The sequence below is a fragment of the Hippopotamus amphibius genome, chromosome 5 (assembly GCF_030028045.1).
Source record: "Hippopotamus amphibius kiboko isolate mHipAmp2 chromosome 5, mHipAmp2.hap2, whole genome shotgun sequence".
NCBI classification, from domain to species: Eukaryota; Metazoa; Chordata; class Mammalia; order Artiodactyla; family Hippopotamidae; genus Hippopotamus; species Hippopotamus amphibius.
Genome location: NC_080190.1, coordinates 12,687,747 through 12,976,104, shown reverse-complemented (window position 1 = coordinate 12,976,104; position 288,358 = coordinate 12,687,747). Strand labels below are relative to the sequence as shown.

At 40.8% G+C, this 288,358-nt stretch overlaps 4 protein-coding genes, 1 non-coding gene and 1 pseudogene across 22 annotated transcripts; 3 read left to right on the top strand and 3 right to left on the bottom strand.

Annotated features, from left to right (window-relative positions):
- The first annotated feature begins 20,105 nt into the window (after positions 1-20,105).
- BAG3 (BAG cochaperone 3) lies at positions 20,106-41,786 on the top strand. Of its 2 annotated transcripts, none has more exons than XM_057735478.1 (4): positions 20,106-20,620; positions 35,155-35,481; positions 36,867-37,271; positions 40,409-41,786. In XM_057735478.1, exons 1-4 carry the CDS (start codon positions 20,435-20,437, stop codon positions 41,246-41,248), a joined length of 1,758 nt encoding a protein of 585 aa, XP_057591461.1. In that variant the 5' UTR covers positions 20,106-20,434; the 3' UTR covers positions 41,249-41,786. The 2 variants fall into 2 exon arrangements, with proteins under 2 accessions (XP_057591461.1, XP_057591460.1); XM_057735477.1 differs by having other exon boundaries at positions 40,406-41,786.
- Positions 41,787-89,729: 47,943 nt separating this feature from the next.
- On the top strand, positions 89,730-171,504 carry INPP5F (inositol polyphosphate-5-phosphatase F). Of its 7 annotated transcripts, XM_057735308.1 has the most exons (20): positions 89,734-89,931; positions 110,125-110,205; positions 126,110-126,246; positions 135,742-135,870; positions 136,094-136,261; positions 136,379-136,435; positions 138,506-138,704; positions 139,251-139,430; positions 140,302-140,369; positions 145,261-145,385; positions 146,147-146,224; positions 147,477-147,597; positions 148,803-148,931; positions 154,550-154,667; positions 156,216-156,414; positions 164,608-164,679; positions 165,766-165,839; positions 166,260-166,388; positions 167,147-167,234; positions 169,291-171,503. In XM_057735308.1, the coding sequence occupies exons 1-20, from the start codon at positions 89,835-89,837 to the stop codon at positions 170,444-170,446; spliced, it is 3,405 nt and encodes a 1,134-aa protein (XP_057591291.1). In that variant the 5' UTR covers positions 89,734-89,834; the 3' UTR covers positions 170,447-171,503. The 7 variants fall into 7 exon arrangements, 6 of the variants coding, with proteins under 6 accessions (XP_057591295.1, XP_057591289.1, XP_057591291.1 ...); XM_057735306.1 differs by having other exon boundaries at positions 89,733-89,931; positions 136,094-136,435; positions 169,291-171,504; XM_057735309.1 differs by lacking the exon at positions 164,608-164,679.
- Positions 102,449-103,157, bottom strand: LOC130853434 (60S ribosomal protein L17-like; annotated as a pseudogene).
- Positions 111,155-111,226, bottom strand: TRNAE-UUC (transfer RNA glutamic acid (anticodon UUC)). The gene has a single exon. It is a non-coding gene; the product is annotated as a tRNA-Glu (tRNA).
- Positions 171,505-173,686: 2,182 nt separating the features above from the next.
- Positions 173,687-223,186, bottom strand: MCMBP (minichromosome maintenance complex binding protein). Of its 3 annotated transcripts, none has more exons than XM_057735099.1 (16): positions 222,860-223,186; positions 201,552-201,637; positions 200,797-200,937; positions 200,628-200,669; positions 198,287-198,388; positions 192,943-193,087; positions 190,074-190,225; positions 188,540-188,640; positions 185,007-185,185; positions 184,540-184,663; positions 183,264-183,381; positions 179,786-179,951; positions 178,724-178,857; positions 177,620-177,784; positions 174,475-174,563; positions 173,687-174,090 (listed from the first exon to the last, which is right to left on the bottom strand). In XM_057735099.1, exons 1-16 carry the CDS (start codon positions 222,915-222,917, stop codon positions 173,964-173,966), a joined length of 1,929 nt encoding a protein of 642 aa, XP_057591082.1. In that variant the 5' UTR covers positions 222,918-223,186; the 3' UTR covers positions 173,687-173,963. The 3 variants fall into 3 exon arrangements, with proteins under 3 accessions (XP_057591082.1, XP_057591083.1, XP_057591084.1); XM_057735100.1 differs by having other exon boundaries at positions 185,013-185,185; XM_057735101.1 differs by lacking the exon at positions 222,860-223,186 and adding an exon at positions 222,367-222,455.
- A 10,323-nt stretch (positions 223,187-233,509) lies between these two features.
- SEC23IP (SEC23 interacting protein) lies at positions 233,510-275,645 on the top strand. 9 transcript variants are annotated; one of them, XM_057735026.1, is made up of 20 exons: positions 233,510-233,778; positions 238,108-238,640; positions 240,996-241,218; positions 242,718-242,911; positions 246,758-246,847; positions 250,766-250,886; positions 251,855-251,944; positions 252,801-252,942; positions 254,289-254,497; positions 254,859-254,977; positions 255,367-255,519; positions 256,892-256,987; positions 260,193-260,390; positions 261,111-261,263; positions 263,920-264,075; positions 264,461-264,563; positions 265,722-265,907; positions 266,588-266,750; positions 267,242-267,343; positions 274,187-275,645. In XM_057735026.1, the coding sequence occupies exons 1-19, from the start codon at positions 233,613-233,615 to the stop codon at positions 267,321-267,323; spliced, it is 3,177 nt and encodes a 1,058-aa protein (XP_057591009.1). In that variant the 5' UTR covers positions 233,510-233,612; the 3' UTR covers positions 267,324-267,343; positions 274,187-275,645. The 9 variants fall into 9 exon arrangements, with proteins under 9 accessions (XP_057591009.1, XP_057591012.1, XP_057591008.1 ...); XM_057735025.1 differs by having other exon boundaries at positions 233,535-233,800; XM_057735024.1 differs by having other exon boundaries at positions 233,535-233,809; positions 266,591-266,750.
- The last annotated feature ends 12,713 nt before the right edge of the window (positions 275,646-288,358 follow it).

Here is a 288,358-nt window from a genome sequence, read left to right as displayed (position 1 = left end):
GTGATGGTGATGGGCAAAGCTAGTCTTCCACCACTCCCACTTGAACACGGGGCTGCCTGGAGGCACAGGCACACGCACACACACAGCCACACTCACACACCACGTTTCATACCTCTGGGTCCTGGCTTGCTCTTCCCTCTGCCTGAAATGCCCTCTCTTCACGTGGCTGACTGTTACTTAATCTTGGAGATCCAGCCTGGATGTCACACTCTCAACCCTCAAGCTGAGCTTATGCTTTCACAGCACCAGCGTTTACCGCCACGCCAGCCTCCTGCAAGTATTTAAGGATGGGGCCCAGGTTCGGGTCCCCTGCAGTTGCTCAGTCTCACCTGATGTCTGGCACTCGGGGGTGCTCAGAGCAGGTAAGTAGCTCCGTCCAGCAGTTGTGTTCTGACGCTCCAGGTGGCCTCTTCATTGTGCTGCTACAAGGTTCCCATTGTGCGGACTTGTTACATAAGTGCGGGGCTCGTAAGTTTGCCGCTTATCTGAGGTTCATCATTACAGTAAGAAGCCATAATTGAAACAGCTTCCACAATGGAAAAATCGCTTCTGGAATTCAATTTCCAAGCTTGTGGCCTGGATCATTCAAGCTGATTACCGGAAATGGTTGGAGCGCTAATGCTCCCTGAGCTGAATCCAGATGGGTGTGTTTACTAGCCTGAGAAATGTTAATCCTGTCTTTGGCCCCAGAAATGTCTGGCTTTCACTTTGGAGGAAAATAGAAAAATAGGGTAGTATAGCCACCTAGGCTCAATTATATTTCAAAACAAAGTTGGGGGGGCGGGGATCAGCCAATTCTAACCTGGGGCTTCTGGGGGAACTTTGCCGTTCAGGAGATAGCGTGTTACTGACGTTGAGTTTAAAAATTCAGGAAAAAGAGTTGTGAGTAGCTAGTCTTTAGTTCCATCACAAGACTGGCCAAACATCAAGAGAGTCTGAATGCTGATGGAGGAGCGTGCCTGGGGGACAGAGCAAAGTTCTGAATCTGCTCTCCTCCAAAGGATGTAAGTAAGAGCATGCATGTGATCAAATGACAACAAGAAGAACTGACTGAGCCCTGGCTTCTCGCAAAGCATCATGCTGAAAATTCTATGTCCCTTACACCATTTGACCTAATGACTCTTTGAGGGAGATACTAATATTAACTCTTGGGGAAACCATGTTTCAAAGAGTGGTCTGTCTGAAGCAGCAGGTGTCCTACTTACTTTGCAAACACTTTTTACAACTTTGAAACAATTTTTTTAACCCTCTGTGGTGGCAATGTAACCAGCCCTGCCTCTGCGTGGCCAGCCCTGTCCTGTGTAGTGAGAATTCAGTTTTTTCCAGCTGTAAGATTGGCAGGTGCTCCCCAGACGATAGGGCAGCAGGTGCCCTTTTCTCCCCAGGATACATTCTTCCAACCCAGTGCTCAAGACAGCGGAGACAACAGATTCATTAACTAAATGAGTGACCCAGCACCTGCTTGCCCTGTCCAAGCTCTCTGAGAGTCTGTCTTGGGTTGAGTGCAGGGAGAAACCATGGAGAAGAATAGAGCTTTTGAACCCCTGGCATGGGAGTATTCCTCAGGCTCCCCTACCAGCTTCCCACTGATGCTAAGGAGACCGCAAGGAGGGAAGAGTCCCTTTTTGTCCATTAAGAGTGCCACCTCCTGATGCTGAACCTCCCTCTGGCCCCTGAGCTCAGCTCTGACTCAGCCCCACAGCCCCTGCCTCACACACACAGTTTCTGGAGTGCTGTAATTAGTTAATGAACCATCTAAATGATATTTCTCTAGTCATTCAACCAGTCCCCTCCTTAGGGTGGTAATTGTATTTGAGGTTATTTTAAAACATTATTGTATCCAAATAGAGTTTACATCAGCAGACAGCGTGATTAGCAATGCTGCCTTCCCTGGTGTTTCTAAGCTGTACTAAGAACTGCCTGGTGAGTCAAGCTGGCTTCTCCAGCTGCGGGTACCTCTCCCCAACCCAAGGGGGGCTTTTCTGCCAGAAATAACCAACCATGTGAGAGGGGAAGTAGTAAAAGTAACCTCTGGCCAGAATCCAGTTGGCCTTGGTTTAGAATAGGTGTTTTCAGAAGAGGTGTTCCGCTAACTTGATCATCGTCTGGAGATGTGAACTCATTCTCCTTTATCTTTACAAGAAAATGTTCTAACACTGGTCTTGGACTACCTTCGTTTACCACCTTTTATGGAATCATTAGAGTGATACAGTTAGAAGCGTGTACCCCTGCTTTCCAAACATCTCCAAGCCTCCATTTCTTTGTCTGTAAAATGGGGATCATGGTAGTGACAGTAACAGGAGTTAACTCTCTAGAGCTTATCATGTGTCAGACGCTCTTCCAAGTATTTTACACGAATTATCTCATGTGAGCCTCAGGACAACTCTGTGAGATAATACGATTAGGTGCTATAACTAGACACTTAGGATTATCCTCACTCTTCATGTCAGGAAACTGAGTTGTAGCGAGGGTCAGTAACTTTTCCAAGATCACTCCCCTGCAAATAAGAGAGCCAGGATCCAAATTCAGTAGACTGATTGCTTTTTTTTTTCTTTGTTTCCCAATACACTAATTCTTTTTTATTTCTATTTGTTATCCTTATCATACACGTTTTTGTTTGTCTGTTTGTTATGTTTGGCTGCATTGGGTCTTTGTTGCTGCACTCGGGCTTCCTCTAGCTGTGGCGAGCGAGTGGGGGCTACTCTCCCCTGTGGTGCACGGGCTTCTCATTGCAGTGGCTTCTCTTGTTGTGGAGAACAGGCCCTAGAGCATGCAGGCTTCAGTAGTTGCACCACACGAGCTCAGCAGTTGTGGCTTAATTGCTCCACGGCTTCCCAGACCAGGGATCGAACCCATGTCCCCAGAAACATTGGCAGGTGGATTCTCAACCACTGCGCCACCAGGGAAGTCCAGGAGACTGATTCTAGAACCTATATGCTAACCACTCTGCTACTCTGCTTTCTTCATAAGGTTGTGAGAACTCAATGATGGTCACTAAAGAAATATTAACTGTGTGCCAAGTATCGTCACAGGTGTTAAAGTTAAGGACAAATTCCTGACCTTGTAAGTATCACATCCAAGTTGGGAAGGTTATCCATTTAAAGTTTTTAGTGCAACCCTCAGGGGAAGGCCAGTGCTCTGTGCCAGGTGTCAGGGCTTTAGCAGTTTCTACACGGTATTTTATTCACTTATATACATGTTTTATGCTCCCCTGCTAGATTATAAATTCCCTGAAGGCAAAATTAATTTCTGTTTCCTTTCTGTATGTTTTCTAACTTCTTACACATAATAGGAAGTCAGTAAATATTTGTTGAATTAACAAACCTATTGATCCTGAATGTATGCAAAAGGTGCTTTATCCACGTATTAATACAAATATTCTCAGTGTAAAGTTAATCTATACTGGTAGTTATATCTGAGATGTAGAATTACACACCCATGTCAATTGCTAAGGGGATCAAATGAGAGGTATATAAAATGCTCCCTGAAAACTAACACACCAGACCTAAGTAACATGTCACTGGCATAAACAATACAAAGAGATGTATCACATCTCTTCTGTGCTTCCAGTGGAGCAGATGCTAATCCCAGGGCATAAACAGTTCCTAGAATGTGGATGAGAAACCACCAACCACATAAAGCAGCCATGAGTAAATAATGAGTATTTACACACAAGCCAATACAAGGGATTTTTATTGTAAAGAAACCAAAAGCTGTGTTAGTTGTGCATAACATATCGCTCCCAAATTTTGTGGCTTAAAGCAACAGCAAACACTATCTCACACAGTGTCTGCGGATCAGGAATTTGGGAGCAGCTTAGCCAGAAGTTTTGGCTCAGTGTTTCATGCAGTCAAGATGTCAGCCAGGGGACTTCCCTGGTGGCACAGTGGTTAAGAATCCGCCTGCCAATGAAGGGGACACAGATTCGAGCCCTGGTCCGGGAAGATCCCACATGCCACAGAGCAGCTAAGCCCATGCGCCACAACTACTGAGCCTGTGCTCTAGAGCCCCGCGAGCCGCAACGAAGAGCAGCCCCTGTTCGCCACAACTAGAGAAAGCCCATGTGCGGCAACAAAGACCCAACACAGCCAATTAATTAATTAATTAATTAAAAAAAAAAGATGTCAGCCAGGTCCACAGTCATTCGAAGGCTTGACCAGGGCAAGAGGATCCACTTCTCTTGTGACTCACTCACAAGTTGGTGCTGGTTGTTGGTGGGAGGCCTCAGCTCCTCTCCATAGGGACCTCTCCACAAGGCTGCTTGAGTGCTTCACAGTACAGTGACTGGCTTCTCCCAGGGGGCGCTATTCAAGAGCCCAAGGCAGAATCTGCAGTGTCTTTTATGTTCTATCTTGGAAGTCACACACCCTCTCTTTTGCAGTATCCAATTGGTCAGGTGAGTCAGCTTTATTCAGTGTGGGAGGGAACTATACAAAGGTGAGTACCAGGAGGAGATGGTCATGGGGCCATCTTGGAGGCTGCCTACCACAATGGGAAATGAGCTCGGAAATCAAGAACAGTGGCCACAGCCAGGCCTCCCTGAGACAAGAGCTGGAGGGTATCCTGGAGCCAAGGCAGCTCTGGACACTTAGGGAACAGGTGTCCCTAAGTCTTCACTCTTGTTCTCTCCGCTTTGTCTTCTGCCAGTTCTTTCTTTCTTATTTCACATTTCTAAAAGCAGAACCCGAGGGCTCAGTTCATCTTTTTTCCCCAGGTCATTGCAGGTCACATGCCAGCCATTGCGTTGGCTTCTGGAGACCCACTCTCAGCCCAGACATGTAGGGGAGTCAAGGTTCACATGGTCCAAAACATAGACACTTTAGCACAGACTTTAGTCCGTGGTCAGGACAGTCTTGCTAAGATGAGATTTGGGAGAGGTGGGGTCAGAGCTCGGGAAGTGTAGTCTGCCCAGTATGGCTATTGCTCACCAGGCACTGTGCTGGACAGAAGGGCCACAGACAGGGAGAAGGAAGAAAAATGAAGATAAATAAGAATGATCCCTGACCTCTCTGTTTAAAGAGGAAGATGCCCATAACCAAATAATTATAATTTGTGTATAATAAAGCTATATTAGTAGTACCTGGGTCCGGTGGGGAAAGTTTCCTAAGAAGATCCTTCTGCCAGGGTCTTGAAGGATGAGATGGAGAGGATCCAGGTGAAGAGAAAGGAGAAGGGCATTTCCGGCAGGAAGGAACCGGTACAGGATATTTTGGGGGCAGATGAGACTCGGTAGTGGGACTGGCAGGTGGGGTAGATGGGGGAAAAGCTGTCAAGGTCTGTTGCAGTGACACTGCGGTGGGTTTGGTGGCTCAGTGAAGAGCTTGGGTTTTTCCCCCGAGAACAGCGGGAAGTTCTTAAAGTTTCTGAAACAGGAATGAGGACTCCGTGGATGGCTCCAGGGGCTGAGGCTTCCTTTGAAGGCTTGTTTAAACACACAAGCATCCATGCCTTCAGATTCTAGACCACAAGGAGCAGTGTATGATTTGAGGAAAGCTGTAGGCTCCACTACACAGAGACATCTGTGCTTATGCGGAACTAGTGACTGCCCCTCCACTGGCTTCCTTTAATAGCAATCACTCCAAATATAATTGCACAGACTTCCAAATTAAGCAAAGCTTTTTTCAGCACCAAGAAAGCCACGTCCGCATGATGAAAAGATGTCATTGGAAATCTGAGAAAAGTCTCCCTGTGGACTCCTCATCAAATAACTTAAACTCCTACAAACAACCTCCCAGCCAATTGTTTGGAAAGAACCCCTTTGAAGCAGTTCAGGCCCTACCAATCAGCAGCTTATAGCAGACTCATGATTCCTATGTAAGTGAGCAAAAGTCCAAAGATGCCAGTCGCAGGTTGTATTATTTAAATGTCCAAGGGCCAATATTTATGTCTGGGCTTTCACTCAGAGCTATGGTTGCTTTGGTGAAGCCTGGCCCTGGGTAGACAGACCATTAGGCTGCAGAAGCTCCTGGAAGCTGCACGGCCCATGGTTAAGAGCTTGCCCTCTGCACCCAGTCTTATGTCCTGACTGACACTTCCTACTCTGTGGCCTTGGGTAAGTTACTTGAGGTCTCGGCACCTCTGTTTCTCATCTGTGAAATTAGAATTGTCTTAGTCTGTTCAGGCTGCTATACAACAAAACAACAGACTGGGTAGGTTAGATGAACAGAAATTTATTTCTCGCAGTTCTGGAGGCTGGAGTCCAACATCAAGGCGCCAGCATGGTCTCCTTCTGGGGGAAGCCCTTTTCCTTGTTCATAGCTGGTGCCTTCTCTCCATGTCCTCACGTGGTGGAAGCGGGCAGGGATCTCTCTGGAATCCCTTTCATGAGGCACTGATCCCATTCATGAGGGCTCCACCCTCATGACTTAAGCACCTCCCAAAGATCCCATCACCTTTGGGGGTTAGGATTTCAACATGTGAATTTTGAAGGGGGGACACATTCAAACAGAATGAGTTAATCCTCATAGAAGATTATGAGCGCCTGGCCTATAGCTCCATATAAGTATATGCTGTTATGATTACTGCCCTCATATAAATAAATTGATCTGCAACTTTTCTCCCATTAAGCTGTACCTATAAAAAATTTTCATTTTGAGTGAGCTGCCCCAGTCTTAACAAATGGCACCAATCATCTGGTTGGGTTCGTGGAAGAAACCATCCAATCAATTACCAAGTTCTGTTGCTTCCTACTCCTAAGTATATTTTGAGCCTTACCTATTTCTTTCTAGCACATGTGGTCCATATGGTAATTAAGCACACAGGCTTTAGACCCAGAGTGCCCAGGTTCAAATCCTGACTCTCCATTCACCAACTGTGTGACCTTGGGCAAATTGCTTAACCTCTCTGAGCCTTGGTGTTCTCTATAAAACAACAATAATACTGATATCTACTTCACAGGTGTTTGTGAGGATTGAATGAAATCATACAGGTGCCTGGCACTTAGTTATACATTCAGTCGAAGCTAATCTTCATTAATATTATCCCCATTCTAGTCCCAGCCGTACCATCTCTCACTTAAATGTCCATGTTGGCCTCTTAACTAGTCCTCTGACCTCCAACCTCGCCTTCCTACAAGGCATTCTCCACATAGCAGCCAAACGATTTTCTAAAAACACAAATCTGATCATGTCACTCCTTGCTTAAAATTCTGCAAAGGACTCCTGTTTCCCTTGGGATGAGATCCCAGGTGCCAGAGAGGCCTCGCTGGCCCTGCAAGATCCGGCCCAGCCTGCTTCACAGCAGAACCCCCCTCCATCATGCTCCCACCATGCTGGCCTTGTTTCTTTGCCTGAAGGTTCCTTAACACAGACCTTCACACATACTGCAGAACGGCTCCTCTACACTCCTCTGCCCCCCTAACTCCTATTCATCCAACAAGGGCGAGCTGATGTATGACTTCCTCAAAAATGCCTTCCCAGCTTCTGGGCTAGGATGGCTGTTCCTTCTTGGTATTAGCAATTGTGACTAAATTCTTATCTGTACAGCTTTCCTGCCCATGGTTACAGTTTGTGTTGTTCACAGAACATCCCCAGAGCTCAGCGTGGGGCCCCGTCCATAGTAAGCACTCAATAAAGATTTAAAGAATTGTGACTAAAGGAAGGAATGAATGAAGGAATGAACAGAGAGAGGTGGCATTCTCCGAGAACTCACCCTCCTCTACCAGTGCCACTCTGCAGGGCCTTGATTCACTTTGCTTTCTTTTACTCTGTAGGGGCAGCAGTGGGGGAAAGGAACATACTGTTTAGAAACCAGCAGGCTGAGGACAGGCTGTCCAGTCACAAAATCAGAGCAGGAAGGCCCTTTAGAGGTGGTCATTCAGCCCCCTTCCTTGTTAACACTGCCAGTGACCAAGAGCTCACTCCTATTAGCAAGTGCTTCTCCATCTCAACCTTAATCCCATCTACTTAAAAGTTCCCATCCAGGGCCTTCCCTGGTGGTCCAGTGGTTAAGACTCCACAATCCCAACACAGGGGGCCTGGGTTTGATCCCTGGTCAGGGAACTAGATCCTGCACATAGCAACAAAGATCCTGTGTGCCCCAACTAAGACCCAGTGCAGCCAAAATAAATACATACTAAAAAAAAAAAAGTTCTCATCCATGCATGAGACTTTCATTTTCTATGACTTCAGCATTTACCAACTTTTATAGGTGTATATACATTGCTTGTGTAATTAGAAAACAATAAAAATTTTAAAATGCAAATCACAAAACCAAGTTCTGCTTTTTAAACGAACAAGAAAGAAAAAGAGAAAGAAACCTAACTGCTGGTCTCCTCTCCCACATGAGGTTGGTAACTGAGTCCAGCATGAGCACAGCTTGGCCTCCCTTGTCTTTGGGACTTGCCTGCTATTGGCATGGGCCATGAGCTGCTAATAACTAGCAAGTGCTTTTCCCGACTTTCAAATGCACCTTTACCAGCCCAGCACTGTGGACAAGGAGCACTGTATGGACCCCCGGGAGCCACCAGACCTGTCCCAGAGGGTACAGGCAGCCTTACCAGGTGGTAGACACCATGGAGGCAAACACTGTCTGCTCCAGGTCCCAAGTCGGTCTTGGCATCTCGTGGCCGATCAACAGTACAGGATAGCTGGGTGGGTAAAATGAATAAAAGTAATCTGGGAAACAGAGAGATTTTGGAAAATCATAACAGATTTTTCTCAGGTACAAGCGGGTTAAGCTCTAACCTATACTGTGTAAGAAGAACCCTAAAGAATGCAGAGAAAGAACAGATTAAGACATTGGATGAAATGTTTCATTTATACTTGAGTTTAAAATTTAAAACACATCTTCAAACAACAGTATATCTTGTATATTATTTATGTGCTTAAAAAATAACACTAAAAAAATCCAAACATAAACAAAGGCGATGCTGCTAATGATTCCTTTCTATTTACTGAGAATAATGCTTCTTTTTGGAAGTGAAGAGTGATAAAAACTAAACCATCTTGGCCTGTCAGGGTGCATCGTTGGCCCAGTAGAAGAATGTGGTCTTTAAACACAAACAATAACCCCCCAAAATCATAAAACTAAAGAGGCTGAGTTGCCAGACAGATCTAAGGGAAAAAATGAAAAGGGCCCTTCAAATTTAATAACCCATTTTGTATAAGATGGAAATGGCTCCAGGGAAATGCCCTGAGAGCTTTGCTCCCCACAGCCTTGCAAGGGGAAAGGAAAATGTGTACTCAAGCACAGCAACAGCAAAAGACCGAGGGTCCAGCAGCCAGGAGGTGGCACAGAAACACCCAAGTTGGGAAAGGCTTTGATCCTCGGAGACTCTCTCTAAACTGCTCAGCCCTCCCAAAAGACAGGGGAACCCTGTGCCTGTCTACTTTACCTTTCTCCCTGACACACAGCAGTGGGTGCTTAATGAAGATGATGGTCCTGGTCCAAGAGCAGGAAGAGCTCTGGCAACGTGGCAGTAATCACATTCCACAGTTAACCGTGATTTAAAAAAAATAAAAATTATCGGAGTATAGTTGATTCACAATGCTGTGTTAGTTTCAGGTGTACAGCCAAGTGAATCAGTTATACATATACGTATATCCACTCTTTTTTGGATTCTTTTCCCATATAAGCCATTACAGAGTACTGAGTAGGGTTCCCTGTGCTATACGGTAGGTCCTTATCAGTTATTTATTTTATATCTAGTAGTGTGTATATGTCCATCCCAATCTCCCAATTTATCCCTCCCCCACTTTCGCCCCTGGTAACCGTAAGTTTGTTTTCTACATCTGTGACTCTATTTTGGCTTTGTAAAGAAGTCCATTTGTACCATTTTTTAGATTCCACATACAAGTGATATCACATGATATTTGTCTTTCTCTGTCTGACTTATTTCACTCAATATGACCATCTCCAGGTCCATCCATGGTACTGCAAATGGCATTATTTCGGCAGTTAATGGTGATTTAATGTTATTTCATTTCCATTTCACCTCTGGGCAGTGGGACTACAGATGTTCTACTTTCTATTTTTCTGCATTATCTGAATTGTTTATGAGTATGTTTTTTTGGAAAGAAAGTAATAGAATAATTTCCCTGTCAGGAAAAAGTAATTCTCTTAACCATCATTGCCAATTTCTTGACCCCTTTTGAAACAAGGTTGGGAATTCATTCTTCCATAGATTTTAATTCAATATGGGGACCAAGTGAATGCATTCACTGCATAAATGTATTTGTTCAGCGCCGACTTGTAACGATCTAGGTAGGCACGGGGAATATGTATGCTCAAAAAGCACCAGTTTAAGCCCTAACAGGGAGTCACACATTAAACACATACTTCCACTAACAAGGTCCAGTTGCAATTCTGACAGCTGTGGTGTGGAAGGTACCTGAAACCGGAAGCACCTGTGTCTCCAGGATCAATCCCCTGCTTGGGCCCAGTTCCACAGCTTTCCTCTTGCTGTTTCCCCTCCCAGAAGGCCCTTCCTCCCTCTTCCACCTATTCAAACTTGACTTTGCTTCAGAATCCTGCTCAACTCTCCTGTTCCCACTCTCCCCGACTACTGAGGCCTCCCCTTCCTCCCTCCACTCAGCATCTCTCTCAGCCTGTGCTAAATCAGATACTGCTTTGAGGGTCACACAACTCGCTAATAGTTGTATTTTTAGGGTTCTCCAGAGAAAGAAAAACAACAGAGTAAGTCTATCTATCATCTATCTATCTATCATCTATCTATCTATCATCTATCTATCTATCATCTATCAATCAATCCTCTATCTATCTATCATCTATCAAGAGAGACAGAAGAGAGAGGGAGAGAGAAAGAGATATTTATTTCAAGGAATTGGTTCACACAATTGCGGAAGGGCAAGTCTAAAAGCTTCAGGGTAAGCCAGCAGGCTGGGGACCCAGGAAAGAGTTTTAGTCCAAGTCCAAAAGCAGTCTGCAGGCAGAACTCCCTCTTGCTCAGGGGACATCAGTTTTTGTTCTGATTAAGGCCTTCAGTGGGTTAGATGAGGTCTACTCACATTATAGAAGGCAATCTGCTTAACTCAAAGTCTGCTATTTTTAAACCTTCATCTCATCCAAAACGCACCTTTCCATAAACATCTAGAATAATGTTTGACCAGATGTCTGGTCACCGGGGCCCAGCCAAGTTGACACATACAATTAACTAGAGTCTACCATCTTGGAAGGCATAGGTCAGCTCTTACATGTCTGAATCTTCCTATAGGGCCAAGCTCAGGGAGTACATCAGGAGGTGTTCAATAAATCCCCAAAGAAAGGAAGAACAGAACAGCGAGACTTGATAGACCCTCTGGAAGCAACCCTGTGAACCTTCTGGACACAATAGAGGATGTGTGGCCAACATTTGCTTAATCCCCAAAGTGCAAACGACATGGCTGCAGAGATACCGAAAGCATAACCCCGATCCTTTCTCTGTTCTGAAAACAACTCTTCAGACATACTCAGTTATACCTTCCAAGATAATAACAGATGTAGACAGAAATGTCTGTTCGGGGACTTCCCTGGTGGTGCAGTGGTTAAAAAAAAATCCACTTGCGAATGCAGGGGACACTGGTTCAAGCCCTGGTCTGGGAGGATCCCACATGCTGCAGAGCAAATAAGCCCATGCCCCACAACTACTGAGCCCACGTGCCGCGACTACTGAAGTCCGTGCGCCTAGACGCCTGTGTTCCGCAACAAGAGAAGCTACCACAATGAGAAGGCCACACAGCGCAACGAAGAATAGCCCCCGCTTGCCGTAACTAGAGAAAGCCCACGCAACAACGAAGACCCAAAGCAGCCAAAAATAAATAAATAAATAAATAATTTTAAAAAGTTAAAAGAAAAAAGTCTGTTCATTTGAGTTTGAACTTTGCACAACCCTGGCCAGTGAAGTAAAAACAAAAGAAGACAAAATCATGTTGTGGCCTAGGGAGGAATTTCTGAGCTTGGTCTCTGTCTTTTTAGGACATATGTACCTGTTTCAAGCTCCATCTTTCTCCTAAGCCTGTTACTAATTCAAGCAACAAGCTCTGACCTCTTATGCCCCCACCCCACCCCCACCAACTGTAATCAGCCGCCTGGAGATAAACCAGGCTCAGAGGAGGGGCCCAGGGCTTTCTCAGACAATTCACAGTCCAAGCTCAAATTTGCAATTCTAAACCTAGAATCTAATTTCCAGGCTTCTCCTTGGTTTCTGAGCAGACTGTTGCTTAGGCTGGAGGAGGAGGAAGGCCTGGTCCAGAAATCTCAAGCAACTGGAGAGGTGGTAGGTCTCAAGCCATTTATCAATGCCCCTCTCATCTTCATGTGCCCCACAATTATCTGGTGCCCTTTTGAAATTCCCTCTTTCCGTATCTGTAAAAATCTTTTCCATTCTTCCTCAGTTCCAACAGAAAAATGGGCAAAGGATAGGTACAGGCTGTTCAAAGAAAAGGAATACCAAATGTCTCTTAAACAAATGAAAAGATGCTCAATTATGCTCATAATAATAGAAATGCAAATTAAAAGTACAAAGGGAATGTATCAGATTGGCAAAGATCAGAAAATAAGGTACACAGTCTGGAAAGCACTGTGAACACGGCTGGTGCAAGGCTGACCTTTTCTGACCTCCTTGGAGAGCAATTTGGTAAAACATCTCAAATTTTTAAAATGCACTGGTTTGATGACCAAGCACTTCCACCTCCTGGTATTAATAGATGTTCTTGTACATTCAGGCAAAATGATGTGTGCCCGAGAATACACATTGTGGCATTGTTTGCAATAGCAGAAGCCTGGGAACTATCTAAATGTTTATTAATAGGGGGGCAGTTAAATAAATTATAGACTATTGTACAGCCACTTAAGGAAATAAGGAAGGTCTGTGTGGACTGGTATGAAAAATTTCACAGGATATTAAGGAAAGAAAAGAGTAAGGAGGATGCCAGTGCACGTGCTGTGCTAGCATTTGTGTGTGGGAAGAATGCACAAACATGCTGGGAAATGCATGGAGGACTCCTGGCAGGATACCCAGTAACCTGGGGATATGGTTACAGGGACCTGGGAGCAAGCACCTGGGAGGCTTGGGAACATCAGAGGGAAAGAGATTTATTTTTTCTGGGTACTGTTATGGGTTGAATTGTGACCCACAAAATTCATTTGTAGAAGTCCTTACCCTCAGTATCTCAAAATGAGACCTTATTTGGTAATAGGGTCATTGCATATGTAATTAGTTAAGATGAAGTCATACACGAGTAGTGTGGGCCCGTAATCCAATAGGCCATGTATCCTTATTATCCGAAGGGGAAATTTGGACACAGACAGGCACACAGGGAGAAAACTGTGAAGATGAAGGCAGAGATTGAAGTGATTCTCAGCAAACCACTAGAAGCCAGGAGAGAGGCATGGGAACAGATTTTTTCCCTTGCAGTTCTTACAAGGTACCAACCCTGAAGACATCTCGATCTTGGACTTTCAGCTTCCAAAACTATGAGCCAATGCCCCATGCAGGATCTTTAGCTGCGGCATGAATGTGGGATCTATTTCCCCGATTGGGGATCAAACCCAGGCTCCCTGCACTGGGAGTGTGGAGTCTTAATCACTGGACCACCAGGGAATTCCCCCTTTGGTGCCTTTTGAGATTTGTATCCTACACGTGTATTACTGATTTTTTTTTTTCCCAACACAAATGTCCTTTCTTCCCTGAAGCCTTCCCAGATTCACCCGTCTGGGTTGATTTCTCTGTTTTTGAGCTCTGAGAACATGTTGTTCTCTGCAACAGCATTTACCATTTTTGTGATGTGATTTAACTGTTCACGGGCTTCTCATCTCCACAAAAGGGGCTGAGCCCACATTTCATCCATCGTTATAGTCCTAGAGACTGGCCCTCAAATGTCTGCTGTAGTGAATGGGTAAATAGATAATTAGACATTTTTTATTCCCTTCCTCCATTTCTATTCCTATTCATTGATTTTTGGCTTGATAAACTATCGATTCATTGATGATTAGTCAGGATGACATTACTGAAACCTGACCCTAAGATTTGGAGGATTCTGGTAGGCAAAAGGGAAAAAAAAAACCTCATTTAAAAACACATTTAAGGACTTCCTAGGTGGCGCAGTGGTAAAGAATCTGCCTGCCAATGCAGGGGACACGGGTTCGAGCCCTGCCCTGGGAAGATTCCACATGCCATGGAGCAACTAAGCCCGTGCGCCTAAAAAAAAAAAAAAAAAAAAAAAAAACAAAACACATTTAAGAGTTTCACTTCAAATGAGTTGAGCATTTAGTACCTTTCTGGGGAGATAACTGCTCAAACAGGAAGAGGGTTGATTTCTGCCTGATAGGGAGATGCGGAATCAAGAAAGTCTTCCTCCCTGCATGGCTGTACTTGACCAGGGACAAATGAAACAATTTGTCAATCGTGCTCCATGGCATGTGGTATCTTCCTGGAGCAGGGCTCAAACCTGTGTTCCCTGAATTAGCAGGCGGATTCTTAACCACAGCGCCACCTAGGAAGTCCCTGGACCCTTTTCTTTTTTTTTTTTTAAGTCTTTATTGAATTTGTTACAATATTGCTTCTGTTTTATGTTTTGGTTTTTTGGCCAGGAGACATGTGGGATCTTAGCCCCCCAACCAAGGATCAAACCCCTCCACCCCACCCCACCTCACCCCACCCCACCCCCATACCTCCTGCATTGGAAGGCAAAGTCTTAACCACTGGACCACCGGGGAAGGCCCCTACAGAGCGACATTTGGGTTAGGCAATAAAGGTTGATAGTATGGCTGCTATATTGGGTTCCTAGGGCTGCCTGAACAAAGTACTACAAGCTGGTATGGCTTAAAACAACAGAAATTTGTCGTCTCTGGGGAGGATCCTTCCTTGCCCCTCCCAGCTTCTGGCGTTTGCGGGCAATCCTTGGCCTGTAGGTGCATCACTCCAATCTCTGCATCACATGGTGTTTTCCCTGCGTGTTTGTGTCTCTTGTGTATGTGGGGGTGGGGGGGGTGCCCATTTTCCTCCTCTTATTAAGGAGGATTAAGGCCAGCCCTGATCCAGTATGACCTCATCTTAACTTGAATACATCTGCAAAGTAAGGTCACATCCTAAGGTTTCGAGTAGATATGAATTTTGGGGAACACTATCCAACCTGGTACAGCTGCTCAGCTGGGACTCACTGAGGATGGAGGAGCAGCAAAAGGCAAAAGCGTATTTAACATTGTGGTTGAGCACAGGCCATGGAATCAGACAGATATCATTTCAAATCCTCGTTCTACGTGCTGATCAGCCGTGTGAACTTGGGCAAGTTACTCAACATCTCTAAACCTGTTTCCTCCTCTGCGCAATGGGCTTAATGCCTCCTAGAATCGCCGAGTGAAATAAATAAGATCAGGTCCTGGTATGCTTAGCACCATGCCTGATATTTTTAAAAATTAGCTTTTAACACTAGAGTCCCCACTTCCACGGCTCCTGCCATCCTTTCAGGGAAGAACTTAGACAGTTAAATAGCAAAACAGAATAGTTTATGATTAAAGGCCCAGATGCCTGGAACAGGATGTACCTGCCACAGGAGGTCAGAGAGCACCAGGCGGCGGGCGGCTAGGCTGGAGCAGGCGCAGATTTTAACTTTTAATAACAAACAGATGCAAAGTTAGTGCTGAAATCTGAAACTCTGAGCTAAGCCATATTGACTTTCCCCTCCCCCTCCACAGAGTGTATATCTAGAGCTTATCCTTGAGGTCTCCACAGCATAACCAGACCAGAAATCTCCTATTCCTTTCTCTGCTCTACCCGCTATTACCTGTGGCCCCTCCCAATGAACTTGACCATCAGGACATTCAAAAGAGTCCAGAGTTTCCATCCAGGTAGCCCTGGCCTACCCTTGCCTAGGCTGCCCAGAGTGCAAGGGTCCACTTGGGAGGCACTGGCTGGTGAAGCTGTGCACGGCTGCACGTGTTAATCTCTGATCACAGCCCAAAACAAACAGAAACAACTTAGGATGATCAGCATTTTGCATGGATCGGGGAGAGCTGGCTGCTCTTCTGTGCCAACTCATGTGTTCCATTAGAAATGGATTAAATCATCCAGACACTGAGATCTTTTGGGTGACATTTCCATTTAGAACTCACCATTATAGCTGGGCTTGAGTCCCTTCTCTGTGACCTGTGCTATGAGTCAGTCAGGCCCATCCACACCACTGACAGGACAGACTGTGATCGTCCACAGCCGTCTGCTGCTGCCCTTGTTTCCTTGGCATTGAGAAAATAATGTGCACAAAGCTTTGTTTCTGAATCGTAGCTTCAATTTTTTTTCCCTTGGTGACTAGTGGGACTAAGCCATCAACTCACTTATTGTATTTATTGAGTGCCTGGTTAAAAGTGTAGCTCTAGAATCAATTGACTGAATTCAAATCCTGTCTCTCCAAATCATGAGCTTTGTGACACTGGGGAAGTTATCTAGCATCTCTAAACCTTAACTGCTTCATTTGTAAAGGGAGAATCTTGGTAACACCTACTCATTAAGCGGCTGAGAGGATTGTTCCAGGTTTGGTTCCTCAGGAAGCAGATTGTGAGACAGAAGTTAGCCAGCAGGACTTTACGAAGGGACTCTCTTAAGAGCAACACCAGTAAAAGGGAAAGCAGGAAGCAGGACTGGGCAGAGGGAGAAGCTGAGCTGGGATGCCATCCCAAGAAAGCAGCAGCCAACCCCAGAGGGTGTTCTGGAGCTGGGAGAGCACAATAGCCCCACCCCAAGTTGGAGCCAAAGGACAGGGCCATGATGCCCCTTGGTAGATCAGTCACTGGATCCAGGCTGCCCCCAGAAGGAGGTGTGAATTTGGCCAAGGCAGTTTTCTTCAGCTGACCCAACCCCCAAAGGATACCTGAGACTGGGTTTCCTGCAGTGTTCCCAGCATCTAGGCCCTTCATTCCTGAAAGAGGATCACAGCCTCCATCACAAAGATTAAATGAGATTATCCACAGAAAGGTCATAACACAGTACCCGGCATGCAGTAAATGCTTAATAAGTAGTCGCCATTACAACTGTTGTTTCTATAATGGTTATTTGCCAGGCACTGTGCTAGAGGCTGGGGACTCAGTGTTCATCAAGATTCTGCTCCCGCCCTCAAGAAATTCAATCCATGGGCTTCCTTGGTGGCGCAGTGGTTACGAATCTGCCTGCTAATGCAGGGAACACCAGTTCGAGCCCTGGTCTGGGAAGATCTCACATGCCGCAGAGCAACTAAGCCCATGTGCCACAACTACTGAGCCTGTGCCACAAGCCACGACTGCTGAGCCCATGCGCCACAACTACTAAAGCCTGTGCACCTACAGCCTGTGCTGCACAACAAGAGAAGCCCACGCATGGCAACAAAGAGTAGCCCCCACTCTCCGCAACTACAGAAAGCTCATGTGCAGCAACGAGGACCCAACGCAGCCAATACATAAAATAAATAAATTTATAAAAAAAAAAAAAAGAAAGAAACTCAATCCACAGCAAATCAGACCATCAAGCAAGTAATCGCAATGCAGTGTACTCGATAGGGTGCCACAGGATTTGTATGGCAGCATCCAGAAGGGACACATGACCCAGAATAGGAAGGTGAAGGAAACTGATGGTCAAAGGTGATACTTGGAGATGGAGAGTCAGCCAGGCGAAAGGAGTGGGAGGCATCGGGGGTGAGGGAGAAGGTTGAGGAAGCAGAGTATGCGTGATGTAGCCCAGCAGGGCCAGCACCGAGTGGGCACCAGAAAGAGGGGAAGAAGGGTCTTATGTGTACCAGGCCAAGGAGCGTTGGGCTTGGATATAAAGAGGGCAATGGAGAGCCATTAGAGCATTCTAACCAGAGAAAGGACATGGCGCATTTGTGCTTGAAGAGGTCATTCTGGCTACCATTTGGGCAATTGATTGGACATGGATTACATTAGAGGCTGTTTCCAAGGTCCAGATGAGACATAAGGATAACCTGGACCAGGCTGGTGGTACTGAAGAAAGAGAAGGGTATCCAGAGTCAAGGAATAATGAGGTGGTAGAATCTACAGAATTGGTGATGACTGGATGGTAAGAGAGAAAGGGAAATTTGGGGTCATGTTTAAGCTTCTGATCTGGGCAAATGAACTCCAGAAGGCCTGGTGTCTTAGTCCATTTGGGCTGCTATAACAGAATAACACAGGCTGGGTGGCTTATAAACAACAGAAATTTATTTCTCACAGTTCTGGAGGCTGGGAATTCCAAGATCAAGGCACCAGCTGATTCAGTATTCTGGTAGGGGCCAGAGGAATAGCTGTCTTCTCACTGTGCCTTCACATGGTGCAAGCAAGCCGTGCGAGAGCTCTCCGGGGTGTTTTTTATAAGTGCACTAAACCCATTCATGAGGGCTCCATCCTCATGACCTAATTACCTCTGAAAGGACCCACCTCCAAATAGCCTCATATTGGGGAATATGTTTCAACATACGAATTTTGGGGGGACACACTCAGTCTATAGCTCCTGGGTAATGAATGTCCTAAGACCTAAAAGAAAAAAAAGCCACCAAGGACAGACATGCTCCTTATTATTCAGCATGGCTCGAAGGAGCTTCTTCCAGGCAGTTCTCCAAGACTTATGGCACCATTTTAGACAAACCCACATGAAGACCCTGGTGGACTATAACTCTCAGGTTCTTCCCAGAGGAAGCTGCTTCCTCCCTGCTTCTGTCTAGCAAATCTAACAAACAAACAAACAAACCACCAGCAAAGAATACTCTCAGTGTTTAAATGTAGTTGTAGTGGAAACCAAATTGAGCAAAGGAAGAAGACAGAGATAAAAATCCACTTTGGAATCAATCTTCAATAAACATCAATGTTTATTGAGTATGAACTCTGGGCCCAGGCTTGTGCTCAGGGCTTCAGAAATAAGGAAGAATAAGAGAACCACTGACTAATGTACTTGAGGGTCCAGCTCCTTCAACAGTAATACTTCTTATGGTAAATTAGTGCACTGGCATTTGGGTTTATACCTCAGTCTCTTGTGTGTTTGGTGACTTGAGTCAGTCCCTGGGGCTTAATCATCTCTGTGCTTTCACAAAACTGAATTTTTGTACTTTAAAGCTGATAAGTAGACCTATGTAAGTGAGAATGATTCCATTGGAAATGATTGGCAGGCCTCTCTAGCATCTGCTCCAAAAGGAGTAATCTGAGAGCAGAAAGAGGCAAAAGGTGTTGTCTCTGAGGGTTACAGAGTATTCTCCGCATTTGAGTTGGAAACTTGGGCCCAATATTATTCCAAGGCACCTTCTCAGAATGTTTCTGGGGAAGGCAATCAGTCTGCATGCCTAAAGATCTAAAATGGGACACCAAACATTCTGCCTCTGAGGGCACAGTCTCTCCCAGGGGAATTGAGGTGCTGGGCTGAAGTTACAAGTGCAACCCACCACTGAATTAACCTAACACAATTTTTTCATGATTTGAATTCTTCCCTACTTTCCAAATGAAGGTCAACTTAAGATAGCAAGAAATAACTTTCACCATAAAAAAGACCAAAACCCAAAAGAATGTGTTTTTAAAGTTGTCCACTGCAACGATAGTTTCTGCATTTGAGATTTCAGTTTCAGGAGCATAAAACCAGGAGCTGGTGCAATCTTTCTTTCTCTAGGTTTCGAAAGAAAGGCAGGTGAGTTTCCATTTGTACTTCCATTTTCTCCCTGGCTTGGTGATGGTGTAGGATCAACATTCCAGAGGTCCTTCCGGACGGCCCTTAAGCCCCTGGAAAAAAGTAATGAAAACGTAACTGAGGGACGCCAATGTCCTGGTGTATCAGTATATGGGGATGCAAAGGGGAGGTGGGAGAGACTCGAGTTTAAATCCCACGACTTTAAAGGTAACGATGACTTTGTTTTTATACGAAGGGGTTAGTCCCGGGAACACCCACGCGGCTCGAAGAAGACGGAACGAGTCTGCAAACCGAAACCGGCCCGGGACACACAGACGACGTCCCCGGGATCCGCTCGTCCTGCCGGCCGGCGGCACGCGGTACCCCGGAAGGCCCCCGGGCTCACCCCGGGGCCATCTCAGCGGGGGAACACCCGCGGGTGGAGCTGGGGCCGGGGAGGAGGTGAGGGGTGGAGGGGGGTGGGGCGGCCTGGCCGATGCCCCGCCCACGCCCCGCCCCGCCACGATCATAGCCGATGACTCAGGGCGGAGCTCCGCATCCAAGCCGCGCCGCCGCCAACTTCTCTGGATCGGACCAGAAGTTTCTAGCCGGCCAGTTGTTACCTCCCTTTATCTCCTCCTTCCCCTTTGGCAGCGAGGCGGCTATTTCCAGACACTTCCAGCCCTCTCCGGCCACGTCACCCCCTCCTTTAATTCATAAAGGTGCCCGGCGCCGGCTTCCCGGACACGTCGGCGGCGCGCACGACTCTAGCTCCGGCCGCGGCCAGAGAGCGACTCTGCCCCTGGAGGTCCGGTACCCCCGCCACCCGGCACCCCACGACCCGGCATCCCGGCGGCCGCCCCTCCGGGCAGACCCCGACCCAGCATGAGCGCTGCCACCCACTCGCCCATGGTGCAGATGGCGTCCGGCAACGGCGCCGGCGACCGCGACCCCCTGCCCCCCGGCTGGGAAATCAAGATCGACCCGCAGACGGGCTGGCCCTTCTTCGTGGACCACAACAGCCGCACCACGACGTGGAACGACCCGCGCGTGCCCCCCGAGGGCCCCAAGGTGAGCGGGGCCCGCGCCGCACCCTGGTCCGCGGCCGCCCCCACCCCCGACGGCCGGCGGCCCGGAGAGGGCCGGGCGGGGGCAGCTGGACTGGGCCGGGCTGCGGGGACGCGAGGCGCCAGGTGCCCGGCGCCGCAGCCCGCCCGAGCCCGTGTCCCGGAGGTCAGTGAAGGCCGCCTGGGACGCCCGGACCCCCAGGAGGACATCAGCTCTCGGGGGGTTGGCCCGCCGCGTCCCAAGAGCCCCCTCTCCAGGCCCGCCCTTGGCCGGCGTCGGGGCGAGGGGGAGGTCTTGGAGAGGACTGTCCTCCCTGGACCGCGTTTGGTTTCCCGGGGTCGGGCGGGAAGTGAGACCCGCGCGGTGGCGCCAGGTCCGGTCCACCCTGCTCGATTCGAGGGGCCGTGGGCCAGGAGACGAGGGGCGGCCGGCCTGCTCAGCATTGGAGGCCCAGGCCAGGCCCCGCCGCGGCCTCCGCCCGGCTTCCTAGGGCTCAGATCCCGGTTTCACTCTGCTGATCGTGCTTTGGCGGATGCCAGGGAGCCATTGTCAAGCTTGGGTGGGGGGCTTTTAGGGTCTTTTAGGAGTTTAACCTCCTAAAGTTCCTGAACTTGGTTGAGGGTATCTTGACTTCACTCTCCTGTCTCAGGCACAGAGTGACTCAGGAGATGTAAATACATTCCTTTTTTTTTTGCTTTGCCCCTTTCTGTATTTGAAATTAAAATTGTATAATAGTTTGAAACTGTTTTCACTAAGAACATATTCTAGTATGACTTGTTAAAAACAAGATGCTGTTCTTCCAGGCAATTTCTAAACTAAAGATGTGAGACTGTCTCCTCGTTGGCTGTTGCCTTAGACATTGCCTCACACTGGCAAGAAAGAGATTTTTTTTTATGGCAATACATTTCCTTCCTTGTTACGTTACTAAACTACCTAGGGTTTGTTTCTATTACACAAATAACAGAGTAGTAAAACTTTTGTATTAGAAGTATGCCTCATATACATATGTGCAGGGATATATACTACTTAATCCTTAGAAGCCTGAAAATTTGAAAATATAAACTTGGAATGAGTGTTAATTTAAAAAATTATAGCTAATTATACTGCTCTTGTAATTTGCTGTAAATTTGAGCTTTTTCAAAATACAAAGCTTGGCAAAAAGAAATACACTTAATGGGTAGTGTTATATTGTCCGAGTAAAATAAAAATAAAAGTCATAAAGAGCTGGTAAGTTATTTTGAAGATGTAAAAATTCACAAAATTAAAAATAAGTAAATGTAAATCATTATTTTAGAAGAAAGATCTGTGTCATCCACCTTCATTTTTATGCAGTTTTTTCTTAAAAATGTTTTTAAAACTCTGGTGCCCAACAGTGAGGCATTGTATATTCAGCAGCTGACATTTATAAGAAATTAATTATATATTTCCTTCTGAAAATTAGTAGAAGAGACTATAATTAGCTGGGATGGGCATAACCGTATATATACTTTTTTGCTTGTCTATTCAGCCATTATTGAGTGAAACTAATGCTCATTTCAAACTAGCTGTTACTGCAGCCTGCAAGGATGTAGATCTTTACTGTGGTAAAACAAACAAAAAAACTGTCATTTTTAGGCTTCCTTCCTATGGAGACAGGGACAGCCAGGATCCTCTGGCATCCTTGGTGAGTGAAGATCAAGTTTGAACATATCCATTGTGAGTGCAGTGTAAGTTCCACATTGCTGGCAGTTTGTTTTCAACATGAAACTCACCCAGCAGGTTGAGATCTTTGTGCACCCATATGGTAGATGGGTTAGGCTGTGGTTTTATAAACCTTTTCAAGGGGGAAGAAACAGGTTGAGTTACTATTATTCTCAAGAAGTAGAAAATAAGAGCTACTAAATCAGAAGTCTGGTGCTGGAAAAGTTGATTTGAAAATTTAACAGTCAGAATTTTAAAGTTGAAAGGTCCTTAAAGATCTTTTAGCTCAGCCTCTTTATTTTTCTAAGAAACCCAGAGAGTTCAAGTGTGTTTCCAAAGGCCACTCAGCTAATACCAAGAGCAAAGAGAGAACTACACTGGAAAGTCCAAGTAAGAGGTAGTGTATCTGTTCAGAAGAAGGTAGACGTGTCTTAAACTTTTATGAAACTATGAAGCGTGCAGGCTGGAATACTTGATTATTTTTGTGTCCTCCCAACCATCAAGTATTGAGTGGCTGACTTCTTTGACTGCTTGACTGGTGATGGCTGGATGTGATCAGCTCAAGAAAAGAGCTCTCTTTACCAAATTAATTACTTGAGATTTCTCAGCATGGCACCAAAACATAAGGAGAAAACTAACGTTCAGTTCATTAGCTCTGTGGGCTTCATTGCTTTAAAGACTATGCTTTGATATACACAGAACATCTGTGTGACTAATTCACTTTCACTTATATGAATGACACCTTACTACAGGGTAAATACTCCAGAGAAAATCCTTCCCTATTACTCTATATCGGAAACTGGTTTCTTAATGTGAAATGAGAAAAGGGCTCTGGCAGAAAACAAAGGGTGATTTTAGAGGAACTGAGCTAAGAGGATCCTCTGAGCATCCTTACCTTCAAGGGGAGATGCTGTCAATCAAGAAAGAGCTAGTCCTTGAGCATGAAGAACAGAGAAAGCCCTCTTCTGGGGAAGACAGCTTCTGGATGTTTACGTTTAACCATGTCTGTAAAGAAAGGGCTTTCATGGAAAGAAGAAAAAGACTAGAACTTTGTGTTTGGTTTAGTCTTATCCTCTGTTGTCTTCCAGCTGATCCTCTCCCATTCCCCTGAGGCGGTTAGAGCCATTTTATCCCATTTTTACAGAGGAGGGCAAATGAAAGCAAGTGTCTTGCCCTTCATTGTGGAGGCAGGACAGCTAGAGGCAAAGGCTTTGGGCTTAATCCAGCTCCAGCCTGAGCAACTGAATCTCCCCACCTGCAGTCTTCCTGGATATCGATTTTCTGCACACATGGGCTTCCCACTAATCTCCTGGCAAGTTCACACTAGTCCAGGCCCCTCCTCTGGCAGAGAGCTTGGTGTCCGCTTTGGGGTCAGGGGATGTACAGTTCCCCTGCCGCCGCTCCTTGGGTCTCTCTTGCTAAATAAGCAGAGGCCAGATACTTTGGAGTGTGGCGTTGTACAGCTCCCTCACAAACCTCCCTGGGACCAGAGCGAGACCCTCCTCCCTGATGGAGCAGGGCTGTTCTAGCTCTGGCAGTCTTGGAGGTCCCCGGCACCGATTCCCAAGCCTGGCAGTCTTGGGGGAAGCCTTCTAAGAAGCCAGGTTGCCAGCTGCGTACCCCCTTGTTGAATCTGAGTTGCTCAGGGTGGAGCCCAGAAATCTGTATGTCAGAGAAACTTCCCCATTGGTTCTTGATTCCGCCAGCCTGGCATTTGGGAGCCACTGAAGGACGATGATCCCACTTCTTGGGGGGATGGGGAAGCTGTGACTTCGTGTGCGCCTGCGTAGGCCTTGGCATCCTCAAGGGTGCCTGCTCAACATCTAACCTGCAGAGCCATCACTGGAGCCTCCCTTCCTTCATGGTGAAACTCTTCCAGTGCGTGGCTTCTGGGAGTGAAGATGGGGGTGGCGTGGGGAGGGGTGGAGCCTGGCAGGGTGCCAGTGCTGGGTGTGGGGAGGTGGTCCTGAGACCCTCCTGAACCTCAGGAAGAAGCGAGCCAGAGCCTTGCCTTCTCATCTTGCCTTGCTGGCAGAATCTCACCACAGTAATTAGACAGATTATCCTCAGGCCACGAGAGACAGGAACATCCTTTCAGGGGAAATCAGAAATGTTTTGAGTGTCAATTGAAGTAGAGACCCATCTGTCCCCCTTCATGTTCAGCAGAGCTTCCTGAATTTTCTTAAAGATGAGATCATCTTGTCCTTTGCAGACTGATTCCAAGCTCTTGTGCCTCTTAGAATCAGAACACCGTCAGGAAATGAGTGGCCATTCTCTCCTTCGTATTTCTAGCAAGTTGCAGTTACTCTGGAGCAAATTTTTCTATGACTGATGAATAGCGATTTGTCAGGGGTGGATAAAGAACATGGCCAAATGCCTTACGAGTCCAGCTCATCCAGGACCTTCATTTTCCCCTCTAAAGAACAGTCCGTGTTTGGCTTATGCAAGAACTGAACAAAACTTGTCCCCTGTTTTGTGGAGTGTATTTGCCCTTTACGAGGGTAGAGTCAGTACACGGGAACTGTGGCGGCGTTTGACATTAGCCAGGGCCAGGAAGGCTTAGTTGTTTGATGCTGTTGGGGCCGCTTATGAGTCAGAAAGCTTCATACCACCCATGAGGCTTGATTAGCGCTGTCCTCGTTTCTGGAATGGCACACAGTTGCCTTATATAAACCACTCTACATGTTTGTTACTTCCTATTGACATTTTAAAGTGATCTGGTATTTTTCATAAAAATTAGGAAACCATGCATAATCCAAACCTACTCTTTCTGCTTCCTAGTTTTGCTGCTTTAATGTTGCTGTTACATATTTAAGATGCCTTATATAGAAAACCTGGGAGCCGAAGACAGAGGCCTTGCTTATTAGAAACCTCCGAGGACCCTCTCGTTCTGATGAACACCAAGGGAATGTTTCTCATACCTGACCGTGGAATTCTCCGGCCCCTCTCGGCTCCCCATTGCTCGGGAATCAGGTCTGCACACCCGTGATCCTTCTGTGCCTCAGCTCTCAGACTCACAGCTGGACGTTTGAAGCTAGGCTCCAGATCCCCTCCTTTTGCAGATGTGGAAGCTGATCTCCAGCCCTTGCTTGGCCTTGTGCGGCTGTGTGAGATGTTATTGGTGTTATTATGTCTTCATATATTTCTACGACTATTTCTTTGGGGGCGTTGGCAGCTTTTCAGCAAGCCAGGCAGCTTGCAAAAGCTTAATCAGAGAGAATTTCTTTAGGAAGAGATGCATCTATTTTTTTGTCTGTCAACATATTTATAGATGTGTGCCAGATACAGGTGGGTGTTTTTGCAAGCCTTATCTCTTTAAATCCTCAAAGCAGCTCAGAAAGGTGGAAGCTATCAGGCTCACCTTATACATGAGGAAACAGACTTGAAGAGAGAGGATGTGCCTGGCCTGAAGACTGTAAGCTGTGACAAAGCAGAAAGACTACTGTGGCCAGAGGTTTACCCCCACCCCAGGTGACAGACAGACTTGCCGCTAGTGGGCCTAGCTGCTTCTTTATACACAGTCCCTTATACTCTGAGCTCACCAGGCACAGCCCTGGTGATAAACAGCCTTGAGTCCGTCTCTTACAGCTGATCAGAAATGTTGGCTAGTTTCCGAACCCTGGGTCTGAACTTAGAAGATGGGCCCCGGTCTTCACTCATTCATCTCGTCCGACGTTTTTGAGTGCCCGCTCTCTGCAAGTCATGAGGTTAAACGCCACACAGAGGACAGTTCTGCCTCCTTCAGTGTCATTTGCCACAAAGTATTTCTAATGTCTCTCTGGCTGGAAGCAGACTGTCCCGCTCTGAACTCCACATTACTTCAATTTGAACCTTTCTTCCAAAAGGCAGCACTTTCCTACTTTGCCTTAAGGTCATGTCCCTGTGCTGAGCTTCCCAGAGGCAGAGTCTGTGTCTCTTTCATCTTTCTGCCTCTCAGGGCCTGGCAGGGTCTACAGGCTCAGTATGAAGGATTGTGCGTGGAGAAGAGTAAAACATGGGCCTGGGCTCCGGAGTAGACAGGCTGATTAAAGAAGAGCATCCCTTATTGAAGTGCTTGTCGCAGGAAGTCTTCTGTTGGTTCCTAAGCAGTGTTGTCCTCTGCTCCCAAATGTCTCCCAGGAGCTGGTTCCTTTTTATTGAACTTCTGAATAGCCTTTTCTCCACAGGGAACTTTGGTATTGATTCCCTAAGTTTGTCCTTACGGGTCTGGGGAAGCTCTTTTTTTGTCCCCGCCAGTGACACAGCATCTTGGAGCAGGCCTGCCAGGGAGGCCGGTTGCTGGCAGCAGCCAGACGCTGCGAAGCCACAGCGGCAGAGAGCAGCCCCAGCACTGTGGAAGGAGTCTCTCTCCAGTTTTTTTTGTCTGTGAGGCTGGCAGTAAGATCAGACGCTGGAGAGCAAAGCCTCTTATTCACTGTCAGTTCCAAAGAGCCCAGGCTTGTTGGTTGCTCGCTGCCTCCATGAGGAGCCTGTAAACTGCACCTCCTGAGAGCTCCCCGCCCAGGGCTGTGCCCCTAGTGACGGAGGAGAGATTTTCCCCCTGAAAATTCCTTAGCATCCATTGAAGAACAGACGTTTCCTGTTTTGAAGTAACTGCCTCAGTTTCTTGAAAATTTAAAGTAGAATTGTTCTTTTCAATTAATTTTAAAAATTCCTCTTGGATAGAGAATGAATGAATAGTTTAGAAATGGAAACAGCAGGAAGGTAGGAAAGAATGTGTGTGGCAGAGAAGGCAGCCACATCACTTTTGAATCTTCCAGATTCTCCCTCAGGCCCTGAGTGTCAGGGCAGGACCAGCTCTCCTGCCGGGCCAGACCTGGGCTCGCTCCCTGAGGAGGCCCCATGCTGGGTGTGTGTGGAGCCGGGGCTGCGGTGACTCAAAAGGGAGCCGAGTGCCCGCTCTCACTGCCGTGCCTCAGCCAGGCGGTGACTCAGCATTGAGCCCTGGCTCCCTGACCCAGAGTGCACTCGAACTGAATGTTCCAGGTCTGCGCCTCAGCCCAGCTCCGCCGGGCGAAGTGAAATGCTTTCCCTCCTGCTGCGTTTTACCCCAAGAAGATGAAGGGTTTGGCGACATTAGCCAGACAGTCATTACCACACCCGTGTACAGATGTAGCAGGAACAGTGAAAGGGTTACCATATCCCTGGCCTTGGCATCTGGCAGACCTGGGTTCTGGTGATCTCAGGTAAATCACTCACCTTCCCTGAACCTCAGTCTCCCCTTCTGAGAAGTGGGCCCACACCAGTACCGGTCCAGCAGGGTTGTGAGGATGGGGAAAGCGATGAGCCAGGGCCTGACCTGAGGCATGTGTGCTCTCCGTGGCGACAGTCCCAGCCTTCACCAAGAATTCACAGATAGATGCTTGGCTTCCCCACACAGTGGATATGCTGGCTGGATGTGGGACTGTCTGTTCCCAGATGGGCATGAAGTCTTGTTTCCTAAGGCAAGACCTTCTCTTACTGCCCCTGAACCACTTTAGCTGACTCTCCTTCCACTAGCATCTGGACACCCTCAGCACCCTTCGCTGGGGGCGTTCCTTTGTCCCTTATGGGGGTAGCAGGTGCTGGGCAGTAACTCAACGTGAAGGTCAAATGAAGGCTGTTGGCCTTCTGGAGCCTCAGCCAGACCTGCAGCCCCCAGCCCTGTCCGCCTGTGGGCTCACCCCAGATCCCCTGTCCAAGACAGGCCCGGGGAATTGTGTATCCTGTGTTCTGCAACCCTCAACCCCAGCTGCTTGAGGGGAGGCTGTCCCTCCAAGTCTCCGCCCAGGCCCGAGGACAGGCCCAGCGGTGTTGTGGGAAACGGAGCCATGTTAAACGAGGGGTCGGCCACCTGCGCAGGCGTACTGGACCCTGCCCTAAGGGTCGGAAATGTCACCATGGGTGGAAGGAGAGGGAGGGGGTTTCTCATTGCCACCACCCTCTTGGGGGAGTGTGGTTGTTGGGGAAATAAGGCTTTGAGAAGCTGCTTTGGGTCGGGGAGGAGTCCACCCAGGAATTCCCCCCAAGGCTGCTGCCATCTGTCAGAGCCTCCCCTTGCCTGAGCTGTGGTTGATGAATTGAGGTTTGTTTTTTGGGGAAATTGTGTTTTGTACAAAATACACGTCCAGTGAAGCCCAGCACCCTGATACCAACACATGTTTTGCATGGTTGGCATCTCACAGTTGGAGGAGCCCAGTGACTGCACAGTGTTGTACCTGAGTCCGAGACAGAACCCTGAGAAACCCATGGAAATGTGTCCGTGGGATGAAGAGGTCTCCTTAAGTTCAGACAAGAGTTTGTTACCTGATATGGAAATTTCATGTACTTTTCCACCTGTGATGTGCGGCTTTAGATTGATTAAAGCAGATCCCTGGCCTTTTTTTTTTCTCTTCCTGAAGAGGAAGTAGGTAGTTTTAAATTTCCTTGAAGCCATTGAGTTCAGGAGCTTAACTCTGGTACCTGAGATTCTCTTCCTGGATCTGCAGTCACGTCCCATGTGACCTTGGGCCACATCTGCTCCAAGGAATCCTTGAGGAGGGCTCCCGGGGGTGGGGGCCTCTAAGCCCCGGGCACTCTCTCCAGCAGGGGACAGACCCAGCTGTGACAAGGAGGCTGCTTACACGCCCTGGGGCAGCACCCGCAGACGCTCTCCTCCCGGGCGGCTCCTCCTGCCCAGCCTGCAGTGGCTCTTTCCCGTGGTCTCGGGGCACCTCTGTAGATTGGGTGTTGATTCTGAGGTGAGTGTGTCTCCCCTTCTTCAGTGCCTGGGGCCTGTTTAAGGGAGGGGCGTTTAGGGCTCAGGCCCCTAGAGTTGTTTTTGGCTGTGTTTGCTTCCAGGTTGTGAAACTTGAGATAAATTTCTTAGCAGAGAAATGGCATCCCTGTTAATTAGCACTTTTAAGACTCTCAGATAAAGGGGCTTCAGACTCCAACAGGCTCATTGCCAACTTGGTGAGACCACTGAGGAATTAAACCCAAATTCACAACTTTATAAACAATAGGCCCAACCAGCTGTTGCTTTGGGAAAAGCTGGGTGCATCAATAACTATTTGTGGAATGAAGGAACATAGTTATATAGGGCATGGGACAGTTCAGAGCTTACAAAGACTTTCTCGTGCTTTATTTCACTTAAATTTTGTACAAAGCCCTGGGAGGCATGGGGCTGTTTATAGCTGGGGGAACTGAGTCTCACTAGCAAGGAGTCCTGTCTGAGGGCACAGAGCTGGCGAGCAGCACGGCGGGATTGGAGTCCAGGATGGCATCTTGAATACGGGGGCTCGTGCTGGTTCATTCCTACCTGTGTGGACATAGCTGCAAAGAGAAGCAAGGTCATCTTTAAAAAAAGTAGGGACATCCATCACAGTAATCCCAGGATCAAGTATACATACTTTTTAAAAAATTTTTTATTGGGGTATGGTTGATTTAGAGTGTTGTGTTTGTTTCAGGTGTACAGCAAAGTGAATCTGTTACACATATAGTGCTTACATCCACGCTTTTGCAGATTCTTTGCCCATATAGGCCATTACAGAGTATTGAGTAGAGTCCTCTGTGCAATATAGTAGGTCCTTACTAATTATCTGTTTTATATCTAGTAGTGTGTATTTGTCAATCCCTATCTTCCAATTTATCCCTCCCCCCCACCTTGCCCCCGGTAACCGTAAATTTATTTTCTACATCTGTAACTGTTTCTGTTTTGTAGATAAGTATATATACTTTAGTAACAGGGCGTATCAGATAAAACCTCCAATCACCTGGGACTAGACTGCTTACATCACAGACTCTTGTCTCTGTAAACAGACTTTAGTGGATGTGGACTTTGCTTATTATTCAGAATTTGCCCAGTGTCCATTAGGTGCCCCAGACATGGCTGGGGGGCATTGGAAGGGACCCTTTCCCACATTCTGATGGGAACTCTGAGTGTGGCTGCGAGGATGAAGATCTCTCTTTGTATTTCACATCTGGCAGTAATACCTTATTTCACTTCTGTGGCCTGTAAATACCAAATGGAAAGTTTTGGTAGGATGTTGAAGCTCAGGTCTCCATGTGCACTTTAGAAGGAAGTTTTTCTTTTGTTTTGCTTCCTGCCTTAAAGAGACAAGCCAAGCCACTTTATTTTGATCCAAATCCTCGCTAAATGGGGAGTCCCAGGATTCTTACTTCCCTCCGGCTTTCTCTCTTTGTTTTAGGAGTTTTGAAGTGTCGTGAGTAAAAGTCACTGCCTGACCAGTGTGAGACTCTTCTGGCCTAAAAACCCAGTTAATAGAATCTGTGTCCTACTTAAGACTCCAGGCTGTCAAGGCGGAGGTGCTGCGGGGCAGCCCTCAGAGTTGCCTTGTCGCCGTTCCCTTTCATTCAGACTGTGGTTTGTACGTGTTGAGCCCACGTTTTTTTAAAGAGCGCTGTACCGTGGGGCTGAGGTCGGGGCTCCCAGGGATGCCGTGAATTCCGGTGATTTCTGATGTGATTTAAGTGAATACAGTTAAGAGTGGTCATTTTTAGATTTCCGCCACATCAACTTTTCCTTGATTTTGAGCTTTATATAGGTGTTTAGAGCTAGAAGAGATCTTGGAATCAGGGGTCACAGAGAATGTCAGAGCTGGAAGGAACCTCATTTCGGTCAGTGCTCCCATTGCCATCAGGGCGGGACGTCCCCCCACACCTTCTGAGTCAGACTTTGCTGGGGTTGAGCAGAGTCTGCATTTTTTTTTTTTTTTTACCTTTCCTGGGCTCTCCGGACGCCCCCTGGAGTCTGAGAACCACTGCTTTACGGAACATGTGGGCCTCCCCTTCATGTCACAGCTGAGGAAACTAAGGTCCAGGAGGGCATGTGAGCTGCTTACGTAGGGCACGTATTTAGGGGCAGAGCCAGCTTTAGGACTGGCTTAGTCTCTTTCCAAGTCCTAGCTGTCCACTTAGTGCCCACGCTGTTACTGAAAATCAGTGGTGAAGTCTAGTCCTGCTTTTAAGCAAACAGGACCTGTGTAAGCCAGGTCTCCTTCAGGCTCAGAACCTGACTCCAGGCTTGTCTAGTAATAGTGTCTTGTACGCAGTAGGGCAAATTTTGGCCCATCTGAGGAGATTTTCCCTGCTTTTTCTCCTGGCCTTCTCATGGAGTTGTTCGGCACCCGCAGAGGATTTTAATGCAATGCACAAAGAAGAAGAATTAACCAGTTCATCTTATAACTTACGCAGTGAGATAAGCAGTGCAAGTCAGGCTCTTGTTCCTAATTGGATTTGCTATGTGTGTATTCCTGATGGCTCTGCCCACGGATAAGGACTGAGCTGAGCAGCGGCCTGGGAAGGAATTCCTGTGATGCCATCGCCGCTGCTTAGCACACTGAGGTGGGTGCTGATGAGGAGGCAGGGCTGGCCGTCATCTGCTTGGTCACTGTGACGGCGCCCCGTCCCTATCACGGGGTCACACAGAAGCATAACCCCCAGGAGAAAGAGTCCGTAGTCCCCAGTGAAGTCAAGGTGGGGCAGGTAGTGAGTCTTCTATGAAAGATGCTGGTTGGTATAACCAATAGGCTTGGGATTGAACTTGAGAACACTTCTTATGGCACTGCGGAGACATGTTCTAGAATGTTCTAGTCATAGTCTAGGAGAATTATAAATATTAAACATTTAAAAAACTTTTTTCTTGGACTTCCCTGGCGGTGTGGTTAAGACTCTGCACTCCAATGCAGGGGGCGCGGGTCCGATCCTACATGCCAGGTGGTGCTGCCAAAAAAAAAAAAAACCAAAAACAAAAAAACTTTTTTCTTTGAAAAAAATTACATCTTTTTTCTTATTAGACTGTGATGAAAACGCCACAGAAGATAGAAAGAGCAGTTTAACTCTTTCGGGTAGTGCTTTTTGGTTAGTAAAACTGAAGCATTTGCTGTTGACAGGGCTCTAATGAGAGCCGAGTAGAAGCAGAGGTGGCGTCAGCGTCTGGTGCAGACCTTGTTATGGGTGGGCGTTTCATTTTCAGTTTAAAGTACTCATTCATGTAGAAGTGTTAGCTTTCTGTTCTGTGGAAGTGCAGTGGTTTTGTAACTTACCTAAAGCTGTGTTTTCTAAACAAAGCCCCCACCAGAGTGGCAGGGGAGCCTGCCTTCTTTTAGAGGCCATGGTCGTGAAGAGATGTGCCGTTTCTTTATTAAATAGCATAAATGGGTCGTTAACTCACAGGGAATCGGGAGTGCAGACCTCAGGACTGTAGGAGAGCAGCCTCCAAGCCTCCCGTAGCCACCCTGCCTTCCAGCTTGGGCCCCTGACACCCCGACCCCTGCCTACGGTGACCATAGGCTTCCTCCATGGACCCATATGTGGCACTGCGCCCAAGACCCAGGTCGGGTTTTGGCTCTGCTGTCACAGCCCCTTGGACAGGTGGAACTGCTCTTCTGCCTTCCTTTCCTTCTTCCTTTTCCTACCCTTTTTGCTTTCAGTTGAGGCACAAAATATATTCAGTGAGATGTATAAAAAGCACAACCCATGGCAGGCGTGCTCCAGTGCCTTCTGGATCCAGGGGCTTTCCCCAGGAGGGGCCGGACCTCAGCCCGCCTCTCCAAGGTTTCCTGGCCCTGGGAGGGTCTGAGGGGCAGGCACAGCTGACAGCTGGCTGTGCGGGGATGGTGGGGTGGCAGCCCTCACCTCTTCATCTGGACAGTGTGGGCGGAATGTGGCAGCGGTCGGTCAGAGTGAGAGACTTCTACATGGTGTATACCCACTTCGCACCACTGCCCAGGACAAGAGAGAGAACATTTCCATCCCTCAGACGGTTCCTTCCCAGACAATACCATGTCCTCCAGGTACAACCACCATTCTGACTCCAGTCACCACCAGTTAAGTTTGTCCTTCAGATTTGATTCCTTTGACACTTCGGGGTCTGAGTAGCATAGTCATGTGCCTGTTTAGGGAGGGAATTCACGTGCCTTTTGGCCTTGTGAGCATCCCTCTTGATGTGCGCTCGTAAAACCTCACGACAGTCGACAGTCCTGTGAAATGCGTGTTGCTAGCTCTATTTTCTAGAAGAGGGGATTAAGGCTCACAGAGGTTAAGAGAATTGCCCCAGATGAAAGAACCGTTCCTAATAGAGGTAAGAATGAACTTGCATCCTCTCTAGGAAAGCCCCGTCCTACTAGAAAAGCCCAGGTGGTCCCCCATCTGCAGGGCCCCCTGTGCTTTCCAGGTAGCTTTGCTTCCCGTTTGTTTGATGCAGCCCCCAGTGGGCAGGGCTCGTGCCTTGCTGGTTTGGTAATCCCGTGGTACCCAGCAACTTGGGAGCAGGACGTTCACCAGGGGCCAGTCAGCAGAGGAGGGCTGCTGACTGCTCAGCTCCGCTCTTGTGAGTGGCCAGGAGGAAGCCAGCAGAGACGACGTCCCGGCACTTGTCCAGGCCCCTGCTCCAGGCTGCAGGGAAGGTGCCCCAGTGCGTGAATAGAATGCCCAGGCAGCCTGTTAATGAGTCAGCACCGAGCTGCATGGGGTTTCTTCGGTGCCTCTGGCTGCTTCCCTTTTGGTGCCTGTCTCGTGGCAGGAATTTGGTTCTGAATGTGAGGCCCAGACCCACTCCTTGCTCTTGGGTGACCTGAGAGTTAAGCGAGCTAAAGTAATGCCGCCGCCCTGAGCACGTGGATATTCTAATCTGAGAGTGCCTGTCTGCTGGTGTCCCCAAGGACACAGCAACACCCTTGCCTCTCCTGTGTGCTGGAGGCACTCCGGGGTGGGGCTTAGCAGGAGGGAAGCAGTTCATGGGTCTGAAAGGGCTAAGCGCCAGGCTCAGGCCTTGGCTTTCCCTCCATGTGACTAGTTTTGCCCTAGTGGGAATCATACCCTGAAGCTCGTAGAGCCTCAGCCTTTGGCGTTTGTTTGCAGTTCAGAGGGACGCCTTGTAAGGAAGGATCACACTCCTTCATAGTTCGTCCACTCAGATGTGTGTTAAGTGCCACAAACCCCCTCCTCTGTCAGGACCCTCTAGTGGTCAGGAGGTCGTCAGGACTGGAAGCCGTGGGGGTTCCTGGCTTCAATTGCCCAGCCTCTGCTTGGTGACAAGTGACATTGCCCGGTGAGTGGCCATCCTTGTTGTCTGAAACAAGATCTTTCTCTGTGGTACATCTGGAACGTGGCCTTCTCAAGGGTCCCAAAATAGCCAGGCCGCTGTAGGGAGAGCTTCATGAGAGGATGTGAGAGAGCCCCTAGCCGCTCCTCGCCAAGCAGGCTTTGTTGGCATCACAAGACCAGCACAATTAATCCCCGGGTTTTGTTCTCAGCCTGTGCTGCTTCTGCATTCCTTGTGTATCTCCCTTTCTTGCAGCTTGTTCTGAAAATATTCCCGGGGAGGCAGTCTCCCCCCTGCCGCCCCTTCTCTGCAGTTTCCCAAGCTGTGGCCTGCGTTGGGGTCCAGCACAAGTCTGTATTAGGAAACATGAGGACCTTTTAGGAAGCAGAGAAGCCGGCTGTAACTTAGCGAATTGGAATTGAATCCTCATTGCGCCTTCTGATCTGGGTCTCTGAAGATCTGGGAGTCAGTCAGTGACTGTCCGACGTACACTGCTGCCTTGTCACCCAGAGAAGAAACCTGTCTTACCAGTTTGGGAAACTGGGACTTCTCTTGTGCTCAACAGATACCTTGGCTCACCTGCTTTCTCTTGATGCTTCTGGTTCTTAAACTGCTGGGCAAACAGCAGCTTCAGTGGGGTGGAGGGGGGAGTGTCTGGAAGAAGTGGGCGGTCAGGGAGGTACCCACACTTTCTGTGCTCAGGTGTCCTGGCTGGCGCTCTGGGGGCCAGAGTCACCCTGGAAGATCGGCGTGCTCGGCACCGTGCTTTCACCTCTTCAGGGTGTTTCTTGCCCAGTTTCTAACATGTCTGTGTTTCTCCTCTTTATTTTAGGAAACCGCATCCTCTGCAAACGGGCCTTCACGGGAGGGCCCCAGGCCGCTGCCCACTAGGGAAGGCCATGCCGTGTACCCCCAGCTCCGGCCGGGCTACATTCCCATCCCCGTCCTCCACGAGGGCGCCCAGGGCCGGCAGCCGCACACCGTGTTCGCCTACCCCCAGCCGGGGACGCAGCGCTTCCCGACAGAGGCGGCCGCGGCTGCTCCGCAGAGGTCCCAGTCACCTCTGCGGGCGGTGGCGGAAGCCACCCAGCCAGACAGACAGTGTGCACAGGCGGTCGCGGCTGCGTCAGCCCAGCCCCCAGCCGCCCACGGACCTGAGGTGAGGAGCGGGAGGGTCTTGCCCGCCTGTGGGGTGCGACCTCGGGGTGCCGGGTTTTGTGCTCCTTAGGCTGCCCCAGACCCCGACGCGGTGCCCGGGGCAGCGCCTGGTGAGCGGCGAGGCATCTGGGCCTGGCCGGCAGCGGCAGCGGTCGCCCAGCAAAGATGGCTTGCTTGACAGCCCCACGTCCCCCCAGTGTTTCACAGGTTGGTTTTTCAGGTGGGCAGGGGTCATGGTTTATTTCTGTAGTTAAAGAACTGGGGCTCAGAAGGGCAGACAGCTTGGTCCAAAGGCATAAAGTTGGAAGTGGCGTCGCTGGGACTGGACGCCTGGCCTTCTGGCCCCTGATGGGATGCCTCTTATTCCCACCAAGCTTTCTGTACCAGAAACACAGAGATACTCTATGTTATTTCATTCAATTCAGTGTTTACAGTTAAGTAGTAACTGCGTGGAGCTGTGTTGACATCAGAATGAGACAGCGTACCTGCCCTCACCGTGTCCACAGTTGAAAAGGAAATGTAAAATTAGGAATCAGGAAGGCAGCTGCTTTTCAGGTTTTAAGCCTAAAGCCAATACTTCTCGCACTAACATCTGAAGAGCAGTTCTTAATCCAGTTCTTAGCTGAGATCTGAAGGCTCGTGGACCCCAGGAGGAATCCTGAGCCGTAAGCCCTCGTGGTTTTCCTGTTTGCAGACTGTCCCATCGTGTCCGCCTCACTGCTCTTGAGCACAAACGCTCACTCCCGGGCTGAAAAATCACAGTTAACGTGGGACACCAGGAGGTGCGTTCCCTTTCTTGGAGAAGCAGTATCTATATTTGTAATGTTTTTGTTGTAAAAATCAAAAGCGACACATCAGAGAAATCTTAACAAGTTTGAACCAGCTGGAGAAACACCCTCTGCTTTTCTAGAAAAGAAAGTAGGTGGTTGGGAAGGGAAAGGGGCTGGACCTGCCTCGGTCCACAGAGGGGACACAGTTCCCAGTGCCTGGCTGAGTTCTCTGTGGGTAAGCAGGAGAAGAGGTAAGGAAAGAGGAAACGAAGTGACAGCAGTAAATGAAGCGTAGCGAGTGCGTCCTGTGGGCGTGGGCGCTGGGGCGCGCGCAGAGTAGTTCACCGAATCTTCAAGTCAGCCCAGCAAGGGAGGGGTTACTCCTTTCTGTATTTTAAAACGGCTCCTAAAGCTATTGAGCTGTTAAGAATTTGAGCCCAAGCCTTTTGACTCCTGAGCTCCCAGTCTTAACGCTGCATTTTGCACATGGAAAGGCTTACAGACCAGAGGTCATGTTGAACCTGCCACCCAGAGCAGGCACATAACGGGGACAGAGTCAGAGGGCCAGGCGGAGGGTCGTTCATGGGGCTGCGCGTCTACCCTTTGTGTCTTGCAGCGATCCCAGTCTCCAGCTGCCTCGGACTGCTCTTCCTCGTCCTCCTCGGCCAGCCTGCCCTCCTCCTCCGGCAGGAGCAGCCTGGGCAGTCACCAGCTCCCCCGGGGCTACATCTCCATCCCTGTGATACACGAGCAGAATGTCACCCGGCCGGCAGCCCAGCCCTCCTTCCACCAAGCTCAGAAGACCCACTACCCAGCTCAGCAGGGCGAATACCAGACCCACCAGCCTGTGTACCACAAGATCCAGGGGGATGACTGGGAGCCCCGGACCACGTGGGGAGCATCCCCGTTCCGGTCGCCCGTCCGGGGTGTGTCCAGCCGGGAGGGCTCTCCTGCCAGAAGCAGCACAGCGGTGCACTCCCCGCCGTCCCTCCGTGTGCAGACCGTGGTCGACAGGCCTCAGGTATGGGAGTGAGTGATGGCAAACTGGCTGTGGCAGCATCTCTCCAGGGCCTGAGGAGCTCTGTGCAGGTGCCCTGGTCCCCCCACCAGCCCTCCCTGGTTTACACACATAACTGGGGGAGAGTGAGATCCTGGAAACGGCTGGTCATCAGCAGAAATGCAGGCAAGGGCTATGAACCTCCAGTGCTTTCTACAGCTTTTGCTCATTTTTCATTGCAGCTGCCTCAGGGGCAGAGCACCAGCCACCATGATGGAAACAGTGGGCAAAACACAGCGTCACACACCTGGGGCCCGGGTGTCTCAGTGCCCACCATTACCCTTGCAGAGCCCTGCAGCCCCCTCCACGCCCCAGCCCCAGCCTCGTCTCCTGCCTAGCTGTTACCCCTTCTGAACTCTGCAGGCCCTTCACTCTGTTGTCTCCTCTTTTGTGCCTTTGCTCGTGCTGAACCCACTTTCTGAAATGCCTTCACAATCCAAGCTGTCCCCATGCTCACAGGGACAAGCCAGCCTTGCTGCTTCCATGAAGCCACCTCATCTTTCCCGTGGTGCCTAGTATGAGTCCCTTACAGTTCAGCATCTGATTATTCTGTGCATTTCAAAAGTGTCCATCTGATCTCTTCAGCTCTGCTCTGACCTTGACCACAAGGAGTGTGTCTTACTCCTTTCTCCTCCTTTACGGTAGAGGACCATGTTGCCTGGCTGATGCCTGGCTGGCTGGGAGGATGGGAAACCTTCCTGCCTGGCTGGTGAAAGTTACAAGCGGGCCTGCTTATCCTTCAGTAGAGACGTGTGGGCACTGGGTTCCTGGTGGAGGATGTCTTCTAGTTTTAGCTGCAGAACACTCAGCAGCCGGGGCCCCTCAGCCACTGAGTGAATTCTCGGCCACAGTTTTTAATTAATTAATTAATTAATTTATTTATTTATATATATATTTTTGCTGCGTTGGGTCTTTGTTGCTGTGTGCAGGTTTTTTCTAGTTGCGGCAAGTGGGGGCTGCTCTTCATTACAGTGTGCGGGCTTCTCAGTGCAGTGGCTTCTCTTGTTGCAGAGCACGGGCTCTAGGCCCGTGGGCTTCAGTAGTTGCAGCATGTGGGCTCAGTAGTTGTGGCTCATGGGCTCTAGAGCACAGGCTCAGTCGTTGTGGCACATGAACTTAGTTGCTCTGAGGCATGTGGGATCTTCCCGGACCAGGGCTCGAACCCATGTCCCCTGCATTCGCAGGAGGGTTCTTAACTACTGAACCACCAGGGAATTCCCATCAGGCACAGTTCTTAAAAGGAAAGTCCCCTGTAAACAAATGCAGGGCATCTTCTTACTACAAATGGTGGCACTGTTCAGGGCCCTCTAACAGAGCACCTTTCTTTTATTGTTTTGTTTGTTTGTTTTGGCTTTTTTATTTGGAAATGATTTCAGCCTTACAGAAGAGAAGTCCAGTATATGTGAGGGTCATGAAAGCAAAGATTCACCCATATTCACTGTTAACATTTGGCTACATTTGCTTTCTCATTTTTCCTCTCTCCATGTATTATCTGTATTTTTTGTTTGAGGCGTAGTTGTAAATATCATGCCCCTGTATGCCTAAAGGTGTCAGCAAATATTTTCCTAAGAGAGCGACCTTCTCGTTCGTAACTGCTGTAGGATTATCAGATGCAGAAAACGTAACATCCTTAAAACACTGTTGTCTCATACACAGTCTGCCTTCCGATCTTCTGTATAGCAGTCTCCTCCTGTCCCAGGATCTCGTCTAGGACCATGAGCACTGCATGTAGATGTCATTTTCCTTTAGTTGCCTTTAAATTGAAACAGTTTCTCAGTCTTTCTCTGTTTTCATGACCTTGACATTTTTGAAGAGTACAAGCCATAGGGCGCCCCCTCCTAAGTGTTTCTAAAGTCACTTAGCCATTGTTTTAAAACCCAAAGAGAGGTGTGTGGCTGGTTCATGAGTGCTAAAGGCCAAAGTTAAGGGTTTCTGGTTGGCAGAAGCAATTTGATGGAGAAGGAGGCTACTGGTGTTCAAACAGCCAAGCGTCCATATATCCTTAATCAGACTCAGTAATCCTTTCACATGGGAAACAAGTGCCCATTTGCAAGGCTGGAGATGTTTCCTCTTGTCTTTCCCATACATCAATATTTTCTATAATTGGTGAAACAATATTTAATCCTGTTTCCACTTAATCTTATTTGTTTGTAGTGGCCTCCCTTTTATAGCTTGTTTAGAGATCCCTTTTTGGAGGCTTGCAAAGGTTTGACCTGACTGAACATTTTAGTGGGGTTTAGTGTTTTTAATATGGAATGCTTTAGAAATAATTTAGGTCAGCTCCTATTTCCCAGTTGATAAAATCAGTGTGTGTGAGATTTTTAAGGGGGTTTTAGATATTCACTTACATACTAGATGAACCAAGATATTTGTTTCAAGCATAGTTAAATTTTAAAATACGGCTGTAGTTTATAGTCACATTAAAGAGTATCTTAGCTTCCGTAGCCAGTGTAGTCAGTGCAGGGATGCTGTACTGCTGAACGTTAGCTCCGGCACTGATGTGTCCAAGCAGAGTTCTTACAGGGTTATCCATTTTCAGCATCTTGCTTATTCTCAAAAAATACACCAGTCTGAGCAGAAACCACAAGGCTGTCATAGGTTTAAAAAAAAAAAAAACGACAGTTATAAGTTTTCTGAAAGAGGAGATGAGCAGAGGCTGTCACACAGCGTGATGAAGTGGGCACATGGCAGTTATTCCTCCAGGCACCATCACCTGAAAGTCTGAGTCACCCAGGACCTCGCTTTGAGCTAAAGTAACTCAGCAGTCAGCATGCAATTTTGGTATTTTCATTTCTGAAAAATATATTGGTTTGCTTCTCATTGCCGTAAGAATACCACCTTCAGAAAAACTCAGTGACAGATAACAGACCAAGAGACCAAGGTAACGAATGGAAGCATAACAGTGTTTTGGTCATATACATGATGAATATCATATTTTAATTTTGTAACAGGATTTGGCTGACTTTGAAATCCCTTCGGTACTGTTAAACTTTTAAAAAGTCATTTCTGTTTTCTTCTAGTCAGTACTACCTACAAACGACTGCCTGAGACTCTCAGCCAGTTATTAAAACTGTCTCTGTGTCCTTGCCTCTTCTCAGCAGCCCATGACCCATCGAGAACCTTCGCCTGTTCCCCAACCTGAAAACAAACCAGAAAGTAAGCCAGGCCCGGCTGGACCAGATCTCCCTCCTGGACACATCCCAATTCAGGTGATCCGCAAAGAGGTGGATTCTCAACCTGTTTCACAGAAGCCTCCGCCTTCCTCTGAGAAGGTGGAAGTAAAGGTTCCTTCTGCTCCGATGCCTTGTCCTCCCAGCCCCGCCCCTTCTGTCATCCCTTCTGCTGTCCCCTCTGCCGTCTCCTCTGCCATCCCCTCTGCCCCCAAGAATGTGGCTGCAGAGGAGAGAGCAGTCCCCAGCCCTGCCCCTGCAGAAGCCGCACCCCCAAAACCAGGAGAAGCTGAGGTACCCCCAAAACATCCAGGTGTCCTGAAAGTGGAAGCCATCCTGGAGAAGGTGCAAGGGCTGGAGCAGGCTGTGGACAACTTTGAAGGCAAGAAGACGGACAAAAAGTACCTGATGATAGAAGAGTATTTGACCAAAGAGCTACTGGCCCTGGATTCGGTAGACCCAGAAGGACGAGCTGATGTCCGCCAGGCCAGGAGAGATGGCGTCAGGAAGGTCCAGACCATCTTAGAAAAACTTGAACAGAAAGCAATAGATGTCCCAGGTCAAATCCAGGTTTATGAACTCCAGCCGAGCTCCCTTGAAACCGATCAGCCACTGCAGGAAATCATGGAGATGGCAGCAGACAAGAGCAAGAAAAGTGCCGGAAATGGAGAAGGTCCCAAAACCGAAACCCAGCAGCCAGAAGCCAAAGAAGCAGCAACTCCAAACCCCAGCAGCACGACAGACACAGCTGCTGACCCAACAGCACCGTAGTCTCCACTAAATAAAAAAATCAGCCCCGGAGACTGGGAACTGATTGTGTGCTCTAGGGAATTTTAAGTTGCATGCATTTCAGGGACTTAAAATCAGTTGGTTTTTCCTATTCATAGCCGCTTGATACGCAGTAACTTGGGTGGAGGCAAAACACACTAATAAAAGGGCTAAAAGGAGAATGATGCTTTTCTTCTGTATTCATATCTGTACAAATAAAGAAGTTGCTTGTTACAAAAGTTTAACCCCATAGCTTGTTTTGGGTCGCACCTGTTAGCCATGGATGTGAACTGTCTTTCTGTAGCTCTGGACTGAAGGAGTTTTTGTGGGGGTAGATGGGGAGTCAATTTCTCATCACTAAATATGAAACCCACTTCTCAGAAATGTTGCCATTTTAATGGGATGGTTTTTGTCATCTCATAGCTAAAATACTTAACTTTAGATAGAATAAAATGTGTAAGGAGCCGTAGGAATATCTGTATGTTGGATGACTTTAATGCTACATTTAAAAAAAGGAAAATAAAGTAATAACATAACTCAAGATGTCTTCTGTGGTTTCTAAATTTTGAAGAGTGGCAGCATCAAGATGGTCTTTCACTGGCTTCAGGAAAAATAAGCAGACATATTTACGAGCTCTGGGATTTGTCACATCTCTACTGGCCCGGCCCATGAGAAGATGAGTCTTGGTCATTTTTCATTCTCAGGTTGCAGCTGGAACCTGGGAAGACTGAGGACTGTGAACCCAGGTAATGGGGACGGGCCCATCACACTTCCTCAGACTGCTTGAGTGGGGGTGCATCTCTGCCCACCTGGCCCCAGGGCATCCTCAGGCCTCACCAAGAGTTTGAGTGGGTTCAAAAGTGCACAGGGAAACCAGTTCCCAGTGCTGTCTGAGGCTGGGCCACGCGTTCCATGGAGTTCAGGTCACTGGGTGTTGGGCACGTGTTCTATGAGAGTCTTAGGGTCATCTCTATCTGACACTCCTCTGAGTCACCAGGCCAGTCCGAGACCAGGTTTATCTTCCCAGGTTAGGTTCCTCGAAGTCACTGGAGTTAGGGATCAGATGCACTGCGAAGCATTGGTGGGGAGAAGATCTTCCTGGGCTAAAGTTTTCTAAGAGCTTGGGAGGGATCACAGCCGAGAATGTGGAGATTGCAAGATATTGTTTTCTTAAGTCCTTTGCCAAATAAACCTGAAATTGAGAAGGAAGAGAAAGATGGGCCTGAGATCTTGGAACTCCGAGGGAGCCCTCTGGCTTAAGAGCCCCTGAGCTGAGTCCCTCATGACTGTATTGAGTTTAATATTGGTGCCTGACGATGCTGCACAAAAATACACGCTGGTGTGCTTGCCACTCTCAGCTCGATGAGAAAGGTTGAAGTCATTCTGATGGGAATCCGCCAACATCTTTACAGGGTGAACTCATTTGAGGAGTGCAAGCTGACCGCTAACAACACCACCGATTCTAGAAACGCAAATTTGTAAATAGAAAAAAAGCTTGCTGGACTGTTTTTGAGATGAATCAAAGGTAAAAGACTGTGACCGTCTTTTTTGGTGACTTGGGCATCTATTCTCAACAGATCTCAATGTTAAGACTTCTTAAGTGGTTACTGAATTAGGTTTATGTTTTATCACTGAAGATCATCAACAGGTAGCCCTTTAATGTGGTTAGAATGTTCAATCATCCTCATTAGATAGGTACATGGGTATCGGGCAGGAGTTACCCGACCTGTGTTGGTGGTCCCTGGGTCTTACGTGGCTGCAACAGGTGGGGCATAGGGCTGGCTGCAAGGCTCTTGTTAACGTGCCTGCCTTGCCCCTGTAGGAGTCAGAGACACATAACCACTCAGTGTCTCCCTAGTGTCAGGAGGGTTCGGCTTACTTAATCATCACCGTGCTCTTTAAGACGTTATAGTTTAGAACACAGGCTTGGTTCAGAACTCCTGGGTTCAGAACAGAGCTTCACGGAAAAGCTCTGGGACGGTGGACAAGTTACACAGCCTTTTTAGGCTTAGTTGCCTCAGTTGTAAAATAGGGAGTGGAGGGAAATGATTAAATGAAATCAGACATGGGAAGCAGTGAAAGTAGTGCCTGGCACATGACAGACTGTTAGCTGTAATTAACATCCTCATGTAATGGATGAGAAAACAGGAAGTGACTTGTGCCAGCAGAGGCAGGATTGCATTCAGGCCCAGGAGACATTGAAGTGCATGCTGGTCTCACCATGTTCTTTAGCACCAAGAAGGAAAGGACTCTTAAGTACCAGAGAAATTTGAGAATTACCTCTCACCTCTTCCTTGGTCAAAGTTGGTTCTTTTTTTTAGTATAGTGTGTCAAAATCCTATGAGATTATTCCTGTCTCTCAGATAAGACAAGTGACTTGGAACTATTTTTTTCTTCTTTTTGGATGTGCCACACATCTTGTGGGTTCTTAGTTCCCCCTTGGCAGTGAGAGCGAGGAGTCCTAACCACTGGACTGCCTGGGAATTCCCAGTTTGGAACTAGTAAGTAATGGCATCTATACGAGAGTCACTTGCAGACTCAGCGCTGGCCGCCCAGACCCCCAGGTTTGGTTTCCAAAGGTTCCTGGAACTCCCCTCCCCCTCTCACCTTGCCTCCACTCCCCTCCAGCCATGCCCACCCAAGTCTGCGCCCACTGTTGAAGCCTACCTTCTGTGAGACCTTCCTTGCTCAGACAGTAAGTACCCTTCTTCTCAGACTTCCATTTCCCGAAATTCCCACCAGCCTTCAGTCTGTTTGCCAGGGGACACCTGTCTTCCAGCTGCTTTAATATCCTTCATCATTCCTATGCAAGACTGTAAGTCCCCTGCGGGCAGGTCCAATCTGACACCTTCTTCCCACATTGTTGTGCAGACCTGGCACGTGGGCACCGTGGATGGCCGGGGGCCCTTAAAGTTCCTTTGACTTAAGGTCTTAGGATTCCAAGGCTAAATTGACATTTACTCAGAAATAAACATCAATATTAGCTGACAAGAGTTTAGGGCCCGCTCTCCCACCAGCTTTCTCTTGTCGTCCCCAGAATGTACGTTTTGGCAGACCGATTCCCGCTCCGGGCCTTTTTCTCCCCATCTGTGAAAGGTAGGCATTGACCCAGGCCCTGCACGTCCCCACTTCTTACTGTTGTGGTCCCTGTGCTTCCTTTTCCTCCAGCCACACAGCACGGAGCTCCGTCGTGGGCTGTGCATTCCTGCAGCGCCCATGTGAGTGTGGCCACTGCTCTGTAACATTATACAAACGGAATCATATGCCAAGGGACGGAATCCAGGGTTGCAGTTATTTTGGGACGTGCGGGAGCCTGTGGGAAAATGCTGGAACATGTCTGAGTCACCCAGGCAGATACCTTTCTTTCCGTGTTCCAGCATGTTTTGAACTTTCAGGCAGCACAAAAAAAGCCCCGGCAGGCGCACACGCCCTTTGTGTCTTTGTGCCCTTCCTGAACTGCACCTCTGCTTCTCGGCTACTCAGCCACATCCTCTGAGCGCTGAAACGTGTGTGTGCGGAGGGGTGCGAGGCAGGGCTGGATTAAGCCCTTGGAGGCCCTAAATGTGGAAAAAATGGTGGTGCCTCCCCACAGTGTAATTCAGAATAAAAACAATAGTAAGCCACAACAGTAGGGTACTCTGCTGTGTTGTATACTCTTGTTGCTTTTTTAAAAATTGAAACACTCCCCCAGCTGTGTGCGTGTGAAGTTGGGCGTGTCCCTCCTTTCCTGATCCTCAAGCTGCCTGTTCTCCAGCGCTGCCCGCTAGGACTCAGTGGAGACAGGAAGGGCTGCTCAGCCCCGGGGGGAGGGCTCGGCAGCCCGAGGAGGTCCAGGGGCAGAGCAGAGAGCAGGAGAGGCCATCCGCGCTCAGCGGAAGGGAGGGGGAGGCAGCCACCCTCAGGAGCCCAGGACAGAGAGGGGCGGAGTTCCCGGAGCATCTGGAAGGCAGCCTGAAGGAGGTGCAAGGAGGTGGGGAGGGCACTGGAGAAAGAATTGCAGGCAGAAGGGGCCTTTTTCTAGAACACTCCCTCTCCTGTCCTTGCCTGCCCCGGCCAGCGCTCGGCCCTGGGGCCCTGGGTTGCCCGCGTGGAGGCTGTGTTTTCTCCACAGCCCTGTTGCTGAGGAAGCAGATCCCCTCTTATCCGGAGAGAAATCCCGCCCCCAGCCCCTCCCTTGTTCCTTTCCACCTCACCTCTCTTTCTCTTTCCCCTGGCTCCTGCCTTCTCCTGAGCCTGCAAAGTGCAAACCAAAACGAGGCCTTTCCTCCTTGAACCCCGGTTCCCCCCCCCCCCATTATTCAATGTCTGGAAAGAGCAGCTAAGTCACCACCTGGCCTCCCATGCTCTGCCTCTCCCGCTGCAGCCCCCCCCCCCCGCCCGCTCCTGTGGCCCAGGCTGTAGTCCCGGGCGCGGCCTCTCCTCCCCAGCAGAGCTGCCTGGACTCCCCTCCTCCCCGCCCACGCTTCCGGGGAGGTCTCCCAGGCTCCCGTCCTCATCCCACGGCTCCTGTCACTGTGTGACCGTTCGTTTTCTGTGTCAGCTTGGTACCCTGCTGTTAAGCAGACACTAGTCTAGGTGTTGCCCTGCAGGTATTTTGTAGAAGTGAGGATCACTACCTTCATTGATGTGGGTGGGCCTCATACGATCAGTTGAAGGTCTTAAGACCACTAACAGATTTCTCGGAAAGAAGACATTCTGCCTCAAGACTTGCAGGGTCAGCTGCTGCTTGAGTCTCTGGCTTGGGGACTGGACCCAAAGATTCCCCACTTGCCTGTCCCCACAATCGCATGAGCCAGTTCCTTAAAATAAATCTCTTTTAAATACACACACACACACACACACACACACACACACACACCCCACACACACACACACACACACTCTTTGTGGAGAAGCCTGACTGTTGCTACATACTGTTTATGTTTCCACTGGGGCACTGGCCCCAGTCACCTTTGGGTCTGTGTTGCTGGTACCTACTTTCTCCTGAACACCAGACTTCCATGCACAGTTGCCTCCAGGGCACCCAGGAAAGAGCATTCACTTGATACCCTCTAAGAACCTAGAATCCAAATTCCGGGGTCCCTTCAGCACCATCAGCACTGTCACAGCACAAGCCTCCCGTGGGGCACAATCCCAGATGCTCACAGAGGCCACCAACTAGAAGATCGGCAGAGCCAACCATCACCGTGGGGGCTGGGGCAGCGGGCAGCCACCGCCCTGCTCCGTCCCGGCCCTCCGTTGCCATGCGAGGACATGGGTCCAGTGTTGTAAGAGCGTTCCAATTTTCAAGAAAGGCCAGAACCCTGCTTTTTTGTGAAGTCTCTCAATTTCTAAATATTTTAAAATGTTAGAACCCCCCCAGCAGGCCCAACAAAACCCATCTGCAGGCCAGATTTGGCTTTCGGCTGCCAATGAGCGAGGCTCAAGTCCCACGGTGCTGTAAAAACTTAATTCTGCCTCGGCCGCTCTGTCCTTCCCTCTACCCTGGGAGCTAAGAGAGGGAGGCCTGTGGCCCGAGTTCTCAGACCACTGCGCCCCACCTGGGGTGGGGCACGTGACCGGGAGAAATGACAGCAGAGGCAGAGCTCGGCTTCCTGCTCCCCTTCTCTCCATCTTGCTGAAATCCTGTTTTATGCCCCACCGCATCCAAGGCTTTGATCCTGCCCCTCAAGACTGCCAGCACTGCCCCTGTGGTGTCTAGTTCAGAGTTGGCCTACCTTCAAGGTCCCCAACCCCTGACCCCTCTGTGCCAAAGAAGTCAGTGGGCTGCCTCCAGGTCCCTCTGTGCAAACGCACATTCAGATCCCTCCTCCTTTCCCGGCCTGTACTCTTCACACACGATTTAAGGGCAGCAGATGGGTGTCAGCTCTGGTGTCAGATAGGCTGAGTCCCAATCCCAGCTTCATCACTCAATAGCTCTGTGATCTTAGGACAGGTTCTTAACCTCTTTGAGCCTTGGCTTCTCCCTCAGTTAAATGATGACAATAAGAGTACCTCACTCTGTATGAAGTAACACATTTAATCCTGGGGATGACAACTTGCCTAACCGGGAACATTGTTTCTACCATCCTTCCCTACACACCACCCGATGACAGGGAGAAGAGGGCCAAGAACAGGTCCATGGTGTTGGTCCTTCTACTCTCCAACCTCAAGATGCTATCTAGGCAGAGTCCAGGGAAGGAGTAATCACACATGCCTCAGTTTCTTCTCTCCCTGCCATCACCATCCCTCTCTGCAACCCCCTACTCAGGCCTGGATGACATCTTTTTACAGTGCTTTTCAGGCAGGGATTTTATAGTTGCAAGGAACAGAGAACAGAGATCCCCCTCCCCCCATAGGACCTCAAGCAACAAGGTTTACTGCAAAGATCTTTGATCCCCAGAACCCAGGAAACACCCAGGCCAGGCGCTGAGGGGATCAGGGGCTGAAGGAAGGCAGGGATCCAGAGTGGTCCGGGGTCTGCCATTGGACTAAGCTGCCAGCTCTTCCTGAAATTGCCCTGCTCTTCTCTCCCCAACAACATAAGAATCAGGGCACATGATGCCATCAGGGAAGCACTCAAGTTGGCAGCCACTGGCCATTCCAACTGCCATGAGATGGAACCTTTGGGGAGAATGACCTCGGCAAAGAGACGAGGAAACAGCGTGGTTCCTGGGAGCTGGAATCTGCTGTTGGTAACCACACGGGAATATAGGAAAGGGGGCTGTGAGAGCACCCTGTCCCTTAATGCCCCTGGCAGTTGGTACCTAATCATGGCAGTCATCCTTCAGGGCCCCTCAACATTATATATATGAAAGGGTAATGATTAAGGGGACAGTCCAATTCCAAAACTGAGACACAAAAAGGATGCCCCTCTATACATTTCTAAACAAAGTGTAAGCAGAGTCAATCCTAGGTGGTAGGGTATTGAGCCAGACAGAGCATGTGTGAGGGCAAGCTTGTGACCTTAAAGGCATATGTGCCCAGCCTCACAAAACCCCACCTGCCCACGTTCCTTCCTAGCATCCTCCCACTGATACAGGAAGGGCATGATAGAATACATAAACTTCCGGCAAAAAGGCCTTGGTCGAACCAGTCACATGGAAATTCACAGTGGACAAGCTCCAGGAATACCTGTCATGTGGCTCTTTATGACCTATAGATTCTTAGAACTGCTTAGCTTCAAACGACCACGCCAGTGTGGGAATAACGTGCATGTCAGCATTAACTCTCAAATTAGAAGGCTGTTGGGGCTGGTTTCTTCTCTCTGGAGGACAAGGATGTGCTTCTGCTGGCTTATACAGCTGTGTGAGGCAAAGAGAACTAGAAAGTTACAGAAGAGTCTTTAGAGATGGCAACTTCATTGATAGCAGTGAAATCACATGGCTTTAAGGAGACCTTATCACCTACCTCCTTCTTCCATCCCTCCTAGAGATACAGCTTCTTGTATAGAACTTCAGTTGACACAGGCTCCTCATGGCCACATGGTCTTTCTTTTTTTTTTTTTTACACTTTAAATATATGCAGTTTATTGTAGGTCAATTATATCTCAATAAAAGTCCTTAAAAAAAGAAAAAGAAAAACAGAGACACAGAAAGTGCATATAGACAGAAGAGCTATAGGTTTTGCTGTCAGAGAAACTAGGATTTATCTGTGACATTGACCTACTTATTTCACCATGGGTTTAAATCTACTAAGCCAGAAAATGGAGGTAATATTATCTACCTCATGGATATTGTGAAGACATTCATCCACCACACTGTACATGTTCAACATTGCTTTTTAGCATAATCACAGTTTCCTTTCACCTTAAAAAGACTTAGGAATGATGATATAGATGTTGATCCAATAATCAAATGAAAGTATAGAGCTTTGTATTGTCTCTATTTTATAGTATTTTAGCTCATCATTCTAACATTTTTTGAATCTTTGGAAATTCAGTACTAAATACTTTTTTCACCGACCTAAGAGGTCAAATGTACACAGCAGGGCTCCTCCTTCTACGACAAAGGCTTATACAATAGCACATTTTCAAACAGATAAATGAATGAATGAATGAATAAGAAAGTGGAAAGGGTTTTAAAGAGTGTTATAAACTTCTCACTTCATTCTAAATGGAAGAATTCTTTAGGAAGAATCATACCAATTTAAGAATCCCCGTTTCAGTAATCAAGATTTGACAAGTAAATAGAAGGAAAATAAATAGATGTTTTAAATTGCCCCCAACATAAATAAAGCCATATTTTACCATTCCCTACAAATTGGTAACATGACTTTCAAAACTAAAAAAGAAGTTCCAATTAGAGAAAAAGAAGAAACGATATGATCTAAGGAAATCTAACTCCATCTAAAACTAAAAACACTAAAAGAATAGCTTTGTTTGCATATCAAGTTCAAGTGGAAAGCAAAATGGCTTATCATGTGTTAGTTTTCATATAAAGACAGTACACTTTCAAGTTCATGACAGTGCATTAAAAATCATTTTTAATGAATATTTTTATCAATATAATTCATAAATGTCACAAAAATAGCACTATACTTTTTATAAGTAAATTCTACAGAGGGAAAAATATAGCTGTGATTCTCATGTCTTAGCACTACTATCAGACTGCTAACTGTCTTGCATTCGGTAAGTGTCCACGTGGTCTTTATATCTGAACCTTTCAGCTTCCTCTCCAATTGTTCACTGTTTCATTATCTACATGCCTTATTCTTTTAACTTCAGCTTTATTGAGATATAATTCGTATACCATACAATTGACCCATTAAAATGTACAATTCAGTTTCTTCAGTATATTCACCACAGAGCTGTGCAACTGTACTCACAGTCAATATTAGAACATCTTCATCACCCCCTAAACAAAATTCCATACCCATTAGCAATTGCTCCCCATTTCCTCGTAACCGTCTCCCCACCCCCCGCCCTTGGCAACCAATAATCTACTTTCTGTCTCTATAGATTTACCTATTCTGGACATTTCATGTAAATGGAATCATCCAATATTTGATCTTTGGTGACTGGCTTCTTTCACTTAATGTAATGTGTTCAAGGTTCATTCACATTGCAGCATGAATCAGGACTTGACTTCTTTTTATTGCTGAAAGACATCTATTGTGTGGCTATACCACATTTTATTTATCCATTTCTCAGTTTATGGGCATTTGGGTTGTTTCCACTTTTTGGCTACTATGTATAATGCTGCTATGAACATTTGTGTATAAATTTTTATGTGGACAGATGTTTTCATTTCACTTGGGTATATACCCAAGTTAATATTACAATACTTGCTGGTTCATGTGGTATCTGTGCTCAACTTTTCGAGTAACTGCCAGACTGTTTTCCAAAGTGACTGCACCATTTTTACATTCCCACCAGCAGTGTAAGAAGATTCCAATTTCTCCACATCTCATTCTTTACATATCTTAGTTAAAATGTTTGAGTATAGATTTGTCTGACAGCTCATCTCTTAGCACCAAGACATATAGTTCACTGACAAGTCTGTGGATTGCCTGCCTTGGGTTGGATACTCACCCTTGGTCAAATCAGCTAGGGCCAGGGTGATGAAGCAGAGGAACATGTTCAAAGCAAGGCTGCAGAAAGCACTTCCTTGCAGCACAGCCCGTGGGGAAGAGAAGAGGTTTGAATAATGTGATTCCTTAAAGGCAAAGCCCTTGAGCATGAAACCAGCTTCAGCTCAGGACCATATGCACACAGCGGGCTACAGAAACAAAATGGTATTGCTTTTCTTGGGACTCTAAACAAGGCAAATTAAGAGACCTTGTAACTAGTTTCATCTGCTTCATCAACCAACACCTTGGAGATTAATCCTTTGTCGGTTGCTTCATTGGCAAGTGTTTTCTCCCATTCTGAGTGTTGTCTTCTTGTCTTGTTTATGGTTTCTTTCACTGTGCAAAAGCTTTTAAGTTTCATTAGGTCCCATTTGTTTATTCTTGATTTTATTTCCTTTATTCTAGGAGGTGGGTCAAAAGGATCTTACTTTGATGTATGTCATAGAGTGCTCTGCCTACGTTTTCCTCTAGGAGTTTTATAGTGTCTGGCCTTACATGTAGGTCTTTAATCCATTTTGAGTTTATTTTTGTGTATGGTGTTAGGAGGTATTCTAATTTCATTCTTTTTTTTTTTTTTTTTGGGGGGGGTACACCAGGTTCAATCATCTGTTTTCATACACATATCCCCACACTCCCTCCCTTCCCTGACTCCCCCCCCCCTCGAGTCCCCACCACCCTCCCCGCCCCAGTCCTCCAAGGCATCTTCCATCCTCGAGCTGGACTCCCCCTGCTATACAACAACTTCCCACTGACTATTTTACAGTTGGTAGTATATATATGTCTGTACTACTCTCCCGCTTCTTCTCAGTTTCCCCTTCACCCCCAGCCCCCTCCCATACCTTGAGTTCTCCAGTCCATTCTCTGTATCTGCATCCTTGTTCTTGTCACTGAGTTCATCAGTACCATTTTTAGATTCCGTATATGTGAGTTAGCATACAATATTTGTCCTTCTCTTTCTGACTTACTTCACTATGTATGACAGATTGTAGTTCTATCCACCTCATTACATATAGCTCCATCTTATCCCTTTTTAGAACTGAGTAATATTCCATTGTATATATATGCCATATCTTCTGTATCCATTCATTTGTTGATGGGCATTTAGGTTGCTTCCATGTCCTGGCTATTGTAAATAGTGCTGCAATAAACATGATGGTACAAGTTTCTTTTGGGATTATGGTTTTCTTTGGGTATATGCCGAGTAGTGGGATTACTGGATCATATGGTAGTTCTATTTGTAGTTTTTTAAGGAATCTCCAAATTGTTTTCCATAGTGGCTGTACCAACTTACAGTCCCACCAACAGTGCAGGAGAGTTCCCTTTTCTCCACACCCTCTCCAACATTTGTGGTTTCCAGACTTTGTGATGATGGCCATTCTGATTGGTGTGAGGTGATACCTCATTGTGGCTTTAACTTGCATTTCTCTGATGATTAGTGATGTTGAGCATCTTTGCATGTGTTTGTTGGCCATCTGTATGTCTTCTTTGAAGAAATGTCTATTTAGGTCTTCTGCCCATTTGTGGATTGGGTTATTTGCTTTTTTGGTATTAAGCTTCATGAGCTGCTTGTATATTTTGGAGGTTAATCCTTTGTCCGTTGTTTCATAGGCAATTATTTTTTCCCATTCTGAGGGTTGCCTTTTAGTCTTGTTTATGGTTTCTTTTGCTGTGCAAAAGCTTTTAAGTTTCATGAGGTCCCATTTGTTTATTCTTGATTTTATTTCCATGATTCTAGGAGGTGGGTCAAAAAGGATGTTGCTTTGATGGATGTCATAGAGTGTTCTGCCTATGTTTTCCTCTAGGAGTTTTATAGTGTCTGGCCTTACATGTAGGTCTTTCATCCATTTGGAGTTTATTTTTGGGTATGGTGTTAGGAAGTGTTCTAATTTCATTCTTTTACATGTTGCTGTCCAATTTTCCCAGCACCACTTATTGAAGAGGCTGTCTTTTTTCCATTGTATACTCGTGCCTCCTTTGTCAAAGATAAGGTGCCCATATGTATTTGGGCTTACTTCTGAGTTCTCTATTCTATTCCATTGATCTTCCTTTCTATTTTTGTGCCAGTACCATACTGTCTTGATCACTATGGCCTTGTAGTATAGTTTGAAGTCAGGAAGCCTAATTCCACCAGCTCTGTCTTTCCTTCTCAAGATTGCTTTGGCTATTGGGGGTCTTTTGTGTTTCCATACAAATCTTAAGATTTCTTGTTCTAGTTCTGTGAAAAATGCCGTTGGTAATTTGATAGGGATTGCATTGAATCTCTAAATTGCTTTGGGTAGGATAGTCATTTTCACAATGTTGATTCTTCCAATCCAGGAACATGGTATGTCTCTCCATCTGTTTGTGTCATCTTTGATTTCTTTCATCAGTGTCTTAAAGTTTTCTGCATACAGGTCTTTTGCCTCCTTAGGCAGGTTTATTCCTAGGTATTTTATTCTTTTTGTTGCAATGGTAAATAGGAGAGTTTCCTTCATTTCTCTTTCTGCTCTTCCATTGTTAGTGTATAGGAATGAAAAAGATTTCTGTGCATTAATTTTGTATCCTGCTACTTTACTAAATTTATCCATCAGTGCTAGCAGTTTTCTGGTAAAATCTTTAGGGTTTTCTATGTATAATATCATGTCATCTGCAAAGAGTGACAATTTTACTTCTTCTTTTCCAATTTGGATTCCTTTTATTTCCTTTTCTTCTCTGATTGCTGTGGCTAAAACTTCCAAAACTATGTTGAATAATAATGGTGAGAGTGGACACCCTTGTCTTGTTCCTGTCCTTAGAGGGAGTTCTTTCAGTTTTTCACCATTTAGAATGATCTTGGCGTTTGGTTTCTCATATATGGCTTTTATTATGTTGAGGTAATTTCCTTCTATGCCCGTTTTCTGGAGAGTTTTTATCATAAGTGGATGTTGAATTTTGTCAAAAGCTTTTTCTGCATCTATTGAGATGATCGTATGGTTTTTATCCTTCGATTTGTTGATATGATGTATCACATTGATTGATTTGTGTATAATGAAGAATCCTTGCATTCCAGGGATAAACCCTACTTGATCATGGTGCATGATCTTTTTAATGTGCTGTTGGATTCTGTTAGCTAGTATTTTGTTGAGGATTTTTGCATCTATATTCATCAGTGATACTGGCCTGTAATTCTCTTTTTTTGTGACATCTTTGCCTGGTTTTGGTATCAGGGTGATGGTGGCCTTGTAGAATGAGTTTGGGAGTGTTCCTCCTTCTGCCATATTTTGGAAGAGTTTGAGAAGGATAGGTTAGCTCTTCTCCAAATGTTTGGTAGAATTCACCTGTAAAGCCATCTGGCCCTGGGCTTTTGTCTGTTGGGAGATTTTTAATCACAGTCTCAATTTCTGTACTTGTGATTGGTCTGTTCATATTTTCTGTTTCTTCCTGGTTCAGTCTTGGAAGATTGTACTTTTCTAAGTGTTTATCCATTTCTTCCAGGTTATCCAATTTACTGGCATATAGTTGCTTGTGGTAGTCTCTCATGATCTTTTGTATTTCTGCGGTGTCCATTGTTACTTCTCCTTTTTCATTTCTAAATCTGTTGATTTGCGTCTTCTCCCTTTTTTTCCTGATGAGTCTGGCTAATGGTTTCTCAATTTTGTTTATCTTCTCAAAGAACCAGCTTTTAGTTTCATTAATCTTTGCTGTTGTTTCCTTCCTTTCTTTTTTATTTATTTCTGATCTGATCTTTATGATTTCTTTCCTTCTTTGGGGTTTGAGGTTTTTTGTTCTTTCTCTAATTGTTTTAGGTATTAGGTTAGTTTGTTTATTTGATATTTTTCTTGTTTCTTGAGGTAGGACTGTATTGCTATAAACTTCCCTCTTAGAATTATTGGGTCACAAAGTTCTTTCATACAAAAAGAGACAAAATGATCATTATCCCCAAAACATTTTTAAACCCTCAGGATTTAGAAATACTAAAACTACGGTAATCCTTCCATTTCATTCATTATTTTTCATCCTAACAATCAACATTTTATAAAATATATAGTGTAAAAATAAAATGACATTTCATAATCATTTCATGAACAGTTTTAAGGATTAAGTTTCTTAGAATAAGAGAGAGAAAAGGAAGGAGAAGGATGAGGAGGTAGAGGAGAAGGGAGGAGGAAAAATAAGAAGAGAGGGAGGGAGGGAGGGAGGGGCATTCCCAAGAATATTATTAGTTAGTACAAAATGCATGGCTGAGATGGTTTATTTTATTATAAATGTGATTTTATTTTATTTTTTTGTTTTTATTTTATTTGTGATACATTGGAATGCGACACTCGAACTATTTCTTTAGAGCTAAGGCTTTACCAAAAGCTGTTCAAAAGTTGGAGATCTCCAGGAAAGTTAATTTATGAGCACAGTCTAAAGCTGGCAGCTTCTGCCCTGGGAGGACTGTGGCTGTTAAATTAGACCCTGGGGTCCTGAGATCCTGGCTCTTCATCCCAGCATCCCCAGTAACTCACTGTGTGTGTTAGCAAGCCGTTTCCCCTTGGACTCACGAAATTCGGCTTCAATTCCATGATTGTTAATAAAAGACTCAGCGCCACAAATAATTAAAGTCTGAGGTCAGAGATTTCACCGCGTTGAGCGGTAGGGGGCGACTCATGACTGTGCCTTCCATTTTTACCCCAGCCCGAAGAAATCCTTCCCTGCTTTCTCAGGAAATCATTCCTGTGATTGTGGGCTCCATTTCAGAATGAATCACTTCTTTCATTATTTTTTATTTCTTATAATACAAGTGATACACTAACAAAGACCAAGACCTTATTTGAAAACCAAGTAAAAAAAGCAAGTACAGGATGTGGTGCAGGTCCAAGATTACAATACAGCCATGCATTCGTTCATGCTTTCATTCCATGAATAAGTGAGATACCCCCCCATTTTCTAAAATTGGAGGGATTTGTAAATCAGAAGTAATATAATTCACAATCTGATTAGAATTCTGTTCTAGTAATGGGAACGTTTGAGATGAGATAATATGATATAATATGGCCCATTCATATCTTGGTTGCTTTCTTAGCAATGTAAGCCTGACTTTGGGGGGGAAAGGCAAAATGTTCTTAGCACTTAAAGCCAGGCTTATTCTTTCATAAGGAGTAGGGTCAAGATAAAATTTCCTTGTATGAGACAGAGCTATTTTACCCTTGTCTGCGAATGGAAAAATTAATGATGAGTCATGTTTATTTCTTAGATAACTGGTAAGAAATCCCACCACCCCACGCCCCTCTCCCATAGCTCTTGCTGGTGGCAGTAGTTGTGGGAAATCAGAGCACCCATCATTATTCCTCCTAGTGGGACTAGAGCTGGCCCTCTCAGGCAAAATGGGCAAGCTATGAGCAGAGAAGAAACGCAACATCATGATAAGGCCTAAAGCCTGCATTTGAAGGACTCAAGAAAAGAGTGAGAAGCAACTTCCTCCCTCTGTGGAAAGAGGTGGTTCCATAATGGCAGATTGGCAGATCTACCCTCCTATCAAGACCAGCTAGAAAGGACTTCCCTGGTGGCACAGTGGTTAAGAATCTGCCTGCTAATGCAGGGGACACGGGTTCAAGCCCTGGTCTAGGAAGATTCCCACATGCTGCAGAGCAACTAAGCCCATGTGCCACAACTACTGGAGCCTGAGCGCCTAGAGCCTGTGCTATGCAAAAAGAGAAGCCACCACAGTGAGAAGCCCACACACCACAACAAAGAGTAACCCCCGCTAGCCACAACCAGAGAAAGCCCACGCAGAGCAATGAAGACCCAATGCACCCAATAAATAAATAAATAAACCTTAAAAAAAAAAAGAAAAGAAAGGAACAGCTAGAAAAGCTGAACAAAACATCTAAGACATGTTTGAAGGTGAGCTACCAAGGTGGTGAGGATTTGAGGGCTAAGATCCTAGAGAAAAGGGTTAACAGGGAAATTAGTTTTGAGATATTTGCCCATTCTTAAGAGGCAGAGGCGTTTCCAGCATCTATGCTAAGAGGACCCTGACGAGGGAGGGGAGCCCAAGTAATCACCTTAGGCTTTCAGCTGAGACTTCCAAAGGGCTACACCAAAGAGTGGGGTAAAAATAAAGAAACCCTCATAAAGATTGAAGCCCAGCTTCCAATCAGCTCTATTTTTGATTGGGTTAAGGCAAGACTTCTCAACTTCAGTGCTGTTGTCATTTGGGGGCAGCTGATTCTCTGCCATGGGGGATGTCCTGTGTGTTATAGGATGTTTAGCAGCACCCTGGCCTCTACCCGCTAGATGCCAGAGCTGTCTCCAGGCATTGCCAGTGTCCCCTGGTGAGCAGAATCACCTCTGGTTTAAAACCAGAGTTTAAGGGTATCTGCCCAGACCCTACTGCCTGCCAGAAGCAAAAATAAATCTTACCATCATCCAGAGTCTCAAATTATATATGTAACTTTTCATACATGATATCCAGCACCTAATAAAAACATCATTTTAAAATAGATGACAAACTCAACAGACATAAAAAGAAATATACAAATCCACAAGCATAGCGGGAGATTTTAGGACACATTTCTCAGGAATTGATGGAATAAGTAGGAAAAAAAAAAATCAAGATTTGGGCTAATCCCAGGGTTAATAAACTGTGAAGAAGGGAGAGTTTCTGGAGGGAAAGAGTAGGGCAGCAGGTCCACTTCCATGATGGTGAGTGGCGGGGGCTGGAGGAAAAGAAGGCATTAGGGGAGATGGACGGACATGGAGAGAAAAGGAGTGTCTCTGTGGACGCTCTTATTCTTAAGGCCTAATGCCATAAGACCTCTTCACTGGGGGTGGTACAAGGGAACTGCCTAAGTGCAGACATGTCTTTTGTTCCCTCCCCTAAAGACTATACTGGCTGCTCTGTGAGATCTCCCTGCATCTCAGTCCACAACTGCGGCCTCCATCGCGTTCAGTGATGTTTGTGTTAGCAAAGACTAGTAAGGCAGGCAGAGGAGTGCTAAGCACTTTCTGATCAACTGGGACCGTGTGTCCAACAGAGGTGCAGCCGAAATTCTCCTCCTCCCGGACCCCTGTGGTTGAGGTACCATACCGCTGGGTGTCACCAGACTTAGAGTCCTATTGTCTGAGGGCAGTTTCCAAACTGGGAGACAGCAGGACTATCTGATTCTTGTTACCAGTCTCCCCTACGAGAAAGCACTCCAGGATACAGAAGAGGGGCCTGTCCCACCTGGGTTACACCCTGGGTTACACAGGTATTGTTGGTACCTGCTATACAGCAGACATTATTCTTTTTTGTTTTTGTTTTTTGGGGGGGTTCTTTTGGCCGCGCCATGTGTCTTGTGGGATCTTAGTTCCCTGACCGGGATTTGAACCTGCACCCTTGGCAGTGAAAGCACAACGTCCTAACCACTGGGCCACCAGGGAATTCCCGGCAGGCATTAGTCTAATTGCTGCCAAGACACAAAGAGTATAAGACTGGGATACAGAGATGGATGAGCCCTGTGCTTTGCCTGCAGGGAGCTCCTCCAGTCTAGCAGGTGTGAAGGGGTGGGCAGCAGCGAAACAAGCAAACCAATAGTTTGAGCACAGTGTGCTGAGGCTACGCGTGACAGAATGTTATTGGTTGATAAGATGCAGGTGTAATTGGGACGCGTGTGGTTCACAGAGACAGAGGACGGTAGATTAGGGGAATCTGGTTTAAGCATCTTCTGGGGAGCAGGAGTAACGTGAACAGAAGTCTGCAGATGGAAAAGTATGAAGTTCATTCGGGGAAATTTTTACCTAGAAAGTACTGAGTAAAAATAATTATTGAGCGCCTGTTCTACACCACACATTATGTTAGGAGCTAGAGGTACATCAGCGAGGAAGACTCGCTGATCCAGGAGGAAGGTTTAAAAAGGAAACAGGTGATTTCCGGGCCTTGAAGAGGAGAAATTCTACGGTGAGCTATCTGGAGTAGCTGGAGCATGGATTGTATGCAAAGAAACAGTGGAAAATATAGAATATATCTGTCCAATTACATAGGGGTCATGTTATACCTTAAAACCCAAGGTGAGGCCTTTTGTTGCCAAATTTCATCAGTAATAGGGAGCTATGGAAGTCTGTTGAGCAGAGAACTGATGTTTTACACATGTGAATTCAGTAGGCAAGATGCCATCTTGTCCTTGATTCCTGCCTTCACCAGGGCCAAATCAGAGGTCAAGGTGGAACGGACAGCAGCATGTTTGTGATTGATAGGATGGATCTTGAGGCCTGAGTTCAAGCTTGTGAGGCATGGAGACCCCCTGTTACTATCCATCCTACCCCCACTGCCTGGGGAGATCAGGTGCCTGGCCTGACAGAGTCAAGGCTCAGTAGCTTACACCCTCCATTTTTTTTCCTGGAAAAAAAAATTTTTTTTAAAGCATGATCACTATAGAGACTTTCCTTTTTTTTTTTTTTTCTTTTTTTTTTTTTCCTTTTCTTTCTTTCTCTCTTTCTTTCTTCCTTTCTTTCTTTCTTTTCCTTTTTTCTTTTTTCTTTTGTGACACTGACTCCTTATAGCTGGGAAGGACATTAGAGACTTTTGGTACAGCCCTCTCATTTTCAGATGTGGTCATCAGTGTTTAGAGAGGTTGGATGATTTCCCCACAGGTAAGGCAGATCTCAGAATAAACCTGATCACCAACTTGGGCATCTGATGTTGCCTGCTCACCGTTTCCCCTTCTGCTAACAGAAGAGCCTCAGTTTTACTTTGGGAAAACTCTGATCCTCCACTCTCAGGCCACCTGGCTCAGCTGGGGCCCCTTTCCTTTCTATACCATTTCTCAGGCTTGGCTAATCAGAGCCCCAGGATCAGCTCCGTGGCTTTTGCTGAAGCTATGAGAATCTGTCTTTCTCTGGAGAACCTGGAGCTTCCAGGGGTCACTATGCAGAGAGAACATGCCCCAAAACAAAGTCAATCAGGAGAAAACAAAGCTGAGAGGTGGAGAGAGTGAGACCTGATAACATAGTTTCAATCCAACCATGCCTGATGGATATTGACTCCTGGATTTCACAGTATGTGAACCAATACATTTTCTTATTTGTTTTGTGCTGTGTTTTACTTGCAAGGATGTCTGAACTGATACATTCCTGACTTGGGTTCCTTTTTCCTTTTGACCCACAAATGCTAATCCTTGGGCTTGTCCTGCAGGGTCACTTAAGTCTGTGACACAGTTTCTCTCCCTATTTATTATTGCCTTCTGCTGTGGAGACGCTCCAAGCAGAACGGTGATGGCAGCAAGGAGTGAGTGAGGCAGTTATCCGTAGGCCAGCAGCACAGAGAGGAGCACAACAGCAGAGAGAGGAGGCTTGGTTTCTAAACACTTGGGCCTAGGGAATTCCCTGGCGGTCCAGTGGTTAGGACGTGGTGCGTTCACTGCTGAGGGCCTGGGTTCAATCCCTGGTCGGGGAACTAAGATCGCACAAGCAGCACATGGTGTGGCCAAAAAATAAAAATAGATAAGTAAAGACTTGGGCCTGCATTTCATTCATCCCAATGGATTTCTGTAGTAACATCAACATTAGCAGAAATACAGGCAACTTGTTCAAATGAGAAACTAACCAAGATATAGATAATCCATCATTTTGGTCTCATTTTCAAATATATATGTATATATATGTGTGCATGTGTGTTTATGTGTGTGCAGGCATATATATCATACGTATATGTGTGTATACATGTATGTAGATATAGATTATACATCTATGAGTATGGGAGATATATATATGTACATATTCCGATTTTAGAAGTAATGTACTACTTCCATTGAAGAAAATTCAGAAGGCAAAAAACATATGCAATGAAAAAACTCTTCCATGATGTTAACACCCAGGGAATATTGCTGTTGGCATTATGTTATATTTCCCTTGGTTATTTTTCTATGCATGTATACTTTAAAAATTATCAGGTTGTATATTCAGATTTGAGTATTAAGTGAAAAAGCAAGCTGTAGAAGAGAAGGTGAATGACAGCATTTATGTTGTATTTATGTATATATTATATGTTAGTACTCTCAGGTCGGGGAAATATATGTCATTATAAATAGATTCTCTATGGAAATGAAACAGGAAAATTTTACTTTGTAAGTCCTACATTACTATACTCCCTGAACTTTTTGGAAAAACTACGGGCTTCCTTTGTGATCTAAATAAAGGTAAATAGCAATTTCTTTAGCATTAATTCCTCATTTCTGGTTTAATATAATTTATGCAGCTGAACATCAATATTTGTTCTCCAACTCATCTGCCTGAACCAGTGTTTAAGTGAGCTGTAGCCCAACAGCCAGAATATAACCAGCTCCATCCTTTTTTTCCCCTTTGGCCATGCCGTGCAGCTTTTGGGATCTTAGTTACCCGACCAGGGATTGAACCCCAGTCACCTGTAGTGAAAGCGCCGAGTCCTAAACCACCGGATGGCCAGGGAATTCCAATCAACTCCATCTCCGAAGCTCTTTATTAGAGCCGGGTGCTGCTAAAGTCCAATGGGAAGCGATCATATGTAGCAGTTAAATGCTACCAGGCAGTGACTTAGCAAGTCTGTGAGGCATTTGACATGACATATGATACATTGAACCCAAGCTGCTAAAGCCCTGATAGGATGACATGGTGGATTAAGACAGAGCACAGAGTCTTCGTGGCTCCTCTCCTACTGGGAGGCATGATCAGCGGGGCAGCTGAGAAGAGACCTGGGGAGCAGATGCAGGTCAGATGCATCAGTGCCAGTGCCACTGGGCTCATGGTCTCTGTTTGAGGATGATCTCACCACCCACTTCCTCTGAGACCTTGCCTTATCCATTATCTCAGCTCTCTTGTGTGTCCAGCTTCTCTCTCTCCCTCTTTTGATTTTCCTGTCAGCATCCTTAAGTCATTTCTCATCACTCTATCCAGTTATGGTCCCATCTCTCTCCTCCCTTGCAAAACCAAGTTGCTGAAGGGAGTCGTCTACATTCACCACCTCTACTTCCTCACTTCCTGTTTTGCTCAAGTTCCTTTGGAATAGAGACCCAGCTGTCTGGCACAAGGGAGCTGCCTCTAAAAAAGATACACTAGAAACTAAGTGCCAATCTAGAGATAAGACACTGAAACAAAGCTGGTCCCATAGAAACTTCAAATAAGGATTGCAAGCCCATCAGGATGGGATGCTCCTCATCTTTCCTCCCCTTCCCTCTGCTCTCCTCCTTTCCCCTTTTCTCCTCTCCTTTCTCTCTAATTTCTCTCTGACCATCTCTTCCATTCTCCCCTCTCTCTACTTCTCACCAAGCACCATCCCATAATGACCACTCCAACTCCAGTCAACCTCAGAATCTTTAACCCAGCTCCCACTGTCAACAGACAAATGCCCAAGGGAGATGGAACCTAATTAGCCTGGTAATTTCCTCAATAGAGGAGACGAGTCAGGTCTCTGACCTCATATTACAGGATGTGGCTATTTAGGGCCAAAGGATCATGCACAGGGCAGCCTTCCTTAGAAGAGGCTGCGGAGGGGCAGAGAGCAGGGCGTTGGAAGCATCTTTGTTTTCCTCCCATTCACTCTTCAACCCAAGGCAATTGGCTTATGTGCTCAGCAGCCTGGAAGCTGCTCTGGCCAAAGTCATAAATAACGTCTTTGTCGTCGAATCCAATGGCTAGTATTCATTTCTTTCTGGCTATGAATGTTCCATGGCTTTTAACACTGTTGACCCTTTTCCTGTTTCTTTTCCTACAACTTCCTTGACATTTACACACCTTAATTCTCCCCCTACTTTTCTGGCTGCTTTCTTCCAGCCTGTCTTTCTGCCAGCCTCTTTCTCTAGCTCCCCTTTCAAAGTCAGCCTTCCTCTGGGCTCAGATTTCCTTTCTTCTCCAGCGTCTTTTTTTCCTTGCTGGTCCCTCTCCAGGCTTCAATCACCTGCTCTTTACTGATAGCTTTCTATACCTGCCTGACCTCCTCCCAGACCTCTTAACCAACCGGACAGCACCTGGGTGCCCCCCAGGTACCTCAAAGTCATTGTGTGTCCATTTGAACTCATCACCTTCTCCCTCAAACTTTTTCCTCCCTGGATGTTTTCTTTTCCTTCCTTTTCTTTTTGCTTAAAATTTATTTGGCTGTGCTGGGTGTTAGTTGCGGTGTGCTGGAGCTTTAGTTGTGGCATGCGGCTTCTAGTTCCCTGACCAGGGATGAAACCTGATCCCCCTGCATTGGGAGCACAAAGTCCTAACCACTGGACCACCAGGGAAGTCCCTCCCTGGATGTTTTCTACTTCAGAAGGTGGCACCACCCCCTTGCTCAAGCCAGGAACTGGGCCTCATACTTTATGCCTATCTCTCCCTCACTCTCCACACCCAACCAAATACCAAACAAAAAAGAATTGACAGTAATTCCTTAATCTATCAAATACCTGGTGTTTCATTTTCTAAGTGTCTCTTTATTTCTTTCTTTTTCCCTCCTGCCATCAACATTTCTCCTAGGGTCATTCAAACAGCCTCTAAACTGGGCTCTCCACCTTCAGTTTTCCAACCCCTCCAATCCAGTAACCCCATTATGGCCAGAGTATTCTTTTCCTTTTTCCTTTTTAAAAGAAATATATATGGGAGGGGGCGGGGGGTGAAGGGGAAACTGAGACGAAGCGAGAGAGTAGCACAGACATATATATACTACCAACTGTAAAATAGATAGTCAGTGGGAAGTTGTTATATAACAAAGGGAGTCCAAGTCGAGGATGGAAGATGCCTTAGAGGACTGGGGTGGGGAGGGTGGGGGGGACTTGAGGGGGGGGAGTCAAGGAAGGGAGGGAATACGGGGATATGTGTATAAAAACAGATGATTGAACTTGGTGTACCCCCCAAAAAATAATAAAAAATAAAAATAAGAATACAAAAAAAAAAAAAAAGAAATATAGTTTTAGTACTTTTGTATGTACACAAAGACTCAAGCCACTATGAAAAATGGAGTCAGGCCTGCTTTAATATAAATATGTACTTTTATTACTTTTAAACGTTTTATTATGCAGAATTTTGAACGTGCATTAAAGAAGACAGAATACTGTAATGTTCCTGTGTTCCTATTCCCCCAGCCCCAACAACCATCAACCCAGGCCAGGCCTGCTGCATCCCTATTGCAATCTGCTCTCCACTCACATAATATTTTGAAGCAAATCCCACATATCCTATGATTTCATTCATAAATGTTTCAGTATGGATTTCTAAAAGGTAAAGACTTTTAAAATACCATCATCACACTATAAAATAATTAACAATATAATTCCTTTTGCATCCCCGTGGTGTCATTTAACTAGATTTTCAGTCTTCCATATTTCCTATATATTGGTAGTCGGACTTAGAAGATATTGTAGTCAGGTCAGGCTGTCATAACAAAATACCATAGGTTAGTTGGCTTAAACAATGGATATCTATTTCTCACAGTTCAGGAAGCTGGGAAGTCTAGGATTAGGGTGCCAGGATTGCTGGGATCTATGAAGGCCCTATTCCTGGCTTGCAGACATATGCCTTCTTGCTATGTCCTCACATGGTGGACATGGTGCAGAGAGAGCTCTATCTCTCATCCTCTTCTTATAAGGACACTGATTCCATCATGGGGGCCCCACCCTCATGACCTCATGTAAACCTTAAAGGGCTCATCTCCAAATACCATCACATTGGGAGTTAGGGTTTCAACATATAAATTGGGGGGAGGGGGAGGGGGGCATAAATATTCAGTCCCTAACAGAGAGTATCTTTTTTGATTAGCAGCATCATTGCATCAGACTCTTAATATTCAGGGTCTTAAGGTCAGTTGGTCTTCCTTAGTAGTTTGAATTTCCTAGACAAGCAGATGTTTCTAAATCTGATTATGTCCCCCCCCTACTTAAAATCCTTCATCAATACTCCCATTTTCCTCAGGCTAAAGGCCAAAGGAGTGATCATGTGATTATTCTCTGGCCAGTACAATTGGCCAAGGGGTGGATATATGACCCAAGCTAGGCCAACCGGAGCCCTTTATCAGCTTTTACTGCCAGAGCTGTTGGGACTCTCCTTTGCTGTCCACTGACCTTAGATGAGGCTCAGAGGAATTCCTCTGGAAGTTCTCTTGTTTCCATGAAGGGATCTGCTAGCACCTGGTTCTTAACACTGGCTGCACAACCAGGGAGATTTTTAAAAATACACAAGCCCACGAAAGAAGCCAGACACTAAAGACCACATATCGCATGATTCCATTTTGTGAAATGTCCAGCAAATCCATAGAGAAAGAAAGTAAATTGATGGTTACCAGGGGCTAGAGATAAGAAGGAATGGGCAGTGACTGCTAATGGATCTGTGCTTTCTTTTTGGGATAACGAAAATGTTCTGGAATTAGACAGAGATCACAGGTGCACAGCTTTGTGACTATACTAAAACCACCGAGTTGTACACGTTTAAAGGTGCATTTTATGATACATGAAGTATTTCTCACCAAAACAATTCACGAGCCCAGACTCCGCCCCACCCCACCCCCACCCTCCACAATGTGGACTGTTTTGGAAAGCTCCCCAGGTGATTCTTTTTTTTTTTTTTTCTTTTGGGGGTACACCAAGTTCAATCATCTGTTTTTATACACATATCCCCATATTCCCTCTAATGAGCATCAAGGCTTGTGACCCTCTGTTAGAGTAACACACTTGCTCCTCCAGGAGAAGCGGAGAAACTAGGGAGACAGCTTTTAGCATGCTGGCTTGACTTGTGTCTTTGTCTCTGTCTCTCTCCCTTTCTCTTTCGCTTCCCTCTCTCAGATCAGTTCCTCCGGGAAGATACCAAGAAGCCCAGTTATGGCCGTAGTCTCAGTGATGGACAGAATCATGTTTCCCCCCATTTGTATGTTGGAGTCCTAACACCTAGTGTGAACTTCTTTGGGCATAGGTCCCTTAAAGAGGTAACTAAAGTTAAATGAGGTCATAAGGGTGTGGCCCTGTCCTGATCAGAAGAGGAAGACACATCAGGGATGAGCTCACACAGAGAAAAGGATATATGAGGAAAGAGAGAGGGTGCCATCTGCAAGCTAAAGAGAGTCTCAGGAGAAACCAAACCTACCAGCACCTTGATTTTGGACTTCCAGCCCCCAGAATAAAGACTTTCTCTCCGCCTCCTTTGCAGCTAGGCTTGGCTGTGAGATGTAAGTGGAAGTGGTGGGTGCTACCAATAGGTGCGTCCTTAAAAGGAGGAATGAGCTCTTTTTCTCTCCTTCCCATCCTATTGTTAGGGGAAACACTGACTGAAACAGCCCACCCCAGGCAGACACTAACAATTTGCATGAGTTATTTTACCACAGGAGATCCTGGTAAGGAACACGGAACTAACAAGCCACCACCAACTGGAAGACTATGATAGGGAAAGGTCAAAAGGAGAGAAGAGACACACGTCCTACCAACCTCCCAGAATCCTCCTCGCTGGAATCCATCTTGGCTGAGCTGTTGTGCCACCAGAAAGAACCCTGAGTCAGAGTGATTGGCCAGAGACAACCCGGAAACTAATCCCATCACCATAAAACCCGAGACTGCAAGCCATGTGGCAGAGCAGTCCTCCTGGTTTCCCTTACCCCACTGCTCTCTGCCTGGGCGCCCCTTCCCAGCAAAGTCTCTTGCTTTGTCAGCATGTGTATCTCCTCGGACAGTTCACTTCCGGGTGTTAGATAAGAGCCCACTCTTGGGCCCTGAAATGGGTCCCCCTTCCTGGAACACTATTGCTTAGTGGACATGAAGGCTGGATATCCATCTTGGACCATGATGATGGGGGCCACCTCCTCAGGATGGTAGAAAGGAAGCTGGAGGTAGCCTGTATTTTTATTTTATTATTGTTATAATTTTTTAAATTTTCTGTGATGATGGGAATTTTTTTTTTTTAATTGGCTGCGTTGGGTCTTCGTTGTGTGCATGGGCTTTTTCTGGTTATGGCGAGCAGGGGCTACTCTTCCTTGTGGTGCATGGGCTTCTCATTGTGGTGGCCTCTCATTGTGGAGCACGGGGCTCTAGGTGCACGAGCTTCAGTAGTTGTGGCACATGGGCTCAATAGTTGTGGCTCTCAGGCTCTAGAGCACAGGTTCAGTAGTTGTGGCACACAGGCTTGGTTGCTCCGTGACATGTGGAATCTTGAGGGACCAGGGATCGAACCAGTGTCCCCTGCATTGGTAGGCGGATTCTTAACCACTGAGCCACCAGGAAGTCCCATAGCCTGTATTTTTTAAATTCCTGTTGTTTAAGTTACTAGTCTATAGTACTTTGTTACTACAGCCCTAGCAGACTAATACAGTCTCCAATCCAGCTGTTTTGGTAATAGAGCAAGAGGTAGGCAAACATATTTGTATATGATAATTTTGTCTTATCTTTTCTAATTGTTATGCCTCCCTTTTTTTTTTAATATTTATTTATTTATTTATTGGCTGCATTGGGCCTTCGTTGCTGCAGGCGGGCTTTCTCTAGTTGCAGAGATCTGGAGCTACTCTTCCTTTCGGTGCGTGGGCTTCTTTTGTGGCAGAGCATGGGCTCTAGGCACGTGGGCTTCAGTAGTGGTGGTGCGTGGGTTCAGTAGTTGTGGCGCAAGGGCTTAGCTGCTCCATGGTATGTAGAATCTTCCTGGACCGGGGTCAAACCCATGTCCCCTGCATTGGCAGGCGGATTCTTAACCACTGCACCACCAGGGAAGTCCCTCTCCTATTCTTTTTAAAATTAATTAATTAATTATTTTATTTATTTATTGGCTGCTGTATGCTGGCTTTCCCTAATTGTGGCAAGCAGGGGCTACTCTTCATTGTGGTGCACTGGCCTCTCGTTGCGGTGGCTTCTCTTGTTGCAGAGCACGGGCTCTAGGCACGTGGGCTTCAGTAGTTGTGGCACACAGGCTCAGTAGTTGTGGCTCGTGGGCTCTAGAGAGCAGGCTCATTAGTTGTGGCATACAGGCCTAGTTGCTCTGAGGCATGTGGGATCTTTCTGGACCAGGGTTCAAACCTGTGTCCCCAGCATTGGAAGGCAGATTCTCAACCACTGCACCACCAGGGAAGTCCCTATGCCTCCTGTTTTAAAAAATTGTGTTATTGCGGTGTCTAGAACTTCCAGGAAAAAAATGCTGAATAATATCAGGAAAATGGACTTCCTTTTCCCATTCCGTGACTTAATGAGAATGCTTCTAGTATTTCACAGATAAAAATGATGTTTGCTTTTCATTTCTGATTTCTGAGTCAAGTTGCTATAACAAAATACCACATACTGAGTAGCTTATAATCAACAGATATTTATTGGAAGCTGGAGGGCAGGGTGCTAGCATGTTGGTGTGACAGCTCTATTCTGGGTCACAGACTTCTCATTTTATTGTTATGTGGCAGGACGTGCCAGAGATCTCTCTGGAGCGTGTTTTATAAGGGCACTAATCCCATTCATGAGGACTCCATCCTCATGACTTAAGTACCTACCAAAGGCCCCACCTACTAATATCATCACGTTTGGAGGTTAGGATTTCAACATACGAATTTGGGGAGGTCATGAATACACTAGCAGACACCTGTCTTCAAATTAACCCATCTCAACAAACCACCTTGTTCCCACATATCTAGACACTTCTGGGGTTTCCTCTACACACTCACTAGGCTGTAAACAAAATGAACTACAGACTGTTTTTTGGACTTACCATGCTCTCTCATGGCTCCATGACTTTGTACATCCTCTTCTTCATCCCAGGAACACCTTTCCCAACCTCCAAATGTCTGGCATTTTACAGAGAACAAGATAAAATTTTAATTCCACTTTAGACCCGGGACATAGGGAAGAAGACCCCTGCTTCTCTTCCCATTTGGGAGAATATCAGAGGAAACATTCTCATCACCCTTGTTCTCTTCCAGGGAAGAGGTGGACAGTCGGATTGCACCACTCTCATGAGTGGGCGGGGTGACTGATCGTAAAGGCAGGGCTCATGCTATGCCCTTCTTTCACTTCCTGAGTTCACATGTGATGCTGACCACATGTGCGTGGTTAGCACCCCTTGACAGGGCCGCCCTCTTCGGGGGTGAGGTGGAAGCAGAGATCTGTTTTTCTTTCTCAACATCTCCACCGTGACTGAGTGGGTAGATCTGATGACCCTTACCACGGGGTCCTGCTCTATTCAGTTCAGTAGAGAGAGATGAGGACTACATCTCTCTTAGGCCTAGGTTTAACATGTTCAAGTCCAACTTTTATCGGAGCTTTGCATGAAGGTTGGTTTTCGGTTTCCCATTTAGCTGTAGATCCTCAGACATGTACTATTCAGTTGGCGTGCATCCTGGAATGTGAGTAAGGTGAGAGACTCCCACCCAGTGCTCTCATCAAATGTTTGCCAGGTAAATGAGGGAAGTGACTTAGGTACCCCAGCCTTTCCCTCGTCTAGTAATAGGTACCATTGACTGAGTACCTTCCATGAGCTGGGCCCTTCCATGATCTCATTGCATCCTCCCAACAACTCTATCAAATATGTATCATTATTTCCATTTTATAAAAGGGGATATCCTATATACCACTACCATATTAACTCTCTTAGAGAAAATCTCTGCTTTAAAAAAGCAGCCCCATTCTTCACAAAACCCAGCCCCAGTGTCATCAGTCTTCACTGGCCAACTCGTTGGCATCTCAGAAACTGCCTAACCTCTATATATCGACCGTATATGTTACTGATCTTACTGAAATGTGCGCTTTCCTGTCTTAGTTCCTGCATTCATTCAATCACACATATTTATTGAGCACATCCTGTGTGCTGGGTACTGAACCAGGTGCTGGGGATATGGCAGTTGGTGAAGACAGACCTGGTCCCTGCCTTCAGGGGACTTTCCTGTACCAGGTCCGCAGACTTGCACAAAGCCCAGTGAGTGTTGCAAAGGACAACTGTGGGCTGGGTGGGTGTGAGACAGAGGGATGTAATCTAATTTGAGGAACCAGGGAAGGCTCTCCTGAAGAAGTGATGGATTTAAGCCTAGGTCCCCATGTGCCTGCTCAGAACACCCCTTGTGCTGAAACACTCTGACTGCTGATTTCCTCTGGTCCTCTTCTATCATTCAACATCCAAGTCCAGTGAAATCTCCAGAAGTCTGTCCTTGATCTTGTTAAAATATAAAGTAAGAAGATGCTAGGAAGTGAAAAAAAAATTTAGAAATAATTTCATCATGGGGTAAAGAATTTTCATTATCTTCCAATCTTTTCTCCTCTTCTCTTTGGTAACAGAAATCTAAATTTTAGCTGAGCCTTTGGCCACCCAGAGTGAAGACTTTTCCTCCTCCTCCTTTGCAGCTAGGCTTGGCTGTGGGATATAAGTGGAAGTGGCTGGTGCTACTAATAGATGCATCCTCAAAAGAAGGAATGAGCTCCTTTTTCTCTCCTTCCCACCCTATTGCTCAGTGGGCATGAAGGCTGGACATCCCTCTTGGGCCATGATAACAGGACCACCTCCACAGGATGGGAGAGAGGAAGCTGGAAGTAGCCTGTGTCCCAGATGCCTGGAGAAACACTGGTTCCTGTGGATGCCATGAAAAATTACCACTAAATGTGTGGCTTAAAACAACAGAAATTTATTCGCTAACAGTTCTAGAGGCTAGAAATCCAAAATCAAGGTGTTAGCAGGGCCGGGCTCCCTCTGAAGGCTCTAGGGAAGAATCCTTCCTTGCTTGTTTCCTTGGCTTGTGGCAGCATCATGCCAGTCTCTCTTCTGTGTTCACTTAGCCTTCTCCTCTGCATGTCTCTCTGTCTTCTCCTCTTCTTATAAAGATACCCGTCACTGGATTTAAGGCCCACCCTAAACTGAGGATGATTTCATCTTGATATCCTTAACTAATTACATCCACAAGGACCCTATTTACAAATGAGGTCACATTCTGATGTTCCATGTGGACATGAACTTGGGGGAAACACTATTCAACCCACTACACCCACTATCCATCTCCAGAAATGTTTTCATCTTCCCAAAGACGAAACTCCATACCATTAAAAAGTAACTCCCCATTCCGCCTCACCCCAACCCCTGGCAACCACCATTCTATTTCCTGTCTCTCTAAATATGACTCTTCTAGGTACTTCATATATGTGGAGTCACACAAATATTTGTCCTTTTGTGACTGACTTATTTCATTTGGCATGATGTCTTTGAATGGGCAGAGTCACTCTTAACTGCTTCAGCCTAGAAGTGACACCTGTCACAGTCCATTGGCTAGATTTAGTCACATGACCCCAGAGGAACTGCAAAGAAGGCTGGGAAATGTAGAGGAGGACATGGAATATTTGGTGAGTACCAGGTTCCATGAGATATACCCATGTCACGTGACAAATTCTCTTTTTACTTAAGCTAGCTTGAGTTGGTTCCTATTACTTACAGCCAAGGAATTCAAATCATACCCATTCTGTACATGCGTCTCAGTATCTGGTGAGTGGAGGAAGCTCAAAACTGGGGACTCTGTAAACAACAAGGTCCTACTGTATAGCACAGGGAACTATGTTCAATATCCTATGCTAAATCATAATGGAAAAGAATATATATATATGTATAACTGAATCATTTTGCTGTACAGCAGAAATTAACACAACAGTGTAAATCAACTATACTTCAATAAAATTTTTTTCTTTTTTCTTTTGTTTACAATAAACTGCATATATTCAGAGTGTACAATTTGGCATTTTTTTTCTTATTAGTAATATATATATGGCAATCCCAATCTCCCAATTCATTCCCCCCCACCAATAACATTTTTAAAAATTAAAAAAATAATGGACTTCCCTGGTGGTGCAGTGGTTAAGATTCCTCCTGCCAATGCAGGGAACACAGATTCGATCTCTGGTCCAGGAAGATCCCACATGCTGTGGAGCAACTAAGCCCACACACCACAACTACTGAACCTGAACTCTAGAACCCTCAAGCCACAGCTACTGAGCCTCTGTGCTGCAACTACTGAAGCCCATGCGCCTAAAGCCTGTGCTCCATAATAAGAGAAGCCACTGCAATGAGAAGCCCACACAGTACAACAAAGAGTAGACCCACTCACTGCGACTAGAGAAAGCCCGAGCACAGCAACAAAGACCCAATGTAGCCAAAAAATGAAATAAAATCAAATAAATTTTAAAAATAGAAAAACTGGGGACTCCATTACTAGCTGGTAATATTTTTGCACTGCTTTTCAAAATCGGAATTATAGATTGTTGGCTTTAAAAGAACCATGAGTCCAGAGTTCAGGTAATCTTCTAGTTTAACTTTCTGTAGCCAAATACCCATTCAACCAGCGTTTATTAGACAAAATGCATTGAGCACTTATGACGCATCAAGAACTGTGAGGATTGTGGTGATGCCACATTGAATAAAATTTGGCCCCATTCTAATTAATGGAAAACATTGTCTTTCCTCTGTTGATTATAATTACTTGTTTGACCTATGACACAAATGTTTTATTATTAGATTGTGCTCATGCGGCAAATTTATGAGTATACCATGAGTATACTTTTGAACTGTATAATTTCACTTCCTTCATCTTTCTCAACACTTTTACTACTGGTAATACTGCATCAGAATTTCCCCCTTTTTTTTTCTTCTTTGTATTTCTCTTTTTTGTGAAGTTAAATAATAAGAATGCCACATTTCATCACCTTTTGTGAAATCTTCTGCCATCTACCCAAGAATGACTTCTCGAAAATTTTAAGCAATGGAATAACTTTTCTAAATCTGTACTTGATGACCCAGAGCCTGTGATTTGACATTATTGCACAGTGTAAGAGATCAGCAAGCATGGCAGGGATATGAAAATTTCTTATATAAATGTGTAATTAGGTACAAAGAAGGAATCAGTGATGTCAAGGCAATCAAGACACCTGGATTCTAGTGCTGGGTCTGCCCACAAATTAACTGTGTCACTTTGGGCAAATTCCTTAAATTCCCTAGACTTTGGCCCTTCATCTGTAAAATAAAGCTGTTAAACTAACTGAAAGTCCCTTTTGCCCTTAAATTTCTATGCTTTTATGATTCTAGACAGAACCATAAGGAAGAGAGAGTGAAACAGCTGGGACAATTAGGAAACTGGAGAAAGAAAAAAGAAAATGAGGGGAAAGGAAAATTCCAAGGACAAAGAGGCAATATAAAGTAGTTCACAACAGCAGAAAGCAAAGGAGTAAAGTAAAACAAGGTTAAAAGGGGGAAATGGAAGCTTAAACGTTTTCTTGGAATTGCAAAAGATAAATCTTATGAAATTTAGTTTTTAAGCCGAAGAGGAAGAAGAAATCTGGTTATTTATATTTCTCTTACATTAAGATGAAATCTTCAGACGTTACTATGACTTGCCTCTCTAGGGTTTAGCAATTCTAAAGAAAAGAAAAGAAAAAAAGAGCTGATGTCCAGTAGCTACTTTGAGCTATCAGCTTGTTAATACTAGCACATAGTTGTTAATGAGTGAATACATGCTTTTTGAGAAGAAGGTAGACAGAGAATGCTGTGGGCTAAAATGAGACAAAGTGGGGTCACCCATGAATGAATCATTCAATTTTGTTGGTTCTCCTCCAGACTAAGAAAGAACGATTACATTTCATGACTTCCTCCAGCCTTCCAACAAAGCACAGTACAGAGGAGGAGAATAATGCTTAGCTCACAGCCACCTGACTCACATGACAATGGGGCCCTGTTGTAGGGTGTTGTATGAGTGCCTTATTCTGATTCTGTTGGTCGGTCAGAGGCAACACTGCACAAACAGAAACAGCAGACCCTAAGCAAACCATTGCTTGGTACAGAAGGAAGGAAGGAAGGAAGTGTCTATTCCTGGCTTTCCCATCCTCTCTACTCCTCTTGCTAGTCCCAGTTGTCTTGCTCTTGTGGTCAGAAGTAGGGTGCATCTGTCTGTCCCCTTTATCCTCTCAGGGCCTCTGAGATGTTGGAAAGTACCTTGTGCGCTCTGCCTCTCATCTTCCTCATCCCTAAATAGGGACGATCGTGTACATCACGTTAAGTAGGCTGATGGTGCCTACTACAGAGTCTTACGCAGAATGAAAGCTCAAAAATGTTAATGATTCTTATAACATGCTTTCCCTCCGTGGACAGTCTTTTTCCTTTCCAAAGAATAGATGAATTGTTCCGAGCAGAATACCACATTTTGGAAGACGTTTCCTCTGAAAAATGATGTTACCAGCTTTAGGGATGGGGATGTGAAAATTTGTAATGGAAAAGTCACACAAGATATTACAGATATATTCCACGGGACAATAAGTTTTAAGTCATAGGATCATGAATCTTGGAGATGGAAAGAACTCCTAGAGAGCATATTCAGAAAGGGATTCTGGGCTATTTCACCAGTAAACACATTGTTAATCTACCTTTTTGCCTGGAGACTCATGGCTTTTGGTGATTTTGAGTGTATTTACCCCAAGTAGCAATATCTTGTTCTTAAAATGACTGTTGTGGGTTGACTTGTATCCCCTCAAAAGATATGTTCACATCCTTACCCTGATATCTGTGAGTGTGACCTTCCTTGTTTGGAAATAAGGTCGTTGTAGATGTGATCAAGTTAAGATGAGGTCATACCAGAGCCCTAATCCGGTTTGGTGTCTTTATAAGAAGAGGAAAATTTGCACACAGACGTACAGACTCATATGGAGAACATCACCTGACAATAGAGACAGAGATTAGAGTGATGCGTCTACAAGCCGAGGAACACCAAGGATTGCCGGCCACCAGCAGCTGAAAGGGGCAAGGAAAGATTCTCCTCTAAAGCTTTCGGAGGGAGGATGGCCCCGCCAACGCCTTGATTTTTTTTTTTTTTTTTTTTGGCTGCATTGGGTCTTCATTGCTGCATGTGGGCTTTCTCTAGTTGTGGTGAACAGGGGCTACTCTTCGTTGTGGTGCGCAGGCTTCTCAGTGCGGTGGCTCTCTTGTTGTGGAGCATAGGCTCTAGGTGCACGGGCTTCAGTAGTTATGGCGCACAGGCTCTGTAGTTGTGACATGCGGGCTTAGTTGCTCCGTGGAGAGCGGGATCTTCCTGGACCAGGGATGGAACCCGTGTCCCTTGCATTGGCAGATGGATTCTTAACCACTGCACCACCAGGGAAGTCCCATCACCTTGATTTTGGACTTCTACACTTCAGAACTGTGAGAGGATAAATTTCTGTTTTCAGCTACTCAGTGTGTGGTAATTTGTTACCACAGCCCCAGGAAACTAACACATTGACCAGATAACATCTCTTTGTCTCCCCTCTTATCCATAGAATAGGACTAATTCTTACTCTCAATAGCTTTGAGATTTCTGATGGAGATAATTATCAATACATAGTATTTTATATTAAAATAATATACACTTGGATTGGGGAAGCTCTCTGATGGCTGAGTTGGTAGGCTCCTAGGAGTAAGAGAGATACTTTTTCTACAAGTCCCCTTCTGTGCTGCTCCACGGAGGCCAGGAGATCCTGCCGGGAGAAGCCAGGCACCACCAAAACCATCTGTGAATGCTGCTGATATTTACTCCCTGTTACCTCGAAACAAAAATACGTCTTTTAAGTATTTTGAGTTCTATAGAGACTACTGTGGAAAATTGGAGGTAGAAGTATCTTCTTTTGCCTTTTTTTTTTTTTAAACTGGATTTCCCTTCCTTGGAGCTTGTTATTCATATCTTTTCCCTCAGGACATCTTCTCCTTGGTACCTGATGAAAAATAATTCTTGTTCTGATGTCATTGGTGATTCCATTGGTGATACACCTGAGCAAAGGTATTATTTTTCCATTCTATCAGGAACTCAGCTATTTATATCCATTCATTCATAGACTTGAGGCCAAGACAGATATTTTGTTTATTTATTTATTTTTATTTATTTGGTTGCACTTGGTGTTAGTTGTGGCAGATGGGCTCCTTAGTTGCAACATACCAGCTCCTTAGTTGTGCATGTGGGTTCCTTAGCTGTGGCAAGTGGGCTCCTTAGTTGCAGCAAGTGGGCTCCTTAGTTGCTCCTTAGTTGTAGCAAGCAAACTCTTAGTTACTCTAGTTCCCTGACCAGGGATCGAACCTGGGCCTTCTACACTGGGAGAACAGAGTCTTATCCACTGCACCACCGGGGAAGTCCTGAGAAGGATATTTTGGTTGAATATATTTCCTTACTTGTTAGGTTGTAAAGATGAGTGTAAATGGAATGCATCCCTAGCACTGTGCGTTTTTATATGTAAACCCTGTTGACTTCATGCCTTTTTTTTTGTTTTTCACATCTCTCACTACTTACAGAGAGTCACATAGAATCTGGAACTGCTACTAAGCTGATGACCGGAAAAGGATCTGTTGCTTAATTACATCATCATCAGCGATAAGCTCTCTGGTCTCATACTTTCTAACTCTGAAGAAATGTTTCGTTTTGCCTGTCGAAAGAGGAATCCTCTGTCCTGATGTTGGGAATATTTTTATGTGCTTACTTTCTGGCTTCAGTGTTAATGCCTCTTCTAGGGCATTACTAATATTCTTTTTCTTTAAACTGCGAAGAGAAATGTGAACAGCTACTTGGTTTTATTTTTTTCTCCACACACAACCCTTTGGCTCTCATTGTGTTTCTGAAATGTAGGCTTTTTCTGTTGCCCATCATTCACCTTTTTTCGTGTGCTTTAAGAAGATACTTTCTCACATTAGGTGTTGGTTATGATTGAGGTTTTTATGATTTTTAAAAAAGTGATTATTCTCAGTCACCTTGCTTATTCACACTTGGTGCTATTTTTAGCATACAGCAAACTTGTTGTTTTAGATTAGATTAATAAGGGAACTGAATTTCTCAACTCTGGTTTTTTCCATTTTCTCAGTTAATGAAATACTTGTACTATGTCTCTAGAATCATTATTTTTAATAGGTACTTTCATTTTTCCAATAATTACAGAACACATCACTCAGGGGTAAATGTTAAGTATCTGGTTTATATGTGTCTATATTATTTCATATTTTTCACATTATACTTAGAGAAAAGCTTCCACATCTAGTAGGATAACTGGATGGATGGACCCCCAAGAATGGGTAGGGGGTGATGGGAAGAAAAGAGAAGAGTAGGTAAGCTGATGATGAGCTCTTTGGCTGGTGTTTTTGGCTGAATTGTGTCCCCCACCCCCAAATTCTTGTGTTGAAATCCTCAGACTGTGTCTGTATTTAGAGATAGAGGCTTTAAAGAGGTAGCCAGGGTAAAAATGAGGTCATCTGGGTGGACACTAATCCCATATGAGTGGTGGCACCCTTATAAGAAGAAGAGATTAAGACATTACCACACACAACAGAGAGAGAGTCCTGTGAGGACACAGCAAGAAGGCAGCCAATTGTAAGCCAAGGAGAGAGACCTCAGAAGAAATGAACCCTGACGACACCTTGATCTTGGACTTCCAGCCTCCATAACTGTGAGGAGATACATTTCTGTTGTTTAAGCTACCTAGTCTGTGCTACTTTGTTATTGCAACCTGAGCTGCTAATACAGCTGGGTACCAGCTGCAAGTCCTTCCCTCCAGGGCAGCTTGAAGGGCAGTGGGAGGGGCCTGAAGGAGAAGGATGGGTTGCAGAGCTGTCAGTTTGGAGATCTGCTTGGTACAATTCTGAAAGCTCTAAGTATGTCATCACACGTAGGCTGGCTTGCAGAAATGGGGCCCCTCTTGAGGGTAGGGAAGGGGAAGCAGTGCAAATAAAAACAACACATACTCAATCCACAGATACACACTCCTGGATCTGGGTGGTGCTGGGGGATGGCTGCAAATACTCACAGTTTAATAATTTGGTTGCTGTCATACTCGAGTCCCTGGTGACTGATCTTTTACTTTCCTTAGGAGTAAATAAATCTGGACTTCCTAGAAACAGAAGGAAGCAATACAGTTAATTTGCACAGGCTTCTATTACTCTGTATGGTTTTTTCTTTCTGAGTGACATGAGGAATTTGTATATTAAAGGGGGCAGTAAAAGAAAATCAAGCCATCCAAAGAGACCTATAAATCTCCCTTGGGCAAGCGCACTTGGTTGAATAGTGTCCATCCCTCCCCTCCCCTCCAAATTCACATCCATGAGGAACCTGTGAATGTGACCTTATTTGGAAATAGAGCTTTTGGCAGATATAATTAGTCATTAAGATGATGTCATACTGAGTTATGATGGGCCCTAAATCCAATTTGACTGGAGTCCTTATAAGAAGAGAAGAACCGAAAGAGACACACAGAAGCAGAGCGGGAAAAGGCCATGTGACAGAGAAGGCAGAGATTGGAGTAATGCAGCTGCAAGCCCAGAAATGTCAAGGATTGCCAGAAGTCACCAGAAGCTATGAAGAGGCAGGGAAGGATCCACCCCTAAGCCTTCAGACAGCACATAGACCTGCCACCACCTTGATTTTGGACTTCTAGCATCAGGAGAGAGAGATTTCTGTTGTTTAAACCGCCTAGTTTGTGGTACCTGGTTATAGCAGCCCCTGGAAATAGGTATAGAAAGTGAGCAAGGCAGGGGCGAGCACAGTGCTTGACAGGTGCTTGATGGCTTGTAAGCGTCATACAGTAGCTACAGGTCCCAATGAGATATTTCAGACCTGTGGTGAGTATTGCATAAGTGGGAAGACCCTCAGAAACAGCTCTCCCCTTCCTTTCAACACATAGTACGGTAAGTGGGAACACCGATTGGAGTTCCATGAGGACGTATTGAGGGCATCCATTGTCTCAAACAAGATAACATATACAATGAGCTTTAGAACCAGAGAATGCCTCACAAGCTGGGAGGAGATAACTGCACCTCCAGAGTAAAGAATCTTCTCTACTCTCCTCTAGAATAACTGCTTTGGGATGTAACGTCAGCTAACTTTTGAGAGAACTCTTTCCCTTTATGAGAAGAACTATCATTTACAGAAGGTACGGAAAGGGAAACATTGGAACTGCAATATTTTCTTACATCTTTCAGATGTACAGTTGAAATATGAGGCTCTGGTTGTAATGTTTAGTGTGCGACAGTGGTCCCCAACCTTTTTGGCACCAGGGGCTGGTTTCGTGGAAGACAATTTTTCCACGGGACAGGGGTGGGGGTGTGGGGGGTGGGAATGGTTCAGGCTGTAATGCAGGTGATGGGGAGCGATGGGGAGCAGCAGATGAAGCTTTTGCTCACCCACCGCTCACCTCCTGCTGTGCGGCCCAGTTCCTAACAGGCTGTTGGTCCACAGGGGTTGGGGAACCCTGGTGGATGGTATGCTTCTCTTTTCTGCCAAAAGCGATTGTGTGAAGATTAGTAAGGTGTGTATTTGAAGTTGGTTGTGAATGAAATAGCATCGTTCCTAGGTAGGGAATTGTGGTGGGAATCATGCTGGATTCGAAATTCCTCATAGTTGGTTTCTATGAGGCCTGGTGTCAACAATGTACTGCCTGACCCCATGGCAAGTTGCTGCAACTTGCTGCAACTTGCTGCAGAGTCTTCATTAGGCTAGATGATTTCTAGAGTTCTCTGTCCTTTCCCCACTGAGTGGGAGGGATACGGCCCCTGTAGTGTGTTGAATAGTGTTCCCCTGAAAAGATATGCCCAAGTCCTAACACTCAGTACTTGTGAATGTGACCATATTTAGAAATAGGGCCTTTGCAGATGTAATTAATTAATTTTTAGGTTGAATTTGTTATATTTAAAAAAATTTTTTTGGCATATAGTTCATTTACAATGTTGTGTTAGTTTCAGGTGTACAGCAGAGTGTACATATACGTATATTCATTCTTTTTCAGATTCTTTTCTCATATAGGTTATCACAGAATATTGAGAAGAGTTCCTTGTACCACACAGTCGGTCCTTGTTGGTTATCTGTCTTATATATAGTAGTGTGTGTATGCTCATCCCAAGCTCCTGATTTACCCCTCCCCCCATTTCCTTTTTGATAACCATACATTTTTTTATTTTTTATTTTACTTTTTTATTTCATTTTATTTTAATTTAATTTTTAAAGATTTATTTTATTATTTATTTTATTTATTTATTCTTGGCTGCATTGGGTCTTCGTTGCTGTGCACAGGCTTTCTCTAGTTGTGGCAAGTGGGGGCTACTTTCGTTGCGGTGCAAGGATTTCTCATTGTGGTAGCTTCTCTTATTTAGGAGCACCGGCTCTAGGCATGCGGACTTCTGTAGTTGGGGCACATGGGCTCAATAGTTGTGGTTCACAGGCTCTAGAGCACAGGCTCAGTAGCTGTGGCGCATGGGCTTAGTTGCTCCACGGCATGTGGGATCTTCCCGGACCAGGGATCAAACCCGTGTCCCCTGCATTGGCAGGTGGATTCTTAACCACTGTGCCACCAGGGAAGCCCCATAAGTTTGTTTTTGATATCTGCAGATGTAATTAATTTAAAGATCTCTGGATGAGATCATCCCAGATTAGGGCGGTCCTTAAATCCAACGACCAGTGTCCTTGTAAGAGACAGAAAAGGGGAAGATTCACAGAAACACAGGGGAGAAACCACATGAAGATCCACATGAAGACAGAGGCAGAGATTGGAGTTCTGCAGCTACAAGCCAAGGAATGCCAAGGATCATGGAATCTACCAGAAAGTAGTAGAGAGACATGGAAAGGATTCTCCCTCAGAGCGTCCAGAAGGAAGCAATCCTGCCAACACCTTGATTTTGGACTCCAGAACTGTGACAGAATAAATTTCTGTTGTTTTAAGCCACCAAGTTTGTGGTACGGCAACCCTAGAAAAAGAATACAGTCCCTTACAGGTCAGGAGGGTCCTGGCACAGTAGTCCTCTCTCCTGGTAACCCGTGAGTAATCATTGCCGCATTTGATGATTAGAAGTCAGTGCTGCCTGTCTTTGCCAGTCTTTGCCAGACCAAACGCCTGTAGAATTCTAATGGGGTTATGGTAGTTTTCTATGGTGACTTAAAACAACATGCCTTTGTTCACTTATAGTTCTGGCGCTCAGAAGTCCAGAAGCAGCCTCACTGGGTGAAGATCAAGTTGTCAGCCGGACCCTGCTCCCTCCTGGAGTCTCTGGGGCAGAATCAGCTCCTTGCCTGTCTAGCTTCTGGTGGCTGTGGCATTCCTTGGCTGTGGACACATCACTTCCATCTTCAAGGTCAACATCTTCAAGTGTGTCTCAGCTCTGTCGTCATGCCTTCTCCTCTGCGTGTGTAAAATCTCCCTTAGCCTCCCTGCTTTTTTAAAATTGAGATATAACTGACATATAACATTGTATTAGTTTTAGGTGTACAATGTGATTTGATACCAGTATATATGGCAAAATGATTAGCATAAGTTTAGTTACCATCCATCACCACACATAGTTACAACATTTGTTTTCCTTGTGATGAGAACTTTTAAGATCTACCTCAAGCGTCTTCTTGGAAGGATCCATGTGATTGCATTTAGGGCCCACCCGAGTAAGCCAGGGTAAGAGCATTAATCGCATCTCAAGATATCCCATCATATTTTCAAAGACACTTTTTTCCATATAAGATAACATTTACAGGTTCCAGGGAGTAGGCTCTGATATCTGATATCTGTATTCTGCTGACTACAGTGGTTTAGACTGAGCTTTTATGGAAATGTCAGATAAGTAACCTAAAACCGTTCAGTAGTAGGGCTGGAAGATTTGCCTTCATCTACCTTATTCTTTTCCTCCTGCCACTCAGGGTTGGGGTGGGTGGCGCAAGGCCTCTCAGTTTAGGATTTCAGGGAATACTCTGAATGGATACTACCTGTTTCCTCCTTTCGACCTCTCCCGTTTTTGAGGGTCTGCCTCTGTCGCCTGCCTTACTTTAATTCCCCTCCCAGTCTATCTCCCAGCCCCAGTTTTGAAAGTTACAACCCTTCCAACAGGTTAGGAGCTGTGCTTTATCTCCCCGTATACCTGTCACTTCAGGCTTCATCCTGATGTGACTGAGGATGTTCCACTGTTGGCTCTGGATTTGGGGGGGGGGGGGGCAGGTGGGGGAGTGACCTGGGTTGCTATGAACTGGGGGAGGACTGTGGTGCCTTGCTTGCTTCCAGGGATTTCCTTGACCAGGTGTGGTGTGGCCAGGTTCCTTCTGAATCCTGCAAAGATAAGCACACCTGGTACATGGAGCGTTACGTTTCTTCCAAAGACAGGCTAGTCTAATATCACATGATGAAAATACTTTCTTCCTATTAATAGTACTTTTGAATCTATTCCTGGAACATCTACAAGCCTAACATTACTGAGTGAGAGAATTCTTCCTCGCTGTATTTTCATGATAAGGGTTCCACATTAACTGGGAATAGCTCTCTCTGAGTCATTTGGGATGAATGGTGCTATCCTTGAACAGTTTCCGTTCTCTAAATTTATCTCTTGATAGAAGTGAGTGTGTGTGTGTGTTCATGCAGTTACATGATTGTTAGTAGATTAGAGATTTAGGGGTAACAGAGAGTTTATCCGAGATTAGAAAGAAGGGAGGGGCTAAAATGATACAAGAGAATGACCAAAGAGAAAAGGACAAATCAGAAGAAGACAAAGAGCAGGTCCCAAATTCTCCTGGGATGTAGAGTACAGAACATTCTCTTATGCTAGTGTTGGGACCGAGGTTTGTGGCACCTGAAGCTTTTTAACTTTGATTTTTATCTCCATTTGATGTTGATTTTTATCTCCAATTGATATGTTATCACCATTTTAACATATGAAGGGTCCTCTTTAGAAAGAAGAATAGAAAATAATGAATACAGAATTATGTACAGGCTTTGGATGAAGTCCAAAAGTTCTGAAGCTTAAAGTAAAATAAAGTAACAAGGATATATTTATGGCATAGGAAAATATAGCCATTATTTCATAATAACTTTAAATGGAGTATTAAACAAAAGTCCTGAAGCTTAAGTTTCATTAGCCTCAGGGCGAATCCTCTCTGGAATAGTATGGTTAGGTCATTCAAGATGGCTGTGCTCAAGACTTCCCTGGTGGCACAATGGTTAAAAATGTGCCTGCCAATGCAGGGAACGCAGGTTCCATCCCTGGTCCAGGAAGATCCCACATGCCTTGGAGCAACTAAGCCCATGCGCCACAACTAGCCACAACTACTTAGCCCACACTGTAGAGCCACAACTACTAAAGCCTGCACGTCTAGAGCCCATGCACTGCAAGAGTAGCCCCCGCTCTCCACAGCTAGAGAAAGCCTGCACAACACAAAGACCCAATGCAGCCAAATAATTAAGTAAATAAATAAATCTTTAAAAAAACAACAACAAAGAGTAGCCCCTGCTCTCCGCAACTAGAGAAAGACTGTGCATAGCAACAAAGACCTAACACAGCCCGAAAATAAATTAAAAAAAAAAAAAAGATGGCTGTTCTCTTGCTCCCTGTACATCCCCTGCTTGACCAGGCCCTGCTTCTCTCACATGATTATCCAATCCTCTTAATTATAGGGCTTTATTAGTAACTGTCTACATGCTTGCCCCCTGCCCCAGCCATTGGTTTCCCTGGTAACTGATGAAACAACCTGATGTCAATCCCCCCTATAAATGGTAGCCTCCTTCTCCCCTGAGTAGCAAAGATTGCTGCCTTGTCCTGCCTGCCTCTCAGCCTCCACAGTGGGTGTGTCGCTCTAGGACTTCGTTTTGGATGTGTAAGATCTCTTATCCAATAAATTGTTGATGTCTCTGTCGCTGTCTCTGGGTTCTTTCTTTAGTCTGGAGGCTGGGAAACTACAGGGCTTGCAGGCCTGCAGGGTGCAGCCCAAAAGGAATCAAGACTAACATCCTTCTAGTTATATGATTAATATCTATTACTTCTATTTCCCAATGACGTGATGTGAGGTAAAATCATCTGAATCCTACATATTAATATATTTCTTCTTTAATATATATTAATATATATGTAATAGGTATATAATATATATGCTTAAAATCTATGTAATGTATTAGAAATCTGTCAAATAAGCTGAGATCTAGAGGGGAAAACGTTACACATTAAGTACATTTAAAAAAATTATACAGTAACATTTCTTTAACACTATAGTTTAGGACACCCTTTTAAAGACGAGTTCATTTAATCCTGACAATAAGCTTGTGAAGAAAGTTTGATATTTTATCTCCATTTTACATAAGGGAAACTGACCTTGGCGAGTTGGGAGATTTGCCCACGTACATCAGGCTTAGGTAAATAGGGGAGGTGGGCGGGGACCCAGGGCTCTGCCAGCCAAGTGCTGGGGCTGGAATCCGGGAGGGGGTAGTGAGAACAAGACAAGAGAGTTCATCTAATCTGCCTGCCTCCTGACACGGATCCTTCCTACCTGTCTCTCTCCATCCCCCCTGGATTTCTCAGCTCCAAGCTCCACAGGCAGAACAGTAAGTAATTTTCTCCACATAGGCCAGGTCAGCAGAAAACAAGGGACTGGTGTTGCTTTGGGGAAGGCCTTCACATCCAGAGCTTGTCCGTCTCTGCTGGCAGACACCAGATCCCGAAAGCTTGCGCTCTTCCTCTGAGCCAGACACTCAAGTTCCAATCGTGAAGTCACAAGAGAAGAAAAGTCCAGATATTAGTCTGTGGCCTTTAAATGTAAGGGCCCCAAATAAAATTGTTTACAGGCCATATTTTTTTGCCATTCAAAATGAAAATAGTTTTACCGAATCCCAAGGGAGAAATAGGCTCATGCTGAAGTGATGGGATAAACTTGTTTGTGTCTGAGTGTTCTCAGCCTGTCCCCTTTTCCCCACAGCTGGAGAGCTTTCAGGCCTAGCTTTCTATTTCTTCTCTTCTCCCATCCTCCAAGGAGGGCCAGGCCTCTCCAGGGGAAATAGCCCTGATTGGTCAGATTTCACAGCAAGGAGCTGAAAAGGGGAAAGGAACCTGGAGAGGAGGCTGGAGAGGAGAGGTTCAGGAGGATCTGTGCCTTAGGATGATGAGTGGAAAAGAAATGATTAAAAAAATAACAGCAACAAAACAAAAACTTACAAAGGGCTTTATAATATTTGAGAAATACACAAAGGACTTGAATTTTCTCAAATTATTTTTAATTGTATGGAATGGATCTTTTTTCAACTTCAATGCTGCCCTGGACTAAAACCCTTGGGTTGTGGGTTTATAAGCATCACCCCTACTACCTAGAATCCCTACTTGATTAAATCACAGAACATTGATGTGAAAAGCTGTGAGAAGTGGTCCACTGCTCACAGGCAACTTCAGTGCTAGTATCTCACCATACTCCAGAAGCAGCAACTATTAGAGTGACGGCCACATTTTGAAAATATATTTGCCACATTTGCAGCTGGTCTCTGGTTACCCATCACGGGCCTCATTAAAAACCTCACCTTGGAGACTTTGCAAATTACACTGCATTGTTCCCTTCCGCCACCCACATACCCCACCCCACTCTGGATGCTCATCTGGTCAGGAGCAGCCCCACACCCTTCCCTCAACACACCCGTCACTGTGCTTCCTCAGGCTCTTTGAAGAACGGCTGTAAAACTGAGGGAAGAGGATGGAGTAGTATTAGGAAAACCAAAACCCTCTACTTCCTTGTCACTAAGTGCTACTCTTAGGAAATGGTGAAACATTGTGAGCTGTTATTATTTTCCCTTAACCAGGAGAAGAAACAATGGGTTTAAAATCCACTGGGCACCTTTTCCAAAGATGTACCAGGTTTCTACATGAGTAAGTCCACTCCCCCACCCTCCTACCCTGCCATTGTTTTCTGGTGCAGCACAAAGCATTCTCTGAAAAATCTTTAAAATGATTATCTAACAGAAGGCATTTTTGACAATTGTTACTGATTTATGGATGGTACAGGCCCCAACAGGCCATCAGCCTGAGAATTACAATTGGCAGAGGGAGGACAAGCCGCAGCTACTGCTGTGGTTTAGAAAAGGTGCTAAAGAAAACCCTCTTCCTTATATTCCATTTAAAAGAGGATACAGTGCAGAAAAATGGCTTATATACTTAACTACAGCTCACTCTGACAGCGTTTGTGTTGGGAAAGCTCAAAAATACTAAGCAGTGTGTGAAGAATAAAAAGAGCTATGCCCTGGACTCCTGGCTTGTTAATGCAAAAGGTGCTAAATCCTTAGGTAATAAGTTACCTAAAAATACGTTTTTGTGTACAGTGGAAGAATGAGTTTTAGATATACACATATTTAACTAGTTTTTTTTGTTTCTGTTTTTAATTTAAAGCATTAAAAGCGCACACACAAAAATCAAAACAGCATACAGGGATACAAAGTGAAAAGGAAGTTTCTACCCTCCTTCTTGCCATTCCTGAGTATCCATCCCTTCCAACCCCATTTCCACTCCTCAGAGGTAACCATGCTTCCTGTGTTTTGTTTCAGCAATGTTCTGGGCTTATAAAAACATTGTATCTCTCCCATTCTCCCCTTTAAAAACCCAAATAGGATACATTAAAATAGTACTCTGCAACTTGGATTTTTTTCTATTTAACAGTATACCTTGGACTTTTTTTTTTCAAATTAGCTTATTTATAACTCTCCAATTTTTAAGCTATTTTTAAAATTGAAAAGTAAATGCATAACAGAGAGGAAATGAGAGACAGCTGGCTTTAGACAAATATGAAATTATCACTGTAAAAGGCTAATTATCTTTCCTCTGGAAGGAGAAATATTAGATGCAGAAAACACATTTCATGTTCTCTCTCTCTCTTTCTCTCTCACAGACACACACCCACCCACCCACCCACACATACACATGCACACAACTTGCAAAAGAATTATTATAGCTGGTTTAAACAATAACGTGGGTCCTTGACAATTTTATCAGACCGTACAACTAAAAAGCCAATACTTATTAACCCCCAAAGTATAACAATGGAGGAGAGATGATTTCTATTAAACAAAAGTATCTCTCATTTAAACCAACACAGCAGACTTTTCCCCTTTTTGTTCTAAGGTGCTTCTCAAATGAACTATTTTATATAAGTCAAAGCTCCAAAATGGTTGTTACAATTTCCAGTTGTACATCATGAAGTTATGGGAGAAGGTATTGTACTCAAATCCAGGAGATATTGGCTGATGATTGGTCAAATGGGGAAATTTGGCTTGTATCTTGGGCTCTTAACCACCCTGACAGCTGACTGAAGAAATTAGCAGCCTCTTGGCAGGCAGAATATGTATTTAAAAATATATATATATATGTCTCCTTTGGAAGATTTCTCATATACAAACAATACTGAAGAAAGTTCTCGTAGACAAACAACACACAAGACTGTAGACAAGTAGACAGGAGATGATGTTAAAGGTCAAATTTCACCACAGGACACTAGAATCTCATCATAACCCCCAAATCTCAGCAACAAATAATAAACATGACATTGAAGGCCAAATCGATAATAGGAGTTGAGTCATTTACCATCATTATTTGTGTAAGTTTAACTATGTGAACACATTTCCTCACATTCACTGATTTCAGCGCTAGAAGATCCCTTAGTGATCATCTCAATAAATAAGGAAACTGACACTAAAAGAGATTAAGTGACTTGACTAAGATCACGCAGAACAGGCTAGAACCTAACTTCCTAGTGGATATACATAAATTAGTAGAAATATATGATACATGTAAAAGAAGATATATAACATACATGATGGTCATTCATATTTAAAAAAACAGAACAGCATCACATGAATTTTCTACGATAAACTGGGTGGCACCATTCAAGGGCAGGAGGGTCTTGAATTAGGAAGCTGGAAGAGAGTGATGAAGGCTGGCAGATAGTCACCCGCCAAGAATGGGGAGGCCAGCCAGGAGTGGAAAAGCTTCAGAGTCTGGAGTACTTGGCAGGTAAGCAGTATCCAAGGTTTAGGAAGTCCCTAGCACAGCATTTACTCTTTTTACTCATTCTGCTTGGTCAGACCAGGGCTCTACCTACCCCAAAGTCAAGCGTTCAGAGGGAGAGGGTGAGAGCACTGTGCATCTGGGTCAGATAGATGCCAGGAGCATCTTCAGGTTTTGTCTCTCCTAAGGGCTCTGCTTGTTAACTCTGGATTTACAGGTCATCAACCCCATACATTAATATTAGTTAATGACTGACTGGTGTTTTCTACTAAGCTGCTGTCAGGCAGATTTTTCCATTTAATTTCATTTAAAACAGTGGTGCTTAATCCTGGCTGTACATCAGAATACTCTGGGGAGCTTAGAAAAAAAATACTGATGCCAGAGCCTGTCTCAATTAAATTCTGCTTTAATTGGCCTGAAGTCCAAGTATTGGTATGTTTGAAAAACTCCCTAGGTGATTCTAATAGGTAGCCGGGGTTGGAACCACTGATTTAAAATACCAGGGAAGGTTTCAATCAACTAATCAATTTAGCATTATTTTCTTCACATCTGGCAATGTGACTCATTAAAAAATAATAAAGTAATTTGCAGAACATCCTGTCTTCATAAGACTTTCTCATTACCTATTCATTTTTGCTAAGGAGAGTCAACATATGGCTGAATTCAACAATAAATCTGAAACTGATGGTTCCACTGAATCTTCTTTTCACCATCCTATTGCCCTTATCTTCTTTGTCCAACTCACCTCATTTGTGATAGTAATCACTCCTATTGACCTTTAGGTTGAGATGTCTGGGCAGTCCAAAAGGCAGAGAGTACTCATCAAAGATTCCAGGACAGTTTGTCATCATGGGACTTTCTGTGCTATGGAAACTCAACAGAGAAATCAGTGTGGGCTGGAATAATTAGTAATGTGGAACTCCTTCCTGCTTTTGGGCCCTCTCACTTTTATCTAGCATAAGGTTAAAAGTATTGCCTTGCTCTTCTTGTCTTCTACCTTGTTTTTTTGTTTTTATTTTGTTTTGTTGTTTTTCCTTCTTCCCTTCCAAGGCATTTGAAAAGGCAGGAGATAGGAGTAGAAAGACTCATTTACTCATAAAACTGGGAGTGTAATTAAAGGTCATATAGTTCAGTCACCCTCTGAGACCAAGAGACTTTCCCAAGATCACACAGCTAGATCACCCCTGGAGTGGGGCCTGGAACTGGGGGCCTGACAGCCAAGCCCCATTCTGTTCAACATACCACCTGGCCTTTCAAGGTAGCTCAGAGATACTCGGGAGGGCTTCCTGTTTCCACAAGAGCTTCTCCAGCCCTCTTATCTTTGTCAAGCTAGACCCCTTTTACTTCCTTGACATTTTATTAAGTCTTCTCGCACGCATCCTGCTTGATTCGGGCCATGATAGCTTACGGACTTTGCTCTCTTCCTCCTCGTTATTTAGAGCCCTGTGCTGCTAATACTTGTTTAATTCCTATTGTTACACGCTTCTCGTTGATGTGTATTTATTGAGTGTTTGCTGTTGTCAAATGTCGCAAGACTCTAAGAGGTAATCCCAAAACAGAAGACGCCCCGGCTCGGCAGAGAGTCTGGCTGGGGATAGACTCCTACAACCAGCCCCTTGGGTCGCACCTCCCAGCTCTCCTAGTCTGGGTCTCCGCGGGCAGCTCGGGCCCAGGAAAGAGGGGGTTTCAGGCTTTATTTAGGGAAATGGCCTGGCTTTTCTCAGAGTTGGTGAAAGTAACGAATCACCTGCCCTGCACGGGAGGCGAAGCCCCAAGTGTGGGCTTCTGCTCCAAAGGCCGCAGGTCAGTAGGACGGCCAGACTGACCCAACCGGGCCTGGGTTCTGCCCGCGATCACCCGGGGTGGGAAAGCCGGTCCGCCGGGGGCGGGGCCTGGAAAGAGCGGGAGGAGGAGGAGGAGGGGGCTGGGATCCGGGAGAGAAGGAGGGAGGAGGAAGAGCCTCGGGGGAGGAACTAGGAGGAGAAACCCAGGAGAAGCTGCAGAAGAAGCCGGCGGGAAAAGGCAGGAAGAAGAACAGAAAGGGGAAAGAGGCGGGGTGGAGACGGGGAGGGGGCGGAGCCCGAGAGAAGCCTGGGGAGACGCCGGGGAAGGGGTGGAGCCGAAGGAGGAGCCAGGGGCGGAGCCGGGGCGGGGCCGTACAAGGGGCGGAGCCGGGGGAGAGGCCGCCAAGGCAGCCGCCGCCGCCGCCGCCGCCGCCGCAGCTGCCGGGGCGCGTTCTCCTCCCGCGGGTCGGTCCGCCGCGGCGCTCCCTCAGCCTCCGCTCCCCGAAGCGCGGGCTCTGGCCGCCCCGGCCGACGAGGGCGCCCCGCGCGAGCCGCCGCCGCTGGGGTCGGGGGTCCGCGGAGCCGCGGGCGCTCCTGGGCCGCCGCCGCCGCCTCCCTCGGCGTCCGGGGCCGGCATGGAGCTCTTCCAAGCCAAGGACCACTACATCCTGCAGCGGGGCGAGCGCGCGCTGTGGTGCAGTCGCCGCGACGGCAGCCTCCGGCTCCGACCGGGTGAGGCGGGCGGCGCGGGGTCGTCCTGGGCGGGCGAGGGGCGAGGTGGGGGCGCGGCCGGGGCCCCTCAGCCGGGGGCTGCGGATCGGGCGTCGCCCGCGGCCCTGGCGGGCGGGGCGGGTGCGAGCGAGGGCGCGCGGTCTGTCATTATTTCCTGAGGGGAGGGAGCGCTCGCCTCGCCCCTGCTCCTCCGCGGGGGACAAAGGGCCGGCGACCCTCGTCCCTCCCGGCGCGCTTCCGCGTCGAGCTCTGCTCCGCTGCCCGGGGGAGGGGACCCGACTCGAGCCGCCCGCAGTCGGGGTCGGGCCGGCGCCCATCAGAAAGTTCGAGCGAGGTGCGCCTGGCCTTAAAGGCCTCCTCTCCGGAGTGGCCTCTGACCCGTCCTTCGGGACGAGTTCTGGGTTCGAATCCCGATCTCAGGCCGGAGGCGATCGCGCCAGTTCAGGGGAACGTCCTGCCGGAGCTTCAGTCCCTGTTGACATCTGTGTGTTTCTGGTCCCTTATCATTAAAGGCGTGACTTCATTCTGGTTACCTCATAGGCACTCGATTTACAGTGCCTTTTTTTTTTTTGTATTACAGTTAAACTGTATCGTAATGTTCAACTTTTAATATTTTTGTGTGACTCAGTATTGTGTGATACAGTCTTGTGGGTCCATGTTTGGGTGTCATGTAAGCTGTCATAGGATGCCTAGGTCTGCAATGATTAGTCTGTGTTAGGAAAACTAGGTCACAGTGGTGAGTTAAACAGGGCAGTCCCTGCCCTCAGAAAGCTGACGGTCCGGGGGGGCGGGGCGGTTTCCGTTGAGGGGGCTCAGGAGCACCTCCCCCTGTGATGTTGCCAGTCCTTTTTCCTAATCACCGCAGAGATCTTTCATTTTAGGAGAAGTGAGAGATTAGAGTTCTTTAAAGACGTAGCCAGAGCATTTCACGTTTACTTGTAATTCTTGTGTGTAATCTAGACAAAAGAACTAGTGGTATGAATTGGAAAGTATGAAAGGTACAAGTGAACTTTTCATGTATATATATCTATATCTATATCACAGCAGTTTCCATTTATAGGAGGGTTTCCGAGAATCTGATCCCTTAATATATACTTCCCAGTCTTCACAACAACCTTACAAAGCAAGTGGTGGTATCCTCTATTTCAGGTGAGGAGACAGGTGCTTTTTGAAAGGTTGAGTAACTTGCCCGAGGTCACAGAGTAGAACTGGCTCCCGGAACACTTTCTGGCCCATCCTGCTGCTTGCCTAGGAAGGCCTGCTAGTTGATCTGCTAGAGCAGTGAAGAAGAACTTATTTTTTTTCTAGGTTTTAGATGTATATTCTTGCTATTACATTTTATTTCCTCTATTCGGAATGGAAGAGAAACTACTGCACGCAGATAAGATTCTTGATAATCTTGAGACAGAAGGTGTTGTAGATAGGCTAATTTTGGTCAGTCTCCAGTCATTCTCTTCTCTGTTTTTCCTGATTTTCTCATTTGCCTGATCTCCCCCCCCCCCCCGCCCCCCCAATGTTTGTGGAATGCTTCAAGTGGAGACTGAAGAAGGGTAGATTGCAAAATTCCCCAGGCTGTCAAAGAGCCAACTCTTTGGATTCTAAGAGCTTAAAATTAACTATTACAGCTGAATGGAACTTGACATCATCTCCAATTCATTGGCAGAACACTTTTCTGCACTTCATTTCGTCAGCTATAAACTGAGGGTTGGGCTTTTTGGTCCTTGTACATAATGAAATGTTTTTGAAACAAGGCCAATTTAAGTGTTTGCTCATTGTCCCTCTTTGAGGACAAGAATTGGCCTGTTACATGAAAAACACTCAGGAAATCTCTAGGTCACCTGTGTATTGGAACAGTGAATTAAGGTATGTATAAATAGAGATGGACGTGGTTGTCTCCATTTCTAGGGCTACTCTCTTTTTTCTCTTAGCCCCTAAGATTGACAGAGATGAACCAAGCTGGTGGAATTACATGGGAGGAGATAAGGTCCCAGGAGTCCTCAAAATTGATGGCTTTAAGTGAATTATTTGTCATTCTGTTCAGTTTGTATTCATTTCTTGTACACAGAAACCTAACAGCTTAAGGGATAAGTTGCTCCCCTCAAGTGAAGTAAGTCAACTCTTATAGGGTGCTGGCTAGTAGCCTACCTTTCAGTGGAGGGATATTTAAACTCAGACTTTGGAGCTGAAGAGGCTCAAATGAGCTACAGGCTTAAGCTTTTAAGGAATATGCACAGGGAAACCTGGGCCTAGATTTTGGATTAAGCCATGTGGTTTCAATTACTGTTTGTATATCCAAAGTCCATATCAGAAGACAAATTAACTTTTTTCTGAATAAAATGGTTGTAGTCTTTGCAGTTAAGTTTATCTCACTTCTTAGGATGTAGCTGACCACAGACTAAAGTAGACCAAAAATACAGAGGAAGGAAGAAGCCATTATCTTTCAGAACAGCCTGTTTTGATCTTCAGGTGTTGAAGTACGCATAGCCCGTGAATAAAGAATCTCATGCATTTGACTTTACCAAATAGTTTATCCTGTCCAATACTCAAGAGCCTTTCTAAAGAATGGCTATGGAATAATGGCATTTTAATTGTGAAATGTTTTTCAGATCTTTCCCGGAAGACTCATTTAAAATTCTCCATTTTATTGGGTCATTTCCCTCTGCTTTTACAGCCAGTTTTTGCTGTTGTTCATAATGAAAGCATTTAAAATCTTTCATAGTTTTTTATTGGTTATTCAACTGAATAAATTACTGGCCAAGTCCTTTACTTTCTGAAGGGCAGTATCATAAGACCAAAAAAGCCTGTGAGCATTGTGATTTTTATGTTTGTGGCTATTGAACAACCTGAAATAGAACTTTTCTTTTTTTTTCTAGTGATATCAGAAGGATCAATATTGATATTTAAGGTTAAAACGACCATTTCCTTAGCCTGGAATGTTTGTTACTCTGTCTCTTTTCCTGCCTCGTTTATTTTGTAACACGCAGTTCCCATGCCACCCCTACTCTGTGCTCACCGTAACCTGCACTTCTGGGGTGGAATTATTGGTCACGTTTTGTGTTTCCAGGTGCTTTATACACTTGGTCCACACTTTGGTTACTGCATCATGTATTAGTTTGCTTCCTTCTTCCCCAGTGGACAGAGGATTCCTCAAGGCAAGGACCATATTCTACTCATCTTGGTATCTCTGAGCTTTAGAGTGTTGAGGACACAGAAGGCATTTTTGGTTGAGCTGAGGTGAATTAAAGTCCAAGTTTTCTCTCAGTAATATCATTGCCACAAATATAGGATGTCGTGTTATGCTTATTGCTCATCTTAGGCCCTGTTTTTTTCCTTTAAAGATTTATTTATTTATTTATTTAATTTTTGGTTGCATTGGATCTTTGTTGCTGTGTGGGGGCTTTCTCTAGTTGTGGCAAGTCGGGGCTACTCTGTTGAGGTGCACAGGTTTCTCAATGCGGTGGCTTCTCTTATTGCAGAGCATGGGTTCCATGGGTTCTCGGCACGTGGGCTTCAGTAGTCGTGGCTTGCAGGCTCTAAAGTGCAGGCTCAGTAGTTGTGGCACACAGGCTTAGCTGCTTCTTGGCATGTGGGATCTTCCTGGACCAGGGATCAAACCCATGTCCCCTGCATTGGCAGGCGGATACTTACCCACTGCGCCACCAGGGAAGCCCTCGGCCCTGTTTTGAATATCTTCTAATTGGGGTGGAAAATCTCTGTCCAGCTGGATAAAGAAATAAATGTGAGGAAAGGTGCATTTCCACTTGTGTTGTTTTTCTATGTGATTTAACGTCACTTAAAAAAAAATCTTTGTGATGGTATTCCTTATTTTCTTCTTTAACATTGTTTAAATTATTTTCTTCTAAACAGTTGAGTATTTTTTCTGGTGTTTCCATTTTTTTTAAGGGTAGTGAGTAGTCTGTATTCATACTTAGAAGTGCTTTTTGGTGGTTGCTTATGTCTTGCAGGGTAATGACCACTGGAGGAAAATATTTAGATTGTTTTATTTTCAACCAGGGAAAATGATAAAGCACTGTGTAAATATTCAGTAATCTCCTGAGAGTAGAGTTTCACCATCTGAGAATAAGGATTGTAATTTAACTACTTAAAAAGCAATACAATACAGTCCACTGTTGGGAAAGGGTGATATGGTCTTATCTCTTTAATCTTAAAATTACTTCCACTTGCCCTTGTAGCTTTGTCTGATAGGCCAGTGTTATATAATTTACTGCTGCGTATTGCTTCATTCTATTCTGAGACTGAGTGACCATGAAAAGATGGCAGAGCATCTGTCATACACATAACATTCATAAGCATGTAAACTATTCAGAGAGAGATGAAACTCTGAATGATAATTACCAGTGAACAGTTTTTGGAAGGGATGCTAGTTATCAGTTCCAATGCACAGAAGCATGAAAATGCATTCCTCTTTTTCTTATTCTTTGATAATGAGATTATTTTTAATATGTCGCATGAAATTTTTTTTGAGTGACAAATTAGTTACAGAATTGAAAGCTAAATAGAATGTTTATCTCTTACGAAAACTATATCCAGTTTAGAGTTTTGTGTCATTTGGTATTTACTTTGAAAAAATTTTTTAACTTTACCTTTTTAAAAAGTCATGTTTGGTAAAAATTCACAAATTACCATGACAAAATATAACAGGGCATTTTAATTTAAAAATTAGTTATTAAATATATTGTAAAAATCTTTTAAACTATTTTTGTTGCTGTTGAATAACCATTTTTTCCCCTTGTGTCTTTAGTTTTTGGTTTCTTTTAAATGGCTTACCAGTTTTATACCTGGAACGCTTCTTACCCCATATTTTATATTTCTAATAGGCTAGCAGTTGGATTGAACAGATATGTAAACTTTGAACATTTATTATGTATGAAAGATACAAAACACATTTTTCCCCAAATTTCCCCCTTTCCTTGGCTTAAAGAAAAAAAACGATAGTCTTTGTAGGGTGAATGACAGTTTTTGGAATCAGGTTTTACAGATAGAGGGGAGTTTTTGTACATAATGTCTACTTTGTCAACTGAGATTAATTAGTAGCTAATAACAGCTTTTATTTATTGAGCATTTTTCTGAACCAGGCACTGTTTTAAGCGCTTTATGTGTACTGTTTCATGTCATCGCCACAATAAAACTTAGGCAGAGAGTTTTTTTTATTTTTATTTTACAGTCACAGAGAAGTAATTTGTTCAAATTCAAAGAATAAGAGGGACAGCCAGACTTCTAACCCCGTATTAACTCCAAAGCCAAGTTTTTCTTAATATTGACAAAAATGTTTTATAAACCTTCCTACCTTCTTGACCCCAAAGTTATAGGATTTATATTTTTATGGGTAATATCTGAAATGTGTCTTTAACTGTCATCCTCATTATAGTGTAGCCTATGCAGAGAATAAAATAGCCTCTCAAATGTCAAAGTATGCGTGTTGAGGAAGGATCTATGTATCAGTAGAATGAAAAGGCTAATGATAGGACTACTGGTTTGTTCTCTGACCTTTCACCTGTCCTGACTCTTTTCTTACAAAACTAGTTTATATAGTTACAGGGAATATTGTTATATAATAGATTGACTAGGTTTTCCAGTTACGGTCAGTTTGTCAGGTTTCTCTTAAGTTTTTAGAATATTTGCAGGTTGGGGAGGGAATAGGTAGAGGGAAGAACTTGGAGCAGAAATGTTGACAGGTACTGGATGGGAACTATTTCAGCCAGTGATGAGCAACCTGAAGCCTTCCCAGTCTAGCTTTGCAAGAGTTCCAGATCCAGTTTCACAGACATCCTTTCAGAGCATATAAAACAGAGAGGGAATGGAGGAGAAAAAGTCTTTGGGGCAACCACCTCTGAAGGAGGGGAGGGACCTTTGTAGCATCACTGATTCCTAGATGCTTGTGTTCTGATCAGGCCATGCCAGCAGAGGCCAGGACTTGCCAAAGGCTGGCTACAGAGAAGAGGCAGTATCTAGGCCTTAAGGGTAGAGCATGAAGGTGCCAGAAACCAAGGTGCCCTGACAGCTTGGTCTTTTGGGAACATGGCTACATAGGTGCTGCTCCAGGATGCCCAGGGCACAGCTTGCACTTGTCCCACCACCCAGCCTAACTCGGCCCAAGCAGGCAGAAGGAGATGTAGATTCATTACTCTTTCCCTAGCACCTGGCCCACTGCAGGTCTTCAGTAAAAATTGTATTGAATGAATTGAAATAGTTCTAGCCGTGGTCTAATCTTGGTGTGGTTTTATGGAGATTTAAATATGTTAGATCTTTATAAGCTATATTACTTTATCTCTCTGAACCTTTTTGTAAAACTGTTCTATTCCTGTTCATATATGTTTTAAAATATAACCTTTTAAAGTCGTCTTGCAAACCCAAGTCTGAGAAGTAACAATGTCATAGAATCTCTTTTTTTTTCTGTTTTTGATAATCTGTTTGTCTATTGTGATAAAATATACATGACATAAATTTACCATTTTAACCACTTTTAAGTTTACAATTTGTGCCCTTAAGTACATTTACAATCCTGTGCAACTATCCCCACTATCCATTTCCAGAAGTTTTCATTATCCCAAACAGAAACTCTACCCATACTGATAGTCTAAATGTAAAAACTTTCAGAATGTCATAGAATCTCTAACAAGTTACTCATTAGCTGAGCTAAGTAACCATATGTGTCAGCCGACCATAATTGTGCTGAGATGAATATTTGAATTAGAGTATGTTTATCAAAATAGAGGAATAATACATTACTTTATTAACAGTAACTGTTGATAGCACGTTATGTAATAAGTAGTATTTGAAAAGTGAGGGTGAACACTGCACATTTAGCATTATAGTACTATCACAACACATGCTGGTGGTATCTTAATTAAATCTCATGCTCTCTTAGGATGACTCATTTTCTGGTTGCTGTGAGACCCTTAAAGGAACTGCTCTCATTCACAAAAAAGCATCCACTCCTGCCAGCTTTCTTTGGTAAGGCTGGTTGAGGGAAGTAAGGCAGGTTGATTTTAGGTCAGTGTTCCTTGTTGTTTTTTCTTTTAAGTTACCTCACTTTCATTGTAGATTCTTTCAGATTTAACCTTGAATTTCTTTAACTTCATAGTGGGATATTTAAAAATACATTTAAAGTACATTAATTTTTCTTTATGAAAATTTATCAGTATTCTTTGAAACCGCTTTTTACTTACACTAAACTTCAAATTCCAGTTTCTGCAGTGGTCAACATATATAACTTGAAATAGTTCTAACATCTAACTGAAATGTTGGGACATTTTAAACATGCCACAATGCTCTTAATTTTAGTAGTTTGCATGTATAATATTAGTGATGCTTCGTGGTATCATTATACATTGCTTTTATGCCAGATGGAAACATTCTTCTCCCTATTTCCAGCATAATAACGCTCCCCTCCCCCAGGGAACAGTTGTGGTGGGCAGGCCAAAGAGTCCGGCAGAGTTTCTAGTTTGCCCGTCTCCCTCTGGGCAGACAGTTGTTCTTCTTGACTTCCAGGATTCATCTCTAGTAGCTATTGCATCTATCCCCCTTTGCACCTTTCAAATACTCCCTTTTCTCAAAGAAGCAGCCCTTCTGCCTCAACAACTAATTTAGTATTCTGTTTCTAGAAATTCTGGGAAGTCATTTGTTTACTATTTCAACAAACATTTACTGGAGATCTGTCTGCTAGGCATTGTGCCAAGGTGAAAAGATGGGTAAAACACTCTCTCTACCCTTGCCCAGGTAGTGGTCCAACAAGAGAAGGACATACAGGGGATTCTAGAGTGATAGATACTGTCACAGAGCTGAGTTCTGTGGGAGATTTGAGTTGGGCCTTGAAGTTCAAAGGTTTTTTCCAAGATAGTGAAAATCTGTTTTCTTCCTAATGAAGAAATGGGTTCTTCTATTTGAGTCTCTGAAGTTCCTTCCAGCTGTAAATAGTCTGTGATTGCTTTTCTCTTATTTAAGAGTGGAAAGTCCTGGAAGAAACTGGCTGTGTGACTAGTGGACTTTAATAGATTTCTTCTTTTTTTTTTTTGCCTTGCCAGAAATAACTTTGTAGGCACTGTGCCTTGGTTTTAATTAAGTTCCCCAAAAGAAAAAGGTTTATGAGAATGAATAGTGCCTCACTGGCCAGATGGAAATAGTACAGGTTCTCCCCTGTACCTCCCACCCCACAGGACACTTTGCTGTGGCCCTCGTTTGATCTAGAAGCAGTTCTTCGTTTGAGGACGGTTAAAATGGCAGATCCTAGATCTGATGATGTGTTTGAAGGTAGAGCTTTTTGTTGGTAAGGACCTGTGGTGTCTGAATGACTATACAGACAATCCTAGATGGAAGAGAGTAAGTTTTGAACAGAGTTTTCAGGAAAAGCTAGGAAATCATTTAAACACCAAGAGAGACAAAGCTTGCATCTATTTTATGTTCGAAGTGCTAATGTTCTACATCTCAGTTACCAGCTCTAAAAGGAGTTAATCAAAATACCAATTGTTAGCTCACCTGTGCTCTCATTTAGCTCTCAGAATCCTATTTCTGAGAGTTATATTGCAGGACAGTTTTGGGGAGAGCAGAAGGTGACGGGTACATCCCAACACATTGCTATGTTTCTTGGGTGATACATTATGAATTTATTATCCACAGGTTTATCTAATCCTTCTTTGGACTGGTTATATTTTCAGCTTAAGGTAATGAGTTTGGAAAGTTGTAATTTAAGCTGTACTTCTCTTCATTTATTCCCAAACCATGTCTTTTCAATCTCTGTCCCCTATACTGGTATTCTGAATGTACTGTAAAGTCCACATCTTTTATAATTTTATATATCATCGTCAGATCCTCTCAGGACCTAATTACATTGTCTGACTTTCATGAAAGTCTTTTTCTTTAGTTGTCCTCTGTTCTTTTTTGAGTTGCACTGGGTCTTTCTTGAGATGTGACAATTAGAACTATATGCTTCAGGTAGAGAATCATAACAAGTTTTAGTTTGGATAGCATAGAATTTAAGACAATTAGAATTTTATTGATGTATAGTTGATTTACAATGTTAATTTCTACTGTACAGCAAAGTGACTTGGTTATACATATATTCTTTTTCATGTTCTTTCCCATTATGGTTTGTCACAAGATATTGAATATAGTTCCCTGTGCTATACAGTAGGACCTTGTTTATCCATCTTATACATGTTAGCTTGCATCTGCTAATCTTAAACTCCCAGTCCTTCCTTCTCCCCCCCTGCCCCCCCCCCAACCCATGGCAACCACAGGTCTGTTCTCTGTGTCTGTGAGTCTGTTCCTGTTTCATAGATATGCTCATTTGTATTTTAGATTCCACATATAAGTGATATATGGCATTTGTCTTTCTCTTTTGGACTTTCTTCGCTTAGTATGATAATCTCTAAGTCCATCCATTTTGCTGCAACTGGCATTATTTCATTCTTTTTTATGGCTGAGTAATACTCTATTGTGTGTATATATATACCACTTCTCTATCCATTCATCTGTTGATGGACATTTAGGTTGTTTCCATGTCTTGGCTGTTGTAAATGGTGCTGCTATGAACATAGGGGTGTATGTATCCTTTTGAATTATAGTTTTGTCTGGGTATATGCCCAGGAGTGAATTGCTGTATCATATGGCAACTCTATTTTTATTTTTTTGAGGAACCTCCATATTGTTTTCCATAATGGCTGCACCAGTTTACATTCCTATCAACAGTGTTCTCTTTTCTCCACCCTGTCTCCACCATTTATTTGTGGTCTTTTTAATGATGGCCATTCTGACCATTGTGAGGTGCTACCTCACTGTAGTTTTGATTTGTATTTCTCTAATAATTAATGATGTTGAACATCTTTTCAATGTGTCTATTTAGGTCTTCTGCTCAAAAAACAATTTCTAATATCCTTCATGATCAAAACTTTGTGGCCCTCTTGCTGTACTGTAATTAGATCCCTGTTTTAATAGAAAATTCTTAGGATCCCTATCCTAGATAGTATATCTCATCTTTTAACTATTCTTGGGATTTTTGTTCGTTTTTTTCCCCCCTTAGGGTTATTTTTTAGATTTTTTTAAAGCTTTTTTGGGGGGAGGGAGGGAGGGCTGTGTTGGGTCTTAGTTGTGGTACGCAGGCCTCTCTCTAGTTGCGGTGCACGGGCTTAGTTGCCCCTCAGCGTAGGGGATCTTAGTTCTCAGACCAGGGATTGAACCCCCTTCCCCTGCATTGTAAGACGGATTCTTAACCACTGGGCCACCAGAGAAGTCCCCTCCTTAGGGTTATTTTTTTGAATGTACTTTTTTTATACTAGCTTACACCAGCTTTTTGCCAATTCACTATATTATGAGCTCTTTATGCAGTTTATGGTATTTAATTGCGTGAAAGAGTTTAAAGCTGTACAGGGCATAGGCATCATCTTTGAATCAGACAGGATAAAGCTACAGTTGCTAATGCAGGTTCCAACTAGTAAGCTACAATCACTTGGACCGGTATTTCTCAGCCTGGCTGTACGTTAGAATCACCTGGGGCAGATTTACAAAATACCAGTGCCTGGGCTCCACCCTAACCAACAGAATCAGACTCTTGAGGGGTGGGGCCCAGGCATCAGTATTGATAAAGCTCCCGGATGGTGATGGTGAACAGCCAGCATACCGGGCCATTGAGCTGGAGTTCACACTGGGAAAGCAGCAGCTGCTAGAACTTCTAAATTGGATTAGCTCTTTAGCTTGCTGAATGCTGGAAAATAATTAGGGAGTTCAGAGAAACGTGTGTCAAATTTTGCATTTATAAGATGGCAGCTGAATCAAATTGTTCCTTAACCTTTTTTCCTGGCCTAGTTACATTTTGAGGAATGAAGTATGGATGAGCTAACCATTGGGACTTTTAGTTCCTCATTGTAGAACTCTTTTTCTTATCTGTTTGACTTGTTGGTATTGCTCTGATTCAGAGCAATAATATCCTTTTGTCTTTAGCAGGAAATGAAACTGGGGTCTGATTATGTATGCATACACTAGCACTTTTTCTTTCTTTCTTTTTTTTGACACAAGTGAAACTGCCTATAAACTTCAGCAGCTGTGCAGAACCCAGGCTTGTTCTTGGGCTGAGGGAGCACCATCATTCTGGGCTCTTGGAATGAGTGACTCATGCTCTCTGCAGGCACACAGGACTTAATCACTTGTCTCTGTGTACCAGGAAGAGGAGGGCATATGAAAATAGAAGCCATGTACTGCCAGGTGGGTCTGAAATAAGAGTGGAAATGTTGACCTACTGGGTCAAACAATTGAACTTATGACAAAATACTTATGTCTTCGAGTGTATGTTCCTTTAATGGTTTCACCAATTAAAATTTGGCTTTATTTATAAAATGCTGAGCTTTTGTAATTTGTAAGCAACTCTACTCTTTACTAGATAATCTTGTTAATCCTAAATTTTAAAATCTATTTGCAAACTTCGTGTTTCTCTTTTGAAATCGTGTGCCACATTGGAATATACCTTTTGAAGGGAGGGTTAGAAAGCAGTATGTTTGTTGGAGCAGATCAGTTACATGACTGTTCTTTGTGGAAGGATGGGACAAGCCCACTGGCCATTTTCCCTGCCATTCCAGTGTCTTCTGCCTCCAGAGTAGCCATTAATAAGGTGACAGAGTGTTCATTACTAAGCATAGTTTGTTACATTTGCCTAGACCAATGTGGTTCATACATGTCCTCTGTACAGACATTCTGCTAATGCTTTTATTTATTTTTATCTCCTTAATGAAGAGTAATAGATTAAAAAATACACATACACATATTTTGAAGCGTCTGTTGTATGCCAGGCATAAAGTCATAGCGGCTCAAAAAGACACACTTAGCCTCCCTTCTTGTGCCAGTTATATAGCCTACTTCAGGCTTCCTCCACTGGCTTGTTTCTTGTCTCTATATTGGTGTTAAGAAGCTGTGGGCACCTGCTAGAGATTTTAAGATAAAGTTTCCCAGAATTTTTAGTTAAGTCTCTCATTGTGAGAAAACATGCTCATCATTTATTATATTTATTGAAAGAGAAATGCTTTTATTATTAAAAGTGCCCATATAGCAAAGGCTTGTGTTTTGGGACTTTCTTTAAAAACAATAAAAACTTAAGACACTAGTCTTATTAAAAGTAGAAGAGAATAAGCAATTGGTAGGAGAAATTTTACAATTCATTCTTTCATGCTTGCTTCTACTTACTGATTTGGTTCAATAACTATTGAAATAGTCCCTGTTGTGTGTCAAACACTGTGCTGGGCTACAGGCATACAGTGGTAAACAAAATAGGCCTAGAATTAAATAAACCAATAGAAGAGTTGAGACTTAATAGTCTGTCTTTTAATTGGTAAGTTGAAACTTTACATTTATTATAATTATTAATATATATGAGTTATTTCCACTTTTCATGTTTTCCATTTATTGTGCTTTTTCTCAGTGTAGTGTTTTTTGTTTTTTGGTTGTTATTGTTCTATCACTTTTTTTTTTTTTTTTTTTTTGCTTTTACATTTGCATTTATTTTTTGTGGCATTTATTCCTGGGCCATAAGTTTCTGTTTCTTCAGTTTCTTCTGGGATATCTTTTTCTTCTGTGCAACCTCCTCTTCTGGTTTAGGAACAATCTGTTCTTTCTCAGTAAGAATCATCTCAGTGTGGCAGGGAGAGCTCATGTGTGGGTTAATCCGACCATGAGCTCTGTAAGTCCTTCGCCGCATCTTGGGGGCTTTGTTCACCTGGATGTGCTCAATGATCAGAGAATCTACATCTAAGCCCTTAAGTTTAGCATTACTCTCTGCGTTTTTGAGCATGTGCAGTAAAAATTCAGCACTCTTTTTGGGCCACCGACCCTGTGTCCAGCCCCACTGTCTGGCCTGGGCACACCTACCAACTCCACCATTGTAACGACGGAATGGCACACATTGTTTTTTTTTTTTTTTTCATCTTTTTTTTTTATTTTTTTATTTTTTGGGGGGTACACCAAGTTCAATCATCTGTTTTTATACACATATCCCAGTATTCCCTCCCTTCCTTGAATCCCCCCCCCCTCGAGACCCCCCCACCCTCCCCGACACATTGTTTTTTAAAAGTGACATCCTTCAGATACTTCGTGGCTTTTCAGATATGCATACCCTTAATGGCCTGGGCAGTTTCACGAGTGTTCTTAAAGTGAACGCGAAGATTTGAACCTCTTGACTTGCATGACTTTGTGGGGTTTTCTGGGTCAGGTGAATAGTGAACCATTTTTAGAGGTCACCTCAGGCTGCTTGCCGGAAAAGGAAGCTGTTCTATCACCTTTTACTGTGTTCCATTGGATGCTATGAATTTTACTTTTTTTTTTAAATTTTTTTTATAAAAATGAAATTTTTTGTCAGATGTCTTTCTGTTTTTGCTTCTTTCGCTACCCATTCTGTTTTTTGTTCTTCAATGGTTTCTCAAAACTTAGGACCCAGTACTTATTTTCATATATATAACTAAGGTCTATTGATGTCTGTGTCTTTTTCCCAAGCATATTTTCACCTCCATTTAGACTCTACCACTTCTAGATGTTCCCTCTGCAGTACAGGGGACTTAGGGGAGGGAAGGAAGCTGGCAGTCATGCTTGTTTTGCCATTTGGACCTGAAATAGGTTGCTAGGACTGAGACTGCATGCCTAATTTTGAGCCGCAACAGAGCACTGTATCTGTTTCACATTCTGAAGAAACAGAATTTGGGGGGCATATCTAAGCATTGAGATATTTTCATAAAACATTTATTACTCTCAGAAGGCTTTTAGGGATTATGGCCTTACCGTAAGATTTAATGTAAAAAACATTATCAAAGTTGGGTTTTTTTTTTATCCTTTCCTTTTTTTTTTTTTTTTAAAAAGCCATATGTAGACCCTTGAAATAAAAATGTATGGAGAGATTTATTGAGTGGTAGGAACCTGGAATTTTAAATGCATATACATCTCCCAACTTGAGTTAAAAGTTATTGAACATTTATGTGCCAGACATTGTGCTGGGTACTTTCACATAATTCTTTCATTTAATCCTCATAAAAATCCTGTAAGTTAGATGGAATTCCTGCTTATGAAAGAGTGACCTGAAGTTGAAGGAGGTTCCAAGACTCTAGTGGAGCTGGGACTTTTCAGTCAGGACACGGAACGCATGCTGTCATGCAGAATCTCTTGACTCTGTCCAGCCTTCCAGTTCCAGACTTGGCACCAGGCCACCCCCATGCACACCCCTATCTGTCTGTCACCTGGATCCCCGGCTTTAGGCTTACCTTCTCACATCCACCCTCCACATACTGGCCCTAATGTTCAATCTCAAATGCAAATCTGCCCTCTCTGGAGGAAATGGCTCCTGAATTTACTGTCTGTGGTCTTCCTAAGTTGGTCCCTGTTTGGTTTTTCAGCCTCATTCTTACAGCTTCCTGCCTTTTACTTTGGGGCCTTACAGTACCAAACCACTTAGAGTCCTCACTGTGCTGAAGGAATATTTGAGTGCCTGTTATGTGTTAAACAGTCTGCTGGATGTGGGGCTGCCCAGGGCTTTTCTCATGATCCAGACGTGGGAGGTCTTGACCCTGGACAAAGAGAGTGGTAATGGGGGTGGAGAGAAGTGAAATGTTCATCAGATATGAGGAGGTAGAATCAACAGGACTTGGTGAGGAAGAAAGCTTTTTTTTTTTTTTTTTTTTTTTTGACCACATTGCGCAGCTTGTGGAATCTCAGTTCCCCAACCAGGGACTGAACCCAGGCCATAGCGGTGAAAGCCCAGAATCCTAACCATTAGGCCACCAGGGAACTCTCAGGAAGAAAGCATTTTGAATGTCTCCCAGGTTCTGGCTTGTGTGGCTGGAATGATGGTGGTGAAGCTGAAAGCTCTGTATGAATTTAAAATGAGAGTATTGTATCTGAGTAATTACACCTGGTGGGGAAACTTATGGTGTTAGAGGTATGATAGAGCCCTGGACTGACAGTGGGATATGGGGTTTTGATTTTAACAAGCTGTGTAGTTAGTATTGGACCCTTTACCTCTGCCAGCCGTATCTCTATTTGCAATAGAGCAGATGACTTTAACTTTGTCACTTCAAATACTGAACCCTTCTAATGTGACTCAGTGCAAATTATCTGACTCCAACTTGCTTCTCCATTTTGTGTCATTTGTTCATTTGTCTGTTCAGTATTTTGGAGCCTGCTGTATATTATGCACCTGGGACGTAAAGCTAAATGAGATCAGGTCTCAATGAATTTTCTGTTCTCGATGAGCTACCTGTTCAGTCAGGGAGACAGGCAAGTCAGTAATTAGGTGCATTAAACCAAAATGAGATGCCACGATGGATATATGAGCAGGGTTCGGGGGACCACAAGAGAAACTGGTCAATTCTGCTGGGTGGGTGGAGTGGGGAATGTGTCAGGGAACACCAGTGACCCTTGTTCTGAGTCTGGAATGAACAGCAGCCTGAAGTGGGTGGGGAGCAGCATTCCAGGCCCAGCCTGCGAACAATTCTGGATGATTGTAGGAAGACAAGGATGCTGGGGGTGGGGAGGGTAGAAGGAGCAGTCCACACTGGGCCCTGTGAGCCTTTCCAGGGAATTTGGACTTTGTTTCTCAGGGTGTGGCGGGTAGGAGAAGAAATAAGACTGGATTAGCAATGTTCTATGTTGTTTGTATTTTTTTAATGCCTAATGTATTTCTTTTATGATATTAATGTTAAACAAACTAGACTTTAGGGCAAAGAGCATTATTTGAAATAAAGGCAGTTATTACATCCCGATAAATAGAGCAACTCACCAGGAAGATATAATAATCCTGAATTTGTGAGTGCCTGACAACATAGTCTCAAAAAGAGATAATACAAAAATTAAGAAGGAAAATGGAAAAAATACACAAATCATGAGATTAAAAAAAAAAAAAAAAGAACCCTCTCAAACTCTTAGGCTAAGCAGTCAAAAAATTAGCAAGTATGTAGAGCAGTTGAATGAAATAATAAAGTTGATAGCCTTCACTCCAGAGTTTAATAGTGTATTCAAATGTTTGAAGGAAGAAATAATTTTAAAATCATGACTTGAACAGACACATATATGTATGTACCAGAAACAAAAGTTTTGTGAAGTGTTCCCCCTTACATGGTGCAGTTTTTCTCTTTTCTGTTTCATTGCTGTTAGTGCCGACCTTATTGTATAAAATTGATATAATGACCCACTAATGGATTGAACTGACACCCTTTTTCTTGAAAACACTAAGTTAAGAAAATATACATGCTTTTCAGATACACACAGAACATTCGCAAACTGACTTTGTGTATTCCCCTCACTGCACCAAGCATCTGGTACTCCTCTTGTTCTCCCTCTGTCCTTCCCCCTGCTAAAGCAAAGATGACTTTGACTCCTATTTTTACTGAGTCAAGGCCATCCGATACATCCATCTGCTTCTCATCTCTTTCTATATTTAGCCTTTTCATCTTTTCTTCCAAACTTAGAAAAAAGTAGTATCTTTCTTTTCCAAGGTTAACTTTTATACCTGTACTTTTGATTTCATTTTCTTTTGTTTTCTTTTCCTTCTTTAATATCTCCTCTGGTACTTAATACCTAGACATTTCTCCTTGACCATTCTATCATAAACTCAGTCTTAATGGGCTTAACTAGTTCTCTCTCTGGACCTCAAAGATTATTATCAGTGACTATTATTTGTAGTCCTTAGATCACAGAACTTGGTCATCTTTATAGTTTTTTCTTTTTTTTTAAGGTGAAATTTTAATTTTCTTGAATGGCTGATATAGTCACATGGTTCAAAATGCCAAAGGTGCAAAAGGGTATTATTAAGATGTTCTCGCCCACCTTTTCTCCCAGCTGCTGTATACCCTGCTTTTTTCTGCCTTGCTCCTTCTTACTTATCTGTGTCCGCATCTTATCCCTCTCAAGGGAGGATAGATGTTTCACTGTCATTTTTAAATTTACTCTCTTCCTGTCCTTTGTGTAGCTTCCTTGAGGTGTTTCATGTTAATCTCCTTCAGTACCTTCTTCACCTCCTGCCCACCCTGCTCCCCAAGCTACCATATCCTTTTAAGCCAAGACTCTTGTAATAAATAACCTTCTAGCTCCTTTCCCTACCTGCAGTCTCCACCTCCTTTCAGTACTGTCAGCTAATCCCTGGCTGCAGTCTTGCTTTACTTTTGTCATTATCTGCCTGCGAAGGCCTTCAAGAAGTAAATTAGTCTTTTATTCATGTCTCTCCTTATTGGCCTCAGTTTACTTTTTCCAGTTTCAACAATAAAGAGCTCCACCATACTCTCCATACTCATTGGTCTTCTGATCTATAGTGATTGCTCCTTTATTTTTATATCTTCTTAGCCTGATAACAGTGCCTGGTTCCTGGAAGGTACTTGATACGTGTTTCCCCAGTGAAGAGACGGATTCCAAAACAAACCTTGTACTTTCTTTCCGCTGCATTATTTTTCTTTCTGATTTCCCTATGCTTGAAGTTCCACTTCCTCCGTGTAACTGTCCATGACTGCTTTAGCTCTTTTTCATCTTCCTCCATATTCCTAGAGCTCATTTGAAACCCAAGGGACAGAGTCTTACAGGTGTGGTTGTTCATCTGAGCTCAGGGTGGGTTTATGAGTAGCTGAAGCTCTTTCCTTAGCAGGGGCATCTGTGTTGGCAGATGTTGAGATCTGGCCTGCCTGACAGGGATTCTGGTTATTTGGAAAGAAATTGGGGTGCTTTTAGTTTGTACACCAACATGAATTCCAGAGTTAAGAGTTACATTTTTATAAATTAACAAAGAGGTAAAATTAATAAATATATAATTGATAATGGATAAGGAGCAACTTAGATAATATAATGATAAGTGAAAAAATGAAAAAATGACAGATTCGTATAAAAATTTAAAACTGAAAATATTTACCAACATGTCAGAGTTGATGTTCTTAATATAAATAAAAGAACTAGTAAGTCAATAAGGAACATAAAGAAAAATTGTTAGCGGATAAGAGTAGGAAAATTATAGAAGAAATATAAGCAGCCGGTTTTATAATTACATGTTTAATCTTACCAACAATGAAAAGAAAGTAAACATCATTTAGGCAATGGATGCCATCAAATTAGGAAAATTTAAAAAGAAATTCTAAATGATGGCAAGCATAGGAAATTTTCATATGCTTGTGGCAGGAATCTTACTTGGCACATAACCTTCTAGAAAGCAATTTGGTAATATTTGAAAGCTGTAAATTTTTTGTTTTCACCTACTTCATTCCTAGGAATCTGTCCTACAGCTATTAATTAGGGAGGCAAATAAAATATTTGCATCATGTTCATCATTTATCACAGTATTTTTTATAACAGGGAAAAACTGGAAATCACTTAAATGCCCAAGAGTGAGGAAGTGCTTCCTTAAGTGGAAAATTCGACCGCCGTGAAGGTATAATTTTGAAGAATATTGTAAAGATGTGAGAAAATATTCATGAAATGTTGTGAGAAAAATTAACATATAGTGCTGTATTTGCAATATTGCAGTTGAATATGCCCACAAATAAACGATGTGAAATGTAGCAAAAAAATGTTATCTCTGAGTGGTGGGATGGAAGTGATAAAATAATTTTTCCAATTTTATACAGTATTTATAATAAGAATGCATGTTACTTAAAATGTAAATATTGTCTCATTGATTAGTTCCATATATATATTCTGAGGGAGGCACTGTAGTTGGATGGTTAGGAGCACAGGCTATGAGTCATGCAGACCTGGCTTTGAACTGTAGCTCTGCCCTTGATCCATTGTATGACGTGGCCACTCTACTTTTCGAAGGCTCCATTTCCTCATCCGGGAATTGGGACTCCTAATACCTAACTCATAGAGCTGTCAGGATTAGAAATGATAATGTGTATAACAGCCTTTTAAAAGATTAATGCCCTATTCTACTTTAATTCTTGAAATAAAAAAGTTAACTTTTTCTTTTTGCCTCCCATTGAATATATCATTAACAACAAAGATGTTCAAGATACAGTAGTCAAAACTCAAATGGATTTGGAGACCAAACTGTTAAGTCCTCTGTAATTACCCACATGAGTTACAGATTGATTGTACATTTCATTAAAATAGAATTTAAATGGCAGTAATTTAAATTAATTTTAATTTTCTGCTAAGAGAATCACTGTTTTTGTTCTTGCTAATCTTTTTCCTGCTGTTGAACCACCACTAATGTTACCTTTATCTCCATGGATATAGCAGCCTTTTGTAGCCTGAATTCCACAACAAAATTAAGCCCTAATATCCTCAGGCATCCATTGTGTGTAATGAATTAGCTTCTCTTTTGTGTGTCTAGAATGGTACAATTCATGTACCATCCTTGGAAGAATTGAGAAAACAATCATCCAAATCATTGTCTTGTTCTGTGGTTCAGGTGAGGAACCCTGATTGGATGCCTGGCACATAGTAGGCACTCAATATAAATGGAAGCAATTCCTATTGTTGTTGCCATAGAAGTCACATAAAAGAGCACTGGCTGGATTTCTGGGTTTCTTTGCTTGGTGTTAGCTTCTTTGGGAAAGGGTATTTTCCAGAGTATGATCCCGTGAATGGACATCTCTGTGGTGGTTTCTCAGGCCTTGTCTTTGGATTTGGGACTGGCTATGGTGATAGGACCTTGGATAACTCTTCTTGTTTGCCCTTTTGCAATGTACCAGCCTTCTTCCTCCACTGCAGGGCGCCAAAGTACTGCCTCCCATCTGAGTAGAGTTTTAGAATTTCCTTTATCTCCCCATAACTGTCCATATATTAGAATACTTATTCAGGCCTCAGACTTAATATTTTTCCACAAATTGCTTGATAGTAATGTATTTAGTTCTAGGTGTTGAAAACTGCTCTTTTGGGATGCTGGTCATTTTTTAATATACTGCTAAAAACACTTTTTTTATTATTATTAATCATCTTGTGACATTTCTGTGACATTTCTTTAAAAAATTTTTATTTTTATACAACTTAAAAAGTTACTTTCCATTTACAGTTGTTAGAAAATATTGGTTATATTTCCTGTGTTGTAAAATACATCCTCGAGTCTATCTTACACCCAATAGTTTGTACCTCTGACTCCCTCACCCTTATATTGCCCCTCCTCCCTTCCCTCTCCCCACTGGTACCACTAGTTTGTTCTCTATAAAGATACTCTTTTATTATGTTTTCTGATGAATGTTTTCTCATGATTGCTTCTTATTTTATTTTTAGCTACTGATCTGCTTCTTGCCTGGAATCCCATTTGTCTGGGGTTGGTAGAAGGTGTTATTGGGAAAATTCAGCTTCACTCAGGTATGTTTCTGTAAACTCCTTAAACTTGTCAAGTTTAATGTGGCATTCTATGACATTTTCTTCTTTGAGGATAAATGTAGATTCTGTAATGGCATTGATTCCTTTACCTTAATTTTGGGGCTGCCCAAAGTGGGTATATTTCCATATCAGTGAAACAAAAATACAGGCATACCTCATTTTATTGTCCTTTGCAGATACTGCGGTTTTGTTTTTTTTTTTTTTACAAATTGAAGGTTTATGGCAGCCCTGTGTGAAACAAATATATTGGTGCCATTTTTCCAGCATTTGCTCATTTCATATCTCTGTGTCACATTTGGGTAATTCTTGTAATATTTCAAACTTTGTTACAGTGATCTGTGATGTGATCTTTGTTACTGCTGCAACTCACTGAAGACTCAGATGATGGTTAACATTTCTTAGCGAGAAAGTATTTTTGCTGTTGTTTTTTTTTTTGTTTTGGTCACGGCATGTGGGACCTTAGTTCCCCCACCAGGGATCGAAACTGCACCCCCTGCAGTGGAAGCATGGAGTCTTAACCACTGGACTGACAGGGAAGTCCCAAGAAAGTATTTTTTTAACTGAAGTATAGTTGGTTTACAGTGTTGTGTTAGTATCTGGTGTACAGCAAAGTGATTCAGTTATACATGTTTATACTTATTCCTTCTCATATTCTTTTCTGTTACGGTTTATTACAGGATATTGATTATAGTTCTCTGTGCTATACAGTAGGAGCTTTTTGATTATCTATTTTACATATGGTAGTTTGTATCTGCTAATCCCAAACTCCTAATTTATCCCTCCCCTACCCCCTTTCCCCTTTGGTAACCATAAGTTTGTTTTCTATGTCTGTGAGTCTTTTTCTGTTTTATAAATAAGTTCATTTGTATCATTTTTCCCCCCTTTTTTTCTTTCTTTTTTTGGCCTTGCCACACAGCTTGCAGGATCTTAATTCCCTGACCAGGGATTGAACCTGGGCCCTGGCAATGAAAGTGCCAAGTCCTAACCACTGGACCACCAGGGAATTCCCTTGTGTCATATTTTAGATTCCACATATAAGTGATATCATATGGTATTTGTCTTTCTCTTTCTGACTTCACTTAGTATGATAATCTTTAGATCTGTCCATGTTGCTGCAAATGGCATTATTTCATTCTTTTTTATGGCTGAGTAATGTTCCATTGTATTGAGATACCTATCTCTATATATTTATAGATATACCATATCTTCTTTATCCATTCATCTGTCGCTGGACATTTATATTGTTTCCATGTCTTGGTTATTGTAAATAGTGCTGCTGTGAACATTGGGATGCATGTATCTTTTCGAATTATAGTTTTCTCCAGATATATGCCCAGGAGTGGGATTGCTAGATCATGCGGCAACTATTTTTAGTTTTTAAAGAAACCTCTGTACTGTTTTCCATAGTGGCTGCACCAATTTACATTCCTATCAACAACACAGGAGGGTTTCCTTTTTTCCACACCCTCTCCAACATTTGTTATTTGCAGACTTTTTAAATGATGCCCATTCTGACTGGTGTGAGGTGGTGCCTCATTGTAGTTTGGATTTGCATTTCTCTAGTAATTAGCAATGATGAGCATCTTTTCATGTGTCTACTGGCCACTGTATGTCTTTTTTGGAGAAATATCTACTTAGATCTTCTGCCCATTTTTTGATTGGGTTGTTTGTTCTTTTGTTATTGAGTTGTATGAGCTGTTTGTAAATTTTGGAAATTAAGCCCTTGTTGGTCACATTGTTTGCAAATATTTTTTCCCAGTCTGTAGATTGTCTTTTTGTTTGTTTATGGTTTCCTTTGCTGTGCAAAAGCTTCTAAGTTTGGATTAGGTCTCATTTTTTCCTTTTTTTTATTTCTATTGCCTTGGGAGACTGACCTAAGAAAACATTGGTATACTATTTATGTCAGAGAATGTTTTGCCTATGTTCTGTTCTAGAAGTTTTATGGTGTCATGTCTTATATTTAAGTCTTTAAGCCATTTTGAGTTTATTTTTGTGCATGGTGTGAGGGAGTGTTCTAACTTCATTGATTTACGTGGGCTTTCCAGCTTTCCAAGCACCGCTTGCTGAAGAGACTGTCTTTTCTGCATTGTATGTTCAGCAAGAAAGTATTTTTAATTAAGCTATGTATATATTTTTAGACATAATGCAAGTCCACTTAATAGACTACATTTTGGTGTAGACAACTTTTACATGTACTGGGAGACCAAAAAATTTTATGTGACTCATTTTATTTGCTTTATTGCAGTGGTCTGGAACTGAACTCACTATCTCCAAAGGATGCCCCAAAGGCTTTAGAGAATGGGGGCATAATATTAAAATCCTTTCTTCCTCTTAAAAGAAAACCCAACTTATTAAATGCCTATTTTCAGGAATTGTGTCAGGAACTGTGCTAATTGGTGAAATGCTGTAGTGAACAGTAACTGACCCGTTCCCACCCTCGTGGAGCTTACAGTTTAAGAGGGAAGACAGACATTAGTGAGTAATCACTGAAATAAATGTGTAATTATTTGTTAACTGTGATAGGTGCTCTGACAGAACGATATACCAACTATATTGATTTTGAGGGAGAGGATAGTAGGAATAAGGCTGGAGAGGTAGGCGGGTATCAGACCAGGACTGGTTGGCTTTGGGCCAGTTGTCCATTTTTGATATAGTCATCTCTGGCCAGGGAAGAATAGGGGTCTGTTAGTACACAGTGCAGTCTTTTTCGGAAGCCATTTCCAGGGTAGGCAAATCGATGGAAGGTCTAGGTCATTCTCTAGGCCCTCCTTGGAAGGATAGGCACCTGTGCCTAGTTAGGAGGGAATTTTGTGTGTAAAAAGGTAGATATTACATAGGCAGGTCCCAAAAAGTCATGGAAAGGGCTAAATGAAATATTTTAAGCACGACGTTTATTTTTAAAAAATTATTTTTTTTATTTGGCTGAATTGAGTCTTTGTTGCTGTGGTGTTCCTTGTTGTGCATGGGCTTTCTCTAGTTGCGGCAAGCAGGGGCTACTCGTGGTACATGGGCTTCTCATTGCGGTGGCCTCTCTTGGTGTGGAGCACGGGCTCTAGGCACATAGGAGCACGGGCTTCAGGGGTTGTGGCTCGAAGGCGCTAGAGCACAGGCTCAGTAGTTGTGGCTCATGGGCTTAGTTGCTCTGAGGCATGTGGGATCTTCCCGGACCAGGGCTCGAACCCGTGACCCCTGCATTGGCAGGGGGATTCTTCACCACTGCGCCACCAGGGAAGTCCATCACTAAATTTAAATATCTGTTTTTCCTTTCATATCGATTTTAATGTGAGTTAAGAGCTATAGGAAGCTTTGCTGTTACTACTATGTTATTGGGAGTGTAGCAACCTCTGTAGTGTGCTTTTAAAAGTGCTCTTAAAATAAAATTATTGATTATACACTTTAAAACAATAAACTTTACATGAATTGCATCTCAATAAAGTTATTTTAAAAAATAAGAAAGCAAAAAGAAAAAAAAATTATTGAGTGTTTGGAAGCTAGGTTGACTTCTGGATAATATAAAGCACAAATTGCCAGAGACAGTCTAATTTTCTTTTGCTAGATTCTTGTGGTTATTTTAAAAAATGTGTTAAATAATTTATAGACACAAAAAGCTATTTACCACGGATATGCAGTATAGCTTGCTGTAAAACAAACACATGTTTATCTACCACCTTATTTCATTAAGGAATGAAACATAACCAGTGGCTTTGGAGCCATCACTGTCTTTCTCCAAGTGTATCCTCTCCTGCCTTCTTCCCTTCAAGAGAATCTGCGATTTTGAATATTATACTTATTAGTGTCTTGATTTTCATTATTGCTTCTATTACATATATATCCCTAAGCAATATGTTGCTAAGGTTTGTGTTTTGGAAATTTTATGTAAATGATATTAAGCTGTTTGTGTTCTTTCACTTCTTCCCTTGACCCCTACAACTTGACACTTTGACATTTATTCCTGTTGACGTATGAAACTTCAGTTACATATTTTCACTATTGTATGAATATATTATAATCTGTCCTTTTTCCTGTCCTTGGGTAATCTTTGTTATTGTTTGTCTTCTTGCCATTGGAAATAATACCGCTGTGAGCATTATTGTACATTCTGTCTTTGGTAGTTTTTAAATTCTTTCAGTACAAAGGAGAAAAGCATTTAGACGTTGTGTAACATGCTAAGTATTTTAGTCGCACTCTCCTACCTGTCCACATTTACATACGTATATTTTTAATTCATTTATATGCTGACAGGATAATTTCACAGTTGAATGTTCTGAGCTGAAATTCATTTTTTATTGTTTAAGTGAAGTGTATAAAACTTTGGAGTTATTTTTCTCCAATTTCAGTTACATCTTGAAACAGTGAATAAATCACTGACATGAGTCAAGAGACCTGAATTCAAGCTTTATTTATTAGCTGTGAGATATAGAAGAAGTTACATAACATGTGTTTCATCTATTGCTGTGTAACAAGCCGCCCCACAAGTTAACACCTTACAACAACAACAATGTATAGTATCTCGAGGTTCTATGGATTGACCATGCGGGTCTTCTGCCCTTTCCTTCTGTTGGCTGGGGTCATCCATGTGGCAGCATTCAGCTGGAGGTTTGCCTGGGGCATCTCAGTTTTCCTTCGTGTGGCATCTCTGTCCATGTATCTTATCTCACAAGGCCTCTCCTTGGGGCCTCTCTCTCTCCTGGATGCCTGGGCATCCCTTCAGGGTGCTAAATGACAAGTTCCAATGTATAAGGGCTTACCAAGCTTCTGCTTGTTAATAATATAACTGAACTTGTTAATATCTCATTGGTCAAAGGAGGTCACACAGCCAAACCCAGACCCAACATGGGAAAGGACTTCATGAGGGTTTGCATCCCAGGAAGCTGGTTCTTTGGGGCCACAATGCCCTAGAGCCTCCTCTACTTTGTAAACTGTAAAACAAGAGTAAAATAACTGCCCACTTTTTTTCTTTAGGGTAATGTGAGTCTCAAGATAATATACCTAAAGGTGCTTAGTAAATTATCACTATTTTATCAGTTCTTTTGGTTACAAATAAAAACCCATCATTTTATGCAAACAGATTTTTATTAGGAAAACAAAAAGTGGATTTGTTCAGGATCTGAGATTACATTTTGCAGTAGGTGATCTCTGACCACCACTTTTCCCTATATAGGTCCTGCATTCTTCTCTTCTTTTGGCTTTCTTTGTTTCTGTGTAGCTGGGACAAAATTTCTTCCCTTATGTGGTACTCAAACCAACCTCAGCCCTCAAGCCAACTAACATCTGATGTTCCCTACAACCCCTGGAGACTGACTAGCTATCTAGTTCAGACCCCTAGGGAAGAGACTCTTTTTGGCTCACCCTGAGCCAGGGGCTTCCCTGGTGACAAAGTTCACACATGCCCACTGCTGTAAGCAGGACAGGCAGGCAAAGCAGGAGGGTTTGCACTTGGCAGACAACCCAAAGTCATTTCCTACAAGCAATATACAAATATGTTACTGGTTGATGAGTTTGATGCAGTGAAAGTATGGTCATTAGGAGGTGACGATGGTGTGGGCATTTCCCTTGGTCATCTCCTGTGGTCAGCCCCTGTTTACATGCACTTTCTCTCCTTGTACCACGTGCCTTTCTTTGGACCAAAAACGAGAAATTGGTAGGCAGTGTAGATACCTGTTATATAGGATATTTTGGAAGAGAGAAAGGTGGGGAATAGTGAATTAGAGAAAGAAAATATTAAAAAGAAGTAAAGAAGGGCAGGGAAGGTGTCTTAGTTTTTCACTCTCCTACCCTCTGTACCTTTTTTTTTTTCTTCCCTCTTGTCACATCACTTCTAAGGTTTGGCTGTTAAGAAAAGGTGTGGGGAGGAAGCAAAGGAAGATCTTTTCTGGGCCTCCCACTCTTCTTTCCCTCACCCACGAGGGAACTGCAGCCGCACCCTGTGTATCACTCCACCCCCGGCTCCCACCCTCTGAGCATCCATCTTACTCTTCTCATCTTCTCTTTCTTCGTCCTCTGTCCTGGGCATGCCTCATCTCCTCCTCTCCCTGTGACCCATTAGAGCTCTTGCTCTGGCCGCACTACTACCTTGGCCAGTGGGCAGTGCACTACTGACATGTGTTAGAACTGATAGTCACTCCATGTGCATTTTCCCACGGGGGCATCTTTCCTTCTGGGGGTAGAAGATGAGGGGAATAAAATGTCTGTACTTAAACTCTTTCTCACTCCTGTTTCCCTCCTACTTAGTCTCTACATATTAATGCATGAATTTTTGTTCTTGCTTAGTGAGATGGGAACATAAGTTTACTTGAACAGTTGTCATTGACAGTCTAAAAATGGCGTGGGTGAGCCGTGACTGTCATCGGGCTCATGGGATATAAGCAGTCATGACTTAGGAACCGTATTAGTTTGCTAGGGCTGCCGCAGCAAAGTTCCACAGACTGGGGGGCTTAAACAGAAATTTATTTTTTCGCATTTCTGGAGGCTTGAAGTCCAAGATCAGGGTGTCATCAGGGTTGGTTTCTTCTGAGGCCTCTTTCGTTGGCTTGCAGATGGCTGTCTTCTCCTTGTGTCTTCACATTATCTTCATGTTGTCTTCACTCTGTGTGTGTCTGTCTTCAAATATCCTCTCATAAGGGCACCAGTCATATTGGATTAGAGCCCTCCCTCATGACCTCATGTAACTTAATTACATCTCTGAACATCCCGCTCTTTAAAATAGAGTCACATTCTGAGGTACTTGGGGTTAGGATTCCAATATAGGATTTTTTTTTTAATAAATTTATTTATTTATTGTCTGCATTGGGTCTTTGTTGCTGCACACGGGCTTTCTCTAGTTGCTGTGAGTGGGGGCTACTCTTCATTGTGGTGTGCAGGCTCCTCATTATAGTGGCTTCTCTTGTTGCGGAGCACAGGCTCTAGGTACATGGGCTTCAATAGTTGCGGCACACGGGCTCAGTAGTTGAGGTGCACAGGCTTAGTTACTCCTTGGCATGTAGAATCTTCCCAGGGTAGGGCTCGAACCTGTGTCCCCTGTATTGGCAGGCGGATTCTTAACCACTGCACCACCTAGGAAGTCCTCCAATATAGGAATTTTAAGGGGACATAATTCAGCCCTTAACAGGAACCTGACATCCACTGGAATGCTCACTTACAAAACCATGTCAAAGGGAATTCCCACCATTGCTTCTGACCCTTTATTTTTCAGTGGAATAAGCCATTCCCCAAATGTCACTAAATAGGCACTGGCCCCAGCAGTGGACTAACCTTGAGATCACACGATTGCCTTGGATCAGGTTACTTCATTGAAGCCTCAGTTGCCGACTATAAGAGAAAGATGATGACACCTCCTAGATATGGTTATTGTAAGATTTAATAAAACTCACATGAAGTGCTTAGCATGGCTCCTGATAATAGTAGGCATTCAGTAGATGCTGGCTATTATTATTTTTTCCTTAGTTTTAAAGGTAACTTAGAGATGTCAGATATATCACTGGAGAAGCAAGTTCTCTGTACAATTTTGAACAAATTTTAAACTTGGACTGTTTTTTCCAATAATATTAAAGTTTACTTAATGTAGTTTTAAAAAAATAGAAATAGCCTTAAATATAAAGTAAAAAGTTATATTAAACATACCATGAATCCATGTCTTTTAGTAGAAATTTAAATTAATGCATAAGTTTGCATGAAACCTGTTAGACTTATGCTTATATTCATTTAAAAGTACTAAATGGCCAGTTAATAGCTTATGCAGTAGGTATCAATGAAGTAGGTTTTATGTACACATTGGACTGAATTTAAATTCCTACCAAAGATTTGTTTAAAAGAAAAAAGCAGGATCCATCAAATTGGAACATAATTTATCTTGAGGTAAGCCATTAAGACATTATGTAATTATTAGATTCTCTTAGAATGCATAGTGTGTTAATATATTATATAACAGATCATTTAAAAGATACTTCATGCATTTAAAAAAATGAGATCAAGAGAAACTCGTCAGAGATTGTTTCTGACAGCAATAGACTAGCAGTATTTGAAGAGATAACAGCCAAGAATTTTCTAACACCAGCTATAAATACAAGTCACAATGTCAAGAAATATTTTGAACTGCAAGGGGAAAAAATGCAAAGAAAACAACACACTCAGGCACCTCACAGTAAAACTGGTGAAAACTAAAGAGAAAGAAAACACTCTAAAGCAGCCACAGAAAAACTACACATTAAATCCAAGGGCATTCAATAAACCTTGATAGGAACAATGGAAAAACTGGAAGACAGTGGAATGCTATCTTCAAAGTGCCTGTCTAGAATTTTATACTTTAAAAAATAAGGGAAAAAGGACATTTTGAGCCAAACAGAATTTGTCATCAGTATCTACACTAAAAGAAATACTAAGAGTTCTTCAGATAAAAGGAAAATGATTCCAGATAGGAGTGTGGAGATGTAGGAAGGAATGAAAATCAATGGAAAGAGTAAAGGTGTTGGTAAATTTAAATGAAGTTGGCTTTATATGAGGTTTGAAATTAACGCAGAATGGAAACACACAACAATAATAATAACAATAGAGAGCTAGAAAGGGCTGTTGTTCTAAGGTTCTTCCACTGTCCAGGAACTGGCAAAAGTACTAATTTTCATTAGGCTTTTGTAAGTTAGGGCTTGTATCATCAGACCCTACAATATAACACTAATAGAATAGTTAAAGGTTATAAAAAGCTAATAAAGGGGGAAATGGAATAATAATAATTTTAGTGCTTAATCCAAAAGAAAGTATGTAGAACAGGTGGGAAAAATGGTAAGATGGTGGAATGATTCTTAAGTATATCAGCAATTACATTTTATATGAATGGACTTTTCATAATGGAAAAACAATAAAATTAATCTACAAGCTGTTTTTAAGACAAATACCTTAGAGAGAGAGAGATATGTATATATACACACATATATATACACACACATACAAAATGGTCTAAAGTAAAAGGACAGAAAAAGAAACCAAGCAAATGCTAACCTACTGAAAACTGATGTGTCTGTACTAATATCAAAACAGACTTTAAGGAAAGAAGCATGAAGAGATATACATTTCAAAAATAGCAAATGTTCAAGTCACCAGAAAGACATAGCAATTTTAAATTTGTATGCACCTAAGCCTTAAAATATAAAAAGAGCAATGAGTCATTTGGCTTTAATTTATTAGTTCATACTGTCATCTTGAAATGGCAGAGAAACATGTAAGTATTCTTATTGTCAGCTTGACACAGGAGAAAGGAAAGGTGAGCCAACTATAATTCCCTTTCCTAATTCTCTTTTTCTTTCATGCTAACACATCTTCACCCTGTGATTCATCTGGTGCAAATGCAGACTCTGAGCATTTATGAGAGGCATAATCTTTTATGCTTCTAATAAAGAGGCAGAAGCTCTTCAAGAATTTAAATATTTGTTATTTGAATGTTATGTTACAACTTTGGAATATGTACAGTAGTAACCACCTGGGTTAGTAGTTATTGGCATGTGGATATAATTATAAATTCTATTGTGCTGACTCTTCTGTTCACAGCTGACTTCGAGCGTTAGGGTGCGGGGTACTCTCTGCTTTGTCATTTCCCAGATTCTCCTTGTGGACACTCCGGGAGATGTGGATCTAGAAGAGCTGAAGGAAGCGCTTTGTCCTCAGGAGTACAGTCCGAAGGATCTGGGCAAGCTAAAGGAGGAACACACATGAGAGTCATTATCAGACCTGCCTTCTTTTTTACTTTTGCCTTTGGTCATAATGTGAATGTTTGTAGAGAGATACAGAGAAACCAGAAAGTGTCCAAAGAGCAGTGAAAGCAGAAACTTATGGTTGTATGCTACAAAAGTAAATAAATAAGGGTTTTTTCTCTAAAAAAATCTTAAAAAAAATCCCACTGAACCAGTTCAAATCAGGACCAATCTTTGGAAAAAGGTGAGCCAGAAGAAAAAAGATCAGAAAAGCAAAATCATTTCACACAAATATTTCATTCACTTCAAGTGTCTGGCCCAGAGAACATGTACTGCATGTATATTTCTATCAGTAGAACCTCTTTTAACTGAATTTCACTTAACCTGTTTGCCAGATTAACCAGCATGCCTCACTGCCTCTGCAGAGTCTATTGGGTGGATGCATTGGATGCTCTGAAGGCTGATAGAGACTGGGTAGGAAACCCTCTCTCTTCTGATGGATCATGGGCTGTGTTTTATTTCCAAACCTGTTTACACTTGTTTTATATTGTAATTACATAATTAAATAAGCCCATCAACTATAAGTTTTGATACAAAAAAGACTTCCTGTTTCTTTGAAGGCTAAATTAAATGCTTTGGAAAGACTAAAGCTGTGTTGCATTTTAAAAAAAAAAAAAAAGGTAAATTACACCACCAAATACTTACTAGGGGCCCATTCTCAAAGAATGCAGGATCTTAGTAACCCGACCAGGGATTAAACCCGACCAGGGATCGAATCTGTGCCCCCTGTATTGGAATCGCAGAGTCCTAACCACTGGACCACCAGGGAATTCCCTAAGTTATGTATGTTTAAAAAGTCGTTAAATTCTCAAGTAAGATTAAAAGGACTAATGCCAACAGTGGTAACCAATTGCTCTCCATCTCGGCAAGTCTCCTTATATGAGAGAACTCACAAAGTGGGGTTTGGGTTGGATTTAAAGAATTTCCATGGGTGGAGACCAATGGTCAAATGGAACATTAATTTTATATGTGATGTTTACATTTTTAGACAAATGGAATGTATTCCTTCATTTCCTATATAATTAGCATTAATAAAAATAAAAAGGATTGCTAGACATTCATCGTTGGATCAAATGCTTATCTTTTCTGTATGTCGGTAGGATGGATAGCCATGTTGAGAAATATGTAGATGCAGTACTTCCTAGAGGTGAGGTCATGAGTAGGGAGAAAAGATTTTCATCTGATTTTAGAAAAAAATTTTTTTTAATGAAAACCTTTATCCTACCATAACTTACTCTCTTCTAACTGAGTAAATTATTGTATAGGGCAAGCAACTGAATCTTTTCCAGGACTGTTGTTTTAGCTTGCCCCTAACTGGTCATGCTTTTCAAAATAGTCACTTCCTAATCAGTTTTCTTATCTTTCTGGGGAAGTCAGATTTCCTTGTCTGTCTTTTCCTGAAGGAGCCAGGGTTATAAAATTGACCTTTTTTCTCCATTGTGATATCTTTAAAAAGTTGAAAAGATATCTTTATGCCAAAAGACCTTGCTAGACTAAATTACCTTTGACACTTGGTTATACTGCATATCCAGATCTCATTGTGGCAGTTTTAATTGAGCCAAGTTTCTTTTCTTGGTGGGTGATATAAGTTAATGCAATAACCTGCATTTGTGCTTTGAAAAACTTTGCTACAAAATTACACCTGACTGGATACTGGCATTGCTGAAAAATAGTGATGCTATAGTTTTACATTTTTCTTGGCTTAAAACTCAAACTAGAGAAAATATATTTGGATCATTTAACCCTGTAACCAACACGCTCATTCTTGCCAAACTTCCAGGGCTCTGTATGTTTATCATTGTAATTTATTTCAACTAAGGCAAAATACTTTCAGGAATACAGATTGCTATTTCTCATGAGGTTTTGTTTTCGTTGTTGTTTTTTATATTTATTTATTTATTTATTGGCTGCACTGGGTCTTCATTGCTGCACACGGGCTTTCTCTAGTTGTGGCGAGCAGGGGCTACTCTTCATTGAGGTGCATGGGCTACTTATTACGGTGGCTTCTCTTGTTGTGGAGCACGGGCTCTAGGCTCTCGGGCTTCAGTAGTTGGAGCACATGGGATCAGTAGTTGTGACTCATGTGCTCTAGAGCACAGGCTCAATAGTTGTGGTGCCTGGGGTTCATTGCTCTGCGGCATGAGGGATCTTCCTGGAGCAGGGCTTGAACCCATGTCCCCTGCACTGGCACCTAGGAAGTCCCCTCATGAGGTTTTTTGTTTTGCTTTGTTTTCTGGAGTCAGCCTAGAAATACCTTAGTGTCCAATTCAAATTTTTCATTTTTTTTCCATTATGATAATTTTAATTGCTCCTTCGAACACTATTTCAAATACCCATATCTCTGTGCTTGGCAGAAAATATACTTTTTATTTATTTTTTCTCTGCTCTGGTAGGTAAGACTCCTCACGAGTTCTTTTGTTCTTTAGAAGGAGGTTTTTTTTTTTTTAAATTGAGACATAGTTCACACACCATAAAATTCACTCTTTTAAATTACAATTCAGTGGTTTTTAGTATCAATCATAAGGCTGTACAGCCATCACCACTATCTAATTCCAGGACATTTTCATCATCCCAACTTACTTAGATTATAATTAGTAAATATTGATTTCCTTATCTATCTTTCAGTTTTTTAGTTTTGATCAGTGTATAAGACTGAAAACAGTAAGACAGGAAACTATGTTAAAATACTTTTTGAGATATTAACCCAGTGCAATTTGTAGAGCTGGTTGGAAATCAGCTACAAAAAGACATTTTTATTCATGGTCCCCGCACTCCCCAGTGTCTAAATTATTTCAAAGCAGATTCCATATATATATACACACATATATATATTTTTTTGTCTGCAGATACTTCAGTATGTATTTCATCACTACTTATTGACACACCATGCTTTCCCCCTCTTTATCATCATTTACTAGATGCCCATATTTACATGGGTCTGTGTCTGTCTTTGTTCTTTTTCTGGAATTCATTTGTCCATTCCTATACTGGCACCACATTGTTTTATTTACCATAGCTTTATCGTATGTTTTGCTACCTGGTAAACATTAGTTCTTAGTAATAACAACATGAATTAGAAAAATTATTTAGTTCTCACAGATATTCTCTGAAATAGGTGGTTTTATCCCATTCTACAGATGAGAAAACCAAGAATTGGAACAGTTAAGTACTGTGCTGAAGTACATGACAAATAAATAATGCAGCTAAAATTTGGGTCTGAGTTCTGACCTCAGAGTCCAGAACATTGAGGCTTCTCTGAGAAGGGTAAAGCTATTATTGACAATTTTTTTTTTCTGTTGTTTGAGATCATTTACATTGTATTTTCTCAGACTTAGTCTTCATTATAATCCCTCAGGTATACTGAACTTCAGTCTGTAATTTTTTTTAATAGAAGCACCTCAGTTTTTCACAGTTGCTGTGTTTGAGTAGCTAGCTAAAACTATGCATATTTTATTTTTAAATGTATTTGAGTTTGTAAGTTGAATTTCAATATCGACAATACCAATGTTTTTGTGGGAAAAAAAAGCATGCCTTTTGGTTTTCCAAGTGAGTCTATGTATGGGGTAAAACCTCCGTTTGAAATGTAATATTTTTATGTTTTTGGTACCGTACCATTAGGTGGCTTATTGGAAAGACATTATTATATTTGTGCACATTTTGTTTTTGTCATTGCTATAATTTCTTTTTTTTTTTTAATTTATTTTATTGGCTGTGTTGGGTCTTTTTTTTTTTTTTTTTTTTTTTTGCTGTGCGCAGGCTTTCTTTTAGTTGCGGTGAGTGGGGGCTACTCTTCGTTGTGGTGCATGGGCTCCTCATTGCCGTGGCTTCTCTTGTTGTGAAGCACGGGCTCTAGGTGTGTGGGCTTCAGTAGGTGCAGCACATGGGCTCAATAGTTGTGGTTCACGGGCTCTAAATCGCAGGCTCAATAGTTGTGGCGCGTAGGCTTAGTTGCTCCACGGCATGTGGGATCTTCCTGGTGGGATCTTCCTGGAGCAAGGATTGAACCCATGTCCCCTGCATTGGCAGGTGGATTCTTAACCACTGTGCCACCTAGGAAGCCTTATTGCTATAATTTCTTAAAATCACAATTCTTAATGTTAATATGAAAGCAAGACGGCATAAACTAGGAAAAGAGCCTCCTAATGTTGGCTTGTCTGATCATCTGCCAACACTCTAAATTATTCAGTGTAAAATAGAAATTATTCCTCTGAGGTTAAGAGACCTGTGGCAAGGATTTCTTTTTATTCAACAGACTGTATTAACATTCAACAGTTTATTATGCATTATGTGCTTTGTTTATTGTGTGCTAGGTGTTTGGTAACCTTAATCCATGCCTGATGTACTTCCCAGCACATGGTAGGTCCTTGGTTAAAGTTTAATGATAATGGATAATGAAATGACCTGTAAAACCCTTGAAACTTTGGAGTAGATTTCCACCCTGTTTTATAAAGAATTATGAAACGTTTCCAAACTCTTGCATTTATGAAATGCTTAAAGCACATCTCCAAAGCACTATCCCTAAAATGAGAGTTGATTAATATTTGGGGGGAAGAAGAGGGAAGTTAAAATACTCTATATAACTTTTTAAAAAAATTTTTTCATAAGGAGAATATATATCCACTGTGTTATTTTTCCATAATAAGAAATTGCTGAAACACTGTTTCAATTATTTTTATTTTTGGTACTAACTAGGTAGTATTTTTAAAGAGTATAGCCTCATAAAATGAAAAATTGCTTTTGCATGCTGCTTTCATAGACCATTTCTCATTTAAATAAAACTTTTGTGAGAAGTAGAAGTTTGGATTGGAAAGATAGCTATTAGGCTTCTAGAAATTTTCTTTCTTTCTTGTATTTATTAAATATTTCTTTCATTTACTTTATACCCTTCTCCTGCTTCCTTTAATATATTTACTTATTTACTCGGTCCTAGTGTACACATAAAGTAGTTTTGGAATTGCTAACTTATACCGCTCAGAAAAATAATTTGCTAACCAGAGCACAATATTGTATACAGTTCTTTTTGTCTTTATCCTTGCAAAATACTGTTTTCCAAAGTTAGATTAGTTTTTTTTCTTCCTTATCACCTACATTACAGTTACATTTTCCACTTGTAGCAAAGTTGAGTTACTCTTTGCATTTTGGTTTGGGTTGCCTCCACATTCTGATTAATTTGAACTACTTGTTTTTGAGCAGATGTGAAACATTACCAAGATTCTAAGAGTCAGAACTATGTGAAAGGGTATACTCGGAGAAATGTCACTCCCCTGATCCCTTTTATCCCACTCCTGTTGTCTCTTCCTTCCATCTCATTTTCACATACCCCTTGTTTGGTAACCAATCTCGTTAATTTCTAATTTCTCCTCTTTTTTTTTTTTTTTTTGTACAAATGAGCAGATATGTGCATATTTTTTCTTTCTTACAGAAAAGGTAGCGCACTCTAGATACTCTTTTGTGCTTTGATTTAATACTATATCTTATTATATAATACCCTTATTGTATATTAATAATATATCCAGTTTATCCCCTTAATATATCTGGGAATCACTTATCAGTTTATAAAATGCTTCTAAGTCTTTTTTTTACAGCTGCATAGTACTCTGCTGCATAGATGTGCTATGGTTTATTTAGCCATTCTCTTACATCTGGGCATTCAGGTTGTTTCCACTATTTTGCAGTAATAAACTGCTGCATGAATAGATTTGAGTGTGTATACTTTTGTATTGTTGAGGTATGTTTTCAGGGTAAATTTGCAAGAGTGGGATTGCTAGGTTAAAAGGTAAGTGCATATGTTTTATTTTAACTTATTGCAAAATTTCCCTCCAGAAAAGTTGTATCTGTTTGTGTTCCCAGCAGCACTATGTGAGTGCCTGGTTCCCACAGCCTTGCCTGCGAATGTGCTGTCGTATTTTTTTATTATCCCCAAGCTGATGGGTGAGAATGGGAATGCAACATTTTAATTTGCATCTCCATTGATGTAATTTACATCTCCATTTCATACATTTAAGGGCCATTTTTATATTTTTGTTGTGCTCTGAACTTTAAAGGGTTGTATCTTTTGCACACTGTGTTTGATTATTCACCTTCAGCTTGCCAGGACAGTACCACTTTATAGAAACCAGACATTAAATATGACTTTTCTCTTTCAGATCTACCGTGGTGGCTTATTTTAATTCGGCAGAAAGCTTTGGTGGGTAAACTTCCAGGAGACCATGAAGTCTGTAAAGTTACCAAAATTGCTGTGCTATCACTTTCTGAAATGGAACCTCAGGATCTTGAGCTAGAGGTAAGGTGAAGTCTCAGGAAATTTTATGGAGACTTGATATAGATATGATGGCAACTATGGAGATTTGGTTTAACAGAGCAGAATCATAGAGTTTTAGAGCTGGATAATATCTTTAGAGTAATTTAATCCTGTGGTTTTCAGCCTTCACTTTGGTAGTGGAACCTTCAAGATTTGTGAAATCCAGTATATAAGATGCACAGAAGCAGAGTCGCTTTTGTTGAGGTAGTGATGGAGATAGAGGGGTTCTTGGGCCCTGCCTACTTGGCCTCTGCTGGAAAGCCACCTTCTGCTTCTAGGGATCCCTAGGACTCTGCATAGCACAGTTTGAAAATTGATTTGGGGTAGGGGGAGTCAATAAGGTGAGGTTTAACTTTTATTTTATTTTATTTTATCTGTATTTCTTGAAAATTTTCGAAGGCTATATTTCTCTTGTAATTTTTTTTTTTAAGAAAAATCACTGATCTCTTGAGACTTTTTCATTTTCCAAGAGGAAATCAAGCCTACAAGTAGAGTGACTTAGGGCTGAGATAATGAGATTGCCCAGGGCCAGTGTATGTCTCCACACTGTGCCACCACTGCCTGGCAGAAGCAACCCATGAAAGCATGTGTATCATGTCTGCTGTGGGTGTGGGGATGGGGCATCTAGGGATGTCATCGCTCTGTCACAGTCCTAGCCTGCTTTGATCACCATGTGATGTGCCAGGCAGACCCTGAGGGTTAAGAATTGGATTATCATAGTTAACCCTCTGGGCTGTCCGATGAAGCAGGCACTGTTACAGTCCGTGTTGTACAGGTGAAGAAAGAAGGCTTGTCCAGGGATTAATCACACAGCGCACACGTGGTGCTGTCCAGACCTGGACTCAGGCCGTCTGGTCCTGTTTCACTCTGCTGAGCTTGCCACCCTGTTACCTGAACATCAGGTAACGGGTAACATAGTGCCCACTGCCGCACAACTCAATACATGTTTTTCTAGGCTGAGTTCCTGCGAAGGAAGTTTGGGGACAGGGTTAAATTGTTTAAAAAAATAAGTACAGGCATACCTCAGAGATATTGTGGGTTTGGTTCTAGACCATTGCAATGAAGCAAATTATCATAATAACATGATTCACATGAATCCTTTTGCTTCCCAGTGCATATAAAAGTTATGTTTATACTATACTGTAGTCTGTTAAGTGTGCAAGAGCATTATGCCTAAAAAAATAATGTACATACCTTAATTTTAAAATACCATTGCTAAAAAAATGCTAACCATCGTCTGAGTTTTCAGTGAGTCAGTCTTTTCGCAATAACGTCAAAGATTACTAATCACAGATCACCATAACAAATGTAATAATGATGAGAAAGTTTGAAATCTTGTGGAAATTTCCAAAATGTGACACAGAGACATGAAGTGAGTAAATGCTATTGGAAAAATGGCGCCAGTAGACTTGTTTGACGCAGGGTTGCTACAAACCTTTATTTAAAAAAAAAAAAAGCTATATCTGTGAAGCACAGTAAAATGGGTATGCCTATTAATAATATAGTTATTTTTATGCCTCAGATTTTGCTGGAAGTTTGACAATCTAATTTTAAGAAACCAACATTAAAATGAATTTAGGAGGACACTAATATTCTACTCGTTACAGGAATCAAAAAGTTTAGAGTACTTATTTCCTTTAATTGGTACTAGAAATAGAATACTATTCACTATTGCTGATCTGAGACAAATAACTTAGGTGGCAGTTGGACATATTAAAAACAGGTGTTTGCAGTTTTTGTTTGCATTTTATTTTAGCGAAGCCGGCCAGACTAAAAAAATTGTATCCGTTTACTAAGCCAGTAAACTTGTGTCTTTTGGATGACTGCTGACAAATTGAAAGGGCAGTGTGGCTTCCTGTCACCAGCCTTTGCCTTGAGGGTTAGCACCCCTTGGGCAGCATGCTGCTTTGAGCATTAAGCCTGGGGGCCCTGGGAGTTAGATTTAGAGCAGGGACCAGCTCGTCCAGCACCTTGGTCACCTGCTCGTCATCAGTTTGCGCATCTGGCACTCCCCACCCTGGAGAAATGAGCTGTCCTAACCTGGGGAACTGGATGGGACTCTTGCTGAGTTTTTCTGGGAGGTTTTCTTATGCCCTTTTGTGGTCACTAATCTGTTACATTTGCGATTAGTAACTGACTATTGTGTAAATGACAGGAGGTAGAGGGGGAGAAATCTTTAGGAAATAACATTTAATAGAATTTTAAGACACAAAGATGCGAATATGATGAAAGCTTTTAAAATATCTTTATTCTGAGGACTTTTCCTTTTTTCTCTTGATACTTTCAAATGAATGAGATTATCTTCAAATACAGATGAAATGAGATATTCCCCCACAGAGCTGAGAATTTTTACAGTACCATTGGACAGTCTGAGCTATGGCACTTGCCAGGGTACTAAAAGTACGGTCCATGTTAAGAGTTGGAAATATGTAATGACACTTGCTAATTAGGGGTAAACGTGATTAGAGATAAAGTATTTCCAGATCCCATTTTAGTGATAGTTTGGCATGCCTTCCTCTCAAGAGAATACAATTTTAGAAATTTGCATTTAAGCCTTTTTTCCCCTTCCTTTAATCCTATTTTATGGTAATAGAGCTTTACAACAGTGAACAATAGGAGGAAGGGCAAAGAACAGCTATGTTAAAAATCACGAACTGTTTGCTTATTTTCTGGCATGTTAATTTAAGTGTTTGGTATCTTTAATTCAATTTCCATATAACTTCAGTTAAAAGGAGCATTTAGAAGCATAATTTTTGTGGGTTTTTTTGGGGGTTTGTTTTTTTGTTTGTTTATTGACTATGTGGGGTCTTCATTGCTGCACGTGGGCTTTCTCTAGTTGCAGAGAGTGGGGGCTACTCTTCGTTGTGGTGCACAAGCTTCTCATTGCAGTGGCTTCTCTTGTTGTGGAGCACGGGCTCTAGGCGTGCAGGCTTAAGTAGTTGTGGCACATGGGCTCAGTAGTTGTGGCTCACAAGCTGTAGAGAGCAGGCTCAGTAGTTGTAGCGCTCAGGCATAGTTGCTCTGCGGCATGTGGGATCTTCCCCGCCCAGGGATCAAACCCAGGTCCCTTGCATTGGTCAGCGGATTCTTAACCACTGTGCCACCAGGGAAGTCCTCTTTTTTTTTTTTTAATTATATGGTAAATTGTAACTGAGGAGGAGGAACCCCCACCCCCTTAGAAATAATCATTGTCAGTATTCTGGCGAGTTTTAATGCTTGTTTCCATTTGCTCTTTGGAGGAGCAATATTACTTTCAAATTTTCAGAATAGTTTTTATTTTTTGCATCTTTGCATATTTTTTCCTACTTAATTCCTATTATTTTTTTAATTTCTATTGTTTCTCATGGCCACACATATCTTATGCACGGACGACTTTTTTAAACAAAACTGATTCTACGTCTTCTTAGTATGTCTTTGTAATTAGGATGCCTGTATGTCAGTTTGAATACCCACTGCTCCCAGCCCCTCCCAGCAGGACCCTTGGGCTCTTTAGTGTGGTCACTGTTCTCAGATTTTCTGGGGCCTCTTCTGTCTTCTGTTATTGGAGCAGAAGGAATTTTATTTCAGAGTTGGGAATTAATAGAATTTTTAGTTTTCTACCTCAGTTGACTTTTTACTTTAGTTATATAGCTTATTTGTTTGCCAGTTTTTAAAATAATTTTCATATTATACAGTTCACCCATTTAAAGCAGATAATTCAGTGGTTTTTAGTATATTCACCGTTTTGTAACTATAGCCAGAAATTAATTTTAGAGCATTTTCATTGCTCTAAAAATAACCTTGCACTCATTAGCAGTCACTCAGTTCCCTCCAAACCCCAGGCAAATCCTAGGCAACCACTAATCTACTTTCTGTCTCTATAAATTTGTCTATTCTGAATATTTCTGATAAATGGAATCATAAAATATGTGGCCTTTTGTGACTGGCTTCTTTTATTTAGCACCATGTTTTTAAGGTTCGTGCTTGTGGTAGCATGTGTCAACACTTAATTCCTTTTTATTCTGTTGTATGGATATACCACATTCTATTTATCCATCCATCAGTTGATGGACATTTGGGTTGTTTTCACTTTGGGGCTGTTATGAGTAACACTGCTGTGGACACTTGTTTTTGTTTCTCTTAGGAGTGGAATTGCTGGGTCATATAGTAACTGTGTCTAACCTTTTGAGGACCTGCCAGGACTGTTTTTCAAAGCAGTGTGCCACTAAAACAACAACAAAATCTAGGGACTTCCCTGGCAGTCCAGTGGTTAAGACTCCGCACTTCCACTGCAGGGAGTGTAGGTTTGATTCCTGGTCAGGAAACTAAGATCCTGCATGCCATGCAGCACATCCAAAAAATTTAAAAAAATAAAATAAAAAAGATCTATACAAGGCTATGAAGGATCTGTGGGGTTCAAATAAATGAGAACATAGATACTCTTTCTTTTGAAAAAACATCCTTTAAAGTTTTATAGGCTTATGTTCTATATCTGCATATCTTATTTGCTGTATCTCATTGCCTTACTAGATAACTGCATCATATTTGGTTTCCCATTAGACATCTGTTTAAAATTTTAGCTCCAGATGGACATAGATAGATACCAACTTTTAAAGTAAAATTTATTTTCCTTTTCCTATATGGCAGCAGCAACATCAGCCCTTAATCTTGGTTGTGAGATGTAAGTTGCTAAAGTGGTAGAAAAGCTAGGGGGAGCACCGTGGCCCTTGTGGTGGTGGTTTTCTTTTTGAGATTGTGTGATGAATGTTGTGAGAGGCGCCTAAGCACATATTACACAGAACTGGCTGGGCCTCTGGAAAAGGGAAGGTGATCCCACGGTCCACACTATGTGTTGTAATCCCAAGAGCTCTGTATAAACAAAGCATCTTAGGACTGGAAGGGATCCTAAGACGTAATTGTCTGTATTCCTATTTCTTGGTGGGCCTGAATTTAACCTCTTTTAAAAAATAGTGGTCTATACTTTCTTTTCTAAAGTTAGCTGTGTGTATGGAAGATTCTAAAATATTCATTGAAAATGTTTATGTTTAAAGTATTTTAAATTTCTGTTTAGGAAAATCAGTTTTAAGAGACAGAGACAGACTTCTGGATAAGATGGTTTGGTGACTGTGCTTTGCTTTGCAGATCACAATCCTTATCTGAAAGCTTTGGGGATGTAGTTGTTTTAGAATTCAGGTTTTGGGGGCTTTGTAAAGGGTTATTCCTTGTATTCTATATATGTGCAGTGAGTCTGGAACGTTACTGTACAAAACTACACATTCATACTTTTTAAAGAATCATATGAATATTCATTCTAAGGAAGGTAAATGATGACTATAAATTGCCGCATAGTTCAGGGATTATTTTGTCGTTAGATGAGCTTGTAACAAACTTTAAAAAAAACTTTCAGGGTTCAGAGTTTTTTGAATTTTGGAGTTGTTGATAAGGAAATTCTGTTGGGCCTATATCAACTCTGTTCCAAGCTCAGGAAGAGGGTAGATTGAAAAAGGAGAAAAGGGAAGAAAAACAAAGAAGGCTTATTTCCAGGCTTGGGAAAAAGTCTTCATAAGAGGGAAATCTTATCTTCATAGACTGTAAGTGGAATAGTAGATCAAACAGAGTCCATAGACCTCCTAGGTTCTGGATGCATAAGCAGACAGTGGTGGGTGGAGATTTTGTCCCTACACAATACAGGGGACTAAAAGGGCTGTATTGGAGATGGGGGCCTGGAGCCATGTTCAGTACTATAAGCCTGATACTGGAGTGGGACTCCTCAGCTCATGAAAGGAGGCCGTTAGGTAGTCTACGCTAAGTGGAATAACTGCATGAAAGAATTCTCCTGTCTGTTAAGCCAGTAGCACCTCCCTTGAGAAACACTGGTCTGGGCAAAAGGTAAGGATCTGAGTTAATAACAATCAGCATAAAGTAGTTGGGGTTGATAGGAGAGACTTTAGCAGAGAGAATAATGGAAGATGACTCCAAGGTTTCTTGCTTAAGTGATCCAGTGGGTGGTGTAGTCACTGCCTGAGATAGGGCATACCAGAGAAGGAACAAGATGTACAAAACAGACGTTGGTCAGTTTTAGAGATGCTGACTTTGAGAGACTAGTGTCTCAGTAGTGGGGAGATGTTGTATTTTGGGGCCATGAGCTCAGAGCAAAAGAGTGGAGTTAGAAATGTAGAGTTAAACTTAGTGGTAGTTAAAATGAGAAAAGAGGATGAAATTTTCTCGACAGAGCAGGAAGGATGGAAAGAGAGCTAAGGACGGAACACTGGGAACCACCATCATCTTTGAGATAGAGATACCAACAAAGAAGAAGAAACAGAGGTGGGGAAAGAGCCCAGAGAGACAGGTGTCATAGGGGCCAGGTGAAGAGACAGCAGGGAGTGATCATTAGTGCCCCATTCTTAGACAGTCATAAGGTTTGTGCTTTTCAGAGTGAGAGGGTCCTTGTTTCACTCTGCCTGAGCAGTTTTGTTGGCCTTTACTCCTTGACCTACCCAATCGGACTGCAGTCCTCACAGTTCCAGTGACTGTGACACTGTACCCTGCTAGCTCACAGAGATTTCAGGGTTGAGGGGTGGATTTAAAAAAAAGATTCTGGTGAACTTGAACAATATTAAAAGGTGGTAGGAAAGGGGCTAGTAGAGAGAGGTTGGAACAGAGGAGAGAGGGGGTGAATGACAGGTCAAGGTCCTGATCCTAGAGGAAGCACAGCAGGAAAGTAGCCTTACAGAGAAAAAGAACTCCCATCCTCCTGAGAGTGAGGAGAGTGTGGGTGCAGACTAGATGTGCTGCCACACGATTACTTTAGAATAGCTAGATATTTAGAATCATCTTTGATATATTCCTGGGGGAAAATATTGCTGGCTTGAATGCTCTTAAGGAATAACTGTGTCTGACAGGTGCATAATATCCCATTTGAGTATTAAAATTGTAACAATCCATAATTTGGTTTAAGGTATGTTTTCAGACTTTTTAAAGAAGGTGTTATTAATATGACTAGATAGTTATTAACACTCTGTATAAAAATCACTAGCCAACAACTGCTCAGTGCCACAGGCAGTAGCAGCAGGGACTAACAGGAGCGCTTCTCTGCTGCCCCAGTAGTTCTGCACTAACCAAGGTTGGGGGTGGAGGGAGGGTGTGTGAGGTGTATTCATGGAAGAAGGGGAGTGATGGTTTCCCAGGACTACTTTTATGCCCTGTGTGTGAATCTGGAGGTTACCACTTACATTTGTAGCATCAGAGCCCATTCATTCATTTAACAAAGGTTTTTTGAGACCTCCTGTACCAGATACTGCTAAGGCCCTGGAGATACATAAGTCAATAAAACAAAGATCTCTGCCATTATGGAACTTACATTATAGTGGGGGCGGGGCAGACAATAAACATTAACATAATTACATTATGTCATATGTTGGAAAGTAATAAACACTATGGGTAATAAAAGTTGAGTGCAGTAAGAGTGGTGGGTGGAGTGCCAGATGTGGAGATTATGGTAAGATATCTGGGGAGAGGATGTCTGGGCGGGGAAAACAGCTAGAACAAAGGCCCGAGGTGGAAGTAGTCCTGACATGCTGAGGACCAGCAAGGAGGCTGCTGTGGGTAGAGTGGAGTGAGCAAGGGGAGGAGAGCCGTGGGAGGTGAAGGCATAGGAGGGAAGATGAGGGTCTAGTTCTGGACATGTTGAGTGTGAGGTGCCTGGTGGAGACCCAAGTGGAAATATTGGGATTTGTGATTCTAGAATTTGGGGAAAGAGCAGGGCTGGAAATGTGCCGCTGGGAGGGAAGGGTTGGCATGTAGATTGTATTTGAAGCAATGAGACTGGATGAAATCGCTGAGGGGGTGAATGCGGATAGAGAAAGGGGTCAAGGACAGAACCTTGAGGTACCAAGACATTAAGAAGTCAAATGGTCAGGAAGGAACCAGTAAAAGAGGTAAAGAGAGACCAGTGGAAGCCAAGTGAGACAGTGTATCAGAGAGGAATGAGGGAGAGATGAACTGTGTCAAATGCTGCTGAGCAGCTAAGGACCGAGAATCTACCCCTGTGTTTAGCCAAGTGGAGGTCATTGGTGACACCCATGTTAGAGGACCCTAGCTGGCATAGGAAGAGTGTTAAGTGAAGGTGTTAGAGGAGAGAAATATCAGTGTGTTTCTGTGCTGGTGGGAGTGATCAGGCAGAAAGAGGAGAGAGGAGAGAATTGCTAGAGCAACACCTGTATGCTTGATTCTCTCTCCTTCCCCATCGTCTCAAGATCTGGTTAGTTTGCTTATTTGAAGGGAAATTAAGTTAGCTCGGTTTTGGCAGGATGGCTATAGATCTTTTTTACTTCACCTTTGGTTGCCTTGTCTTCACTGGTAGGCCAGGAGGAGTGTAAAGTTGTAATCAGGTTGTGAAATCCCTGTGAATAGTGTTTGGTAGCCATAGCTTTGAAAATGCAAAAAACCCGTAAGATCGCATTACATCTGAATTCCTGGTTCCGTTATCAGTCTCTGCTTCCAAATTGATAAAACAGAAACAGCCCCCTCCCTTTTAAAAAAAATTTATAATCAAAACTTGAGCTAGTTTTTGTTCTCTCGTTTTTTTTTATCCTGTTTATTATCTAGTAATAGATAAGTAAGACACTACTTGTAATAACCATTTAGTAACTGTTAGCTCTTAACAGGGGTCTACCACTTAGCAGAGCAATAAAATCAGTGTACTGAAAAACTGGAGTTACTCTGCATATGGTTAATAGAATCTTTGTGTCCCTTTCAGAATATTTGCTCTGTGTGTTGAGTGACATGAAATTATATGTATGACTAACCAAGTAGTCATCTCTAGAACCTCTGTGCCCTTCTCTTAACACCTTCCCATCCTCTTCCTCACCTTTGTCGGTTGGACTGCACATTTCCTGCAGCCCCTACTTTCTGCTTCTTCAAATTTAATCTGTGGACCCAAGGAGTGTGTGTTTATGCTGATTTCATTAGTGTGTGTGAAGATAGGAGGAGAAAGAGTGGTTGAAATGTCCAGATTTTAAGATTCCCAATAGAGCAGACTTTTGGCATCTTCTCACCCAAAACACTCAAGTAGCATGAATATTTAGCACAGATTGCTGTAAAGAAATGTGCCTAGAGCATAGAAAATGTGTATTTTACACTAATGTTAATTTTAGATGCCAATTTTTTAAAGCATTAATGAACCCCAACCAGAGCATTTTATTCTTCAGTTATATTAGATAAGAACTTATTATAGTTATGATCCTAACTTGAATTTTCTACCCCTAAATCCTAAGTACATCCTGCCCTGTATTCATTGCTTATCCTCTCTTGTAGCTTTCTAATCCTTGAAACCACAGCTGCGTTTTCTAATATCAGTTGTCTGCTTGGTCATTTTACTTGCTCTTGAGGTTTTAACCACAATGCTTGAGCAGTAGCAGCACTTCTGCACTCATACTTGAACATTTAGCAAGCAGATATTAGTAATAATGAATTCTCTTTCTCTTCCTAATTATTTAGCTCTGTAAGAAGCATCATTTTGGAATTAACAAACCAGAGAAGATTGTACCATCTCCTGATGACTCAAAGTTTCTGCTAAAGACCTTTACGAATATTAAATCCAATGTGTCTGCTCCTAATAAAAAGAAAGTAAGACTTTAATTGATATGGGCTTGGACTACATCTTTGATTAGTTTTAAATTGAGGGTGACTTTCCTGCTAATAAACTTATTTTCAAACTGCTTGTTACATTAAAGCACTGTCTCTACATGTCCTTGGGATTATTTTTCACTTTTATCCTATTGAGTTGCATGGTATCCACATGATGCTTTACATTTAATTCCTGCAGTAATAGTAGATTCATTTCTTACAGGTTAAGGAAAGTAAAGAAAAGGAGAAGTTGGAGAGAAGATTACTAGAGGAGTTGCTGAAGATGTTCATGGACTCAGAGTCCTTTTACTATAGCTTGACCTATGACCTGACCAATTCAGTGCAGAGGCAGAGTGCTGGGGAGAGTGACCCCCGTCCCCTCTGGCAAAAGGTACCTTTCACAGCTCAGAGCTGGGTTTGCCCCCAGAACAGTTTATGGACCCTTTTAGCTTCTATAGGAAAACTGAAACAACTTGTTTCTGAGCTGTTTGTTTTCTACCTTTTCCAGGTCGATGACCGATTTTTTTGGAATAAATATATGATACAAGACCTTACTGAGATTGGTGTGAGTAGTTGTTTTTGAAATATTCTAAGGTAGTTAGACTTGTTAAGCAAATATTTTTAAGTTGTACTAAAATAAATTTAAAATCTTATGTAATGTTTTCTCTCGCAGAATGGGAATTATTTAGCTAGGGAAAACCAGGGCAACTATTTTAAGGCAGTTCACAATTCAACTGTATAGCCACAGGCTTATTTATCTTTTTAGCAGGTTCCCATGGAACAGTCATAATTTAAGGCTGTGGAACTAAATCCATAGAGTTCTTTTAAAAGATACTTTGTACCCATTGGAAGTGTTGAAGCCCAGTTTTCCTTTAGTGATACAGTAGCAGCATTTAACTTTCCTGTTTCCTCATCTGGAAATTGAGTAGACAAATCTCTAAGAACGTTCCAGTATTACCAGTATTTGAATCAGGGAAGACAGGGAATATTCTGAGATTATTGCATGAGGTTCCTTGCGGTTTAATAGTTACCTTCTTCCTTTACTCTGTCATGAACGTTGAAAACTTATGACTGTCCAAAGACAACTCATTTATTCAGTCAATCAACCAATATTTATAGAAAGGAGGCCATGTGCCAGTTACTGTTTTGGATACAAATTGAGCAAAAAGCTGAATAGGGTCACAAATGATCTTTTTCTTAACCTTTCAGAAAGTGCAAACATTTTTTTCTTACTGTTTCTCCCTGTTGGTGGTGGTTAGTATAAATGATTTTGACTTATTTATCTGATGGTGTCTAAAACTAGGTAGCTGTCATGGCTCACCTCTCTTAAATGCTCTCCCCTCTCTTAAATGTTCTCCCCTCTCTTTAAGATGCTGATCAAACCATGACCACCAAAACTCAATGATAGGGGAGAAAAATAAGCGTGTCTATAATGAGTATTTGTCCTGTTGGCTGACATATTGAGCTTTAATGTGTTTCGTAGAATTTTTGTCAGATGTAGCATTACCATTTAAAACTGATACTTACAGTAATGATGGCGTTTGGCAGCATACATATCTCTGTTCCTGTCGAGAGTTTTGTATTTATTGCCAGAACAGAAATACAAATAATGAGAATGGTGGTAAAAATAATGAATATAGATAGACCCTTCGCTTTACTATCTTCAACCCTAACCACCTTCCTAGGATCCTAGGATCTGCAGGCTCCATGAAACAAAATGGAGAGATGGGACCTAGAGCATATGGCTGTGGAAGAAGGGGTGGATTTGAAGTTGATGCTGAGATTAAGGCTACATACAGATATGGAGATGAGAGGGAAGGAGGGACTAGGAACACTTCCCTGGAGCTCTTTTCATCCTTTACTGTCCCTGCATACAGTCAGTTGATAAATCTGAGTATTCTTAGTCTGAAAGACTAAGAGGAAATCTCTAATTAATACTCTGCTAATTACATTGAATAACTTTTTAAAATAAGATATTCATGGAAAGGATTTGTTCTTGTTTTTTTGGTTCACTGACTACTTGGATTTTAACTTGGCAAAGCAAGCCTTTTTCTAGAGAGTAGAATAGACCTCTATGTTTCATGAGAAAGTGATCAGAGTTGGTTGTATTTTATTAAAGGCTTAATACGATTGCCAATTGAAAATAAACCTTTAAGCTTTATTTTCTTCTATACCAACAGGAGTAACCATAATAGCTACATTTGTTAAATCCTTACTATATGGCAGGCACTGTGCCAAACGCTCTTAGATTTTACTCGTTTAATCTTCACAACAGCCTTATGAACTTGTCGTTTTCCTCATTTCACAAAGCAGAATGTCTCGAGGCATGGTGAGGTTAAGTGATTCACCTGAGTGAGGGGGTAAGTAGTGGAGCTTGAAATTGTACCTAGCAGTCTGGCTCCTATGCTGTATGGTCCCTCTCAGGCAGCTCTTCTTGAATGACTACCATAGACGCAAGGAAAGGCTCTCCCCTCCACCCATTCCTTAGTGTTCTCCGATAAGCAGAAATATGGTTAAAGGATGGAAGGTTTCTGCTTTTAATAAACTAACAAGCATGTGCTAACTACTGCCTGGGTTTAAGAAAGTAGCAGTGCTCTACAGAACAGAAACAACATGATGTTCATGTTATTTTCAGACACCGGATGTGGACTTTTGGATTATCCCCATTATCCAAGGGTTTGTGCAGATTGAAGAACTTGTGGTTAATTATAATGAGTCATCAGATGATGAGAAAAGCAGCCCAGAGACTCCCCCGCAGGAGTCCACCTGTGTAGATGACATTCACCCACGCTTTCTAGTGGCTCTCATTTCACGCCGAAGTAGACACAGAGCAGGTAAGTGGAGGTTGTAGTAGTGTGCAAATCAAATCCATGTGAGGATGGAACATCTGCAGATGTATTGAAATGCTAATGACAATAATGGATTTGGAAACACAGTTGGCTTCAAAGTGCTCAGTGACTCTCAATAGTATGATGTAATTGGGGACCAATTTTTTGGAGAGAAGTGAATGGGAGAGAGTTAACAAAAGGGAAAAGAAAAGGAGGTGTGTGTATATATGGAAAGAGCAGAAAGTCACTTGGGATGTGCTTCTAAATACCATTGTGCCTACTGACAGCCTGTATCACAGTAATAAATCCTTCCTGAGTGCTCACACCTTTGGGAAAACCCTCCTCTTTCAGTTCACAGGAACTATCTCAGCTTCAACTTTTAAAAAAACAGTGATGAATACAGACATGATTTTGGGTGAGTTGATACTGTTCTGCCTGGCAGTTGCACATTAGATCCCCAAGGCGATCCTGAAAGACACAGATTTGGTTAAGAAGCATATCTAGTGAGACTAATTGTTTTTTTTTAATGTTGCTGTTTTAATTTTCTTTTAGGAATGCGTTATAAACGAAGAGGAGTGGATAAAAATGGAAATGTTGCAAATTATGTGGAGACTGAGCAGTTAATTCACGTGCATAATCATACCTTGTCATTTATTCAGACACGAGGCTCTGTGCCTGTGTTTTGGAGCCAGGTTGGGTATCGATATAACCCAAGACCTCGGCTGGACAGAAGTAAGCCTGCCAGTTATTTGGTTTGCAAACCATGATTTCAGAGGGAATATTTTTAAAATATTAGATACTTCATAGGTTTGGATCTGTTTTGCCAGATACTTCATTTAAAACAGTAACTCATCGGTGACATTTAGTAAGTGATACAGTAATCACAGAAGTAGTAATGGTTGTTGACAATTTAAGTAATTAACAATAAAAAAAATTCCAAAATAGAACAAAAAAGAGCTTATTTCACAGATTTTAATTTATCTTTTCTTTGAAGAATACTTTATTACATGCTTAATTTTGGAAAAGTGTAAATATAGCCAGCATTTATAGAACCAAGAAAACAAGACAGCATCTACGAGGAATAGATAGGATGCCTTTACTCATATGTTTTGCTGGGAAAAGTTTTAATTATTAAGGATTTAATTTCTTCCAGTATTTTAACTTTAGCACTGGAATAGCTAAGTCATGTCAACCTAATTAGATTACTGAAAGAGGTTGATTTTAAAAATTGTTTACAGAATATTTTTCTCTCAAAATTTATATTTGTGAAAATTCAATAAAACTTCGGTTTTTAACATCCTTGTTTTAAAGAGCTTTTATTTTGTTATAAACTACATGAAGCCTTTTCTGACAAGTTGGCTGGATATATAAATGTCGTGGTTTCATAGTTGCCACCTTCAGTATGTTTCAGTTTAGTGTAATTGGGGAAAACAAAATCAGATCTTCGGCTTAGCATTTCATTTTAAAATGCTGGTTTTAGACAATCTCACTTACATTTGGGCTGTCAGTAAATTATGTAAAAGTAAGAGTAAAGGTGGAATGGACACTAATTTCTGTGTTACACGTGGGAAGGAAAAATAGATTTTGTATCACTTCTTTGTAGGTGAAAAGGACACTGTTGCCTATTTCTGTGCCCATTTTGAAGAACAACTGAAAATTTACAAAAAACAGGTGGGAGTTGATCTGTAGTCATAAGTGTTCCTTCATATTTTTAGAAATGGTTGTGCATCTGTTTCTTTAAATTTCATGAGAATAACTATACGATTCGTAATTAAGCAAAATGGCATTTGTCATGATGTTAAAGAACACATAAATTAAGAGTATTCTTCATATTCTTTAAGAATTATCATTGAGTCAGCTGCTGTAGATGATTTTTAGATGAGATTAGTCTACTTCAATTATTACAGTCTGAGAAGTATCTAGAATAAGATATGAAAGGCATCTCTCAGTACCACCTATACGGTCCACCTCTTTGAGATAACAATTTGATATATATCCTTCAATATATTTTTTCTCTGCTCACCTTTCTTATGTATTCATACATTCATAAGTAGGTATATGAACATATAAACCAGAATCAATTGAGAACTGTTAGGTGAAATACAAGTTCAGTAAGATGACCAGATTTCATATAGGTTAATATGGAATAATCAGTAACTCTCTTATCCATTAGCAGTGACGAGTCTGAAGGTGTAATGCCATGGGATGCATTTTGTAACAGCAACAAAAAAAGGAAGAAGTAGCCTAAGATCTACTGAACATACAAAAATGATAGCATGTATATGGGGAGAAGGGTGTTGGGAGGGGAGGATTACTGAAAAACATAAAACTTGAATAAACGGAGAGAAAGTACCATTTTCCTGGAAGGAAAGACTCAATATTGAATAGATTTCAGTTCATCCAAAATTAATATATAAATTTTGTACGATCCCAAAGAAAGTCCCAGCAGGGAAATAAAAAGCAAACCCTCATATTGAAAAAATATATGTAAAGTTTGATAGTAAGAGATAAAGGCAGGTAATTGGGGAAATGAGAACCCTCACAAATTGCTGGGAGGAGCATAAGTTGCTATAGCCATTTTGAATGGTATTATCAATCAAAATAAAATATGCTTATACTGTTAGTCCAGTAATTTACTTTTTAATATCTATCCTACATACCATATACAGAAATCAGTTCCAGATGGATATGGATCTAAATGTGAAAGGGTAAACAATAAGCCTTTTAAAGGAAAATATAGAGCATCTTTTTTTTTTTTTTTTTCTTTTTCTTTTTGTCTGCTTCAGGTCTTAGTTGCAGCGCGTGGGCTCCTGCGTGTGTTGCATGGGCTTCTCTCTAGTCCTGGCCTGCAGGCTTCAGAACAAGTGGGCTCTATAGTTTGCGGCATGCGGGCTCTCTAGTTGTGGCACTCAGGCTCAGTAGCTGTGGCTCAGGCTTAGTTGCCCCGTGGCACATGGGATCTTAGTTCCCTGACCAGGACTCAAACTCATGTCCCTTGCATTTGGATCGAATTTGCCTCCCTTGCATTGGCAGGCAGATTCTTAACCACTGGATCACCAGGGAAGTCCCCTAGAACATCTTTTGACCTTGGGTCTTAAACAGGGCTTTAAAAGCACTAACCATAATGGAAAAAAAAAAAAAAGACTTTACTACATGTTTAATTTTTATTCAAATTTTATTATTTATTGAAACTTTATTGAATTATCAAATATTTTGAATACTAAAATACTAATATGAATGTTATAAATATTGTTTATTAAAATTAAAGAATTAAATCTTAAAAAACACCAACCATAATGAAAAAATTGATAAATTTTGACTTTGCTAAAATAAAAAACTTCTGATTATTAAAAGGCACCATTAAGAGAATGGAAAGACAATTCACAAAGTGGGAGAAGACATATATATGACAAAGGAGTTTTATCTAGAGTACATTAAAAACAGCTATAGATCCATAAAAAAGATGTGCAACTCAAAAGAAAATTGGACAGAAGATTTGAGCAGACTCTTCATGAAAAAAGATATCCAAAGCCCGATAAACATGAAAAGGTGCTCCACCTCATTAATCATCAAACTAAAACCACCAATCACACATGAGAATGACTAAAATAAAAATGGTGAGAAATACAAGTTTTGTCAAGGATGTGGAGCAACTGAAACTCTAATACAAGGCAAAGAAATGTAAATCTCCCTGAGAGAAACGTGTTCAATTGAGGATGCATGTACAAGCCTCCTTTATTGCAGCATAAAAAACCCTCATTGTTCATCAGGAGATCAGTGGGTAAAGTACAGCATAGCTAAAGTGTTGGATACAAATGGTTAAAAATGATGAGGTACATCTGTTTGTACTAACGTGAAAAGATCTTAAAATCATATAGTGGAGTGAGAGAAAAACTATGTAACAGCATAAGGCATGTTACCGTTTAAGAAATCCCACACAACAAAACTGTGTCGGTTATACATATGTAATTCTCTTCCATACATATGTGTATTCTCACCTACATACGGCATACACATTTATATAGGCATGCATTTAGGTGGCCTGAAAGGGTACACATCAAACATGTAGCAGGAGTTGCCTTCAGGGAAGGCTGTGGACTAGGTTGTGGTCAGGAGGGATGTGAACTTTATCCACGCTTGAATTTTTTACAATGTGAATCAATTTCATGTATTCGTACTATGTGTAATTATAAGTAGCATTGAGGAGAATAAACCATAATTTAAATGTAACACATAATTCTTATAAAAATTAAAGAAAGCAATACTGAGGTATGTAAAAGAAGTAGAAGAGACAGCCTCCTTGCCACCTCATTCTTGCTCCCTGTTGACTTTCATGGCCTGTTTGTACACATCGTGCACATCAGTTTTATAGGCGAATGTATTGAGCAGACACTTGTTCCTTTCTAACCCCAAGAGGGTTTTTTTTATCCACCCTCATCCCCTGGGTAGTTGCTCTCTGGGAGGTGGGCCTGCGGTTGGTCTGTCTCAGTCATGGTGTCACTACTATTGCTCTTGCCTGTGATTGGTATAGGTGTGGGCCTGTGTATGTTTTTGGCACTTTGGCAAACGAGGTCTGATGTGAAGGGAAGTCTGCTGGAAGGCTCTGGATGAGATTTCCTGCTCTAATAAAAAGAGATACAGGAACCCACAGTCCCTCTGTGGTTGTTGTGTCTGGATTTGATTGGTACCGCTGCAGCTGTGTCAAGGCTAGGTCATTAGCCTGGAGATTGACTAATATGCCAAGGATGGCAGAACACAAAGATGAAGCTGGTATTGGTCGCCACTGAATAAAGCAATTCTAAAGCCATGCAAACTCCAGACTTCTGAGATTCAGAACAGACTTCTGTTCTGGGATTTGTCAGTGATTTGTCACTTGCAACAAAAAACATCTTGACACATGCATGTATACATATTCAAAATTGAAGTCAAAAGAGGGCTATAAGCTATACCATATACACGATTCTGCAACTGTTTTCACTTATTTAACCATTTCTCCATTGGTGGACCTTGAGGATATAGCTTTTGCTATTCTAAAATTCTCCAGAAAACATCTTTTATATATTTTGGAAAACCTGTGTGCTTTATAAAGTTCTAGAAGTGAAATGGCTGGATCAAACATTATATTTATTTTAGGTTGATAGCTACGTCTCAGTTGCTTCCAAAAAGATCCCACCAGTTTACACTCTCAGCAACAATGGGAGGCAGTGCCCCTTTCCCCCTACACTCACCAATGCTCTCTGTATTTAGTTTTCAGTTTTTGCCTGTCTATAGGTGAAAACTGGTTTTCTGTTTTAAAATTTACATTTCTTTAAAGTTGTAGTCTCATGTTTATTGGCTATTTGCTTATTTTCTGTTGTGAATATCCTCTGTATCCTTTACCTGTTTTTTTCTTACTGAATTTATAGCACTCTTTATATATTAATAGTTTTTATGTTGCAGGTATATTCCCCTTGGTAGTCCTTTATTTATTTTTTACCTTTGCTTATTACTGTCATTTAGTACACAGAGGTTTTAAATTTTTACATTGTCACATCTGTCCATCTTTTTCTTTATGCTCTCTGGTTTTTGTTTTGCTTAGAAAGTCATGTGCCATCCTACAGTTTTAGGGAAGAATCCCAGCATTTTGTCTAGCTTTTTTATAACTTGAAGAAAAAATATTTAGATAATTAATGCATCTAGAATTAATTTTGTGTATAATAAAGTGTAGGAGGGTAACTTAAGTTCCCCCCATGTAAATAGACAGTTATCCCAATACCATTTATAGTATACCACTATAGTATAGTATGGTTCGTATATAGTCCCTATATAGTATGTCCATATTTCTCTCAGAATGTTGTAAACATAGCTTAGATTCCTCAGTGTACATAGGTCTGTTTCTAGGCCACCTGTCCTGTTCTGTTGTCATTCATTTTTCTGCACTCGTACCACAGTTTTAATCATTGTAGGTTTAAAGTACATTTTGCTCTCCAATGGGACAGGTCCTTTATTATTATTAGTTTTCAGTTTTCTCCCCATAGTATTCACTCTTCCAGATAAACTTTAGAATTAACTTGTCAAGTCCGTAGAAAGATCCTGATTGGATTTTGATTGGGATTGTTGAGTATATAGTTTAACCTGGGGAGACTTGACATCTATACAATATTGAATCTTGCCATCTAGCATCGTGGTGTGTCTCTCCATTTGTTCAGGTTTTCTTTTACTTGTTTCAGCAAAATTTCATAGTATCCAGCATGTAGGTCTTGTATATTTCTTTAAAAATTATTCTAGAGATTTAAAATATCTGCTATTATAAAGGAACTTGTTTTCATTATGTATTCTAATAGGTTATTGCAAATGTATAATGTGTAAAAAAGCTGTTCATGCCATTAATGTAAATTCTCATAAACCTAAATGTAACAAATGAAAATCTAATTTTATAGGGAAAAAAATTGATGCTTGAGTGGATTAATTTCTGAACCTGGCTATAAATTGTTTTTAAAACATACTTCTAAATAAATTCAGTAAAAATCATGAGCCTGAGGTCTGATTAAGCTGAAGTTTTTCCTTTTCTTCACTCTCACAGGTTATTATTAATTTGGTAGACCAGGCAGGAAGAGAGAAAATAATTGGCGATGCTTACCTGAAGCAAGTGTTGCTCTTTAACAACTCACACCTCACTTATGTTTCATTTGACTTCCATGAGCACTGGTAAGATGGCTTCCTGAGATGAGTTTTGATCAGCTCCAATGTTTGTGGTAGACACTGACACCGGGACCTTAGTTTTTCTTCTCTTTATTGGGAAGAAAATCTTGTTCTCCTCATTGTTAGAAATGAAAGGACTATCATTTGTTTACTTAGTTCCATTCTCATATGGGTTTTATTTTGCCTAAAAATTTAAGTTAATTCTTCCTGAAATATTTATAGTCTTTTTGTTCCAAAATGACTTGGAGACTTAGAGTTCCTTTTTTCCCTTTATCCTTCAGTTTAAGAATTTCTGGAGCTTTTCCTTTCTGCTTGAGTTCGAGCTTGGCAGGAGTAATAGGGTTCCCTTACTTAAAAATCATCCTGCTGCCTCATCTTTATACTCTGTAGTAACACTGCTCTCCCTTGGGATAACTTCACTGGAGTTTACTCTGGAAAAACAACAATCATTTTGATGGTAATTTTAACTTGTGTGTATTCTGAAATCAAGTTTCTTTTGTCATAATCCTGGCTCTAGGTATTGACCATTTTGGTGGGGAAAGAAGCTTCTGATGGCTGTGATATGTTTCAGTGTATTCTTAAGCATATTTTCTTTCATAATGCAGATTACTTATAAATATTTATATAATTGACTATATAAAGTAGTGTTAATGTCATATTTATAGTAATAATTTTCTTTAATTTTTTCAAGCAACCTTAGGTATCATATCTTAAGCTTAAAAAAATATAATTAAAGATCTTTTTCTTTCTCTTGTCATGTATTTTAGCCGAGGAATGAAGTTTGAGAATGTTCAAACACTAACAGATGCCATTTATGACATTATTCTTGACATGAAGTGGTGTTGGTAGGTATTTCGTAAGAAATCAGTTTGACAAACTTTTGGTCTGTGAAATCACATGTATTTGTCTAGTACTGCTAAGTGTTAAAATAATAGCAGGCTGAGAAAGGATTTTTCTTTTTCTTGTTTTGCTTCCCAATTCCTGTTCTCCTTTTCAGGAGAGTGTTAGTCACTAGGCATTGTTAGCTTTGAACAGAGAAAAGTTGTCAGATGGTGGGCCAAGTAGAGTGAAGTGCTCTATGACTATTCTTTAATTGCTTCTGGTGCTCCATGTTCTACATTTCCTCTTAGTCCCTAACATGAGAAGGAAAGCTTAGAGGTATTTGGTCTCAGTTTTGAGACATTTAAAAATTGTCAGAGGGACTTCCCTGGTGGCGCAGTAGTTACGAATCTGCCTGCCAATGCAGGGGACACAGGTTCGAGCCCTGGTCTGGGAAGATCGCACATGCCCACAGAGCAACTAAGCCCGTCCACTGCAACTACTGAGCCTGAACTCTAGAGCCTGCGAGCCACATCTACTGGAGCCTGTGCTCCGCGACAAGAGAAGCCACTGCAGTGAGAAGCTTGCACACCACAACGAAGAGTAGCCCTCACTTGCTGCAACTAGAGAAAGCCCATGCACAGCAATGAAGACCAAACACAGCCAAAAATAAATACATTTATTTTAAAAATAAATAAAAAAATAAAAATTGTCAGAGAAGGAAGTTGATTCTTAGACTGTAGGCGGGAGATGTAGGATGAAGAAATTGGCTTAAAGGACAGGAGAGAACATTTGATTAGATTTTAAGGCCACAGGTGGCTAGAGAAATTAGACAAGTGAGGCATGCTGCATGACTCCTGACTGGGTGGTAGAGTGAATTAGTCTGTTCATTAGATGCATTTCTACTTGAAGTCAAAAAGGAGGAACGGAATGGTGTTTTAAAGTGCTTTCTGGTTTTAAATGCGCAGAAAAGCATAACTAGGGGTTGTGTCAGCTCTGCCTAGTAGTTGTGTGGCTCAGGCAAGTCACTCTGTACCTCAGCTTTTTGTTTTGTTTTTTTTTCCCCCCCAAATTGGGATAATATCTTCCTTGTCAAGTTATTGTGTAAATTAACAGTAATGTCTACAAAGGTCTCAGTAATGCCTGCCACATAATAATATTCCAAGCAAGTTGATAACCAGTGTTGCTGTTGTTATTGTTACACTGTGAAGAATTATGGGTTTTGAAACATTTAAAGTATTTCATATTGTAAAATAATTCCATACTGTTTTTGAAAAGGGTTGATCAGGCTGGAGTGATATGTAAACAAGAAGGGATTTTTCGAGTTAACTGCATGGACTGCCTGGATCGCACCAATGTGGTCCAAGCTGCCATTGCACGTGTGGTCATGGAACAGCAGGTAATTTGGAGTCCACTGGATTGTAAATATTCATGAAAAATTTTTTTTCACATGTAAACAAATATCTATCTTGTGCCATAGAACATTTACAGCATGCAAACATCCTTGTTGCTTTGAAACCTGGAAAGTACAACCTTTGCTAGAAATGAGTTGAATCAAGTGGCATTTTCTTAAGTACTCATTTCAAAAATGTGAGGCCCAGCATTTAAAATTGTACTGGGTGGCGCTGTATAGTCATTTACCTTTTTATCTCAGCTCCAAACACTCCCTTCTGTATTTGAGGCCTGGGGTCTGCACACCACCTTTCTGCTTGACCAGCTGGTTCCATGTCAGGCTCTGCCAATGGGGCATTAAGGGAAGACCATGAGGCTGAAGGAGGAAAAAGGGACAAGTTTCTTCATCTGTGTTATATTCCCATCATCAGCACCCTCTCTCTGGCTGTGGTTCCTTTGGCACCACAGAACCAGCCTCTTCCCTTTGTGCCCCAACCCTCATGGTGGCAGCTGTTTCTTCTGGTCATTATGTCTCTTACTTCAGTGTCCCCTTTGAGATCTTTCAGCCCTCTAACCCTAGATAACAAATTACCAAGGTTGACATTCCTAGCATGGTTTGATTTTTTTTTTCCAGTAGAACCTTGTGACTATCCTTTGAGGTTGCCTTCTGGTGTCGGCATGGAAGCAGCCAGACTTTGGAGATCAAGCCCTAGCCCTAACATGTATACTAGGTGTTGACCCCATGCCAAGAACTCAACCTCTCCAAACTTCTATCCTCCTCATCTATAAAATGAGGGTAATAAGAGTATTGATTGCATAGGGTTGTTATGAGGAGTAAATGAGATAATTTATTTTAAAAAGCTTTTAGAATGTGCTACCAGACCTAACATTTATTGGGTACTTACTGCTCTGCTACTATTAATGTTACTGTTGTTTCTATATGATTTTTTGATGGTTAATTTCACTTCATAGCCAAATTTAAAAGAAAGAAAATATAAACAGTATAAATTTTTTATTCTATTTATTCAAATGTAGCAATTCATAAAGCTGTCTCTCAAGTGGTGCTTTATTTTGAAAAAGTGTGAAAACATCATTTCTTTTATTTAAGGGTCCTAAATTGGACATGCATATGCTTCCTTTCTCTGCAGTATACATTTTATGCTATGGTTTCCTGGCTTATATGCAGTTAATCTACCAATGTATTAATTTTAGCTGAAAAAATTAGGTGTGATGCCCCCAGAGCAGCCACTACCGGTGAAATGTAATCGAATTTATCAGATAATGTGGGCCAACAACGGTGACTCCATTAGCAGACAGTATGCTGGGACAGCTGCCCTGAAGGTAAGTACCTGCAGCCAGCATTGTGGGTCATTCTGTGGGACACAGGGTGTGGTTTAAAACCAAGTTGGTTTTTGAGAGAAAAGTAAATGGGTTTCAGGTGGTAGGTGTATGTAGTTGATTCCTTCCTGGAATGTTTGAGTAAGGCAGGGATCACACATTTGAATTCCTGCAGGTGGCAGGTAATATGACTCAAACTGGCCACCCATTAAGTTAAAGGGAGAGATGGGCTGTGTAGACCTGAGGAAGAGCATATGTTGTCTCAGGAAGGTGCTGTTCTGCTGCTTGCTAATGGTGGTGGAGGCCCAATGTTGCTAGATCTCCCAGGTTTCAAGGGAGTTTGGAAATCTGGCATTTTATGTGTAATAGTTGGTTTTTAAAACTTTATACAGACAAAATAAAACATGTCTATATTGGTGGATTTGGGTCCATGGTATAGTTTGCCTCCTCTGAACTTGAGTCCCAGCCCTATCTCTTACTAGCTCTGTGACTGTGGGTAAGTCACTTACCTTCTCTGTGTCTGTCTCTTCATTTGTAAAACAGGAATAATACTAGGCCCACTTCAAAAAGCTGGCGTGGGTTATTTGAGTTCATAACATGTTAGAGCTTAGACCATTCCCTGACACACAGTAAATGGTGAAGAAATATTTTATTATCTTTTTGTGATTGTTACGTATAAAGTCTTTTGAGGATCCTACAAGCTGATCTTCATAGAATTCAATGTAAATGTAAAATATACTCACCCGTCACTAAATGCTCCCTCCATGGGCAATAGAAAGTAGTTGAATTAGCTTAAATTAAATTTATGTTAATTTTCCTTCGAGCTAATAGTTCACCCCAGGATATTTGTTATAACAAATTGTACCATCAAGGGCTCAACAAGCATCAGATTATCCATCTTTTGGTTGAGTGATGAATATCAAAAAGCTTTGTGTTAATTAAGGAAACCGAACTTTAGAAATCCTTGTGCAAGTTATTGTTTAAAGAGAAGTACTACTTATGCACTGAACATTAGAGCACCTAAATATATAATGCAAATACTAACAAAACTAAAATGAGAAATAAACAGCATTACAATAATAGTAGGGGACTTTAATGCCCCACTCTCAACAATGAATAGATTATCCAGGCAGAAAATCAATAAAGAAAAAGTGAATTTGAACAACACTGTAGACCACATGGACCTAACAGACGTATACAGAACCTTCCATCCAACAACAACAACAACAACAACAACAACAGAATACACATTTTTCAGAAGCACAAATGAAAATTCTCCAGGATAGATTATATGTTAGGCCACAAAACAAGTCTCAGCAACTTCAAGAAGATAGAGATTATATCAGCTGTCTTTTCTGAGCACAGTGGTAAGAAACTAGAAGTCAATAACAGGAGGAAAATTGGAACATTCACAGATACATGAAAAGTAAACAACATACTCCTGAACAACCAATGGATCAAAGAAGAAATCAAAAGGGAAATCAGAAACTATCTTGAAACAAACGAAACTGGAAGCACAACATACCAAAATTTATGGGATGCAGCAAAAGCAGTTCTAAGAGGAAAATTTATAGGTGTAAGTGCCTCTATTAAGAAAACAGGAAGATCTCAAACAGCCTAACAATTAAACCTCAAGAAACTAGAAAGAGAAGAAGAAACTAAACCTAAAGTTAGCAAGAGGAAGGAAACAATAAAGATTAGAACAGAAATAAGTGAAATAGAAAAAAATAGGAAAGGTCAACAAAGTTAAGAGTTGGCTTTTTTGAAGAGATAAACAAGATTGACAAACTCTTAGCTAGGCTAACCGAGGAAAAAAGAGGACTCAAAATTATAAATGAAAGCTATTACAACTCATACCACAGAAGTACATAGGATCATGAGACTACTATGAACAAGTATATGCCAACAAATTGAACAATTTAGAGGAAATGGATAAATTCCTAGAAACATAAAACTACCAAGACTGAATCACGAAGAAATAGAAAATCTGAATAGACCAATGAGTAAGGAGAATGAATCATAATCAAAAACCACCCAGCAAAGAAAAGTCCATGACTAGATGGTTTCACTGGTGACTTCTACAAACATTTAAAGAAGAATTAATGCCAGTCCTTTTCAAACTCTTTTCAAAAAATCAAAAAGGGAACACTTTCAAACTAATTCTTTGAGGCCCTGATACATAAGGTAGATAAGGACACAACAAGGAAACTCTAGGCCCGTGTCCCTGATTATTATATATGCAAAAATTCTCAACAAAATACCAACAAACCAAATTCAACAGCTCATTTAAAGGATCATATACCATGAGGAAGAGGGACTTATCCCTGGTTCAGAATTGAAAAATCAATAAATGTGTTATACCACATCAATAGAATGAAAGATAAAAATCATCTGATCAGCTCAATAGATGCAAAAAAAAAAAAAAGCATTTAACAAAATTCAACAACCTTTCATGATAAAAAAACTCTAAATGAATTGGCTATAGAAGGAACATACCTCGCATAATAAAGGCCATTTATGACGAGCTCACAGCTAATATTATACCCAGTGGTGAAAAACTAAAAGCTTTCCTCTAAGATCAGGAACAAGACAGAGGTGCTCACTTTCACCACTCCTATTCATCATAGTACTGGAAGTCCTAGCCAGAGCAATTAGGCAAGAGAAAGAAATAAAAAGCATCCAAATTGGAAGGGAAGAAGTAACATTGTCTTGATTTGCAGATGGTGTGTTCTTATGTAGCTGACCTTTGAACAACATGGGTTTGAATGATGGGTCCACTTTCTATGCAGATACTTTTCAGTTGTAAATACTGCAATACTACACAGTCTGTGGTTGGTTGAATCCCTGAATGTGGAGGAACTCTGGATACAGAAGACTATAGTTATACAAAGATTAACCTCCACATTGTTAAAGGGTCGACCTTATATAGAAAATCCTAAAGACTCCACCAGAAAACTGCTATAACTAATAAATTAATTCAGTAAAGTTGCAGGATACAAAATCAACCTATGAAAATCAATTGTTTCTGTATACTAATAGAGATTATCTAAAAAAGAAAGAAAGCAATCCCATTTACAATAGCATCAAAGACAACAAAATAGGAATAAATTTAACCAAGAAGGTAAAAGATTTGTACACTAAAAACTGTAAGGCATTGATGAAAGAAATTGAAGAAGACACAACTAAATGGAAGATAGCTCAGGTTCATGGCTTGGAAAAATAAATATTAAAATATTACCCAAAGCCATCTCCAGATTCAATGTAATCTCTATCAAAATTCCATTGGCATTTTCCACAAAAATAGAAAAAACAATCCTAAAATTCATGTGAAACCACAAGAGACCCCTAGTAGCCAAAGCAATCCTGAGAAGGAACAGAACTGGAGGCATCCCACTTCCTGATTTCAGACTGTATTACAAAGCTGTAGTAATCAAAGCAATATAGTACTGGCATAAAAACAGGCATATAGGCCAATGGAATAGAACTGAGAGCCCAGAAATAAGCCCATGCATATACAGTCAACTAATAATTTGACAAGGGAGCCAAGAATACTCAACAGGGAAATGATAGTCTCTTCACTAACTGGTGTTGGGAAACTGGATATTCACATGCAAAATAATTAAACTGGACCCCTATCTTATACCATTCACAAAAATTAACTCGAAATGGATTAAAGACTTGAATGTTAGGCCTGAAACTTTGGTTTATTCCTGCAAGAAAACATAGGGAAAAGTTCTGTGACATTGATCTTATCAATAGTTTTTTGGACATGACACCAAAAGCACAAGAAGAAAAGTAAAAATAAACAAGTGGGACTACATCAAAAAAAAAAGCTTTTGCATAGTAAAATAATCAGCAAAATGAAAAGACAACCTATGGAATGGGTGAAAATATTTGCAAACCACTTGTCTGAGAAAGGGTTAATATCCAAAATATGTAAAGAAGTAATGCAAGTCAATAGCGAAAAACAAATAATCTGATTTTAAAATGGGCAAAGGACCTGAACAGACATTTTTCCAAAGAAGATATACAAATGACCAACAGGTACATAGAAAGGTGCTCAACATCAGTAATCATCAGGGAAATGCAAATCAAAACCACAATGAGCTATCACCTCCCACCTGTTGGAATGGTTGTTATCTAAAAGACAAGAGATAACAAATGTTGGGAGAAAGGGTAACCCTTGTACATTGTTGGTGCGAATGTAAATTGGCATAGCCACTGTGGAAAATGGTAAGGAAGTTCCTCAAAAAATTAAAAATGGAATTACCGTATGATCCAGCACCCCTATTTTATGAGTATGTATACAAAGAAAATGAAATCAGTGTGTCAAAGAAATACCTGTACTCCTGTGTTCATTGTAGTACTGTTCACAATAGTCAAGACCTGGAAATAACCTAAATGTCTGATGGTGGATGAATGGCTAAAGACAATGTTGTGTGTGTGTGTATACAAAATTTTATATATAAATATATAATGGACTCTTAAGCCATAAAAAAGAAGAAAATCCTGACATTTGCAGCAACATGGATGAAACTTGAGGCCGTTATGTTAAGTGAAATAAGGCAAACAGAGAAAGACAAATGCTGCATGATCTCACTTATATGTGGAATTTTAAAAAGTCAAACTCATAGAAACATTGAGTAGATTGGTGGTTACCGGAGGATAGGGAAAAGGGGGAGATATTGGTCAAAGAGTATGGGGATCTACGTACAGCATGGTGACCACCGTTAACAACACTATGTATATACAACCATACATATATCGTCATCACATTGTACACCTTACACTTACACAATGCTACTTGTCAGTTATACAAAGTTGGAAAAAAGGGATACTTTTTTCCCTTCGATATTAAAATTCCTTGGATACGGCATTTATGTCTCTCTCTTCCGTAATATATTCTTGTTACTAAATCAATATTCCCTGTGCACGACCTAATTGGCAACATGCTCTTCCTAAATTGTTGATTTTAGGACAAGGCCTGTTTCCAGGATTGCCTTGGATAGAAATAGTGGGGTTGGGATGGGGGGAAAAGAGTATGCTTTCCTTGCCTTAAGTTTAAGTCACTACCTCTCTAGGGACTTGCTCTGACACCTTTGTTGTGAAAACCAAGAGAAACAAAACAATTAAATCTTCATTGGATCATTCTACAGGGATTGTAATGTGCAGCAAGGTATGGAAACCTCTGCTCTCTCTCTATATAAACACAACCATGTACACGGGTTAAATCCCATTATAATAAGCTCTAGGGAACTGTCCACATTGTCCCACATCAGAAATTTGTGTTTTGAATATACCAGTTGGAGTCCTGAAAATCTTTTTGTTGTTTTGTTTATTATGTATTAAGTTTTGACCTGTAAATTCTAGATGTTATACAGATTGCCGAGAATGGCTTTATCTTAAGGTACAATCTAAACTGTGAAGACTTGGTGCCACCAATAGCATGTTTGATTATTTGACATGCTTGGGTCTGAGTCAAATACTAGTAGGTATTTTAATTATACTATTGGGAAATTATAAAAGCCTATAGAATTCCAGTCTTGAATCAAAAGCCCACGTTGACTTCAGGAACATTTTTGTGTTTGAATATATTGTCAAAGTGACTTTTTCCTTGACAGGGTGACTTTACAAGGACAGGAGAAAGGAAGCTAGCAGGAGTTATGAAAGATGGTGTTAACTCGGCAAATAGGTATTACCTGAATCGATTTAAGGATGCTTATAGGCAAGCTGTTATAGGTAAGGAACATAAATACCTTTCTTTCTTTAAAATTTGTTATTCTTTCTGTGACTAACATTTTACAGTAACCAACTTCATTAACATAATTCGTTGTTTTATAATATACTCGTGTTTCTGTGTTGAACATCTTACCCAGTAAATCATATTTTTACACAATTAGAATTTGACAAATTTTTTAGGCTGGAACAGCAAAAGAAACCACTCATTTCCATACATATTTGTCAATTTGTTATTCATGTAACAGAAGGTAGGTTTGAGGCTCCTGGAGTATGGAATAAGGTGCCCTAAAACCTCATCAACTAAAAACTCCATATTCTCTTTGTTTTCCCATCACTCAAGGCTGAGAGAGAAAACGAGATGATTTTCTTTCTTCATATAATGCTTATCATGTGCTCTTGCTGTGGACAAATATACCATCCTTTGTTATAAGCAGGATTTAACAGGGTATTAGGGTATCAGACTTAGAGATTATCCTAACCAATTCCTATCATTATTTAAGAGAAGAAATGGAGGGTAGGTTGCCCAGTGGAATTCATGCCTTGGCATATTTTAAATTAAATTTTCATGAAAGTATTACCTTTTAGGATTAAAGTAAATGTAGAGTATTCTGGATTAGAATCAAATGTAACAGCTTGTTGCATAGTCTCTAGGAATATTTTTAAAACCCTATTTTGTTAACCTGATTATTTATCGTACATGAAATAGTAGGGCCTACACACAGGCAATTTAGGAATTTGAGAAGTCTGGTGTAATTAAGTTTGGTTCATTTGCCACAGATAGGATGTGTGCTGAAAGGAAAATTGGATTTTAGCAATTTATTCAAGGAAAAACAAGATATTTTTTTCTGTTAGTTGATCTAGCAACTAAGTTACATCATTGAGGATGCTGGTTCTGTACCTCTCTCAATTTGACCATCAGTAGCATCAGCTTCATCCTAACCCTGAAGCTGGATCTCTTGAAGTTTGAGAGAAAGGGGCCAGTAGCAGTCTGGGGTTACTGCCTCCCCATAAAGGGCCCATGGTTGACACATCTCTCCCAGAAGCCTCCTCCAGTCTTACTGTCCCAAACAAGCATAAGGAATGGGATTACAATGATTTTGTTAAGCCTTGAGCTGCATGCTGTATCAGGAAGAAGTTAGCTTGTCTGTTCAGTTCCTCTGACCATTTTAAAATTGACTTTTTTGTCTTTTTCTTATTGAGTTGTAGGAATTCTTTATATTTTCTTCGATTCAGGTCCCTTATCAGATAGATGAGTTTTAAATATTTGCTCCTATTCTGTGTATTACCTTTTAACTTTCATGACATTGTCTTTTGAAACACTAAAGTTTTTAATTTTGATGGTGTCCAGTTTGTCTATTTTTTTCTTCTTTTGTTGCTTGTGATTTTGGTTTCATATCTAAAAAAAACCATGCCTAGTCCACGATCACAAAGATTCATGCCTGTGTTTTTTTAATGAGTCTTATTGTTTTAGGTCTTGTATTCTCTTTTGCTTTTTAAAAATGTGTTAGTAAACTAAGAGATGATAGATATTAACACTTTCTACTCTAGATTTGATGCAAGGCATTCCAGTGACAGAAGATCTTTATTCCATATTTACCAAGGAGAAAGAGCATGAAGCTTTGCATAAGGAAAATCAGAGAAGCCACCAGGAACTAATTAGCCAACTCTTACAAAGTTATATGAAGTTACTGCTGCCTGATAATGAAAAGTTCCATGGGGGCTGGGCCCTCATTGACTGTGACCCCAGGTAAGTTGGAACTGTGTCCTGGTAACTGACGTGCTTAAATTTCTAATGTTGTTAAGTTGTCCTGATTATTGCTAGCAGTTGTCCATAAAGCTGTGGGCATGGATGCATAGTGCATGGCAGTTTTCAAATGCATGGCTGGTGCTAAGGCAAGCTAAGGCACTCATGTTGGCTGTAAAATTAAGGGGTTACTGAAAAACTCAGTAATGAAGTACAATATTTTAGTGCAATATTTGATTTTTAAAAAACCCAAATTGTGAAACTACAGTTCAAAGCTTGTTTCATGAGTTCTCCCCTGCCCTCAACCCCACTCCATGCCCTAGAATCTAGGTTTATTGTATTAATGCACAAAACTGACTGTACCAAGAGGTTTAATGATGCTAGTTACTTTGATGGGTTGTAAAGTGGTCCTGGTCTTTCATAAAATAAATAGACCAACTAATACTTAACGTTTGTTTTTAAACAAAAACCATCTAGTTTCAAGTGGTTCTTTAAAATATCAGCTGAATGGTGAGATCCATATTTATCCACCAGATTGAATGCTTGCTTTGAGGCTAAAAGCTAAAATTATAATTTTCAATTTTATGAATCAGAAACACTTCAGAAAATTCTAGACCAAGTTCTGAGAATAAAAGGCTCTATTTAGATTTTATTTTACATTTCACATCTATTTAATAAAAGGCATAAAACAAGCTTTAAAGAACTGTAGAATGCAAGGTAGTATTTACATATATTAATATGAATAAAAGACAATATTGACTGTAGGTTCATAGGAAAACCTTCCATGACTTTAATTTTATGGATTATTTCACTTTGATAGTCAGTACCATATGTATGGATACAATTTTTGGACTCTTAAGAGGTGAGGTTTTCCTCACACACATCTTAGCAGAAAATTTCTGTGCTCTTATAAGCCATTTGGTAAAAATTTTTTATTCGTGTATGTCAGTTATTTGATTTTTAAATAGCAGTCCAACTTAATGCAGCATGAAGCAAACAAAAACTCCCAAAAGATAGTACTTTTAGTTCCCATTCAGAAATAACTGCAGGTACCACATCTGCATGTTGCTTGGGCTTGAACTTTGCACTTCACTGTTTTGAAGGTTGCCATGATTGTCAATATCATTTTCTTTAGATCAAGTGTTTTTATGTCTACTTTGGAGATAACTGAAATAGGGAAAGACCTTTAAAAAAGGTTTATTTCTAAAACTGACTACCATTTGGTAAGGTCACATTACATCTGATTTGATTTCCAGTCCTATAATTCTTATGCACAGTTGGAATCTGGATTAGGAGTATAGAAAAATGTAAAGTATATTTAAAAATTTTTAACAAAATTTGGGTAAGTACACTTGTTGAGTCAGTAAAAGCCTCTTGCAATTAAGAGAAAGATGATAAAAACATTCAGACTTCTCTCTGGCAACTGGATTCTTTGGCACAACATAAATCGTACTGTTTTGTACCAAAGTAATGCTGAAATGAGTCGTCTTCTAAGATCAGGTCTTTAAGAAATCCATGTTGGGTAGTTAGATTCCCAAATCTCATAAGTTCTCAGCTACCTAGATGCCTACTTTGGAAATATAATTGGGCCTCAGTTTTCTCTTTTCTTCAGTAACATGATGAAATACTTCTCTTTTCTTCTGATTTTTTGACTCCCACCCCTCTATAGTGGCCTGCAATTACACTCCTCATTTTTCTTTAGTCCTGCAGTATAAAATTTGGTCTTCTGATGACAGGGAGCTAATGCATGTCTCCTGGTCATCTTCTCTGGTTAAAGCTCCTGATGAATAATAACTTACATCAATAATGTATGTTAGACAGCAAGTGTCACTGCATCCTTCCCTTTGTTCTTTGGCCCCATCTGGGCTGTACAAATGAGGAGCGCTTTGCACAAAAAGAGAGCCCACTCTTCCTTCACCGCAAGTGAAGCTTTCAAATTCCAGTGCATTACCAGGTTTTCAGTAAGTGGTGCTCTCTGTGAACATCATTAGTGTCTGTTTCCAAATAGTCTCACATTTCATGATGGACGATGAAATCTTTGTGTGCTTCCATTTCTGTGCTTTTAAGTTCATTTAGTTCTGTACTTATTGCTGCCTTGTCATAGATCTTAACCTAGCCCAGGGCTAGGAATAGTCAGGGAATTAATGACCTCTACGTACTCTTTAAAGGCCAAGATTCTGTGTGGTTGTGGCTCTGCTACTGTGAGTCTCAGCCCAAGCTTTCTGCTGAGTTTGCCTTGTTAGTTCTATTTTTGCTTCTTGTTCTACTTCTTCATTCTTTTGTTTTAGGATATTTCTTGGCTCTAATTCTTCAGCTGTGGGCCTCTGGCTAAGTCTCCTCATTTCCAGTTTGTTGTTCGATTCCCTGTCTCTCTTTTTCAAGTGTCAGTGCAGGATGTTTTTGTCTTCTAACTCTGTCTTAGATGGTGTATTGCTAAGTTTGATTGTGCAAGTATCCCTTCACCTGCTTTACTTGCCAGAGCACATTCACCACTGCCATCCCCATCCTCCTCTTTTTTCCCATCATTGGTGGACAGAATAGGCCCATCAGAGTCATGGGCCTACTGTTACTCTTTGACTTATGTCCTACACGATGCTGAGAGATTCTGAAGATTGTCCCATCAGCCCAGGTCTTATTGGCTAAGGTTCTGCCTTCCCTGTCTTGTTGATGGTAGTACATAAGCCAGTGCCTGATGGAGAATGGCTGTGTGTGTCAACTCTTTAGTACATGCACTGACCTGGGTCTAAGGAGAGATGGGCAGGGAGCTCCATTGCTAACCAGGACAAGAGTGTCTGAGAGAATGAGGTATTGATTCTTGGGGGAGGAGGGGAGTAGACTTGTGGAATTTGTCTGTGGTCTGCTCTTTAGTGATAGGGACAGACTGCTCAGGTTTGAGACTCTACACTGGTCTCGGAAGCATCTCATATAAGGTTGACCACACCAGAAGTGGTTGTGTCTGACAGTGATGGAGGCATTAGCTGTTAGCTGCTGACTAATTTTCTTCTTTCTCCTTTTGGTTCCCAATGTTACTGTTTTATTAGAAACTGCCTCCTTTGAAGATTTGGGGCAAGATGTTGTGGATGGAGTAGATAGTGAAGCTGATGCTTTTTGAATCAGGCACTTTGCAGGTCATGTTTTGCCTTGTTGGCTTGGATAGAGGGCGGGGGCCTGCCTGTCAGGTGTCTTGGTTTTTTTGTTTTAATAGGAGGCACTGTTCACCACCTTGTGGCTGGCCCCAGCCTGGGCCCCCTTAGGAGGCACAGGTGGCTTTGGAGTTTAGGTTTGGGCTTTGAAGGAGCTGGAGCAAGACCCGCCAGTGTTTCAGAGTAGTCTTTAGCCTTCTCTTCTGCCTTTTCTTCTGCCTTTTCTTCCAGAGGTAGTGATTCTTCAGATATAAAACTGTTACCATCTTCAGATTTCACTGCATTTTCCTCTCAGATGGATTATTCTCTGATGGGTATCATGTGCCCGTTTAAATTTCCAAAGTTAACTGTAGGTCTCCACCTCGATCAGACAGTTCTTTAAGAACTGTCCTTCTTATTAGAGATACTTTGTGGTTATTCCTCTCTCTAATACTGCTAAGATTTCTTTAAATTTGCTACTGGTATTTATGTTCATTTGCAAGGCTTAAATATTTTCCAGGTGGTGGATAGTTTTCCCTTTCTTTTGAAGGGAGATATTTGGAAACCTGCTCTTGGGCTATCTGATAGAGCTCTGCGATAAAGCCTTTGTACTGTGTGTCTACTGAGCCAGAGATGTGGACCCAGAGCAGGCAGTGCTGGTGGAGGACACCAAGAGGTAGCTTTGGGGGCTCTGGTCCCCAGACAGCCAGCTGTTGGTTCAGCCCCTTGGGCCTGGGGGCTTCAGCAGTTGGCACCCGTTGGCCTCAGGCTGTGTGTGTGGTTTTTAAAAACACCTTTATTGAGCTATGATTCATATAGCACACAATTCACCCATTTAAAGCATACAATTCAGTGGTTTTGAGAGTATTCACAGAGCTGTGCAACCATCACTTTGGTCAGTTTTAGGACATTTTTATCACCACAGAGAATCCTTGTACTCTATTCCCACTCTCACCTCCTAAGCAACCACTAATCTGTTAGTACTTCTATCTCTCTGGACTTGTGTATTCTGGACACTTTATATAAATGTAATCATGTAATATGAGGCCTGGCTCCATTCACTTAGCATAATGTTGTCATGGGTCGTGGGTGTTGTGGCATGTATCAGAACTTCATTCCTTTTTATGGCAGAGTAGTATTTCATTGTATGGATAGGCCACATTTTGTTTACTCTTCCTTTGTGCACTTATGTTTCCACCTTCTGGCTATTGTCAGTAGTGATGCTCTGAATACTCACGTACAAGTTTGTGTTTGCACACCCGTTTTTCTTTTGTGTATATACCTAGGAGGGGAAATTGCCAGGCCACATGTAATTCTATGTTTAACTTTTGAGAAACCACTGAACTATTTTCCACAGGGGCTGCACCATATTACATTCCTACCAGTAATGTAAGAGGGTTCCAGTTTTTCCATGTCCTCACCAATGCTGCTTTGCATGTTTTTTATTGTAGTCATTCCTAGTGGGTGTGAAGTAGTATCATATTGTGGTTTTGATGTGCATTTCCTTAGTGACAAATGAGGATTTTTTCTTGTGCTTGTTGGGCATTTGTGTGTCTTCCTTAGAAAAATGTCTTTTCAAATCCTTTGCTCATTTAAAAAACTGGGTTGTGTGTCTTTTTGTTGTTGAGTTGGGCCACATGTTTTTATAAATAAAGTTTTACAGGAACCAGGGCTGGGATTAGGGTGAGGCAAGTGAGACAGGGTTGTGCAGGTTGCAGGGTCAGATCCTATCTTTACTTGAAATGTTGATTTGTTTTGTTTATCATGACATGTTTGTGTTAATTTTGATTTTTTAAAAATATTGCACTAAAAACTTACCTTGATGGCTGTTTTGGCACCCCCTTAAATTTTGCGCCAGAGACCAGTGCCTCACTCACTTCACAGCAGTCACAGCCCTGTTTAAATATCTGGCAGAAAAAGTTACAGACGTTCTGTCCTGCACAGCGCAGCAAGAATGGCTGTTGTTGCCTTTTCCCTCACCACCCAGCACTCGGGCTGGAACTGTCCAGCACAGCTCTGTGCCCTTTGCTTGGATTCTGCCCTCCTTCGTGCTTACGGGTGCCCACCCCCAGCCCCGAGCCTTCTTCTGTTAAACACTGAGCACAGCTCACTTTATCTTCCGTGGACAGCCCCTGACGCCTACGGATCAGACCTCTCGGGCTGTCCTGAGTCCTCTTCCTCCCAAGTGGCCGCAGCTGCCGCAGGGAAAACGGATTTGAATGACAGCCGATAAGCGTCGGGTGATGCTCTGCGGCCGGAGGAGGAATCTTTAATGTGACAGGAAATCGGGGCTACCGTCCGAGTGCCCTTCAGCACCAGCATAAAGCCAACTCTTTATTTTGTCCAACTCGGACTCACTTTTTTTTTTTACACCGAGAGCCCATGACCACCTGTACCCACGTTAGTGGACTAGCGAGGCGCACGGCAGCCCGCTCTTCTCGGGCACGCGGCAGTGCAGGGGCGGCGCTTAGCCGCTGTGTCTCAGCCGCCAGCCGGTGGCTCGTCGGCCAGCAGGGACGGCCCTTCGCAGAGGCGTGCGTGCACTCCCGCGGGAGGCGGACTGGGGGCCGGAGCCCGCGACCACCCCAGCGTCCTGTCCCCTCCCGCGGGGTGCGTGCGTGTCACGGGGCGAGGGCCGCGCGTGCGCACTGGGCGCGCGCCGCGGCAGAAGCGGGACGAGTTTCTGGGTGTGGCTTGGCGCGGCCGCGCCGCAGTTGCCGCAGTCGCCGCAGCCGCCGCAGGTGTTAGTTCCGGTGCAGGCGACTCCGACTGAGCTCCGACTCGTGGACGGACGGACGGACGGACGGACGAGATGCCGCGCTCGCACCGGCCTCCTCCGACTGCCCAGCGGCAGGCGAACGCTGCGGGCAATGCCGCCGGCAACACAGCCGAGCCCAAGCCCGAAGGCGGCAGCCTGGCGACGACTTTCAAGATTTTTCTCCTTTTTGCGGGACTGATGGTTAAAGTTCCTGTGGGGTTGTATTTTTCCTGTAAATTGCTGCTTTTCCAGAGCCTCTTGTTGATGTCCCCCGATGACAGTGGCTTTTACGCGACCATCGTGGCGGTGGTGGGGCTGCATGTGGTGCTGGCGGTGTTCGTGTTCATCGTGTGGAAGGAGGGGCTGCCCGACTGGCGGGAGGGGAAGGACGAGTAGCGCGGCCCGGCCTCCAGCGGCAGGCGTGCGGGCGGGAAGCACCGACAGGGGGCTTCTTTTTTTTTCTTGTGCTTAGAAACAAGGGAAAGTGTGGGTTTTGGTTTTTTGCTCTTTTTTTTTTCCTCCCCCTGTTTAAGTGGGGTGGAGGGTGGTGGGGAGGGAAATTAAGTATTTATTGCAGCTTATACTTCGGTAGAAATGCGGGAGGGGGGAGGGCTGACCTTTTTCTCCACTGCCTGTTACATGCCAAGTGCTTTTCGTTCTGGCCATAATGCTTTTGACTGAGATCGTGTTTGACTGATGTAAATATTAGTGTCAAAATAGAAGCTGGGATAAAGCAACACTAATTAGTAGGTGTAGAATTTATTTCATATTAAAGTACGTGTCGTGACGTAGTTTTTATGGCTTGGCTCAAGCAACAATTTTAAGACTGCACGTAAGTACCAATGCGCAAAACTAAATTCCATGTTATGGTGTTAGCCAAGATCATAGAATGTACGGTTTTCGGGACTTCCCTGATGGTCCAGTGGTTAAGACTTCGCCTTCCAGTGCAAGGGGAGGTGCAGGTTCCATCCCTGGCATAAGATCCCACATGCCAAAAAAGGCAAACAAAACAGAAGCAATATTGTAACAAATTCAGTAGAGAATTTAAAAATGGTCCACATCAAAAAAAAAAAAAAAAAAACTTAAAAAGTAAAAATAAAAAAAATTTTAAAAATTTAAAAAAAAACCTACGGTTTTTTCTTTCCCGTTGGTTGGTTGGTTATGGCTTCTTATCTAATTAGTTGTATTTTGGGGGCGTATTTTTAGTGAAAATTGAGGTCAGTTTGTTATTTTAGATTAAGGCTGTTCAAGTTATGCTGCAACAAGGTGCTGCTGATGGTAAAATACTGAATTTTAGGATCTTCGTAAAATTCTCTCTGCAGTACCTGTTAAACAGTGACCTCATTCTTACGCAGATTGGGTACATGACTTAAATTCCATCTACAAGTGATTTTTTTTCCTCTCCTGTTTTCCATTTGTTTTTCAGCAGCATTTGGTAAGTCTTTGCAAATAGCTGCGAAATTCTAAGGCAGAAATATCCACTCCAACAGTGAAATTTTGAGAACCAATGTAACAGCACAGATTAATTTTCACCTTTTGATTGGAAAAGCTTTTTTAAAAGTAGATGAAAGTAAGTTCATATTCTGCCCGTGTTAACTCTGTGTAGGTTTTATATGTTGACTTTTTTAAAAAATTAGTATTTGTTTTAATGGTTCATCAGTCTTCATTTAGTTTCTAATCCTTATTCTGATATTTGATTTTAGAGTGGAAATAAAATATGGCAAAATGGACTTAGAATAAGGAAATGTTTACTCATTCCTTAAAAGCTGAGTAAATTAATCTGTAGTACGAAAAATGCAAAGTAGTTTGGGCTGGGTTCCATTTTTGCACATAAATGTTATATTTAAGCAAAATTCTCTCAAAGGATGCATTCTGCATGAGTGAAAAATACTCTAAATGTGCAGTGCCATTTTGAAGATTAGGTTATGTGAGATGATCTAGACAGTTTCTCTTTTCTCAGCCTCACATTTTCCTTTCTTTCCAGCCCTTACACCTCTACCATCATCCAGTCCCCCCTCCCCATGATCCCATTTCCCCTGAGCCCTCCCTCCTCCTTAGCTACCTGAGAAGGGACCTCTTCTCAGCTCCAGTCCTTCCCTCCACCTACCCCCGCCTTCCTAAACTGGGTTCTTGGTTTGTTTGTTTAATTTCTGAATGGATAGATTGTATATATTTAACTTAAGAAGTAGGACTCATTGATTACTTGATTTTTCCCCCCCACCCAGCCCCACCAATCTTTTATCATAAGTGGATCTGCTGTAGAAAAAATGTAGATGAAAACAAAAATATTTAATTCCCTGTGTCATGTTTGTTTAGCCTCATTGATGCTACTCACAGAGATGTGGATGTGCTGTTACTGCTTTCTAACTCTGCCTACTACGTGGCCTAGTAAGTTGCTTATAGATTTAAAGCTTTTACTTTTTTTTTTAATGTGAGTAAATTTCCTTTTTAGAATTTGTAACAAAAAAGTTAAGAATCTAGTTTTGTTACATATTTTAAGAAATTTTACTGAACCCCTTTACCTTACATAATTGTTACATCACTCTGACTTCATCAATTTGAAAATGTGATTTTAGAGTTATTTATAATCAGTGTGTTCATATAATAGTGTTCTTTTAGTATTTATTTAGTACTGTTTCCTATAGATCTCAAAAAGTTTTGATGTATTCCCCATATTTTATTGTGAATGACTGTATAGCATTGTTTTTATTACTATACCTTAGTTAAATGTTTCCCCATTGTTAGGCATTAAAATACTTCCATCTTTTTTGCTATTACGAATGCCACAGCTGTCTATGTGCAGATAATTGTGTGTGTGTACACACACACATCTCTGGTTATAAGGATATGATGAAGTATATGACTTTTGTGCCTTATTGCAAGATTGATCTCCAGAAAGACTACCAGTTAACAGTGCAGAAATACAAGTACTTTCTCAAAGCCTTACCAGAATTTTTATTTTTGTCAAATACATATTCACTGTCTTTTCGGCCTTGTGTAAATGGTCATTTTTCAGTCATTGGCCCAGGCGCCTGTTGGCATTGATCATGTGCATTTTTCATTCTTGATTTTGGACATCAGATTTATCTACTGTATCAGGAATACAATGCTTCAGTATATGTACGTGTTTGCTTTCCTTTTAGGTTAAGTTTTAGGTTTGTTGGTTTTAGTTTTGTAAGATTATGTTTTTGTAAAACTGAGTTTAATTTTGCTTTGTAGTTGATTTTAGTGGAAGAGGTATGAACTGATTTTCCTTTAGCTGTTGAACTATATATATATAGGTTTACTTCACTATATACTTCATCTCATTTCATCTAGTTTTTAAAATATTTATGTTTAATTCTTTACCCTAGAATGTATTGTGCTGTGGAAGATTTTAACCACATAGTAGTTGCTGCTGTTATACCTCAGCTGACAAGCCAAATATGCTGTTGATTTTAATATCCTCTTCTTACTCTCTTTCCCTTTGTCTAGTTATGATGATGAAGTTGACAAAGTAAACCAGTATCAACGACTAAGTCTAGAAGACCTGGAAAAAATTGAAATAGGTAAACTTTAACATACTAACCAAGTCATAGAAAGCAAATGTTGTTTCTTCTAAGAGTGGGTCATTATTTAAGCAACTGGTATAACATCTTACTGGAATCAGAAAGGGACAGTTTAAGTAGTCCATTTCTTAGGATTCCCTTCTGATTTTTAGAGATTAGTGATGGACACAGTCTAATAATAACTGTATTTCATTACTTGCCTTGTGAAGATTAACCCTGGGATTGAGAAAGTTTAAATATTTGAGACTGAAGAATTTTTATTTATAGTCCCATTAGACCAAATCATCACGATAAGCATGTGCTCTCATTTAGATTATGAAGAAAAAAGTACTAAATAATTGGTGTTTGTCAGTCTTTTGAGGATATAGGAGAAAGCGAATGTTACGTGGAAAATTTACATACATTCTTTTGGGTCTTTAGGTCCTGAACCCACTCTTTTTGGTAAGCCAAAGTTCTCCTGTATGCGACTGCACTACAGATATAAAGAAGCAAGTGGCTATTTCCACACCCTGAGAGCTGTCATGCGCAATCCAGAAGAGGATGGAAAAGGTAATGGAGAGAGATGAAAGTATCCATGGTAATTTTTTATCTGCTGTTATAAGCGCAAGTGGAATTGGGGACTGTACATACCATTACCAACTGAATGATCCAGGAAAATAGCTTTGTGGTTTGAGATCTTGAAATAGCAACTTTGTACCCAGTAATGCAGGGACATTATTTTGAACTGATGATGCAGGGCAAGGGACTCTGTTATGGGTATTCTCAGTGTGAGTGGCCACATGGGTGTCGTGGCTTTTCCTACCACATATGCCTCTCACGGATAGTAGTCAGGGACACCTGCCTGTCTTGTTCATGGCTGTTGTCTCAGCATCTAGCACAGTGTTTGGACAGATGAGGGTTTCAGAATAAACTTTTAATTCCAATTGATTTGGTTCTTTTGTTCTTTATTTAGTATTCTGTTAAAATTATAGAATATTTTGAGTTAGTGAGGGGAGTGATGAACAAATAGCGTTTTTGTGTAAATTATAACAAATAAACTTGTATGTATAAGATTACAAATTTCATTTAGAGTTCTGCGTTAGAACTGCTAATTTTTATTTTTTTATTTACCTGTTTTTTAGGACTTTTATTGAGATATAATTGACATACAATAAACTGTATATATTTAAAGTGTACAATTTGATTTTTTTCCTTATTAGTAATGTATATATGGCAATCCCAATCTCCCAATTCATCCCACCCCAAGAACTGCTAATTTTTAAATATGTTTTTGGAGAAACTGGCAAGCAGTTATATTTGGGTTTCAGATACCCTTCAGTGCATTGCAGAGATGCTACAGATCACCAAGCAAGCCATGGGATTAGATGTACCTATAATAGAGAAGAAGCTTGAGAGGTAAGCATACTACTTTGGATGGTAATGTCTATTCTTGAGAGAAAATTAAAGTTTTACTTCTTCAAAAGTATTTGCTAAAAGGGAGAGAAATCACATTATGATACTATGTTGCTATTTAGAGGGGGAAGTATCATATCTTTGTGGATCAAAAGTAATAATTTTGCTTAAATTACGGCCATGGGAGACTTCCTAGGTGGCCCAGTGGTTAAGAATCCGCCTGCCAATGGAGGGGACACAGGTTCGAGCCCTGGTCTGGGAAGATCCCACAAGCCTCGGAGCATCTAACCCTGTGAGCCACAACTGTTGAGCCAATGTGCCACAACTACTGAAGCCCTCGTGTCTAGAGCCTGTGCTCTGCAACAAGAGAAGCCACCAAAATGAGGAGCCTGCGCATCACAATGAAGAGTAGCCCCCACTCGCCACAACTAGAGAAAGCCTGTGTGCAGCAACAAAGACCTAATGCAGCCAATAAATAAATAAATAATTTATTTAAAAAAAAAATATTATGGCCATGGGACTTCCCTGGTGGTCCAGTGGTTAAGACTCCAAGCTTCCACTGCAGGGGGTGCTGGTTTGATCCCTGGTCAAGGAACTAAGATCCTGCATGCTGTGCAGTGCAGCCATGATAATAATAATAATAAATTATGGCCACAAGTGATATATTTAAAAACATTTAAATATACTCTTAAGAGAGGGAACATTCAACTTTAAATAACTTTTTAAAAATAACCAGGCAGTATGTTTTAAACAGTAGGTTTTTGAATTTGGGAAAAGAAAAAGAGTCATTTGATCATCTACAGAAAAACTGTTGTCTTTTTAGAAGAAATAATTTCAGTAGCTCTTTTTTTTTTTAATTGAATGAGGTTCTTTAAGTTTTATAGTACTTTATTCAGTAGCTCCTTAATATCATAATTTTTATGAAATATTCTCATGACCAAGTGTCACACCAATGTACTGAGACGTGTGGAAAATAGCACTGACGTTTTTCTTATTTATAGCAGCCATGAGGGATGCCAGAGGAGAAAACACTAAGTTTAGTTATGTTAAATGTCCCAGGTTTTCTAAAACAAATCCAGGTAACCCACAGGAAACATAAGGAAACAGTTATTTCCCATCCCTCCTCTACCTGAATTCAGCCAAATTGGAATGTGTATAGACACTTTAGTTAAGATGCTGTAGATATCCATTTATAGTTAGTGTGGTCTTTGCTGGTGGTTTAGACTGTGGATGTGGTAGATCTGTGTTGCCCCAGATTGTAGCCAGTCATGACATACGGCTGTGGAGCCTTTGAAATGTATAGTCTGAATTTTGAGTGTGGGGTTTTTTGGGAAACATTTATTCTCAGAATGATGCAAAAACAGAGGTTGAAGCTGCTGTTAGGCGGCTTCCCTCCCCTCCTCCACTGCCTCCCCCTCCTCTCTGATTGCCTGGGAGAACAGTTGAAGAAAACATGCAATAACAACTATGATCAGCTCTGAAGACAAAAGGCTTGGTCCAAAAGAACTCAACATAATCCGTCTAATTACTGTGAAGAGCTTCATTAAGTAGGATTAAGATATTACAGATGTAGTGTTTCTTCAGTGCACCAGGTGGCCTGCTTAAGAAAGATGACAGCACATACATACGGGAGATGTCTGTGGCTTGTTTGCTAGACTTGGGGTTAAAGTCCCCACCCTTTCCCACTCAGTGCCTAGGGATGACTCGTCAATGGCACTTCAGAGGCTTCTGCTGCCCTGTTTTAAAATATAAAATTCTGTGCATTGGCTGTTCCAAAGACTTAGTTTGAGAAAGATTAGGGTATCTGATTAATCATCTCTTAATATTGATTATATGTTGAAATGACAATATTTTGTATGTAAAATTGTATATAGCTCACATATTTGTATTGGACATTAATGTTCTAGCATCAAGTTCAGGGGGTTATCTGGGTTCATCATTTAGCAGTGTACTGCTTTTAAGAAATCGGGGCCAATTTAAATAAGTTTTCACTTATATTAGTAATTGAACTGGTATATTGGATTCCATGGGAAATTACCTTTTCTTTTCTAATTTGTAGGAAAAGCAGTAAACCTCATGAAGACATCATTGGCATCAGATCTCAAAACCAAGGCTCTCTGGCCCAAGGGAAAAAATTTTTAATGAGCAAATTTTCATCTCTAAATCAAAAGGTGAAGCAGACCAAATCCAATGTAAATATTGGCAATCTGCGAAAGCTAGGAAACTTTGCAAAACCTGAAATGAAAGTTAACTTTCTAAAACCAAACTTAAAAGTAAATCTTTGGAAATCAGACAGTAGTCTTGAAACCATGGAAAACAGTAGTGTGATGGATAATAAAGCCCAGGCAGAGTCAGATGGGGAAATGTCTTCAGATAATGACTCATACCACTCCGATGAGTTCCTTACAAATTCCAAGTCTGATGAAGACAGGCAGCTAGCTAACTCTTTAGAGAATGTAGGGCCGATAGACTACGTTCTTCCCAGCTGTGGTATTATTGCTTCGGCACCTCGATTAGGCAGTCGATCCCAGTCTATTAGCAGCACTGATATTAGCATTCGTGTTCCTTCAGAGGTTACTGTTGCTAATGAAAGTGGGCTTGGAAAGGGCCATGAGTCTTCTTTGAAGAAAAGTCCTTCTGCTGACAACATACACACATTGACTGGCTTTGCCAAGCCTGTGGATATTTACTGCAACAGATTTGTTCAAGATGCACAAAACAAAGTGACCCAGCTATCAGAAGTCAGGTCTGTTTCTCAGCAGGCTAGTGAGGAAGGAAGTCAAATGACCAATCAAGTTTCTAACGAAGAAACTCAACTTGAATCAACAGAACAGATACCTTCTCGACCATCTCAATTAGACGTGTCTTTTTCTGCAACAGGCCCACAGTTTTTGTCAGTTGAATCAGTGCATTCAGTTGTCTCTCAAAAGACCCCCGGCTCTGAATCCAGCACGCTTGAACTTGAGAGAGGGCTTCATGTAACTCCTTCTCCTTCAGAGAGCTGCGGCAGCAGAGCAGTCTCTCCCTTTGCAAAGATTCGAAGTTCCATGGTGCAGGTTGCTAATATCACCCAAGCTGGATTAACCCAGGGGATAAACTTTGCAGTGGCAAAGGTTCAGAAGAGCCCTGCAGAACCTGAAGTAGTTAATGAAGTCCAGCAAAATGAACTTAAAAATATGTTTACACAATGCCAGACACGAATAATTCAGATTTAGTTTCCAGCCGCACAGAATCCTGTGGCTTTAATCCAAAAAAAAGGAGGTGTCACATAACCTGTACTGCCTGAATCTGGGGATCACAAATTCTAATTGTTTATTTGGAAAGGTTTTAAAAGGAGACTGAACCTGAGCACATTTCCAAATTTGAGTGCTAGGACAATGGAAGTGCATCATCCTAGAATGTGTAGACCTAATAAGTAGCTTATACACTACAGAGCAGTTTGTCTCTTTAAAAGTAATTCAGGAATAGATTACTTTGGGACATAATAACCTGAACCTTTTTGGAATGGGGTGGGTGGGTAGAATGTATGAAGTAGACACAAAGGGTGGACATGGGTCCATTTAGGTTAGCATTTTTCATTTGTTTTTGTTCTGTTTGTCAGTTCATTTCCATGTGTTACCTCTACAAGGTAAATACTTAGTTTTTAGTGACTTTAAAGTGTTACTCATATGGAGAAGCATTTTAATGTAAAAACTGTTGGCTTAGTTTTTGATGGCTCAACCATTCCCTACGAAGAGTTAATTGAGGCCTACCGGCGCTAGTCAAGAAACGTATGCCCATTTGATCCTAATTTTCCCCACATTCTACTTAAACAAATGAAAAATATTGCTGACTTGTATACCCCAAAGGCTAGAAGTCATAAAACCTGAGATGTTAGATGTGAATACCAGCACCTACTAATTTTGCTATCTTTTCAGAAATGTTAAGAATGTATACATACTCAATACTGGTAATGCTTGAAAGAAGTTTCCCAGTTGTAGTTTTTTGCAGGGGGCAGTCCATAACATCTTGTATAGACTATCACAACTATTGAAAATTTAGTCTGAAGCACAGTTGTGCTAAAACTTTATGTTTTATGACTGTAACCGTGACCACATGGAACCAGGGCCTCATCTGTAAGCCTATACGGTAAGAAAGTTGCACACCTTATTCCAAACAAGTATTGGTTGGTTTGGTATCTTTAGAGCCTTACTCTGTTGAAGTGATTCTCAGCTAAACATTATGTCTGTTGTAACTTTGATATTTCCACTTTTGTTATTTATTAGTGGTGTCTTTTTTTGAAGTGTCAAATGTGACTATTTAAAATAAAATATAATTTAAAGTGACAATGTCTATGAGAATTCTTTGAATAACATTTTGAAGATAAAGGTTTGATTTTTTTTTTTAAGTCAGACTAAAGAATTCAGAAGCAAGGTAAGTTTGCTGTAAGTGAACACTTGGTCCCAGCTTTCCAAATACTTTACTCTTTTGAAGTGTTTTCATGACTTTAAACATGATGAAATGGATCACAAACCATCAGATTTTAAAAACCAAACATTGAAACTGAATGCTTTATTCTTGTACCACCTTTTCTTGAAACTGTTAGATGTCCTACAACATGAGAAAAACTGAAGTCAAGGTCAGGTGATAAAAATAGGTGTTTTAAGCTCCATAGAAATTAGTCCCATACAGATTTTTGAAAACTAAAATTAAGCAGGTGATGTTTAATTCCAATCAGGGTGATACAGATGTCTGTTGAGTCTCCCGGTGCTTCATATAGGATTAACACTGCATTAGATCAGCAAATTTCACTGTCATGGAAAAAAGGATTTCTGAAGCCCAGAGTACCAATCTCCTACCTGAGTGGGACTTCAGAGGAAGGACGCCATGCTGCACCACCTCTCATACTGAAGTTTACCTCTGGTAATGGTTTTTCACACAAGATCACATGGGGGCGAGTCTCACAATTCATGAAAAACAGCCCAAAGTACTAATAATTTGGGAAGTTTTATTTATTTGAAAGAGGGTTTTCCTCTCAAGGGAACTTTGTAAGACCAAAAAAATTATGTACTTCTCTTTGGTAAATTACAATTCACATTGGCACAATAAACACAGTAACTAATCTACTCTGTTGAATTTTACTCTCACATATCCAGCTGAGCCTTTGTTTTATTTCTAAAAGTTTAGGGAAGGTCTAGTCTACCAGTTATAAAAATGAAAACCAGTTAGAATTCTAAATATAAACAGATTATTTACATTAGTTTATAAAAATAGATTTGAGTTTAGGAAAAGTTAAACAACTAGTAATTTTCACTTCAGTTCTTGAGGCATAATAAATTCCTCCATTTTCAAGGCCGATCCTGTTTTCTTGGTTAACAATGTCAGTTTAGGCCTTGGGGGCAGTGGGGATGCAGAATTTAAGTAACCATCTAATCGATCTCTAATGTTTCTAAGTAAGTTACTGACTAAAAGAAACTAATCATTATATATATAAAACCAGTGATAGCTTAAAATAATGTTCTAACCTTTCCAAAGATTTTTGATGCCACAATTATACTATACTGCATCAATCTGCTTTCTAGCTATGGATAATACTTTTGTTCCTTTAAAAATTTATGTTAAAACTATAATTTGTCTGGGGAAAACCTACCTACATACAATTTTATCAGGGCATTCCTGGATTAGATGTTAGTTGATCTAATACATCTGGAACTAACTGATAAATTTATATAAAAAGTTCAAAATCCAATGTAACCATCACAACAACTAAATGACATTTATTAGCAAAAGAACTAAAACCATTTTTTTTCTAAAGAAGGCGTTTTTTCAAAAGGTAATAACTATTTTGTTCTCTTCCTATCTGGGCAAAACAACTTCATGGGGCAGGCAGCATTCCCTTAAGTGAGTCCCATAGAACAGTGGTTCCCAAATGCACTGAAGTGAAATGAGGAAAATAAGGACAATGTAGTGTTTTTTCAAAAAGCTACATTTATTTCATTTAAAGGACTATCTCTTGTTCTGAGACTGTCCTTTTATGAGAAAAAATGGTGATAACACAGTGACTTTTTTCAAATTACTTGGCAAAATAAATTGGCAACTCTGTCAACTCCCACAATTTTTGGAAATATTACTGGTCCATGAAACCCAAAAGTCTGGGAACCACTGCCATTTAAAGACTTGTTTTGCATGTTGTTAACAACTGTTAAATGGAAAAAAGCTGTGGTCAAATGTCTGGGAAACGATACTACAGAATTTCACATGATCATGTGAATTAATGGCAAGTATGCTCCATCCCCCAAACTTGGACCACTACCCACATTCAGACCCGCTGTGCACTGGAAAGACATAGAAATCTGAAGTGAACAATTCCTCTGACTTTGGAATTGCAACAATTTTCTTTAAATGATGTTGACAGTATTTCAACGGAGTCTGGCCTATGACTTAGCTGAAGCTAAGGAAATGGTATAATCAGCAATATTGTCAATATTAAACTTTTAATATCAAATACATTTTTGTACATTACTAATTTATATAATTATAAAACAAACTTCAAAAGCTTCATAAAATCAATAAGGTAAAAGCCCTTACTGAATATTATATAAACTTTAGATGTTACCATGTGTGATTTCAGGAAAAGTCATTGGGGTTTTTTTGATACAAATTATCTACAAAACAATGTGGTATAAATGATACTTGAATTTTACAATAATGTGGCTACAATTTGCCCATTACCCTTTCATAGATGTCAGACCTTTAAAGTTCATTTCCATTCACACATTTCTGCTGTTGAAGCCTGGTTCTTCTTAAAGTCTCTAGCTGCTTTGCTCTTAGCCATCTTTCTCTTGACAGCGTTGTCTGACCAGCACTGAGAGATAGGAACCTGGTTTGAAATACAGAAACAAATTTAAGTCTAGATCTAGAAATAATGACTTTTTTTTTAAGACCTACTGGTTTATAAGTTTTTTTTTAATACTATTGTGGGGGACAAGACCACCTGGTAACTACACAACTCAAAATCCAAGTTAGACTTGTACAAAGGAATCCTTTAAGAGTCATATTTGGAGGGTGATCGCTCTTTGAAGTGTAGAGGACAAGGAGCGTGCCTGGCCCACTGAAGTGATCCCTGGCCATGGGTACCCCTCAATGAGTCATTTCATAAGGGGTTTTTAGAAGGAAAAAGCTCATTTCCATTTTTATAAGCCTGCCTCAGTTATACTAAATAAGGCGATGTACCCCCAGCTCACTGAAAAGGCAAACAACTCACCGAGCTACGATGAGCAACTGGTGGAGGTCGTCAGCAGTGATGCTCTGAGGATCGTTCTTGCGCATCTCCACAAAGTCATCTTCAACCGCCTTTATCAAAAGAGTAAATGAACTTTAAAATTATTCCCGATGAGGAAATGACACTTGCATTTTGTAGGGAAGAGGAAAGTAAGATGGTCCCTTGCCTGATGTGAAAATGAGGAAGTCAGCCCTGCATCTTAGACAAATGAGACAATGAGTAAAAGAACTGAAAACCAAACTTCACACACAAATTATATCACTGAGGAAAGTACTCTAAACAAAGTAACAAAACTGAAGATTCATTTGTGAATGTCAGGCAAACAGAACAAGCCAGCAACCTGCATAGCAAACATGATGCCTTTAAACACGAGAGACATCAGCAAAAATGGCCAAGTAAGGACCTCTGAAAATCCTCACCACCATTAAAGGGAACAAGAACACTGGCAAAAATGACCAAAGTCAGCTTCTTCAAAACTCTAGAAATTAACCAGACGCTTGAAACAATCCGGGGAGCATTTTTTCAAGAAAGACAGGAAGAACATTGAGCTTTGAGGCATTTAATTTGCCTATTCCCCTCCCCACCTCCAAGCAGCCCTGAAAACTGCCAGCCTGGCAACCACTGGAGAGGGTGGTGGGGCTGAAGCTCTGTCAAAGCACCATCCCCAGAGAACTGGCATTATTTGACTGTCCGGTGGTTCCCAGGAAGAACCCATTTGCAAGGCTGTCTTTATTCAACCTGACTTGGAGCTTCCCCAGTGTGAACAGCCTATTCCCCCAAAGCGTTTATCAAAAACAATCACAAGCAATTACTGGCCATCTTAGCTGAGCCAGACAGTGGATAATAGTTGGGACAAACAGCAGGCTAACTGAAACCATTACAAAGAAAGTCTAGGGAATGAGATGTCCATAGGGGGCTTGAGGGGGCACGGCGGAAATATATATATATATATACACACACACACCCCTGACCACCAGGAATTTAGAAGGCCACACGCATGCACAGGGCTGTGCACATGCTCAGATCTGAGCAGGCAGCCCATAAGCTCTCACCTTGGAATAACCTTGAGGCTCTGTGTACGCAGAAGGCAAAGGCTAGGGTGGAGCTATAAACTGCGTGGCTGAGCGCTGAAGGCCTGCCCCAACATGGATGCAGAGTCCCTCGGCTTAGGCTGGGAGACTGCTTCCAGGCATCTAAGAAATTAAATTTCTATCCAGTCACTGACCACTAAGCTAACCAAGCCGAGACTTCAGTGCCCACATACAACTAGGAATACAGACTTTTAAAAATCAATTCAGGTACTTCCTAGGTGGCACAGTGGGTAAGAATCCACCTGCCAATGCAGCGGACATGAATTTGATCCCTGTTCCAGGAAGATCCCACATGCTGTGGAGCAACTAAGCCCATGCACCACAACTATTGACCGTGTGCCGTAACTACTGAAGCCCGCACACCTAGAGCCTGTGCCCCACAAGAGAAGTGAGGAACAGTGAGGAGCCTGCGCACCACAATGAAGAGTAGGCCCCACTCACCGCAACTAGAGAAAGCCCATGTGCAGCAACGAAGACTCAATGAGGCCAATAAATGAATCAATTTATTAAAAAAAAAATCAATTCAGAAAAGTCACTAAACAACAACAAACAGCAACAACAACAAATCCCAGGGAGGAGGGAGAATCTGCCAGAGTTGCCAAATTATGTTATTTAAAACACCTGGGTTTTAACATAAAAATTAGGAGAAATATGAAGAAACAAGTATGTGTGGCCCCCTTTACTAGAAAATAAGAAGTCCTTGAGGAAAACTAAATGCTGGAGTTACTACAGAAAGACTTTACATTAGCTATTTTAAATATATTCAAAGAACTAAAGGAAACCAGGAATAAAGAACTGGAAGTATGAGAATGATGTCTCCTCAAATACAAAATATCCATAAAGAGACAGAAATTCTTTAAAAAGCAAACTCTGAAGTTGAAACATACAACTTAAATTAAAAATTCACTTGAAAGGTTCAAGAGCAGATTTCAGTAGGCAGAAGAAAGATTCAGCAAATTTGCTGACAGGCTAACTAAGATTAGCCAGTCTGTGGAAAAGAAAGCAAAAAGAATGAGGACAAATGAGCAGAGCCTCAAAGACCTGTGGGACACCATCAAGTGTACCACATACACACGTCGGAGCGCCACAGAGGAGACAGAAAGGGGCAGACAGAAACAAAGAAATAATGGTCAAAAACTTACCAAGTATCTTGAAAACTTCCCCAAAATGTGCATAAATCCGCACATCCAAGAAGCTCAATAAATTGCAAGCAGGATAAACTCAAAAAAGAGACGCAGCTAGCTGTGATGTGTCTAGCTAGATCTTTAGCTAGACACATCGCCGCTAAATTGTCAAAAGCCAAAGAGAGACTCTTCAAAGGACAAGAGAAAAATGACTCATTGTGTACAAAGAATCCTCTCATTGGAAACTGACTTCTCATCAGAAAGTCCAGAAGGCAGTTGGAGGACTTAAAGAAATTAAGGAGAAATTAAGACATTCCCAGATAAGCTAAAACTGAGAATTGTCACAAGCACATCTCCTCACAAAACATACTGAGAAATACGAAACAGAGTTCTCCTGGCCGAAGTGAAAGGAACTCGGAGTCCCGTGAAGATCACTGGTAGAGGTAACTACACACGTCAATATAAAAGGTAGTATAAATGTCTTTAAAGACAACCGCATAAACCAATAATCATAAATGTGCTGACAGACATCAATGTATACAGATGTAGTGTGAATGATAATAACCACGAAGAGTGGAGAAGGAATGGAATTTTAAAGGAGCAAAGCTTTTGCATATTACTGTGATTAAACTGGCATTAACCCTACATTAACATCTTAACTATGATAATCTGGGATTCATGTAGCTCCCAGGGCAACTACTGAAGAAAAAAACATATCATAAAAGACATGGACATTAAAATTGTACACTAGAAATATCTATTTCAAACAAAAGATGACAACAATGGAGAAACAGAGGAACAAAAAAGACGACACAGAGCAGCAAAATTACCTTATCAGTAAGTACAGTAAATGTAAATTGATTAAATATTCCAATGCAACACAGGGAAACCTTTGTTTTAACCCAAACACACCTTGGTTATTTCATCAGATATGCTATAATCCAAAAATCTCAAAAGGGTCAGGTAAATGCGGAATTTATTCAGCACAGAAGGCAGCACCGCGGAGAGAAGGCTGTTCATGTACTCCTCCATGTTTGGTGGAATTAGCTGCGGCTGTAAGTGGATCTGGCAGTCTGCCTAAAAAGAGAAACAGTCCACAGGATTTTCCAAGTTCCTAAATCACTCTAAAACTTCAGGGGGAGGCATCATCTCTATCGGCCCCAAAGAGAACTGGGAAATGCTATTCATTATTAGCGGGAGGTCACTTTTTAATATTAATTTATATGCACTATAACTATCTCAGCAATAATTACAAAAATTAGCCTTCTCTTGGTTACTTATGTTTCCTCGATGGTATCAGTAAACATATGAAAAGACAGTGAATCTCTACGAAGCAGCTAATTAAAATGTTTTAGACGTTTCCTTAATCACGGAATATGTACTCTATACCTCACTGAACTTCATTTCTAGAAACCACATAAAGCAAATCACGCTTTCCTACAGAAACTTACATTGGGCCATTTCATTCTCATTCACAGGCAGCTCCTCATATATCGCAGGCGAACATCACTCTACAGAGCAACTGTATGCCTTTTAAACAACTGGCCATATTTGTCATCGTTAAATGACTCAGAAGTAAAAGCTCTCCTCATCAGTCTGATGATTTACCAGAGCATTTCACCACAAAGCACAGAAATAATTACCAGGTGATTAGGAACATTTTAAAAGGAACTCTAAAATATTTCTCAGGTAAGATGGGCAGAAAACGGTGCAACAGAGGCAGCAAAAACAAAGGTCTGGATGTTAATCAGGCAATTTATGGGCAGTTTCTACTTTCGCTCCCTACATGTGGCAGTTTCTGCTGCCAACAGCTTTCTTTGCTTGTCTTATATTTTCTTTATAGACATGAGGTTTTCATCCCAGAGAACAAAATAATCAATTCCCTCATTAATAATCAGCAGCCACAATTTTGAAACAAGTTTAACTTATTAATAACAAGCAGTACCAAGAAACAAAGCAGAAATATAGGTATCTTTCCAATATAACCTCCCTCCATTTTAAAATGACCCTTCGTACCGGCAGGAGTGATCTCCCCTCCGAAGTAATAAAAACATTAATATTGCAAGGGAATTCCATCTGGTGGTAGCTGAAGTCATAATCCACCTTCTGCCAAGTTATTAGGTTGCTCAGGGCAGTCACATTATGAACACCTACAAAAACAAGAAAATAATTTTTCAGTCACTTGATTTTAATCAACTAACCCAATTAGTTTTGCTGACATCAATAATAAGATATGAGATTTCCACCGCTTAAAAAAAAAGTATGAGGCACTGTCCAATTTCCTAAATGGTCTTTAATTAATAGGCTTCACAGACAATATATGTCAAGCTCGACGAACATATTTCTGGAGCCAAGATTCCTCCCACCCACACCAAATCTAATACCAAGCATGTGGTGTGCAATTAGACATAAAATAGTTCCCAATAAAAGTACGATTACTTTGTATACAGCGTGTTCACAGGGCTAAAATCATCTGGTAGAACCAAAACTATTTTTATACACAGAGATAATGTTATTGAATCTTACTGTATTTATACTCACCTTTGCCTTAATTCTACCCAGTCTATACTATTTTTTCTATTTTTATCTCTTGAACTTACCACCAGCAAAGTGTCTTAATTCTCATCTGAGCACAGATAAAGCAATCTGCTTTCTTGTAATTTTATAACAGGTTCCATAACTGAGGTTTATTCAAGCCACCTGATCTACTACATATTTTTTCAGCAATCCTTTGAAAAATTTCAAATCACACTGGCTGGAGAAAAATGTTTTATTAGATCTTTTCTACAACTTTTCTTTTGAGGTAATACAGGACAAAAGGCAAAACCTCTCCCTTTTCAGCCTTTAAAAAGCTATCTGCTATTTACTTGGTGTATCATTGTACTATTTTCATACTATCACAAAACATAGTTGATGTACACAATTTATTTATAATAGACACTTTAACCAAATTCACAGAGCAAGCCGTTATCTAAAATCTTGGGAATTCTGTCTTTGTTCAGTTATTCCTTTAGAAATCATTACCAAGCCTGGCATTGCTGGGAGTTAAAAATGGAAGGACAACACCCGTGCACACACCTGGCGTGTCCAGCTGCCCCTGTTCCAGGAGAGTTTCATCAATTACGAGTGAAGTATTGCTGGGCAGCTGGAGGAGCCCGCTGACCAAGCGATTGGCTGTGTAGTCTTTGTGGGGAATGAATTTCAAGTGGTTCATGTTCTCTATAGTCATCTGCAGACGAAAAGACTGCAAAGAGAAATTTTTTTAATGAGCAAGGAACTAAGTTTCCCTCTTTTTAAGAAAATACATATTCGGAGTTAAACACTACATTTTATATGGAAAGAAAGAGCTTATCAATTTCTAAGAGAGTAAGTAGTCTCATGGTTTCTTGAGCTCTTAGAAAAATATCTACATCCTAAGTAAGAATTTCTCTGATTCTATGAGCTGCTTTATTCTCAACTGTCTTGTTCAGTATTGGTGAAGAATAATTTTTATTTTACCAGTGAACCAGAAACAAATGATAGAAAACTGAGATATATACACACACACATGTATATATCTCAAAGATCTAGAGGCTTAATTTCTTTAACCTACCACAGGCTAACAAAACAGAAAATAAAATGTTTATTGAAGGACTTCCCTGGTGGCACAGTGGATAAGACTGTGCTCCCAATGCAGGAAGCCTGGGTTGGATCCCTGGTCAGGGAACTAGATCCCACATGCATACTGCAACTAAGAGTTTGCATGCCACAACTAAGGAGAGCCTGTCTGCCACAACTAAGATCTGGTGCAACCAAATAAATATATATATATATTTTTAAATGTTTATTGACACATCAAGATGGGGAGAGAAAAGCTTAATTTTCCTCTGTGCTCCCTGAATTAAAATCATATTCACCAGTAAAGCCAAACATAGAGTAAAAATAGGAAATAATCCTCACACAAATATGGTATCTAAATCAGTAACTGTGAGAGGAGAGTATAAATACCAGACTATATTACCTAAGGCAATCTACAAATTCAATGTGATCCCTATCAAATTACCAATGGCATTTTTTACAAAACTATAACAAAAAGTGTTTTAATTTGTATGGAAGCACAAAAGACCCCAAATAGTCAAAGCAATCTCAAGAAAGAAAAATGGAGCTGAAGGAATCAGGCTCCTTGACTTCAGACTATACAACAAAGCTACAGTCATCAACACAGTACGGTACTGGCACAAAAACAGAAATATAGATCAATGGAACAGGACAGAAAGCCCAGAAATAAACCCACACACATATGGTCAATTAATCTATGACAAAGGAAGCAAGAACATACAATGGAGAAATGACAGTCTCTTCAATAAGTGTTCTCCTAAATGTAAGACTGGATACCATAAAACTCCTAGAGGAAAACATAGGCAGAAAACTCTTTGACATAAATCGCAGCAATAGGGACTTCCCTGGTAGCACAGTGGTGAAGACTATATGCTCCCAATGCAGGGGGGCTTGGGTTCAATCCCTGGTCAGCGAACTAGATCCCACATGCACAATGCAACTAAGGGTTTGCATGCCACAACTAAGGAGCTGGCGAATCACAACTAAGGAGCCCGCCTACCATAACTAAGACCCAGTGCAACCAAATAAATTCATTAACTTTAAAAAAATCACAGCAATATCTTTTTTGGATCCATCTCCTAGAGTAATAGAAATAAAAACAAAAATAAACAAATGGGACCTAATCAAACTTAAAAGCTTTTGCACAGCAAAGGAAACCACAAACAAAATGAAAAGACAACCTAGAGAATGGGAGAAAATATTTACAAATGACACAACTGATGAGGGCTTAATTTTCAAAATATACAAACAGCTCATACAGCTCAATAACAAAAGAACAAACAACCCAATGAAAAAATGGGCAGAAGGCCTAAGTAGACATTTCTCCAAAGACATACAGATGGCCAAAAGGCACATGAAAAGATTTCTCAACATTGCTAATTATTAGAGAAATGCAAATCAAAACTACAATGAGATATCACCTTACACTGGTCAGAATGGCCATCATCAAAAAGTCTATAAATAATAAATGCTGGAGAGGGTATGGGGAAAGGGAACCCTCCTACACTGTTGGTGGGAATATAAGTTGGTGCAGCCACTATGGAAAACAGTATGGAGATTCCTCAGAAAACTAAAAATAGAATTACCACAGGATCCAGCAATCCCACTCCTGGGCATATATCCAGACAAAACTCTAATCCAAAAATACATGCTCGCCTATGTTCATACCAGCACTATTCATAATAGCCAAGACATGGAAGCAACCTAAATGTCCATCAACAAATGAATGGATAAAGAAGTGGTTGGTACAGGGACCTCCCTGGTGGCGCAGTGGTTAAGAGTCCACTTGCTAATTCAGCGTATACAGGTTTGATCCCTGGTCTGGGAAGATCCCACATGCCGCAAAGCAACTAAGCCTGTGTGCCACAACTACTGAGCCCATGTGCTGCAACTATTGAAGCCTTCTCGCCAACAAGAGAAGCCACTACAATGAGAAGCCTGCACACCAAAATGAAAAGTAGCCCCTGCTAGCCACAACTAGAGAAAGCCTGCATGCAGCAACAAAGACCCAATGCAGCCAAAACAAACAAAACAACAAAAAAACATCATGTTACAACAGACTGAATGCAGAAACAGATACAACAATCCAACTGTCCTCTATTAATCCAGACATTACAGAGACTGGCAAAATTTAAAACAATGTCACTTTTATCACTAATATTTTTTTGTTTGGAAAAGTAGCTATTTTTTACAACAATATTTTACTTATGTTCATATGTAATTGATTTATTTTCAATGAATATTTTAATATATTTTTAGTTTTAATTTCTAATATGGTAAATTAATGATAAAAAAAAACCCAACACAAAACAACATCTTTTCAAGTTCTCAATAATTTTTTAAGTGTGTGAAGTGAGTCAAGAAGAGTGAGAAATGCTGAGCTATTTGGTCCACTGCTGTTTGTTAACAGCACAGAAGACAATAAACACTGGTTGAATGAATGATCTCACCCTCTTAAATTTTCAAAGAAAGAAGTGATCAGCATTGCCAGTCACATGACTAATCAGAAGCTTTTCTTCCGTCCCCAAGCATTCCAGACGTCCTGGTAAATAAAGGTAGCCTGACTCTCCAAACAGGAATTAAAATTGGGGCAGTAAAGTTATCACCTCAACTAAAAGAATTATGCTCCTATGACTTAGAGTTTATTGAGATTTAAGATTTTAAAGCATACAAAGGATACCAAATTGTACAAATGAATTGGCATCAACCAAGAGTACAATGTTAAGGGAGTTAGTACAGTTGTGTTGCTACTTAAAGAAATTCGTGCTAAGGCGATAAAGGAAAAGCGAAATGTTTAGGGGTGCGTACATTTTAAATTATGAAACTAGGCAGGCTTTGTTTCCCCTTAAAGAGAGCTATTAAAACACCTCAAAGTTAAATATTTGGGTTGAATGAAAGACAATTAGATGGACTTTTAAAGAGTACTTAGGCTTATAATACATATTTATATTGATCTTACTGCTGGAACCAGATGTTGAATAATTCGATATAAGTGTTCAGTGAAGGTACTATTCCGCGGACACCCACTCAAGTTAACTGTAAATTTTCCTAGTGGAAGAACATCTCTTCTTGTATATCTAGGAAAAAAAAGATATCAACCAATTAGATACTCAGGTGATTTCCTGACCTCCATCAAAAAGCAAAGAAAAATTAGCTTCATAGTGTCATTAAAATTAAAGCAGATTACTCTGATTAGTTTTTTTTTTTTAAATCAGAAACAACAGTAAAAATAATAGCCAATAGTTAAATGCTGGGTATGTGCCAGGTACTGTTCTAAGTACTTAAACGCTTTCTCATTTAAATCCCGAACACTCTGAGGAAGGTATTACCATTTTCATTTTACAGATGAGAAACCTGAGGCCCAGAAATTTTAAGAAACATGCCCACGTTCACACAGCCAGGAAGTGGTAGAGCTGGATTTGAACCCAGGTAGTTTGGTTCCAGAGTCTATGCTCTCAAACATCATGTACTACTGTCTCAAATCCTGCCTGAGGAAAGTATTTATAGTACAAAGATGTTTACTGGAGGATTAAATAGAGAAAAACTAGGAAAACCTAACATTTAGGGAAAAAGTACAACTGTCTGTAACAAAATACTGTACAGTCATTAAAAGGTTCAAGAAGAATTATATGAGAATGTTAAATATATATTAAATGATAAAAGCAAGAAAATCATCTGTTTAGAGTATTAACTGAGATCTAAGTAGGGATATATATGTATGTAAATAAAGAAAGATGACATGAACAGGAAGCAGGAACTGTTCACTGAAATCATCTTTATGCTCTTGGAACTTGTTGAAGGCACACATGTTATTCTGAAATTAGAAAACAAAGAGCTACCGTGAAGTGAAAGGGAGAGGGGCTCATGTTCACATACAAGTGAGATGTACACCCAATGGACTTCGCTGACTGTAGATGCAGAGCCTTGGAATGTATAAGCCAAGAATTCAGAATGCAAAAAGGGTAAAACGACTCATTTTACTCATTAGTCAGGCTCTTTATCTGATTTTGGCTCTTAAATTTAAGACACAATGAAAATGCTACGTGTGACACTGAGAAAAGTTGAAAAAAGGAATGTCTGTGATTTGGTATAACACCTGTTACACTGAACAAATAAAAACCATCTGGTGATGAAGCCTAATAAATGAAAACAGAAACCTTTCTGTTCTTTTCCCCTCTCAAACACCAAACGAAACACCAAACTCCCTTAATTCCCACCAGGAACAGAGAACTTACACTGTAGAGATGAGATGTAATATAAGATATTCAGCAGCCAAACTGTCTCCCAAAAGGGCGTGAGTGAGGAACCCAAGCAGTTCTGCTCTGACTGGAGACAATTCAGACATAAAACTGGAAACAACTGGAGAGAGAAGGGAGACCAGATTCAGAACACAAACCAGTTCCTCGCATATCTCTTAGGTTAAAAAGTAACTGTGAAACAAAGCACTGCAGCTCAGTATAGATGACTAGTATGGACTTAAAATACTGCTAAGTGATGCCAACTGTCAAAATAAGACAGCGTGTACACCTTTTGAGGGGCTGGCCTCATTTTAATGAATAGAATTAACACAAAGGAAAATGGGGCAAAGCAGCAGTGACTGCTGGAGAAACTTATTCTGATGAACGAGAACCTGACTGACAGTTCCACCATGCGGCTCCCGCAAGCTGGGCAAGTCTCTGGGCCACGAGGCTTTAGCACTTACACTTACAGGTTTTGCTCTCCTCCTTGTTAAGGCAAGCAGGCAGTAATGGGTTGATGTGCTGCAACTTCTGGGCTAAAACCACATGGATTCTCGGCACTAAGGAGGCAGGAGGACTGTGCACCCTCTGTTCTTCGGCTGTGTCTGTGCACTCCATGGGATCCAGCAGCAAAGAGGCATCCCTGCGGAGAGATGACAGGGCTTCAGTTCACAGAGATGGCAGCTGTACAGGTGTAAAAATAACATATATCTCTGAAAATAAAATGAGACTCAAGCCAGGAACAAGTCCACCTGCACATCTCTTTAAAGAAGCAGAAAACCATTAACATCACAGATTTCAGGCTATTTTGGTCATGTTACGATATAATATATTTATTCTATTCTTCAAGATCAATAACATTTTTACTGAGTGTGCTATAACTGCAATAAATGGGATACAGTATATCACGCAAGTTACTTGAAAACGCAGATACCCTTTCTTAAGCTATTACCTGGGACATCAAATACTTCACAGCATGTCTCAAAAATGCGGAGTTTCTTCCTCAAAAGCCATCAGGTGTCTGTTATTCAGTGTGAAGAATCCATTCATCTCTATCTTGCTAATTTTTTTCCCTAAATTTTACTCTTACATGATATCTCCCTTGAATAGTGAATCGACAAGCAGTGAAAAGGAAGTGTTTTTCAGATTTGTTAAATAAATTAGCAGATGACAGATTTATTGTGAGATGATTGAAAGAAATGACTAAAATGTTTTTAGACTTTACAGACTGACTCTATAGAGAGTAATCAATTCATACTACCATCTTCATTAAATATAAGAATGATGCCAACAACCTTTATATAGTGTGTGCTATGTGCTGGGCAATGTTCTTTGCTTTGCACACACAAATTCATTAAAACCTCACAAAAAACCCTCATGTACAATGAGGAAACCAAGCTGCTGTAGAAGTTGAGTCAAAGGTCACAAAGCCAGTAAGTGGCCAAACCAGGATCCCAACCCAGGCCATTTGGCTCAGTTGTGTGCACTAAAATGCCTCCATAAATGAAGTAACTCAAGCAGGAAACTCACCATAAACTGCTAAGACAAGCAATTTTGTAGGCCATTATTATGGAACTGTTATTTAAGTTTAAAGTTGTTTAAAATGTCTGTTTTGCATTATTTTTTAAGTGTGAAAAAATAAGTTTGTCCCATGGAAAAACCAAGACGAGTGTCCAACATTTAACAAAAAGTCTACCGTGGGGGCAGAATATAATTCCTTTCTTTTGTCAACCTCGAAACAAAATAAAAAAGAATGAGGATGACCTGGATTTTCAGAATATATTAAGTGGGGGGAAAATGTGTAAAAAGAGCATATATACCATGCCTCCTTTTATATAAGAATAAGTGAGGAAAAAATATACATGTATCTATTTATTTTCGCAAAAAAGATACAGGAAGGATAAAAAGCAGGGACTGAGGCTGGTTCCCTACAGGGCATCGGTGGCAGCAGGGTAGAAGGGATGAGGGTAGTGGGGAATGACATTTCTACATTCTTTTCATACACTTTCGATTCTGATTCGATTTCCATGCTTTCTATACTTATCCTTAAGTATAGAAACCAATAAGGACAGAGGGAAAACTCCAAAGTGCAACACAATGGAAACAAATGAACCTGACTATATATAACGAATAACAAACACTACAGCACTGAAGGGGGAAGAAGTCCCCTGAGTAACTATGGAACATAGCTGACCATATACTCTCATTTTTAAATACAAAGAAAGAGAAACAAATGATGAACTCAAGTTACTAGGTTTGTTTTTCGCAGTGGTATGGTTATCAATTCTGAAATTACCTTCTCAGTATAGCAGTCTCCTCTTATCAGTATGGAACACATTCCAAAACCCCTAGTGGATGCCTTAAACTGTGGATAGTACTGAGCTCCATACAGATTACATTTTTTCCTATATATGTATTCCTATGATAAAGTTCAATTTATAAATTAGGCACAGTAAGAGATTAAATAACCATGATAATAATAAAAATAGAACGATTACAATGATATACTGTACTAAGTTATGTGAATGTGGTTTCTCTCTCTTAAAATCTTATTGTACAAAGTTAATGCCTTTTCCATTTTAACTAAGCACTTATTACATACTGTGACTATAACTTTTGCAGGTTGAGATGCAAAAGCAAAACTAGTACTAATTTCTTTTTCCCTCTGAACAATTTCACAGACTCTTCTATTGTTCTTACTATAGATCTTTTTTTTTTTTTTTTTGGCACACGGGCTTAGTTGCTCCGTGGCATGTGGGATCTTCCTGGAGCAGGGATCGAACCTGTGTCCCCTGCATTGGCAGGCAGATTCTTAACCACTGCGCCACCTAGGAAGCCCTTACTATAGATCTTAGCAACCTCAGTATGTGGTTTTTTTTTTCTTTCCTTGTAAGTCAAGAAATTTTACCTTTTCACTTACAAAAAGCACTTTACGGCTTCTCCTTGGCACACTCAAACTGCCTGGGTCGCTACTCGTGTGCTTTGGGGCCATTATTAAGTAAAATAAGGGTTACCTGAATACAAGGCACTGTGATACCTTGAAAGTCGATCTGATAACTGAGATGGCTACTAAGTGACTAACGGGTGGCATACACTGGACAAAGGGATGTCCATGGCCCGGCATGACGGAGTGGAGCAGCGGGAGATTTCATCACGCTAGTAAGAAAGGTATGCAATTTAAAACTTTGTTTTTACTTCTGGAGTTTCCCCTAGAATATTTTCAGATAGTGGTTGACTATAGGTAACTGAAACCATGGAAAGCAAAACCAAAGTAAGGGGGAACCTTCAGTATCACAGAACGGAGCAAAGGAATATATTAATACTGGAAGTCAAGTTTCTTTCTGTTAGAAAAGGGAATTACAAATAGGGAAAGGAGGAAGACTAGAATGACACCTAGTTGTAGAGCTGAACTGAACTGGAACAACGAAGACAGTGTGAGCTCATGGTTTCTGATATACCAACTCGTAAATAATATAGAGATTTATGCACATGTGTGTACCACATGTAACCAAGTGATCAACAATAACTTCACCAGTAAGGGGATATTGTACCTCCTGATGTGATGCACTGAGAAGGATACATATCACTTTGCAGTTTCCTGCCCAAAATATGTAACTGGAATCCAATCACAAGGAAACATTAGACAAACCCAAACTGAGAGAGATCCTACAAATTAACCGGCTTTTGTACTCTTCAAAAAGTGTCAAGGTTCTGCTTTGCCATGTGAGGACACAGCCAGACAGCCATCTGCAATCCAGGGAACAGGCCCTCACTAGACACGGGCGTCTTAATCATGGACTTCCCAGCCTCTGTAACTCTGAGAAATGAATTGTTTGCTGTATAAGCTGAAAAAACAGAAAAAACTGTCAAGGCCTTGAAGGACAAAGAAGAGCTGGAGACTGCTCCTGGTTATAATGCAATGAGCGATCGTATGGACCCTGGACCAAGAAAAGACTGTCAGAAAGAAGAGCTTGAAATTATGTCAAAATAGACTCACCTTTCTTCATTATTCAGTATACTTAGCACAGGGTCCACAGAGAGTATACCATACAGCTCAAGAACATCGTTTACTTTAAAACAATCCCAGTCTTCATAGACCTAACAAGAGGCCACACAAAATCACACTGTTAGGACTAAATAACACCAAAAAAGCACATGATATTAGTCAAAGTAATAACATCTTAGCATTTTAAATCAGAAAATGTATCTTAAAGCAACTCCTTTATTTGGTAAATTGAGATCGAGAGAGGTACAACACTTACCTGAAGCCATTCTGCTAGTTAGCAAATAAGTTAACAGCTAAAACACAGAACCTCCTGACTCCTGGCCAATGTCTGTTTTCCCACTACTTCAGAGAAAAGGCTTTCCCCAAAGGATGATGGTCAACTAAAACTAGAAACATGCATTATCTCAAAATCTATTAACTACATCAAAAAGAAGGGAAAACCCAGGATTATTAACTTTGGACTTATTCACAAGCTATGCAGCATAAGGAGGATTAACATACACTTAGAACGGCCATAAGGTTTCTCACAATAAAGAGCCACCCGTTCAAAGCTGCCTATCGTGATGGACAGAAACTGTCAAAGCCTCCTATTGGCGAGACCTAAGAGAAGCATGGAAGGAAAAATGTGCCAGTTCTGGCTCCTGTGCTACATAACTGAAGTGCCATTTAAAACAACAACTAAGAATGGAAATTCTCCATGATAATTTTTGAAACTTGTATCACTTGTTCACCTCTCATGATTAAGAAAACAGAATAAGCAAAACAGGGGAACAAACTATTAACAGATCTTTTCCCTTCTACCTTCTCTAAGTGAGAAATGGCTTTTGATAAAAGCAAGAATGGTGAAAATAAAGCAGATATTAATAAGTCAGACATGATAAAGGAAGTAGATATTACTTTAAAAGTTGTTCCACATCTATTTGAAATATTCATTTTTTTTTAAACAATGCTGTAGTAGGCAGAATAATGTCCCCCTCTCCACCCTTCCACCAATATCCACATCTTAATCACTGGAATCCCTGAGTATGTTACCTTACATGTAAAAGGGACTTGCATAAATTAAGGACTTAAGATGGGGAGATTATTCTGGATAGCATGGGTGAGTTCAATCTTATCACATATGTCCTTAAAATTGGAGAACCTTTTCTACCTACGGTCAGAGGGAGATGTGACTACGAGAAAATGGTCAGGGCTGCATTACTGCTGACTCGGAAGATGGAGGAAGGGGCCACAAGCTGAGGATCAACAGCAGCCTCTAGAAGCTGGAAAAGGCAGGAAAACAGACTCCCCCCTAGAGCCTCCAGAGGGGCTTAATTTTACCCCCAGTGAGATCCATGTTGGACTTCTGGCCTGCAGCCTGAAAGATGAAAAATTTTGTTGTTTTAAGCCACTAAGTTGGTGGTGATTTGTTATAGCAGCAAGAAAAAATGTGCTAATACAAACGCTAAGAGTTTTCTGTCTTAATTTCTGAGATACTTATTTAACACATCTTTGTCAGCATCAGGCCTGTGAAAGATTTTATTACCTTCACAAGGCATGCAGGCCCCTTCTCTCCTGGCAGTGGAAAATTCAGATCAAAAGGAGAAGAGAGGTTCAGGGAGTTCAGCTGTTGTCCAGAAGATGCTTCAGTTTCTAAACGTTTTGGCTCTCCACACCATTGAAGACCACCAACACTCCCTAAATTCAAAGGTACACCATAGCACATCGTCATTTCTAAGGCTTCCTGGAGATAAAGAACATTCCTAAACAGCCTTGTGAACTTGACAGAAATGATGCTTCTGAGCTTCCAAATTTCAAGTTGTTAGTTTTTAAGGAAATAACACATACTAGAAGCCCTTTGACCTATAAAGAGAACAAAGATTATTATGAAGATCTGAAAGTGCAATCATTTTCCCCCTGCAATAAAACGGCAATGAATTCCCCCCATTAAACTTCAAAAGTTAATACTTATTACACTTACTTGACATCTTTGACCCAAGGAGTACATGGGTCTACAGACAACAAAAACACCTTGGTAGAACATATTTCTTTCTACTTATTATGCAGAATAAAACCATATAGCAATAAATTTATTTACCAAACATCTATTAACATCCACTGTGTACCAGGAATCAGATTAGCTGTTGGGGATACAAAGGTCATTTAAAGATAGCCTCTACCCCTGAAGTAGTCAGTTTAGGGCTGATAACTACAATTAAAATACAGCTTGAGGGCTTCCTAGGTGGCGCAGTGGTTAAGAATCCGCCTGCCAATGCAGGGGACACGGGTTCGAGCCCTGCTCCAGGAAGATCCCACATGCCGTGGAGCAACTAAGCCCGTGTGCCACAACTACTGAGCCTGTGCTTTAGAGCCCGTGAGCCACAACTACTGAGCCCACGTGCTGCAACTACTGAAGCCCACACGCGTAGAGCCCATGCTCCGCAACAAGAGAAGCCACGGCAATGAGGAGCCCGAGCACCACAACGAAGAGTAGCCCTCACTCACCTCAACTAAAGAAAGCCCGTGCACAGCAAAAAAAAAAAAGACCCAACACAACCAATAAAATAAATAAATAAAGAGTTCGGTATTTAAAAAAAAAATACAGCTTGCCATGCCACACGGTATTGCTCAGCAATAAAAAGGAATGAACTATTGCCATAAGCAACAATTTGGATGGATCTCAAGGGAATTTTGAGAATGGAAAAAGCCAATCTACAAAGTCTATATACTATATGATTCCATTTATATAACATTCTTAAAATGACACAATTATAGGGATGAAGAACACATTAGTGGCTGCCGGGGGGGAGGCAGAGAGGCACGAGAGACAGGTGTGATTATAAAAGGGCAACATGAGAGACCCAGGTAATGCACTGTTCTGTGTCCTGACTGTGGTAGTGGTCACATGAATCTACACGTGATGAAACTGCACAGAACTAAATACTTCCATACGCACAAAAATAACTGCATGTAAAAATGTGAATTCTGAATAAGGTCTATGGACTATATCAACATTCATTTCCTGGTTATGATATTCTACTATGATTATGCAAGATGTTGACCCACTTGAAACTGAGTCAAGGATATACAGGATCTCTCTATTATTTTTTACAACTGCATGTGAATCTACACGTATCTCCAAAACAGCTTAACATATATATATATATAGCCTGACAGATTGCCTAGAAACCAACAAACAAGGTAAAACTTTACATAAATAACGCACTCAAATGTATTCAAAAGCCCTGAAAAGTATGACATTCAAACAAAAGGGGCAAGAAATAGAGGCATCAACAGGTTAAATGATAAGCGAATTACCATATATTTTGGATTCCAACATATTATTTATTGTTAGGATACACCATTAATTTTAATAAACATCTGGGGGTGAGTGGAGAAAAAGAATACTATTACATTTGTATATATTTACTGTAAAACATTCCAATTTTAAAAACATTAAAATATGCCTTAGCATTAAAAAAAATACAGTAATATGAACTTACAAAGTGAAATAATATACGGTTAAATGAAATTCAGTAGTAAATCTCTGTTTACCACTGACTGTTATATTTGCCCTCTCAACTCATCCTTCACATTCCAATCAACTAGACTAATTTGTTTTTACCTCCTCTGCCTTGAACTTGCCCTTGGATTAAAGACACTAAAGAGAAGTGACAGGACATAAAATAAGGAGAAATAAAGACAAACTTATCTACCTGCACATGAAGGAAATCACTGTGACTGGCTAAATCAATAATGATATTGATACCAATTTTGAATTTCTCTCATTCACTTAGAAAATTTCAACGTTTGGTCTCCTTGTTTTAATCAGAATTAGCTGTGTTTTAATTATATTTTAATACATAAACCACTACAAACTTACATAAATAAAACAAACAGAAATGTGACTATTCTGAGGGTTATCTGCTTTAAAGTTTAGGAATAAGTAATCCAGTATACCACAACTTCACATTTTTCCTCCAATGTTTTCAGGCTCACTAAATTAAAACATCACTATTCCAAAAAGAAAATAAGAAAGGATGTTTTCAGATACAGATAAGTCATTTTTAGGGTAGAGTACTATGCTTTCATATCACTTAAAAGCTGAGATAAAAAGTAAGTAAGAAGAAAGATAAAAGACCTTTTCCAGCAACACAACTTGAGACCCTTAAAAACTGACAGGAGAGCAGCCACTTTTCACTAAGTGATGCCTAACTGCTCAATTATGAAGCACAGTCTGACCAAAGTTAACTGTTAAAACTCTCAAAACTGTCTATAATTCTGATAAACCTGAAAGCAAAGTTGTCAAACCACTGCCAGCTCCTAAATCTAGAGCTACATTATACAACAATTAATTGTGAATACGAATCTGCAAGAGAGCAGAAGTGTACAGAAAGCCCGACAGCACACAATACCTGCTTGTCTGGCCCCCGCATGCTGATCTTTCTGCTTATTCGGCTGTAGGTCCATATCTTCATCATCTTCATAACTCCTCTTGTGACGACTGGGAGTGTAGGATGTTGAAGGGCTGACTCGAGCTTGGTTTGCATTAACATAGGCGTTGAATGAAAGGTTAAGAAAAGATGTCCATGAACAGGGGAATATCCTAAGTTATGCTACCTACACGACTAACAAAAGACTACTACTTTGGCAGTTTGGTTAAAATAAAAATGTATTTTTAAAAGAAGGTTGATGTATACAACAAATAAGCTACAAGGATATATTGTATAGCACAGGGAATATAGCCAATATCTTATAATAAATACGAATGGAATATAATTTATCAAAATTTTGAATCACTATATTGCACACCTGAAATTAATACACTATTGTAAATCAACTACACCTTAATTAAAAAAAAATTTCTTTTTAATAAAAGAAGGCTGAACTTCCAGTTTTGGTCATAAGAGTTAACAGCTCAAACTTATGCCCCCTACCTTGCTATAAAGAACTATAAAACTGGTCTCCCAAGGCAACAGAAAAAGCAAAAATACACAAATGGGGCCTAATCAAACTTGTAAGCTTTTGCATAGAAAAGGAAACCATAAATAAAACAAAAAGATAACCTACGGGCTGGGAGAAAATATTTGCAAAAGATGAGACCTACAAGGGCTTAATTTCCAAAACATACAAACAGCTCATACAATTCAATAACAAAAAAATAAACAACCTAATCAAAAAATGGGCAGAAAATCTAAACAGACGTTTCTCCAACAGGCACGTGAAAAGATGCTCAACATCTCCAATTATTAAAGAAATGCAAATCAAAACTACAATGAGGTATCACTTCATATCAGTCAGAATGGCCTTCATCAAAAAGTCTACAAATAATAAATGCTGGAGACGGTGCGGAAAAAAGGGAAACCCTCCTACACTGTGGGTGGGAATGTGAATCGGTGCAGCCATTATGGAAAACAGAATGGAGGCTCCTTAAAAAACTAAAAATAGAATTATCATTATGATCCAGCAATCTCACTCCTGGGCACGTATCCGGAAAAGACAAAAGCTCTAATTTGAAAAGATACATGCACCCCAATGTTCAAAGCAGCACTATTTACAGTAGCCAAGACATGGAAGCAACCTAAACATCCATCAGCAGATGAATGGATAAAGATTCTCTCTCTCTCACATACATACATACACACACACATGTGTGCACGCACGCACACACACACACACACACACACAGGAATATTACTGAGCCATAAAAAAGAATGAAATAATGCCATCTGTAGCAACATGGATGGATCTACAGATTATCATATTAAGTGAAGTAAGTTGGACAGAGAAAGACAAATATTATCTATCACTTATATGTAAATCGAAAAAATTAGTACAAATGAACTTATTTATAAAACGGAAACAGACTCACACACATAAAAAACAAACATGGTTACCAAAGGGAAAGGGTGAGGCGGTGGGGGGGAGGGATAAACTGGAAATATGGGACTGACAGATACACACTAACATATAAAAAAGGTAAGCAACAAGAACTTACTGAACAGCACAGGGAAATATATTCAATAACTTGAAATAAACTATAATGGAAAAGAATTTTTAAAAAAATATATACACACATATATAACTGAATCACTTTGCTGTATACCTGAAACTAACACAATATTGTAAATCTCAACTATAATTAAACAAAAAACCTGGAAAACTGGACAGAAGATGTGAAGCAATGTTTTCAGTCTTTGGACAACAAGGAACATAAGGTTATGATCCTTGAATAAGAAGAAACACCACAGGTAAACTCCATATTCTCCCCAGCTCTCTCCTGGGGGCATTTTCCAAATTGCAACAAAGGAAATTGGAGGTTCTACCCTTGCTGACAGAGAAACAGAGCACATAGTTCAGGGCTGTTGAAGCAACTTGAATTTGCAGAACAATTAGAGAGGAAGGAGTTGCAGACAGAGGCCTAGGAGAGAACAGCTGCTGCTTGGTTGGGAGCTAAACAGAGATTCCGGAAGTTGTACAATACTAGAACTGGACCCTGCTGAACACCAAGAGCACTGAGGTGAGACCCAGAAATAGCACATCTTGCAAGTAAGGACTATATCCTCCACTGTAAGTGCCACTCATACCTACCTTAACAAATCCCCAAACCAGGCCTTGACAAGATCAAAGTGATCCACTTAAATTACCTGCCCACCAGGACAAAATTCAACATTCTTGAAAAGAAGACAAAAGCAAGCTTTCAACAGTGTGTGTTGTATATCAGCATAACTAATCATAACACATGATTATTTATGTGAAGAAGCAGGAAAGTATGACCTATAAGCAGGATTAAAAACAGTCAATAGAAAAACAAACAAACAAAAAACCAACCCAGAGATGACTTGGATATTGGAATTAGCAGGCAAGGGTATTACAAAGCAATGCTAAAATTTAGTTTTAAAAGAAACGATGGATATGAGTCAACAGATGAGGACTATCATCAGAAAAATGAAACAAAGAAAAAGAACCAAATGAAAAAAATCTAGAACTAAAAAATAAAATGGAAAAAAAAAAAAAAAAACAAAAAAACCCTCAATCACCTGGAGGACAGTAACAATTAGTCTAACAATCATGTGATTTGAGCCCCAGAAAATGAGAAAATGATAAGACTGGGACAAAAATATCTGAAGAAATAATGGCTGAAATCTTCTGAGAAATATCAACCCACAGATCCAAAAGCTCAACAGGGACCTTCCCTGGTGGCACAGTGATTAAGAATCCGCCTGCCCTCTGCAGATATGAAGGTGACCTTCAGCCCTCCCCACAGAGATGCACTGTGGTTGGGCGCAAGCTTCTCTGCTCTCCCTGCCCATCATCCTTTCTCAGAGGTGTGCAAAACCAATCAGGCAGTAGATTTGGGAGAGATATCAAGCCAAAATTTGGTCTCCTGGGTTGGGGCTAAGTTCCACTTCTTTTTTTTTTAAGAACTTTTATTGAGATATAATTGACATACAATAAAGTGCATATATTTAAAGTGTAAAAAAAAAAAAAAAAGAATCCACCTGCCGATGCAGGGGACACAGGTATGATCCCTGCTCCAGGAAGATCCCACATGCCGCAGAGTGACTAAGCCCATGTGCCACAACTACTGAGCCTGCACTCTAGAGCTCACAAGCCACAACTACTGAGCCCATGTGCCACAACTACTGAACCCAGGAGTCTAGAGCCCATGCTCCTCAACAGGAGAAGCCACCTCAATGAGGAGCCTAAGCACCGCAACGAAGAGTAGCCCCTGCTCGCCCCAACTAGAGAAAAGCCTGCATGTAGCAATGAAGACCTAATGCAGCCAATAAATAAATAAACATTAAAAAATAAAATGACAGCTAGCCTTTTATGAAAAAACAACGAAGGCCAGAATACAACAGAACAATAAATATCGTTAAAGTGTTGAAATGGGAGATACTGGTTAATCAAGCACTCTATAACCACTGGGGGGAAGAAAAGGATTCTACAACCATTGAAAATATCCTTCAAAAATAAAGGTGAGGGACTTCCCTGGTGGTCCAGTAGTTAAGACTGTGTGCTCCCAATGCAGGGCGCACAGGTTAGATCCCAGGGAGGGGAACTAAGATCCTGCATGCCGCACAGTGCACCCCTTTCCCCCAAAAAAGGTGAAATAAAGACATTTTCAGTTGAATGAAAGCTAAGAAAATTTATCACCAATAGGTCTCTACTTTAAAACAAAAAGGCTCAGTGAAATGATTCCAGACAAAAACAAAGACAAAAAGAGCTGGAAAAGATAAATATGTATGCAAATATAAAAGATGTAATTTTCCCCCTCACTTCTAAATTTATGTAGGAGACAACTGTTTAAAACAAAAATAATAATATATTGTGGGTTCTATAAGCACGTGTAAAATGTATGACAACAGCCCAAAGAATGAGTGAGATCAACAGAAATATACTGTTGAGGATAAGGATTAAAGAAGAAATCACAAAGGAAACTAGGAAATATTTGGAACTAAATGAGAGTTAAAACAAGTCAAAATTTGTGGGATCCAACTAAAGCAGTGATTAGAAAGAATTTTATGGCCTTAAATGCTAATACTAGAAAAGGAAGATCTGAAATGAATGACCTGCACACTAACCTTAAGAAGGTTGAAAAAAAAAATTTTTTTTAAACCATTACTAAAAGGGAAGGAAATAAGAGCACAAATCAATGAGATAGAAAATTAAAGCAGAAAGTTGGTTCTCTGACAAACCCCAAACAATACTAATCAAAGATAAAAGAGAAAAATAAATTAACATTTTGGAAATGAAAGATCACTGTTAGATACCCCTTAGACATTAAAAGGAAAACAAGAAAATACAATGAAAGCTTTTTGTCAATAAATTCAAGAACTGTGAGTCAATGATTCTGAAACATTCCTTGATACACAAATTTATCACAATCTATACAAAGTATCTGTTAAAAAACTGATGTAGCAAGTTAAAATCTCACCCAAAAAATGCCTGGCCTCAAACTGGAAACAACCCAAATGCTCATCAGTTGGAGATTATATAAACAAATACCATCAGCAATGAAAAGGAATGAACTATGGATACACACACAGATGAATCTCAAATATATCATGTGGAACAAAAGAAATCAGACAAAGACTATATTTGTATGACATTCAAGAATAGGTAAAATGAAGCTATAGTGAAGAAAATCAGAGCAGTCACAGAGGAGGAGATGGTGACTGGAAAAAGGCACAAAGTTCTTTATTTTGATGGGTATGCAAATTACATGGGTGTATGCATTTATCCAAACCACTTAAGTATACCTTTAAAATCTGTGCATTTCAGTAATGTGAACTATGCCTAAAAAAATTACTAACTAAAAAAAATAAAAATGAGAATGAGCTGTCTCCACAGTCTTTCAAAAGAACATATATGTTGTTTTCCCTTAATAAAATTAGAATAAGTTAACTTAAAACTTCTTTTTTAACTTAATGATTGTGGTACTCTCTTTTTCAGTCCCTTTAAATCTACCTCAGTATTTTTAACAGCATTTCAGTAGTGGAATGCACCACAATTTTATCATTTCTCAGTGATGAATACTGAAGGTTGTTTTATAGATTTTCTTGTTTAAGACAAATGAAACACATTTTATTAAAATAAAGCCAAGCTCTGTAAATAATTTTTTTTCCAGCTAACTTCCCTGAGGTAAAAAGGCTAAATTAAAAAAAAAAAAATCAAAATGTGAATTGTGGTCTCTTCGATTAAGAAAATAATCAGGAACCACTCAACACATAAGAAGGTTCATATAAAGGATATTTCTTTCACCCACGTAGATTCTCCAGGCACTGGAACACAATAAAAAGTCTGTCTTTCCAAAGTGGTAGTTCGTGGAGAGTTTAAATCAACTTCTTGCTGAGGCTGTGATGTACACAAAATTTTATTTTATTTAAAAAAATTAATTTTATTAAAAAAAACTTTAAAAAATTAGCAACCATATTTTCATGTTATTTACAAAATCACAGTAAATACTTCATATTGAGTTAATTAACAAGCAACTAAATCCAAACTATCATTTTTGAAAACTGACATAAAATCATTTCAAATGCAATAATCAATACAGTACCCTCCTTCAAATCCAAAATACACAGCTCCCTAGCTTACAAAATTAATTCTCTTGAAATAAACACATTATTTTATTAAATTTTTTCAAAGACAATGCGCATGGTAATCCCACTGTCTCTCTCACAGAAAGGTATCAGAATTAGCCTATCAAATAGGAATTTAGTGAAATACTCATTATGAGAGAGCTCTGAGATGGGATTTAAAAGTTAGATATTATTCCTTAGAAAAGGCATATTCTCTATTTCAAATATACTTAGAAAGTCCTAAGAGGCAGAGAGGACCCAAGATGTAATATTAAAAAAATTATTTCAACAAACACATATTACTTTTATAGTACAAGAAAAATCTCTTAAAAGTAAATAAAATCTATATATTCTATTTTGTAAGAGGAAAACAAAGAAAAAGAAAAAGAAAGAAGGAATCCCAGAGACATCAACTGAGCCTAAAACAATATGTACAAGCTAGGTTTTTTTTGTTTCTTTCTTTCCAGGGCTAAAGACCCCTTTTCCTGGTATGGTGCTTCTACTTTATGACTCTTTATCAACATAATACAAACTCTCTGCCTTTGGGAGTGTCACAGATGGACAGTCTCACCTATTTCCCCATTTCCAGATTCTGAGATTACTGAGCTATAGGAGAGACTGCATTATTGTATACTAGAAAAAAACTGTGTATTAATTTATTAGCCTAATATCACGTAGGGCTCCTTAAATAAGGGAGCAGGAAACATTTATAAAGTTGATTCTTTAGACCTGACACAATAATGTATGTTATGGAAACACCCTAAAAGAAAAAAGACACTGGGAGAGCTGGAAGTTATGTGTAAGATGAAACAAATCCATCTTTCATAAGTCCATTACTCTAAATAAGCGTAGGAAGTTATATTTTTTTCTTTATAGCAACCTTCCAAATTAGGGCTTTTCTTCCATACAGATCAGCCCGCTGGGCTAAAACATTTATTCAATCAGGAACAATTTCTACTGTGAATTAACAGGTGGGGATTAGGGTTTATAAATCAATTTCTTGAGGTTTAGGTAAGCAGGAATCAGACTCCCAGAACATAAAAAGCCCTAAATAACCTGATTAAACTAAGATTCTGGACATGCAAAGCAGAAATCTAGATCCAGAAGAGCGGTAACTACTGAGGCCCACCTGTCTACTGGGGTCTTGCCTCAGCACTTTCCTGGTCAATCCCCACCTGTGATACTTGTTTTCTTTCCAACAATTGACAGTTACCGCCTGTGGTTCAATAGAACCACATGAAAAACACACAAAAAGTAAATATGAGAGATATTTTTAGTTGATATATTTTGACATGCTGATAATCTTCCTTTACTATTAAGCTAGAAATAAATTTTAAACTTCCCCCAGTAACAATGCCAGGCATGTTAAACAGGTATCTGAATAAAATTAAGTTTAATTCTGCATGTTGTTCCTCTAATATAAGAAAAGCAATACCAAAGAAAATGCAGATATACTATGGTTCCTCTAAATGCTTTTCTAGTACTTTTCTATCTCAAGACTACCCCTTTTACAACTATGATTATTATATTCAGGATTCTGGTCTTCTTCCCTTTCCCATTACTGATATGTAAGAGAGTTTCTATTACTTCCTTTTATCAAAGGAAGCTTAAGTTTACTTTTTTCCTCTGAGGAAAAGAAGGCAGGATTTAATCAAATTTAATTAAGTGCATGTAAAGGCCTAAATTAATATTTTCATTTTTCCTCTACTTTTCATTTTAAAAGAACTTACCATAACCTGTAATTTTAAAAAGCAAGTATATAGATATTAGGAAAAGAAAGGCATTAATTTTGTCATTTACAATATTTCACCTTCTAAGAGATTTTTAGATCAAAAAAAAAAAATCGTAGAGAAACTCAAGTAAGAGGCAAATAAAGAAAACATTTCACAGGACTTCTCAGAACTAACCTATACACAAGATAAATTTATGATCAACCAAAGGAAAGTAATACATTCCTGGCTTCAGAAAAAATTTTCATTAAAATGTTTTTTATATATTTTAAGTATACATACCCCACACTCTGCTACATCTCTATATTTTCCAAAATGAAGAACCTATGACCCAAAACAAAAAACAACATTATATCAATATATCAGAATCAAAACTACCAGAAACAACACAAGGACAAAATTAATACTACTAACTGTAAACAGTAAGTTTCATGAAAAAAGCAATACATACACGTGCTTTTGTGTTTCGGTTAACAGTTTCATAAACTCCCATGTAAAATTCGGGGTCAAACATATCCTGAATCATGCAACGAAACTTCACAAAACTGTTAGGCTTCAAATAATGAAGGGGAACTTCATTCAATGATGGTACCTTAAAGGAAAACAAATAAGTCAAAATATTCTGTGTATAAAGCATTAAGCACATATACATAGACTGTATAAATCCAGACTCAAACTGCAATTCCCACACGCACACAAATCAAGCCCCATCAGGGAGCCAAATGATCTCAATGGTCAACATAACACAATTGCTGAACAAAGGTACTTTCCGTGTTCTTGCAAGTTTGTATGATGACATTTGACTATAATGTAAAAGGATGTTTTTCTTTCAGAACACTTTTCAATTAGCAGAATAGCATTTGCTTTGTTGAGCTCTTCTCCTAAAACTTGTACTTGCCAATTATTTTAAAATAAAGGTAATAAAAACTAATCGAAGCTCTCACAACTACTCAGTTTTTTTCATGGTCAGTCACTGCCACCTAGAGGCGCCAATATAGAAGCATTTATCTGCTTGAATTTAAGTTGCAAAAGAGATCAAAATCTTTTAACACATATGCACTTAAGAGGGGGAGGGAAAAAAAAGCAGAGGGCAGTACACATTAATTTATATATTTTTAAATTATATGTGGATTACTACTCTACTGTGAGAAACTGAAGTCTGCCCAACCCTCACCCCACCCCCCACCCCAATAGCAAAAAGCTTACCCATTTAGGAGCATTATTTTCTTTCAGTTTTTCCTTAAAATATTCAATTACTTTCTTCTCCCAGTCGGGATTAACTCCATTTTGAGCTGAAAGAAAAATATACTTTTCAAAGATACAATCTATAGTAATAGACTATGTTCACACATTAGTTCAGTGTGCCTTACCAGAAGCACTGCGCAAGACACCAGAAGCTGCACTGTTGGGGGTTTGGGTACTACAATCAGGGCAAGGCTGATCCCCTGCAGGCTCTCAGGAGCTAACAATCTCCTGAGAACACACACAGAATGAGATATGAGGCTCCCTAGACAAAGCAGCACAGGAACCATCATTTGAAAAGCACACTGTTTTTTGAAAACATTTTTATACAGATTTTAAAAAAATTTTACAATCACCCTGAAAAGAATAGCAGAGGGTGTTCTTCTTCTTTTTTAAAACATTTTATTTGGGAATAATTTCAAACTTTCAAAAAGTCGCAACGAAAAAAAAAAGCCACAATGAAAATTACAGAGAACACCTGTATCCTTGCCCCATTTACCTTGGCATTTGCTTGCTCTCTCTCCCTCTCCCACATATTTTCCTGACTCACTTGAGATTACATTACACACATCATTTATTTGCACCTTTAAATAGTTCAATGTGTTTTCTAAGAATAAGCACCACACTTGTTATCAATCTCAGGAAATTCAAAATCAATACAATACTTTTTATCTAATCTATCATCCATAGCCCAACTTGTCATCTGATCTCATACTGCACTTTTTCCACTTCAGCACAAGACCCAGTCTAGGATCACGTACTGCTTTTAGCTATCGTGTTTTTTTAATCTCCTTTATTCTGGAACAGCTCCTCAATCTTTATCTTTTATGACATTGATATTGAAGAATACAAACCATTTATAAAAAATAGAATGCTCCTCACTGTGTCTGTCTGATGTTTCCTTGTGAGTAGATTGCAGTTATGTTACCAGTCAGAGTGCTACATAAGGATGCTGTGTCCTTGTGGGTGCATCATCTAGAGACAAGATGTCCATCTTCTCCTCACTGATGACGTTAATTTTCATCACCCAGTCAAACTGATAGCCAATTTCTCCACTGTAGTTACTTTTTCCCCCTTACAACTAATAAGCAATCTACAGGAGATACCTCAAGACCATGCAAATAATTTTCATGAAACTTGCCCTGATCCCAAGATTCAATATCCATTTACGATTCTTGCAATGATGATTGCAAAATCGGAGAAAGGTGTTTTTTAATGTCATGTTAAAGATAAGAAAACCGGACTTTGAAAAATTATGGGAATTGGCCAAGACCAGAGTGAATCATCAACAGAATCAGGAATATATGTTTTCGTGAACTAGAACTACCTAACCATAGCTGGTCAATACTTCCACCATCACACAGGTACTATATTCATCACACAGGTGCTATGGAGATGTAGTGTAAAGGAATTCTGTCTATATCTGTTATGGACCTGATTCTGTTAGAAATACTGATAAAATCCTGCTAACACCACACTACAGCAGAGATTCCATATGCTTTCACTTAACTTAGCAAAGGACAGTTCTTAAAAAGAACTTATGGAGGTGAAAAGCTTCTTCAATCATTCTGATGTACAATGAGGGTTAAATCTACTACTAGTAAACTAGTCCTCAAAGCTTGGTTCCCAGACCAAGCACCACCTGAGTGGTTGTTAGAAAGGCAGATTCTTCAGGCCACTCCAGATCTACTGAATCAGAAACTCTGGAGGTGAAGCCTAGCAATTCATGTTTTAAAATACCCTCTAGGTGATTCTGATGCACACTAACGTTTGAGAACCACTCCTCTACTAGACGCATGCCAATAAATGATTATTGAATTGGGGGGGAGGGACCCAGAATGGGTATTTTTGCTTCTAGTCAAACGGATGTTTAAAGAAAAGACCTACGTGCAGCCATGACTCCCAACACCACTATTCTGACTGCACTTGTGTAAGAAACTCCAATATACCACACCACAGGTGATGAAGCTACATCAGAGTGATTGGGAAGCAGTAAGTTACTTCTAAGTAACTTACATGTATATAAAATATTCTTAAGTAAAGGCCAGCTTACAAATATCTGGTACTGCTGGACAATCAAGGGACTGCAATAGATAATTACAAAATTATTAGAATAGAGTACAACAATAACTATCCATTATTTACTAAGCCTACTGTGTGCCCAGCACTAAGTCAGGTGCTATCAGGATACTTAGAATTGAAGGAACTTAGAGCTAAGATAAGCTATGGATAGAATAACAGGCAAAAGCAAAAAGGAGAAACTAATGCAGGTCAAAAAATCTCAGAGAGTGCTTCTGAAAGAGGTGGTGTTTGACCCAGGCCTGGAAAGAAGAGTAAAACTGAAATATGTTGAAGTATGAGGCACGGGCACATTCCAGATGCAGGGCACTATGGGGGAAGAAACAGATTAATGGTAAACCAAGGACAAGGATAGACACTACCAGAAATTCAAATATGTGGAGGATGAAGTGCCTGGAAAAGAATAAAGCTAATGAAGTAAAAGACGATGAGGCCAAACACATCACAGAGTTTTCAATGACAGGCTACAGATCTGCTCTCTATTCACAAACAACTCAACTTCACGTTCCCAGAGTCTAGCAAGGGCCTGGGACACAGCTATCGAAATTAGAGTACAATACAGAGAAAATAGGTTGTTTTGCAAGACTAGCATCCACTTCCCCTTTTTCAAGTGACAGTGCCTCTTTTTGAAGGAGGAACCGCAGCACACTCACTCTCGGCCCAAGGGTGGACCTGACCTAGCCTCACAGTGGTTCTGATAATCAGTTTAGGGATGCATCGATCAAGGACAATCCCGGGAATGAGGCTTAGTAGCTGGGTCCAACATTATAGGTTATAATCCTGCAGCTGCATGTGGCCACAGTGACCAAGGTCTGTCTGAAAACTAAGCCATCCCAGAGGAAAGCGGAGTAGAGAGGCTGATTTCTGCAGACACAGTCTGAAGTATTTGGCTGTAACTGAGCCTGACATTAACCCTCTCAGGAACTGTTACCTGAGACAAGGTATTCATCTTCTTTGGTTTAACTAGAATCGAGCTGGGCCACTTGCAACCAAGAGTCCTGCTGAGCACACACATATCATTCTATCATATTTCCCATGAATTCCTGGCCATCTGAATGTGGACACCACTGCACTCAACCTTGCCCCAGTTTAGGCCGTCAGGAGAACTAAGGAACAAAAAATGTGCACACTTATACGCTCTCACCAACACTGTATGAGGATTCTAGGTGTTCTACCTCACCAACACATGGTCTTGTCACTCTTTTTAATCCTAGTCATTGTGCTGGGTATGCAGTAGTATTTCACTGGGGTTTGAACATGCATTTCCCTAAGGACTAGTGATGTACACCTTTTCATATGCTTATTGACCATTCTAATATTTTTGTGAGGTGCCTGCTTATAATTTTGTCCATTTTCTAAAAAAAAAAGATTTTGTTGGGAATTCCCTTGGCAGTCCAGAGTTTGGGATCCCTCGCTCTCGCTGCCAAGGGCCCAGTTCACTCCCTGGCCGGGGAGCTAAAATCCCACAAGCAGAGCAGCATGGCCAAAAAAGAGAGATTTTGTTGTGGCATCAATGATTTATCCAAATTCTGTGTATTCTGGATGCAAGTTTTCTGTCACATATATGTAGGGCAACTATTTTCTCCTAATCTGTGGCTTGCTTTTTGACATTCTAAATGCTGTCTTTTGATGAGACATTTTCAATTTTGACAAAGTCGAACTTTTCAATTTTTTCTTTTATGGTTACTGACCCCAAGGTCATGAAGATAGTCTCCTGTTTTTCACTTTTCACATTTAAGTCTGTAATTCATATCAAATTAATGTTTTTGTTTATAGTGTGACATAGACATCAAGGCTCATCTTTTTCCAAAGTGATATCCATTTGTTCCAGCACTACTTAAATGACTTTCTAGCAGTACATAGCTTTGGTAAACAGAGTAACAATTAGCTGTCACACATCTATCAAAGAAAAAATATGCAAAAAATAACTACTCACTAAACATATAACACAAATCCATGGTCAAAGACGAGGAACTTCAGTCATACACTGCCAATCTTTCCTGCTACAGAATTAGCAAACTACCATGGTTCCAAGTCCACTGGTGATGAGAAATATGTTGTGACTGAGGGAAAGTCTTCTAGTTGGTCCTCAGCAGCAATAAATGATAGATTTTTTAAAATAAACAAATAAATTGCTTTGGCACTATTTTCAAACTCAACTGGTATTTATGTTAGTGTATTTCTAGATTTTCTATTGTTACACTCTATCCTTATGCAATACCATATTGTCCTAATCACTATAGCTTGATAGTAAGTCTTAAAATCAGGTAGTTACGTTCTTAATCTTTGTCTTCAAGTTTGTCTTGATTATTCTAGATCCTCAACTTTCCTAAATGATTTTGCGGAACAACTTTTCAACTTTTATGGAAAATCTGCTGAAATTTCGATTAGGTTTATACTACATATATAGATTTGAGGAGAACTGACACCTTAAAAATATCGAGTCTTCCAAGCTATGAACTCTCCCACAGTAGAGAGCATAAGGAAACCAACGCATAGATTCCATCAGACTCCATCTGTCTTTCCCGCTTATGATCCGGCTGTGTATCCTTACCATGCTGCCTTAACAAATCTTAGGCAGGGGTACAACTACATACTGAGTCATATATGTCATTTTAGTGACTCTCCAAACATAGGGGTGGTCTTGGAACCCCCAACACATAAGTGCATCAATAGCTCACTTCTTTTTATTGCTGAGTAGTATTCCACTGTTTAGCTGAACCACAATTTGTTTCTCCATTCATGCACTGAAGGACATTTAGATTATCTCTAACTTTTGATAACTATAAATAAAACCATTACAAACATTTGTATACAAGTTCCTGTGTGAACATAAGCTTTCATTTCTCTAGGGTAAAAACCTAAGAATGGGACAGTTGGGTATACACACACACATATATATAATATATATGACTAACTTTTAAGATTCTGCCTATTTCCCAGAGTGGCTGTACCATTTTGCACTCTCACCAGCAATGCATATGAGATTCAGCTGTTTGCATTCTTAGCACTACCTGGTATTTTTTTATTTTTTAAATTTTAGCTGTACTAGTAGTTTTGATATCCCATTATGGTTTAAATTTGTATTTCCCTAGTGACGAATGATACTGAACTCTTTTCAGGTGGTTATTTGCCATCCTTATAACCTCTCTGATGAAGTGTCCATTCAAATCTTTTTTTTTAATAAATTTATTTATTTATTGGCTGTGTTAGGTCTTCGTTGCTGCACACAGGCTTTGTCTAGTGGCAGTAAGCAGGGGCTACTCTTTTTGTGGTGTGCAGGGCTCCTCATTGCTGTGGCTTCTCCTGTTGCAGAGCACGGGCTCTAGGCGTGTGGGCTTCAGTAGTTGAGACACATGGCCTCAACAGCTGTGGCTCATGAGCTCTAAAGCGCAGGCTCAGAAGTTGTGGTGCACAGGCTTAGTTGCTCTGAGGCATGTGGGATCTTCCTGGAGCAGGGAGTGAACCCATTTCCCCTACACTGGCAGCCGGATTCTTAACCACTGTGCCACCTAGGAAGCCCCTGTCCATTCAAATATGCTTAAATCTTTCATCCCTTTTTAAACTGGGATAATTATCATTACATTTCCTGTATATATTCTAGATATAAGTTCTTTATCTGATATATGACTTTCATATATACTCTCTCAGCCTATAGCTTTTTCTTTCATTTGCCTAAAAATGCTTTTGCAAAACAAAAGTTTTTAATTTTGATTAAGCCCAATTTATCAAATTTTTGTTTTTACGCATTATGTCTTTGGAATTATGGCTAAGAACTCATAGCCAAACCCTGGGTCATGAAGATCTGTTTACTTCTAAAAGTTTAATATGGTTTTAGGTTTTATACTTAGATCTATTATCCACTGTGAGTTAGTTTTTGTATAAGGCATGAGATTTAGGTTGCAATTAATATTTCTGCATATAAATGTCTAATTGTTTCAACATCTTAGTTGAAAGTAATTATCTTTTTCCATTGAACTGACTTTTGTACACTTGTCAAAAGACAATTAGGGTAACAGGAATGAGCTTTAAAAACACGCTAAGTGAAATACAGACAAAAAAAAGACAAATATTGTATCCACTTATACGAGATACCTAGAATAAGCAAATTCGTAGAGACAAAGGTCCCAGGTGGGCAATGGAGGGAGAGTGAATCTGAGAGGAGGGAAATCCATTTTGAGTGAGTTTGGATAGTATACGGTTGTAGTAGACAGAATAACGTTCCCCACCCCCCCCCCCCCGCCCCAGATGTCCACATTCTAATCCCCAGAACTTGTGAACATGCTATGTTACATGGCAAAAGGGAATTTAGGTGGAAGATAGCATTAAAATTGATAAGCTGACCCTAACATTGGGAGATTACCTGGATGGGTCCAAGGTAATCATAAGGGTCCTTAAAAGTGGCAGAAGGCAGAAGAGGAAGTCTGAACAAGATGTGAGAAGAACTTGACCAGCTGTTGGCTGGCTTTGAAGATGGAAGGGGGTGACAACCCAAGAAATGCTGGCAAACTCTAGAAGCTGGAAAAAAGACAAAGAAATAGATTCTCCCCTAGAGCATCCAGAAAGGAATGCAGTTCTGCTGAAAACTTCATTTTATCCCACTAAGACCCACATCAGACTTCTGGCCTCCAAAACTGTAAGATAATAAATTTATGTAACAAACACTGGGGAGAGTGTGGAGAAAAGGGAACCCTCTTACACAGCTGGTAGGAATGAAAGCTAGTGCACCCACTATGTAAAACAGTATGGAGGTGCTCCAAAAACCTAAAAATAGAGTTGCCATATGATCCAGCAATCCCACTCCTGGGAATATATCTGGACAAAACTATAATCCAGAAAGAGGTACACACCCCTATGTTCATAGCAGCACTATTCACAATAGCCAAGACATGGAATCAACCTAAATGTCCATCAACAGATGAGTGGATAAAGAAGATGTGGTACATGTATACAATGGAAAACTACTCAACCTTAAAAAAGAATGAAATAGGGCTTCCTAGGTGGCGCAATGGTTGAGAATCTGCCAGCCAATGCAGGGGACATGGGTTCAATCCCTACTCCAGGAAGATCCCACATGCCTTGGAGCAACTAAGCCCGTGTGCCACAACTACTGAGCCTGCACTTTAGAGCCCGTGAGCCACAACTATTGAGCCCATGTGCTGCAGTTACTTGAAGCCTGAGCGCCTAGAGCCCGTGCTCTGCAACAAGAGAAGCCACGGCAATGAGGAGCCCGTGCAGCACAACAAAGAGTAGCCCCCACTCACCGCAGCTAAAAAGAAAGCCTGTGCACAGCAAAAAAGACCCAACACAGCCAATAAAATAAATAAATAAATAAATAAATAAATACATTTATAAAAAAAATGAAATAATGCCATTTGCAGTAACATGGATGGACCCAGAGATTATCATATTAAGCAAAGTAAGTCAGACAAAGACAAATACCATATGATATCACTTACACGCAGAATCTAAAATATGACACAAATGAACTTACTTACAAAAGAGAAACAGACTCATAGAGAACAGTTTTGTGGTTGCCAAGGAGGAGGGGGGTGGAGGAGGGATGGGAGTTTGGGGTTAGCAGATGCAAACTAATATATATAGAATGGATAAAGAACAAGTCCTACCATATAGCACAGGGAACTATATTCAATATCCTGTAATAAACCATAATGGAAAAGAATATAAAAAAGAGAGTGTGTGTGTATATATATGCATGTAACTGAATCCCTTTGCTATACAGCAGAAATTAATACAACATTGTAAATAAACTATATTTCAATAAAAAATGTTTGTTATTTTAAGCAACTAAATTTGTGGTAATTTGTTACAGCAGATATAGGAAATTAATAGTGGGGTTTTTTTTAAGGAATTGGTCTATTTCATCCAAGTTGTTGAATTTATATCCACAGAGCTGTTTGTATTACTTTTCAAATCTGTATTATTTTTTCACGTCTCTAATAGTATCTCCCCTTTTGTTCCTGATATCAGTAATCTTTGCCTTCCTTTTTTTTTTCCTTGCCAGTCTGAAGATGCATATGAATTTCACTGATCTTTTGGAGTATAAAAAACAAAACAAAAAACCCAACCAGCTCTGTGTTTCACTGATTTTCTTTTTCTTCTGTTTCAACTTCATTCATTTCTGCTCTATCTTTATTATTTCCTATTAATTTGGGTTTACTTTGCTCTTCATTTCTAGTTTCATAAGGTAGAAGCTTAAATTATTGGTTTGAGACCTTTCTTCTCTTCTAGTAAATGCCTTAAAATCTCTCAGTACATCTCTGGCTTATCTCACAAATTTTGATATGTTGTGTTTTCATTTTCATTTAGTTTAAAATATTTGAAAATTTCCCTTGTGACTTCTTTTTGATCCACAATTGTTCAGAGTGTTATTTCCACAAATCTGAATTTCTTGTTATCTATTACTGATTTCTATCCTAATTACACTACAGTCAGAGAACATACTTGGACAATTCCAATTCTCTTAGATTTGTTAAATATTTGTTTTATGACCCAGGATGTGGTTTACCTTGGTGAATGAATGTTTCATGTGCCCTTGAAAAGAATGTGTATTCTGCTGTTGTTCAGTTCTACAAATGTCAATTAGATCTATTTGACTGATGGTGTTCTATATCCTTGCTGATTTTCCATCCACTAGTTCTGCTGCAGTTCTGAGAAGAGCAGTAGCATGCCCAACTATAATTGCAGACTTGTCTATTTCTCCTTTCAGTTCTGTCAGTATCTGCTTGTATTTTGCAACTCTATTGCTAGGTGTATTAACATTTAGATCTCCTTGCTGAATTGACTATTTTAGCATTCTGTAATGTACCTCTTATTCTAGTCTCACACAACCTTTCTTAAAAATAATTTAAAATTTAAAAAGAAGAATCCAATAAAGAGGAAGACACAGTATCCAAGAAACAACAGAATTCATGAAAGCAATGGAAAAAAAATCAGTATGAAAACTAAGCAACAAACCTAAAAAGCAATTGGCACAAATTAAAAGAGTGATTCAATGGGTTCATTAAAGAACAACCACAAAAAGATAACAGTTTTGAGTAAATAAATGATGTGAATAAAATGTCAGGAGAACTTAGTGAAAATGATGTCAAATTTTTGTTCAATGGGGGGGAATGCAGTAAAGCAAACAAAGATAAGTAAATTAAATTTTAACACACTATTAAACATACCCGAGAACATAACCTCAAAAATACATAAAGCAACAACTTTCAAAACTAAAGAGAAGGGGTTCCCTGGTGGCACAGTGGTTAAGAAGCTGCCTAACAATGCAGGGGACACGGGTTTGAGCCCTGGTCTGTGAAGATCCCACATGCTGCTGAGCAACTAAGCCCATGTGCCACAACTACTGAGCCTGCACTCTAGAGCCCGCAAGCCACAACTACTGAGTCCATGCACTGCAACTACCGCAACTCGTTCGCCTAGAGCCTGTGCTCCTCAACAAGAGAAGCCAAAACAATCAGAAGCCCGCGCACTACAACGAAGAGTAGCCCCCACTCGCTGCAACTAAAGAAAGCCCGCACACAGCAATGAAACACAGCCAATAAATAAATAAAAACTGAAGAGAAAAAAAATAAATCAAACAGCAATCACAATTACAGACTTTTTCACAGCCCTCTTAGAAACATAAATTAAGCATAAAACACAAAAACAAGTAATATAGCAAATATGAATAAGATAATAAGTTCTTTAATAAATACATATATAAAAATATCCAAACATAGAGTATACTTTTTTTAGTACACAACATTCACAAACAGTTCTATGTACTAGCCACAAAAGAAACCTCAACAGATATTAAACATGACATGTTCTCTGACCAAAATGTGACAAGGTAAGAACTCAATAACAAAACGAAAGCTTAAAACAACTGCATCCTCATGTCCTTGATTATTTCAGAAAAAACAAACCCATACTATTAAATAACCCTTAGTTTAGAAAGGAATATGGAGTGATAATTACGACAACATTCTCAGGTGGTGGACAAAGAAAGCTACAGGTTATTATACTCAAGTGCTGTTTAGGAAGAAAGTTATATATCTTAAACACATTTATCAAATACCAAAAGAGAACAGAAATAGATGAGTTCATTAGCATTCAAGTTAAGAAGCAAAAAAAAAAAAAAAAGGCAACAGAACCAAAGCGTAAGAAAAGAAATAAAAGTAACGGCAGACACCAATGGAATGGAGAACAAAAACACCAATACAAATGATTAATATTAAGACAGACAAATTTTCTGGCACGCCAGGAGAAAAAGAAAGATGATACAAAGAAAAAAAAATTAAATATACAAATAAATAAAAACAATAGGATACAAATAAAACAGAAAACTAAAAGAAAAAAATTTTAAAGGAGAAATGCTATAGATAAAAATACTAAAAACTATGTACAATATCATGAACTATAAACTACTAATTTTGAAAATTCAGATAAAATGGATAAATTTCTGAAAAAAAATAAGTTGCCAAAAATGGCACAAGATTAGAAGACTGAGTTCTTATTTTTATCACAATTTGGTTAAAAAAAAACACTGTACATCCAATATCACTATGAGAAAAACAAAAGAAACAGTAGCTAATCCTTTCTCCTAATCTCACGAAGTCCTAAATCCAGAAAATTCTGCAAAGTTTCAGGACAATTTCACAAAAGAAGCAAAACTCCTATATAAACTATTAACCAAATCCAATGGAATATATATTAAAAACATCATGCTTAAGCAGTACTTATCCCAATAATGCAAGACTAGTTCATTATTAGAAAATCTATTAGTGTCATCTGCCACACTAAAAGATTAAAGAAAAAAAATGACCTTCTCAGGGGATACAGAACCAAGCTCTTGATGAAATCCAAGACCTATTTTATTATGAAAAAACTGTAAATTATGGCTTGATACTAAACTTTGGGGTTTAAGAGAAATGATTTGACCTTGATTCTTAAAAGACTATCCTCAAGCCAAAATAATTTAATGACAAGATTGTACTTCCTTCCTACTGGTCCAAACACCCTAGTAAGTCCTACAGGGAAAACAACTATACAATCATAAATTGTAAATGTTATTCACTGATTTTTTTAAATTGAGCTACAGTTATGTACAATATTACATAAGTTTCAGGTGCAGAACATAGCCATTCACAATTTTTAAAGGTTATACTCCATTTACAGTTATTATAAAATACTGGCTGTGCTGTACAATATATCCTTATAGCTTACTTTTTTTTAATACACAGTAGTTTAAGATACATAGATTAAATAGTACTCTTAATCTCTCACCCCTACCTTGCCCCTCCTTCCTTCCCCCTCCCCACTGTAACCACTAGTTTGCTCTCTATGTCTGTATGTTTCTTTTCGTTATATTCGGTAGTTAATTTACTCACTGATTTTTAACCTTTCTAACATGATCAGACAAAGCACAAATGAATTACAGTTACAGATAGATTACAGATATTATAAACTTTGGTAATATACAATGACTGACACAAATTGGGTAGAAACAATGGAGGGCAGTAAAGAGAAACTAACTTCCTCAGCGAGAGACTTGAATTAGTATCTAAAACTGTTGGAGGAAAGAAGAATATGCCTTTAAATTTAAAAGGGAAACAACAGAAGAATTAAAAATAGTATAAGTGAGAAACCGGAAGCTTTTCCACTAATATTAGGAACCAGGTAAGGATGCCCTCTCTCTCACCACTCCTTTTCAACCTGGTACTGGAGTCCTCACTAATGCAGTAAGACAAGGAAGGGAAATAAAGGTATACGGATAGAAAAAGAAAATAATAAAACTCTTCATTTGCAGATGACATGATTTTCTATGTAGAATATCCAAAATAATCAACAAAACCCCCTCCTGGCACTACTAAGCTATTAGAGCAAGGTAGCAGGATGCAAGGCTAACATACAAAAGTCACTTTTCCTATGTACTCTCAATGAACAACCAGAATTTGAAATTAAGTTCTTGGGTATAAGTCAAAACAAAATATGTATAAAATCTATATGAGGAAAGCTATAAGACTCAAAAGAAATCAAAGAAGAACAAAATAAATGGAGAGATAGTCCATGTTCATGGAGAGGAAGACTCAATATTATCAAGATGTTGGTTCTTCCCAACTTGATCTATACAGTCAATGAAATTCCAATCAAATCCCAAGTTATTTTGTGCATATTGACATGCTGAATCTAAAGTTATAGAAAGGCAACAGACACAGAATGGCTAACACAATATTGAAGAACAAAGTTGGAGAACAAAGAACTCTTAAAACTCAATGATAAGAAAATGAACAACCCAATTAAAAAATGGGCCAAAGACCTAAACAGACACCTCACCAAAGAATATATACAGGTGGTAAATAAGCAAATGAAAAGATGCACCACATTACATGTCACTAGGGTAATGCAAATTAAAGCAACAACGAGCTACCTCTACACTCCAAGATGCAGAATACTAACAAATGCTGGCAAGGATGTGAAACAAGAGGGACTCTCATTCATTGCTGGGGGGAATACAAAATAGTACAGCAACTTTGGAAGACAGTTTTGCAGTTTCACATAAAACTAAACATATTCTACCCATACCAATGGCACTCTGTGGTACTTACCCAAAGGAGTTGAAAACTTACGTCCACAAAAAACCTATACACACAGTTTATACCAGTTTTTATTTGTAAATGCCAAAACTTAGAAGCAACTAACATGTCCTTCACTAGCGGAATGGATAAGTAAACTGTGGTATATCCAGACAATGGAATGCAGTGCTAAAAAGAAATGCACTATCAAGCTAGGAAAGCACATGAAGGAAACTTAAAGGCATATTACAAGTGAAAGGAGCCAATCTGAAAAAGCTAGATACAAGATTCCAACTATAGGATATCCTGGAAAAGGCAAAGAAAAAAAAGCTATGGAGACAGTTAAAAAATCAGTGGTTGTCAGGGGTTAGAGGGGAGAGGGGGATGAACAGGCAGAGACCAGAGGATATTTAGGGCATGGAAACTATCCTGTATGATGCTGTGATGAATGTATGTGTACATGTTATTATACATTTGTCCAAAACCACAGAATATATACCACCAAGAATGAACCATAATGTAAACTATGGACTTTGGGTGATAATGATGTGACAATACAGGTACACCAATTATAAAAAATGTACCACTCTGGTACTGGATGTCGATAACAGGGGGGAGGCTATGCATGTATGGGGGCAGGAGGTACCTGGGAAATCTCTATGTCTTCTGCTCAATTCTGTGGTGAACCTAAAACAGCTCTAAAGAAGTCTTCCAAAACCAGGATGGGGGAAAAGAAAACACTGAGACTCAAATGGAGGTAAAATATGTATTGTTTAGAATGATGGTTGTAAAGTATAAATTTTAGTATAGTAGCTAATGTTTAGTGAACACTTAAGACTGCGCGAGGCACTATTCTAAGCACTTTATATGCACTATCTCATGTCATCCTTTTAACAGGCCTAAAAAATGGATTCTCTTACTATTCTCATTTTACAGAAGATAAAACTGAAGTAAAGAAAGGTTAATTTGACATGTTCACACTCAAAGTTAGGAAGTAAGAGGGGCCAAGCAGTGACCTACTACAGAAGTGGTAGGAGTGGTCTACCCTAAGTGCTAATACATTTCCTGCAGAGAACTTAAAAATAATAAAACCCACTAAAATTCATTCGGCTTCTACCATCACTCTGCACTGGCAATTCTAAACAATGTCAGTGATAGAATATTCTTCCTTGGAAAATCTTTTGTTGGTATAAATCCCAAACAATTGTGGTTACTGCTGAGTTTTAATAATATAGGTGGTAGTGTCAAATTAGCACATTTTCACTACTTATCCTTTAATAAATATTGCATTCTACATAGAAGTTAATCTGAAGAATCCTCAATTACACACTTGGCTCCCAACATAGACTCAGCTACATGCATTTGTTTGGACAGTAAATTTCTAAGTGGTACAGAACAGTCCAAACTTGGTTACAGTAGTTAGTATCCCCCAAGCCCTGTGGTACTCTAGAGTCCTACATATACACAAAAGATTTTAAATAAATAACCCAGTGATTGTAAAGATGAAGAAGGAGAACTTGAGTTACTTCAATTCTATCTTCCATGGGACAACCTGGAATTTTTATTTGTGTTTAATATTTAAAACAGTGAAATAGTGTGAAGTGAGAAGTGTAAAAGGCGCAAATTTTGCTCATACACGAAAACTTTTAGTTTGAATCATATCTTAACATTGAAATATATTCTTAAATGGCTGTTTTAAAGCTAAAGAATGAATTTAGAAAATATGTTAGTAACTGGAAAGATTTGGTAGCTGTCTAATTTGTGTCTTCTGCAGATGTTTCAGTTTTATCAAAATTCAATTAATCAAATTATTTATATAAAATATTATTATATCAAACTATAAAAGACCAAAATTTAAACTACTAGGTAGGTATAAACACTACTGAGTAAACAGTTGAGTTTTTTTGTCTGCAGAAACTTCATAAGTTATTCTTAATACAAAGAACTCATTAAGTATACAATTAATACAAAATTATTCAAATTTAAAGTGCAGTACCCACACCAACATGAAACAACATCAACATAACAGAACTCAACAACAACAACAAAATTCTAAAATGGGCAGGGGTGAGGAAGAAGTTGATAGAAGCTATGTCCAGATCTATTTTGAAGTATGTAATTACCTTCAGCACTATATACAGATTTATTTCATGATTATTACTGAAAATAATTCTGTAGTATAAAGAAGGGAGGTTATTAAAAAATGATTAGAGCCAAATGCCCTGGGTATGGCCCTGTAGTTAAGAAGAAGTCTGGCTCTCGAACCTGTAATCTTTACTATTCTCTATTACCAAAAGAACTAAATGCACTGCAGATTCAATGCGATCCCTATCAAAATGCCAACTGCCTTTTTTGTAGCAAAAACAGACTGAACCTAAATTCATATGGAAATACAAGGGATTCTGAAGAGCCAAAACAATCTCTAAAAAAAAAAAAAAAGATCTGGAGGACTCACATTTCATCATTTCAAAAGTAACTACAAACCTACAGTAATCAAAACAACATAGTACTGGCAGAAAAGCAGACATATAGATCAAGAAATAAAACTGTACATCTATGGTCAATTGATACACACAGGTACTAGCACACGCACACATGCACACACACATATTTTTTTAAACAAAGCTGCCAAACTCACTCAGTAGGGAAAGAAAAGTCTTTTCAACAAACAGTGCTGGAGAGCTTCTAGATTGGTGAACCCAACCACATGCTGAACGGGTAGCACATCCAAGTTCCACGGAGACAGAAGCTCTCCCACAAGGGACCCTTCCAGACCTTGCCCTATGTACCTCTTCATCTGTGTCCTTTATGATATCCTTCAAAATAAACTGGTAAATGTTAACACACACACACACACACACACACACACACACACGCTGGGACAACTAGATATCCACATGCAAAAGAATGAATTCGGATCCCTACCTCATACCAAAAATTAATTCAAAATAGATCCAAGCCCTAAATGTAAGGAGCTAAAACTATAAAATTCTTAGAAAGGGACTTCCTAGGTGGCGCAGTGGTTAAGCATCCGCCTGCCAATGCAGGGGACATAGGTTCGAGTTCTGCTCTGGGAAGATTCCACATGCCACGGAGCAACTAAGCCCGTGCACCACAACTTTGAGTCTGTGCTCCAGAGCCCGTGAGCCACAACTATTGAGCCCGTGTGCCGCAACTACTGAAGCCCACGTGCCTAGAGCCTGTGCTCCGCAACAAGAGAAGCCACTGCAATGAGGAGTAGCCCCCACTCACAGCAACTAAAGAAAGCCCGTGTGCAGCAACAAAGACCCAACACAGCCAATAAATAAATTAAATAAATTTTTAAAAAAATTCTTAGAGAGAATATAGGTATAAATCTTTGGGACCTTGCATCAGACAATGGTTTCCTAAGTACGACACCAAAAGCATAAGCAACTAAAGGAAAAACAGATAAACTGGACATCATCAAAATTAAAAATCTGCATCAGAAGACACTACCAAGAAAGTGAGAAGACAATTTACAGAATGGGAAAAAATATTACTAAATCATATATCTGATAAGGGTCTAATAGTTAGAATATATAAAGAACTCTTATAACTCAACAATAAAAAACAAAAGCCCAATTTAAAAATCTGCAAAGGGGAATTCCCTGGTGGTCCAGTGGTTAGGATTCCACGCTTTCACTGCCCAGGGTGTGGGTTCAATCCTTGGTTGGGAAACTAAGATCCTGCAAGCTGCACAGCTTGCCCAAAAAAATAAAAATCTGCAAAGAATTTGAAAAGACATTTCTCCAAATGAGATATACAAATGGCCTATATGCATATGAAAAGATACTATTATCATTACAGTAATGCAAATCGAAATCATGAACTATATTTCACCCCATTAGTATGGCTATTACTAATAAAACAAGTGTTGTTTATTACTTGGATCATAACAAGTGTTGAAGTGGAGTAGAGAAACTGGAACCCTCACACACTGATGGTGGAAGTGTAAAATGGTGCACTTTTGGAAAAAGTTCCAACATAATATTACCATATGGCCCAGCAATCCCACTCTGAGGCATATTCCCAAGAGAACTGAAAACATATATTCACACAAAAACTTGTACATGAATGTTCATAGCAGCACTATTTACAACAGCCAAGTGTCCACCTATGGATAAATGGATAAACAAAATATGATATATCCTTGGGACTTCCCTGGTGGCGCAGTGGATAAGACTCCAAGCTGCCAAGGCAGGGGGCCCAGGTTCAATCCCTGGTCAGGAAACTAGATCCCACATGCATGCCACAACTAAGATGCCAGCAAGCCACAACTAAGGAGCCCACATGCTGCAACTAAGACCTGGCCCAATCAAATAAATAAATAAATAAACATTTAAAAAAAGATGGTATATCCATACTATGGAATATTATTTTCAGTCATAAAAAGGAATGAAGTACTGATACATGCTACAATATGCATGAACCTTGATAACATTATGCAAGTTACAGAAATCAGACACAAAAGGCCTGAAGTTATATGATTCCATTTATATGAAAAGTGCAGACTAGGTAAACCATGGAGAGAAGTAAATTAGTGGTTGCAAGAGGAGGAAGAAGGGGCAATTGGGAGTGACTGCTAACAGATTATGGGGCTTCTTTCTGGGATGACGGAAATGATGTGGTCATGCTTGCACACTCATAGTGAGCATACTAAAAACCACTGAATTGTACACTTTAAAATGGTGAATTTTATAGTTCAATAAAAAAAAACTATAATCAGAAACAGTTAAAAGTGGTGACCTCAGTGGGAGAAGAAAAGCATACTTTTACTTTTCATTTAATACTATCATGCTGTTATCTAAGTTAGTCAATAATTTTAAAATCCATATATATACATTTATATACCTACACATATGCATATGTGTACATATATATATTTATGCCTTTTGCCACAGCTGCCCAATCCATTCTTCTTCTCTGAGAACTTCCCCCACAGCTGAGGTGGGGGCCTCAATACTTACGACTATCCTACATAACACTGCCCTGGCCACAGCTGACTAGTGGACACCTGACTCCATGCTGGGCCAATCAGATTCTGTAACCCTGGAATCTGGGATTAAGATAAAGATGCTAGCTCAAGTGGGGTGGAACAGACAAGTGAAACTGGGAGCTGTGGAACAGAGAAAGATAAGGTTTGTGTGCAGAGATGAACATAGTCTAAGGGAGAAAAACTCAGAAGTGCTGCTTGGTTGGATTCCTGCTTGCTTTCCAATTCCACTCAGTAGTCTCTTGGGATACCAAGCCCCCCTCCCTGCCTTTGGGTTCTAGAGTCTTAAAACAAATCACTTTTTTTCAGTGGCCTAACAAGGGCCTGGTGGTAGGAGACATCCAAGATGGGTACAGACAAAATGGGGTGAACTGTCGGTACAGAATCACGGTGACAATAAAAAAGCAGACACACTTTTAGATTATTTTATTATTGCTTTAAATTCTCTAAAATGCTAGTGATAAAATACTACTTCCTTCCTTCCTCCACACACCAATGTCCTTTTTTCATGAGCTAGTCTAGTTTTAATTGTGCCTTGCATATAACCAAAACTAATGATCTTGACCCAACCAACAATCTGGAGAACATACATAAAGAAATCAGAGTTGATAAGCATTCCTACTTCTTCCAAAATTAACAGCAGTTAGTAATTCAAGTTCTTAATTCAAGTGAAAAAAATCTCCTTTTTTAAAATAAAAAAATGATTAAGAGAAAAAGTATATAAAACTTTTTTTCTCGTTAAAGCTTCCTGCTTTTGTTTAAGGGGAGCACTTTGATACGGGTCAGTAAATGAACAATCACTGTGGGGACTGAGCCATCAGCATTATGTGCATAATAGAGCCCAATAAAGTATTCCTAAACCTTAAGCCTTTGGACCTCAATGTTCTTTACATGAAATCTTTTAGAAACTGGAACGGAAGCATTAAAGGCTTTTTATGAAGGCTTATAAGAAAAAAATTTACATATGAACAATTGTAATATGGCAGATACAAATTCATAATACGGATTGGTTCATAAAGATGAATTACAATTCATACAGTTATGACTGGCCACTAAGAGAATTTCCAAGTTGCTTATCTGAACCAAGAAAAAAGAATTAGGATTTGCATGTGCAAGTAACTCATACCTGGTTACGATCACATTCCCTGAACCAACACAATGTCCACCAGGACTGTCCTTAGTTTAGGTTTGTGGTCACATTAATCACCCCAATTTACACCATTTCTGATTGATTAATCAGTCTTTCCACTGCCTCTGCTCAACAAATGTTCACGCAGCACTTTCGACGTACAGGCGTAGTCTAGGTGAATAAATCAGATACACGTCCTGAATTCCCAGGGTTAAAATATAGCCAAGGAACCCAAGAAACAAGTGACTTCAACAACATGCTTTACCAGCTAATTTCCAGGCCACACAGGATCCTATAATTACATGCAGCAGGAGGTACCTAACTTAGGTTCCCAAAGGAAGAGTAAGATTTAGCCAGGAAAGTAGAAGTAGGAGAGGAAGTGGAGACCAGGCAAAGGAAACAGCCTATGCAGAAAGCCTATAGGCAAGGTTCAGAATCAAAGAACTGAAAGAATTTCAACAAGAGGGGGAATACAGTGATGACGTCTGAGAGCTGGGTACGGGTGGGGCCAGAAGGCCTCATAAACCACAACAGACAAGCATTACTTTTCTATCCAGGGGAAAAATGGATTTAAAACAATTTCCAACTAAACCAAAAACAGCCTACAAGTTTAACACCTCATTTGCTCCTCACACAAACATACCTGTAATGCTGTTATTATAAAGTTGAATAACAGTATACTACTGGAAAATATAGCAAAAATACACACTATATGTCAGAACAGCTTCTACAAAAACATCATGACTATAAGACAGTATTAGTTTCTTCTAAGACTCAACCTGTATAAGAATGAGACGTTCTGGAGGGAAACACATCAACAAGGTCCAGGTTCCCACAGCAATACACAAACTTTACAAAATATTGTAAAGCTAGTATTTTATATGCAAATAACACCTTCTGTACTATAATGAGTCATTTGCCTCTAAGGATAATAAACGCAGGAGACAAAATCTGACACAAATACATTCAACTATACACCAAATATAAAATCATCTCATTTATCCAGCAAGACTAGGATAGGAGTATTCCTCATAAATAAATTTTCTAAAAATCAATAACTGGAACTTCACCCCTTAAGCACCAAAACTTACTTCTGTAAGATTTTTTCCTAAAAACTGCGTCTGCATCCTCTTAAGCCTACTGCGCAATTTAATCTCACTCAGCGTTTTGGGGCCATTATTTTGGAAATCAACTATGGGTTGATTCATTATGAACATCAACTACTAGGATTTAGTGGAGAGATACAGGCCCCGTCCTCAAAACGACGCTTGATGGATATACAGTGATTTTTTTTTTTAATTTAAAACAATATATACATAGTTTTAAATTTCTTCTTTATCAGGTTGTCAGTGTTCACTGGCTACAATACGGATGTCTATCCAGGCCTTCTAATTTGCCGCCTCTAGTTTCAGCCTGGAAAACCAGATAACTAATCTAGTTCATATTATAAGGCAAATGAATAAAGAGCTGCTGAGTGAGTCTCTCCTACAAGAAATACATTTTCTGCCATCGGTTTTAGCTGCTGGGGACTATTTAGCTTAACAGGTATTCTCACTAATATCCTACATGGTCTTAAGTGAGGAGGGCCACTCTAACAAGTTTAAGTTACCTCCTGATAAGTCAGGTGTTCTGATCTAACACACTGATTTCTGGTTGGGTTTGCCTCCACCACTCCCAAGTGCAAAAGACGGCAGGGGGTGGGGCCACAATGCCCAGTTAACTGCAGACAAACCTAAATTTTCCTTAGCGTACCCTAGCAGAAAAGTGGCATTAACAATAACTGCACCTAAAATTTACTCAGCTTGCCTGCAACATTCTAAGCTCTTTCAATGTAGGAACGCACGTGAGTGGTTCAACATTTCTTGCTAGCTCTGGCTAGCAAGAGGAGATGGACACCAGGCTGGTTTTAAAGACATCCTAACATAAAAATTAAGCTATTACACTAAATCTTATCTCGAAAAGAAAGGATGTGTGTAATACCGGAGTTAGAGCCAACTTCTGCTGCGAGAGGGCGAGCGTGCACTCTCCCGACACACCGGAAGTTTTGAAATATCCTGCAGGCTTCCCATAGGCAAAGTGCTTTTCCTTCACCCCATCTCTGCGCGCCCTCCCGAAGGTCCAAGGACCCCTCCGAGTTTTGCCGCACGCGGGGCTCGGGCCGCCAGCAGTGCCGCGAAGGGAAGAGAGGCCGTCAATCACGGCCGGCCGCCCGCCCGCTCCTCGCCGTGTAACCTTGGCCGCCCGCGAATCGCGAATCGGGCAGGTGGGAGGCACCTGCGGCCGGGCTGGGGCAGCCGCGGCCCGGAGTCCGGGGTGTGGAGCGCCGGCCGGCGCAGGCCCGGCTGACCGTCTCGGCCGCTAGAGCCCTCGAGGCAGCTCCGCGTGGGGCCGCGCGGCGGGGCCGGGCCCGGGGATCGGTCAACTCGGCGGCCCGCCCGGCCCGGCCCGGCCCGCCCCCGGCGCCGCCACTCACCAAAGAAGCCTTGCACGATCCCCAGCGGGTGGCTCAGCCAATCCTCCCCACAGGGCATCTCGCCGACGGGCCGGAGCCGGCGCGGCCCGGCGTCCCGCGCCGCTGCTCCTCTTCAGGGTCTCGGCCGCTGCTTGCCGGCGCCCTCCCACGCAGGGGGAGCCTCGCGGCGCGGGCCGCCTGGCCTCCCCGCGCCTCAGAGAACGGCGGCTGTGGCGGCGGCAGCGACGCGCTGCCGGCGACGGGCAGGCGGCGCGTGCGGGCCCCCAGCCTCCACTTCGCACAATGGCGGGAAATAGGCGCCGCCGACCGCGCTGCCTGCGACCTGGGTGGAGCTCGCGCGGGGAGGGGCGGCGGGAGCGCGCTGCGCGGCCCCGCGGCGGGGAGGCGGGGCTGGCCGCCGCGGGGCGGGGCCGCGGCGGCGACGGGGCCGCGGAGCAGCCGCCATCTTAGAGACGGGCGCAAGGAAGGGCAGGCGCTGCCTCCCGGACGCGGAGCCCGGCGTCGCGGCCCGAGAGAGGCGTTTTGCTGGGTGTCACTCTGCAAGCTCCAAGGGGGAAACTCCCCAAGTCCGGTTTATCCGCCTACAGTGCGAGGCCTTGCACAGGTCCGAGGCCGCAATAGCCCAAAAGCACAAGCCCAAAGAGACCTCAAAGTTATCTCTGGGCAAAATTAGAGTGTAAAGCAGCCTTTGGTGTCCGCCCACCTCCTGCCTCCTCATCATGCCACCCCCCTTTTTTGTTTGCCCCCCCGATGGCAATTCTTTTTTCTGGTTCCCTGCTCGAAACCCTATGTAGTGACTTTCCCTGGGCTGGATCAAGTCTTACCCCCTGAGGAAGGTGTGCATGTAAATAAGGGGAACTTTGAAAGACCCAAGCCCTCTTTCTGTCATCTCTGGCACTGTAGAGGGACTAGTTCCTAACGGAGGGGCAAGTTCATAACTGAAAACATACCCTGGCCTGGGTCTGCCTAGAAGCTGGAAACAGCCGAGGAAGTTTGGTGAGGTTCCTGCAGAATGTGAGTGTCAGGACACCCTCAGCACGAAGACGGTGGCATCAGCACACACAAAAGATAGAGTCAACAGTAACCTCTGAATGAGGAAATTTGGAAAATATGCAAGTTCTGTAATGAAACAGCCCCTAGGCCTGGACTGTATCTGAGAAAACCCCAGTCTCATCAGCTGAAATACAGTGTGGTAACAGAAGAATGCTCTGAATGGGGTCTAGAAAGTGGGGAGCTGGAGAACTGAACTCATATCTCAAGCCCTCCTTAGGGCAAAAGGGGTTATTTTGTATTTGTCACTGTGAACTGATTACATTCCGCACTCTGCTTGGGGGTGGGGGCCAGTGGTCAAGGTTGGTTGAATCTGAAAACATGGAAACGCCAGCTATAGAGGGCCTGTCACCCAGGGCTCACTGTACTATGCCATTTTATACAAGGGACTTGAGCATCTGCAAATATCCGAGAGGTCCTGGCACCAATTCCTTGCAACTGATAGCGGGGGATAACTATGATGGGCGTACTGTATTATACAGCTGGCTCTTGTGAGTTTGGGTGAGCTGTTTCAAATCTTCAGCATTACCACCACTTCCTTCATTTTCTCATTTAGCAGAGGGGGTTGCCAAGTCCCTGGAATTGAATGGAGAAATCCCCTATATATCTTTGTGGCCAGTAATATGCAAATTAAATATTTGTCATGAACATCTGCTTTTTTTTTTTTTTTTTTTTTTTGGCCACTACATGAGGTCTATGGGATCTTAGTTCCCCAACCAGGGATCAAACCCTCACCCCCTGCGTTGGAAGTGCAGAGTCTTAACCACTGGATTGCCAGGGAAGTCCTGAACATATGCTTTTAAATTGTAATAATTTCAAATTTGCTTTATGTGAAATTGCACCTGGATGCCAATTCAGCAGTGGCTACTAACATTTTAGCCTTTGGTTTCTGCCTATGTATTCAGTGATTTGTAAACAAAAATTGCTCAGATTTTACTTAAAGAGACACTGTGATTCTACTGAAATGTAATTACTTTATAATGTGAATAATTTCACACTCTAATTTTCCTGTGGCAACATGTTTGACACTGCTAATAAGTAGTTATGAAAATTTAAAAGGCCAAGGGAAGGTCCACGAGAGTACCTCTCTATGGCAAGATTTTTTTTCCCCCACCACTGGTAATCACACTTCTGCCCCCATCCCAAGTCTGTATTTTTAAGGAGGGCATTAAGTAACCCTGTCTACAAGTAATTTATTTATTTGTTTATTTATTGGCTGCATTGGGTCTTTGTTGCTGCACACAGGCTTTCTCTAGTTGCAGCAAGTGGGGGCTACTCTTCGTTGTGGTGCATGGGCTCCTCATTGCAGTGGCTTCTCCTGTTGTGGAGCACGGGCTCTAGGCGTGTGGACTTCAGTAGTTGCGGCATGTGGGCTCAATAGTTGTGACTCATGAGCTCTAAAGCGCAGGCTCAATAGTTGTGGCACACGGGCTTAGTTGCTCCACGGCATGTGGGATTTTCCTGGAGCAGGGAGTGAACCCATGTCCCCTGCATTGGCAGGTGGATTCTTAACCACTGCGCCACCCAGGAAGTCCCTATCTGCAAGTAATTATTGAGGGCATTGGAAATACTGGGGTGAAAAAGGGAGATACTATCCCTGCCTTTGTGGTATATACAGTTCAGTGAGAGACTCATTACTAAATAATTATTCATTTACAACCATGATAGCTGCCAGTCAAGAAAAAGTGAAGTTCTATAAGAGTGATGAACAGCAGCATCTATTCTAGTGAGGGAGAGTTGCGGGGAAAGGACCCTTTAGGGATTTCCTGAAAATGTGACATTTACAGTAGGACTTGAACGATAAATAAGAGTTAGCTAGGTGAAAAGTGTGAGGGAAAAGTGTTCTAAGCCTTAAGGCTAGGAAAACAAAAACTTGAATAGGAAATTTTAAAAATCACAAGTTATTACTTGACATGGCTATCAATAGTGTTTAAGTAGAAAAATAATGTTAAAATTTGAATATTAATCTAACCAGCATTATAATTTAACTTCAGGAGGCTAGGGAGATGAGGATATGTAGGATTCATACATATAATAAGGACAAAAAGATCTTTTTGGATAAGACCAGAAAGAGCAAAATCCTCATCTTTCATCTGGGAACTCAACATATGATACAAAGGAGAAAAAAATGGAAAAAATCAGAAGTGACAGTATAATCATGTTAATTTAAAACTCTAGAAATACAGAAAGAATCAGCAGAAAGAATTGAATGTAGTTGCCTCCAGGATGGGGTAAAAGTTTCCTTTAAACATTGGCTTGTTTTCTGTATACTTATCACAAATTCAACCTCAGCTGCAGTAAAATTCCCACTGGATTATGAGATCCTTGAAGCAATGGATTTCGTATTTGTATGCTGTCTTGTTCCTTAGCACCTAGAACAGCATCTGACGTCATAGATGCTCAATAAATAGTTGCTGAATGGATAATGCACACTTTCTATCAATTGCCAAAATCTCTTCTCTAGGTATTTAGACAAATCAGGTATTTTATGTACCTTATTTTCTTGGACATTTCCCAAAACCCTTTGTCCTATTCCAACCTGGACTTTGTTGCCTTCTACTCCTGGTGCAAAACTGTCTTCTTAGGCTCTCCTACCACCATTATCCTAAAGATTTTCTTTTTTAGGATTCATTTTTCATTGAGACTTTGGAAAAAAAAAATCTGTTCTAGCCTTCCAGGGCCATAGAAAGGTTTCCCAGGGAACAGCTGCCTTTCCTAGCTATAGAAGTGTAGCTGAGGTTGGTTGCCTGGCTAGGGACTACATTTTCCAGCCTTCTTTGAGGCTAGGTAGGGTTGTGTGATTAGGTTTACCAAAGAAACATGAGGGAATGTGATATCTGGAACTTCCACTTCAATTTCTTAAAGATTTGGTGCTGGATATGTTCTTTGCTCCTTCCTGAAGGATGGGATGGTGATGACGATAATGAACTTGTGCTAAAGTCAGCCTGGATTTTTATATGAACATTGCATTCCAAGATCTCTTTCTTACAGCTGCTAGCATTACTGCAAACAATACTGAAATTATTATCAGAAGTGGTATGCTATTATAACAAACAGAAAATAACGTGGCTCTAGTTTAGTGGTTGGATAGTTGATGACAATAGGTGAAAGACAAAATGCCTCAGACAATGAAGGAGAAGATTTTATTCCGGATGTTGCAATAGGGAAAACACACATTCTGGAACATTTTAAAGAAGAAGGTTAAAATTTCAGGTTTAAAACAAGGGAGTCTTTGAGGACTGGTAGGGGTGAGTCTTATTTTGGAATGTGCAAGAGCAAGGTGGTCCTTTACAGTTAGCCCTATCTTAGAATACAAAAGGGAGGAGGAGTTTTTTTTTTTGGCCGTGCCACATGCCTTCCGGGATTTTAGTTCCCTGACCGGGGACTGTACCTGGGCCCTCACAGTGAAAGCACCGAGTCCTAACCACTGGACTGCCAGGGAATTTCCAAGGAGGAATTTCATAACCATTCCTCTTTTCTGCAGAGTGAGTGAAACAAATAGGAAAGTTGGCACTCATCAACCAAGCCCTGACCTTTGTGAACCAGTTGCTCTGCTGTCAGAGAATATGGGTCAGAGTTCTGTTGTTAAATATGGTCTGGCCATTGTTTCTGTATTCAGTCTCTCAGATATATTGTGCAAGCATATATGTAATTTCAAAGTTAAATTTAAAAAAGTAAATAGAAACAGGTAACACTAATTTTAATAATGTATTTAACCCAACATATAAAAATATTATAATTTGAACAAATAATCCATATGAAGACTATTAACCTTTTTTATTAATTCTACAAAATACAGTGTGTATTTTACACTGACAGCACACCTCAATTCAGGCAGCCACATTGCCAATGTTCAATAACCACAGGTGGCCACTGCTACCAGATTAGGCAGCACAGGAGACACTGGGGTCTTCCAGGATTGGAAAAACCAATCAATCTGGTATTCAAACCCTAGGAGGGTTTACTCAAAGGTATTTTCGAGGGTCCTTTAAGACTTCTCAGGTAAACTAAAGAATCTAGCCCTGTGGCAAAGGTCAGAGCAAGGTTGTAGCTTCATTTCAGATAACAAGTTAACCACCATGAAGCTGAGAGAAAAAAGAGCTCAGGTCGACATGGAAATTACTGGAAATAAAAAACCAGGAGCCTGGCCTGAGAAAGTCTGCAACTGTTCAAGCCTGAAAGCAAGTCTCAGGCCCCAAACTCATACCAACAGGGAGTGAACTGCCAAAGCTGTACAGCCCCCAGAGAGGACATGCTTCCCCGTGCCACTTCACATGTGGATCTGGATGACCGTGGTCAAGGAGAAACCCCCCAGAGGGCAAAGCCAGGGCCAGGGAGGATTGTGGACTGGGGGATTATTTATAGAGGGCCAAACCAAAGACAGCCAGGACTAACCACAAACATTCTCCATTTATGCCTAGCAGAATTCAGTCTTTTCCATGGAACGGTGATTACTGTGTTTTCCATTCCTCTTTTTTTCCCAGTGGGAGCCTCCATTGCAGTTACCCTGCTCTTGCTCCCAATGTCTATTGGATGTCTTATTAGCTCCCGAGGAACCACATCCAGACTCATAGGAAAGGGCTAAGCTACGCAGAGATCCTGGGCTTTTAAGCTGGATGCAGCTGGTTACCACCCTTGGGGCATGAGTATGTTCTATTTGGGAAGAAGGGGTAGTATATGATGGCCAGAGGGACACACTGCCATGGCAATTGCCGCTTGCCCACCCAAATCCTCTTCCTCCATAGTTACAGAATTGTAGTTACCATGTGGCTCCCCAGGTGGGGAGTGTTACTTTCCAGCTCTTCTTGCACCCAAAAGGAGTGCCTTTTGTCGAAGTTCACACTAGTGGAATGTGAACAAAAGTGATGTGTGCAACTTCTGCCTCACTTGTTAAGATGGGACACTTGCCCCTGAACTGCCCTGACCCCTTCCTACTTCCTCGTGTGGCAACAACTTGAGCAGCCTTGGAAGCCCCGTGTTGAAGACAAAAAGCTGGTCACTAACATGTACTCTTGTGTGAGTGAGAAATGAACTTTTGTTCAAGCCATTGCATATCTGGGTCTTTTGTTAGGGAATCTGCTTGAATTCCCCTGTACATCTGTGTTGGAAATCATGTTACCTGCATCCCACATAGGAAGACGTTCTTAGCCTTACTTCTTTATTTTTGGTGGAGCACGTGCTTCATATTCTTTCTTAGAAAGTGTGCTTGAGAGAGAAATATTTCGGGAGCTGAATTTCTTTGCGTTTGACCTGATTTTATCCTTCTGAAACCTTTAGGGATTTTTGTCTCCAGTGCTTCAATATGTATGTTTTCAACTATTGTGCTGGGAACTAAACACTTTTAATTTAGAAACTTATATACTTCATTTCTGGGAATAAAACAAAATATTTTTTTGATGATTGCCTCCTCTGCACTTTCTGTCTTTCCTAGCAGAGCTCTTAAAATTCAGATATTGGATTTTCTTGCATGGCACTCTAATTTTCTTAGGTTTCTCGCCTAGCTTCCATCTGTTTGTGTTTTTGCTTTACTTTTTGAGACATTTCCTCATATTTATTTTCCTTCTATTGACTTTCTTTTTCGTTCCCTAAATATTTCTTTTCTTTTCTTTCTTAAATAGCACCTGGATCTTGTTTCTTATTTACAGATCCCTCTGAAGATATTATTGATAGGTTTTTTTAAAGTTCTTGCCTTCCTGTGTGGGTTATTTCTTCTAAATTGCCATTTCCTGTTCCTTTTGTGGGTCTTGTTTGGATCAGTATCTTTCAGGCTAAAGAATCTTCTCAACTCTGTGGTAATCATATTTAAAGTGTGGGGACTAACTCCCACCTATGCTTTCTCTGATCACACCTGTCAGCCTGACTTAGTGCCCTGCTCATCACCTTGTACAGAAAGCAACACAAACCCTCCTCCGAAAGAATGGCCATTTGAGACACTGACAGAGCATGAGGCTCTTTGCCCACAATTTCTGAATCACTTACATGTGAGTTAATGCCTCCTACATCTCATTTTAAGCCTGAACTTCTTTCTTCAGTTTCAGAGCCATCCATCTAACTGCTGGGCATCTCCATTTTTATGTTCCAGTTTGTCCTTCTTTTCCTCTGTGTTCCCTGAATCAGAAATTAGCACACTTTCCCTCCAGTCACCTGTGTCTTGTCCTCCCCATTCACCTGCCTTGCCAGATGGAGGTGAGTATGGAAGACAAGAGAGGGTCATCGTCCCCTAGAGTGTGAACTGTCATGGGTCTGCCCATCTGTCCATTCTTGTATCCCCCATGTCTGGCATAGGGGCAGGTTCACATAATATTTGTTGAATGAATACCTGAAAAAAAAAGTGTGGGGACTAAAAAGGTGATTGGGAGCTCAGAGCATATAAGTGGGTCTTCTTCTTGTTGTTGTTTGTCTAGATGAATTTATTTTCATACAAATATTCCATGCAAATAGGAATGTGGCAAGCAGGTCAGGGTAGCAGGAAAAAAATTTTAAGTACAGGTTCATATGTTGCCCTATTTACACCTGGGAGCTGCTTTCCCAACATCAGGCTCAGCAGCTGCCCTTGTCCAATGCCCCTTTGCAGATGCAGCTCTGGGCACACTTAGCACAGCCCATGGGGCAGCAATCTTTCTTGCAGGAGCTGTGTTTGCAGGAGCCACCAGTGGCTCAGGAGCACTTAGGGTTCATTTTGAGCCAAGTTGAGGCCAGAGGTCCACATCAGTGGTGAAGAAGAGGTGCTCTGGTTAGTGGAAGGTGTGTTCTGGGGCTTGTTGATTGTGAGCTTAATTATGGGGTGATCTGCCCTGGGCTATCTTATTGGGGAATCCTGATTTAATTATCTTTAGATTTTTCTGTTCCCACGACCCCAAGAAGATTCTTCTAATCTCCTGCCTAGAGGTTGAAGACCTGGCAGCTAGTGTTTTTGGAGGTGAGCGAAGATATTGGGCTGGGGTTGTGGAAGAGAGTGTTTTATTACTTAGTATGTATGTATTTGCTTAATCTTACTCTGTTTTACCCCCTCCAGAAGAGTAAGATCAGTCTTTTTCCTTTAAGGGGGATGGTCAATAATCCAGTTACTGAGAATGGGGGAGGGGTTCTGTTTCTTAAACAGTTTTAACCAATCCTCCTAATTATAGGGCCTCTCTTTTCCACTGGACCACCACTTCCAGAGGTGTCTGAAGTTATCAGGTCCTAAACCTTTTGGTGATCCTATGTTGCAAATAATGTTGCCTCTGAGGTTTCCCCATTACTGGCTTGCTAAATCATCTACTACTTGCCCATTTTTCGGGTGCCTTCCAAAATCTTGTTGCTGTCACATCTCCCATTCTCCACATTCTTATGGGTTTTTGCCTAAAAAAACCAAGCAAATGCATTTGTGTTTTCAACAGAGTTTCAGGAAGAAGAAAATGAAGATACAGCTGTTCAATTTGACGTTTTCCTGGAAATTACTCCTATTTCTGTTTATTCCTACTGCAGTCGCTCTAATTTGAGCCACTATCATTACTCAGCTGGTCCATTGCAGCAGTCTGCCAACTGCTCTTTCTACTCCCAAGGCTTCCTCTTTCCTTATCTATTTTATTACGTTGAAGTCAGAGTGAACTTTCTACAGAGCAAATGTCATTCCTCCACCCTCCTTTAAACCCTTCTTTCAGTCCCTTTTGCTCTTAACTTGTAAGGACCCTGTATCATGTGGCCTTGGTCTACTTTTCATTCTTACCTCCCAACTTTCTCCCAGTTGCTCACTAGGCTCCAATCATGTTGTAACCCACTCAAGTGTGGCACCTTAAGGTATCCCCACATACTGTAACCTTATCTGTAATTGTCTCTTACCACTTCCTCCAACCCCTCTCCTCCAAGCTTTTCCACTTCGACACTTTGTTTCTATTGCAGCAAAGTCTCTCATGTCACTCCAGATGAGGTGGATCCTTTGTTCATGGTCTGATTGTTCTCAATACTTGCTATCCCTCCCCTAGAAGGGTTACACCTCCCTTTCCTGATGGTGTCAATATTCCACATAACACACTTTGGGAAATTCTACATTACTACTTTTATCACACTTTAGTTTATTGTTATTATGTATTTAGTTGTCTGTCTTCCTGACCAGACTGTAAGCTCCAAGAAGGAAAGGTCCTGTGTCTATCTTATGTACCACGGTACTCCCAGTGTTCACTATACTTCCTTGACCACCTGTGGTAATGATAAAGGCCCCTTGACCAAACTCTAGAATGGCTACTAACAGCTTAAGGCCATGACCCCAGGATGAACCCTGTCCCCCTTAAAATGCCTGCCTGAGAAAGCTCAGCACTGCCAGGAGAATTTACTGTTTCTTGCAACCCAAACCAGGTGATAGGCATATAGGCCCTGAACCTCCCTTAAAGCAGTTACTTTAGCAAGCTTGCAATTATAAATCCTTTCTCTGCCCCTTTGAGATATAAATCTTTTGTCACTCAGAACTGTCTCCTCCAGGATCTGAGAGCTGTCTCCTCCCAGCCTGGTGGGTACCTTGCTCTAACTTGTACCACTGCCTGTCATAAAGATATGGGAAATTAATTTCTCCTCTATGTAAGTGCCAATTAACAAACCCAAGTGGCCTAGTCACATGGGCCAACACCCCTTGGCACCCTTTAATGCCTTTGCCTTAGCATGCACCAGTCTTTAAAGTCTCCAGCCTTTTGTTCTGGGGAAGTTCAGTTCAGTTCATGACAAACCCACTTCCGGAACGCAATAAAATCTATCCTTATTGCTTTAATACCTGGCTTTGTTTTTGTTTTGACAGTAAGCATACTAGTAGTTATTGAGTTAGTTAATAAACAGATACTGTATAGGTGTGAACAGCTGGGGGAGAGGATAGTTTCATTATTTCAAAGCTTCTTTTGGGTTTCTTCTTTCCCTCTCTCCCACCCTCCAAGGAGTTGATTATCTGTTATTTTTCCTTTCATGATCTCTAACTATATGATGACATTTATATCCAAGTTACCCACCTTTTAGGATTAAACTAGTCAGATTACTGTAGACAGGTACAGAAGACTATTAAAAAAGTCACACGCCAAAATGTCAATTCTCTGGTTTCTCTTTTAAACTTTTTTTTCCTTCCCTTTGGCTTAAAAACTTCAAAAGTTTCACCAATTCTGTTAATATTTCTGGGCCAATGACAAGAGTTCAGTTCAGTCCAGAAAGACGTGGGCGAGTTGGACGCAGGTATTTGGTTAGAGCGGGTGACTTTGGCTAGACCTTAGCTACAAATGGCCCACACACCTCTTCTTCCCTCTGTCTGCTGCAAGCACTCTGCTACCTGCACCTGCGCGCTTTCACTGTTCCTCCAGAATCTTACCTAGTTAAACGCTCTTGCGGGTATTTTTAGGAAGCCCAGAGAGCCTCCCGCAACCGAGACTTTCAGCGTCGATTCCTACTTTGATTCACAACCAGCAGCCCTCCCTCTCCCACGCTCCCGCCCCAACTTCGGCCCCCGTCTCCAGCCCCGCCCCGGCTGTGGCCGATGATGTCACGTGCGAGGACTCGGGCGTGAAGCCTGCGCCGCCATGTTGATTTCTGGCGGCCTCTTAGAAGAAGGCAGAGGAAGGCTGACTAGCCCCTCGGCGTTCCGGCCCTTGTGCGCAAGTGCGGAAGTGTGTTGGCCCCTACTGGATCGGCTTCCGGCCGGTGGTTCCGCACCGGCCGCCCGTAGACGTGTAACGGGCGGTGGGTCGCAGCCATGGCCGAGAGGAAACCTAATGGTGGCGGCGGTGGCGCCACCTCCACCTCGTCGTCGGGCACTAACTTACTCTTCTCCTCTTCAGCCACGGAGTTCAGCTTCAACGTGCCCTTTATCCCAGTCACGCAAGCTGCCGCTGCCTCGGCCTCCCTGCTCTTGCCCGGAGGTAGTAAGGAGACAGGGATCCGGTGGGCCAAGTGTGTTCGCGGAGGTGGGCGAGGGAGGCGTGGGGTGATGGTCGGACGGAGGGGTTTTCTTGTGCCTGGATCCGACCCTCTGGTACCTTGCCAGGGCCATCAGTGGCCTGAGGACTTTGGGATCTTGGGGAGCGGGGGCCAAACTCTTCGTCGAAGGAACTGCACTGGCACTCCACAGATTTTTGTTGAACACCTCCTGGTGTGCCAGGTGCTTGCAGGGAATGCAAAATGAATTAGACAGTGCCCCCCTCCTAGGATAGAGTAGGCTGTCTCTTAGGATAGACATGTAATATTTGTAGAGGTACAGAATACAGTCATCTTTCAAAGCGGTGCATCATTTTCTCTAAGGAGCTATTGCTTTTTCTCTTAAGTCCCCACTCCTATGTGCAACTTAGCACTTTGTATATTTGTTTATTATTGTCTAGGGAGATTGCTTTTTAACGATTATGAGGCATAACCCACAGCTGGTGTTTAGGAGCACAGACTGTATTCCAGCCCTAGTCCTGCCAATAACTTGCTGTGTGACCTCAGGCATGTTACTTTACCTCTCTGTTCTTCATTTTCCATATATATATATATATATAGCCTCACAGGGCTGTGATGAGAAGTGAATTGGTTTTTATAAATCACTGGAGATAGTTCCTGGCACATAGTGTTATATAAATGTTTGTGAAATAAACATGCCTGCCTCTCTATTTGCATTATGGGCTTCTTGAAGTTTGCAGCTATGACTTATTTACCTTTTCATTTCTAAGATCTTGTTTAGTGCCTAGCACATAGATCCTCAGTAAATGTTGAATATTTTCCTGTTGAATAATTTACTATTGTTTGGAGGACTAAGGAAAGTTTCATGGAGAAGTGAAGAAGGGCAACTCGGAGACAATACATGATGGTTCCTCTTCCCTTGTGTTATGTTTCTTCTTGGCACTTATCGCCATCTGACATGTACACATGTTTGTTTATCTTATCCCACTAGCATGTGAGCTCCATGAGAGCAGAAACTTATACCTAGAACAGTGCCTGGTATGCTATAGACCAATTTTTCGATAGAAACCTGTTGAATGAATGAAAGGGTGGGAGTCAGGAATATGTATGTCTTGCTTTGATAGTGTGGCCGAAAGGTTTGACATCGCTGTTTTTGGTGGAGGACTAGCATAGCTGAAGCAGAATACTTTGGGAGTTTTCAGGAATAAATAAGGCCGTACATGGGGTTTTTGTATCATCCTCTGCTTAACAGATGTTTGGTTCATGCCCATCTTCCTTGCTATATAATATTTCACTGTGTCTGTCACTATCAGTAAATGCTAAAGATCTTCCTTGCCAAGTACAGGATAACTTACCTGTCTTGAAAACTATTGTTTCTTGGAGATGGCTTATTTTTTAATAAGAAAATTAATACTTTTTAGAACTAAAATTCTGTAACAAATATTTTTCTACTTTTAAAAAAGATTTGATCTTCAGAAACCCATTCAGATAATTTCTAGAACAAAAGGAGAACCCGTCACATTGGAAGCAATAGTTAATCATGTCAGTGAAAGAGACACATAGGAAGCAATGTCATTCATTCAACAAACTTGGATTGAGCAGCTTCTGTTTGCCAGGCCCTGTTCCCGATGTCAGGGAGACACAGAGGAGCAGGTAGCATTGCCCTCAAGGACTGCACAGTATATACAGACACAATGTACCCAGCTGTGTAAGTAATTGTGATACAGGTTTATGCTGGTTGGAAAGAGGGGTTGGTAGGCTGCTGTGAGAGCAGTGGGTGTCAGGCTGGCTGACCAGGGAGAGGACATCCCTTGGGCCTTCAGGACCTCACAGAGGAGGCAATTCTTGAGCTGAGTGTTGAAGGATGCATAGAAATTAGGGAGTCTGGGGAGACAGATGTGTGTGAAAGTCTGGAGGTGTGAGAAAAACCTGCTGATATGGTGGGATTTGGTGGTAGGTGCTCACATTTTCTCTCCCTCTCCTGTTCTTTCCCTCTTGCCCAGTCCCTCCCTGCTCTCCATCCCTCCATTTGACTGGAGTGAGTGCAGGGGAGTGGCTCATACTGGTCAGTGAGGACCAGATCATGAAGGGCCTCATATACCACATGGAGGAGTTTGTAGTTCATTCTGTGGGGTGTGGGAGTGCCCTTGAAGGATTCTAAACAAGGCAGTGAAATTAGAGGTGTCTTTCAGAAAGACTGGAGTTTTCTGAGATTGCACCAGAGTGAAGCTGACTGTAGCACGAGCAGTCAATCTGGAGGCCATTGTGAGTCAGGCAAGAGCGGGTGGCCCTCTAGCCCTGGTCGGCCACATTGGGTGTGGGGAGCAGGGGACAGGTGTGAAAGATTTTTACACCATCAAATTGTTGGGACTCAGTGACTCACGTGGGGGGCCAGACTGCCCAGTGCAGAGGCCCCTCCTCTTTGTTCAGTTTTAGCCCCAAGACCTAGCTCCACCTGGCATATGGTGAATACTGTGTACATATTTCTTTAATGAGGATCTGAATCATTAAATGAAGGGTGTGAGAGAGAGGGCAGAGTCTGAGAGGAGGTTTCTGGCTTGAGTGTCTGGATGGATGCTGGCAGACATCTGTTGAGGTAGTGAGATGTGTAAAAAGAACACATGAAGGGGGACAGTTAAGATGACAGATTCAATTTAGGCTTACAGTCTGAGGTATATGTGGCTGAACCTGCCAAGAAGTATTGAGGCAGTTGGAAAATAGTTTCTGGGACACATGAGCTCAGTCTCAGTTTGAGACAGAGTTGGGAGTGTCACAAGTATACAAGTGCTCATTAAAGTTATGGGTCTTGGTGCCAAATGTGTCCACGTGTAGTTAGAAAGTGCTCCTGAGGTGAGGCTGGCAGCTTGCCGGGATCAGTATTTTGTTTGCAGTTGATGCTAATCAGAAAAAAGTTTCTTGGATCAGGTTGATCCCAAGTTGTCTTAAAGGATAAAAGATACCATAGAGGTTTTTTTTCCCCCCTGCTTTTAGATATTGAGAGAGAAACTAAATAATCTGAGTCCAGATGAGGTTCCAGGGACTGAAAAGGGAGGGTAAGAACCAGAAATGTATTAGAAAAGTAGCATGGTGCAAGCAGACAGGGGGCCCTGTACAGGAAGTGATTTTTTTAGTTACAAAGAAACAACTCAGTATTTTTAATAGTGGAGTATCTCGGTTAAATTGATGTGTGTGCAATATAATGGGAGCAGCCTAAGAGCTGAGGGCTTCCTTCAGCAGAGGTCAAGAAGGCGCTCAGAGGTTGAAAGGCTGCCCTTTGGCAGGTCTCAAGGGCAGGGACCACAGTGTGCGTTTGTGCTGGGAGGGAGTCCACCCTCCTGATCTGCTCTATACCTCCAGTGGTGGGAGATGAGAGGGAATGAGATGGGAGAAGGAAAAAATTAGGGAGAGGAAGACGATGTTACAGGCTAAGGGCTTGCAGAAGTTTACTGAGGAAAAAGTAGACTGGACTTTGGAGGCTGTGTTTTTATTTTACAACTTGATAGCAGAAAAGAAGATACATAGTTTGGTGCTAATCATACCCACAGTGAAGATCAAGTTGGGCAAAGGGAAGTGAGGAGTACTTCCCTTGGTTAGAGATGACTTTTCTAGTGATTTGGCTTTCTCTAATGACTAATTATCTGGTTGTGATACTGTGTGGTTTTAGGGATGGCAATTAATGGTTGACCTACTTTGCCTCCAGGAGTACAAATACCATGTGTTCACTTGTATAATGAGTGCTTTGTAGGTAAGAGCCCTGACACACCCCCCCCTTCTTGTCAACAGAGTTAATATCTGTACTTTAGTTTGTTGTAGCTACTGTAGAAGTAAAGCTGTGTGTATTTGGGTAGTGGAATAATATTTGAATTGTTTTTTACCAGGAAAAAAGAGCATTCAAAATAACATGTAAAACTAGTATCGATTTTATTTCCATTTAAAAAAAGTTGTATATACAAATATGTCTACATAATTTATACACATCTACAAAATAAATACTATGTAACTATATTTGTTTAAAAAGTATGGAAAGGTATGTATCAAAATATTTACAATATTAACAGTAATTGTTTCTGGGAAGTGAGCTTCTGAATGAGTTATAATTTTTCTCTCCTTTTGTTGTTTTTTGTTCATATATTCTAGGTTTTCATTTCAAAGAAAAGTTTTCAAAGATAAAAAAGGTTTTCATTATTATCTTTAATGCAGAAATGTAAGTTTGAACAACAAAATAAGAGGTGTAATTGCAAGCTCTGCTGTTTAGAATCTTGTCTACAGAGATAGCTCACCTGTAAACCACTTCCCCTTCTGCTCCCTTTCAGAGGATTCCACAGATGTGGGTGAGGAGGACAGCTTCCTTGGTCAGACTTCTGCTCACACGTCTACCCCACAGACATTTAGCTACTTCTCTCAGGTATCAAGCAGTAGTGATCCTTTTGGGAATATTGGACAGTCACCGTTAACAACTGCAGCAGCATCGGCTGGACAATCAGCATTCTCCAAGCCCCCAGCTGCGCTCCCTTTTGCAAGTGGATCCCAAGATGTGTCGAATGCATTTTCACCATCCAACTCGAAGGCTCAGTATGGTGCTCCACCTGCTTCACAAATGGGAATAAATACTTACCTGCCTTCTCAGCCTAGTAGTCTCCCTCCTTCAAATTTTGGGAGTCCACCCCCGGGCACGCCCCAGCAAGGATACAATCCATATCGCCACACGGCTGTGAGCAGCAGGGCCAACCCTTACATTGCACCACCGCAGCTGCAGCAGTGCCAAACGCCAGCCCACCCCACCCATCCTCCGCCCTCGGGACCCCCTGTTCAGATGTACCAGATGCTGCCAGGATCTTTGCCGCCGGTATGGAGATGTGTTTTTATATCCTAATTATTCACTGTAATTTTTACTCTCTCTCATCTTAACCTGTATTTTTGAAAACACTGTGCTTTTAGTAATCAATATGATGGCATTATTTTCAGAGGATTATTTTTGTAAGCTACACGCTTTGAAGTAAACAATCTTTTAAAGATAGCTCATTGAGTGATTCCTATTTTAGTTTATATTATCTATTTATGGAGGTAGTAATTGATTTTAATGAGATAACCATATGCCAATATTTCCAGATTTAATGTAAGAAACCAATAACAAATGTCGTCTAGGGACATATAAGAGTCGGAGCAATTATTAACAGTGCCAGCTTCTCATTTTTTAATTATACTATTCAATCAAAACACTCAATTACCGGAACTAAAATTGATTACTCCAGTGATTTCTTTTATTTACATTTATGGAGTTTGGATCTAGATAGTCAAACTCTACCTCAGGGGAGTGATGGGATAACTTTTGCATTGGGTAAATTTTATGAAATTCCTTTATGCTTTTTTCCCCACTAATTATTTAACTGACTTCCAAAAGGAAGTGAACTGAATCAAAAAAAAAAAAAAAAAAAAAAACAGGAGATGACTGAAAGGAAGAATTAAGCCCTGTGCGGTAGAAATAATACTATTGTAATCGGAGTGTAACCTGACTTCTCTCCGGGATAGAGAATGGACTCCATTTTACCAGCTAATTTAAATCATACCAGGACTTCTCTGGTGGTGCAGTGGTTAAGAATCTGCCTGCCAATGCAGGGGCATGGGTTCGATCCCTGGTCTGGGAAGATCCCACATGCCACAGAGCAATGAAGCCTGTGCGCCACAACTGCTGAGCCCACGTGCCGCAACTATTGAAGCCCATGTGCCCTAGAGCCCATTCTCCTCAGCAAGAGAAGCCAGTGCAATGAGAAGCCTGCACGCAGCAACGAAGACCCAGTGCAGCCAAAAATTAAAGAAAAATTAAAAAAAAAAATATATAAATCCTACCAATATACAAACTCTTGGTAATGTTGGATTTCAGCATATTGAAAAGTAACCAGATTTGTAGCATGCAATGTAAGTTAGTATACTTTGCTGATGAAATTTTTTTTTTTTGCTGATGAAATTTTGAAAAGATTTCTAATTAAGAATTTTAAAAATGATAATTTTAAATATAAAGAAAGCTTGCAAAAATAAAAACAGGACAAAGAACACCCCAATACCCTAACCCAGATTTACCTGTCATGAATATTTGTTCTGTCACTTGTGCACATGCACACTGAACATCCTTTCTCCCCACCCTCCCTCCCTTCCTTTCTCACTTTGTATATGTGCATTCGGGGCGGCGGTGGGAGGGGGGGGGCGGACATTTGAAGATCAGTTAAATACATTATGATTCTTTACTGCTAGATACTTTAGTGTGTATTTCCTAAGAATAAAGATATGCTTTTATATAACCACAGTGCAGTCATCAACCTTAGTAAATTTAACATTGATAGAATATTCTGAAATGAATTTTAATAAAAGTTTAAAAAAATAATTGTATTCTGACTTTAAAAGTATTTTCAGCACAGAAAATTTGAAAAATGCTGAATAGGCAAATGAATAAAAATTGCCACTAGAAAACCCTGTTTTTATTTTATGTTTTATCTTTTTTTCTAGATAAATGTAGTTTTTTCTTGGCAAGCATTATGTATGTTTTTTGAACATATTTTAGATGTTATTAAGATTTTTTTCTAAAACATTTTTAATGGTTCTAGAGAATTCCAGCATATAAGTAAAAGATTTAATCAGGTTTCTATTAAACGTTTAGATTGTATGCAGTGATTGTTATAAATAACCTTTTGATATACATTCTTGTGGGTAAATTTTTACAGTTATATCTTTAGGATGAATTCTTAGAAATGGAATGGCTAGGTCAAGGAATATGCGTATTTTATTTTTATATTTATTTATTTATTTTTGGGCACGGGGCTTGTGGGATCTTAGTTCCCTGACCAGGGATTGAACCCAGGCCATGACAGTGAAAGCACCGAGTCCAAACCACTGGACTGCCAGGGAATTTCCAAGGAATATGCACATTTTAAAGATTAAATAAATCACAGGAGACATACTGCTGGATTGATATCTGTAAAGGTATTAGTTTACTTTGCCATCAGTGTGAGAAAATCCTGTTCACTTTGCAACTGATTTTCGGTTTTATTAGATTTTTAAAAAATTTTAGTTGCTTTGGAGCCTGGTTATTAAATAGTTGTCTAGAGAAATATTTGGGATAGTCATTACTAATGTTAATTTGGGTCTGAAACATACACATAATTGTTCCTTTCGACAGACATGATGGTCCTAACTTTTGTCTCCCCAGATTCTGCCTTCAGTGCAGTCAGGGTTATCCCCTCCAACCCAGCAGCAGACACCTGCTAGACCTGCAGGTCCCTCTGTGCAAGCACCACCTCCTTTTCTACTTCAAAACCAATATGAACCTGTCCAACCGCACTGGTTTTACTGCAAGGAGATAGAATACAAACAACTATGGATGCCTTTCAGTGTGTTTGACTCTCTGAATCTTGAAGAAATCTATAATTCAGGTAAGCACAGATCCTGCATCATTTGTGTTTGATTTTAGGAAGAGAGGAATGAGGAGTATTTATCCATGACCTACTTTTTATGAATGTCAAATTCTTTTTTTTTTTGGCACACGGGCTTAGTTGCTCCACGGCATGTGGGATCTTCCTGGAGCTAGGATCGAACCCGTGACCTCTGCATTGGCAGGCGGATTCTTAACCACTGCGCCACCTAGGAAGCCCCTGAATGTCAAATTCTTTACTCCTTGTAGCACCTGCCAGCCTCTGTACCTTAAGATGATGATATTAGTATAAGTCCTGGGTTTTTTTTTTTTTTTTTTTTTAAGTCCTGGGTTACTTGAGCAAGGTATTTGAAGAAATGTTTTAGTAATTTTCTTCTTTGTTTAAAGGTAGTTTGACTCCAAGAAATGGAGTAGTTCATATAACCTAGATGTCAGTTTTCTCATTTCCTTTATTTGTTTGTAGCTGTAGAGCATTTATAAAGCATTTTCTATGGCACTGTTGTTCCTGGAGATGCTATGAAAAAAGTGTTCCATGGTCAGATGAGTTTTGGAAGTGCTGTAACCACATCCGTCTTTTTTAAAATTAATTAATTAATTAATTAATTTACTTTTTATTCATTGGCTGCGTTGGGTCTTCGTTACTGTGCACAATTGCTGCGAGCGGGGTGGGGGGCTACGCTTCACTGCAGTGCGCAGGCTTCTTATTGCAGTGGCTTCTTTTTTTGCAGAGTACAGACTCGGTGCGCAGGCTTCACTAGTTGTGGCACATGGGCTCAGTAGTTGTGGCTTGCGGGCTCTAGAGTGCAGACTCAGTAGTTGTGGCGCATGTGCTTAGTTGCTCCGCGGCATGTGGGATCTTCCCAGATGAGGGCTTGAACCCATGTCCCCTGCATTGGCAGGCGGATACTTAACCACTGCACCACCAGGGAAGTCCACATCCATCTTTTGAGATAGTGCACGGTAGTGTGTTAAGACTCCGAGAAGTCTTCACTATAGAAATAGGTTTCTTTGTTTATCCTGATTATATTTCATCTTGGGACTTAAAAAATCACTTATTCTTTAGAAGTATGCTTCATGGAGCATTGCTGCTTTGATTAAAAAAAAAAACAAAACTACTAATTATATGTTTTCTGTTTTTTTGTTTTCTCTTGTTTTTTAAAATTTTTTGACATACAATAAACTGCATGTATTTAAAGTGTACAATTTGATATTTTTTTCTTATTAGTAATGTATATATGGCAATCCCAATCTCCCAATTCATCCACTACACTATTTGAATTATTTCATGATCATGTTTTTATATTTTACCCTGGTTATTTCTTCTCCACCTAAAAAGAGTCATCATTTTGAGCAGCAGAGAGTAATCTTAAACTTCTGTTTTTGAACAAAAATGAGCTTAGTTCTTTGTCTTTAAGGATAGACAAGTCACCATATTCATTATTTATTACTTTTCAATGTACCTTATAACTATCGAGTTAAAATGTGGACCTTGTGCTCCAGTCCAGCCAGACCCTGAGAGTGTGGTTCTAGGCACTGATGGAGGGCGCTACGACGTTTACCTATACGACCGGATGAGGAAAGCTGTGTACTGGGAAGAGGAGCCAGCTGAAGTGAGACGCTGTACTTGGTTTTACAAAGGGGACACAGACAGCAGATTTATTCCCTATACAGAGGAGTTCAGTGAAAAACTAGAGGTACGTGAGCTTTATTCCTTTATGCTTTTCTTAAAAACACATGGATGCTGTGTACATTGGAGCCTTGTGTAACACTGCTCACAATGGAGCAGACTTTATTTACAAGACAACCTCTCTTGATCCTGTGCACAAGGAAGATTGCTTTTTAAGTGGTGTCATCGTTTATGAGGCGCTGATTGTGGCCTCTGTGTCTAAAGATAGAATGTTTTGCAGGGTAGCATCACAGATCTAATATAATAAGGTACTTATATCTTCAAGAGAACTTAGGCTGCTGTGATTGCTGCTGTCAACACACGCCATGCATATGGATGCTTTTCAGATTAATATTCAGCAAGAGGCTTGCGATTAACCTACGGTCTATGAAAATAAATACGAGATTAGGAACAAATGTTGTGAGACTTTTTAGCCATCTTAAAATTGGTGGTTAATGTTGTTTTACATAATTATGCTAATTTCTTGTTATAATTCTACTTAATAATGGAGTACTTAAATATTTGAAATAAGTTAAATGAATTCACCTGCTTACATGGGAAATGGAGTATGGAAATTTTAGTTATAATTTTTTATGTATTAGTTACGAAAACCAATATTAATGTTAAACATTTAAACCAGTGCTAATGTTAACATTAAAAGGGGCCTCTAAAGTGTTGATCTTCCCTAAATTCATATTTTGAAAGCTGCAAGCAAGTACTGGGCTTTATGTTCTGTTAGGAGCTGGCAGTCAAGTTTAGCAGCTGACTATTAGTGACTAAATTTTTTTGTCCTTGAAGAACATAATGATATAATTAATAGAAATAAGAAAAAAATTAAATCACAATCTAGTTATCCTTTCAAATAAAATGCTACATTTAAAAAATATTTTCTTAGACTGTTCCTTATTCATATACATGTTTTTCTAATAGTTACAATAGAACAGATTTTTTGTGGAGTATTTTGCTTTTTCAAAAGAAAATTTGTGAATGTAATTCTTAGTCATAGTCATTATCAGTTGTGCCTGTCCTAGAAATATTAATCTCTATAATAGTGACTGTGAAATACTGTCCTGTATCCAAATCAGTATGAAAAGGTGAATGTTGGCCTAAAGTTAAGACAGATGTTAGTTGGGGTTGAATAAATTGGAAGAGAAGCTTGTTGAGAACAGAGGTGTCAAATATTTTTCATTTCAACCCATAGTAAGAATACATTTTACATTGAAATTTAGTGCACACATTTTATACACACACATGCATATGTGCATTTGTTTATCAGAATCAGTGGGGTTTGGTAAACTGGCTCTCCAGGGAAAAAAGCCCCTGATTTAAAGTGTTTGCTGATTTCCATGGTGTAAATACTCCCACCGTGACCAGTTTTAGGCTATCAACATGGTGTAACTGGACACAGAGTTGGGAAGAGGTATGTATGATCAGCTCTTGTGAGCTGGTATGAGCCAGCTCTAACAAACCACTAAAAATAAAGGTCCATGGAACAACACTTACCCCCACTAGATGTCATTCACTTAGATATGTTGTATGTCATTGAACACATTGATTTTACAATTTACTACTGGTCATGATCCACAGTTTGAAAAACACTGATTTAGAGCAGATTCAGAACCCAGCTAAGAACAGCAAAGACTAAAAAGAAGGCATAAAGTTAATTTTGTACTTGGAAATACCAAATATCAGGAGGCACCAGTCTCCTAAAACATAATTTTAATTAGTTGAATAAGGAATAAAATATGTAAAGGAATGTTGATATCTTTGGCTTAATTTTAGACCTATATAAATAAACAAATGTATACTATAATTTTTGGTACCCTTGACAAGACCCTATTGAAGGTAAAACATCCCAAAGCTGAATGTTTAGTCCTATCATTTTGAAGCTAAAGTATGTATTTTCAAGTCTAAGCAGTAATTGAAAGTGTATACTGTATTTGATTATAAATGGGTGACACAGGTTTTAAGGGTGGAATTCATGTACTGACCATCTCAATAGCACATGGCTGTTCTTAACTTTGGGAAATCTTAGTTCCTGTTCAGCCTCTTCCCAGGAAACTCAGACCAGATCAGGGAAGAAGCAGAAGAGGTTAGGAAATGATAAAGCTAATAGGAACATGAGAAATAAGTGATACATATTGCTAGTATTGTAGATGATCCTGTCCTGTCACAAAGACAAAAGAGGTGGAAACAAAAAAACACCTTTAGCTTGATGATATGAATGTCTACATAGAAAACCAGGAGAATCTCTAGAGATATCATTAGCACCAGTATAAGAATTTAAAGAGTCCGTGGGTATGAGATCAATATATATAAATTAATAACACTCTTATACAGTAGAAATAACCAATTAGAAACTAATAAAAAAAAGAAGACTGTAACACTAACAAAACTACAGGCTAAGTAGGCAAAAAAGTCCAACAAAAGATATATATGAACTTTGTGGAGAAAAACTACAAAACAGAATTGAAAGACGTAAAAGATGACCTCAAAGAAATGGAGCAAAATACTTTGTTCGTAGATGCACACTCAGTATAATAAAGATGTCAGTTCTTCCCAAATTATTTTCATAAATTTTATGTAATCCCAATCAAAGCACATCAGGGTGTTTCAGGTAAAATTTGCAAACTGCTCCTAAATTTTATATGGAAGATCAAAGTGTCAAGAATAACCAAGACCATTTTGAAGAATGATATGTGGAACCATACTTTAGCAGACAAGGTTTATTATAAAGCTATGGATTGAAAGGGAATATGAAGAAGTGAAAATAACTCTTAAGATGGTGGATCTTTTCTTTCTTTAAACATTTGGGATCTTGCTTTTAAGAATTGTAAAAAATATATTAAAAAATTTTTTAAAAGCAGTGAGGAAGAGGGTCAGCTGGATAGAGGCTGATAGAGAGGAATTGCTACTGAATGAGGAGACAAAAAGAAACCTTCTATTGAAAAAAAACTTTGGACAGTGGGTGTACCAGAGGTTCCCCTTTACCTTGTCTTGAATCTCCAAGAGACCCTCAGACTTTTGCCTTATAGAGAGCAGAATAGTGTCTCTGGAGGAAGAGTGAGAAAATGGTTGAACAGCCAAGTCTTTGTAGTCAGAAAGTCACGGGTGGGAGTAAACTGCAGTTCTGCTTTTGCTCCTTACCTCGGTGATCACTGTGTGGTCTTGTGCAACTGTGATCAAAAATGCCTGCTAGTGGTTGAATTGTGTTCGCCACCAAAAAGGTTGAGGTCTTAACCTCTAGTACCTCAGAATGTGACTTTGTTTGGAAATAGGGTTGTTGCAGGTATAGTTAGTAAAGATGAGATCATACTGGAGTAGGGTGGGCCCCTAATTCAATATGATGGATGTCCTTATAAGAAGACAGTCATGTTAAGACAAACACAGAGGGAGAAGGCCATGTGAAGTAGAGGACTGGAGTGATGCATCTGTAAGTCAAGGAACACTACAGATTGCTGACAGACCACAAGGATCTAGGAAGAGGCGAGGAAGGAGTTCCCTGTGAGTTTCAGAGGGAATGTGGCCCTGCTGACACCTTGATTTCAGACTTCTAGCCTCTAGAATTGTAAGGCAATAAGTTTCTGTTTTTATAAGCCACTCAGTTTGTGATACTTTGTTATATGGCGGCCCTAGGAAATTAATAGACTGTCTAAACCTTGGTTTTCACTTGTATGTAATGGGGATAATATCATTTAGGGCTGATTGAGAGCAGTTAAATGAGGTACTGTTATGTAAAATGATAGTATGGTAACCAGTTAGTACATGAGAGCTGCTCTGACTGTTGTTTTTATTACTATCATAGTTATAATCTTCTCCCACACTTTCTCTTAATAGATTTGTCTTACTGGATTGTATGTTGTTTCCATTGTAGGCTGAATATAAAAAAGCTGTAACCACAAATCAGTGGCACCGCAGATTAGAGTTTCCGAGTGGAGAGACGATTGTTATGCACAATCCAAAGGTAGACTAAAGTGTTTAGGTTTTTAAATATAATTATTTTGCTGAATGTTTGATAAATGTTCATTTTTATTCTGCAGTAGGGATAGATTTATAACAAGTGCATTGCTTTTAAGTTTACTATATTTCATATTGATGATAGAAACAAGAATGAAATTTAAATTTCTCTCATGAAGTTTCTGTTTACGGTAACACATTAGCTGGAGCTCAGTATGCATCATTGAAGTAAAGCTTGATAAATTTTTGTACTTGATCCAAGGTCAACAGGCTTTCTGTGAAGGGCCAGAGAGTAAATATTCAATATTGAAGGCTTTGTAGGCCATGTAGTCTTTGAAAGCGTCTACAGGCAATATGTAAACCAATGGATGCGGCTATTTTCAATAAAATGCTACGTATGAAAACAAGGTGGGCAAGGTTTGACCTGCAGGCAGTAGTTTGCCTGCCTTGCCCCTTGATAATGGTTTGTTTCAACCTTTAAAGTAAGAATAAGTTCTTCCTCTTTTTATTTGTATTATCTCTGGAAACCTTTCTTAGTTTTTTGAAGATATTGGGTGGTGTTTGGATTCTTCCATTTACCATCCTTAATCTCTCTAAACTCCAGGTTCATCACCTGCAATAAGATTTACCTCCCAGATCAACTCGATGATTGGTGATGACTTAGAGGGGTGGGATAGGGAGGGTGGGAAGGAGTCTCGGGAGGGAGGGGATTTGAGGATATATGTATAAATACAGCTGATTCACTTTGTTGTACAGTAGAAACTGGCACAACAGTGTAAAGCAATTATATTCCAGTAAAGAGCTTAAAAAAAAAAAAAAGATTTACCTCCCAGAGTCATATTTTAGGTAATTTATGCAAAAGCATCTAGCATAGTGCTTGGAATAGGTAGTTTCTTAGAAATAGGCTGTTTATCACAGAGAAGTGTAAAAGAAAAACAAGAATAACCTATATTCTAACCACTTCTATAGTCCTTACTGGTATTTAAATAATAAAAATAAAAACATTCATATGCCATCAAAATTTAAACAGTATAAAAGTTATCAAATGAAAAATAAAAGCCTTTACCTTTGCATTCCCCTAGTTTCTCCTCTTAATGGTAACCACACTTATCCTTTTGTTTTTTAATTGCTTTTTTAAAACTTTTGTTTTTTATATAAACACAAAATTTTGCATACCGTCTTGCATGCATTCATTTTTTTGGGTAGGGGGTAGGTTGATGTTGAACTATTATTTTATTTTTTTAATTGAAGTATAGTTGATTCACAATATTATATTAGTTTCAGGTGTAGAGCACTGCAATTCAGTATTTTTACAGGTTATACGCCACTAAAAGTTATTACAAAATAATGGCTATAATCCCCTGTGCTGTACAGTGTATCCTTGTTGCTTACCTATTTTATACGTAGTAGTTTGTGTCTCTTAATCCCATACCCCTATCTTGCCCTACCCCTTTCCCTCTCCTTATTGGAACCACCGCTTTGTTTTTTTTTTAATAATCTGTGAGTCTCTTTCTGTTTTGCTATATATTGATACATTCATTTGTTTTATTTTTTAGATTCCACAAATAAATGATATCATATAGTATTTGTCTTCTCTGACTTATTTCACTATACACACTCTAGGTCCATCCATGTTGCTGCAGATGGCAGAATTTCATTCTTTTTTGTGGCTAATATTCCATTGTGTGTGTATGCGTGTATATATATATATGTGCACCACATCTTTTTTTTTTTTTTTTTGGCACACGGGCTTAGTTGCTCCGCGGCATGTGGGATCTTCCTGGAGCTGGGATCGAACCCGTGACCTCTGCATTGGCAGGCGGATTCTTAACCACTGCGTGTGCACCACATCTTTATCCATTTGTCTGTTGATGGACACCTGGGTTGCGTCCATATCTTGGTTGCTGTAAACGGTGCTGCTTTGAACATTGGGGTTTATTCCTAGGGTTTTTTTTTTTTTTTTGGCCTTGCTGTACGCCTTGCGGGATCTTAGTTCCCCAACCAGGGATTGAACCTAGGCCCCCAGCAGTGAAAGCCTGGAATCCTAACCACTGGACTGCCAGAGAATTCCCCCTAGGTATTTTATTCTTTATGATGAGATTTTAAGCAGGATTGTCTTCTTTGCTTTCTCTTTCTGGTAGTTCATTATTAGTTTATAGAAAAGCAACAGATTTCTGTATATTAATCTTGTAACTGTACTGAATTCGTTGGTCAGTTCTAATAGTTCTTTGGCGGAGACTTTAGGGTTTCCTATGTATAGTGTTGTGTCATCTGCAAATAGTGACAGTTTTACTTCTTCCCTTCCAGTTTGGATGCCTTTTATTTCCTTTTTTTCTCTGATTGCAGTGGCTGCGACTTGCAATACTATGTTAAATAGAGGTGGGAGGAATGGGCATCCTTGTCTTGTTTCTGAATTTGGAGGAAATACTGTCAGCTTTTCATCGCGAGTATGAATGTTAGCTGTGAGTTTTTTTATGAATGGCCTTTATTATGTTGAGATATGTTCCCTTTGTGTACCAACTTTGATGGGAGTTTTTTTTATCATGAATGGATATTGAATTTTGTCAAATGCTTTTCTGAATCTATTGAGATAATTGTGATTTTTAATCCTTCCTTTCGTTAATGTGCTGTATCACACTGAGTTGCAAATATTGAACCATCCTTGCATCTTTGGGATAAATCCCACTTGATCATGGTGTATGATCCTTTTTATATATTTTTGGATTTGGTTTGCTAATATTTTGTTGACAATTTTTGCATCTATATTCATTAAAGATATTGGCCTGTAATTTTCCTTTTTTGTAGTATGTTTGGTTTTGGTATCAGGGTAATGGCGGCCTCTTAGAATGAATTTGGGAGAGTTCCCTTCTCTTCAGTTTTTGGAATAGTTTGAAAAGGATAGGTATCAGCTTATCAGCTGTTTATATGTTTGATAGAATTCCCATGTGAAGCTCTCTGGTCTTGGACTTTTCACTTGCTGGGAGTTCTTTTTATTACAAATTCAATTTCAGTACTAGTGATTGGTCTGTTCAAATTGTCTGTTTCTTCTTGATTCAGTCTTGGCAGATTGTATGGTTCTGGAAATTTGTTTCTTCTGATTTGTCCAGTTTGTTGGCATATAACTGTTCATAGTATTCTCTTATTTTTTTGTGTGTCTCTGTGGTATCGGTTGTTCTTTCTCCTCTTTCATTTCTTATTTTGTTTATTTGGGTCCTCTCTTCCTCTTTGGTAAGCCTGGCTAAAGGTTTATCAGTGTTGTTTATCTTTTTCAAAAAACCAGCTCTTGGTTTCATTGATCTTTCCTATTGGTTTGTTGTTGTTGTTGCTCTCTATTTTATTTATTTCCTTTCTGATCTTTATTGGTTCCTTCCTTCTACTGACTTTGGGCTTTGTTTGTTCTTCTTTTTCTGATTCCTTTAGATGGTAGGTGAGGTTGTTTACTTGAGATTTTTCCATATGACATCGGACAAAATTTAATACAGTGGTTTTAACAGAATCGTATATGTCTTCCTGAAAAGTGGTGGGTAAATCCGTTTATGGCATTGAAATTAAATTCGCACATTGTTATTTAGAGGATTTTGCCTTATATGTATTTACAAAACAAAGATTCCTCTATTGCTTTAATTTCTTATGTGTAAACCTAAATGTTTGTTATATTTTTAGATCAAGGCATACTGTTTCTTATTTAGTTGTATTATTTTCCAACATAAACATTGGAAATAACGGTATTGATTTGCTTAGTTTTAATGGTTGCTGAATACTAGCAGGACTGTTACAAAATTGATTTTGGAGGAATAGTACAAGTATTTGATTTATAAACTATACTATAAAGTAGTTTATTATGTATTGAAATAAGTTATTTAACTTATGGTGGAAGTGAATTTCGTAGTGAGCTCAGTCATAATCTTTCTCTTGTATCTTGAAGGTTATTGTTCAGTTCCAGCCTTCATCAGTGCCAGATGAATGGGGGACCACACAAGATGGACAGACAAGACCCAGGGTTGTAAAGCGTGGGATTGATGATAACCTTGATGAAATTCCTGGTGGTGTGTATAATTTGTTTAGGACTGAGGTCATTTTTAGACTTCTCTATTTTAGAATGATGAAAAAGGAAACAGTTATTAGGATTACCTGCCATAACATGCCGAAATCAGCCAGATTGGCACATAACTTTCCTTTTAACTTTATTACTTTTATATTTGTTTTTTAATTTAGAATTCTGTTGAAGGTGCATAAACCATGTAATATAGATTTGAAAATATATATTGTTGTGAAGAAGCACTTGCTGTTGAAATCAGGCTTTTGGCAGTATTTTTGGGCTTGTTTTGTCATGCCTCTACCAGTCTGTATTACTTTAGTGCAGGAGTGGCAAATTTTCTCTGCAAAGGGCCAACTAGTAAATATTTTAGGCTTTGCAGGCCATACAGACTCTGCTGTATCCACTCAACTCTGCCATTGTAGTGTGAAAGCATTTGTGGACAGTATGTAAACAAATGGGCCTAGCTGTGTTGCAATAAAACTTTATAAAAACAGGCAGTGAGCAGGATTTGGAAATAAATGTACTTATGTTATGAATCTGAATGAAATAACCAGAGTAAAACAGTAGATTTAACTTGGAAATGTTAATTTAGAGTATGTATGAATCTAACAAAGAGAAGGATTTTGGGGAAAAGATTTTGAAGTTTTATCTTGGCAGATCGATTCTCCACATGGGGCTTAGTGTCCTGGGGAGTTCTGAAGAAATCTCAAGGTTATGGAGCCTCTTTAGGTACAGAACTGATGATCGTCATTGGCTCATAGCTTCTGGGATCAGAAATGGCCTGCTTCCTCCACTCCTTGGTCTAGTTCACTGTTACTTGCCAAGATGGACTTTGAGCTTTGTTCATCTAGTTTTGGCAAGTTTGTGATGACAAAAGGAATATTGAATGTTGCTATTCAATTGAGAAAACCTAAACCAGTCCTCAGCTTGTATGTTTGTATGATGTATGTATACATGTCTGTCTTTCTTTCGCAGGGGAAATGCCTCAGGTTGACCATTTGATGTTCATGGTGCATGGCATTGGACCTGTGTGTGACTTGCGCTTTAGAAGCATTATTGAATGCGGTAAGTGTTAGTCACTTTATTTCATGAAATGATTGGAGAACTACTAGAAGGACTTTTTAAACCTTCATTTTTAAGATAGTTTCCAGCTGTATGCTTTTGGTTAAGGAACTGTAAGAGGAGATTTAAATGATCACTGGGCAGTACTAATTTGTACTTGATTTGCTCTTATGACATTTATAACTCGTAAAATCGTAGGCTGAAGAATTAGAAGGGATCTTGGAAATAATTTAGCTTGAGAGCCTCTGCCTGTGCACTTTCAGGCACTAGGAACACCTGTGCATTGAACTGATTTATGTGAATTAGTTGTGAGAAGTTATTTAAAGGAACTATGAATCTGCCTGGTTTACTTAAATTTTTGAAGTTTTATTATTATGTCTGTAGTAATATTTCATATTTACTGAAAACTTGGTATGTGCCAAGTATCTTGCATGTGTTATATTATTTAACCCTCACAATAGCCCTGTGGGGTATAGGTGCTGTTACTATTATCTTTACTATTAGGTGAGGAACTGAGGCCCAGAGGATGAGTTAACCTCTCCTGTGTCACTATCTGTAGGTTCTGGAGCAGGTAATTTGATTCCAGGGTCTACCCATAGAGCATTTCTGCCTCCCAGTAGTGGTAGTTGAGCTAATGTTGTTCAGTCATTTATATATATTCCTATAAAATAATGAAACATTAACAGGAACTTCCTAAAGGTGTTTTTTTTTTTCTTTTTTGGACTAATTTTGTCACTTTTTTTTGCTTGAAAAGTTTGTGTTATAAAAAATACTGGCATAATTGAGGTAATTGCTAACTACTTATCAAGCTAGGAAAATTGAATCAAGTTAATTTGTCTTCCCTGATTTTTTTTTTAAGTGGATGATTTTAGGGTGGTTTCTCTCAAATTGCTGCAGACACATTTCAAGAAATCTTTAGATGATCGGAAAGTAAGCAGAGTGGAATTCCTTCCGGTTCATTGGCATGGTTCCTTGGGTGGGGATGCCACAGGTGTTGACAGGTTTGTGGATTTTGATAACTTGGTTTTCAGATTAGTCAAACTTAGATTCAAATTTTAAACTATTGTATAAAGTAATTTTATTATGACTTCAACAAATATACTTAAAAACTTTAATTATATCCTTGCTCTGACATATAATTAAACACTTAAGTTTATGTGCTGCTTTGTGTGGGTGTTTGCACACACATGTATGTATGTGTGTGTGTATTCCTATTGTAAATATTTAAGAGAATCTAAGAAACTTAAGCTTCTTTTAAAATACTAATCTATAGTGGTTTAGACATGGGGCTGTCCTGTATATTGTAGGATGTTTAGCAGCATCCTTGGCCTCTACGCTCTAGATGAGAGTGGCACAACCTTATCCTCAGTTTAACAACCAAAAATGTCTCTAGTCGTTGCCAGATGTCCCCTGGGGTTAAAATCGCCCCTGGTCGAGAACCACTGATTTAGATTATTGTTTCTCAGTGGAGACTCTTCTGGCAGGACAGTTCTTTGTCATTTAAGACTGTTGTGTGTATTGTAGGCCATTTAGTATCCTTAGTCTAAATGCCACTAAATGCCAGCAGCACTTACCAGGCACTGTGACAACTTAAAAATGCTTCCACTCAATTTTGAATGCTTGCAGTTGGGGACCACAGATTTAGGAAATATTTATGCTAGGAACACAGGGCTAATGACATACTTGGATTTTAGTGAATGTCATGATGTTTCAGGGCACATACTTTAATAAAACTAACCCTAGAAACATTCTATTTATCCATGTGAGGCCCTGTTGTGGGGGTGTTTTCTTTCTCTGTGGGTGTTCCTGAAGTATGGCCATTCTCAAATCAGGAAAGATTTTCATTCCATTAAGCTCCTTTTTAACTTCTTGCTACATCCCCTGTTGTCTTTGCCACCCACAATTTTTGTCAGGTATCCTGATTTCCAGTAAATTGGAAGAAAAATGGAAGAGTAGGTTTTCCTCTTTAAAAGGAAAGACTTTAAAAATGAAGTAGAAATTTTTGCTTTGGCCTTATTTTATATGATAATTTCAGAGAATCCCCAAATTCATAGTATAGTTATAAGCACAAATGACAGCTTTTTTGGTTTATCTTGATTTATTTACAGTAACTGTCTATAAAATCAACCATAATTAGTTTGTGGGATTTTTTTTCTCAGTGTATTTTCAGGATTCAAAAGTGAAAATTTAAAAAACCCATAAATTTTTTTTAAGCTCTTTATTGGAATATAATTGCTTTACACAGTTGTGCCAGTTTTTGCTATACAACGAAGTGAATCAGCTGTAAAATGCCGTAAAATTTAAGGTACTTACTGACTAAATATAACTTCTTTTCCTTTCTAAACAGGAATATTAAGAAAATCACTTTACCAAGTATTGGTCGGTTTCGTCACTTTACCAATGAAACCTTGCTAGACATTTTATTTTACAATAGCCCCACCTACTGTCAGACGATTGTGGAGAAAGTGGGATTGGAGATAAACCGTCTGTATGCACTTTTCATGAGTCGGAACCCAGACTTCAAAGGCGGGGTCTCTGTTGCTGGTCACAGTTTAGGTAAAACTTTCAAATGTCCACATTTTAAATACAATTTTTGTTGAGTCATCACTGCTTTCAATGTGGGTGACATTCGAGATTTAGAATTAAAGATTTTAAGTTTTGTAAAGGGTAGAAATGAATGCTTTGAGTTTACATTCTGTCTTTGCTATTCATGTTTCATGTTACCTAAGAATGCTTTATATTTTAATTTATTCTGCTGCTTGGTAAAACAAGAATATTGATTATCAGATCTTGATAAACATCTAACTTTATGTGACTTCTGCTTGGGACTTTGAACAAAAAAAAGTAAGAGAATTTATTTAGTGTTATAACAGCACCTAGTACATTGTAAAGCAAAATGCTTTTTTTTTTTTTTAAGGTTCTTTAATATTGTTTGATATCCTGACTAATCAAAAAGATTTGAATTTATCAAAGTCTCCTGGGCGTTTTGCTGTTGCTAATGGAGTTGTGAAGCAGCCACATTTTCAGGAAAAGCAGGTATGGCCCAGTTGACATCTGGATTTAGAGTTGGAGCAGAAGAGTTTTCCAAAATTTGAAGTGATTCTATGTAACAAAATACCCTGAGGTTTAGGAGTGTAATGGAATCGTGTAGCTCATTATTTGAGTTTCTCACTCGTCTTCCTTATGGATTATAAATTTAAATGTGAGAGAAAGTTTGTGGTTTCTTTAAAAAATGTGAAGTAAATTGTAGGAAATGGGAGCGTGAGTGATTTACTAAATATATATACTTTTTCAGAATATTAAACTTTGGGTAACAAACTGCCCAAAATTACAATTTGTGTATAGAACAGAGTTAAGATTTTTCCATGGATCAGAAAATATTTTATGGGAGCTTTGTAATGTTCTCCCAACTTTTTTGTTTAAAGATACCTGAAGAGCCAAAGCTGACGTTGGATGAGTCTTGTGACCTTGATGTTGAAGATGAAGAAGTCCTGACTTTGCAAGAAACTCTGGAAGCACTTAGCCTCTCTGAATACGTTAGCACTTTTGAAAAGGAAAAGATTGATATGGAATCTCTGGTACTGGTGATAGTTTGATTTACTTTTATCTAAAATTGTTTTTCCTGTGTATGAGATTGAAAATTAATAAGATTTAAACACTTTTACGTCACAATGCATTCAGATAAGGCAGAGACTTAAATGTTTAAAAAGTTGAAAAAACAGGAGAGCTTTTTAAAATAATCTGGGAAGGCTTTTCTAAGTATGACTTAAAACCCAGAAGACATAAAGGAAAAAAAATGCATAGCAGAGGATGGCATAAACAACATCTAAAGGCCAATGATAGGTTAAGAAGACTATTTGAAGTACACAATATAGCAGAGTGTTTATTTCCTTACTATTCAAAGTTTCTACAAATTAGTTACACAAAGACCATCAACACAGTAGGAAGACAGGCAAAGAATATGAGCAGATGATTGTACAGAAAAGAAAATAACAACTTCTTATCATATGAAAACTCTTGAGAAATATTTTGATAAATTAAAACTGCATGAGCTTTTTTTAACCTGTCAGTTTGGCAAGAATATTAAGAGTTTGATATTAATATAGTATGTGACCAGGATGAGGGGAAATAGGTACTGTTCTATATTGTTAAGAGTATAAATTGATACAGCCTCTATAGAGGGCAGTCCAGCAATATCTTTTAAAATATAAAAAATACATACCCTTTTCCCTAGCAATTTCACTGCCAGGAATATTTCCTATGGAAAAATATTCATACAAGAATATCTACAAGGATACTCACTGTAGTATTGTTTATAATAGCAGAACCTTAGAAACACCTAGAAATCATTTGTGGTGCATCCACACAGTGGCATAGCCTGCAACTGTTGAATGAATGGGGCCGTGTCAGGGATATTGCTGTGGAACGACCTCTGAGGTATGTTATGTGAAAAGACCAAAGTTCAGTCCTATTTGTGTATAGGTTACACACATATGGGAAAACATGGGATTCTGTGTATACGTAAGATATCTCTGGAAGGACAGTGAATTGCCAGCAGTTGCTGCTGAGAGAACTGGGTGATTGGGACAGGTGGAGGGGAAAGACTTCACTGTATAATATGGAATCCCTGGTACTGATGATAGTTTGATTCATTTTTGTCTAAAATTGTTTTTCCTGTGTATGAGGAAAGAATTCTGTGCAACATGCACATATTTTCTGTTAAAAATTAAGGGAGTGACTTCGATGTGGAGGCCTAAGCTTTTACAACCTAAATTAATTCATGATTTAAAAAAAATTGAGAGCAGGGGCAAAAAAAATTAACTTAAAAAAAATTGACTGGATATTGTTACCTTAGATGATATGATTTCTTTTCATAATTTCCTCTTTTCAATTTCAATTCATGTGTCATTAGATTGACTAGTTAATGTGCTTGTTTGTTTTCTTTTAAAGCTTATGTGTACAGTGGATGACCTGAAGGAAATGGGGATACCCCTTGGACCCAGAAAGAAGATAGCTAACTTTGTAAAGCATAAAGCGGTCAAACTGGTAAGGTTCATCTCTGCATCTAAAAGGAAACAAAATTCATCTGGGACTAGTGTGTTTATATTTTGGAAGTTTTGTTAATACCATCATGGTTAGGTCAGCTGGTGTGCTCCCTGCCCAAGGGCACAGGAATGGAATTGATGGAAGCCTTGACTCGGGAGTCAGCCAGAACTGGGCTTAAATTCCAATTAAATTCCAATTACTGGCTTTCCTGGGGCTGAGCAAATCCCAGCATGAAGGACTTTCAGTTTTAAAATTGGTATTTGGGGATTTCCCAGTGCAACAACTGGGTAAGTCCTGGACAAACAGATGACTTGGTCACCGTGATTCCCAGTTCAACCACTTTTTAACTACATATTCATGAGCAATTTGCTTAACTTTTCTGGTCCTTGGTTTTCTTTCTAAAATGGGAGTGATAATTCCTTTCTTATAGGATTGCAGTGAGGATGAAGTAATGCATATGTAGCTTATCATCCAGTAAATGTTAGCTGATTTTCTCTTCCGCATCCTTCTCACCATGTAAAAGGATAAGAAGGAACACAGACACGTTTCATTAAATAACCAAAGAGCAAAATTTGTTAGAAGTCCAAATCAGAGCAGTAACAGCAACAACTAAAAAGCATTTAAAAAGAAGTAAAACAGGGACTTCCCTGGTGGCCCAGTGGTAAAGAATACACCTTCCAATGCAGCGGACGAGGGTTCGATCCCTGGTCGGGGAACTAAGATCCCACGTGCCGTGGGGTAACTGAGCCCATGTGCCACAACTACTGAGCTCATGCACCTCAACTAGAGATCCTGCATGCCACAAACTACAGAACCTGCGCCCTCTGGAACCCATGTGCCACAGCTACAGAGCCTACACGCCCTGGAGCCTGCATGCCACAACTACAGAAGAGAAAACCCGCATGCCACAACTGGAGAGAAGCCCTCATACCACAACAAAAAGCCCGCCTATCACAACAAAGACTGGACACAGCCAAAAAAAAAAAAAAAAAAAAAAAAGTAAAACAGTTGGGAATAATTTCTTTAATTTTCATTAAGTTAACTTTACAGAGATTTTTATATACTTTGAAAAGTTAGGTAGCACAGGGTGGCTATTTTATTTTTATTATTTTAACATGGTCTTCGTTGATCCTTCCATCTTTTGAACTTCTGTGGTTCTTTGTGTTACTTCTTTAGAACTTAACATGCCACTTCTTTATATGACAATAAAGTCACAGGATTGATTTGTTATGATTAGCTTAAGCAATTGAGTTGTTCAGCACTTTAAGAGTATATCTTTTGGATCAGGCATGTGCTGAATTCTTGGGATTTGGAGATGACCTGAGGGTATGTTGTCTAGTTAGGAGGAGCGATTTGACCACAGGTGATGCATCAGTCCTCTAACAGTGCTGCCTGTGCTGTCAGAGCCAGGTGAGGCCTGGCCAGGGGAGGAGGGGTTAGGGTTGGTGAGAGAAGACTTCCCCAAGGTGTTGGGGCTTTAGCTTGGGGTAGGGTCAGGGGAAATGGCCTTCCAGGAGTGGGCAAGCGCTCTTCTGCAGTGGAAGCAGCAGGCGAGCTGAGAATAAGATAGGGCACAGGGTCCCGAAGGCCCAATGTGGCAGATGTGGCAGTTTTCTCTTACCAGGGAGTGGTCCTCAGACATGTTCTTATGGCTGTGAAAGTCATGGTGCTTTTAAACTAACATGAAATGCTGACTTGCTTATTAATTTTTATCATAAATTATGATTTAGCACCGAATCATCTGTCTAATCTAAATTTTAATTTTTACTTCAGAAATCTTAAAATTTAAAACTATGTGCTGTAAATCACATTATAAAATTTCAGCCACAAGCAAATATGCTTATAATAAGTGAGTTTTTAGCCATATTGATTCCGTCCTGGTTTGTGCATTAATATTTGCTGTCTTTTGCAGTTGACTAGGGCCTACTGGCTGATATGGAGTGTTAAAGAATAAAAACAATTGGAGCATATCTTGAAGTTGAGACAATTCTTTTATCAACTTGAATTTTACGTTAATTTTGTGTGTGTGTAAACTGGGCCACATTTTTAGCGGCAGCGTAAACTACTGGTTCTGTTCTAAGGGGACATAGTGTGAGAACCATGCCATAGGTCAGTGGAGCAATGAGGGCAGTTCTGTGACTGGGATGGTGTTTTAGGGAGTTCACTTGCTTACAGTGCGGGGATGAAGTTGGAAGGGGATGAAACTGGAGGCTGTTAGAAATCTCCTGGCGTAGTCACTGTAATTATGCAGTGACTCAGAGAGAGATGATAGGGGTGTATTAGGAAATGGAAAAGAAAGGTGCAACTCAACACATTTTAGACACAGAATGGTGTTTTTGATGGTTGATTGAAGGTGACAATGAAAATTGAGTTGAGAGGCAATATCTCTGGTGAGCACAGTGGTCACACCAAAACCAGGACACAAGTGGGCTACTGTTGTTCCTTTCCACCAGGCTGTGTTCTCCGTGTGTGAGAGAACGTTCTCACATTTGTCTCCATGTGCACAAGCAAAGGCTGGTAAAAACACAAAAAGAACAAATGAGAAGCTGTTTCCAGGTCCTGCATTTGTCCTTGCTTTTATTTTTGTAAATAAAAGAAAAAAAAGTATTCTATATAGTTCTTAAAAAAGCTCTAGAAGGAGTCTGGTTTGGTTCCCACAGTAGCTTGGATGCATAAGTTATGGCATTACAGGGATGTTTGAGGGAAACTTGTTAGTGGCTCCATGTAGACATAGTGGTGTAAGGATGTTGAATGAATAAGTTTCTGTTAAGTTACATGTCTTTATAGGAAGTATATATTTCACGCTTATATAAAGTACTTCTAAATTATCTGTCTGAAGTTGAGATCATAAAGGAAGAAGTTAGCATTTTTTAAATTTTTATTAAAATTTTAAATTATATAGGAACGTGTAGAGCAAAGAATATAATAATAGCTAATATTTAGATTTAACTGTAGCTGTTTTGCCACATTTTGCTTTTGTTCTTTATTTTTCTTAAGAATTTTAAAATAGATTGTAGACATTATGGTATTTTTTTCCTTAAATATTTAGTATGTGTGTCTTAAAGGACATTTCTCTAATAACCACAATGCTATTATTATGCCAAAGAAATTACTAATCATTCCTTAATATTGATATAGATATTTTGTAGTGATAACTGATAATTTTTTTCCCTCAGTTATATTATGAAATTTTGGTATTTCACAGAAACAGAAAAAAGCAGCATCAGAAAAAAAGGCAGTAATGGCCGCTTCGACAAAAGGACAAGAGGAAAGCTCTCAGAAAGCTAAAGAAATGGCTTCTCCTCCGTCAGAATCTAACCAGTCCAAGAGGAAACTCCCACTCGGAGCTTACGTTTCTTCTGTGCATGTTGATTATGAGTCTTTTGACGTTGGCACCGGACAGGTAAGTTAACATACTGACTTCGGTTACATATTTTATGTTGGAATCACATATCTGTATTATTTGTGTTAACTTTAAATTCTTTAGATATTTATTTGACAGTTTTTTGGGGGGATGGTGGAGAAAACTGATTTTCTCTTAATAAAAATTGTATGCTTTCATAATGTTCAAAATAAGGAATTGAATGTGTACTGAATGTATCACCTAGGTTTCAAAATTGTCTTTATTTCAATTTTTTCACCCTTCATAATTTTATAGCATGTGTCTTAGCCACTAGCAACAGAAGTGGTGATAGTTAGAAAATTATTTTCAGAATATACTTAAACTTCTGTGAGCGATGCTTGCTGCATTCCCTCAACTTATGTTTTCTATTACAGCTCTTCCTTGGGGGAGATATCCCTGTAAAATCTACCCAGTACTTGATAATGCCGCATTTCATGATGTACTTGTTTTTCAGTGGCTTAAAAGTATTAAAATATTTTTAGACAGTGTTACTTTCAGTATATTTGTAATTGTTTATATGGTTCCATCCTCTTAAGTGAGTTCATGAGTGATTTAAAGAAGACAGAAAATGTTATTGGATGTTTGCTGTGGCCTCTTCAAGCTTTTAAGCCTAATTCATTCATAAAATTTGCATTTTAAAAATGTCTTTTTTAAAACATGAGCAAACTTGAACAGATTCTAGCAAATAAAAGGCAGGTATTTCCTCACCTACCTGTGAAGGTTGGCGTGTCGAAGTTGTGGAACCAGGGGCTCTGTGCCACCGGGACACTGTCGCTGCCTGCCTCTCCCTGGGAGGAGACCTTCTCTGTGAGCCTGGAATCATGGGTGTCAGTGGCTCTGGGCTCATCTCCTTACAGCTTTATTACCATAGAGGTAAAGGAATTGACCCTGATAGGTCCAGTTAGGAAACTTTTAAGGAGGGATTTTATTTGACCTGGCATGAGTCTCAGGTCCATTCTGGACCAATTCTTGTTGCCTGGGGAATGGGTCACGGTTCGATTGACCCAGTCCAGGTCACATGCCATCTCCTTTGTTACCCAAAGGGTTGTCGTGGTAATCTAACCCACAGTGAGCATCAGTCATTGCCAGAGAGCCAAAAAATAATCTCGTAATCTCTTTAACCAGGACTAATCACCATTAACAATTTGAATAAGGCCTTCTAGACTTTTATTTGAGCATATATTTACATATATATTTTAATAAAAATGGGAAATACTAGAACGTTATACATATCTTCCTTGACTTAAGACGGGGTTACGTCCTGATAAACATATTGTAAATTGAAAATATCCAAAGTAAAAAATGCATTTATACACCTAACCTACCCAGTATCATAGCTTAGCCTCACCTGTCTTAAACGTGCTCAGAACACTTAGCATTAGTCTGTAGTTGGGCAAAGTCATCTAATACAAAGCCTGTGTTATAATAGGCTGTCATAACAAAGTGCCACAAACTGTGTGGTCTTAAACACCAGAAACTTACTGTCTCACAGTTCTGGAGGCTGGAACTCCATGACTGAGATGTCAGCAGGGCCTTGCTCCCTCTGAAACCTGTAGGGGTATCATCCGTCCTTGCCTCTCTCCAGCTTCTGATGGTTTGCCAGCAATTGTTAGCATCCTTTAGCTTCTGTGTGCATCACTCCAATCCTCCATTTTTCATGTGGCAGCCTCTCTTTGCCTTCACATTATCTTCCCTGTGCGTGCCTGTCTCTGCATCCGGATTTCTCCTTTTTACAGTAACATCAGTCATATTGGATTTAGGGCCCACCGTAACACTGTAAAGACCCTATTTCCAAATAAGGTCTGAGGTACTGGTACATTTCACTTTTAGGGGAACACATTCAACCCATGATGTTGGACATGTAGGCAGTTTTTCACTCTTAAGCAATCCAGTGGTAAACAATTTTAAACCAATTTTCTGTGTACATTTTTTAATTCAGTTAAATAACTGGAAGTATTTATAGCTGAGCCAAAGGCTGTGCACACAAGACTGTTAATAGTTATTGCTACTTGCCCCTTGAAAGGTTGTGCCAGTTTGCTCTCCCACTGGCAGTTTATAAGACTGCCTGTCTCCCCTCTCCCTTGCTAGTACTGCTATTACCATTCTCCTTTAAAAATACATAGTATTCTTACTTGTGTAACTTCTTCTAAAGAAATGATTTTTTACATGAAAATAGATTTTAATTTTTTTTTTTTAGTATTTCACATAACTGTATCTCACTGTATTTCTTTGAGCACTAGAGAGGTTAGATATTTTATCATCTATTTTTTAGGCTTTTTGTGTGTATGTGAGGTGTTGGTTTACCTATTTTTTTCTATTGGGTTTCTTTTCTCTTTATGATACTTAAGAATTCTTTATAAAGGATATTGGCCCCTTGATGTAAATATTTTTTCCAGTTTATAATTTTTTTTTTTAACTTTGTTTTTCCTTCTCTTTTTTTTTCTGGAACTGGGGGAAGATACATAATCTTGAGAGCACCTCCTTTGTGGCCCTCATCAGTAGCAGAAACTATTGCATTTGCAAATATAAGGGCAAACCAAGGGATGTGAAGTCTAGACTTTGTTAGAAGGGCAGCCTAATTAGTAGAAAGAGCATTGGATTTGGAGTTAGAAGTCCTCATTCTGCGACTCACTGTGTGCTCCTGGATAAGTGACGTCACACATTTGGGCTTCACTGTCTCCATCTGATAAGTGGGCACGAGGATTCCTGCTATTTCCTCTGCTCTCAGTGGACCTCTGTTGTGCACTTGGATGATGCCATTCATTGTTCTTTGTTCTCAGGATACTAAAATGATGAAGACACATATTCTGTCACTGAGCAACAAACAAAAGAGCTTTGTAAACTATAGAGTGCTGTCCAAATGTGGATGCTTTCTCTTACACTAGGCAGTTCTCAGTGAACTGAGAGGTTACATGCAGGCTTCTCCCAAATAGGAGCTCTTTTGGGATAAATCATCTTTCCAATGGAGAGAAACATGCCTAATGAATGAGGATGGTAGTTATAGTAGAAGTAACAGTCATTGGATGCTTAAAATATGCTAAGCACTTTATGTGGATTAGGTTAATTTTTCAACCACATTATGAGTTTGGCATTGTTATGAGCCCCATTTTATAGATGAGGAAACTGAGATGGAGGCAAGAGAGGTTAAGAAACTTGCCCAAGGTCCCACAGCAAAGAGTGGGGTCAGGATTCAAACCCAGGCAGTTTGATTCTAGAATCTATAGTTTTGACCACATTTGTAACAAATATAAGACTTCTGTACACTACATATTTTATGCTTTATACAGTAAGTGAAAGTATAGTCAGAGGATGTAATAGTGTATAAGGATTTCAGGACGGAACTTTTTGGTCCTTCTCAGCTGGCAGCAGCTTGCCCGTGACAGTTCTCATCAGCATCGCGTGCCACACCTTGAGGGGCGTCATCTGTATTGAGGTGCTTTTAATTAAGTGCCGTCCAGTTTGAACTTTTGAATTTTATATTATGTGACATTGGAATGACCATCTTTCGTTGCTTTCTCATTCTTTCTAGGTTTCTGTTGTTTATAACTCCTTAGACTTTGAACCAGAGATTTTCTTTGCCTTGGGATCTCCAATTGGTATGTTTCTTACTATTCGAGGAGTGGATAGGATAGATGAGAACTACAGGCTTCCTACCTGCAAGGGATTCTTCAATATTTATCATCCAGTGAGTGAAATGCATTTACTTCTATTTTGAAGAAGATGAAGCACCAGTCCTTTTTATCCTAATAGATTCTCAAATTCTTATTTCTTACGGATTAATGCTGATTTTGATTTTGTACAACTCAGCTCTCTGACCTAAAAAAATAGTCTGATACTTTACAATAAACTTTTCTACTAAAAAGCCTTTGTTCAAGGAAATAATTCTCTTGCTTTGCTTGCAAAGTAGTTTTACCCACAAACTTGAAAGTCTTCTTATAATTACCAGTATTTGAATAAGGTGTGAAGAAGAAAATCAAAATCTCTGGTTTGCCAGTTACCTGGTTCCTTGCTCAACTAAGATATATAACTCAAAACAGCTTTTCATAAATTTCTAATTCTTCTATTTATAGCTTGATCCAGTGGCATATAGGTTAGAACCTATGATTGTACCAGATTTGGACCTAAAAGCAGTTCTCATTCCACATCACAAAGGCAGAAAGAGACTTCATTTAGGTAAAAAGCAAATACTATAAAAACTTTTTTTCTGTCATTTTGCAGTTTGTCATTTGTAATGAATTGCGTTCTTCCTGTCATTTGTAATGTTGTGAAAATGTTAACACTGAGTTCTTATTTATTTAAATGCCTGTTATGTTCAGAATGTGTTTGCTAAATATTTGGAGGTGCTGTAAAGTTATAAATGAGTGCCTTCAATGACTTCTCCTTGATGACATTCTAATTGTTGACATAATAAGGAATGGGGGAAGTTGGTAATAAAGTGATGAGATGCATAGATTTTGATATAATTTGGTTATAGCTTTTGGAATTGGGAAGCAGAGTAACTTTTGAACTAATGACCAAACCATCAAGAAATAGACATTTGATGCTATCTAAGTCGTGAACTGTTTTTTCCTTGCTGACTAAACAAACTTTTCCTATTAAAAAAATGCATTGAACAAAATGGATTGATAATAATTCCAAGTAGGGTTTAGGTTTCTTTTATGCCTACTAATGGGGTATAGTACTTCTTATCCATAGGTTTAAAAGAAGGAAAAGTGATCATGCCCTCTTATTTAAAATTTTTTTTTTCTTTTTGATGCTTTTCAAACATAATTAATTCTTTTGAAGTTAAAATGAGAAATTTGATACTCTAAGACTTTGAATTCAAATATGGTTTATTAGACAAAAGTAGAAAAGGTGAAGGGGCAGGACTTTCTTCATTTTTTAATTAGAAGTTTAAATTGTGGTTATATCAGAATCTCAAATTCTTAAAACCATTTCACCAGTACATATTAGAAAAAGTCATCTTTTTAATCTTGTGGGCCCATATTTTAACTTACAGTAAAAAAAAAGCACATAAATGTGCTTATTACATTTTTATGGTATTTGAACTCTTTTTTTCTTCTTCATTTTTTTTTTTTTTTGGAGAGAGGAAATGTATAGGTTTAGGCCAGATCAAGTTTAGTTGTTAAAAAAAAAATGACAGAGTAAGACTTCTCAAAACATTGTAACATGTTGAAAGTTCTAGGCTGAGAAATTCCACATATTTGACATTTAAGGGAAGAGTAAGAGGTCTTATCCAGTCTGAGAATAGTATAACTTTTGTTTTAATTTTTGTGGTGCAGAATTCTATCCAGTAAGTAATAACTTGTTATGTCATCCTAATCTCTTTAGAGTTGAAAGAAAGTCTCTCTCGTATGGGATCTGATTTGAAGCAGGGTTTCATTAGCTCTCTGAAGAGTGCTTGGCAGACGTTAAATGAGTTTGCCCGTGCTCATACCTCTTCAACTCAGTTGCAAGAAGAATTGGAGAAGGTAGCCAATCAAATCAAAGAAGAAGAAGAAAAGCAAGTAGTTGAAGGTAAATTTGACATTTGAGGTGTTTTCCAGTACAAATATTACTTGTGAACATAGCACACATAAATTATTTGATGATGCTTTTCCATTGTAGCCTTTTTTGTTGAAATGTAGATAGAGGCTCTTCCTATAAAGGAAAATCTATTAGGATAAACTGTACTTCAAAATGCCTGTCATCCTTTTTTTTTTTTAACTAGGTTTTGGGCTGATAGTTGCTGAACTTTTTACTCTGCAAGCTTAAAATTTTGTTGTGATTCATAAGGCCAGAGTGGAATGTCGGAGTTGAGAACTAAGTTGGTGTTCAGGCATCTGAGTGACCCCCTGTGAGAAATGCTCTCTTGGGGCTGTGTCTAGCTGTGTTATCGTAGACTGTACATGCGATGTCAGGTCGTTGTGCCGTGATGTTGTTGATTCTTGCAGATTCTAATTCTATTTCCTTTCTTTCTACAATGCTCTCTGACCCCTTTTCTTCAAAACTTCTGTCAGCTCGTTGGCTCTTTCTCCTCTCTCTCGGGGAACCAGCCCCTCTTCCCCTGGCTCTTTGGAGGAATGGGAAGTGAGCCTGGTAGCTCCCCAGGTTGCTCCGTGTGTCAAGCAATATTCTCTTGAACCCAGAAAGTCAGCTAAAGTCAAAGGATAATGATTAAGTGATTGACTTTGATGTTGAAATGGTTTAAATTCTAGCAGAAAAGATTGTTGAAAGTCCAGATTTTTCCAAGGATGAGGACTACTTAGGAAAGGTTGGAATGCTAAACGGAGGCCGCCGAATTGACTATGTTCTTCAAGAAAAGCCAATAGAGAGTTTTAATGAATATCTTTTCGCTCTTCAGAGTCACTTATGCTATTGGTAAGTATTTTCATCTTTGATAATGTTCATGTGGCCTTTGGGTGCCAGCACATACAGCAGTTTTAGTGAGATTCTTCCTGATTTACCATGTATTATGGAATATTAATTTGAATACCCGTATATTCAGTCATGTTTTCCCCCTTTGGTTTAGTTATCCACAAGATGGCAGCATGTCATCTGCCTTTGACCAAAAGCCTTTGGTAGTTGCACACCGTTTTTGTAGGGATGCCTTTCACAGAATGGGAATGGTAGGGACTTTGAAAGCCATCCTTTCCTGTATCCTCCATCACCAAGGAGAATTACAGCACAGCTATTTTGGAGGTGATTAGTATTCATCCAATTTTTAAGGACAGCTCTGAGATTACACTATTTTATTTTCATTTGTCCGTCTTGGGTAGAGTTGAATAGAACCATAGCTGCATTTTCCACCATTATGCATAAAGGTTAATTTCTAATTATCTCTTAAGTAAATGTGCTTTTCTTTTTAATAGGGAATCTGAAGATACTGCCCTGTTATTACTTAAAGAAATTTATCGAACAATGAACATTAGTCCAGAACAGCCCCAGCACTGATTGGACTTCAGCTTCACTGTGTGAGTTTATCTTTATTGTGTATGTAAATTCTGACTGTTCTTTCTGAAGCCTTTTTTATGGAGTTGATGTTGACGGTAATGTTTTCTTTTTTCTGTTTCCTCTGAGTGTTTTTCTTTCTTTTCTCTCTTTTTTTTTTAAATTCAGAATAGAGATATTAAGGAACTGAACTCACAAGACCTTAGAAAAATAGAGGTTTATTTTTTTTATGTAACAGGAATGGTTCATCTGTTGAATGATGTCACTAGATTGTTTGCATCTTTTCACCTGCATGTTGGCTCTTTTTGCCTTGTATTCAGAAGATAGCTCCCATAGTTCTAGGTATCCCTTCTGTGTTCTGGGCATGAATAAGGGGAGAAAGGGTGGTATCGGTTATACCTATCTACCTTAATTAGATATCTAAAAATTTACTCACGGCTGTTGACGAAGCCTGTGTTACATGTCCCATCCCCCCGCCAACCCCAGACTGCTTGGAAGGTTGTAAAGGTTTGATTTTAAGCATTCCCAGTCTTTATCGAGGCAAGGAGTAGAGAAGGGGGTTAAACCTACGATGCATAAACCAACCTGCAAGTCGGCCACGCTCTATAACCTGACTGTCCTCCTGAGACACCTGACACCAGTTTTTCCTCACTAGATGACATCACTTTACAAAATAGGTAATGTGTTTTTTTAAAAAGTTAGAACTTTAAAAGCCTTTGAAAGAGTGAAATTCAAAGTAGCTGAAATCAAAAGTAGTTCCTGGCACTTTTTGGTTTTTTAATCATAAATGATAAGCTCAGTCTTCACCTTCTTATTTGGGAGAGGTAAGCACTGTTAGCAGGACTTTCTTAGGGAAGTGTTCCCCTGCATGTCCAGTCAAATATGTGTTCATGTCAAAACAGAGGGATCTCATTGACCATATTGTTCTGCAGCTCGATGTTGTCAGTCACACAGTCACACATCTTGCACAATAACTAACATAGATCTTTTTCATTCTCTTTAATGGCTACAGAGGAGTCTATTGTATGGCCATGCCCCATCGTATTTAGCCAGTTTCCTGTTTGGGGACATTTAGATCATTTCCTAATGTATGTTAGAAAATCTTAACAGAGTAGGTAAGAGGTATAGAAGGTGGTTTTGTAATCGGACTTTTGATACAGTTTTATCAGTTCTCACCATTTCTGATATTAAATATTAAAATAAACTAAATGTAATGTCAAGAGTTACCTCAGTCCAGATGTTCAATTATAAAATAGTCATTCAGTTGGTTGACAGATATTTATTCAGCTCTGACTATGTGCCAGGCGCCAGTTTTCACCCTGGGGGTAAGTGGTAAATAAAATAAGGTTGCATTCTCACCTTTAAGGAGATTACCTTCTTTTGGGAGGAGATTATGGTAAACCTGTACTGTAATTCACAAGTAAATTTCAGCTTATTGATAGGTTCTGTGGAAAAGACAAAATAGGAAGATGTCGAGAGTGACTGGGGGTGCTTCTAGGGAAGGCCTTGCCAAGCTGATTATGTGTGGGTTGAAATTTGAATGATGAGAAGGAGGTGGACTCCTGGAGATACAGGGAGAACAATCCAGGCAGAAAGAAGGGCAGCTGTCAAGGTCATGGGATGGGAGCTGATGTGTCGTGTTTGAGGGACAGAGAGCAGACCGTGTAGCCAGAGGGGAGAAGAGGGGAGAGAGGTTAGGTGGGCCTGACTGTAAGGATCTGGTAGAATGTTTGCATTTTATTCTAAGCATCATGGAAACATTGGGCGTTTTTAAGAAAAGTGACATGATTTGGTGTATACTTTAGAAAGATTGCTGTGGGCGCTGGGTGAAGGGTAGACTAGTGGGCAAGGATGGAGGGACAACAGTTAACAGGCTAGTGGTGACTCTGACTAGGGTTGTAGTGATAGGGATGATGAAAGAGGATAGGATTCAGGTCTAGTGGGGGTAGCGTCCAGGACTAACAGATGAGTTCACTGTGGGGGGTGCGGGAAAGAAGAGTTAAGGATGGCTCTTAGGGTTTTGATGCGAGCAACTGGGTGGTTGCTGGTACTTTTTCCTGGGAAGGCTTGTGGGGGGAGCAGATTTTTTGGGGGGTTGTGGGGAGTGGAGAGTCAGTAGGTGATGATGTTAGTCTCAAGAAAACTGAGATCTAAAGATAATAACTTTAGAATCATCAACACTTACTTGCTATTTGAAGCCAGAAACTGGATGAGATCACCTTAGGAGAGTGTTGGTGGAGAAGAGAAGAGGTCTGTGGGGGAGGAGGAGCCAGGGAAGTGAAAGAAAATCCTGGGGCTTGTGATGTCAGGGACGCTGAGAGAAGACTGCTTCAAGGAGAGAGCATCAGCCGTGTCAAATGCTGCTGAGGGGTCAAGTAAGAGGAGGACCAAGAATTGGCCATTGGCTTAAAGAGGATGTAGGACATCGCTGGTGACCTGAGCAAAGCTGCTTTCATATCATGGCAAAGGTACAGTGGGCTGAGGAGAGGTAAGGGGTCAGAGGAACGAGTATTGCTGTGAAGGGTGACAGAAATAGGATGGGGACGTTTATGATACTGAGGTGCGTTCGTTTGCTAACGACAGGGATTCAGTATTGAGGGAGAAGCTGGTATTGCCGGAGCTGAAGGGGGTGTTACTGGAGGAGATACTTGCAAAGTCAGTGGGGGATGGGGCCAGGGCAAAGCGAAGGGTTTAGCCTTAGAGAAGGAGCAGGGCCGCCTCTCCCGTGGGGCTGGAGGAAGGCCGAGAGTGAGGGCACAGTATGGGTAGTGGGTAAAGTTGGTGGTGGGCAGAGTGGGGTTCTCTGGCTTCCTCCCCCAAGTGTGTGAGAGTAAGGTCACGGTCAAGGGCTGTGGGAGACGTGAGGAGAGAGGGGAGCACGAAGAACACTCACGTCAGGGTTTGGGGAGAGGGAATTTACCAGCCAAGTGTGGTTGGATTGTATTGCAGGCTTGAATGCCCATGTGATATTTCGGTTGTAAATTGAAGTGCGTACAATTAGCACAATTGCCTGACTTTTCTGAGGCCATGTGCCGATGCGTGGGTGAGGTGCAGAGTAAGAGATAATTGGGTTTACTAGGGTTAGGGTTTTGCCAGGTGAGTAAGACAGGAAGAGAAAGACACGGGAGCTAAGGAGGGGGATGGAGAGTGACAAAAGCAAGAGGTCAGTGGAGATGAGGTCGCAGAATCACAGGAGTGAGGAGTTCCCCAGTGAGTGACCAGAGGTTGGGAAGGGAGGTGCAAAGCGAGGATCACTGAGGCAGCGCAGGGAGGTGTCACTGTGTCATGGGATCTGGGTGCCGTGGCCCTCTGCTAAACAAGTGCTCTGTGTGCTTCAGAAGCCATTAACAAAGTATAAAATGATAGCGCCTCAGGCAGAAACTTTAGAAAAATGTAGAGGAGAACAAGAAGCAGCAGGTCACCTATAATCTTGCTCACTAAAAGTGTTAGAAGTTAATTCTTCTAAGCTAAGTCTAGATGTATTTCATATTATTTGCTATTTTGTAGCCTGGTTTTTTCACTTACAAATATGTTGTGTAATTTTTGCACCTCAGCCTACAACGTGGGTGTGTGTGTATTTACCATTTTTATTTGTTTTTCTGAGTAGGTTATACATACAATTGGTTCAGCTTTTAAAACTGACAGCAGAGAAGAACTCCCTCTTATACCTCTTCCCCAGTGTCCGGCCTAGAGGCAACCAGTGGTCCAAGTTTTGTGTATCCTTTCAGACACCTGCTAACACACACACACACACACACACACACACACACACACTTTTCCTTTTACACACACACACACACACACACACACACACTTTTCCTTTTTGAAAAGACCAAAATAGACACTCTTGTTACATTTGTATCTTTGAGATTTTCCTATATCCACCCATCATCCATCCATCATTTGCTGATTACTTACTTAGTGAGTGCCAGGTTCTAGTGCCTAAGCCCTGGGGTTCACAGCAGTGGACCACACAGTCTCTGCTGTCAAGGATCTTCTTTCCTCTGGGGGAGGACAGACAGCAAATTAACACTGGAAGGGTGGGGAATGGTTAAAAATAGAGCAGCAGGATGAGGGGAAGAGGGAGTGCATTTGGGATGGGAACAAGTTGCTGTTGTGTATAAAATGGCAGGGGACATCCTCGAAGGTAGAATGTCATTTGAGTAAGTGGGCCAGGTGGATAGCTGGGGGAAGAAGATCACCTCAGGCAGAGAAAATATGTATCAGAACAAAAGAGCTGCCTCCTTTTTAGTGATTGTGTAGTATTCCATTGACTGTTACACCATAATTTGTTTAACCACCCCTTACTGATGGGCATATAGGTTATCTAATCTTTTACTACTATGAACAGTGCTTCAGAGATACATGATATTTAATAGTTGCATTGTATTTCATTTTATAGTTCTGTTTAATAAAATCCTTAATTTATCTACCATTGCTGTGTGTTTAGGTGATTTTCCAACTTTTCACTATTATAAATAATTCTGACGTGTAGTCATACATACTTTTTGCACATCTCTGACTGTTTGCTTGGCATAAATTCCTAGGAGTAGCATTGTTAGATCTAAGGATAGTCACATTTTAAGCAGGCTTTTGATCTATATTTATTGTAAAGTTGCATTTCAGAAAGGTTGCTGAGGTTTTGTAGCTGCCATCCATATAAGTGCTAGTTTTCCTGCACCCTTACCCACACTGGGTATTACTGTTTTTTAAAGTTGTGCTAATTTGATAGCTAGAAATTATTGTATCATTGTTTTATCTTGCATTTCTATTACTAGTGAAATTGAGCATGTTTAGTGCATTTAATTGGCCATTTCTTCTTTTGTCAATTGGCTGTTTTTGACCTTTGTGCATTTTTCTGGAGGTGTAGGGTCGGGTATTTTTGTTTCTTTTTGATTTATAATTATGATAGTTAAGGATATTAACCTTTTGTCATTGTAAATTTTTTTTCCAGTTTGCCACTTGCCTTTTATTTTTATGCTTTGGATTTTTTGGAGGTGGTGTAGGGAGCATGTTTTTAAAATATGTAGGTCAGTCTTTGAAGATTAATTACTATTTAGGGCTTCCCTGGTGGCACAGTGGTTAAGAATCCGCCTGCCAATGCAGGGGACACGGGTTCAATCCCTGGTCTGTTAAGATCCCATATGCCGAGGAGCAACTAAGCCCCTGTGCCACAGCTACTGAAGCCCGTGTGCCTAGAGTCCATGCTCTGCAGCAAGAGAAGCCACCACAATGAGAAGCCCACACACTGCAGTGAAGAGTAGCCCCCACTCGCCACAACTAGGGAAAGCCCGTGTGCAGCAACGAAGACCCAACGCAGCCAATAAATAAATAAATTTTTAAAAAAGATTATTATTTAGATAATTACATTTATTTTTTTTTTTAGTTCTTATGTGGTTTTGTTTTTTCATCTGACTTTATAGGTTAGAAGGATATGGTATAGAGAGGGTTTTAACTTTTTTCTTAAATAGTTAATCTTTTTTGCCTGTGCCACATATTGAATAGTGTACCCTTTTGTCATTGGCTTTATGTTTTTATCATGTGCTATTGTTTGACATTTTTTTTAATCATATGCCCAATATTTGTTTTCTAGGCTTTCTGACATCTCTTCTATTGAGTTATTTTATCTGCCTACCATATTTCACTGATTTCAAGTTATATATTTTCCATATTTTAGCATCTTTAAATTTGGAATGCATTAAAAATCAGCTGTTGCCTTAATGGAAGCTGAGTTCTCCCTGAGAAGGTTTGAGTTTTCTTCTGCCAGTCACTGGGCGACACTACCAGTCTGCATCTGGTGAAGCTGATTTCTCTGCTTAAGGTTTTCTTGGCCTTTGCTGGTAGTGTGCACTCAGGCCACAAAATTTGCAGGCAGGTAGGGGTGGAGGTACCAGTTCAAATATCAAGGAATTATTTCCACCTTTTCTCTTTGTCAAGGAAGTGGTGTGTAGACTTCTTTGCCTTCTTTTCTGGAGGAAGCATTGTTTTTTTATGGGTTTTTGTTTGTTTGTTTGTTTACCCCTCATTGAGGCTGTTGGCATTTGCTGTCCCCACTTTTTGTGAGGGTCTCTGTCTTTTAGATTCCATACCCTGGGCATCTTTTCTTTGCATAGCAGGTAAAACAATGTTGCATCTTACAGTCAATGCTATCTTAGATTCAGTGCAAGTTTTTACTATCTGGTGGTGCAAGTTCTTAGTATACTATATTCTTGGCTATTGTTCCAAATGAATTTTGAAATGATTTAAGTTCCCCTGACATTCTCTGCACAAAACAAAGCAAAACAAACAAAACGCAAACAATAGTCCTAAGATAATGATACATCTGAAAAATTAAGAACCTTTCATTTCACATGATTTGTTCACTGTAATTGTTTTGTTTCTTCTTATACATGGTTGTAAAACTTGGGCAGGAACTTAGTTCCTAATACTATACTGTTACTATAAAATAACTAATTTAGAATATTAACAGTCCTCCTATACATGGTTCATTCAAGCATAGACACTTTTGCTGAAGAATTTGTTTTTGCCCTTTAACCCTTTTTAGAATTGTTCTTTAAAAAGCCTCAGAGTAACCCGACAGATAATTTACATTTTGTCTTTTATTTTCTATACTCATTTTGTTAGGAAGGTTATCAGGCTAGTTTCCTCACTAAACACCCCCGATGCCCTCTCGTCCTTCCAGAAGGTCTGTCTGAGGCCTTGTGCTTACAGGCTGTGTTCCTCAGACGCAGTTTGCAGGGTTTGTTTGGCAGTTCACAGTGCTTTTACTTCAGAAAGGAACAACAATGCCTAATTGTGTTGTTACTCTGTTTGTAAAGTTGTCCAAGGATTCTTTTTTTCTATTAAAGACTTTCTTGTCTTTACAGAAAGTTGGAGTATATATTACATTGCTGAGAAAATCCTTGAAGGACATCCCCAGTCTGCTCCTGTGACGGATGACGGAAAAGTGATTCATCGATAGTTACTTTGCTGTAATTGTCAGATGTAGGGGTTCATTTAAAAGAAAGCATACAGAACAAAAAGCCAATGAAATAAATCAATACACATTTGGACTGTATAGATGAGAAAAATAAATTATTAAAATGATACGGTTAAAACCTCCTCAGATCAGTTTAGTTGTACAGTTGTCAAAGTAATATGTGATATCAATGAAGAAATATTTGTAGCATGCAGACGGTTGTTTCTGTTTCTTAAAAAACTATTGTCAGTGAGCTGTTAAACTTGCATTTTTTTTTATTCATGTAGTATGTTCTATGGACTTCTTGAGAAACTATAATAATACAGTTTTTAAAAAATTTATGTTTACTTCAATGTGAATTATAGTTCTGAGCTGCTTTAATGTGGGGTCATTTGTATTTGTTAAGCAGAAGTAACCAAGATCACTTCTGTTCCAAGCTGAACTGCGGTCTTTATGAAGCCTTCCAGGCTCACTTCACAGAAGTCCTGTGAAGTGCTCTCCCAGCATCATTTCCGCTAGCAGCAGGGAACAAACAAGTTTTTCCATTTTGTCATCTAAGGTAGCTGTGCAGTCTCCTCATTGCTAAAGTTCCAATCAGTATGAGAACCACGGTAGAATATTTTTGGATTTTGGTTTCTTTGCTTTGTATTACTTTCACTTATACCAAAGTATTTGAAAGTATGAACTGTATTGGCTTTTAGACTATAACTCTATTTCATGAAAAGACGGTTCTGTGATATTTTACTGTAACTTCAAATTATCTAAATATTTTCCTAATACTACATGGGAATGATGATTTTCTTTTGTTATGCAGTAGGAACATTTTACACTGTTTACATAGTTCTCATGGAACATAGAATTTTTTGAAAGCCGCATATGATACACATTTTTTGTGTATATATTCTAATTAGTGTGAATAAAACAGTAACATCAATGCATTTTTTAAAGCAGAAAACTTCTGTATTTTTCTTGTCTTCCTTAAAAGTATTCCTCTGAGTTCAGTGTTCATTTACTTTTCATTGTGAACACCTGCTCTATAGTTAATACATAACTATAGCATTTTCTCCTGATAACAGAGTTAGGACAGTAGAGTTTTTGAGTTGCAGTTGACCCCAGACAGCATATATTCCAACCACCTCATTCTGCAGTCGAGGACACAACACTAAATGCCTTTCTCAGGCTGCTGGGGGGCAGATCTGAGCTGGAATACGGTTTCACTGACTCCTTTTTGGCCTTCATTTCGCTACACCAGTGCTATTACTTTTTGCTTAATTTCCTCTTAACTTCCCAAAACTCATGAAATAAAGAAAAATAAGGGTTATTTATGTATATTTTAATAAAATCCAGTTTGATTTTTCAACTTACAACTAGTTTTGTCTGTGTTGTTCAGCCTGTGTCTTCTGGATATTGGACAGGCGAAGAAACACTTGAACCAGTGTCCATGGTAGAAATGTGTACCCGCTCAGTTTTAGGAATCTTGTGATTTTAACACTTGAGAAAACATAAAATCGAATTTTTGGGTGGTGACTCTGCTTGTGGACATATATTCCTCTTCAGTTGCTTAAAAACAAACAAACAAACCCAAAGCCAAAATAGTAATAAGGTCTGAGGGCAGAGTCTGTATTTATTAGTGTATTGTACATGGTTGTAACCACCACGCCTAGCACACAGTCTTGTCACAAAGTAAGGCACGTTCCAAATATTTGTTGAATAAAACAATTTTAAAAATCAGAAATATAATTAAATACTTAGAGACCTTAGAATGACCTTTCAGGTCAGTAGTTTGCAAACGTTTAAAAAGTAGCCGAACACTTTTCAAATTCCAGTATGAAAACTGGATGAGAGCATAGCTGCCGAGTACAGTTTGACCTCCTTTCCCCACAGCAGCTCATTCCCTCCTAGAAACCTCTCACCCAGCCCTGATCTGGATTAATGCCCTCGTTTTCCTCAAATGAGGAAAGTCAAGTCGCTAGTTATTCTGAAATTGTTTCCTATGCAAAGAGTTTAGGACTAAAGTTAAAAAGCATCAATGTGTGAAGTTGAAGGTCGAGGAAGCATCATAAAATCAATGAGGACAACTTAGGCCTGGTTCGTTAACATGGCCCTAACAAGAGGAAACTACTTTCCAAGTCTGATGGGCCTGTGTGTTTTGTGAATCCACCAGATGAGGATTTTTCTCAAAACCAGAGTATGATTATAGTAAAAGAACTTCACAGATTATATTGATTTTTGGGGTAAGTATGTTATTGGAAAGGTGTGCTCTACATAGACCCTTGAAAATGAGGACATTAGAGCATAGATACCACTAACCTGGCAGAGAGGATCATATATTTGAAATAGGAACTCAGAACATTGTGAATAAAGTGCTGGAGGTCAGGACTGTCCTGGAAATCCCAGGGTGGTTGATCTTGGTATTTATATTACCGTTGTTTAGGTTTTTATGACTTGAGGCACCTTAACCACCTTAGTGTGAGCCTTAGCGTTTACTGAGCAACGTTGTGGTGGTGACTTGTTTCCCATCTAGATTTTGCCATCTGGGAAGAGGGTGAATTGAGCTGCAGGCCGTGAATGTTCTGGTTTTCCTCCAAGTTAATAGCGCTTATAGTAACAACAATTTGGCACCGGTTAGGATGGGTTAGTTCCCCAGGGCGGGTCCTCTACAGCTGGTTGATAGAATTCAGTTCCTTTATGAGCTGAGGTGCTGACATGGCATTCCTGTTGTTGTCCATCTCCCTGCAAAGCACTGGATGGCCTGTCAGTTGACTTGTCTCCTTGATATTTGTGTAAGACTTCCAACAGGTTATCAGTCTTGTCCTGGTATTTCACCTCTAAAGTGAACTTAACCAAAAACTTGGCAGCACGTTAAAGATTCTCATTAAAATTGTTTTAAAGACAACATTTCTTGTGATGCCTTTTCTTTTTGCTAAAGTCACTTAGTAGCATTCACTCTTTTGAAAGGAGCACAGGTTGGAATATTGGGAAGTGCTTACTACCAACTAAGAGGCGTTCCTTTCCTGTGCCTCTCAAAGCCTGTGTCCAGCTGTATCTCTGAGACTCGTTTGCTTCTCTTTCCAAGGTATATTTATTAGTCAGGTGTTGCAAAGCTGTTTTGGAGAGCACTTCTGACTCCTAGAGAAACTTCAGGTGAACGAGGCTGTGGTAGTTCTCTGAATGTTACTTCCTGGAATAGAGCTGGGGAGGGGGATGCGTGTTTTTGGGGTGTCAACTGTGTTTCAGGCTCTGTGCAAGCTCTTTCACATAATCTTTACAGAAGCCCCACAGAGGTAGGTTTATTCTCCCCATTTTACAGATGAGAGAACCGAGGCTGGTAGAAATTAGCCATCTTGCCAGGGCCATGCAATTAATGGCAGGGGAGAATAAAGTGCGCTTAAGCCTCAAAAATAAAGGGAAACGTCTGTTGTAGAAAGAAACTTGCGAATCAACTGTCTGCCTCTTTCGGGGAACACCTAGGCAGTCACAACACTATTCCGCCCCCCCCTTTTTTTCACAAGAAAAACTATTTTCAAAATGATACCTTTGAAAGAAAAGGATAAATTTTAGGGGATGTGGATTATAATTTGCTTTGTTGTTTTTGCTTGAAGTGCTTTTTTTTTTTTATGTGGGTAAAACCTTGTGTTAATGAAAAGTCCCCAATATTGGTCTAAACAGGATCTAGATGTTTGCATAACTACCCTTTGAACTGAAAAGGGAGGAATAAATGCAAAGATGGTCTTTTGTCCTTAAAAAAGAGTGAAGTGTCCTAGCCTGTGTGCCCACTTGAGTGTCTCGGTGATCGCCCCCAGGTTTTATTGTTTCCCTGGGGTTGGTTCTCCATTCTCACTGCCATCACCCTGGCTTTCCTTAAGCCCAGGCAGCTGAGACACTGTCCTGACTCTGCAGTCCATCTCGAATCCTCTGCCCTCCCGGCTCGTCCTCAGAAGATGTCCCCAGCTGCCCCGTACCTGTGGGGGTTTTTCCCCGTCCTCCCTGCTCTGCTTGCTCAGCCTCTCTCCAGCCTTGCCTGCGGCTCCCTCTGTATGAACCAAGCTGGTCATGCATTCTGATTTTGCTCTTCCTTTTTCGTCCTTTGCCTGCCATCGCAGGAGACCAGAGCTTCGGGCTCCCACCTTCTCTGCAGAGCCTCCGCCCTCCAGAAATCCTGAGTGGGGCAGCTTCCCCTGAACCAGTGCTGCTCAGTGATGTTCAATTGACGTTCATTCTACTCCGGTTTGGTCTCAGGTGTCTTAACTCAAAAAGCACCGTTCAACAGGGGAAAATGACTAACACAGGATTCTCTGGCCTCAAAGGACATCGACGAAGGGAGGCAAACCCGGAAGGCACAGAAACGCGAATAAGAACCCCTTTCCCCTCCTCTTCCCTGACGCCGGCAGCCTCTGCCACGCTGCACTCCTCCCCAAACACAGCGGGAACATGGGAGAGTTTCTCACAGTTACATCTGGACCCTCGTGGACATCCATCAGGTAAGAGGAAGGCACGTGCGTGAACAGATTCAGCAAGCAGCTGGCGAGGGAGTGAGATGCCCGTTTCTAAACATGCAGTTGTCTGGCGAGGTGTCCTTTTTATTTTTTATTTTTATTTATTTACTTAAAAATAAATTTATTTTTTTGGCTGCGTTGGGTCTTCGTTGCTGCACGTGGCTTTTCCTAGTTGCGGTGAGCAGGAGCTACTCTTCATAGTGATGCGTGGGCTTCTTATTGCGGTGGCTTCTCTTGTTGCAGAGCACGGGCTCCAGGCCCACGGGCTTCAGTAGTTGCAGCATGTGGGCTCAGTAATTGTGGCACGTGGGCTCTAGAGTGCAAGCTGAGTAGTTGTGGTGTACGGGCTTAGCTGCTCTGCAGCATGTGGGATCTTCCCGGCCCAGGGCTCGAACCCATGGCCCCTGCATTGGCAGGCGGATTCTTAACCACTGTGCCACCAGGGAAGTCCCGAGGTGTCCTTTTTAGCCTGGAAGTTAACATTCACATTAAGGATCTGGATTTAATGAGTTTTGTTCCTCTGAATAAAAAAGAACAAAGCTTTCCCTGTGGAAAGATACATATAAAATCCCCCCTCTCCCCCCCACCAGGTATCAACTTGTGTCAAAATACTTAGTTTCTTTAAATAATACCCATGATAGCTTTTACTAGATCGGCATTCAGAAATCCTTAATTTGCCAGCTTTGAAGTGTAGCTTTTCTGTCACTAGAAGTTCTCATTAGCACTTCTTTAGGCCACTTGGGTCATGTGTGTGAGAGGGAGAGATTTTGTTATTCAGCATTCGGGTAGGCAACTCTTCAGTCTTATAGTGGAAACCAGTTGTAACAGGAAGTTACCTTTTTTTTTGAGACTACACCTCATATCTTTTAACTCAAATACCTTTCCTCTAACTTCTTTCAAAATTTATTTTCTGGTGCCACTCTTTATTTTCCATCAAATTTCAGAATCAAGCCCTTGACGTCTGCACATTTTTTCTCTTTCCCAAATCAGTTTTGTCAACACCTGAATCTAGTAGGGCTGTGGTCTTCAGATGACTGTATATGATTACCTCCCTCTCTCATGACTTCTTATTGCTGGGGGCTTGTGGAGTTTCATTCTCTATAAAATGACAGTATTTTACCAACTGAAAATTATAGTTTACCTCGACTGTTGTCAAATCTGATGAGTTTTGAATGGGTGAGTGTGAATCTCAGCCTCCTCGAGAAGAGGTATGTAAAGATGAAGGTTTCTGAATCCTTGGGTGTCTCCAGTTGAACAGGTGCTGCTTGTCTGCAGAGAATTAAATCCAGTCTGCCAGCTGGATTGTAGACTCATGTCCATCCACCACTTTCTTTGGAGCTGGAAGAGGAACATCAAGTCTACTCTTGGCATATCTTAAAATTCCAGAAAGAACTTTCTTGAATTGTAAGACTGATCGTGTGCAGTAAACTGGAACTAAATTCCCATTTGCCTGGCCCCAAAGGGAAATGAATATTTAAAGAAGCTTTCATTTTTTGGATGCTGTTTGGTTTTGCACAGTTCAGATCCCAACCAACTTTAAAGTGGTCAGTTTTTATTTTTATTTTATTTTACTTTGCTTTTGAGTTTTATTTTGTTTCATTTTGACTAAAAGTGGCACATCTAAAGAAAAGTCACAGTTTTTCCTAAGGCAAATTTAGAATGGCAAAGTAGAGAAAAAAAGATCAATTTTTCTTAAAATTGCTTTAAGGTAAAAAATATTTTGCGAAAATGGAGGTGTATGTGCTTTAATTTCTGTAACCAATGTGTGTGTTAACAGGCTATGTAGCTAAAGTTTTCACTTCACATTAATCAACTTCACAGTTTTAATTTTTGTGTCTAGAATTAAGTCTCCCACCCTGCTTAGCTATGAAAGAAATTGCTTGACAGATTTTCTTTGATGGACTTTTAGCAACTTAAAAAATATGAAAAGGATACAAACAGATAATTCACTAAAACGGAACAAAACAAGCTAGTACACTTGAAATAAAATGTTCATCCTCCTGACATCTCAAAAATACAGATTAAAATGTAAAAGGAGGAACTTTTTTTTTTAATTGTTCATACTGACAAATGAAAAAAACAAAAACAAAAAAGAATGGGCCCACAGCCTCATACATTGCTAGTAGGAACATCTGTTACTAGTTCTTTTCTGGAAGACAATTTGGTGTAATATGTATGAGGAGCCTTAAAATGGTCTGTAACTTTTAACCCAGTAATTTCACTTTGAGAAAGTCTTAAAAAAAAAATGGACAAAGATTTACATACACTGGATCGTTCATCATGGGGGAGTTACAGAGTGAAAATCTGGAAACGAATGTTCAGTGTTAAAATTAAAGGGTCAGTTTGGGAAGAAGTTGGTGGAGAAGAGGGAGGAAGACTTGGAATTTCACAAATTTCTGTTCTTGGCCACAAGGAGTCTTACCGGACAGTGAGAGCCCGTGGACAGGTCAATGTAAATCTACGTATTTCTATAATCATGAAAACAGCGCAGTTGCATCGCTGTCAGTGGAAGCCTGGCAGCTCTGTCTGTACAAGGTCGGCTCATCAGACAGAGGCAGTGCCCTAGTACAGATGCCACTGCAGGGGAAGGGTGGCCACTTGTATATAAACAGCCCAGTCTGGGAGAACAGTGGATGTGTATAGCTTGAACTATGGCTGGAATTGGGGGCTTAAGAATCCTTCTAACCTGTCCCCAGCAATCTGAAGATTAAAGAGGGAGCTCACAGTTGCAGATAATGGCAAAGTCAGTGTTGGAGTTTCAGCCCCCTGTGCCCAAGCCCATTTGTGTACACCTTGAATCCCAAAAGGAATAACAGCTTCATACAGCACTCTGATGTTTGCGGCATAGGAATGGCACAGGCCCATTTTACAGACAAGGAAACAGAGGTCAGAAACATGGAGTGACTTGTGCAAAGCAAGATTACATAATAAATAACCAGTGAAACTGGTCAGAGTAGAGGAAGCAGCATTACAAAAATGAGATGCAAATTCAAGCTTTTACTTTTTCTCCAACATTTGGACAAAGTCTTTAAGCCTGTTGATCAAGATTCTTTTTTTTTTTTTTGGCCGCACTTCAAGGCATGCAGAAATGGATTGAACCCGTGCCCCCTGCAGTGGAAGCGCAGAGTCTTACCCACCGAACCACCAGGAATGTCCCAAGATTCTTTTTTTTCCCAGTGGATTTGGAAGGGAGAGGAGTGTGTTATCATCTAAAAAAATTATCCTGTACTTCATATGTGGATGTGTCTTCCACAACATTCTTACCTTGTCTTTTTCTGCCTCATGTAACTGTTGATAAGGTACCACCAGGGGCCTGGGACAGCTGTTTCTTCACTCTAGTGGTCTGTGAAAACATCTTGTTTCTCTCTCTCTATTGGCTGATACTACCTACCTGTCCAACACTCCTGCTTTGGTGCTTCGTCAGGGTCCCATGTTTGTCCCACCTGAGGGAACAGGTGCGTGGCGATGATGGATATTTTTTCTGATGTAAAATACAGATCTTTTAACTTTATAAGCTTGAGTCAGATCCACAACAACTTTAAGAGCATCTTTAGTAGTTACTGATTATTCCTTTTATTGAATCTCACTTTCCTCTTGGCAGAAGGCTTTCATGAACTTTTTTGCGTTTGACCTTCACACTAATTAAGGGAGGAGGGTAGGACAGGGATGAGCATCTCCATCTTTATAGATGAGAGATTCCCAGAGGTGCTGTGACTTGTCCAAAGTGACTCAGAGGAGTGAACGGCTAAGCTGGGAGTTGTACTCAAGTCTTCTCCCTCAAAGTCCAGTCCTCTTTTTGTGGCACCATGTTGCTTCTGTGTGGAAATACATTATTTATCAATATAGGTAACTCTGGCAGGCCTTAAAATGTATGCATATGAAATAGCTCTTGGCATTGTGTTGGATTAGAAAATTTGGAAAATGCAGACAAGCACAAATGAGAAAACAACAATCACACATATTCCATCCTCACCATTTTGCAGTTTTCCTTAATAAAAATGGGATCACATTATAATATTTGGAACTTGCTTTTTTCATTTACTATTCCTTGAATTTTTTCCTATGTTATGAAAACAATCTTCTATAAAATCAAATCAGTTTTTACTTAATCACCTATTTTTTTATTGTTTCCAATTTTCCAAATATGTATGTACGTGTGTGTGTGTGTGTGTGTGTGTGTGTGTGTGTGTGTGTGTGTGGATAGAAAGATACATCAGATAGCTCAATCTTTTGATGAACCTCCTTGCAGAGAAAGCTTTGTGAACATTTGAATTAGGTTTTAAATTTAATCACTGAACAGGTATAAGATTTCTCTGAGGTCAAATGAAATAGGAAGTTGCTAAGAAAATAAGACTTTCTGCACTTGATTTTATCTGAGTCTTTGTATAACCTCTTTGCAGGCTCAAAATCACCCTCAAGATTCTGTTCCCTAAATGGTAGTGTTGGTATCGCTCCAAGCTGTACGTTTCAAGTAGATTTAACTCTCAGTCACTTAGCTATCTAGTAAAGTGGTTTTTCTATTTTTCAGCCAAAAATTAATTCTGCTAAAAAACAAAATAAAAAAAATGAAACAGACAGTTATGGGAAATGTGAATTCTAGAAGGCATTCCTCTGTTAGAACACTTGGCTTGTGAGTGTGTGTGTGTGTGTGTGTGTGTGTGTGTGTGTGTGTCTGAACCACAAACTGGTTTGATCCGTGGATGCCATGGAAGTGTGGCATGCACATATGGTCATGTGAACCTGGTGATCCAGTGTCTGAACCTTTCTGAATCTTCTGGAAAGGCTCCCTAATTCAGGAAGTTTTGAGTTATCTTGTTTATGCTGTGTATATGACTTGAATTGCATTCACTTATTTTCATTCGGGGCATATGTCTTACTTTAGAACTTGATCTGACTTATGTAGCCAGTGTTATCAATATTTTAAATTCCTTTGGTAGTATCTGTGGCATTTCACTTATTTACTCTTATTTAAAAATGAAATTTGCCCTTGAACATAAAACTTTAATTCCAGGAAATATAATTATGGGCTTTAAGGTATTATTTCCTCACAAATCTGTTCAGGCTCTCTAATTACCTTCCAGAAGCTCTTAAATCCAAATTATGTGTATGAGGGGAAGAGGGGGAGCAGAACAGACCATCCAATATTGCCTCTTGCCAAGCAATCTTATCTTCCAGAATGTTCTTGTACCTTTTTGGGTTTTTTCCCCCACCCAATTTTTAGTACCCAACTCATCATATTTTTCAGTTGCAATGCCATGAGGGAGATTTCCACTTTCAGTAATGGTGGACTAGCTTATTGTACACCAGCCCTCCCATTAAAAACAACTAGAAAATATATGGAAAAAATGTTTGAAGGTAGCAGAGACCTACCAAAGAAGCAAGGACTTGAGGGACCAAGATCCCAGAGAGAAGCGAAGGCTGACATTTGGTGCTGCTTCTTGCCTCAAGGTAATTGCCAAAGCAGAAAGCACCAACCGAGATATTACTATGGTGAACACTTCTGGAATTCTTATGACTGAGGAGGCAACAATTATAGTTTAAGGTGTACCAGGGATGAGGGATTCTGATAAATACCTCCAGGATTTCAGCTGGGACTTCTAACAGTCTATTCCTTCAGAGAGGATGAACCAGAAGTAGAGCAGCCCTCACAAAGACGGAAGCCCAGATTTAAATCAGCAAGATGATCTACCCCTCTCCAAACTGCCTGCAAGAAGCAAAATACATTTTTGGGGGGAGGAAGATAACATCACTGAGAGCTTCAAATTTTCTGTATAATTTTTCATACATAATGACAAGTATATATGACTGAAAACAAAAACAAAAAAAGGTAAAGATAGACCTATAGTAGATCCAGGCATTGGAGTTATTAGACATAGACTTAAAATAATGGTGATATTGTCAAGAAATTAGATGACAATTTGGAGACTTCTTTTAAAGAACTGGCGATATAAAAAAAACCTGAATGGAAATTTTGGAACTCAGTGATATAATAATGGAAAATAAGAATTCAGTAGTGGGTTTCACACCAGATAAGACATAGTTGAAGAGAGGAATAGTGGATTGGAAGGTAGGTCAGAAAGAAATAAACTGAAGCTCACAGAGGAAAAGGATGGAAAACAGGAAAGAGTATAAGAGATAAGTGGAATATGATGGAAGATCTCAATATGTGTAATTGGAGTCTTTGAAGGCAAGGAAGACAGAGAATAGGGCAGAAGCAATATTTGAAGAGATGATGAGGGTTTCCCAAAACTGACGAATGGTTTCAATAAACACTATTAACCCTTGGCTGGATAAATACAAAGAAAACCACACACTAAGGCACATTGTGGTAAAACGCCAGGTGGCTTAAAATCACTGCTTAAGTCACTACCTGATAGGAATGTCTTCACCTCAATGGGCAGCACCTTGGCTATGAATTTCCACAATTGCTTCTGTAGCTTTGCCTTTAAATTCTTACCAGACACATCTCTCTTTGGGGGACCATTTTCAAAGGACCAGCTTTTGCCCTTAGTAAGGTTGCTGTGCACCCAGAGCTGGAGTTCTCCTCTTGATGCACTTTTGCCTATAATTCCAGGGGAGAAACACTCAGTGCCTAGTATGCCCTGCCAGGTCTCTCACTGAGGGGCTAGAAACAGATTCCCTTTTTTTTTTTTTTGGCCATGCTGTGCAGCCTGTGGGATCTTAGTTCTCCACCCAGGGATCAAACTCGGGCCCTTGGCAGTGAAAGCATGGAGTCCTAACCACTGGACCGCCAGGGAATTCCCAAATTGCCTATTTTTATTCCACCACTTACTCATCATGTAATCTCACTCCTTGAAGCTTTACAACCCTAAAATGTACAGTAAAGATGATAACGATTACACTTTTTAGGGTTGTTGTAAAAGTTAGATGAGCTCGTGGATGTAAAGTGTTTGACATACAGGAATTAATGAATGAGTTTATTTTTAAATCTCCTTGACCCAGGTCTTAGCCTGATTGGCAGCCATGTATTCCTTCCTTAGTAATAGCTGAGGCTACTTCAAATTTTTGTGCCTGGCTTGCCTCAGCGGAAACTAACATGAAAGGAGAGGAGGTGGTGTACATTTCATATCAGAGGAGAGAGCTTAAATATTAATCTCCTTAAGTATGTACAAGAGTTAGTGAACTTCACCCTTCAAAGGAAGAAGTGAACATTAAAGTTAGAAAAGTTTCTGAAGAACCAGAGAAATCAGATCCTGATGGGATCAAATAAACCACCTGGATTGGTTAAAGGATTTTTTTCTTATAGTAAAGATTGCTACTCTTACTACCCTGACCCAATTTAAATGTGGTTCCTATTTTTGCCTTAAAAAAAAAATCAATGCCTAAAATGCACCATTTTCTCTATCATAAAATTCTTTAATAACAATTGTATTAATTGACTCATATTCCTGATTCAACTGCCTTCTGACTACTGTTAAATTCTTGGTTAATGCATTTTAAATATATTCATAAGAATTCATACATTTCCTATAATTTTTCACATATACATACACTAGGTATTTTACTGCAATATATTATTTTATTTTCATTGTGTTCATTCTTCTTAGGTAAATACATATCTATACAAATCAAACTGTAATTTTAACTACTTTACAGAAGATTGATGAAAATAAATCTCACCAATCAAGAATAAATCTCACCAATCAAGTTAAATCTCACCAATCAAGAATAAATCTCACTCAAAGATTAATTCCAGCCACTATTAGCATCAACCTGTCTGATATTTTGCTCTCCTTGTTACCACTGAGGAACATTCAGAAGAAAGAAGAGAAATAACCAAATCTCCCTCCATTGTGCACTGACTGGGAGAAGCTGTCACCATGTGGAATCTCATCTGATCCTCACAACAACCTGGGGAAGCCTTTACTTCGGGCCCAGGGCATCATTTATTTTTTATTTTCTTTTCACTAGGCAGAAATTTCATTTTAATATGAATATAAAATTATACAGAGATAATACTGGGTGTTTTAGTCTGTTTGGGCTGCTGTATAACTACCATAGGCTGGGTGGATTATAAAGAGCAGAAATTTATTTCTCACACTTCTGGAGGCTGGGAAGTCCAAGATCAAGGTGTCAGTAGATTCAGTGTCTGGTGAGAGCCTTCCTCCTGATTTATATCAATAGATGGCCATCTTCTCACTGTGTCCTCACACATCAGAAGGGCTGAGGGAGCTCCCTGGGGTCTCCTTTATAAGGGTGCTCATCCCTTTCGTGAGGTCTCCACTCTCGTGACCTATTCATCTTCCAAAGGCTCCACCTCCTAATACCATCTCATTGAGGGTTAGGATTTCAACATATGGATTTAGGGGGAACATTTATGTTCAGTCCCTTGCACCAGGTAAAAAGTGAATTTTTCATTCTATCCCCTTGTGCCAATCCATCTCTTATTTATATTTCTTCAGTGGATATTTGCAATGCTTCCCCAATATTTTGTAGTGTTTGTTGTTGCTGTGGATGGGATAGGTGGGTTTTGTTGGTTTTGTTTTTTAATATTTATTTATTTATTTACTTGGTTGCACTGGGTCTTAGTTGAGGCAGGCTGGCTCCTTTAGTTGTGGGTCGTGGGCTCCTTAGTTGCTGCTTGAGGGCTCCTTAGTTGCAGCATGTGAACTCTTAGTTGCAGCATGCATGTGGGATCTAGTTCCCTGACCAGGGATTGAACCTGGGCCCCCTGCATTGGGAACTCGGAGTCTTAACCACTGCGCCACCAGGGAAATCCCATGGATGGGATAGTTTTTAAAAAAGAATTTCAAGTTGGATATTGTTAGTACATGGGAAAGTGTTGATTATTTTTCATTTATCTCATGTCCATCTCCTAACTCCTCACTCTTGTTAGTGCTAATAGTTTTCTTTTTATTTTTTTATTTATTGGCTTTGCTGGGTCTTCATTGCTGCACGCATGCTTTCTCTAGTTATGGCGAGTGGGGGCTACTTTTTATTGCAGTGCTTGGGCTTCTCACTGCTGTGGTTTCTCTTGTTGCGGAGCACGGGCTCTAGGTGCAAGGTCTTCAGTAATTGTGGCACACGGGCTTAGTTGCTCCATGGCGTGTGGGAATCTTCCCAGACCAGGGATTGAACCTGTGTCCCCTGCATTGGCGGGTGGATTCTTAACCACTGAGCCACCAGGGAAGTCCGTGCTAATAGTTTTCAGCTGTTTTTCTTTTGGATTTACAGAACATCAGTTTCCTCATCTGCAACATGCAGATAGGGTTGACCTTGCAGAGCTTTAATAGGGATTAAATGAGATAAGGAAGTCGAGCTTAGTGCCCTGCTCAGTGGGGGCTTGATTAATATTAACTTGAAGTCTCACTACTGTCAAAGATCTTCTCTGTACGACTCCCTTCTCTGATTGTGGAGAAAGGGATCATGGAGAAATGATTTGATCAGAAAAAGCTCTGCTTACAGCTGCTGATACAGAAAGACTGACATCAATCAAGGGGCTGCTGATAGTTTATTTTCTTTACCCTTTAAATTTTTTGAAAATTGTGGTTAAATTCACATAACATGAAACTTACCATCTTAACCATTTTTAAGTATAGTATTGTCTCATGAAGTACATTCAC

What these genes read in the sequence shown, in the direction of transcription:
- BAG3 (XM_057735477.1), top strand. Translation starts at nt 20,435, where the DNA reads ATGAGCGCTGCCACCCACTCGCCCATGGTGCAGATGGCGTCCGGCAAC. An exon ending in TGCCCCCCGAGGGCCCCAAG is followed by an intron (nt 20,621 to 35,154) that starts GTGAGCGGGGCC and finishes TCTTTATTTTAG; the next exon opens with GAAACCGCATCCTCTGCAAA. An exon ending in CCGTGGTCGACAGGCCTCAG is followed by an intron (nt 37,272 to 40,405) that starts GTATGGGAGTGA and finishes GCCTCTTCTCAG; the next exon opens with CAGCCCATGACCCATCGAGA.
- MCMBP (XM_057735099.1), bottom strand. Translation starts at nt 222,917, where the DNA reads ATGCCCTGTGGGGAGGATTGGCTGAGCCACCCGCTGGGGATCGTGCAA. An exon ending in GAGATGTAGCAGAGTGTGGG is followed by an intron (nt 198,389 to 200,627) that starts GTATGTATACTT and finishes TGTACATCACAG; the next exon opens with CCTCAGCAAGAAGTTGATTT. An exon ending in AATCTACGTGGGTGAAAGAA is followed by an intron (nt 193,088 to 198,286) that starts ATATCCTTTATA and finishes CTTTCATTCAAC; the next exon opens with GCCTATGTTAATGCAAACCA.
- INPP5F (XM_057735306.1), top strand. Translation starts at nt 89,835, where the DNA reads ATGGAGCTCTTCCAAGCCAAGGACCACTACATCCTGCAGCGGGGCGAG. An exon ending in GAAAATTCAGCTTCACTCAG is followed by an intron (nt 110,206 to 126,109) that starts GTATGTTTCTGT and finishes TTTCTCTTTCAG; the next exon opens with ATCTACCGTGGTGGCTTATT. An exon ending in CTCATTGACTGTGACCCCAG is followed by an intron (nt 156,415 to 164,607) that starts GTAAGTTGGAAC and finishes ATGTTTGTTTAG; the next exon opens with CCTCATTGATGCTACTCACA.
- SEC23IP (XM_057735023.1), top strand. Translation starts at nt 233,632, where the DNA reads ATGGTGGCGGCGGTGGCGCCACCTCCACCTCGTCGTCGGGCACTAACT. An exon ending in TGCCAGGATCTTTGCCGCCG is followed by an intron (nt 238,641 to 240,995) that starts GTATGGAGATGT and finishes TTGTCTCCCCAG; the next exon opens with ATTCTGCCTTCAGTGCAGTC. An exon ending in CCTTGATGAAATTCCTGGTG is followed by an intron (nt 250,887 to 251,854) that starts GTGTGTATAATT and finishes TTTCTTTCGCAG; the next exon opens with GGGAAATGCCTCAGGTTGAC.